Below are 288,358 nucleotides of genomic sequence, written 5' to 3'. Positions count from 1 at the left end.
GACAGTGACCCGGGGAGATGGGGAGAGGTCCCATTCTTCCACATTTTGGGGGGAGGGGGGTCACAAAGGAGTCCCATGGTGTGGGGAGCCATTGGGTATGACTTCAGGTCACGGCTTGTAATGGCTGAGGGAACTCTGATGGTACAGCAGCGTATAATAGTATTGTGGTGCTATTTTTCAACAGGCCAGTGCTTGTCCACATGTAGTATGTGTCTCTTTAAATTGTCTGCGTGATGTTGATATACTCCTGTGGCCAGCAAAATCCCCATATCTGTCCCCAATAGAACATTATGGGACCAACATGGACGTCAACTCCATCCCACTGCCTGTATCCATGATTGCAATGTCCAGTTACAACAGTTGTGGATCACCTTTCTCAGGAGGGTATGCAGCAGCTTTACGACATCCTCCCGCACTGTCCAGGCCAGACAGGGTGCATTGCTGTATTGATAAGTGATTTCAAACTGATAAGTTCTGTGTAAATGTGACTCTGTTTTGTTATCACTGAAATAACATCACATACCCTCTAAATTCGCTATGTTTCAATTTGTTTTCTCCCCACCTTCTGAGTGTCTCACTTTTTTTCAAGCAGTGTAATTTAAGACAGACATAAGAATATGAAAATGGGATGGCATATCACATTGCTATTCAACTATACCCCTAAGAAAATTGTAAGATAATGGAGAAGAGGAGGTGCACTATTACACTGACTAGAACGTAAACTTAAAGATAGAATTATATTGTGTAACCTATACCGATGACATAATACTAATTGACAAAAACATCACTGATGTGCTAAAGCAATTTGAAATATTAAGGGAGCAAGCTAGGAAAATTGGACTACTAATTTCACCTGGAGAAAAAATTCTTGGCTGATACCAAAATGGCACTGGGTGAACTTATATAGGCAATGACATAGTATTCGGTGTTAAAGAGTTTAAATAGTTAGGTGAAAAAGACCACTGAACATCATAATGAAAAGAAGGCCATACAATCCAGACTTCAGAAAATACAAACTGTCTCTCAGTTAACTAAAAGTATTTTTCCTGGAACTCTAAAATCTAACATTGTACAACAGTGATCAAATTAGAATTTCTTTATGCATGAGAGAGACTCTTTGTCCAACACAAGACATGAAAACAGCAAGAATGTAAAATTGTAGTAAAAATCTTAGGTCCAAGAATAAAAGATGGAATACATCACACAGAACCCAGTGTGAAATCTCCAGGCAAATTCCTAAAAACTCTTGTTACAATGTGTCTCCAAAGAATCCAACTTGTGGGACATACAGAAAGAATGTATCCAAACAGGCAGCTCATTGGATTCCCACATACTTGAAAAATAAGATCCAACTGATGAAAACAAACAGGAAGAGACCTTAAGAAATTGGAATCACCACATTTACAGTATTCTGATGTAGTGATGAGTCACACAGAGTGCAGTTTCACAGTAGCTTGATCAATGCTTGTACTTGTGTGTGTAGTATATGCAAGTGTGTACAGCGTCTCTTCAGGTGTACTCACGATATGCTAATTTAGTGGCCGAGCAGTAAACCGGATCCCTACTTGGTTCCAGTGTGCTGTGCTAATTATTCTTCTTCACTTGACATTTATGCTTGGAGCTGCAAGAGAGGCCATTTTCCAGATAATGCCACAAAAACAACAAATTCTCAGGTATCAGTTTAACTTACACTCTTCAATATCATAGACAACATTTCAAATTTAATATGTTGCAGAACACTTATTTCATTGGCTAAGTTAAATTTCGAGTGTGACATGCTATTTCGTAAAAAATAGCAAACGGTAGACATGGATGTTATTGTGACTCTTTCCTAAGGCAACATTTGTGTATTACACTTGTAGAAGTGCACTGCAACATAATACAGTAGACCGTAAGTTCAAACAATGGAAACTCCAGGTTGGAATATCAGCAGTGTAGGAAAAGATAGAGTGCTAATTACCATAAAGATGGCACGTTAAAATGCAGACAGGCACAGTTAAGACACTTACACATAAGCTTTTGGCCACAACCTTTATCAGAAAAAGAAATAGAAATACACACCATTCATTCACACAAGCAAGCACACCTCACACACACATGACCGCCAACTCTGACATCTCAGACCAGAATGCTAGTCTGCAAGTTTGCTACACAATAAAATAATTATTCTGAGCTACAAGAAAAATGGATTCAAAGAACTAAACTGCTTGAAGAAAAAAAAGGGAAGCTCCCTAAAGCAACGTAGTTTCACGAGTGTGCATACCAGTGGTAAATTATGAGAGTTGCAACTCTCTGAAATGGATACAAAGGCCACCAGATTGCATTAGCTTGTTTGTGTCTCGGATTGTTACCATGAATGGTAGGAGCTATAAGAGATGTGAAGAGTGTAAGATGTTGAGTGATCCCTGTGAAGGACACAGATGCCCTGTACTTCTGTGAGTCAGCATTATCAGTTCGTAACAAAATTTGAAGGGGCCTAATTGTGTGTCTCCATTTGCCAGGCTGATTGAATTATGCAATATGCAGATTTGTGAGACATTCAGATGTGGTAGTGTCCCCATGTTGGACTGCTTGGGAACGTAAGGGCAGCATGCTTGTCAGCAAGCTTCCGGTTGACCGTGTCTGACGAGCCCATGGGAGAATTGCTGTAATGTACACCGAGCACATTGTAACCCTTTCACACCTGCACCTGTCATGTGATCAGCAGTGAGTCACATTCTGCAAGACCCGCGATGACAGTTGTCAGTGAGTATGACAACGACATAGGGACAGGGCGTGTGGGGCAGCATTGGATATGACTTCAGGTCACTCTGACAGCACAGCAGTATGTCATGGACATCCTGCATCCTCATTTGCTACCTCCATGTCCAACGGAGTTACAAGAGACAGAGCAGTGAAAACATATCCAGTTGTTGACTCACAAAACGGTTTTGAGCTGTGACGCATGTAGTCTTAAGTGAATCATTCATACAAAAAGAAAAGAAGAAGAAGCTAAAGTCAGAATGTGAAAAAATTGGAGAATGGAATAGATATTTGAAGACTTCACACTTGAAACTCCCAGTTTTCCTATTGTGAAAGTGCCTTTATGACCATATGCATTTCACTGACGATAAACTTTTTTTTTTTCCCTCTGGGTCTTGGCTCCATATTTTTTCATCCAGTTGAGTCAGAATACTTGCATAGTATTTGTGAGGTATTGTTTCAGTCTTGCAAGCTAATCTAAAATACAAATCCCTTTTGCATCCTAGAAAACAATGAGCACTCTTTCTCTCCGATGAAGTCACCTTGGCTATTTTTGTGCGACTGCTATTTCATTTCGGTCGTCTCTCTTCCAAGGGAACAGATTGGTGCATAGAATCAATTGTGTGTCAGATTGTCCCAAATTGTTTTTCACATTAGGTTGTAGTCAGGCTTCAACAGACATGCCACTCGCTTTCTGGTACGGCCACGGCATCAACTGTTTTGCACATCTTTTTAATTACTGATCTTGCAATATCACACTGTGTTCTTTCTCAGCATTTTCATATTTGATTGTAATTCTAGGAAGTTGTTCATGAGTCATCTTACAGAGACATATGCCACATATCAATTCAGCCACCCATTCCTTAACTGTTGACTACGAAGGAACTCCCCCCATGAACCATGGACCTTGCCGTTGGTGGGGAGGCTTGCGTGCCTCAGCAATACAGATGGCCGTACCGTAGGTGCAACCACAATGGAGGGGTATCTGTTGAGAGGCCAGACAAACATGTGGTTCCTGAAGAGGGGCAGCAGCCTTTTCAGTAGTTGCAGGGGCAACAGTCTGGATGATTGACTGATCTGGCCTTGTAACATTAACCAAAATGGCCTTGCTGTGCTGGTACTGCGAACGGCTGAAAGCAAGGGGAAACTACAGCCGCAATTTTTCCCGAGGACATGCAGCTCTACAAGTTGACTAGAAGAAGAGATCGGTTGGTAGGACATGTTTTGAGGCATCAAGGGATCACAAATTTACCATTGGAGGGCAGCATGGAGGGTAAAAATCGTAGAGGGAGACCAAGAGATGAATACACTAAGCAGATTCAGAAGGATGTAGGTTGCAGTAGGTACTGGGAGATGAAGAAGCTTGCACAGGATAGAGTAGCATGGAGAGCTGCATCAAACCAGTCTCAGGACTGAAGACCACAACAACAACAACAACATGAAGGAACTGACTCCTAATAAGTAAGATGATGCCTGTAGAAAAGTACAACAAAACAGTAATCTCAAAAAAGTTCAGGATAGACAGTACATTCTGTAGGACATATTAAAAATGATTGGTAAAAGAGACTTGGTGTATTAAATGCAGCTTTTGATTACATGATAATTGAATTGGATAGATAAACAATCTACTTGCTAAGTGGCGGCAGAACACACACATAAAAGAAGATTATAATTAAGCAAGCTTTCAGAGCCAGTAGCTCATTCTTCAGGCAGAAGGGTTGAAGTGGAAGGAAGAGGGGTGAAGGATAGGTCTAGGAAAAAGGGTAGATTTTGAGAAAGTTACCCAGAACCGCAGATCAGGGGAGACTTTCCAGATGGGATGAGAAGGAAAGACTGATTCCACATCTACATACATACTCCACTAGCCACCATATGGTGCATGGCAGAAGGTACCCTGTCTCACTACAATAGTCTGAATAAAATTACTTGATAGTTGACATCAATCACTTGCTGCAACAATGTTGCCACATTGGCTACCAGCTACCGTTTGGTTACAGGTGACAACAAACAAGCGGTTCACTTCACAAATTATGTTAAATGTTTAGCACAGAGCAATTTTTCTAGTGGCTGGTGCAAGGTATGTCAGAAATGTTGGATACTCTGTCGACTATTGATTTAAAGTGACCAGTGACTGAACTGGGGCAGACGACCCGTTTTGTATCCCTGACTGTAAACTTGTGTCCTAACCCAGCCGAGAAAATTGTGGTCAACAGTCTGCAGCAGTACTAATATCATGATCGCTTTGTTCATGGTGATTAAAGCTAACCCTTAAGGGTAAACTCAAGACAACAAAAACTCAATTTCAGGGCTGAAAGCAAATTGAAATTTCTCCATGTCATTTGTTACCTGTAACTATCCTTACACTAGCTGCTCATGCTGACATGTTAGAAACCAGTGAACAGCCCGTGTGGGCACTTGTTCGTGGATTATAGATGACTGAGGCAGATTCCAAATGAAGAAATAATGACAGGAAGACAAATAAGACCAAATAGAACAGTCAAAACAATGATGAAAAATGATGCAGCAAAGTATTAAAAATAAAAAAATACATTTAAACCAATTAATTGAATGAAAATAATAATCACACTCTTTTGGTTAGATTTAGAAATAAAAATTTTGCTACATTGATGAGATACAAACCTATGACATGCTACACATTAGATTAATCTGCCAACCATTGTGCTAAGCCACAGCACTGCATGAAGTATTTATACTGTATATGTGAATGTAGTGACCCAGTTGCAACTATGAATTGTAACCTTAAAAATTTCAGTTTCACGCAGTGTAGTGAAAAGCTTATCTAATGTAAGATGATCTCTGTGAATATGATAACTATATGTATGATACTGAATTACACCTTGTGCTGAGTTATTCGGTAGTGTTTGGTTAGTGCTATGAATGAAATGTGTGTCTTTCATTAGCATTGTTAATGTGTGTGGTTTTTGGTGTAGTTATCGCATGTCATGAAATACATAATAAAAGTGTCGGGCTTGTAATTCGGGATACAAATACATCAAGAAAGAATGCTGAACCAGGAATTGGAAGTGACTGGCCAATTTTGGTGGAGTTTGGCAACAGCAGACAGTTCAAGTGTGACGCTGACTACTCTTATTGGCGTTTGAAGTGCCAACTATCAAGTAATTTTAATTCGACTGTAGTCAGTTCCTTTCCCGTTCCATCTGCCAATCGAGTGAGGAGAAAGTGAATGTCTATATGCCTCTCTATGAGTCCTAATTTGTCGTCTCTTATCTTCGTGGTCCTTATGCGTAATGTATGTTGGTGCAAGCAGAATTGTTCTGCAGTCAGCACAGTGTTCCTCAAAATCCCTCCAGGGCTTCCCATTTGAGTTCCAGAAACATCTCCATAATACTTGTATGTTGTGGTTTCAACCTACTGTTAACAAATCTAGTATCCTGCCTCTGAATTACCTCAAAGTCTGCTTTAATTCGACCCCTTGCGGATCCCAGACACTCAAACTGTACTCAAGAAGAGATCACACTAGCACCCTATATGTGATGTCCATCACAGCTGAGCCACACTGTTGTAAAATCCACCCAACAAACGAAAGATGATTTTTCGCCTTCCCTACCATGACCCTCACAAGTTTGTTCCATTTCATATCACATTGCAACATTATGTCCAGATATTGAAACAATGTGACTTCTTCATTCATGACACTACTAATGCTGGATTCTGGCATTATGGATTAGTTTTTCTAACTCATCTGCAGTAACTTATATTTTTCTACATTTAGGGTTAGCTGTCATTTATCACACCAACTGGGAACTTTGTCCAAGTCATCTTTTATCCTCCTAAATCACTCAACGATGACACCTTCCATACACCACAACATCATCAGCAAACAACCACAGATTACTGTCCACTTCGTCCATCAGATCAGTTATGCACATAGAAAATATGAGTAATAGCGCTCCTATCACGCATCTCTGGAACGATCCTAATGATACCCTAGTCACTGATGGACACTCACCGTCAGGATAATGTAGTGGGTTCTATTACTTCAGAAGTCTTTGAGCCACTCACATGTCTGGAAACCTATTCCATGTGCTTGTACCTTTGTTAAGAGTCTGCAGTGAGGCACTATGTCAAATGCTTCTCGGAAATCAAGAAATATGGAATCTGGGTTTGTGAATTTTGTGATGGCAAAGTTAGAGGAGCAATGCATCTGCATTAAATTTTGTGTGAAACTCAAGAAAACCTTTACAGAGACACACCAAATGATGCAGGGAGCCTATAGCGATGAGTGCTTAAGCCATACTCGGTGTTACGTATTATTCACACGTTTTAAAAATGGCTTTACAAAAGTCAAAAATGATCCTTGTTCAGGACACTCTTAGATGTCCCCTGATGACGCTTGTGTCAGGAACGTCAACGAAATTGTGTGTGCCAGTCGAAGATTCACTGTCCGAGAGATTGTAGAAGAATGTAACATTTCAATTGGATCATGTTATGAAATGACACAGCATCTTGGAATGCATTGTGTTGCCGCCAAGTTCATTCCACGGCTCATGAGTCAAGACCAAAAAAACTTTTTGGATCTCACAAATGAGAATGAGATGTTCCTTGCGAGAATAGTATGACCCTGCAGACTTCTTTTTATTTCCAAAGTTGAAAAGGATGAAGTTTTGCAATGGTAGATGAGATAAAAGAAAATTCGCAGTCGGCACTTTATGCGACCCAGCAAGAGGTGTGTCAAGACTGCTCCTGGAAGTGGAAATTATATTGGGAGCAGTGTATCAATTGTGGAGGAGAGTATTTCGAAGGAGACAATCCATAGTAACTAAAAGATAAGCATAGAAAATTTTGTGGACAAAGTTCTGGAATTTTTTGAACAGACGTCGTATGACAAAAGAGCATGCTGAGTTGCCCATGAGCAATGCTTTGTACTGATCTGTGGACATAAACTTATTGGTCTCTATGAAACTGATTAGATTCAAACCCAGAATATGTTCAAGAATTCTGCAGCAAACTGATGTTACGGGTATTGGTCTGTAATTTCGCGGGTCTGTTCTTTCGCCCTTCGTATATACAGGAGACGCCTCTGTAGTTTTTTCCCGTTGCTTAGGTCTTTCTGCTGGGTGAGAGATTCACAATAAATACAAGCTAAGTAAGGGTCCAGTGCCATATAGCACTCTTTGTAAAACCAAATTGAGATTCCATCTGCAACTGGCGACTTATTTGTTTTTAATTATTTCAGGTGTCAGGGATGCTTACGAGGGTGGCTTGAAAAGTTCTTGAAACAGAATAGAAAAAAAGTACTTATGTCACTGAAACTTTTTTGTTTTTCAATGTACCCTGCTTGTAGATTAATTCACTTGGTCCAACAGTGTTCCAATACCTTGATCCCATCTCGACAATGATTTTCCTCCAGGCCTACAAAATAGTTGTCAACTCAGGCTATCAATTCTTCATTTAAGTGAATCTTCATCCACAAAGAAAAATTTTCAGTTTAGGGAAGAGGCACGTGTGGCAACAATTCATACCTTAGTTTGTGTAAGTTTACCATGGCATTGGCACATGCGTGCGAGCGTGCATTGGCTTGATGCTAGATGACGTTCTTCCTTATTAAACCTGGCCTTTTTTGCATATCTTTTGTTGCAATTTGTCCAGAAGGTTAGCATAGTATTCTCCACTAATTGTTTGCCCAGTGGGGAGATAATGTACAAACAGAATCCCCTTCTCATCCCAGAACACTGATGCCATGATCTTCCCCGCTGAAGGAATTTGGTGGTGCATCCCAGAACACTGACGCCATGTCCTTCCCCGCTGAAGGAGTTTGGCGGCGGAGATTCAGCATGTTTCCACTGCTTTGATTGTTGCTTTGTCTCTGGGGTATAGTAGTAAACCAAAGCTTCCTCGTGGTCACAAACCAGCACAAAAGATCTTGTTTGTTTCTCCTAAAACAGGCCAAACATTGTTGTGATATGTCCATTCTCATGCATTTTTGACCCAGCGTCAAGAGTTGCGGCACCCATCTTGTGAATACCTTTCAGATGACATCTGGCAAGCGAGAGCAATTTCATGCACTCTAAATTGGTCATCCTCCTTGATCATTATGCGCACTTTTGCAATGATTTCTAGAGTAGTGACACATCTTGGCTGACCTATTCATGGATGATCATCATCTAAGCTCTCCTGACCAAATTTAAATTCATTTATCCACTTGGCAACAGTTGAAGACAGAGGAGCAGAGTCCCCTGGTGTATTCCGGAAATTGGCATGAATGTCCTTCGCTTTCATACTTTTCTTTATGAAGTACTTAATCACTGCTTGAATCTCGACCCGACCCCCCCCCCCCCCCCCCACCTGTCACGTACCGTCCCATCTTTGCAGATCACTACACAGGAACAACAACAGAGCCGTGTCACTGCCACAGCTCTCTTCCAAGAGCACTGACATGGCACGTGTTTACAGGCAACAGTCCAACGAATACCATGTGAACAACTTGCACTAGCACTGGCCTCTTGTGGTGATTGTTGTTAGGTGTCTTTGTGCTATTGGCAAATGACAGTATGTTTATATGATTCTCTTGCATGAATGATTTCTTAAATGCAAAATTTAAAACATTTATCTCCTACTGCCACACCAGACTGGTCAAGTGACTTGATGGAAACCTTTGACTCACTTAGTGATTTTACATAGGACAATAATTTCCCCTGCTTCTCAGCCAGATCTTTTGCTGAGGTATGACAGTGGTAGTAACCTTTCCTTGTTGCCATTTGGCATTCTCTTTTGAACCAAGAGTGCAGTAGCTTTTCCTTCCTCAGTATTTTCTGAATTTCATTGTTAAACCACAGTGGCTCTTTTGCATCCTTAATTCGTTTACTAGGTACAGACTTGTTGAGAGTGCAATTCACGATCTGTTTAAGCTTTGCCCATAATCTCTCTATGTCCATCTTAATGGAACTAAGTGATGTCAGTTCTGTCTAAGTGAGATGCTAACATCTGCTTATCTGCTCTTTCTGGCATGAACATTTTCCTAGCCTTCTTGACTGATTTATTAATTTTTGTAACCTTAGTTGTTATGATGTTATCATGATTATTAATCCCCATCTCTATGCTGAAGTCATTGATGATATCTGGCCTGTTTGTAACTACAAGGTCTAAGATATTTCCATTGCATGTGGCGTGCCAAACTAGGTGCTCAAGACAATTTTCGAAAACCACATTCAAACGTGCTTCACAAGATTGACTGCACCCCCTGCAATGAAGCCATAGGCTACCATCTATACTCAGTAGGCTAACTTCACCTCCAACTAGTATTGCAAGATCTAGGTATTTACGTGCTACTGTCTGTAGACTTTCTTTGAATGGCTCCAAAACTGTCATAGCAGAACCGGGTGGCTGATTAAAACATCCATTAATTAACGTGATTTCACGTAGACTTGTTATACGCAACCAGATAACTTCACTGTCACAATCAGCTTTGACCTCAATAGAGACAATGAACACTCCCTCTCCTACAGTGTCTAACCTGCCTTTCCGATATATATTCCATTAATCACTAAACATGTCAGAGCTTTCTACTCTGGGTTTCAGCCAGCTCTCAGTCGCTGAGAATAATTTGAGTGCGAGACTTTCCTGGATGGCAGTAAATTCGGAAACTGTGTTACAAGTACTTTGACAACTGATAAAATTTTGACAATCTACACTGGAGTGAATTCAAAAGATGAACCTCAACCAACATTGAATGTATCTTGGTGATAAAGAGCCCAAATAAATAAATTGATGATTTTATTCCATTTCATCTGATTGAATGAAACACACACAGCATAACTACTCAGAAAACAACTATAGTGCAGATTACATTTACTATCATACATGTAGCACTCTGAGAACATTTCACCTTGTCATAGTAGTCCTGTGTTTTGGAACTAGGCAGTGCTTCATTTCACAAAGCGAAAGGAATGGCTTGTGTGTGTGGAAAAAAAAGAGGAAATAGTGGTTGCTGGTGTTTTTAACACTATCATTCAATTTAGTTCTTACGGTGAACTTTGCAGCTAGGATATGTAAATGTTCTGAGACTGCTATTGATAATATCTTTATGAACAAATCTAGGGGAAAAAAGTCATATCACAAAACCAATAGTAAATGGACTATCTGATCACGACGTGCAGCATCTTGTGTTAAATGTTGAAACTTGTCAGGATAAAAAAATATTAAATCTGAGTACAGGAGGATAATAAATAAGCCAGAAATTGAGGAATTCAGGAAATTCCTCAAAGACATGAACTGGAGAGATGTTTACCTGACTCAAATGGAAAATACAAAGCATTTATTAATAAAGTTACCTCCTCATTCAAAAATTGTTTTCCTCTAAAGGTAACTCAAATCACACAGAAGTCAAAAGATAAACCATGGATTACACAAGGAATAAAGATATCATGTGGGGCAAAAAGGAGACTGTATCTACTATCTAGGAACATTTCTGATATTAGCATTGTAATGCATTACAAAGAATACTGCAAAATATTGAAGCAAGTAATCCAGAAATCGAAGTAGCTTTGTTAAGAGAAAAAGATAATTGTATCGGGCAACAAAATAAGAACTATATGGGATATAGTGAAGACAGAGATAAGTGGGGCCAAAAAGGAAGTGGAACAGATAGCTCTAAAAGTACATGAGACTTTGGTAACAAGTGCATGTAGTGTTGTAAATCTCTTAAGCAAGACTTAATTTTTGTTACTGACGGCTCGGGGTTATCAGGTTCAGTGAATGGTGCAATGGAGTATCTGGGACCAGTCTTTGAAGAACATCGTTAGAACCTATTCGAGGAACTTTGAATTCCAACCATTGCTTCTCAGTATACTTACTCCTTAATGAAATTTGTTGCAAGTTATATATCTATATTTCCAACAAATAGCTCAATACATATTATCAATACTAGGAATAAGAACAATCTACATAAAGACCTAAAATCACTTATGTTGGTCCAAAAGGGGGTCCAATATTCAGGAACACACATTTTCAATAAATTACCAGCAACCATTAAAAACTTGGTTTCAGATAAAGCACAGTTTAAACAGAGTTTGAATGACTTTTTGATAGGCAATGCCTTCTACTCTATAGATGAATATCCTAACAGAGACTGTTAGGCCAGCGTAAGTAAAAATATGTTAGATTTAAGTTTTGACAGCACTTGGTTGCAACAGTCAGTATTAGGTATTTTGTGTATGATAAATTTATTAATAGTGCATAACAATGTTTCATTCTGACAGCGTATTAATTCTGTAAATATTAGCTTTTCCAGTTTACTGTACTGTATTCACCTATTTTGACAATCTCGTGACAAATGATCAGGGTAGTATTCATTATATTAAAATGTTTTGTGTTATACATTCTGACATGTTCCACACCCTCGAGAATCATCTCATTTTTTCGGTGTATGTAACGAAAACTGAATCAAATCAAATCCAGTCACCATCTCTCGTCATGTAATAACTTCACTTCTTCTTCTTCCCTTGTCGTCTCCTGTTTTTCCAGTACTCGTCCATCTCCTACTCATGTTTTTCCCCCTTTATTCTATTCGTGTTGTTCTCAATCCCCTATTTCTTCTGCATCGAAAGCCTTTTATTTTTATTTATTTATTTTTTATATCGAAGAGAGTCTCTACGGACTGCGTGGTAATAGCCGACTTCACTCTAGTGTCCAGGTCTTGTTCTTGCTCCAGCTTTGAATTCCTGCCAGTATCTTCTGAGCCCCTCCAAGAAGTGCCTTTTTATGCTCTTCAGATAATGGTCCTCACTGTCTTTCGGATGTTGATGCCATGTTAAAACCTTGGTAGTTGGTCACCAATCTTCTAAATTTGTTCCTTTCAGGAATTTCTCTCTGAGATACCAATCTGCTTAAGATCTTTTTCACATTCTTTGAACCCTCTCAGCCTCGTTTTCTTAGATAGGATGAAACTCCGTATTCTTTTTGTTAGTCGATCACCGTCCATTTTCATGAGATGACCATAAAATAACAATCATTTCTTCGTAATGGATGCTGTGATAGGTTCTGTCTTGCTGCACGAGTCCTCATTTGCTCTCATTCGCCATTGTCCATCGACCCATCTATTACCTTAGGATTTTCCTTAATATCCTACACTCACGCTTTTCCAGCCGCTCAGCTTGACCTTGTCTATTCGTGGTCAAAGTTTTGGATGCCCTCAGGTTTTACAACTGTATTATAATGTTGTAACTTGGCCCATATACTCATAGACTTTTTGTTGTAAGTATTCTTTGTCAGTTGGTATGCTTGGTCTAACTTCCTCATCCCGACAGTTGCTTCTTCTTTTAATCCATTCTCCTGGTGGATGACTTCACCGAGATACCTGAAATTCTTAACTCATCCGATTTTTTCCCAGGTTGGTTATCATCCATTCAGGTCCGTCACAGATGTTCGTCATATATTTTGTCTTTTGAATAGAGATCTGGAGTCTAACTTTTTTCAGCACTTTCTGACAGCCTATTTATCTTGTTGACTGCTGACTCTATGTTGTTAGCAAAAATGGCCAGGTCAGCCGCAAAATCTAAGCAGTCAATGCACACCCCTTTGTTCTTAGGACCAAGTTTGAACCACTCTTCATTTGTTTCTTCTTGGGCTAATAACTTTCTCCACTCTCGAATGACCTTTTCCAAGACACAATTGAAAAGGAGAGGGATAGTCCATCTCCTCATCATATGTCCGTTCTGATTGTAAAGGGTTCAGATACCTCACCCATAAATTTAATTTTTGACACTGTGTTAGTAAGAGTTTGTTTGATCAGCTTTCTTGATGTATTATCCACCCCAAACTTTTCCAAAATATTCATTAATGCCTGTCAGTTGATGGAGTCATATACTTTCTGAAAATCAACAAACATGACCACATAGTTATTTCTTCCATTTTTTTTTGTACCTGATGATGTTCTTCAGGTTAAAGATCTGTTCTGTGCAAGAATCGCCCTTTCGGAAACCAGCTTGATAGTCCCCAATCAGTTGGTTACAATAATCTTCTATTCTATTCTGTATCACTCTGGAGAGAATCTTATATGGAACAGATACTAATGAGGTACCCCTATAGTTACTGACATTCTATTTATCACCTTTTTTGTGTAGACAATGGATTAAAGCTGACTGCCATTCAGTTGGTATCATCCCAGCTCTCCAGATCTCCTCAAAAAGTTGGACTAGTATATCTAGAGTTTCATTATTTGCCAGCTTCAGTAGTTCCACCACTATTGAATCCTCTCCAGCTGCCTTATTATTCTTAAAGTTGTTGATGATCTCTTTGGTCTCCTCTTCACTAGATGGAGATGAGGGGTAGTTTGTGGATTGGGGCACATACAGGGAATCTTTCTTTCGGTTCATCACAATTAAGTAGGTTTCCAAAGTAACAAGACATGATCTTGCAGTTTTCTTTGTTGGTCAGGCCGAGTGTGGTGTGCATACTGTAAGACCTTCAGTACACACACCATCAGATTATTTGACTTGTTGCTATAATGAAGTAATCGAGTGTCAGCAATATGTCTCGTGGTCTTATCATGGCGTGTTTATCTTTTGCCATTAGGTCAGACGATAGAAATGCCACTTGCATGCTTAGAGTTGCAGATTGACAGTGACCAACTTTAAACAGAACTTGATTAATTTTCACACACATTTATTAAAATAATAACAAATATAAAAATTACTTAACTTGGTTCTGGATGCTATTTACAATTGACAATCTGAAGTTCCTTTGGTATTGGTACCTTAATCTTATTCTCACATATATCTCGGATACTTGACAAAAGTGTCTATACATTTATCTTCATGGCTATGTACAGGAATATGGTAATCTTATTAGGTGCAGACTGAATCTTGACTATGGACTGGTATAGACAATTGTGAAACTCGTACAGACTGGTACAGACTAATGCAGACTGGTACAGACCAATGCAAACTGGTGCAGACAAATGCAGACTGACTGATCGAAGGTCTTTACACTCGTTATAATACCTCGCACATTCATGTATCACTGCGCGAGTGTGATGCGTGAGGAGAAAGTGTTCTATGTTAGCAGCAATCTCATTGGCTGCGTTACATATTAATACGTGGATTAGTGGAAGCAGAATTTGGTCCGTCTCTATGGCAGCGCCATCTCGTCGTGCGGAGATGGACGAGCACTGCGCCTGCGCTGTTGTGCCTAGCGGGGCGCACTCTAGTGGGAAATTTGTAAGCGCTTAATACGCGGAACTATGTACACAACACTGAGCTTTTCATTTTCGCCTCTAAAACAAAAACTAGGGGCTCGGTATCCTTTCAAATTCGATTTGAACGTCTGATAGAAGTCTCTGACATTGTTTATCTGGAAACGTTGATCGATCTGTTCTAACTGCTGTTTCTCATGCAATTGCTTAGCCCTTCATAGAGTTCTGGCTGCATATTTTCGAACTTCATGGAATACATCAAAATCATCAGGTCTCCTGGTAGAGTTCCACTTTTTCCATGCACTTGCTGTTTGGGCCACCACCTCACCACAAACCTCATTCCACCATGTATGATTCCTCTTTTTAGCTGTCAGGATTGTAGTATTAGCTGCTTGTTGGATCATGGAGGCAATGTCTGCCCATTTATGGGATTCAACTGTCACTTACTGGTGGCATTGTTCCAATATGTTTTGATTGATTTTGAGCTTCGCAATATCATATTTATGAATTTTATTTCCGGTTTTCACGGTCTTATTGAGAGGGATGAAATTAATTTTGATCTTGGAGAGGTGATGATCCTTTTAAATTCAGTATTTTATCTGTAAAAAGGTTTCTTTCTATTATTTCTGATTGTTTGATGTTGTTTCTTTCTTATTTCTGCAATCCATGCTATCACTGATTCCTTCTTCCAGAACTACTCATTCAGTAGAGGTCTCTAAAAAAAGATTAATCTTCTTTTAGCCATTACTTCTGATATTTTCTCAAAATTTTTGTAGATCTCCTCATTACTTCTCATTTTCCAGCCATCTGTAGCTTGTATTGCAACCATTATTTTCTAATAATGCTCCTTTGAGGAACCTCTGTTCTGTCCAGCTTATAGTTCATCATTAGGCATCCTCATCCATATAAACATCCTGGTCATACCACTGTGGGATAGTGTTTTAGTTTTGTTTTTTTAGTTGTACATTTCTTGTTGTAAATATCCTTTGTCAAACGATTTGCTCTCTCCAGTTTGCTGACTCTTGCATCTACTGTTAATTCTTCTAGTCCATTTTGTTGCACAGTTTGTCCAATATATTTAAATTTACTTACTAATGCTATTTTACATTTTTGTTTTTCTAAGAATGTTGATGCATTGCTTGAAATTGTCATCAATGTTGTTTTTTGGCTGAAATTTTGGGACCAGCTCTCTTTGCTATTTCTTCCAAAAGATTTCTTTCAATAACTGTCTGTCAGATTTTTTGAAAGTATATCAGAATCATCTGCAGAAGCCAGGCAGTTTACCTTAATTCCATTTGTTTTTCGTCCTAAAATTATTGGTTCAATTTTGTGATTTTTTTTTCTCCAAATTCCAGATACTTTCTATTTTTTCTAGAATGCAGTGTTACAGTAAAGGTGATAAACTGTCCCCTTGTCTAACACCAGTTTTTATTTCAAATGGTTGAGATACTTCTCCCATAAATTTAGCTTCAGTCATCCTATTTGCTAGTGTTTTGAGGATTATGTTTGCTTTAACACAAAATTCTTTGATGATTTTACCTATAATTTCTCTGCCTACCAAATCAAATGTTTTCTTGAAACCAATACATGATACTATTATAGTTTTGGTGATTAACAGTCTGTGGAGAATTATCGATTTTCTAATAAACATCTGTTCTGTGCAGGGTCTTCCCTTTCTAGAGCTCCTTGAGATTCTCCCAGTTATTTGTCTAAAGTTTCTACAACTCTGTCCAGAGAATTTTTGATAATATTTTGTGTACCACTGGCAGAAGTGAGGCATCTCTGCAATTGTTGACATTTTCTCATAGCTGTGGATTAATGCTTTCCATAATCTCTTCAGCTTTCCAAATGTTCTCAAACAGCAGTTTTAGATCATTTGTGTGTTCTCACTATTTCAATAATTTTGCTGTAGTGGAGTCTTCATTTGTTGCTTTGAAGTTTTGGAATGATTTGATGGCTTCATGAATTTATTGCTCTGTTAGTGGAAAATGTTCCTCCAGATGTTGTGGGACTGCTATTATATATTGCTACAATTTATTTATTATTTATTTATTTATTTATTTCTTGTTCCGTAGATCCAGTTAGTGAGTCAATCACAAGGATATGGAACGTGTCAAAATGTGCTGTTATTATTATTATTGTTGTTGCTGTTGTTGTTGTTTGGTTGCCTGTTCTTCAGCACTTTCTTTCTGTTTCCTTTATCTATTTGCCGCCATTTTAGCCCATTTACCGGTATTTTCAGCTTGTTCTTCACTTATTTGACCTTTTGGTGGCTCCTCTTGAAGAGATCTTATTTCTCAGCATTTAAAATTACATCATCTGCTGCTCTTTCGCAACTGAATTTCATCATGTCCAGTCTAGTTTTTTCATTCATTTAACCATCCATCTTCCTTGACTCAAGATCCTGAATTTTCATCCTTAATTCTTGAACAGTCTCATTTCTCTTTTTACGTTTTCCACTTGAAGAAACTTTTGGTCCTCAAAGCTAAGATTAGTATCAGTTTTTTTATTTGTTTCTGCCTATGGCTGCTATATCTCTTTAGTTAGAATATTTTCTCTCTCTGTATTTGATTATAGTCTAAGTCTGAATATTTTTATAAGTAATCAAAATATCCACGGGTATGCTGCCGGTCTATAGTGTCCAACGGGCACAATATTTCGGCGATCAAACACGTCGCCATGATCAGGTGAACTGACGGACTGAGCTCCTGTGAACGTGCCGGCACGGAGATCCGTACGCTATGGCTGCTCAGAGGGAACTGGGTTCGGTCGCGGCGGCGGCCGATTTAAATACCCTCCGCCCGCGGCGCGCTCCCTCCGCCGTCCGCGCCCAGCGCCACGGTCGCGCAGTGGAACAGATTGCGACAACGTCTGAGATGACGTCGGTGTGATGGCTCTGTCCGCCGTGGTCGTCACAACTATACGTCTGCTCGATTTACTCTTGATTAACCCGATCGCTGGTTCCCAAGCCTTGCTAAGATTATAGCCACAGTCACGGTTTATGAGGTCGTCATTGGTGCGAATTTTGATGGCCTCTCTAACAACGCTGTCCCAGTATTTCGACGTCTGTACCAGAATCCTCGTGCGGTCATACTCCATGGCGTGATTTTCCGACAAACAATGTTCAGCGACCGCCGACTTGCTCGGATACATCAGCCGAGTGTGCCTCTGGTGTTCACGGCATCGATCCTCGACGGTACGCATCGTCTGACCAATATACGACTTGCCACATTGACACGGAATCTGGTACACGCCGGCCTTCCTCAAACCGAGGTCATCTTTGGCGCTCCCCACCAGTGCACGAGTTTTATTTGGAGGACAAAACACAGTTCCGACCCGGTGTTTCTTCAGAATGCGGGCGATTTTCCCCGAGAGTGCGCCTGTGTATGGAATAAATGCAGTGCCTACCTCCTCCCTCGTGACTTCATCCATCTCAACAGGTTGTGCTGCAGTGGTTGGGCAGAGAGCACGTTGAATCTGCCACTCTGAGTACCCATTTTTTCGAAATACAGTTCTCAGATGTTCCAATTCCTGGGGTAGACTCTCTGCGTCAGAGATAGTGCGCGCCCTATGTACTAGAGTTTTAAGTACCCCATTCCTCTGTGAAGGGTGGTGGCAGCTGTCTGCATGCAAATACAGATCAGTGTGCGTAGCCTTCCGATACACCCCATGACCTAGGGTGCCGTCAGCCCTTTTCTTGAACAAGACGTCAAGGAAAGGTAATTTACCCTCCGTTTCAGTCTCCATAGTGAATTTGATGTTGGGGTGTATGGAGTTTAGAATCTGTTGATTGGGTAACAATAATGAGTCCCTGACTACCAATCCATTCTGTCAAAGCCGCAAATCAATAGCACTTCATACTTGTGGTGCGAGCTTTAGGCATTTCACCCCGTGACTTGGTCTTCAAAAGTGAAATAATTGTGGTTCAGGATGTGATAGGGTAAGGGGATTAGGAAAGAGGTGATGGGTTTGGTATCAGGAGGATGTTTGGAAAGTGAGGCCATGTGCATGGGCGATGTTGTAAAATGATGTTGCATCCATAGTAACCAGCAAGGAGTCATGTGGTAGCAAAACAGGAACTGCAGAAAGGCGGTGAAGGAAGTGAGCATTGTCTTCACTGTAGGATGGGAGGTTACAGACAATGGTTTGCATGTGATGTTCAGTGGGAGGATTGTACCCAGCCACGGTTGGACAAGTGGAGAGACCTGTGTAGTTGGGTTTGTGTAGTTTGGCGAATAGGTAAAAAGGAAGGAGTGGTGTGAGGAGGGAGATTGGTCCAGGAGTCAGGTTATGTGATGGACTTAAGGTCTTGGAGAGCTGCTGGAGTCTTGGAATTCTAGGATGTGATCATGGTTGTAAGGTTTGTATGCAGAGGTGTTAGAAAGTTGGTGAAGACTCTCAGCCACATAGTCACTATGATTCATGAACACTGTGATGAAGCTTTTATCTGTGGGAAAGATGATAAGGCACGGATTAATTTTCAGGATATGGGTAGCTGTGTGTTACATAGGAGTGATGTTGGTCTCATTAGGGAGGATTTAGGAAAGGAAAGTAAGGCCGGGTTAGAAGTGACGAATTCCTGAAAGATAACCAAGAGATGACTGGCTGGAATGGGAGGTTCAGGGTGGGAGGGAGGCTGGAACTGTTTTAAGCAGGGTTCTATGTGAGGTTTTTGTTGACTGTTATTAGTGGGATGCATCATCATCATCATTTAAGACTGATTATGCCTTTCAGCATTCAGTTTGGAGCATAGTCTTGATCTATTTCTATAGTTTTTATACCCCTTCCCTTCCAACACACACACACTAGCCACCAAGGAAGAGCCTACAGCTTTGATTCAACACCCCCCCCCCCTTCCAGTCATACCCTCATACCTCCCTAATGCACATTGAAGAAATTTCCACTGCAGAGATTAGGTAAGGAAAGAAGGTCCTTTACAAGTCCAGCACACTTGAATTTAGGTTTTGGGCTAAAGGTGAGGCCTTTAGAAAGTACCAAGACTTCTGCTGGGCTAAGAGTTGTGGCAGAAAGGTTGACAACAGTTTTACAGGATTGGTGTTTAGGATGTATATATCTCATGGATGATCATGGATGATGGAGGAATTCGTTGCGATTGTGGAAGATGGAGTAATGAACAAAGCATAGTTAGGGAGGTATGAGGGTATGACTGGGGGGGGGGGGGGGGGGGGGGTTGAATCAAAGCTGTAGGCTCTTCCTTGGTGGCTAGTGTGTGTGTGTGTGTGTGTGTGTGTGTGTGTGTGTGTGTGTGTGTGTTGGAAGGGAAGGGGTATAAAAACTGTAGAAATAGATCAAGACTTCACGACAACTAGCAGGTTTAAATGGGTGGGTGTTGTAATAGATATGTGGAGGTGGAGGTGATGAGGCTTGCACAGGATAGATTAGTATTGAGAGCTGCAGCAAACCAATCTTTAGACTACCACAGCAACAACAAAAAGGTCATAAGATGGAAACAATTTTGCGTCGTAGTATCTCCCTCTGTTTCCACTCCATGTAGTTTTCACTTGTGGTAATGTGGCGTGTGTACAGAGATTTATCGGGTGTTGTTATTTTTTATTGTACTGTATTAACAGGATTTATCAAGAGTGGTGATAACATCAATTTGTGACAATAAATCTTTGCCATGTGTAATCTATAATACTGTTGTTCCATTTGTAATAAACAATTTCTTTGATGCTGTTTTCCCAAATAAGCCTAAATTTTACTGTTATTCACATGGACAGAGGCAGAGTAAGACATGGGAGATAACTTCAGCTGATCTTCGAAGATCAGTTTCTTGAGACAGAGACAGTGTCATTATTATTATTGTTATTGTTATTGTTATTATTATTATTATTATTATTATTATATTGAATTATTGTTAACTAATACCCCCTAAAGGAGAGCAGTAAAGCACCATCAATTTTGAAGGCTTTTTTTCTGTCTCTTTCATTTGTCTTTCAAAAACTTCTCATATATTCATTGTGATTCTTCTTCCTCTCTTCTGTACCGTTCTTCCCCATTTCCTTCTCTTTCAATATCTGCTGAAATTTCTGTTTCCAAGTTTTTTACTCTGTATTTTTTCCTGTCTGTGATGTCTTCTGTGGAGATTTTTAGTTTCTTGAGGTCCTCCATGGTTTCCTATACCCAGTTGGTTTTCACTTTATTAGTCATAACTATATTAAAAATATTCTTGGTAAGTCTGTTTTTGTGCATAATTTGTATGTGTCTCTAGAAATTTGTCCTTCTTTACCTGGTGTTGTTTTTAATCCTCTGTTTGTATTTGTACAGTTCTTTTGTCAATATGTTTATCCAGATCCCCTGTCTCTGAACTGGCCTGTAGATCTTTCCTTCTGTTTTTCCATCTCTTTGATTTTTATTCTTCCCTTCATTGCTGTTGTTCTGAGGTGTACAAGGCCTATGGTAACTACTGTACTACAGTGTCTTAATTTGGCATTGATGGAAAAACTTGTTATAATTGTTCCATATAAGTCTGAATACTTTATGTAGTTTTGTGATTCTTTTTTCATTGGATGTTGAGTTCAGTCCCATTTTCTGTGTAATCTCTTCCAGGCACTGGAAACTTTCTTCATGTGATATCTTTTCATACTTTGTTACCAGTGGGTGTCTGTCTCTTTACATTGTGTCAATGTACAAGTTTTTTTCATGTGAGATTTGTAGTCCCATTTTGACTGAGATTTGATAAAGAGTTTGTAGAGCTTTTTCGTCTTCTTTTCTGTTATTTGTTATGATGGCTATATCATCAGCAAAGGCCAGACATTTTATCTACATGTGCATATATATTCCGCAAGCCATGGTGTGGTGTGTGACATGATTTGACTACACGTAGAGTGCAGTCTTTGTTTGGCACGGCACTTGGAGGGCGACGGTTCAGTCTTCACCCATCTGTCTCTTTTGTCCCATGTCCTGATTATTTTCTCCAAAACTGAGTTAAATAGAGTAGGTGATGGCCATCCTCATGCCTCACTCCTGTCTTTACTTTGAACGGTTCATAGATCTCTCCCATGAACTTCACCTTCGATATTGCATTTTTCATGTTTCTTGTCATATTAACATCAAAGATAATGATAATGTGCAAGAATAATGTAAGGCTAGCATCTTTTTAGTCACATGTTTCTGCTGATACAGCTTATATTGTACACCTGGAAATACAATGTCAATTTTGTTCTGATGACAACACATGTCACCTGGGAATAGTAGATGTACTGGCAATGGTTTCAGTGTCATCCACCAACAGATAGTGTAATGGCATAGCTATCAGAGTGCTATATGTGTCTACCCTTTCATAGGAAATGCTCACAGCCAGTGTGATGCAGACATGTGAAGCAAGCAGGCAACCATGCCAGGAAGGCACACTCGTGATTCTTATGGCCAACGAGTGAGTTTAAAAAGGGGTCAAATTGTGGGCTCCCGAGTGGCAGGATGGTCCTTTCGGGGGAATTGCCACACAAGTTGGACATGCTGCGTCAGTTATGCAACGTTGCTAGTATCAGTAGTCACGTGAACATTCTCACACACGTAGTCGACGTTCTGGACATCCACACAGCACAGATGCTCACTAGGATTGTTGTACTGAAAGGGGAGCAGGTGCAGATCGTACGGCTACCACAGCACAGATAAAAGGTCTTGTGAGCCCCAGATGTGTCAACACAAACTGTTGCGCAGCAGTTATTGCCAGTTGCATTACGGACGTGCACACATCTATCCCGTCTTCCAATCGTGCCTTAGCACTGACATGCATGGCTCGAGTGGTGCCATCAGAAGATCTCTTTGAGGATGGCATGGCACGCCATGGTCGTAAGTGATGAAAGCAGATTCTGCTCGCACACAAGTGATGGTCGTATCAGCAAATGACATAAATCTGGTGAGCACTCTCTTGTAGAGTGCATTCGTCCAAGATACAGTGGCCCCACCCCAGGCCTTATGGTCTGGGGTGCGATAAACTACAACTCTCATTCATCTGTGGTGTTTCTGCACTTGGTACATGCAGAATGATGTTACACCCGTTATTTTTGTATTCTTGCAACTGGAAGGTAATGTACTGTTCCAACAGTATAGTGCTGACCCACACGCTGCCCATGAAACTCAGTGTTGTCCGAAAGATGAGCAGTGACTTCCCGGGCCAGCATGTTCTACGAGTTTGTCTCCAACCAAGCACATGTGGGAACATGGGATGAGAAGTGACTCGTGCAACTTGTCAACCAACAACTCTTACATAACTATGTGAACAGATTGAGCATGTGTGACATAATTTATCTCAGGACAGTTTTTGCCATCTGTACTATCGACTGAATGCCATAGTCAGTGCCTGCATTGTCACAAGTGAGGGCTACACCACATACTAATGTGTGTGTTTTGGCACGGGTTGATACATGCTAGCTGAGAAGCATTTGCAGTATTGATCTGTAAATGTGATCATTTCATGCACTCCATATGCACTGTTGCAACATTAAATCTGGAGTGAATTTACTTCTGGCAGTGGGCACAGACTTTTACCTCACAACTTTGATACATTTTACTTTCTCTTTTTCTTAGTCTTTATCCCCTGCTATCACAGTCTCAGCATGTTAATGTGGATTTGGCAGTATTAGTGGTAAATTGTGGCCAGATGCCCTTTCCATGCCACCTCCCCACCCCCCTCCCTCCCTTCCAACCCACACCAGGATGAAAGTTATGTACCCTGTATCTGTATGTATCTAATATTATCGTGTGTGAACGTGTGAGAATGTTTTCAAAATGTTTGAGGATCATGTAACTGATGTGGGGTGTGCATACCAGTCTGCTATTCATCTAGTCGGATGTGGACAACAGCCTAAAAACCATGTCCACACTGGCTCTAGCTGCATGCTAATGTTGGCATCTACCCAGGAGTATTACAATTTTGATAGAGTACAGTAGAGTTTTAATGATTTATACAATACTTTTATGTCATGAATTTTAGAAAATTGATTGAAGATGTCTTTCTGTTGTTGTTTAATTTATGATATAGTCGCAACAGAAAATCCAACAGAATATGTTAATTATTCTGGTCTTGTTCATTTCCGTATTTGTTCTGTGTTAAAGTAATTGTTCAGACGCATACAACATAAAAGTTAAAGTAAGGTCTATGAAGGCAGGCAGTGACTGGGCTGTTGTCCTGACAGCAGGTAGGGTGCAGCCTTTGTTCACCGTGGCACTAGGAGGGAGAGGGTTATGGCCTATCACCCCAGCTTCCTTTTACCCCTGGGAAATATCCCCAGGAGTCATCTGATAGCAGGTTGGCGTCACCTGGGGCCATCCTGCAGTCACTGGAACAAGGAAAAATCCCCACCTTTTATGTTTTATGGGGAATCGAGCCCAGGACCTCCTGATTGGAGTCTAGTGCGCTACCCACTAGACCACCACAACCACCGTGCTTATGGGATATGAAATGTCTGCATCTATATGACTACTCTGCATTTCACAGCTCAGTGCCTGACAGAGGATTTATTAAACCACTTTCATACTGTCTCTCTACCGTTCCACTCTTGAACAATGTGTGGGGAAAAGTAACACTTAAATTGCTCTGTGTGATCTCTGATTTGTTGTGTTTTATTATAACAATCATTTTTCCCTATGAAGGTGAGTGCTATGAAAATGAAAATGTTTTTGCATTTGGAGGATGAAGTTGGAGACTGGAATTTTGTGAAAAGATCTTGCCACAGCAAAAATGTATTTCTTTTTGTGATTACCATCTCAACTCGCATATCATGTCCGTGACTCTCTCTCTCCTAATATTTTACAATAATACAGACTGAGCTGCCCTCATTTTGACTTTGATTTCCTCCATCATTCGTATCCCATGGTGTACTTGTGCATTGTCATCTTGAAACACAACCAATGATCATCCAAACGTCGACTATATGACAGGACAGTAGATTCGAAGATCGTATCATCATATTGCACAGCCCTCAAATAGCCTCATTAGAAATGAGATGTGTCAGACATCTGTATACCATACTGGCCCAAAACATGACTGATCCATCTGCCTGCTAAACTTAAAAGACTGGACTGCAAGTCTGAAACTCATTTTTCACTGGAGCGGACACAAATGAACAAGAATTCTCTGTGGCTCTGAATAGTAGCTGAGCACAAGCAGACACCATTCTGTTGCATCTGGTTAGCATTCACAGGTGTTCACTCATGTTCTGCCCATTATCAGTCTTTCGATGAACTGTCAAACGAAGTCTCCATCGTCTCTGCATTGGTGAGAGCAGAAGAGAGAGAGCTAAATTCTGGTGTTTCATCAGTGAACTTTTGTCTTCAACTCAAGATCTTTGAGCAGCAGAATGGTCTGAAGAGAATGTAATGTTTCTGATAACAGAATAGATGCTCGTGAATTCCAAGATGTCCACACCATAAATGCCAAATAAAAAGAAATACAATTGACAGAGAGTTTCCGAGGTACTGGGAACATGAGAAAGATGATAATTACATTAGATACTTTCATCAGCCAGGAATGGAGTGAATAAGCACGAGCTTCGTATTTGTTTTTATTAAAAAAGAACAGCACAACAAAGTTCCTTGAAAGTAAACATGTACAAAAATGTTTCTATCATGCTGATTAAAATTATGTACATACCCCACACGAGCTTTGTATTTGTTTTTATTAAAAAAGAACAGCACAACAAAGTTCCTTGAAAGTAAACATGTACAAAACTGTATCTATCATGCTGATTAAAATTACGTACATACCCCACAAGCCACCTTAGTAATTTCTTGTCCTGTTCCACTGACAAATAGTGCTAGGAAAAATGATAGTCTATATGCCTCTGTACAAGCCCTAATTTCTCTTGTCTTTGTGGCCTTTACATGAATTGTAAATTGGTGGCTGTAGGATCGTCCTGCAGTCAGCTTCAAGTACGAGGTACCTAAATAGTTTAATAGTTTTTTGTGAAAAGAATATCATCTTCCCTCCAGGGGTTCCTATTTGAGTTCATGAACCATCTCTAAAATACTTATGTGCTGGTCAAACTTACTGGTGATAAATCTCTGAATTGGTTCAATGTCTTCCTTTAATCCAATGTCATGCAGATCCCAAACACTCAAGCGATGCTAAAGAATGGGTCACACTAGTGTTGTGTCCTTTACAGATAAGCTACACTTTCCTAAAATTCTTGCAATAAACCAATTTGGCCATTTGCCTTCCCTACAACCAATTTTGCTTGTTTCATGTCTTACTGCTTTGCAACATTATGCCTAGGTATTTAATTGACATGACTGTCAAGCAGCATACTACTGATGCTGTTTTCAAACATCATGGGATTTTTTTTTTCCTTCTCATCTCCATTAACCTACATTTTTTTTATATATATACAGTAAGCTTCCATTCATCTCACCAATCACAAATTTTGTCTAAGTCATCTTATATCCTCCTATAGTCACTCAATGGCGACATTTGCTCATACACAATAGCGTCATCAGCAAACAGCCTCATAGTGCTGACCACATTGGCTGTCAGATCCTTAATGTACACTTATTAGCCAAAACATTATGACCACTGCCCACTGCGAGTTGGATGCTGCCTGGTGGCATTGCGGGCATGTGATGCGGTAACAAAAATATGTAAATAGAGCAGACACAGATGGGGGCTCACTTTAGGGAAGATATGGGCTGCAAATGGGGAAATCAGTTGAGATAAGTGATTTTGATAAATGGCAGATTATTATTATGCTGAGCCTGTGACACACATCTCAAAAGCGGCAATGCTGGTCAAATGTTCATGTGCTATCTATCACTAGGTGCTAAATGGTTAGACATCCACGACTCTTCACAGTACTTGGGGTTTGGAGGCATGTCTGGCTGCAATGTAGAATAGACGGTGATTTGTGGCAACTCTGCTGAAAGTGCACAATGCTGGTGCACGCACAAGTGTTCCATAGCACACTGTTCATTGTAAATTCTGGAACACGGAGCTCCACAGCAGACCACTCCTACATGTTCACATGTCTACCCAACAACATCATCAGTTGTGATTGCAGTGGGCACAGGACCATTCGGATTAAACCATCAATCAATGGAAATGTTGGCTCTTTGGGTGAATCCCATTTTTGCTACACTACGTTGATAGGTGTCTCCACAAAAACCATCATTGAGGTGAATGGCAGCTCCAAATGTGCAGCACACCACGGATGCTGGCTGGTGGGAGCAGCATTATGCTTCGGAGACATTCTCCTACACTTGCATGTAGTAATCGAAGACATGCCGACAGCTGTGAATCACCTATGTCCCTTCATGCTTGATGTCTTCCCCGACAGCGATGTCATCTTTCAGCAGCATAAATGTCTGTGTCTCAGAGCCAGAATCATGCTACAGAGGTTTGAAAAGCATTATAGTGACATCACGTTGATGTCTTGGTGGCCAAATTTGCCTGATGTAAACCTAAAGAACCCATCTGGATCGCTATCGAGCATCATTACCACGTATGCAAATCAGTGATATGTTATTTACGTGAATTACAAGACCTGTGTGTAGACATCTAATGCTTCATACCTCCTCAAACCTAACAACAAGCTGTCTGATCCCTGATACGCAGAATCAGTGATGTATTTTGTCCCAAAGATGGACAAACAAGCTATTAAGCAGGTCATAATGTTTTGGACCACCAGTCTATACAGGATGTTACAAAAAGGTACGGCCAAACTTTCAGGAAACATTCCTCACACACAAAGAAAGAAAATATGTTATGTGTACATGTGTCCGAAAACGCTTACTTTCCATGTTAGAGCTTATTTTATTACTTTTCTTCAAATCACATTAATCATGGAATGGAAACACACAGCAACAGATGTACCAGCATGACTTCAAACACTTTGTTACAGGAAATGTTCAAAATGTCCTCTGTTAGCGAGGATACATGCATCCACCCTCCGTCGCATGGAATCCCTGATGCGCTGATGCAGCCCTGGAGAATGGCGTATTGTATCACAGCCGTCCACAATATGAGCACGAAGAGTCTCTACATTTGGTACCGGGGTTGCGTAGACAAGAGCATTCAAATTCCCCCATAAATGAAAGTCAAGAGGGTTGAGGTCAGGAGAGTGTGGAGGCCGTGGAATTGGTCTGCCTCTACCAATCCATCGGTCACCGAATCTGTTGTTGAGAAGCGTACGAACACTTCGACTGAAATGTGCAGGAGCTCCATCGTGCATGAACCACATGTTGTGTTGTACTTGTAAAGGCACATGTTCTAGCAGCACAGGTATGAAATCATGATAACATGCTCCATAGAGCGTAGGTGGAAGAACATGGGGCCCAATCAAGACATCACCAACAATGCCTGCCCAAACGTTCACAGAAAATATGTGTTGATGACGGGACTGCACAATTGTGTGCGGATTCTCGTCAGCCCACTCATGTTGACTGTGAAAATTTACAATTTGATCACGTTGGAATGAAGCCTCATCCGTAAAGAGAACATTTGCACTGAAATGAGGATTGACACAATGTTGGAGAACCATTCGCAGAAGTGTACCCGTGGAGGCCAATCAGCTGCTGATAGTGCCTGCACACGCTGTACATGGTACGGAAACAACTGGTTCTCCCATAGCACTCTCCATACAGTGACGTGGTCAACGTTACCTTGTACAGCAGCAACTTCTCTGACGCTGACATTAGGGTTATCGTCAACTGCACGAAGAATTGCCTCGTCCATTGCAGGTGTCCTCGTCGTTCTAGGTCTTCCTCAGTCGCTTAGTCATAGGCTGGAATGTTCCGTGCTCCCTAAGACGCTGATCAATTTCTTCGAACGTCTTCCTGTCGTGACACCTTCGTTCTGGAAATTTGTCTCGATACAAACGTACCGCGCCATGGCTATTGCCCCGTGCTAATCCATACATCAAATGGGCATCTGCCAACTCTGCATTTGTAAACATTGCACTGACTGCAAAACCACGTTCCTGATGAACACTAACCAGTTGATGCTACGTATTGATGTGCTTGATGCTATTACTGTAGAGGAATGAGTCGCATGTCAACACAAGCACCGAAGTCAACATTACCTTCCTTCAATTGGGCCAACTGGCGGTGAATCGAGGAAGTACAGTACATACTGACGAAACTAAAATGAGCTCTAACATGGAAATTAAGCATTTCCGGACACATGTCCACATAACGTATTTTCTTTATTTGTGTGTGAGGAATGTTTCCTGAAAGTTTGGCCGTACCTTTTTGTAACACCCTGTATAGAGAATGAGAGTGGTCCTATCATACTTCCGCGGGGCACTCCTGAGAATAACCCCAATACCCCTGCCTCTGATGAACACTCACCATCAAGGACGACATTCTGGCTTCTACTACACAAGAAGTCATCTCGAGCCATTCACATATCTTGAAACCTAATCTGTAATTTCAGACCTTCATCAACAGTCTGCAGTGGCGCACTGTGGCAAACACTTTCTGGAAATAACAATGTGGAATCTGCCTGTTCCCTTCATCCGTGATTTGCAGGATATCTTGTGAGAAAGGGGCAAGTCGAGTTTCACACGAACGATGATTTCTAAATCTGTGCCGATTTGTGAACAGAAGCTTTTCTGTCTCGTGGAAATCAAAGTGAAAATACATTCAAGAATTCTGCAGCAAACCAATGTTAAGGATATTGGTTTGTAATGTTGTGGGTCCATTGTTTTACTCTTCTTATATACAGGAATTACTGTGCTTTTTTCCAATTGCTTAGGACTTTGCATTAAGCAGGAAATTACAATAAATGCATGCTAAGAACAGGACCTATGCCATAGTGCACTATTTGTCGAGAGACCCACTGCTGAAATTTTGACATTATGTTGGCTAGACAGTAGGCTGGAGGATTCAGTTCTGATACTGCACAGCTCTCAAATTATACTTACTAGTTATTAGAGGCATTTGATATCCATAGGTGACACCAGACCAAAACCAGACTGACTCAACTATGTGCTGAATCTGTGGGTCTTCACACTTGAGACATGCATTGGTACCTGGCCATTTCCGCACCCTTCTACAAGGATCATTAGGTATCAAAGAAATGCTTCACATATTGTGAAAGGAATACAATACCACTGATCCAAGTTCCATTGGAGGACACCCTGTATCACCACTAGTAATTTCCTTTCCTGTTGCACCACAAACAGAGTGAGGGCAAAATGACTTATCTATATGCCTCTGAATGAGCCCTAATCTCTCTAAACTTGTCTTCATGGCCCTTACATGGAATGTACATTAGTCGCAGTAGATTGTTCTGCAGTCAGCATCAACAGCCATTTCTCTAAATTTTCTCACTAGTGCTCCTCAAAAAGAATCTCGCTTTCCATCCACCGGTTTCCATGTACACCACGATTCTTTGTGCACTACATTCCCCGGGGGTTTGTACTGTAGTACATAATGGACACCTAGAGACCCCACTGAATGTGTCGAGTTGGTTGTGTACCATGTGAGTCAACACAGCTCTCCCCATTATCTGCAAAAAAAGTCACAGTGCAGTTACAGTAAGTTCCCGAGGTACTACCTGTCAGCTATAATTTGAAGTTAGCAGTCGTCAGTTGTTGTTGGCTCTGAGCAATCTCTCTAGTGCCGATTTTTAACATTTTGTTACTGCAAAAGCTCTGGAATGTTCATATGATGTCGCTGTAGCGTTTGCCAATTGTGTGGTAACTTTCCATGCTGACAAACATTCTTACTGTAAAGTAACAATGCTTGGGCAGTCTTTAAGCATTAACGCTTTAATCCCTTTGCAAAGTCAAATTTTTTGATGTTATATTGGACATGTGATCAGTTTGTTTATTTATTTATTTTTGTAATTTTATTTTTGTGGTTTAGGACAAAAACTGTAGTGGTAGTGTATTTCTCCTAGCGCCCTTTTGTGAGCTGCTATTTTCCACTGTGAAAATGAGGCAATTTTTTTTTCCAACTACACAAGTGACGATAGTAGTGATCTGACAATAAACAAAAACTGTTTGTTGTAGCAATTTTTATGCATCTGGTACAGTGTACTATCACAAGATACCAGGTACATCTACAGATGGTAATATATATTCCCAAAAGCTTTGTAAAACCACTAAGTGGTTGGCAAGTATGCTTCCCGAGATTCACAAAAGACATAATTGTGTAATACCGTATTTACTCGAATCTAAGCTGCACTTTTTTCCGGTTTTTGTAATCCAAAACACCGCCTGCGGCTTAGAATCAAGTGCAAAGTAAGCGGAAGTTCTGAAAAATGTTGGTAGGTGCCGCCACAACTAACTTCTGCCGTCGAATATATGTAGCACTACACAGGCATGCTTTGCAGGCACAAAGATAAATACTGGCGCCAAAACCTATGCGTCAAAAAAAACGGGGGTGGGGGTGGAAGACGAGCTTTTTTCTCTGCCCCAAGTTTCGACCACTGCATTTTCATACTTTATCAAACGAAGTAAATACAAATTCCGTATTTTTCATCTCTGAATGTTGCAGCCTTTCAATGTACTATGAAAATCCGACTGGAAGACTGTTTGGGGTGTTTGTCAATATGGCCAAGTCTACGTTCTGAATTTTTGTCCTACCTGTGACAAGAGATGGTTGTTAATAGCAACTTTTATGAATTGTGAATCACATGCAGTATTCTCTTCACCATAAGAATAATACGAACGTAAACATTTTGCCATGTATTCCTACGTGTTTCCTGCTATCTCATTTAAAACCTGTCTTCCTAATAAACTACGAAACTAGAGTGAGACAACAGCAAACGCGGAAGAATATATATATCATGTCATGTTTATATTCGTATTATTCGTATGCTGAATAGTGATAGAGTCAGAAATGAAGCACGGCAACTGACTAGATTTTTAAACCTAAGATGGCTCTAATTTCTGTGCAGAATGTAATGCACTAAAGAGGCGTCTGCAAAAATTTTCAAACGGAGAAAATTTTTCGCTAAACTTTCGTTTGGAACATCTATCATATGCAGTCTATTATATGGTTCTTGTTGATCATTATCAAAGAAAGCGGCAGTGTAAGTAACAACAAATAGCAGTCTCTTGCCATTGTTTTGCTGATGAGACGATTCCTCTCTCTTTTTTTTTTTTTTTTAATTGTAAGCGGCGGTAGCGTGCGCAAAAGCAAGCCACCCCGCAAGGAGCGGCGACAGGCCGTAAACACGCATAATCAGAATGCGACAAACAATGCATGGCACAGTACGATAATGTATTTTGAGCTTAGAGTGACGGAAACACCTATAACAAAGAGAACAGCACTTATCAGATCAAAGAAAAATAAGCAATCAATTCAAACCAGACGAAGCACGTGAAAAAGGCTCTCTAGTATAAATACGGACGGAGAGCCTGACGCATAGCAATGACTGCGTGGTAAAGCTTAACTGCTAAGTTTACCACACGCACCAAACTACTGTAGCTGTATTGTCATTCATTCGACCTAAATTGTCTCATATTACAATGGACCAACTTTGTTTCGGTTTGGAGATGTGGTCTAAAACGTTTCTCCCCCTTGAATTTCGAGTCACAAATTTCAAGTGTGGCTTAGATTCGGGAAAATTTTTTTTCCTTGATGTCGAGTCTCATTTTTCAGGTGCGGCTTAGATTCGAGTGCGGCTTTGATTCGGGTAAATACAGTAAGTGTAATTCCCAAACCATTTTGAGAAACTATTTTGATGGAAAGCATATTTTCCAAGAGCCATTAAAACACTGGGATGTATACTTCTCACAGCCCTAAAAGCTATATTTCATAACAAAAAGAAAGTAAACTGGTGCAGCGGACTATCACTGGATGCGAGGAGCATGCAGAGGTGGTTCAATGTATTCCCATAAATGCAGTAAAGAAACACAGCTACTGCTAAGTATTTCTCTCATGACCAGTAAAAGCCTTAAGCGACTCTTTGCAGCAGGTCGACAGACTGTACAGCCCACGTGAGTCACACTGTCCCATTAACGAATGGAGACACAGTGCACTCTGCTAAAGTAAATGAGAGTGCAGGTTCGCTTTCACCTACATTACACAGTCAGTTGTACTTAGTGATTTCTGGTAGACAAAAGAATATTGAGAAAGGAGAAATGAAGGAAGATAAGTGTTTAATATCCCATAAACATTGAGGTCTTTAGTGTCTGAGCACAAACTCTGATTGTTTCAAGGATGGGAAGGCTATTTATTGTGCCCTTTCAGAGAAACCATCTCGGCATTTGCCTGTACTGATTTAGAGAAAGCTCAGGAAACCCAAGTCTGGGTGGACTAGATGGAGCTGTAGAGAGCAAAAACTGTAGAGGAAAACAGAGATTGGAATACATCCAGCAGATAATTGAGGCTGTAGGTTGAAAGGGCTACTCTGAGATGAACAGGTTGCCACAGGAGAGTAATGCATGGACTTTAACTGTTAGTCGCCCTGAATGTGAGTCCAGTGAACTCACCACTGTGCCACCTCGCTCAATATATTGTGAGAGAAGTTCCTGATTTAACCATTTCACAGGATGTGGGAAGTGTACTTACCATCAACTGTATTTCTTTACTGTATTCCTGAGAACACATCATACGAGCTCTGTAAGCACCTGGCACCTGATGTTAGTTTGCTGCACCAGCTGAACTTTCTGTCTGTTATGAAATACAGCTTTTAATTGTCATTAAATGTCACTTGTTCCTTTCAGAAGCAGTTGCAACTATATGTGCCACCAAATAATGTTGTTTTGAAGGCCACTGGGAAGTATGCTTACTACCAAAGTAATTTTTCCATGATACAAGGGGAATATACTTACCACAAAATTAATTTCTTTTTTGGACTGCAGAAAGGATACTTACCACCAACTGACCATACTTACCACTAATTTAGTTGTTTTACTATGCTCTTGGGAAAATGTTGTACCTCCTCTGGATGTGGTTGACCTTTTGTGATAATATGCTAAACAACTGGTGTCTGTTTGTCATGACATCAGTGCTGTTGTCACTTGTTACAACAGAACACATTGTTTCATTCTGCAATATATGCTATTGTGACTTGTCTCAGCTCGTTTCTTTAAGTAGTGTTAAATGAAGTTTCTAGGATTGTAAAATAGATAGTCAAATAAAAACAGAAAATTCCTTTTTTCACATGTAGTAGTAACTCATAACAGCTTACTAAAGACAGTGGGAAGTATACTTAACACTATAGTTTTTTGCTCCTAAATCACAAAAATAAAATAATCAAAAATTAAATGTAGTTGACACTTCTAAAATGATACCAAAACAATTAACTTTACAGGGCTGCTACAAAAAATGTGCCCACAAATGGGTTAAAAACAAAGTATGCAAGCTGTGGGGGCAATGTGAAACTTTTTTAAGCACTGTATTTGAAAAATATTATTCATTTTGTTCCACTTCTAGAATGTTAGGTTTTGTGGATTTTTGCCTGTACATTAATGGGTGCAGATGCGTTCAGTGGAGGCAAGTGTGTCGTGTATGATTTTTCTCAGTAAATATGTCCTACTGACGTTGCAGTATATCTCCAATGTTCTGGATGCATCAAATGAAGTTTAAAAGACAGCTAACTGCTGCTGCTGGTATGCCTCTTCATGTAAATGTCAGAGTTACTATTATTATTCAATACAGAAAGGAAGATTACCAGCTTAGCAATTTGCTGAAAATGAGTTCATTAAAGGGAATATTACAATTAACATCCTGTTAACGACAAATTAATTAGAGATGGGAAGCAGCCCCAGATTGGAGAAGGAAATTGGACGGATAGCTGACTCCATAAAAATTAATACATTTCATACTGTGCTCCAGCACAGGCAATAAAAAACAGTGAGCAAACATGATGTGTGTACTTGTTGCCTCAGGGTCTCCTGCGAAACTGAGGTGCTTGAGTAAGCTACATCACACTGCTTTGTTGTGTGCTTGTTGTCAAGCCAGTTTATGAAGTACACATCCCTCTTCATTTTTATATAACTTTGTTTTGAATGCACTGTACAAAAATATTGAATACCTTGAAAATTATCGAGTTCAGCCATTCATTCACATGTAATATTCCAACAGCTCCATCACCGATTAGAGCCTTCAGGGGTGTAAAACGAGTAAGTGAGAAGTGCCACTGAACTGTTATTATTCTAGGGGATCAGTTCGACATCATTTTATTTTTATAAATATACAGAGAAGCAACTACTTGAAAAAAGCCAATGCTCTGCTACTTAAACTGCTCTGCCACTATTTTGATTTAATACTTCATGCTAAATGAGCATTTAATTTTACACAGGACACTGTCATCTAAACTTATTCTGATAAATTCATATACTTCCTTCCTGTGCAATGCCCTTTATGCTGTCAATGCCACGTTGGGACTGGTACAGTAGTTTCTGTTCCGTGGAGAACCAACCGTACCTGCACATAGGCTATTATTATGATGGAATCACCACTTCAAAAGGCATTCCAAAGCTGCTGCCAGCTTCCCTCTGTGGAGTAAACCATCTACCATTCCTGTCTGCTCCTAGAGAATATGTTGCATGGCTAAATATGGTTTTCTGTTAGAAAGTGTTTGTGCGTTGTGTATCTGAGGTGGGACAGGTAGGTAAATTCACATATCCAGGTAAATTATTGGTGTACTGGCTAATAAAACATTTTTTACTTTAATTTTGAATATTTGGGGATTTCCAGATTGCTCCTAATGTCGGCTGGCAGATGTTAAAAGGGTGTTGCACCTGAATATAAAACAGTTTCCTTAACCCTAAGCTTCAATGCATATTCTCTATGTAAATTATTTATTTTGTGATTGTTATGGTTGCAAACTTTGCAATTAATGCTAAATTCTCTCTTGTCCATTTGAGCAGCTCAGAGGTCAGCATATCTTGCTGCTATGTGGAGGACCCAGGTCCAATTCGTGGTAATGCCTTTTTCTTTAAAGGGCGAAGCTACTCCACACCCACACTGACACGGTGACCATCACCAAAGTTCTACCATCACCTCCGTTTGCTTCGTTACAATTGAGAAGTGCACAGGATGTGGGGTCATGATGTTGTCCGTAGGATTACCCACTAATACAGGCACTTCGAGTCGACAGAAGTGGTCGAGAAGTGAGCAGAAGGTAGCAGTTTTAAGGGCAGAGGGAGAAAAGTGCCGAGGCAAGCACCAAAGGAAAAGAACTTCTGCAATAGTCTGGACAGATAGTAAGAGCAGTAGCAGTTTCTTTCTGTCTGCAAGGGTGAGGTTGTCGTTAGTTTTGGGTATTGTGCGATGCTTGATACCACTGTCGCAGCTTAAAACACTCTTTACGAGTGTCAGTCCTATTGAGGAGGGGTACTCCTGGGCTGTGCAACTGAGTGTCTCCTGGTCCACCTGCAGCATCTGTACTTGTAACATGCCAAGGTCGTTATACGAGTGGTCAATTGGCCATAAAGAGGTTTGGTTGGATATGTTTATGTTTAGTGTGCAATACTGCTTTCCCGTATTGCCAGTTGGTTAGCTAGATATTTGCAGCTTGCAATGCCATTTAGTTTTGCTGTAATGCAGGGATTCACCAGTGTTTATTTTGTCTGTGAGCTTATGCTGTGCTGTCCACAGGTGATTAATTGTCCCTAGATTGAAGTGTTTTTCAGCAGTTGTGTTTTCACCCGTGGTTGTGGTCGTAGTTTCCCAGGTTAAGAATGAAGTGAATGTCAGAGTGTCTCAAGTTCCTGTACAGTCGTGTGGTGAGTTTTCTGAATATCTGTGTGTGAGTCTCAAGGCAGTATTCTCTGTGAAGGTCGACAGTGTGTGTGGACTGTGGTGCACTTCGTTCTGTATCACCTGTAGGCGGCACAGGCAGTCAGAGCCATGTAACCCCAGACTGCAGCTGCATGTATCATCATGGGTCTAATCAGTATCATGTACACGGACCTCGATACCCTCCTATTCAGTGTGCTTTACCTGTTGAGCTTAGAGTAACACTGTTTGAGCCTTGCATTTGCTCAGTTGGCCTGGCACTGAACTATTTGACTTTCACACTGAAACGTATTGGGCGTGTGTGTAGTGTTATTTGTCTGCAGTCTTAATGTGGGGTCCTGCCCACTCATCTCGTATAGGGTGCCTAAAGGATGCTGCATTCTCAAAATGCTATACAACAATTCAAGCAAACAACATTAATAGTTTTTATTACAAATAAGAAGCTTGACAATGCTTAACCTGGAATTTACAATGGTGTCGCAAGCAATAGGCGACATGCAGTATAAATCCGAGTCCTTTGCTATATACAATGTTCGTGCAAGTTTGACACACAGTTTGTGGATCACTAATAACTGTTATTGTAGCATTCTGCGCTAGGCCTGTCTGTATACTGTCCTAATCCTGTCCAAATGCTGAGTGGCTGTGGCTGGCAGGAGCGGCACTTATATTCTCTTTGTCTAGGGGCCTGCTCCTGTCGTGGTGTGGTCCTTGCCAGTGGGCTATTGGCTGACGGTGCGTTCACTGCCTTCTTTGCTCTTGCGATCTTAGTTTTCATTCCAGAGCTGGTGGGTATGCCAGAACACTTGATGTTTGTGCAGTTGTTATGGTTTGTCAGTGAACAGAACTGCTTCACACTTGTCAGCATTTGCTTTAACACACTGTCATTCCAGCTAGGCAGTTTTGTTTGCAGTTGCGAACTATGCCTGATGGTTTCCAGTCTTGCACTAGGATGGTAGTGTCATCTGCGTAGATGGTTGCCATTGTGTTTTGTTCAGTTGGAAAGTCATTGACGTAGAGATTAAACAAGAGGGGCCCTTGGATGCTGCCTTGGGGTACTCCCACTTGTATACTGACTGTTTGCCCTGAAAGTATGAGCTCGTCGGAGAGACTAGCAGTGCAGAGTTTGTGAATGAGACGATTGTGCCGTAGATGACTGAAGACCAGGAACAGCGCTCCTGTAGCTTAGTTGGTGTTGGGGGTGTGTGTAATATGTTCTACTACACGGAGGAGTTGTTGTGTTGTGGAGTGGTGATTGCTGAATCCAAATTGCTCCAGTCTCAGCGAGTCATTGGTGTTGCAGTGCATAGTAAGATGTTTGAGAATCATCTTCTCAACAATCTTATTCAGGGAGCTCAGCAGGCTGATGGCTCCGTAATTTTGTGGTAGGGAGTGGTATTTCCCTGGCTTCCTGAACATCAGGACAGGGAAGTGTTGATGTTGTAGAATGGTATTCGTCATATGTGTGAGATGCTCTATAGCTTTATTCGTGAACTCCTGGGTGACACGGTTTTGAAAGTGATTGGGACCAGGAGCTTTTCTAGTTGTTTTGTGCTTAATAACCTGTGTAATTTCATGTGTAGCAGTATGTATTGTTACATTGCACTTGGGCTGGGTTACAAGCCATGTAACCTCCTGGTCCATTTCAAGTAGCAGTGCTGGATTGGAAGGAGCCAGATTCAGTGTGAATGATGTTGCTAGTGTTCTGGTCATCAGCTCATGCTTCTCCTCCATGGAATATGCTGGTCTGTAAGGCATTTGTAAACTTGGTGTTTAGTATTTCTTCTTGGTGGAGTGGACAGCTATTTGCCACACTCCAGGTCATGTGGTGTGCAGTCCTGCGAGTGTATTGTCCCAGTTTGTGGTTTTAAAAGTTTTAATTTAGCCTGTATGATCCCCTGGAGCCTGCTAATATGTTGTTTGTACAGCCAGTTTCATTTCGTGTGTTTGTGATTGCCCTAGTTTGCGTGTGTCTTCTGTGATATCACGAGTGTCACAATCTGGCCCAGACAGAGTTGACTTGGTGTTGTCTGGGACCGGCAGTGTTGTCATCAGTACAGGGGCAGTTTCTAGCATTGCAGGTGTGGGTTGTGGTTCTGTTGTTGTGGGAGTGTGCCATGAGTTTGTGGAGGTCTGTGCATCCTCAGTTCATCCACTTCCACTGACAATGCCAGTAAAAGAGATTCCACACCTTACTGGTTGGGGGGTGGGGAGTGTCTTGGAGCTGTTCTGGTTACCACTTGTCTGTCTTTGGCACTTTTGCACCTTAGAGCTTCTTTGTATGCTGCACACCATCTGTAGTTTGCACATGGACCCCTCCACATTTGGTACATTTGATAGTTGTACCAAGTTTAAAGTGTCGTGCTATACGGTTACCAGTGCATTAGCGGCACCGTGTGCCAGATCACATCGGGTGCCGCATGGCCAAACTGCTGGCAGTGGTGGCACTGTTGGGGGACACACGGAGGTGTGCATATTTCTACTACGACCATGGGAAGCAGGAGCATCTGCGTCAGAAAGTTGCAGGAGTAAGCTGTGTCGTCCAACTCCACTAAATAGTTTGGCTGCAGTCTGTGTGTCACAGCTGAGAGCTGTGATTATACCATGAAGAATGTCATTGAGGGTTGTGGTGTCAACTCCTTTCACGATGTACATTCGAGTTTTTCCCCCTTGGGTGCTATATTTGTGATACTCAATTCCCCCAGCTTTGACGAATTTCAGGAGATTTGTGCAATCTGTTTTGTTGTATACATACAGTGATACATGGTCCCTTGTGAGTTTTGTGTTTGGTATATGGTGGGGAGTGACATTCTACAAATGTCTTGTTTAGCTTGCCGAGGCAAGTGTAATTGTGTATTATGACCAGTGGGAAGCCAGTCGGTGTAGTGTTCTGCGTAGCGGCTGGGGTAGTGTTGTGTAGTTGAGGTGCTGCAGAATTCCCTCATATTACCGATGCTCGGAACTGGTGTTGGTAAAAGCACACTGCATTTGCCGTGTGAGTCAGTAGGCTCAGTTGTTCATGTATGTTGCTGCTGATTGCATTTTGGACCCACCAGCTTCCAAGGTCCATCTTTGTTCCACGGAGCTGTCACTTCCAGCTCGAGGACTACTGCGGTGATATTGAGGGCCTCTCTAGTATATTCACTGGTGGTGTGACTGGTGTTGGTGTTGCTGTTGCTGTTGCGTTGCTTTCACCCATCAGTTGGACAATGAGCTCATGCTGTCTCCGAGCCATTGCTTCTTGATTTGTGGCAGCAAAGTCCAGATTTAGCTGGTTCATCACTTACTGATAGGTGGCAAAGCAAGACAGAAACATCGAAGGGAACAGATGGCACTCCTGCCTCTTGTGCTGCAGTCTTGCTACGGGTCATCGGGTCAGATCTGCTCGGTGGATCTGCCGTCTCCCAGACATAAGGATACTTTTAAGGATAGAATATGGATATGAGACAATTTTACTTTTTCGTCTAAAAAGACAATTTTGCTTTTTTAGTGTACATACAGAAGAGGGGAGTCCTTATGACTCACTTGTGCAAGATGCAATGCACAGTGCAAGAGAGCACGGGTGGAAGACAGCAGCCTGTACTGGACAGTGTTGTCCAATGTGAACGTGCCCCGGACACTGAAATACCCTATTAAAGAATGGGAGATTCACACTGGGGAAGTTCCAACCACAGTTGCAGGAACTTTGAGCCAGAACTCTTGGCCACCTAGCTCTGTCAAGTGTGTAGCAGCGTGTGCTTGTTAGTGACACTCCAAAGAGTGTCCTGTGGCATCTACACCAGTTTTAGCGTATGTGTAACACAACAATGGGCTTGAACTGTTGATTTTCTCTGATCCTAGCAACTCTGTGGACTTCAGCTAACCTTTCTTGATCAAATTCAATTTCTTTAATTTCTTTCTCTGTAACGTAAGACAAGATGATGCTTGAAATGTTGTCCTTGAATTTAAATAGATCAAGACTACAGTCTATCAATCTATCACTTTGTTAAAGTAATGTATTGCACAGGGTATTTAGGACTGAGGAATGATGACCATCAACTACTGGAGCACATTTATTTAAAGTAGTTTGGATAGTGGGACGTTCATGTTGACCACTGGGTTTTTCTGCATGTGTATATTGACTGAATGGTGAGGTAGACTATGTTGCTACTGGACAGAGCAACACTGGAAGTGGCTTCCATTTGGCCACACTTGCTGTTCTTAATGTTTTCTCTGTGCCGCAGATCCCTACTTCAGATATGTGCCAGGCTCCTAGGATGAAGACACATGTGACAATACATCAGACATACACAGAACCAAGAAATGCTATGGACTTTAACTTCGTTTGTTGCAAATGATGTTGAAATATACTAGCCAAGCAAACAGAACAGCTTGATATCTTTCCTGTGTGTAAAAAGCTATAATAATATATGTGTTTTACAGAAGAAGAAAATTCTCTCATGTAGTAGTGTGCACAGTAGTAGTCTGTTGTTGAGCCTTCAGCACTCAGCAGCATGCCAAAAAGGAGACACAGTCAGTAATACAAGGCATACAGGATACAGCTGGACACTGATTTGGAGATGGGGCGGTGAGATGGGGGGAGATGGGGGTGGGGGGGGGGGGGGGGGTGGGGGGAGAGCAGTTTATGCAGGTAATGAGCAAAAGGTGTTTTGACAATAGTAGCTAATGTACTGCCCTCATCAGAGAAAATTGTCATGTAAGTACCCAGGAAAAATTTCATTTGTGGTGAATGCCCCACAGAATGGCGAATCTGCAAAAATTTGTTAGGATACTTGAAAGAAATTAGTATTTTTGTCATAATGAGTTCCAGTAGAAAAGGACACTGTCCATGAAAATGTGGTCAACTGTGAAGGTTACTCAATGCAGCAATCATTAATAATACTTTATTCAAGAAAAGTTTATGAAGAATTGAGCTGTTGATGAGAATACAGTGATACAGTGATACAGAAAGAACAGAAGGAATTTAGTTGTCAATACAAGAATATTAAGTTACTCAACAATAATTACAACACAGAATAAAATACATGTCTACAATCCAGAAGATTGAGATTTCGAGCCGGTGGCTGTTTTCTAGTCTTCAGTTCCTTGTCATCCACCATGACAGTCCCACTTTGAACTGGCAGTTCGCCGTGCCTAGAGCCACTGAAAACCGTAAGTGAGCTGTATTTGAATCAAAATAACGTGCCTTCAAGTGGTACTATGTGTTGTGAGAAATTTGAAGTCAGTGGCTGGCCAAAAAGTTGAGCGTTATTGGGCTTAGAATACTGAGTCAACAGACAACTCATTAGCGTTTTTACATCAATAAATTTTAGGCAACAAATGGTGGAAGACCGACAGGAATTAAGTGCAAAAGTAGATATCACAAATATCACAAATGGTAGCCTCCAACAGCATATTCAGGAATCTCACAAAGAGGGAAAAAAAGGAGATAAATACAAAAATAACTAACTTGCTAACATTTTACCCATTTTACAAGAGTAGTTACGTACTAAGATAAACGAACTATGTGATCTTGTAAGAAATGCTGGTTTTGAACAATTAAAGGAGGTAGGTCAGAATGTAAAACATATATGTAAGAATTAACTAAACAAATGTTTACAAAAGTAAATGAACAATTCTTAAGACACGCAAATTTGGTTACATGTGTTAGAGCAGGGTAAAAATTTGGACATAACAGCTTTACCAGGCTCCACTTTCAGAACTTTGGAGGCATGAGTAAGTGAATTAATTACTCAAAAGGTACAAGAAACAACAGATTTATCAGTCAGTACACTATGGTTCACAGTTGATTTAGGAAAAACAGAAGAGGAACTAGGTAAGCTCTGGGATGGACTTAATAAAACCAGAGATAAATTAAGTAAATGGAAATTTTATGAAAGCAATCGCCTTTCACCAGAACTATCGGAAGAATTAAATTTAGATGGAGAAGATTTAAGATTTATTTACACTCTCAACCTAGGAGGTGGTGCTAGTATTTCATCTGGAGGGCATCATAAAATACTACTGACACAATGTCTCTCACATGGCCTGGTGTAGTATTATTTAGTTAATAAGAGTATACAAGGATTTTATTTACACTGGTATTAATTATAGTCACAACACTTATTTATTTATCTGTTATTTTAAAATACCAGGTGACAAGAAAAGTGGAACTCAGAATATTGGGGACAGATTAACATACTATGAAAGGAAGAGATTGCACCAATAATAATCAAGACCCTCTTGAACGGAAAAGGAGGCTTCTACAATATCGACACTGTAAAGAAGAATATTACATAAAAACGAAGTACTAGGCTAGACGAACAACTGCTTGTCACATTCTGGGATTCTCATATACCCTACAGATATTGCAAGTATCTTCAGATTTCGTACAAACAGTAGCTCGAGTAGCATTTACCGGTCTCAAATAGATTACTAATTGATATGAAGATCATTAGGCCACTTGCTGTACTTTATGTTTTTCCTGTGCAGCAGATTGCCACCTCAGAGTTGTGACAGGCTCCTTGGAAGAAGACATTCTTGACAGTGCTTAAAAAAGTCATGGAACAAAAGAAACATGATAGTAGGGTGTGTTCTAATCTGTAACTCTGTTCATTGCAAATGTTATCAAAATGTGCTTATCAAGCAGACAGAATTATTTGAAGTCTTTCTTGTGTGTAAAAAGCATTACAATGTTTGTCGTTTACAAAAGAAGAAATTTCTCTCATTTAGTAGGGTGCACAGAAGCAACCTGCTGTAGAGTTTCCAGCACTCAGCAAAAATGAAAAGGCAGTGATATGAAGCATACACGGTGTACCCAGATGTCAATTTGGGAAAAGGGGAGAGAGAGAGAGAGAGAGAGAGAGAGAGACAGAGAGCGAGAGGGGGGGAGTGGGACAGCAGGGGGAGCAGTGGAGAGAGAGAGAGAGCGAGAGAGAGAGAGAGAGAGAGAGAGAGAGAGAGAGAGAGAGAGAGAATGGTAGCTTGTCAGACCATGACTTTTTTATTATTTGTTTTCTTTTTTAAAGAACCAGTTTCTCTATCAACTCTTCTACAGTTGAATGATGCATCTCTACAACATTCTTATTAGTATAAAACCCTGTTTGTACTGTATAATTTCTTCTGGGTCATATTCTTTTAAAAACATGTACTGAATAAGATTCGAGGTCAGGTTATACAGGACATGGTTCACAATATTGCAGCATGCATTCTTTGATTCCAAATGGCACACAGTTTTCTTCATTAATTCCTCATAGTTACCATCCTTGATAGCAGCTGCAGCCAACACCAGTTGGCCATTTTTATGTATTACACATACATGAACTGAGTGTACCAGCCAGGATTAGGGAGAAAATAAAAATGGGTTTAAAAAATGAAAGAAAAGTAGTTGAAATTGGATTTTATTGCTTTCTTTTCAGATTGATGATTAAACATTTCAATATAAATTCCTATTAGAACTCTATTGAAAACAATAACCCATTCTTACAACTACTTTATTAGTGCCTCTTTTCATGCCCTGCCAGCAATGCACCTGAAAGAATCTTGTCCATCTGCCAGTTCATTTGGGCAAAATTAATAAAAAATTTAGGAGACAAAAGAACTGAGAAATTAGTGAAGATTACAATTTTCTGCATGCTTCCAAAAAGTAGTTAATTGTACTTTACTCCTATGACAATTTTACATCAAGTTAGTTTCTTTTTGCTGGGAGTGTAAATGTTATTTTAGTTGCATTTCTTAAATTGCAAGAAAAGTTAAAACACAATATTAATAAAATAAATTCTTGTGACACTATATATTTGCCTTCAGTAAATATGATGGCTCTCTTTAGTTCGTGTAAGGTTAACTATGTAACATTTTGTATGTTAATTGAATTTTCATATTAGATATAGCTGGGCTTTATTGATTTTTTTTACAATGGGTTTAAAAACGCAATCTTTTTGGGTAAGGTTAAATTACAACAACTCTGGTACCAGCAGCTCTACTTTGGCCTGAGTTCACAAAATTTTGAGAAGACCAATTCCGGAACAATACATGTCTAAAAGTCATAAAAACACCAAAACATCAGGAATCCAATATATTTACTCAGAATATGAACAAGACAGTAATAGCAATTTATTCATTCTGATGTGCAAAGAATTATTCCAGCTGTGTTTAGAGTTCTAACATTCTGAATTTTCATTTGTTTTATTGCTGCTTATTGCTTGAAGTTGATTCGTACATAACTACACTTGTATTTTTATGGACAGAAAAAAGGTTTCACTGATTTTTCTTTCTGTTTATTCATTAATATCACGTTTGAGCATAAAAATGTGTATGAAAAGTAATAACTGTGAGCAATTTTTTTTTCAGTCATAAGCAGGCAAGTTGAAAGGCTTCTCTTTTTAGATACAGAAAGATTATAAAGATTAAAGAACATACAGTTGAGATACAGATTCCAAAAACTACTCAAATTTGGCACCCAAAACATTTACACCAAATTGGTAGGAGCATATAATTTGACAGAAAAAGCCTAAGGCTATCAAACAAAAAGCACAAGAAGACAGCACAGTTGTCGGCCAAATCTGTTGATTAAATTGTGAATTGTGACTGGTTAAAGATGGGCTCTCAAAGTCACACAATGAATTTTCTGTCATTTTTGTAGTCTTACGGCTCTTACAGTTTGCATTTAAAAATGTCAACGATAATATCTTCTAATTCAGCACAAAAAGTTGTTTAAGTGCACACAAGCAAGGGCTTGTAAACTGAAAGTACCTTTCACAAAAGTTATCCAAAGTTCACACTTTGGCACGTGTGTAGGTGGTGCAAACTCGGGAACCCTATTCACGAGAGGCTGTAGAAATGAACCAAAGGAGATTTGGAGCTGAATATTAGTACATATCCATTCAAGACATTGTGGAACCTTCTGATAAAATTTCATTACATTCACAAATGGTCCAGCAGAGACTCCTGTTACACTTGAAATTGAATTAGCCAATTTTCAAACTGTCCATGTACTCCACACCCTAACAAGGACTGTACAGGTGGAGCAGAAAGTGCGCTGCAGTCACAAACAATATTATTTATTTATTCAGAAATGTATTCCATTAGAAGTGATTTTAAGGTGGAAATCAGATTTTAAGCACCAGACTGTGATTCTCTCTGCGTATGTAAGTTCGGAGGAATGATGGTGAGACAAGAATTGAGGTTACAGGATGATCCAGGAAGTGGGGTGGGGGGAGTGAAGGTGGAGGGGAGGGATGTATTGTAGGATCACAGTTAGATGGAAGAGTATACCAAGTAAGGCTGGGTTCAGTACTAGTTTTGAGTTGGTAGCAAAAAAGTGTTTCCACTTTAGGAAGGAGAGTAGGTCTTTAACAAGCTCAGAATGACTGAATTTGTGAATGTGGCAAAAGATTAGCCCCTTTGAAATGAGGCTTTTGGAGGAGAGGTTCACTACTATGTTACAGGACTGTTTAGGTGCTGGGTTCGGTAGGATGGTGGGCAGGAGCTTGTGAGATTGTAGCATATGTAGTTCTGCAAGATGGGGTCAGGCATCTATTAACTGATGTAAAGGAGTTTTGACAGAGGTTTTTGTAGTGGTGCTGGATTGTGGTAGTCCAATATAAGTGTACAAAGTGAATAGACTTTACAGTTTTTAAGGTGGCACTGTGCATGCTGCTCTTGTTCCTTCAGTACGTGGGTTTCAAATTTGGCAATGTGATGTAGTAATTGGTACAGAAGAGTGGAAATATTTTACAGGCAGTGATGAGGTAGTGACAAAATGTTTAGGACTCAGTTATATATTGTGTAGGGCTGAGTTGGTGAGTGCTGTGGAATGACAGAATTATAACATAGAATCACTGTGGAAAGCTGTTTGGGAGCAATTCCACAAACTAAGCAGCAACACAGAAACAAGTTATGTGGGAGTGGGTTCGGTATAGAGGTAGGGAAACTTTTCTGTATTTACACAGATGGAAGGAACTAAAATTGATTGTGGAGAAAAAAAAATAGTAACAGAGCATTAAAACATATGGGAATATTCTGAAAACTGGAAAAAGACAAAACCAGATTAAGTATAGCAAAGGAAGGATAAAGCTACATGAAGCACAGTAGTAAGACATCAAGATGTAAATAAGACCAATAAGAAAACCGGATGAGATTAAAATGAAGACAGGAATAGAAATAAATAATAATACAATAACAGTGTGAAATGCATGTTGGTATGTAGGTATGAGTGAAGCAGGCAGCAGTTGTAAATGCGTTGGGCATGGTCAGTATCTTGCCTTTTCGTTATGATGCACTGTAAAGCCTGTCACACAGCTTAAAAGGTAAGAAGACACAGTGCTGCCAATGTACTACCAATTCACACAGGTCCATACTGTACCCTATAGCAAACAAAAAGTGAGATACCAACTGACCTGAATTAGGAGTTAACATAAGACTAATTTCAATTAAAATCAGTGGCTTAACAGAAAGGTTCATTTTCTTCTACCATAAAACAAAGAATGAAAATAGTCATCTACAAGCATCACGGCAGTAAAAATATTCCTCAGGATGGATGTATTTATGTGTGACATAATGTGGAATTCACAAACTGATTTGAAGTTTTATTTTTCCCAGAGCATTTTAACGCACTGGAGGCCACTGACGCCAATAATTTTTGGACTGGTTGCATACCAGTCTCTGCCCACCAGGTCTGTTGGGTGCTATGAAGGTCCCAACTGTTGCTGTGGCAGAACACTGACATTTCCTTGAAAGTGAAGGTTTCATTCTTATTTTTGCCCTCGTTAGTTTCAACACTATCTGATTTTTAACAATTAAAATCTTAATTTCAATATAAGCCAGTTGTCATGTCATTTCCTTTTTTCATTTATTATTAATACAACAACATACCAGTCATCGTACAGAGCAATAAGTTAAGTCTTCATGAATTTCCTTCTTTTCCTTGTAGTACATTTACTAAATTTAGCATATGCTGCTCTATTTAAAAGGTTTAATTTCACATTTTTGTAAGAAAAAAAATCCTTCAGCCTGTCGCGCAGAATTGCTCACTGAACAGCTAGCTAATTAATGCATCAATACCCATTTGTGACACATCAGGAAGGTAACAAGTTGTGTACCTGGGATTCTATCTGCTTTTATAGTTTGCTTCTCAGTTGGTCTTACTAGGATGATTAAGGTGTGTGCATCCTGTATGTGGATGCACGAGGAGTTGGCTGTGGTCCGTGAACAGCTTGAGGCGCTTCTGGCTACAATCGGTCACCTTCAGACTGCTGTATCAGGGTACAGTGGTAGTGGAGAATCTCGCGTGTTGTATGGGACACCTCAGGTGTCACTTGTTCTGCCCATGGGCTCTGCTAACCAGGCACCTCCTAGAGTACATGATGCAGTGGATTCACCCTCACTGCAGGGGGAGGATAGGGAGGTAATGCATTTGCATCAATCAAGGCGGAGAGCCAATGAGGAGACCGGTCGCTTGGCCTCACCCATTCGCCCTTTAAGTAAATATGTGGCTGCTGCTTCAGTAGGATATGGGCAGGCCCACAGGAGGAGGAGTTTACTAGTTATTGGGAACTCCAAAATTAGGTGCGTTGTGGAGCCCCTTAGACAGACACTGTTCAGGGCTGGAAAGAAAGACAATGTGCATTCGGTAGTGTCTCGGTGAGCCTCATCCAAGATGTGGAGGCAGCTCTGCCTGCAGCTATCGAGCATGCAGGGTGCAGTAGTCTGCAAGTTGTGGCTCCCATTGGCACCAATGATTTCTGTCGCCATACTCAGTTCATACAGGCAGGACAGGTGGCCGGCGGGGGGAGGGGGGGGGGGGGGAGAAAGAAGTGGTGGTGGTGGAGACTGCTAGCCTTGGTGTGGGGTGCAGGCAGAGCTCACAATTTGCAGCATTGTTCCCAGGGGTGATTGGGTCCTTTGGTTTGGAGCCGAGTGGAGGGTCTCAACCAAAGGCTTCGTTGATTCTGTGATTGTCTTGACTGCAGATTTCTAGACTTGCATTATCTGGTGGTGATTTGTAAGACTCCCTTTGTCAGGTCAGGGGGTGGTCTACATGAAGGAAGCAGCTACTCAGGTAGCAGAGTGCTTATGAGGGTTTCTTTGACTAGACAGTAATTTGAAGTACTCTGAAGAACACTCCCCAGTCAATACGCAGCAAAGGATGTCAGACCACTTTAGGTCTAAAGAAACTCCGACTGTCAACATTTTATCAGTAAACCGTCAAAGAATTCATAACAAAATTTCTTGAATTTCCTGCCCTACAGGAAAGCTCTCATGCTCAAAGTATTCTTGAGACCAACAGCTCACTGCAACCTACAGTGGAAAGATCTGAGAGATTTAGAAAGTCAGGGAACATATGTCATAAAGACAGATTAGACTCCAAGGCAGGGGGAGTGTTCACTGCAGCTGACAAAAATATTACCTCTATTGAGGTTGAAGTGGAATGCGACAATGAAGTTATCTGGTCCCGTATAACAGACGGATGTTTTTAGTGGCGACCCTATTCCACTGTGACAGTTCTTAAAACTTAAAGACCACAGTCAGTTGCGCATAAATTCCCAGACCATGCAATACTCGTTGGAGGTGACTTTCACCTATTGAGTATAGACTGGTATATCTATGGATTCATTGCTGAGGATACTGACAGACAGATGGCCAAAATAATTTTGAAAACATTTTCTGAAAACTCTTTTGAGCAGTTAGCTTGGTAGCCCATACGCAATGGAAATATCTTAGATCTTGTAGCTACAAACATGCCAGATCTTACTGACAATATCAGTATAGAAATGGGGATTAGCAATCATAACTAGCAATTAACCATGGTTATGAAAGATATTACATCAAGTAAGAAGGCTAGGAGAGTGTTTCTTGTAGATAAGAGGCGATAAGCAGTTGTTAGCATCTCACTTAGCCAGTGAATTAACGTCACTTAATTCCAGTAAGATGCAAGTAGAGGAGTTACAGATAAAGTTTAAACAGATTGTAAATCATGGTCTGGAGAGTTATGCACCTTGTAAGTGGATAAAGGATGGAAAAGCCTCTCCATTGTTTAATAATGAAATTTGGAAGATGCTGTGGAAGCAGAGGTTATTGCACCCTCAGTTCGAAAGAGACCGCAAAAATGACAACAACAAAAGGTTAATAGAGATTCGTATGTTTGCGAAAAGATCTATGCGCAACAACAACTACCACCGTGATACCTTAGCAAAAGATCTTGCAGAGAACCTGAGAAAATTCTGGTCTTATGTAAAATCACTAAGTGTGTCTTACACTTCTGTTCAGTCCCTTGTTGAACAGTCAGGTGTGGCAGTTGAAGACAACAAAATGAAAGCTGAAGTTTTAAATTTCATATTCAAGAAATCATTCACGCACCAAAATCATACAAATATACAGTCATATGACCATCGGACAGGCTCCTGGCGCAGAGAAACAACTGAAAGATTTAAAAGCAAATAAGGCACTAGGTCCGGATGTACTCCCAATTTGGTTTTACAAAGAATACTCCACAGCATTATCCCTTATTTAGCTTGCATTTATTGCGAATCTCTCGTCCAGCACAAAGTCCCAAGTGGCAGAAGGGTAAAGGAACATGCCTGCAAAATTACAGACGAATATCAGTAACTTCAGTTTGTTGCAGAATCCTTGAACATATTCCCAGTCTGAATATAATAAATTTTCTTGAGACTGAGAAGATTATGACCACAAATCAGCTTGAGAGAGCATTGCTCGTGTGAAACTCAGATCAACCTTTTCTCACGTGATATACTGTGAACTACATATGAAGGGCAACAGGCAGAGTCCATAGATTTCTGGAACACATTTGACACGGTGCCCCACTGCAGGCTCTGAATGAAGGTACAAGCATATGGAATAAGTTCACAGATATGTGAATCGCTCGAAGACTTCTTAAGTAATAGAACCCAGTATCAGGGACAATGGTATCATTAGGAGTGCTCCAGGTACGTGTGATAAGATCACTGTTGTTCTCTATATACAGATAAATGATTTAGAGGACAGGATAGGCAGCAATCTGGGGTTGTTTGCTGATGATGCTGTGGTGCATGGCACTGTACTAATTAAAAGCTATCAACTGAAAACTTCACTATTATACGAGATAGGAAATTTAGAATGAGCTGAGCGGAATAATCTGAAGCAGTGACACCACTCACCGGAAAGCACTTATTCCATTATCTGTGAGAAGATATTTTGATTCACTGGAAAATAATTCAATTAAAATATATACACACTTAAGGTTTGGAACCAGGCACACTATTTTCTTTTGTGTCATAATATCTGTTTACTTCTGAAGTTCACCTGTGTATTATCATAGACATTATTTTTGTGGATTGCATGGCATCCTTTATTAATATGTAAAGTAATTAATTAAAAACTTAATAAAATTAACATAAGGCATTATACATTTAAATATGACTGTCAAACTTTTAGCTGGGGTGTTCCTAACATGGATGAATAAAGTGGTTGCATGAATTTTTCTAATGTAATAATCCACAACATATTTCATAAACCCAATTTTGTTCTGAGTATACAGCCCATCCAAAGTAGTAAAACTTAACCTAGTCATTTTCAAAAATTTTTGATAAAAACTTTAATTTTTTTATCACTTACCTGCAGCAGTAAAGGTTCACTATTCACTGTCAACATTTTTAGTTGTTGGTATTAATGTATGGGGACTATAAACAGAAAGCAGGAATGACGTGACAGCTAGCTTATATTCATCTTACATTTAAAATAACATTTTAATTGTTATGTCTACCACAGTTTCGAAACTCGTAGAGGTGACAAAAAGAATGAAATCTTCACCTCTCAAGACAATGATCAGTGTTACGTCCACCAACCAGTAGTCACTTTCCTGGCACCTGGCAGGGCCGATGGGTGAACACTGTCACACAGCCGGTACGAGAATGGTTGGCCTCAGTGGCATCTAGTACTTCGTAATAAAGGGTGTAAAACAGGATCACACTAGTCCAGCCCATCAACACAGAAACGCTGTTATTACTAGACCAAATGGTTAGTGGTTTTTGTTTTACTTAAATGTTTGACAGTTGGAAACAATAGGAAAAATTATATGGATCTTAGTGCAGCTAGAAAGACTACCTTAATACACAACTTATTTCTCATATAGACATAAAATCATGTTAATACTGAGAAACAAATATGCTTTCAGTTTTTGTCTTATCCTTGTCTGGGGATGCAATTTTCAGCTCCTTAGTGACTCACTGAACATCCCTCAGAAAAGTCTAATACATTCGAACTGTGGCATCTCAACTCTTGTTTGTATTATCTCCATTCACTAATACTACTTTGACATGCGTGTAGAAATGCAAGTGTCAGTTGTGAAAAGCTTAAAATGCTGTAGGAGGGACAAATAAAATTGCAGATCAGTTACTAAATCCATTTACAACTCCACATCATGTCATACAAAAATGTGCACATCAGGAGCAATGTTTTTACTGGCTGTGATTCTTGTGAATTGCTCTTTTCCTTCCTTGTTTTATGGTGTAGACATGTAGTTGTAAACATATAGTACGTTGACAGTACTGTCTCTCCTTTCCTGTTATGCTGTGTGACACTTTACAGTTCAGCATATCCAAAGGCAAGGGATCTTGCAACTTATGCCACTGAAAATGTGAGACTATATGTCTGGTGCAGGCAGGAGCAGAAAATACAGTGATGGTGAAGAGAAGTGGTGAGATTAGTTTGAAGATCCAGAAATAAACATATCAGTCTTAGCATGCGGAGATTATAGTTGTGTGTGTGTGTGTGTGTGTGTGTGTGTGTGTGTGTGTGTGTGTGTGTGTGTGTGTGTGCGTTCGCCGTCACATATCTCTTTTGTGTATCCGGAGGTGGAATCTCTCAAAAAATTTAATCTAGTATTACATAAACGTCAATCAAAAATAAATATAAAATTAGACTTTATTACAAATCATATAACACTGTTCCCTGATTACATTAACATTGCATTGGATTCCTCAAATTTAAAGAACTTTTCTATGAATTATATAACATAGAATGCATTATTAATCATGTACAAACAAAACCAGAAAGACATAACTTGAACAAATCAGACTATATTCCAAATTTTTCTGCCTTAAAAATTAAGTAAGACAATAATACGATTATTACACAAAATTTTCTTCTTCATACTTTCAAATAACGTGTTATTATCTCTTAGGAATCTTTATTACTTCCAAGCAAGTTAAAAGATTTCAGTGCTAGTTCTGTTTCACACATTTCTGTACTACAGTAAAACTCATCAGATCATAATGTGGGTCACATTTTCTTCTTATATTATGGTTGTGGTACATTTGATTGTGAGAAAGTTATGATTGAAGAGAGAGAATGTTTGGTTGTGGTCAATGTCCCCACTTTCTTAAAAAGGCTAAGACAGGAGATTTCTCGTGTGATGAGACACATGTAACTCTTTAATAATCTCATTTTGGGTGTAGACATTTTTCATTGCCCATTAACTGCCTTAGAAAACATTCACAAATCCACAAGTAAATGAAAATATTTCATTCATATTAGGAATTATTCTGATGGCAAGTGTTTCAGAGCACATACTTTTAATTTTCTAAATTAGGAGCATGTGCAACTCCCAATTTTGCTACAATCAACACAACACATCACTATTATCCACCTATACTATACAGCTTGATAATGGCATCCCCTTGGGGATAATATTCTGGAGGAGAAATGCTTTCCCTTTTGGATTTCCCAGTTGGTGAATACTGAGGAGGAGGTCACCAGAAAAACATTTCAATTTTGTAATGGAGGGAAGTTTGAGGGGAGGGGGCAGGGGTAACATTATAAAGGGAGAACAATTTTTGACAACAGCATGCAGAGCCAAATGGATGCAGATTGCAGCAGTTATACGAAAACAAAAAGATCTGTACAGAAAAGACAAACAAGAAGAGGTGAACCAAATAAGTCTTGGCCTTCAAAGTAACCACTGTTAGCTACAACACACTTCTGACATCAGTTGTAAAGCTGTTGGAAACTGTCAACAAATTTTCTTGTGCAATCGCTCAAAGCACTGTGGTCACACACCGTTGCATATCTGTGGCATAGCAGGTGATGAGGCCTGGTGTTACCAATAAGATGCTGAGACCGAGTGACAGTCCGTGGCACAATGTTTGTTGTCTTCCCCACCTCCCAAAAAGAGTCTTCTGTCAAAATCCAAGATTAAAGGATGTTGATTGCTTTTTTCAAAAGCAAAGTCTTGATCTATCATGAATTTCTGTCTGAGGGAGGTGAGGGAAATGTCTGTCGCTCAGTCTCTGGATCGTACTAGTAGCACCCGGTCTCACCTCCTGTAATGATGCGATAAATCCAACAACGCATGACCACGTTATTAAAAACTATTCCACAAGAAGTGTTTATGAACAGTTTTCAATAGCTTTACAAGTCGGCCCCGGTAGCTGAGTGGTCAGCGTGACAGACTGTCAATCCTAAGAGCCCGGGTTCGATTCCCGGCTGGGTCGGAGATTTTCTCCGCTCAGGGACTGGGTGTTGTGTTGTCCTAATCATCATCCTTTTCATCCCCATCGACGTGCAGGTCGCCGAAGTGGCGTCAAATCGAAAGACCTGCACCAGGCGAACGGTCTACCCGACGGGAGGCCGTAGCCACATGACATTTCCATTTTTATAGCTTTACAATTAGTGTCACAAATGTGTTGTAGCTAATGGTGATTACTTTGTAACTCTCATTTTCTTTATTTTCTGAGACCATTCATCGAACTTTTTGGATGTACCTTGTATATTTCGGAGTATAATAGCACACTATAATGCATAATGGTGATAGGTTTTCATTATCATGTTCTTGTGTTTAAAAAGATGGTTTATGCCACCTTACCTTATGTAAACTGCCTTTCAAAAGAGCTGCCCTGTCTTTCATTTTCTTGTACTTCTCAACAAATCCTTCAATCTGCCACTAGAACAAAACAAGAAAGAAAATTGTTGTGAACAAAACCACAGGAATTTGCGCAAGTATTCTATCTATAGTAAAATTAACTTGAGGAAGCTGCTTGGTCCAAAACTACTTGTAACCACCTGTCAAAAGCCAAAATAGCCATCTTTCACAGTGAGGACATGCATGGAGAGTGTCAGTGAGGTTCCAGAAGGTACCAACAGGGATGTGGACCAACTCCAGATCCACTGTCGTGGCCAAGTGTGCTATGTTTCACAGCCGAGGGCCAAAGATTCGTGGCAAAAACAGTATCAAAGTAGTCACCGCATATTCTCAACCGGGTTTTGAATTCAGCCTTAGGGTAGAGGAGGGGGCAGGGAGTGGGTAGGGGGAGGCAGGGGAGCATGAGCACAGTGAACTCCCTCTGGTGCTCGTGGTACCACATACTTACACTACGAAGTGTGTGACATACTCCATTGTTCTGCTGGTAGACGCTATCTTGCCAAGGGAAAATAAATTGCACGTATGAGTGGATGTGGTCCCCAAAGATTGATGCTTACTTGTGTTGAATCACTGTGCTTTCCAGAATGATGAAATCACCCAGGGGAGACCACAAAAATATTCACAACACCATAAACCCCCTCCACCGGCCTGAACCCTTCAACAATTGTTGCAGTGCCATACATGCCAAAAGCTGTCTGTCTGATGGAGCATAAAACACGATTCATTTGAAAAGGCCATCTTTTGCCACTCAGTGGCATGCAAATTCTTGCCTTTCTCGATGATGGACAGCAGCCAGAATACGTGCTTGAACCAAACCATTGTTGCAGAGGCCCATATGCATCAACATTTGTTGAACGGTCATTGAGGAGACATGGTTGGTAGCCCCTTGGTTCATCTGGCCGGTTAGTTGCTCAACAGTTGCATATTCATTCACCCACACATATCTTTGCACCACAGTTGCCTGCATGCTGGTTTTGGATGGCACTAATTCGCCATGCACAGTATACTTTCACCACGCTGGCATGTAAACAGTTTACAATCTTAGCCTTTTTGGAAATGCTTCTACACTTGGCCCAAAAACCAATGATGTCCGATAAATAGCTCTGTTTCAGCATTATGACAACATCTGCACTCTTTTCTGCATCACCCCTTGACCCACTTTATATATACTCCAATGCTAATGCTGGCATCTGCCGTCTGTGAGCGGTTCCTGCATGTTGATATAAAACATAGGCAGTGCTCACATTAATGTGACTGAACTGTGTATAAAATTACAAAGAGACAGATGGGGTGGGCAGTACTTACCTTTAGAAGGTGGAATTTCAAGTACTGCTGATGGACACTTGTAAGTGTATGGGGCGAAAAAAAAAAAAAAAATATTCGAATTCATTAGTTTCCTGATGTATGAGGGACCTCTTCCAATCATCCCCAAGCTATCAAGCTTTCCTCCTTGGGGAACATCAAAGTTATGAGATATCTCCCTTCCTCATTCCCCCTCATTTTGTGTGTGACTATCAGCAGCACTGGCAATTTCACCTCCTAAATATAAGTAGTGGTCGGCCATAGTGTATCACTGGAATTATATATTTTTCTGCTAGCAAAAATTACACCCCATACAGAATTGCAGTCAAATAACATTAGATATAATTTTTATTTACCAAGCAGATGTAGATACAGGCATACACAGTGAAGTATAACAGCGCCATTTTTCGGGTTCTTTCCAATGAACAAAGTACAGAAGCAGGAATAGTAACTGAAATTAAATGGAAAGAATGAAAGGAAAAACAAGTGCTCTTACTGAGTTGTTCACCTCCTCCTTGCTCCAGGAACTCTTGAGAACTTTTTCTATTTAATCTCAGTATGCTTTGTTTCATCCAACCTGTCTTCTCTTTTCAAATAAGGAAAATCCAGGATGGAATATAACAATATTATGGAAATAAAAGTCACCACTCGCCGTATGGTAGAGATGCTGAGTCACAGATAGGCACAACAGAAAGACTGTCACAAATAAGAAGCTTCCGGCCAGTAAGGCCTTACTGGCCAAACCTTCTTGTTTGTGACAGGCTTTTAGTTGTGCCTATCTATGACTTAGCATCTCTGCTTTATAGTGAGTGGTAACTTTCCTTTTCATAATATTGCTACTTTCTTCTCTTTTGGCAGATTAATATAACTCCAGTTTCAAAAAAAAATTATGTTTTCCTTGACTAGGTTTTCCTCGTCTGTGTTAATGTCTTCCTTGATGCTTGGTAAGCAGTTTCTATCAATATTTGATATAACACTTATATGTTTGCCAACATAGGAGATTTCAAAATACAGGGTGTACATAAAGCCTAGGAACAGTTTCAATTATTTACTGCACAGAAACCAAACACTGTACAGATATCACACATATGTCATTTCGAAGATAAACACTGAAAGTTTTTTTTTCCCCTATGTTTAGAACCAAGTACGGTAAGTAGCCAACAACAAGAAAGGCCATGTACCACCGGCACAACAAATTCGTTATGACAGGTAGCTTGTGCCTGACAAAGAGAAGCGGACATCCTAGTCTGAGTGCAGTGAATGTGGAGCACTTACGAGAGATATTCATAAGGAGTCCTAGGAAATCAGCGCGTTGTGCATCCTTTGAACTGGAAATGACTCCAATGACAGTGTGGAAAGTCCTGCTACAGAAGCTGTCTATGAAACCATTAAAATTGGAGCTAGTGCAGAACCTCAATGGCAACAACAAAGACAAGCATTCTGAGATTTATTCAGAGTTGTAACAAGTGAATGGGGTGGGTATGGCATTGTTGAACACTTCATTTTTAGCAACCAAGTAACTTTTCACAGTACTGTGAAAGTGAACAGGCACAACTGTCGAATCTACGGTATGAAGCATCCACACAAATGTACTGAATTTGAGCGTATTCCCCAAACACAGGTGCCAATGCTAAGGAAAAGGTAATGTGGGTTAGAGGGCAGAAGGAAGAAGTAGTAAACCAGTTCATTCAGAAACTTGGATATATTAAGTGGGACTGTATATATAACTGTCAAGTGGGAATAAATAAAACTGAAACTGCTTTTAAGAGTTTCATTAAAAATTATTTAAATTTGTGGTATTCTTGTTCTCCTCCTATAAAAATCAATCTTAAAAGCCAACCTATAAAGAAAAACATTAAGTGGTACACAGATAAACTTACCAATATGAGGGAAAATATGTTATCATTGTACCACATGTATAAAAATTCTCATAAAGATGGAACGGAGCAGAAATATGATTTGTACAAAGCATATCTTGAATGTAAGAGAACCTACAGAACTAAGCTTAGAATGGCAAAAAGAACAGCATACAAAAGATACACTGAAGGGGCTTCTAATAAGTGCAAAGCTGCATGGAATGCTGTTGCACAAGAGCATTGCAGGAATGATGAACATCGCATAGCTCTTGACCCGGATAAAGTTAATCATTTTTTCATGGACTCTGTAAGTTATATTAGGAACAAAATTGAAACAACAACCACCAATGCAAGTGATCTACTTAAGCAACAACAACCTGCAAACAATACATTTACATGGAGGACAATCGCACCCACTTGGATTACAAAGGTAGTGGCAAAGTTCTCAAACTCCCAAGAGCATGGACTGCTCTTGGTTGTCCAATTACATAATTAAAAAAAAACAGTGCATATAATTAGTGAACCATTGGCCTTTCTGTTTAATAGGTGTCAAAAGTTTGGAGTCTATCCTACAACTCTAAAAATATCAAAAGTTATCCCAGTGTATAAAAAAGGGGGCAAACATGATCTCAAAAATTACCAACCAGTTTCAATAGTTCCCATTTTCTTGAAAATACTTGAATCTCTTATTTATAACCAACTGAACCACTACTTTGAGTCGCATAACTTACTCTCTAATAGTCAATTTGGCTTCCGCAAGGGAAAAAATACCACCACTGCTGTTCTTTCAATTGTGAATGAAGTAATAACAACCTTTGAGAATAAAAATAAAGCCTCACTTCTTTTATGTGATTTAAGTAAGGCATTAGACTGGATTTCTCATGATATCTTAATTGCTAAACTCAAATTCTATGGCATACAAGATTCTGCATTGGCAGTAATTGAATCATACCTAAAAATTGGAAGCAGTTTGCCTATGTCAGAAACAGAGACTCACAGTTGCTAGAAGTTAAGACAGGAGTCCCACAAGGTTCTGTCCTTAGGCCCTTCTTTTTCATAACTGCAGTCAATGATTTACCTCATTGTATCCCCACTTTTGTTATTTGGTTATACTGATGCCACAACTTTGCTTGCTCAGCACGAGAACATATCAGTTCTGCAAGATGACATGGAAGCAGCACTAAATTGGTTCTCACCAAATACACTGCTTTGCAATCCCTCTAAAAACCAACAGATTACACTGGGATTGTCAAAAGAGGTATAGGTGAAAGCAGTTAAAATTCTAGGAACTCATGTAGACTTTAAGTTAATGTGGGAAACACACATCAACCACACCTGCGCAAAATTGTCTCGAGTTACGTATTTAATGTGGAAACTGAGGAGCCTGGTGACAAGAGAATATTTATGAGTTATTTATTTTGGACTCTTTCAGTCACAGATAGAGTATGGACTGCTGATATGGGGACTCTCTTCACATCACTGAACTTCTAAAAATTCAGAAGAAAGTGATAAGGCCAATGAGCAATTCTGGTAGATCAGAGCACTGCCGACCACTGTTCATTCAGCTGAAAATATTAACCGTTATTAATTTTTATATATACGCCTCAGAATTGTAAGCAAAAAACAATATAGCAGATTTTGAAATGGGGGAAAACATGCACCACCATAATACCAGAGGCAAAACAAAGTTAGACATACCCAGGCACAGGCTGACAAGAACAGGGAATTCCCATCGAATCAATAGTCTAAAAATATTTAATAAACTTCCATTTTCTTCTCGGTCGGATCACATAAGTAGCTTCAAGAGCAAGCTACTAAATTGGTTACTAATCAATCCTTTTTACAATGTAACAGAATTTATGAATATAAAATCAATCAACATTGATTTTTAAGGATTTCATTATGTGATGTCACTGAATGTATTTATCTTATGTTATGGTGTATGTTATCATCTATGGGGACTATTTGCAAAGCTCATTTAGCTTTAAGGTACTATTCACGGAAAATGTTATATGATATCCATTTAAATTGCCTATTCCACCTCAGGTGGTCAATGGTGAACAAAGAATCTGAAACTGTACTGCAAAGGTAAATGTTTTTTGTGTCTTGTCACGTCAAAAATTGTATGGGCCATTCTTCTTCGCCAAGAGCACTGTCACTGGAAATTCCTACTAGTACATGTTGCAGCAGTGGCTGATGCCTCAAATGAGATTGGACTCTCTGTTCATCTTTCAGCAGGATGGGGCTCCACCCCATTTTCATCGTGAAGTTCCTGGGTACCTGAAAACGGAGCAGTCACATCGATGGCTCGGCCATGCTACAGAAGGGGAAATCTGTTTCATGAAATGGCCCTCCCGATCACCAGATCTCACTCTGTGTGACTCTTTTGCGTATGTACTACCTCTACCATATGATGTGGCAGAGCTCCGGGAGTGAATACGGGAAGTGACTGCCACAGTCGACGATGCCATGCTGGGATGGGTAAGGCAAGAATTTGATTACCGTATTGTCATCTACCTGATCACTCATGGTTCGCATATCAAATGTTTATAGAAAAAAATAAACTTTCAAAAAGTTTCTCTTCGAAATGCAGTATGTATGGCATCTGTACAATGTTTAAATAAATAATTGAAAGTGTTCCTTGATTTTATGTACACGCTGTACTTGAACATACACTGTATGGCAGCACATTCAAGATAAGAGAATCAGGTGTAAACAATGGTTTACAACTGCGAAGAACACAATCTCAAAGAAATAAGTATTATGTCATGGAAATAATGTCTGTCTGTCTGTCTAACAAACAGTAAGCAGAGACAGGAAAAATCCATTTTATTTTATGGTCAATTTCAGAGTTATTTTTGCCTATTTGTTGCTGTTTTCTGTCAACTCTGGTATTACTTTCTGCCAATTTTGATGGTATTTTTGAGGAGTTTGGTATCACTTTCCAATAGCTTATTTTTGAAGTATCAAACGGCTTATATCACTGTTCCAGCACTATGAAAACGAAAATATACCTCTTAACTACATTACATATGGCATCACAGAAGAAAAAGGAAATCATTTATATGAAACCCATTAAATGTAATCAATTAAAGAAACCATACACTGTCAAAAGGTTTTCAAATTAAAGTACTATTATAGCTTCAATGGTTTCTTTGAAACCTTTTACCACCAATTGATCAGTACTTCACAACAATGCAAAAATAGCAGTGTAAAGTGTAAATTTTTAACATGGGCAAGGAGAAGGCCACAAATGCAGTTAACCAATTCTGCTCATATTTGGCAGCCCGCTTCTATACAACATAAAATGAAGATCAGTTTTGAGAACACCATCCCTACAGTTCATGATGTGAATTTGATTCAAAACTGACCAGATCGATATACAATTGAAAATGGAACACTTTTAATCATCATAGGTGGTGTCCAGAAGCAAACTTTTTTCCTAGGGATTTGCAAAAGAAACTATTACAACTGCCACTTATGTACCCGTAAAGTAAATGCTATTCAATGAAAGTACTGCTGATGCAACAATCAAGGCATCTGGCTGGGGAGCAGAGAACCTGTGTTCAATTCTGAAATGCAGTCTGCTGGATTTTTTGTCATCTTTCTTTTCCTTATTGAAATTAGTAACAAAAGGAGGGTTAATATGGCAGTTATTAAGGAATAATAACAAGGAGGTAAATAAATTTCTCAAACAACTTGGATTGGTGAAAAATTAAAATTCAAAGCCTCATATGAAAACAAATGTCACGAGGGACCACAGACAGCTTAATATGCTATGCTAGTTTACAATGAGCCGTGGTACAGAACTTTATTTGGAGGTTTCAAAACTGCAATGTACATCTGGAAATCCAGCAGGAATTTCACAACTATCCACATTCCACAACAATTCATAGCATAATTCATGATCAATTTTCAGCACCAATTTTTTAGGTGATGTTGCATGCGTGGTATGCATTAGAATCACACTGGAGATCCACCTGCCTAATATCATGTAAGGGGCCACAAGCACGCAGAACTGCTTCAACATGGCATGGCATGGACTTGACTGATGTCTGAAATAGTGCTAGAGGGAACTGACACCATGAATCCTGCAGGGCTGTCCATAAATCAGTAAGAACACAATGGTGTGGAGACATCATCTGAACAGCACATTGCAAGGCATCCCAGATACACTCAATAATGTTCATGTCTGGTGAGTTTGGTGACCAGTGAAGTGTTTAAACTCAGAAGAGTGTTTCTGGAGCCACTCTGTAGAAATTCTGGATGTGTGGGATGTCACATTGTCATGCTGGAATTGGCCAAGTTCTTCAGAATGCACAATGGCTATGAATGGATACAGGTAATCTAGAAAGGATGGTTACATTAGAGTTACCTATCAGAGTCGTATATAGACATATCATGGGTCCTGTATCAGTCCAACTGCACACATCCCACACCATTACAGAGCCCCCACCAGCTTGAACAAGTCCCCTGCTGACAAGCAGTGTCCATGGACTCAAGAGGCCAGCTCCATACCCATACACATCTATACACTTGATACAATTTGAAATGAGACTCATCCGACCAGGCAACATGTTTCCAGTCATCAACAGTCCAATGTCGGTGTTGACGGATCCAGACGAGGCATAAAGCTTTGTGTCATGCAGTCATCAAGGGTACACGAGTGGGCCTCAGCTCCAAAAGTCCATATTGATGATGTATCGTTGAATGATTTGCTTGCTGATACTTGTTGATAGCCCAGTACTGAAATGTACGGCAATCTGAGGAAAGGTTGCACTTCTGTCACATTGAACAATTCTCTTCAGTCGTCATTGGTCATTTTCTTGCAGAATCTTTTTCCAGCCACAGCGATGTCAGAGATCTGATGTTTTACCAGATTCCTGATATTCAAGGTACACTTGTGGAATGGTCAAATGGAAAAACCTCGCTTCATCACTACCTCAGAGATACTGTGTATCATCGCTCATGCACCGACTATAGCAACATGTTCCAACTCATTTAAATCTTGAAACTTCCTTGCAGATTAAAACTGTGTGCCCGACCGAGACTCGAACTCGGGACCTTTGCCTTTCGCGGGCAAGTGCTCTACCAACTGAGCTACCGAAGCACGACTCACGCCCGGTACTCACAGCTTTACTTCTGCCAGTACCTCGTCTCCTACCTTCCAAACTTTACAGAAGCTCTCCTGCGAACCTTGCAGAACTAGCACTCCTGAAAGAAAGGATATTGCGGAGACATGGCTTAGCCACAGCCTGGGGGATGTTTCCAGAATGAGATTTTCACTCTGCAGCGGAGTGTGCGCTGATATGAAACTTCCTGGCAGATTAAAACTCTGTGCCCGACCGAGACTCGAACTCGGGACCTTTGCCTTTCGCGGGCAAGTGCTAGTGCTAGTTCTAGTGCTAGTTCTGCAAGGTTCGCAGGAGTGCTTCTGTAAAGTTTGGAAGGAGGAGACGAGGTACTGGCAGAAGTAAAGCTGTGAGTACCGGGCGTGAGTCGTGCTTCGGTAGCTCAGTTGGTAGAGCACTTGCCCGCGAAAGGCAAAGGTCCCGAGTTCGAGTCTCGGTCGGGCACACAGTTTTAATCTGCCAGGAAGTTTCATATCAGCGCACACTCCGCTGCAGAGTGAAAATCTCATTCTGGAAACATCCCCCAGGCTGTGGCTAAGCCATGTCTCCGCAATATCCTTTCTTTCAGGAGTGCTAGTTCTGCAAGGTTCGCAGGAGAGCTTCTGTAAAGTTTGGAAGATAGGAGACGAGGTACTGGCAGAAGTAAAGCTGTGAGTACCGGGCGTGAGTCGTGCTTCGGTAGCTCAGTTGGTGAGCACTTGCCCGCGAAAGGCAAAGGTCCCGAGTTCGAGTCTCGGTCGGGCACACAGTTTTAATCTGCCAGGAAGTTTCATATCAGCGCACACTCCGCTGCAGAGTGAAAATCTCATTCTGGAAACATCCCCCAGGCTGTGGCTAAGCCATGTCTCCGCAATATCCTTTCTTTCAGGAGTTCTAGTTCTGCAAGGTTCGCAGGAGAGCTTCTGTAAAGTTTGGAAGGTAGGAGACGAGGTACTGGCAGAAGTAAAGCTGTGAGTACCGGGCATGAGTCGTGCTTCGGTAGCTCAGTTGGTTGAGCACTTGCCCGCGAAAGGCAAAGGTCCCGAGTTCGAGTCTCGGTCGGGCACACAGTTTTAATCTGCCAGGAAGTTTCATATCAGCGCACACTCCGCTGCAGAGTGAAAATCTCATTCTGGAAACATCCCCCAGGCTGTGGCTAAGCCATGTCTCTGCAATATCCTTTCTTTCAGGAGTGCTAGTTCTGCAAGGTTCGCAGGAGAGCTTCTGTAAAGTTTGGAAGGTAGGAGACGAGGTACTGGCAGAAGTAAAGCTGTGAGTACCGGGCGTGAGTCGTGCTTCGGTAGCTCAGTTGGTGAGCACTTGCCCGCGAAAGGCAAAGGTCCCGAGTTCGAGTCTCGGTCGGGCACACAGTTTTAATCTGCCAGGAAGTTTCATATCAGCGCACACTCCGCTGCAGAGTGAAAATCTCATTCTGGAAACATCCCCCAGGCTGTGGCTAAGCCATGTCTCCGCAATATCCTTTCTTTCAGGAGTGCTAGTTCTGCAAGGTTCGCAGGAGAGCTTCTGTAAAGTTTGGAAGGTAGGAGACGAGGTACTGGCAGAAGTAAAGCTGTGAGTACCGGGCGTGAGTCGTGCTTCGGTAGCTCAGTTGGTAGAGCACTTGCCCGCGAAAGGCAAAGGTCCCGAGTTCGAGTCTCGGTCGGGCACACAGTTTTAATCTGCCAGGAAGTTTCATATCAGCGCACACTCCGCTGCAGAGTGAAAATCTCATTCTGGAAACATCCCCCAGGCTGTGGCTAAGCCATGTCTCCGCAATATCCTTTCTTTCAGGAGTGCTAGTTCTGCAAGGTTCGCAGGAGAGCTACTGTAAAGTTTGGAAGGTAGGAGACGAGGTACTGGCAGAAGTAAAGCTGTGAGTACCGGGCGTGAGTCGTGCTTCGGTAGCTCAGTTGGTGAGCACTTGCCCGCGAAAGGCAAAGGTCCCGAGTTCGAGTCTCGGTCGGGCACACAGTTTTAATCTGCCAGGAAGTTTCATATCAGCGCACACTCCGCTGCAGTGTGAAAATCTCATTCTGGCATTTAAATCTTGATAATCTGCCATTGCAGCAGCAGTAACCGAGCTAACAACTGTGGCAGACACTTGTTATCTTATACAGGCATTGATGACCGCAGTGCCATATTCTGTCTGTTTACATCTCTCTGTATTTTAATACACATTCCTATACCAGTTTCCTTGGCACTTCAGTGTAATTCCCAAAAACGAAATATTTTTAAATGTAACCCAAGTCAGTTTTCTGCCAAATCTTCAGAATGAATGATGTAGTTGTGCGAAAGCTGCTTTCATTATATGTTCTTCGTGTCACAAGCATATTTGCTTCAAATGTTTATATGACAAGTACCACCCATGTAGATGTTCAAAGGTAAGTGAAGGCATGTAACAGTGAGTGAAAGAGCCTTTGTAGGGCAACCAGGATTAAAATTATAATTCTTTCTAATCCAAGTCATTAAAGAAATTTATTTCCCTACCTTGTTATTATTTTTCACTGATTACCTTTTCACTTTCCTATTCCTACTAGATTCAATACAGCAAAAATACTAATGAAAAAACTGCAGAATGCATTTGGAAATTAAACATATGTTCTCTTCTCCTCAGCCACATGCCTTGATCACTACGTCAGTGGCAGTTCTTTTGAACAGTGTTTACCATAGGCATACTCAGTGTCTTTCTTCGATTCTACGAAATGGGAATATGCTGAGCAGCACCCCCCCACATGATGAAAACACCCAATTTTCAATTACCTATTGATTTCGTCAAATTTGAATCAATCAATTAGGAGTGGTTTCCTCAAATATAAGGATGGGGGAGCTTTTTGAGCCAAAATATCTCAGTCGTCTGTTTTAGGTTTATACAAGCACCCTGCCAAATATGTCTCAAATTGGTTGGCCATTCCAAGACCTTCCCCTTGTGAGGACCAAATGTCTTCAGCACAACACCAGACATCTGACAATGTCCACATATCCTGCTTGCATGGGAAGTTGCTTCCCATCAAATTATAAAGGTATTGCTACCCCTTCAGAATATTTCAAAACTGAGAGCTGCCATCCTATGCACACATAAACTATTTGCTGTGTCAGCATGAACATAATTCATCATCATCACACTAGAAATAAGAGCCCAGGACTGTGAATAAGACTAAATATACAGATCTGTCACCATAAGAGTTGTTAGCCTAATATGAAGGTGCAACATAGTGCCTTTCTCGGTTTTCTTCACCTCGCCCTGAAGCATTCGTTCCATTCATATTTAACAAAAGCTGGCTGGTTTTAGCATCAAAAATTTGTATTTCTCATAATAATGAAGCAGTCTTCAATTGTAACTTGGAATATAGGTACTGTTTCATCCACTGACATCAGAGTTCTCAATATTTTTGTGTAACAAACTGTACCAACAATGAGACAGTTTGGTGAGATCTGTAAAGTGGAGCATCAGTTAAATAGGATTTTTTTGCAGGACACAAACACAACATGAAATATAGCACATAGCACTTTAGCTAGCACGTAAACCAAATTTGCACCCAATTGGTCAGGTTCTCGCCACCGTACACAGCAGCGAACAGAGGGTGTCATGCTAACTGAAAGTACGAAGATTGCCTGGAAAATAATGTACCACATATTTTCTCAATCAGCAAAAATTGTATGAATGTGACAGTTAAGATATACATTATTTGAAGTTTCCAAATTGCACACACAAATATCACATTTATTCTGACAGGTATCATACCTATAGCAATGTTTTGAAATGGTGTCTCTATATGATGTAAGCTACAAGCAGCGTGTCATCATTGAACTTCTCACAGCAAAGAATAGAACCTTCGAGAATATTCCCAATTGTTTGCATCCTGTTTATGGAGCATCTGCAATAGACAGAAGATCTGTTAGTCACTGGGCAAAGAGAGTGAGGCCATTACGAGACATTGGTTTGGCAGAGCTCCAAGATTTGCTTCATTCAGGGAGCCCATTCGTGGCTTTCAAACTTGACCAGGCACAGCTTGCTGATGTGCTCATTCACAAAGACCAATGCAGAACAACTTGGCACTTGTCAATGAAGCTGTCACTCAGGAAGGAAACTAAATCTTCTCACTCTTTGATGTGATGCCAAGACACAGTACCAATATTTCTGAAGCAGATGTGAACACATTAACCAAACCCAAAAGGGGATTCCAATGATTTTGTCACCATAATAACCCAGGTGATTGACTGATTCTATATGATAACGCTCGGCCTCACACAAGTTTGAGGACTTCAGAACCATCATTAAACAGGGTTGGACAGTATCATCTCATCCATCCTCCAGCCCTGACCTAGCGCACCTCCAACTTCCATTTGCTCGTCCCATTAAAGCATCACATTTGTAGATGACATTTTGAGGATGACAAAGATGTGATTCTTACAGTGGAGGAATGGCTTCAATACCAGAACAAGGAGTGGCACTGACAGGGTACACACACCCTTGTGTCTCGATGGAGGAAGGCCATAGAAAAGGGTAGCAATTGTGTGGAAGTATAGGGAATGTAGAATAAACAACATTCTTTCTTTTGTATATTTATCGTTGTGTTCAATAAATAATTACTGAAGGAAAACAAATGTAGTGCCTCACTTTTTGGGTATCCCTCACATTTATTTTAATAGTTATTCCATATTATTTTTACTACTTTGTGAATGAAGCTTGTGGTCAAAGCACGAATTGTTGGTAGTGAAATTTAGCAGTGAAAAAGAGAGGGATGGCTGTACTGAGCTGAGAAGACACATTACATTTCAATGATCTGTCACCCTGATGCTACTCATAAACATTTACCTCAAGTCAGTTACCTTCTTGTAGTTTCTCCATGTTAACAAACCTGCTATGCACTGCCACCATGTCTTGTCGTGTGACTTTGTTTCCATTTGCTGAGGATTGAGGGCTGTAAGACAGCTCTCTAGTCTTCAAGCCACAAAATAACATAACTGCCTTTAAAACAACTCTTTTGTATTTTGTTACTCTTATGTGACATTCATATACATTGAGTAAACACATCTCATTAACGAGAACATTTTCAAATTGAATCTCATAACACCACAGAAGAGAGTGACATTGCTCCTGGCAAAGGTCCCGAGTTCGAGTCTCGGTCGGGCACACAGTTTTAATCTGTCAGGAAGTTTCATATCAGCGCACACTCCGCTGCAGAGTGAATATCTCATTCTGAAAATATATAGTTTAAATGATGCACCATATTAAAGTCTCGCAAACACCCATTTTTACACAATAGTTGTGTAAAAGGCTCAGGAAATCTCACATCCGTGGCTAAAACTGTTATTGGAAAGTAGTTTGTTTGCAAGGTGCTACTCCTGTCTCCGTAAGCAAGAAATTACTATTACTTCATTTTACAAATGGGCTCCCATTCAGTCTGTCGCCTTGCTGCTGATACAACAATGGGCCAGTTCATGACGGACTAGGATAAATCATCACTGTAAAGACCTACCTATCAACCAAATAATGCCACAGGATCACTTAACTTTAGACACTGACTGCTATCAGAGCTGAAGAACATCTCTCTCTTATGTTCCAAACCGCCACCTATAGCAAACACTAAATGGCTCAGTTTCTTTACCTTGGCTCCTTTACCTTCTTCTCCAAGATGGTTCTGGAACTACCTTCTGTTGTCCTCCTGACAATTCTCACAATGTAATCCCTATGAGCAAATAAACTGATACAGTTTCCTTTTCCCAACATGACTACGTATATTAATTACAAGTCCACATCACCAACCAATCCTGACGACACCCCCAAGTGGGTGTAAGAACTGGCATCTGAAGTGAGATGCCAAATTTGACCCACTTTCAGCTTTGAGGTGCCCCATACAAATTACTAAGCCGTGAACAGATGTAAGAATCCATCATGCAGGACCGTCCGGCTCCATGCTGCGGTGCAACAGACAAGTGCTTAGCACAGTCAGCCCAAGCTGCCCACCACAGTCTACCCAGGCCTAATGCCACGCTGCCATCACTGCCATTAGGCAAGGAAATTCAACCTCGTCTGCCTCCTCTATCGTGGTCGCACGAGGCCACATCATGATTATGATGTCCCGATGCCACCTCGACACCGGGCATCGCCACTGCATTGCTGCCCAATCAATTGTCAATGAACAATTTAACTGTAACAATCAAAATAATCAATTCCTGACAATATACTGTAATTGTATAGCTAAAAAATCCATTCACCAAGCAACGGTTGGTGTCTTCCTTTATCATCCCATCTGTTAAGTCTCCCCTGACCTTGTATTCTGGGTGACTTTTCAGAACCCCACCCCTTTCCCTAGACGTCTCAAGTTCCCTTCCCTTCACCCCTCTCCCTACCCGTTCAATCTTTATGCTGGAAGGAGGGGCCACTGGCATCAAAAGCTTGCATAAGTAAAACCTTTCTCCTGCCATCACTTGGTGACTGGATTTTTTTATCTATCCAATTACTACATATTAAATGTGCAAGCTTCACTTGTAGGGGGAAATGCCTCTGGACCAATGATGCCACTGACATCATCGAGGTCTGTGATCAAATTTTGTGTGTGTGTGTGTGTGTGTGTGAGTGTCTAGTTTAAAGCAATTCCCTCAACCACGTCACAGAGGCAACTAGAGATGGATCCAACATATTGCAAACACGGGTGGAGCAACTCCGTGTGAAAAATGATGATCTGCGAAGGCACCTTAGTGAGGCATTAGTAAATGTGATGCTGCGAAACAGCACTGTGCCTGGAGCTAGCCTAACTTCCCTATTTCTGTGTTCCCATAGGCGGTTCTAAACTAGGTGTAAACGTTGACACAGTAGTACAAAATTTAATGGATACAGGGAAACTGTCCCCATCGACTGACGAAAAGTTTATAGGAGTACCAGCACGAAATTGCAAGGAGTGGCTCATGCTTATGTAGATTCAAGGAAGGGCTGAGAAATACCAAGGCATTTGACATCCTTGCAGAATGCGTTGAGGATATATACAGAGATAAATACAGTCAGCTACTATAAGGACAATCTTTCCATCAAATATCAAAATTCTGGAGAGGATTTCGAGTGATTTTCTGACCGAATAAGAGTTGTGTGTTGTCGTACATATGTACTAACAGAAAGTAATGAAAGGAATGAGATACCACTCAGAAAATCAGAAACTTGCTTGCAGATTCACTCATTCGCAGGATTGACCCCACAGGTACGTGACAAGGTGAAGTACACCGAGTACACTAAGTTAGGCTACACAACTCACAAAGGAGGTGCAACAATTCGTCTAATCATCCACCGGGATAAAGCCCACTTGATGTGCATTCGTTGCCAAAGTGTGCTACACTTGTTGCAAATGACAAAAAGTTACACGGCTCGTTAGTGTTTGGCACCAGCATGTGCTTGTTTTAGAAAAATCAGACACGAGAGAGAAAACTGTCCATCGCTACAGCACTGGTCAGCTAACCAAGTAGATCAACGAGGTGCTCGAAGGAATGTGAATACGCGAAACGTGAATGGGAGCAGTTCTGCACTGCTCCTTGCTCCCCTTCTGCAAAGCCAATCCGGTAAGAGAGATAGGAATTGCTCAAGTTTGCAAGATAAATGAACAGCAGAACTTCTACCATTCTCATCAATACAAGCATACAAATAAATGTTTTGTTTGTTAGATATACTCACTGTCAACTGTACCCCATTCTAGCTGACTTTGCAACTTCATCTGAAGAAAAGAAACAACTTCTGTCAAACTTCTTAATGTAATACAAGATTCCTACATATGACACCAAGCCAATAGCCTGGAAACCATATTGCACATCTTATCACTTGCAGCCTGCAGTAGACAAAAATGCCTCAGATTTACTAAAAGCTGGAGTAATTAAACCTTCTTTCAGTTCCTGGTTGTCACATACAGGGTGTACATAAAGTCCGGGAACACTTTCAATCATTATTTATTGCAAAAGAACTAAACATTATATAGGTCTCATACATATTGCACTTTGAAGAGAGACTGTGAAAGTTTTTGTTTTTTAGAAACATTTGATATGCGAACCATGAGAGACCCAGCACATGTCAGTATGGTAATTGATACCTTGCCATACCCATCCTAGCATGGCATCTTCGACTGTGGCAGTCGCTTCCCGTATTCTCTCCCAGACTTCTGCTGTATCACGTGGTAGAGGTGGTACATACATCAGATCTTTAATGTGTTCCCACAGAAAAGACTCACACGGAGTGAGGTCTGGTGATCAGGAAGGCCATTTCATGAAACAGCTGCCCCTTGTGTAGCACGGCCAATCCACCAATGCAGTAGCTCCGTGTTCAGGTACCCACAAACTTCAAGATGGAAATGGGGTGGAGCCCCATTCTGCTGAAACATGTCCAAGTAGGAATACCCAGTGACAGTGCTTCGACAAAGAAGAATGGCCTGTACAGTTTTTGACGTGACAAGGCACAAAAAATATTTACCTTTGGGGAATCACGCTCAAATTCAATGCATTTGTGTGGATGCTTTGAATCCCATATTCGACATTTATGCCTGTTCACTTTCCCATTTGTCAAACTACAACATACCTCAACTCACCATGCTTGTGACTAGCACCAACTATCCGCAAATTACCAAAATACGCTGCGGCAGTTGTAATGCTATTGTAAATATAATACTGCCATTAATCTGTATATTTTAAATTTTTTGTTCTGTAATAATTTTGAAAAATTAAGTAAATACTATAACGAGAGTAAGCTTTTGTTAAGTGTAGTTTATCTGTTAAAAATAACCTCTATGATGTAGGTGGAATAAATGTATTAAAACATATTTGTAAGTAATTATGTAATATTTCAAGTACAACTGTAATTAATTATGTCAATTTTGTATGTATGTGCTGTCATGCAATTGTAGATGGTTCATACTTAGGGTTTTTGTAAGCAGAAGTGTAAAATGAAAATGTGTAGGGATCATAGCTAGAACGGAACTCCGTTCTGTGGTGGAATGGGAAAGGTGGTGGGGCATGCGAGTGAGAATTGGCGCGCAAGTGACACACACAGTTGGTAGCTGCCCTGCAAGTGGTGAACATGTTCAGACGTGTTCTACATGATTGGCGCAGTACAGCAATAAATTAATAGCTCACAAATTTGCAATTTTATCGTCGCCAACAAGAGGAAGATAGAGCTATGTACATCAAGAGCCGTACCTGTGCAATGTTACTACGCAGCACCGCCTCACGCCACCTTCGACATCAGTAACAGGCAAAGTACTTTACTTAGAAGTGTATCACAGTATGAACCATCCTTCTTCAATCAGTGGAATATAAGTGTTAAATGTACCTTTGTGTTTAACCATAATTTTCCAATTTCATTTACCTCAGTAGGGTCCTTACCTAAACAAATTTATTCCGAGTATTCTCATGTTTATTGAAGCTTGAATAATAGTAAATTACTGGCAATAGTATTGTTTTGGTAGTAAATTCTGAAAATCATTGTTAAATACTAAAGTTTGCACATATCGATTTAAGAACCACCGCTTTGCGTGACCATGAGGATAAGTTTTCAATAGCATTTTTGAAAGTAAGATAACATAATTGTTTAACTGCAACAATCTTAACAGAATTTGTTCGTGTTGCTTCTCCATGTCAAAGAAAGCCAGACAAATATTGGTGTTAGTTAAATGTTAACAAATAAAAGTCCTAAAGAAATGAAATCTAGTCGTGTTAAATAATAGTTTTGGTCATATGAATAATAGTTATAAGTTTAATATTTTTTTGTATCCTTGTTGAAACATGTGCGTGTTTTCTTTAAATAATTACTGAAGTATAGTGGTAAATTCCATAAGTAACAGAAAGTGGGATTAATAGTACTTACTGCCAAATGACCCAAGTAAATGGAAATTAAGTGGTTGTCTTTCAGTTACATAGTAAGTGAAAGCAGTTATTTATTCAGTGTCGAAAATTGACTTCATCTTTTTGTGTGGACACTGGGCTGGCGGCCATTTTATTAAGCGAAACAGTTTATTATTATAACAGGCTTTGTCTGATAAAAGGTTTCCAAAAGTAATTATTCTCACTGCTTTTCCCACAAACTGTATGTTTCAGAGAAAAATAGTTCGATAATTTACCATTAGGTTGAACACGGTTAAAATCAGTCTCCGAGAGTCGATGGTTTGGAGTGTGCCTGTCACTACTTACTACACAGTTCTGACATTCCGAATCGCGGATCTTCCATCTTTACAGTGGTAGAACTTAAACGTTCTGGTACCGTATTGACGAGAACGTGAAAGAACCGTCGCACGGTACACATGAAAAGAGAACTTTCAGGGTTTCTCTTCAAAATGACATACGTATGATATCTGTACAATGTTTTGTTCTAGTGCAGGGTGTATACGCGGACAAGGAAAAAAAATTCCCGGATTTTTCACGGATAAAAATACACTTTCTCCCAGGTGAAAACAAGCTTTCTCCATGTTAAGTGATAGTATATTTTCCCTTATCAATCCTTTGAATGGTTATGGTTTTATACATGGGCATAGAATTTCCTGGCACAATAGAAAACGAAACTCAGGGAAAAAGACAAGATTTGGAAATATCTTTCATGTGCAGCAACATGCATGCTGCGTATTTTCGTATTGCAAAAGTATACATTGGAATTCCACCAAACACCACATGTTACTTTCCAAATCACTGAAATCAAGATTGCGATGCGCTTTTGTAAGCCAGTCATAGCTCATGTCACGTGATCTCACCAGCCGATATTCAGAGCATAGGACACGTGATGTAGTCAGCCAGCAGCAACATCACTGTTAAGTAGCACGAACACACAAACAGGGAAAGTTAATAGTTTAAATTAATATATATAGTGTTGCTACAAGAAAAGCAAAGCTGTCACATAATATTGGTCTCTAAGGTTAATATGCTGCAAGAGAAGTTAAGCTTTCGCATATAATGTTGATCTTTTTTGTGTGTGTTGCACTTTGAGACACATCACACAAATGTGCCAGTAAAATTTACAATAATGAGATAAATGTCTGATCTTCAGGGTTCCAAATTCTTCTAAATGACTCATCATCAAAGAGTTGATTTTTAAATGAGTCAAACGCTCTTTAATTTAATAAATTCATGGCACATTCTTGCACATAGTTCAACTTACGTAGAAGGATATTTACTTTGAAAGTAATGCTTTTGAAACCACTAGTCGCAATATTTTCCCACGACCTGTCAGAAATAGGTTTGTTTCAGCAGTTGCCAGACAGCGCAAATAACAGGCGACACAGCTATCATAACATAGGAAGCCCGTATGTGCGTACATGTTAAACACTGAAAGATCATACATTATGTCATAAAAGAAACAAGACATTAGAAGATACTCCATGAGCATCGGAATTTCGTGAACCATATTAAAATGTGCACATTTAAAGTGCACACTCATATGTCCAGATTTCCAATGAAGTAGACCTCAACCTGATATTAAGCTTTTCAGTGTGGCTTTCGCGATGTAAATTTTCTTGGAGCACCAGTACTGTATTATATCATATTTGGTTCTTAATTATGGCATAATGCCATATGTGCTGGGAGGGGGGGGGGGGGGGGGGGAAATGTAGCGAACAGTTGAAACCAGCCAGCACTGTGGAATTAAACATTTCGTTTCAAATACATTGACTGCCACTGCAGAAAAGGTTAATAAAAGCCAAATTTCTTTAGCAAACAGACAAAAATAACTTCATTGTTCCACAAGGCGATTAATGCTTGACTGTCAGAAAGGTAGAAATAAAATAAAATCTGAAACTAATGCCATAATTCAGCCTTCCATAATTATGTGAATGTATTTTAATTCACTTGATAGCTCCCGGCCACAGACATCCGTTTTGTTTTGATTTGACGTGAGAGTACATGAAGGCGAAACAGCAAAATCACTAAATGTAGACACGGATCACGTGGAGACTACCCACTACAACTCTACTCTGACTGCTCTGCGCATCAGCCCCATATCTACGATATTTGCGTACCGGATCAATACTAAAAAAATCGAATTTTCAAAAATATGTTCATTTTGTAGTGCACCTCTTTCTGAAAAGTCTGACGCATAAAACATGGGTGTTCGAGGAAATGTAAGACATATTATTTGGTCTTAAGTATGCCAAAGTGCTGTGCCATGCCTCTTGACAAATCATTCTTCTAACGCATGTCACTGTATTTCGCTCTGTGGAATTGAAACGGGTATATTTTGTAATGGATGCCATCAAACTATATTCAGGACAGTGGAAATTGAAATGTCCTGTGGGGCCTCGTCTGTTCCCAGTCAACCAGTTTGACAGCCTGCCCCTTTTCAAAAAACAAAATCTCACAATTAATAGCGGATGGGATTTTTTGTAATCAGGAGAACAAGAACTCTTCAGAAAATCTGAACAATTTATTGCCTATTGGCTAATAACTTGCTTTTTTGTGTGACATAAAATGAAATATCGGATACATAAAACCAATAAAGACAAGAGATAATCAAGAAATGACGCATTTCTTCAATCCTTAGCTCCTAGCATTTTTTCTCTCTAATCTCACTACAGCTTTACATGGTGTGCTTTCCTTTCTGGGAAAGGATCTACGGTATTACCTCATCAAAGTTCGTGAAACGTTTTGCTACATGAAAAATCAAAATGTCATTATCTAATACTCAAAAAGCTGTTAACAGAAATACTACCCAAGACTGGTGTGGTTTCTCGATCTGATTACATCTATTTTGTCGCTGTCTGCTAGATAAAACAAAATAGGCCTTTCTAATATGTCAGCAGTTTTGTAACACACACCAAATAAACAAGACTGTTTTGGCACCAATGGCCATTTTTATAACACTACAGAATATAATTCATGAAGTACCAATATCAAATGCCTATTAGGCCTACTACAAACAAAAAAACTTAATGTTAGGAAATAGTTTCACTTTCATTCATATGCACCAGTTTCTCAAGCATGAGACCGAAAAGTAGTATTACGAAATTTTTATGTAAATTTGGGATCGTCTTATTCTCCCATAATTTGTCCCCGTTTCTTCTCCTTCCTCGTTCCACAAACAATCTTGTCACCACCAATTCTGTAGCTATTCGTGCCATTGTCAAAATTTGTTCGCTGATTAATTTCACTAACCCTGCCAGAATCACACGTTAGGTTATCCCGCAATTATTTTCCGGTTAGGCGTTTTACGTTTTTGTGCAACACGTTTTCCATGTTACTTCCAGAATAGAACTTAAGTGGCTGCTAGACATGAACTGTGCTACTGGTCCTTACTAGTGTAGCGATATGGCCAAAAATTGTCTGTCATAATTTCATTTCCTTTGATACACAGAGAAGATAATACATAATCTTTCTCACCTGTTATTCCTGACAGTTGTTTATTTCCACTCTGGTAGTCTGAATCTATGGATTTCGCTAGTAATTATAGCAACACTGTTCTTTCACAAACCCAATCAACCACATAATCAGACAGCAATTGGCATTCATCCGTTTGGCTTTAGTCCGCTCAGATCGTATAGCCCTGTCCCATCTACGGGAAGTTTATTTCTAGATGCGATGAGACATCACATACACTATGCATGCATTCAAAAATCTGCTTATGATTCAGTCAGAAATAAACTTAAAATGTGTTCAAAAATGTTCAAAATCCAATAGGGATGCGTTTCAAAATCATATGAATAATCAATAGACAAACATGCGCTGCATGCTAGGCACTTTGCGATACAAGTTGTTTTCCTCAAGAATATGAATTTGGCACCCCCTTTTCCCGGTAGCATCTAGCTGCTTGATGCGACTGCTTGCACAGCCAACATCCACATTCCTGTAGCCAGAATTAGGAGAATCTACTACTCAAAAGCAACTCAACTGTGCATGCGCATGAGCCCGCTCGTAACTGCTAAAACGAATCTAATGTAAACAGTTGTGACTTCACGCTCATCGGAGGCAATTTGTTGTTATGAAGCATTGCATAGTCTTCCTAAAGCCTTTGACACATTTTGCATTTGGCAGACACTTGCACGAGCACTGTGTGTCGTCGTTGTATATGGCGCATTTCCTTTGCAATTTAAGTAATTTTCGTTCTTTTTCTCTCGTTTATCTTTTATTGTCGAAGTATTATTCTGCAGTAGTGGGGTACAGTAATATCCTTTGTTAGAGTATCGGTTCTTACCAGTCAAAATTACAAAAAATTAACTGAAAACAATGAAAAATACCTAGAATTCTAAAAAAACCCGGTTGTCCCGGGTCGTATACACCTTTTTTATGTACGTTCGTTACAGTGGTAGTCCCCAACAAAACCAGTTACAGAGGAAAAGCTTGCAGCATTTTTTGCAAGGATTGATGATATTTTCAATCATCTTGTCAAATGCAAAATCTTCACCATGCTCCAGCTACTATCAGATTCATGTAGCTATTAAAGATGGAGAAAAAGACAGCTTTTGTTGTACCCTGTGGGCATTATGAATATCAAAGAAAGCCCTTCCCCCACCCCCTCCCGCCCAAACACCCGCCTCTCCCCCTCCACAAAATTTTAACATTTTGCTGATTTACTTTTAGGAGGTTTAAAGCCAACCATGTGACTAGTATACCTGGATAACACAGTTGTCTTTTCAAATTCAGTGAGAGAACATGCAAAGTAACTAAAAAACATACTAACCCATTTTAGTGATGCTAATATAAATTTGAAATTCAAAAACTGCGATTTTGCACTATCATAATTGCACTATCCAGGCCATATAATTTTAGCAGATGGTCAAGACCAGAACCACAATTACAAAATGCTGTGAATGATTTTCCAGCATCGAGGAACATTAAAGAATTGCAACTGATTTCTCAGGTTAATAAATTACTATCGCCGTTTTGTGGAGAACTATCCGGTCACCACAAAATGGCTTGCAAAATTACTAACGAAGGGAGTTGCTCCTGTCTGGACAATGGATAGCAGGAGGGCCATGTTAAAACTGAAAGACATTCTTAACAAGTGCACCTGTCTTGGGTTACCGGCATTTTGCTCTACCTTTAATCTTGTTGTGTGATGCTAGCAATGTCTCAGCTGGTTGTATTTTGAGTCAGATACAAAATGGTGAAGAAAAACAAATTGGTTATGCTTCACGTCAGCTGTAGCAGCTGTGCAAAATTACACCACCACACAAAATGAACTTCTGATTCTTGTTTTTGGCACCCATTACTGTCAGTGTTACCTATAGGCATGACAGTTCACAGTAATTGCAGATCGTGTTGCTTTACAGTGCCTTTTGAGTTTAAAGGATCCCAGCAGTGGACTTGTTAGATTGGCCTTAAAACTCTGTGAATATGACTACATAACCAGACTTAAGCCTGGAAAGTTAAATCAGAATCCAGGCGCCTTGAGTACAAAAATTAAGATCCTGCTAGTAGATGATGTGCTTACTGAAGAATTAAAGAAGGCACAAGAATCCCAAGACTACTGGCAAGTATATACTACGACAAAGTCATGAGTGTATACAGACACATCGTAATGGGGAAACTGCCACAAATAAATTAGGATATTATGTTCAAAATTGTCTTTTTGCAGAGAGTGCAAGAACAAAAACCAAATGTACCTCTTCAAACTATATCTGAGGTAGCTGGACCTTTCAAAGTCTTAGCACTCTATATTGCAGGACCATTTGCCTTAACAGTAAAAAGTAACATACATTTTATCTGTCGCTGACTGTTTCTCTCATCATCTCATTGTGTGACCCACTGCAGACATGGCCGCCGAGATGGTTGTGAGAGCACTGGTAACTTATTTTGCACTATAATCTAGAAGTCCAGAGGCCATTATAGCAGACTGAGGGACAAACGTTATGGCCAATCTTATCATACAGTTATCTTGACTGTTTAAAATAAAGAAGTTCAGAGCTACGTCATTTCATTCTAAGAGTAATGGCAGGGTTGAACACATTCATAAAACAGTACCTAGAATCTTATCTTATAACATGATTAGCTTCCCCTCAGACTGGGATTGTCTATTACCATATGTGATTTCGTCATACAACACCAGAATACATGAAACCACAGTGTCGATTCCCTTTGAGGTTATTTATCACCACAAAATCCATTCATGTTTCAAGACTTATAAGCTGTCACCCGAAATGAATACCAGCAAAGTGAAGTACCTGGCTAAAAGATTGACATTTATTTTGAAGAGAATTCAGCAGAACAATGCAGCTGAACATGGAGACAGCTCCATAGTTGAAAGGATGCTAGGATGCTGATATACCCATTAGGAGATCATGGGATGTTATGACAAACTGCCATGAAATTGGGCAGAACTAAGAAATTTACATGACCATGCACTAGACCATTACAGATTGTTCAGCAGAACAACGCAGCTGAACATGGAGACAGCTCCATAGTTGAAAGGATGCTACGATGCTGATATACCCATAAGGAGATCATGGGATGTTATGACAAACTGCCATGAAATTGGGCAGAACTAAGAAATTTACATGACCCTGCACTAGACCATTATAGATACTGTATTTCACATTGCCTGTCAACGTTGAATTACAAATCAGAAGATTATAACTCAGTTTGATCGCTTGACCAAGTATAAAGATATACCTATAGCATCTACTGTAGTGGATCCAGCAAATCTCAGAAATGTTTAGAACAGATTTTGGTATAATTTACATTCTGTTACCCCATCAATTTGCAGTCTAGGGATTATGCTGTACCCTGTTTACATAGAAAACATCAACCCAGTCACATATGTAGTCTGATACCCATATCACCATACTTTTGATAATAAACATTGGTGCAGTATTAAGTCGTATTGTTTTTATAAATCAGGAAAGATTCCATCTACCTTATTCCCTCAATCTTTGTCTTTGAGGATGGTATGTGGAGTAAAACAAATAAATAAATACAAAAAAGTGTAGGGGGGTGTTGTGTGATGGAGGTTTTCAGAATGAATTCGTGCTTGTTGGTTTGGAGGAGGTCATTCTGCTTGAAATAACTGTAAATATTTGTAGAGGTGTTATACCTCAACAGCATCTGAGTGATGGTCCATAGGTTCAAGCGATTGCCACAGTATATCCCTTTTTTATTTTTAAAACCAGTTTTAATATAATGTTTGAGTTTCCTTTAATACCTGTAGTATTTTTAATTTTCTTATTTGCTACAAAGGCTACACTTGTATTTACTTCCACTCTTTTCATTTGTAATAAAACATATGGCCTGATTTTAATTCCATTTGGTCTGGATTTTTTCAACGCTTCTGATAACCTTTCTACATATTATTTGGTCTTAATTAACTCCTCTTGCAACTCCACCAACTTAGATCGTGATCCCAGAGTTCTGCAGTTTATTGTCACTGTTTAAGAAGTTGTAGAAACATTTGTGTTTCTAAGCCCCAAGTGATCGAATGCAGAAGTAGCTGTATGTGCCCTGTGGTCTGAGGCTATTGCCCCAGTTTCCTAAGTACAATTTTATATATTCAGCATTACCCATTCTGTATAAGAGTACAATTCTTGATTCTTTAGATACTTTGGAAAGTTGAGGCGAAATTGACGTAAGATAGCACTTATACTGTGCATGCTTTTAGTGATGACATAGCATAACGCTCAAATCTTAACGACTTTTTTTCCATTTATGGACTTCTTTTTTACTTTCTGCTCTGTTGTGGTTAATATAAAATTAGTACGAGACCTAAAATTTTGACAGAGTTAAGTCTCTTCTTGGAAAGTTTTGTGTTGAAACTTCAATGCAAGCGAGAAAAAGTTTATTTTCTACCAGTTATAAATTTTCTCTAGATTATTTATTAATGTACCATAAACCTTGTTATAATGTTGTATTTTTTATCTTATCTTGTGTCCTGTCTTACATTTGTAACTTATTTTACATTTATACTCCTCTACTTCATTGTGTGCAGTAGTCTGTTACAATATCTTACTTATTGATAGTAGTAGTTCCTTTTACCCTGTTACTAATTGTTTCACCTCTCCATTCATTTGTTATTTCAAAATAACTTCTTTCTTTTATAATCCCATGTTAAGGGTTTTAGAGTCTTACATGCTCACAGATTTGTTTTGTTACATTACTGATTAACAGAAAATTACTTCTGAAATGTTCACTTTCTATACAGAATGATTCATATTTTGTGTACATGGTTTGAGTTACACTAAAACAAACAGAGTAGTGTCAGAAATTTGACCCCATGTTACTTCTACAGTAATTGAAAAAAGGTAGATGAAATACCTCATGTATAAAATTTACTCTGTGAGCTATTGATTGATACTGTTTTTGGAGATAGCAATATTATGTAGATCAAAATATGGAGTGACATATGTACCAGGCACATCAATGCTGCCCCTAATGCATTGTGTGCGTGCTGTGGTGCCAGTGATGAAAATGAAGTAGTGAGGCATGCCATTATTGAGAAATAGCATCTCATATGAAATGGCAGTCAATTAGATACATTGTCATGATGGTTTTTCACTCTAGTAGGCAACCTGATAAGAAAACTATGAATAATTATGCTGGGAAAATCAAAATGGTTATTATACAGGGTGTTACAAAAAGGTACGGCCAAACTTTCAGGAAATATTCCTCACACACAAAGGAAGAAAATATGTTATGTGGACATGTGTCCGGAAACGCTTAATTTCCATGTTAGAGCTCATTTTATTACTTCTCTTCAAATCACATTAATCATGGAATGGAAACACAAAGCAACAGAACGTACCAGTGTGACTTCAAACACTGTGTTACAGGAAATGTTCAAAATGTCCTCCATTAGCGTGAAAGCGAGGCGACACAGAACTGTCTGATATTGCAATCAATATTTGTTGATAATGTCCGCTCTTGGCACTTACGTGAGTCTGTATTTGGGGTTACAAAATCAAGTCTCTTTAGCAAGCAGGCTTAGATTCAAATTATTACTATCAGCTAGTTGCATTGATCAGTGGTTGCCACCTAAGTTGATCATTAACAGATACTAGGTGGTCAATTCACATTTCAAAATGAATTGATATCGTTGATTGGCATAGCACATATACAATGAATTAATTAATTCCTTCGAATGACACAGGCTTCAGTCAATGCAGCATGATGTTTTGTCTGTTGAAAATTATTTCCTTTAATATTAATGTGGAATACTACTACATCATCATCATCATCTTTATTGTTATTCTTATTGTCCAGGGATAAGCCATACTTGGTTCACTTCTTGTGATGCTTGGTTCAAAATCGTAGGACACTACAGTTTTTCCTTAACTTAGTTTTTAATAACACATTTTTTTTTTTTTAATACGATTCACTACTATGAATGGACACACTTGTTTTTGGGCATGATGCGGTATGAAACTGACCAACTGAGCTATATACAAAATGACAATTTCAGGGCCTACCCTCCAAATAAATTTCTTGGCCAACCACTGTCTCATCTGTCCTTAGTCCTTTAACTGATGTTGTTGAGTACTGTCTTCATGTTCTGCCGGTCACCAGGTACTTTTGACGAGTTTAAGCACAGCTTGTGGGTTTTCCTTGAGCGCTATTGATGAGTTAACTTAAGCCATCCTGCTGCCCCCTGACCACTAATGACAAGTATAAATGTGCAACTTCACAGGCAGCTGTGTACTGTTCATGAATTTAAGTGCACAATAGAGCTTTGAACCTATTTTTTAGCAGTTTCTCACAGTTCTGGCTACTAAGTTGGTAGTAGTAGTAGTAGTACTGTGTCTACTATGATATTATTTCACTGCATTCAATTTTACTTCATCTTACTGTTCATCAAGATTAGAATAAAAATGTTTGGGATTACGGAAATGTCCGATTCCACCCGTATGCTTTGACCAGTGTCGTCACCAATATGGCAGACACAACCATTCACAATGTCTCCAATATGGCGCCTATGAGGTCATTATGTAAACACGATTACAAAATCCATAAATATAATCAAACTCACGGGACCAGTGTGGAAAATTGGGGGCTTTTGGGTGGGGACAAACTAAACAAACACACACACACACACACACAAACACACACGACAACATAAAACCAATCAAAATTTCCCCAATTCCACTACATTCACAATATTCACAGGAATCTGTCACTTCCCTTCATCTACATAGCTCAACCACAATTACCAATACCACAAAAGAAAAATTGACATCTAGAAAAATTGCAACACCGCGACTACACATACCATCAAAAATGGGAATCGGACACTTCACTTGACCTATATAGGTCAACAGCAGCTCACAATACCAAAACACGAAGCTACGATGAGTCATTGGAGTTGGACACTTCCCTTGACCTATATAACTCAAATACAACTGACAATACCAAATAAATTGAAATAAAGTACTTCCCATAAGATACATAAATCAACTACAAGTGCTGATAACAAAACACCAACCACCAATACATGCAGTAAATAACACTGACCCAACAACACACAAATACCCCACAAATCATCATAACATGCAAATAATAGATCCAAAAAAATGGCTACTTACCACAAAAAAGTTCCAGCGCTACACACTAGGTCAGCAACCCCAATCCCCCCACCTCCGCCAAACAAACAAACAAAAACACATCCAAAACAAACCAGCCCCTCCCCCTCCCTCAACCTTAACCCAATTTAACTTAGAAGACATATCCATACCAAACAAAAGAAGCCACAAATTAAATTAAATGACTTACCACTCAACAAACAGCAAATGACACCACAATAACATAAACACAACACAAACTTAATTCTTAACTCACTGAAACCAATTTCTGTTCTTCTATAACAGTCATGACCGATAAATGCACACTTCAAGCAGTGATAACCAAATGAACCCAATACACCACATAATACACGGACCATACACACACCACTTGAGGACACCTCCAACTGCAACAAGACGACAGCTACAAACACAACACACTCATAAACTAAACTCCGCACCGTCATGACGTCACACACCACAAAATGCTTACGTCACGGATCAAAGCCGACGGGTGGGATTGGATGCCTCTGTTGATCCAAATGTTTTTATCTTCAGCCCTTCTATTGAATATGTTGTTGTTGTTGTTCCCTTCTATTGAGGATGAAATTATGAAGATATGAAGCATGACAGTGGGGATGAATTATTTGATGTTGATACAAGTGGTAACTCCTCCACAGATTCTGACCATGACAGTCTTGAAGTCATGTACCTCAACAAGTGTAACATGTAGTCTTGTGTCAACAAGATGTAATTGATAGTCTGTCCGAGGAAGAAAGGGTGGTGACAAATTTGACTAGAAAAAAAATCATTTTAGTCCACTTAATCATGCATTTGAAGACTTGTCCTTAGGACACAGCAATCAGCCAGGGAATGATCCAAGCTCTCTGTCATTCTTCATGTTATTTTTCAGAGAAGATACTGTACTGACTAATACACAAACAGGAGGTTTGGAGTCCCTTGATGTCTCTTTTACACGTGTGAAGTGCACAGGAGTGAAAGTACCGCATACACTGCATCAGACAGACAAAAATTATAAATGATCCTCTGTTTATGGTATTGAAATATTCATAAATCAATAAAGATATTTCATACACTTGGATTTACATTCCTTTGAAGATTTAATTGCACAATTGGGCATAAAACAGATCATTTTCTTTCATTTCATGAACTGATGGTTTTAAAGTTTCCTTGAGGTGTATGAGTCTCAGCTTTATCTTTAATAATTGTAGAAGCTGAAGAAATTAATTAAAATTTCTATCACAGCCATGACTTGAACCTTTTTTCAACTTTATTCAATTGACTGTATACATACAAATAGAGCACATTAATAAGAAATGACACATTATATTTAGTTTCAGATTTTCTTTTTAAAAATTTCTCCTTTATTACATTTTTGTTGCCTATCTTTTCAGTGTTCGGAGTTCATTTTGGTTTTACATTTAGGATATTTTTCCATGTCTGTGTGTTTTTGTAATGCTTTCAGTCTTTTTATGAAGTTTTTGAGTTAGGTTTGTTGACTTCTTTCCTCATTGATGATTAATGGCAGCAAATAAACAGTTTTATGTTACTAGTGTAGGTCGGCCCCCCTGCCCGCACATCTAGTACAGAAAAGGCTGCTCCAGGTACCCCATCCCCACCGCACCTCAAGGTGGCACTCTGGAGCCAGTTGACTGTGGCCAACAAAGCTTCCAGCTGCATTTGGACTGTGGCTAACTCCTCCTGCATCCGCACACAACAGACACAGTCCCTATCCATCTAGCTAATATGTGATTTACTATAAGAAACTTAAGGAAACCTACTGCCACACTAGGTTAACAACTACACTCTAGGTGGCAGAAAGGACATTCAACAATGAAAAACAATAAATATTGATGGTAGAAGCTAGATCTGGTGCTTATTTTGCTGCTAGGGCTATCAAGTGGATACTACAGGAAAAACAGTGACCTACAGTATACTGCTAGGGGCTATATAGTGAATGTTATTTATAAATGTTAAACAGTAACCAGCGGTAAACTACACCTACTGGTTATCCCTCGCATTTACAGTGTAAACAAACGTTTACGTACACGCTAAAATGACCTAAACTATAAAAACGGCTACATTCAATGTATCGAGTCGAAATGACACAAATAAACGTATCTCGTAACACTCACTGAAAAAGACGTAAAATTCTGCTGTTGGCCACACGAGCGACAAGATTCACGCTGGTTTTGAATGCATCTGCTGGTTCTGCGATACTGTCACCCTTCGTGTACTGTGTAGTCAGCAGCAACCTCGTGGTGTTGTGGAAATTTGTGTGTGATATTCTCCAGGTAATTTATAAGCGTTTATAAACTGCAAACAAGAATAAGTGAAGAAATATGTTTCGGAAGTAAATTAACATGGTACTTAATTTCTATCACAGTAACAGTTGAGTTTGATGAGTGTACTAGTTCGCTAATATCTTGTGATGACTGATGTTTGAGGCTGCTGTCTTTTTTATGTTTTAATTTTTAATGGGTACATAAGGACGAGATTTTATACTGTATTTAATTGTGATCACATCACCTATAGTGTGCTTGGTGACGGTGTGTGAATGTTGTAATTTTTCAGGTTATGTTCGTAACAACTAAATACCTGAGTTGTTAGTGCTTGTTTTTGGCCTGACCGTTAAAATCGCTACGTGTATCTTCGTAAAAGAAACGGCTGAGTGTGTGACGTGCTGTCAGGAGCAGTTTGTCTACAAAGTAATCTCCTCATATACTTCGTGGCTAACGAGAAAAGGCGGACAGTGAAATTCAAAGGTTGTCCATGTTAGTACGGTTATTTTGACTTACTTAGCAGTAATAATGATTGTGATGATAATTTTCTGTGATGTAATGTAGACATAAAGCGGCTCCAGATCTTAGGGCTAACGTAAGCATTTTTTAAAGTGCCCACAGTTACATCATTTCATGGTTTGAGTATGTTCGCATGAAAGGAAATGCTGCAATTCTGTTGCATTTTGTTAGTTTTCACTGTGCTTTGATTATTCGTGTCGTTAGTATTCGTGTAATCATATGTAAATACCAGTTTGTTGTAGTGTGTGGGTTTTAATGGAGTTATGTATAAGAGTACTGCAACATCATTTACGAACTGGCAAGATACAAGGTACAGATTAACTATAATCTGCCTAACGTAAAGCATTACATGTCATCAGAACTCAATAGATCATTCATCATATTTACAGTTAGTATGAAGTCGTTTCAGTAAATCAGTTTTGTTACAAAATGCTAACCAATGTTTAATCTTGATGATTGAGAACTTCTGCATTGCAATGTGCAGTCTACAGTGCAGGTATTGGTTTCCTTTAATAGCAGGTAAAGATTCTAAAATGATGACGCTTCCTGTAAATTGAGCATACATCCGTGAATGAATACAGATGAAGTAAGTTTTAAGGTAATGCCTTCGTCGAAAATGCATATTCACTGATAAACAATCCGTATATCCGGATTTTCTTCATGTCCCTATCACACTGAAATTAACACAACGAACCAAGTATAGAATGAAATATTTGATGTTATTAAGTAATATCGTTGCAATCTATTGACTGCTGTGATTGTTTGTAATGCTGAAGTTAATGCATGCACACAAAATTACACATCTTCCATAATTGTCACAACAGGATGGTATCCATGAGCCTGTGTTACAAAGAAGCAGTAGCAAATTTAAATGCTCAATTTCCATTGCGAGTTATTTTATGATTGTTCTCACTCATCATGACCTGCAAAATGTGAATGAGTTTATATCAATGAACACACTTTTCCTCAGCCACTTTGCATCTGTTTCGTGTGTAATCACCCATTTACTGCACGCAATATATGAGTGACAATACTGCCTTTGAGCTATACCTCATGGTAAAAACAGAAACTGAGTGGGCCAAAAACTTTTCTTATCTGATTGCTTTTTCTTTTCAGACTGTAGAACTGAAGCGATGGACCAGGAGCCAACTAAGTGGATAAAAAAAGATGAAACTGATGAAGTACAAACTGAGTTACACTTCATAGTAAGTGGCTTACTTGTATTTCTTAACAGGGTTTCATTAATTTCTGTGTGCAGTGTGATGCGTGAATACATACAATTGATGTCATACAGCTGGAAACATGAATAATTCGGTTTACTAAACTGATGAACTTACTGTCTTAAATATGACATTTTGCACAGTGCATTGAAATAAGCCTTGTATTAAACCTCACACAGAATTGAGCAAGAGTTTCAATTTAATGGTTAGTAAACATGCAAAACTTTTTAAATGCACAACCCAATTATACTGATAAACTGGTTGCCATAAAGTGGGTATATTCTGCTCTGATACACTTCTTTTGAATGACAACCTTAATGTGCAACTTAAGAATGATTATGACTGTAGTGAACCTTAGCAGTGCCATTAAATTTATAAATGGTATGGCTGCAGTTAATGCATTATTGCAGTGTATCGTCGTATGGAATGAGAATTTTAATTTATTTACTGATAATGTAAAATAAATTATTTATAAATAATTTTGAAGTGACACTTGCATGGTCACTAATCTGAGAAGTACATTTTGTTTACTTTGAATATGTGAATCATATGTAAGTAGAACTCTCAGCAGTAAAGTTAAATTTCAGACAAATATCACATGGAAGCATAAATTGTTACACAGCAGAATGAATTTGTATGTTTTTTCAGCAAAGTTTTGATGAAGCCATGGGGCTACACATTAAATATTGACAGGTTTGTTCATGACCACTTTCTGCATTTGCTGCACATTGTTAATCATATTGTTTGTGAAACTGTCACAATGTTAAAGTTACTGGTGTAAATAATCTTACATATACATGTCACTTGAAATCTGACGTAGTGCAACCGGTTGTAGGGTATTCACCTATCAGCAGCAAACAAATTCACTTGGTGCCACTAGTATTTTTATCCTGCAAATGAGAATTGAGTGCACTGACACAATCACGCAAACTACTTGTGAACTATCTGTGCTGAAAAAATCTGTTTCAACATACATCTTGAGTGCAACTGCAGAAGTACTGGGATAGCATTAATGCAGCATTTGCACTTGAATATATGTGAGTACTTCATTATAGATTATACAAACTATGTGAACAGCTTGCAATTCATTTGACAAGCATTATCACAACAGTAATCCTAAACAATCACTGTGAGGAAATGATAGGAAAATAAATATACTAAATTTTGTTAAATACAGTAAAAGAGTGGTTAGACCCAACACAGTTCAGGTTTTGGCTTTGAACCCTGATGTAATGATGGATTGGCATTCAGGATGATATGTATGCACAAGACACATCATGTAAATGAAAAGCAGTTTGAAGATCCATTGACTTTGGACCTAAACTGGAGAACTATTCAAAGGCTACAAGGTTAAAATGTGGTTCTAGACCCACTCCCCCCTTGTAACATTGGTTGTAGTGGGAGTCTGATTCATAGTGCATCTCAAGGCTTAGCCTATGTTCAAAAGTGGCAGTGTGGCTGTGAGCTGACAAAGTCTAGAAATGTGAAAGCCAAGTAAAGGATGTGGTAACAAATTGATCAGTAGCACAGCCTAATGTTAACCAAAACATCCAAATGGTGCCCATAATGTAACTTTTTACCTACAAGAAGTCTTCTCATACTCTGTGTGCTGTGTTAGTTGATGAACTGAACTTCCCTATGACCTTAACATTGTATCAGTTGAAAGCCACCTTCTTTGCCAAATTAATTAAATGTTAATTTTTAATTGGTGTATATTTTGGGCATGAGCACATGCTGGAAAGTAATGACACAAAATTTCTATTCAGAAATTATTGAAGCATTTTAATTAAAACAAACTTAATATTTAACATATTTATTCTTCATGTTTGTATATTTATTTCTAACATAGTCACCGTGGCACTGAACACCTTTCTCCCAGTGAGACACCAGGTTGTTGGTGTCGTCACTGTAGAATGCTTGACTTCGTTGGCAGACCCACAGCCTCACCTACGCTTACACTAATTCATCACTATCAAAGTTGAGTCCCTGAAGGTGTTCTTTAAGTTTTGCAAACAGTTGAAAATTCATTGGCTCAAACCGGGTCAGTATGGAGGATGATCAATAATAATGAATCAAAGGTGTCAGACTGTTGCAGGTGCAAAAAAAAAAAAGTTGTGTATGGTCTGGCATTGTCATGCTGAAGGAGAGGGTGCTCCACATGTGGATGAACTATTTAAATTGGTGCTCTGTTGCCTGAGGGTTTTCTCACATGCTGACACAGTTAAATAACACACACACACACACACACACACACACACACACACACGCACACACACACACACACACACACACCCTGCAGTTCAGAACTGTTCATCAGGAGGGTGCTGCATACTGTGTCAGCAAAGTGGTAACATCAACAGTGTCATATGCATGACAAGTGATATTAAGAACAGAATCAAAATTTTGGAGGCATTATTTTCTGGCACACCCTTGTAATAAATTGATGCATTTTACAGTTGCCTCAAATGTTGCAGAATGGTTCCCTTGGCATTGTCCAGCATCCACTTGGAAGTCATAATACTAAATCCATATACACAGCAGCCAAAACATTATGATCACTGATCTACTGTCAGTATAAACTCATCCAGGCAATAGCATCTCACCTTGTCTTCTAGTCAGACACACACATGTTGCATGGAGTATCAGTGAGCATCTTGTCTTGTTGTAAAATAGGAAATGCGCACAATCTGAGTTCGACCAAGAGCAGATTTTGATGGCCTGAAGGCTTGGTATGAACGTTTTGGAAGCTGCACAGCTTGCCGGGTGTTGAAGTAGTACTATGGCAGTTGTCTTCAACACATGGCAAAACAAAGGTGAGACCATGGCCAGACGTTATGGGGTTAGGCAAGTACTCCTCATCACAGATGGTAGACATCATAGGCTAGGCAGACTGGTAAAACAAGACAGGCAACAAACTGTGGTGTAACTAACATCAGACATTAAGCTGGGCAGAGTACAATTGTGTTTGAATGCACAATGCTCCAAACACTCCTAATGATGAGTCTGTGCCGCTGATGACCCACGCCATGACATCGACAACAACTGAAATAGGTATGTAACTATTGGGGCTGGATGTTGGCACAATGGCCGAGCACTGCGTGGTCTGATGAATCCTGATACCTTCATCGTGCCTTTGGGAGGGTGCATTTCCGTCACCCACAAGGGGAACAGCCTCTTGACTCCTGTACTGTAGGGGCCTCCATTATACTCTGGGAAACAACCATGTGGGCACCCATGGGTCCAGTGGAGCTTGTGTGAGGCACTGTGTCACAAAAGAAGTATTGTAAACTGGTTGCAAAGCACATCCACCCCTTCTATTGTTGTTGTGCTCTTCAGTGGCAAGACTGGATTGATGCAGCTCTCCATGCCACTTTATCCTGTGCAAGCTTCTTCATCCCCGAGTAACTACTGCAACCCACATCCTTCTGAATCTGTTTAGTGTATTGATGTCTTGGTCTCCCTCTGATTTTCACCCTCCACCCTTCCCTCCAATACTAAATCGATGATCCCTTGATGGCTCAGAACCTGTCCTACCAACCAGTCCCTTCTTCTATAGGGTGGCGCACAAAATGTGTTACCATTTTGTTTTTGAATATAAACTTTATTGTCAATACAATCCGAAAGGAACATATGCTATAATGTGGAGCCATCCATGGAGATTTATTCTAACTCAGTACATGCTCAATATGCCCACCATTTTGTTTCCCAATTTTCTTCAAAGGAACGCTGAAGTTAGTGAGTACCCTACAGCACATGTCTTCCCTAATTTCACTGAAAGCTTAAAGAATAAGTCTTCTGAGCTCCATTATATCACGTGGACATTTCAGGAAATTTTTTTCCTTTAGGTACCCCCAAAGAAAAGAGTCACATGGATTGAGGTCTGGACTATTGGGGGGGCCAATTTTGTCCATCATTGAAGCAACCTGGAAACCTGAGTGAAATGATCCGCATGTCGAAATGCTTGTGTAAAAACTCCAACACAGTGTTTGCAGTATGTGGCCTTGCTCCATCTTGCATGAATCACTGTGTGTTGAAGGGCAAGGCAGTAGCAAGAAGCTGTGGAATGAATCTATTGCGAAGCATGCTCAAATAACATTCGCTGTTCAGTTTCTTCAAAGAAAAAGGGTCCAGTAAGTCCGTGACTGGAAATTGCTGCCCACGCTGTAATCCTCAGAGCATAATGTCATTCATGAAGCACTTGTGGGTTTTCAGTGGCCCAAAAGTGTACATTTTGTTTGTTAACCACACCATCTAAATGAAAATGCGCCTCATCTGAAAACCAAACGTTGTTGAGAGTTTCTTCCCTATCCTCCACCCAATGAGCAAACAGTAGTCTCTGCTGCTTGTGTTCTTCAGTGAGCTTCTGTGCACAGGTCATCTTGTATGGGTACATGTGGAGGCCACTTTTAAGAATGCATTGAATGGAGCGACTGGCTAATCCCAGTTGCACTGCTGCCTTTCTGCACAATTTCCTGGGACTTCTCTGTACAGCAACTCGTACTGCTTAAATATTCTCTGGCGAACAAACAGGCTTAGGCCGAGGTCGCTTCGATTCCAATACTGTTCCTTCCCGTACAAATTTATCGTACAACCCATGAATGGTCTTCTTGCAAGGGACCCATCGTGTGTTAAACTGTTGTCGAAAACGCCTCTGAGTCACAACAAGGCTTTTCGTTTCATGAAAAAGTAACACAATTGCCGATCGTTGCTGTGTTGTCAGTCTTCCACTGTCAGTCATTGCTGGTTACTAGTCTCCTAGTGGCAGTATCATGAATTACATGTCATTTCGTAACTCATTTGTTTTTCCAAGCTCTGCTGGTACTGCTGTAGAGATCCCAGCGGAGTATCTAATGTGTGGTGTAAATTGTAAAAGAAACAATTGGTAACACATTTTGTACGCCACCCTATAGTTAAGTTGTGCCACAAATTCCTCTTCTTCCCAATTCTATTCAGTATCTCCTCATTAGTCACATAATCTACCCATCTAATCTTCAGCATTCTTCTGTAGCACCACATTTCGTCCATGTTTCACTTCCATACATGGATACACTCAATGCAAATACTTTCTGAAAAGACTTCCTGACACTTAAATATATGCTCGATGTGAACAAATTTCTCTTCTTCAGAAATGCTGTCCTTGGCACTGCCAGACTACATTTTATATTCTCTCTACTTCAACCTTCGTCAGTTATTTTGCTCCCCAAATAGCAAAACTTATCTATTACCTTAATTGTCTTATTTCATAATGTAATTCTGTCATCATCACCCAATTTAATTCGACTACATTCCATTATTCTTGTTTTGCTTTTGTTGATGTTCGTCTTATATCCCTCTTTGAATGTGCTGTCCATTCTGTACAACTGATCTTCCAGGCCCTTTACTGTCTCTGACAGAATTACAATGTCATTCGCTAACCTCAAAGTTTTTGTTTCTCCTCCCTGGATTTTAATTCCTACTCAAAATTTTTCATTTGTTCCCTTTATTGTTTGCTCAATATGCAGACTGAGCGACACCAGGGATAGGCTAAAACCCTGTCTCACTCCCTTCCCAACCACTGCTTCCCTTTTGCTCCTCCCCTTTTATAACTGCCATCTGGTTTCTGTACAAATTGTAAATAGCCTTTCACTCCCTGCATTTGACGACTGCCACCTTCAGAATTGAAAGAGAGTATGCCAGTCAACATTGTCGAAAGCTTCTTTAAGTTTACAAATACTAGAAATGTAGGTTTGCCTTTCCTTCATCTATCATCTAAGATAAATCATAGGGTCGGTATTGCCTCACGTGTTCCAACGTTTCTACGGAATCGAAACTAATCTTCCCTGAGGTCAGCACCTACCAGTTTTTCCATTCGACTGTACAGAATTTATGTTAGTATTCTACAGCCATGACTTATTAAACTGATAGATCGGTAATTTTCATGCCTGTCAACATTTGCTTTCTTTGGAATTGCAATTATTATATTCTTCTTGAAGTCTGGGGGTATTTTGCCTGTCTCTCACATTTTTCTGACCAGATGGCAGAGTTTTTTCAAGGCTGGCTGTCCCAAGGCTATCAGTAGTTTTAATGGATGTTGTCTCCTCCCAGGGCCTTGTTTCAACTTATGTCTTTCAGCACTGTCAAATTCTTCACGCAGTATCGTACCTCCCATTTCATCCTCATCTACGTTCTCTTCCATTTTCAAAATATTGCCCGCAAGTGCATCGCCCTTGTATATACCCTCTATAGGTCTCTTCAGTATTCCTGTAGGCAGTGTTTGTCTTACCCCTAGTCATATATGCCTCTACATCCTTAAATTTGTCCTGTTACCATCCCTGCTGAGCCATTTTGCACTTCCTGTCGATCTCATTTTTGAGACGTTTGTATTCCTTTCAGCCTGCTTCATTTACTGCATGTTTATATTTTCACCATTCATCTATTAAATTCAGTATCTCCTCTGTTACCCAAGGATTTCTACTAGCCTCGTCTTTTTACCTACTTGATCCTCTGCTACTTTCACTAGTAATCTCTCAAAGCTACCCTTCCTCTTCTGCTGTATCTCTTACCCATGTCCTTGTCAATGGTTCCCTAGTGCTTTCTGAAACACTCTACAATCTCTGATCCTTTCACTTTATCCAGATCCCATCTCTTACAATTCCTACCTTTTTGCAGTTCTTTCAGGTCTGGATAGATATCTGCTTATTACACATTACAACCTTCTCCAAATGTCGGCGGTATCTTTCAGTCAGCAGACAAGATTGGCCTGTATGCTTTTGTGCTGCATGTGTCCCTTCATGCTTCCACTTCACTATCTCATCAGAAACAGTGGATGTAGGAATGTTCTGGAGTGTGGAAAGCTCGCATACAGACATGTGACACCAATGACACCCTATCACCTGACCACATTCAAAAACAATGAGCTCCGCAGAGCGCCCCATTTTGCTCTCTCACGATGTATAATGACTACTGAGGTCTCTGATATGGAGTAGGTGGCAGCACAATGCACCCAACATGAAAAAGTAAGTTTTTGGGGGTGGCCCGAAGCTGTGCAAAATTCTACCAGACGGCTTCCTCTTTCATTCCTTACCCACATTCCATATTCACCTCCTCCTTTTCCTTCTCTTCCTTTTCCTACTATTGAATTCCAATCCCCTATGTCTATTAAATTTTCATCTCCCTTCGTTATCTGAATAATTTCTTTTATCTCATCATACATTTCTTTAATCTCTTCATCATCTGGGGACCTAGTTGGCATATGAACTTGTACTACTGTGGTAAGTGTGGGCTTTGTGTCTATCTTAGCTGCAATACTGCACTCACTATGCTGTTCATAGTAGCTTACCCGCACTCCTGTTTTTTATTCATTTTTAAACCTACTCCTCCATTACCCCTATATGATTTTGTATTTATAATCCTGTATTCATCTGACCAGAAGTCTTATTCCTCATGCCATCAAACTTAACCAATTCCCACCATATTTATCTTTACACTATCCATTTCCCTTTTTAAATTTTCTAACCTGCCTGCCTGATTAAAGGGTCTGACATTCCATGTTCCAATTTGTAGAACATAAGTTTTCTGTCTCCTGATAATGATGTCATCCTGGAGATCTGAATGGGGGACTATTTGACTTCCGGAATATTTTACCCAAGAGGACACCATCATCATTTAATGGACAGTAAATTTGCATCCCCTCGTGAAAAATTACGGCTATAGTTTCCCCTTGCTTTCACCCATTTACAGTACCAGCACAGCAAGGCCGTTTTGGTTAATGTTACAAGACCAGATCAGTCATTCATCCTGACTGTCGCCCCTGCAACTACTGAAAAGACTGCTGCCCCTCTTAAGGGACCACATGTTTGTCTGGCCCCACAACAGATACCCCTCCGTTGGGGTTGCACCTACGGAACGACTATCTGTATTGCTGAGGCATGCAAGCCTCGCTACCACTGCCACGGTCCATGGTTCATGTTAGGTCCACTCCTTCGTGACGATCATGTTTCCCATTGAGTAAACGTTTAAGTGTAAGGAAGTCTTTTCTGAAAGTATTTGCATTGAGTGTGGCATTTTTCATGAAAACAATGCACCATTTCACAAGGCCATGAGTGTGATCGAGTGGTTTCAGGAACACAGTGGTGAGTTCCAATTAATGTGTTGGCCACCCAACTCGCCAGCCCTGAACCTGGTTGAACAGACCTGGGATGTGATTTAACATAACATCAGAGATCATCTCCCCTTCCAGAATTTATGGGAATGAAGTGGCCTGATTGTATAAATATGGTTCCAACTTCCTCCAGTCATCTATGAAGGCCTCATTGCTTCTGTGCCACTATGTCTCCCTACTGTTGTCTGTGCCAGAGGTGTACATACCAGCTTTTAGATGAGTGATGATAATCTTGGGCTGATCAGCCTATGGCAGTTACCATTATTGAAAGAAGGTTGTATTATTGTAATGATTGTGATGGTATAATGATACTGCCACATAAAGTTCGGCTAAGCAGTACATGCTACCCACGAGCCCTGCATGACTCACCCTCCAGTCCAGCTTCAAGACACCGACTGCCCGTGAGATCCACTGCTGTTCCTCTACACCCATTGTTGCACCACAATGCCCACTGGTGCCACGAGCTCTGAGCTGTGAGAAGTGACATCTGCCAGGCACATGGGGCTCGAATTCGAAGAGGGAGCCCACCATGGTTCAGCCTCCTCCACCAAACCAAAATCCCCCATCCCCACCATTAAGGAGCCCTTTACATATGCCCCTCCTTGATATGAGTAATGTGCATGTGTGAGGCTTTACTCGTCCATAAATTCAGAACCAGGAGGTTTGCCGAACTCACCACCCTGACAATCTAACAGGGTCCCAACAACTGAGGAGCTAGCTTGCTATCGAACCCTAACTCCCCCTTTTCAGCAATATTAGGGTTTCGGACTAACACTGCGTCCCCAGCCTTTCCAATGAACCATTTAGCCCCTGACTAACAGATGGATAACCTGTGACAGGCAATTTTGGTATTATGTCTAGCCTGGCTCCAGTTGTGCTGTGTTACTGCTAGGGTGACTTGTTCTTGAAGCAAATCATTTATTGACTACAGGTTGACAAGAGGAAAATTGACTGGATGTGCTAACATAAGGGATACTGGAGCAGCCTCCAGGGACTTGGGTTGTGCAGTGTTAAAGATAAAATTGACCCACGTTGTCTGAGCCTTGTTGTGAAAGATAAGCACAGCCTTCAACTTGCAGTTCACCTGGTCAGCAAAGTATGCTGGTAAAAGGATTTGTGGTCATATCTTTAATTCCATTGTCAAAGCAGAACCTCACAAATAGCTGGGAAACAGAAGCTATCAAGCATTCTCGGTGGCCTGGAAACAGAAAAAATTCATAACAAATGCTGGCCAGCTGCCAGGAATGTCATTTCTCTGCTTGGAATGTGTCAAAAAAACGAGAAAAGTCATCCATGATAACTAGTAGGTGCCTAACACACACACAGTTGATGAAGTGGACCTATATAATCCATACAAAGTTAATCCATCAGGCATTCCTAACAGGTAGGCTCTAAAAGCCACTTGAGGGAATTCAAGTTGGGCTCAGCTCCCTTACGGCTCTCACACTCCTCCACCAACCTCTGGACAGCCTTATTCAGGGAGGACCAGGTGACATGTTGAGTGATCTTGACCCCACCAACCTCCAGGCTTGCTTATACAGGGGGGGACCAGGTGATGTGTCGTCTGATCTTGACAACAGTTTTATAAATGCCTAAGAGGGTATTATGGAAATAATGAGCCAAAACCTAACTAAGAGCTTGATTGTCAGTCTCTAAACAAAATTCCTGGTGTTCAAAATAAAATCTGAATTTCTTAAGGGCAAACACAGCCGCCAAGGCTTCCCATTCACACATAGAATATTTCATCTCCGCAGGTGAAAGTTCCCAAGGTGCATTGCTATAGGGCATCAACATGCAACACCTCCCCTGCCATTCTGTTCCTGTAGGAGGACAGCTACCACTTTCTACTCCAGAAGAATTAGGTGTCTGTCTGCAAGAAGAACATGACCTCAAAATTTGGTATGTCTAATACTAGTGGGTTACTGAGCACCACCTTAATGGCTTCAGAAGATTCTGGATGACTTTCATCCCATGTGAAATTTCTTAAATCGTTAAGGCACCCCACTAATTTAATAAAATTCGGCACAGACTTTCGAAAAAATTTGTCATGCCAGGTCTTGCATCTGAGTCTATTGCATAGATATGAGGCATGTACCAAGGAGTTGGGAACTGGGGCAGGCTAGAGATGGACAAGTATATTTCATATGTTGGGTGGGTGGTGGAATATCACTGTGGGAGGGATGGGGAGGATATTTGTCATTTCAGTTTTGACTGTCTCCCGACCTGTCCTAAAATATCCTCACTACTGTCTTCCCCAACCCTCCCATAATGATATCTTGTTGCCCACCAGTCCTAGACAATACTCTTATCCATCACTACTCCTCTCTTGCTCCTAGCCCCTTGCCTCAAGGCTTATATTCCTGCAACAGACCCAGAAGCCATATCTACTCCAGTCCTATCACTGGCATCTCCTATTTGATCAAAGACAGAGCCACCTGTGAAAACAGCCATACGATCTACCAAATAAGCGGTAACATCTGTGACACATTCTATGTGGGCACGACCACTAACAAACTATCTGTTTGCATGAAAAAGCTACTTTGTAAAAGGGGAGAAAGGGATAATGTGACCAATTTTAGACCTATTTCTATGCCAACAGTGTTTGCTTAAGTTATTGAAAAGGCTGTGTATGTAAGGATAATTGATCATTGTATTTCACATAATTTGCTATCGAATGTCCAGATCAGTTTTAGAAGTGGTTTAACAACTGAAAATGCTATATTCTCTTTTCTCTGTGAGGTACTGGATGGATTAAACAAATGGTTTCGAGCACTAGCCATCTTTTTTTAATCAACTAAGGTGTTCAGTTGTGTTGATCACAAAATATTGATACAGAAGTTAGACCATTACAGAATACAGGTAGTAGCTCACAGTTGGTTCACTTCTTCCCCAACCCCTACCCTACTATCTCTCCCACTTCTCAACCTGTGCTGCCTCCTTTTACTTGTCGCTCACTTCAACAGTCACAGTCGGGCCTTAATAGCCACAGACAGTAGCCGTGTGTGTGTGTGTGTGTGTGTGTGTGTGTGTGTGTGTGTGTGAGAGAGAGAGAGAGAGAGAGAGAGAGAGAGAGAGAGAGAGAGTTCTACTTCTGAGGAAGGACTTTGTCGGAGATTGTGCATACTTCCAGTGTCCTTTTCATTGTGCCGGCCCACAACTCGATGACTCTTCTACGTTACGAGTAGAAATCTATCCTCTATATTATTGTTCTTACATCCTGGACCTTCCATTGATCAATCAGTAATATTTGTAACTATACAAGCTCTCAGGTAATGTAGTTACCATTAACAAAAAGTTATATCAAATGAGTATGTGAAGCAACTACCAGACCACATTAAATGAAACAACTGAACATATACACTTGACAGCACGGAAAGTTCCCCACCCCTCAGAATTCTAAGCCTTGTCATATGCATGATTTGACAACACAGGATGCAGACACTGTAAGATGTAGACATTGTCTTTCACTTGAGTTGTTAGAGTGTTGTACCACTCGTGGTCTAGTGGTAAATGTCATGCAATGTAGATGCAAAGTTGTATGCTCCAGTCCATTCATTCCTTTATTTTTAAACTGCAGTTTGACTGCCTGCTAAAAGTGTGAACCTGATGAAACCTCAAAGGTAATCTGCTTCACTTTCTAACCACACAGTAATAACAAAAGAGCCTTTGGCTGCATCAAGATCACAACAGTTTATGCTTAAACGTTTCCTCACCCTACATAACCACTGCAACCCAGCTGCTCACCACCAGGCATCTGACACTGTTTGTAGTCCGAACAGATGAATGTGGTGCATCTGCGTTTGGAGTAAATTTATGCTCTCACACTGATACGCATGAAATTATTTATTAGCATTGTTGGATTTTCTGCAGTAAATAACTTTAGTAAACCAAGTGAACATGGAGCTACACAAAAGGTATGAGTGTATTTATCAACTGTCATTTTCTAATTTAAAATTCTAGTATTTGACTTGCAGTTATGAATTGGATTTTTCATAATTTGATCTTTTTAACATTGTTTATGCATTGTAAACTAAGTAGCACAAGGAAGATATCTAATATATGTGACATACTGTTTGCTGTGGGTTTAACAGAGGGGTGAATGCACCTTGAAGCATTTGTGTGAAGTGTGGAACGATATTAGGAAAACCACATCACAAAAGCATTTTCTTGTTTCTTTCATTCTGGCATGAATGAATTTCCACATTCATGAAGTTTCAATAATTGACATATGTGATGAACTGTTACCATTTAACTTTCGTACAACATTTGCATTCAACTGCCAAAGTTAAGAAGTCAATAGCAGAAGTACGACATGCCACAATTAACAGCAACAAAAATCAAACTGGTGTCTATTACCGCATTTTCGTTTCAGTGTCATCAGTTCACTCATAGAGCTTCCCTATGCCATAGCTATCAACATTGAGAAGATGCTGTTATAAAAGACATGGCAAATATGGAGGCTCCTTCACCTGTCAGTTAACCCCAAAATGAAAAATATGTCTGAAGTGTTAGACCCTTTCCTCTTGCATCTATTTCATAACACTTAAACAATATTCATAAGATTCAACTACACACAATCCAGTTCATAACTACACATCAAATATTGGAAGTTCAAATAAGAAAATGACAACTGATAAATATATTCACAATAACCTACACATGTGTAACTGCATGGTGTCCACCCCATTTATCAAAGTTATTTCATGCGGAGAATCAAACTACACAAAGAAACAATTTAAACGCGAGAGCAGCAAGGTGCTAAAAATACGTCGCAATGAGCTCAACTGGTCAGATAGTGGCTGGCATCAAGAGACCAGTGGCAGATGGCTAGTTGCTGCTCTATGGAAAGAAAACTCTCGACTATAATCTATTTCGATCTTGGTGCAGCCATGAGCTCTTGCACAGAAGATTAGAAAGTGAAGCAAATTATCCCTGAGTTTCTATCAGACTAATACATTAAGTATACAGCCGAAATGTGGTTAAAAAATAAAAGAATGAGAGGACTTAAACTCTCAACTATGCATCTACATTGCGCGACATTTACTACCAGATCCAACACTGTAACAGCTCGAGTGGAAGACAACATTTCCTCCAGACACATACACATACTATAGTGTTGCCAGACTGTGTAGACGGCCAGACTTAGAATTCTTAGAGGACAACTAATTTTTGTGCAGTCAAATGTAAACAATAGGTTTATCTGGGCTTGCCCAACTTATACAATACAGTATTACAGTATTATATTTACAGACTGCAAGAATGAATGACGTATGCAAGATATAGACAACATTTTAAAACCCCAATATGTCTGATAATGTTAGTAATCTTCCAAGGTGTTGAGATGCCTCAGATCACCAGTTATTTTGGCAACAGAGAACGTTGCTGTCTTCAGCTGATTTCTGTGGGATGGACTGTTACACAACTGAGTTCACTGGGTAAAAATTTAGTTGTCTATTGTGTTGAAACTAAATGAAACAGCACGCATCTGCAGGATATGTGCAACAAGGAGTGGGAACCAACTGCTGACTGAAAACTACCTCAGTATGAAAGCCATCTTGAAATACAAACTGCGGTTGGTTAAGTATCCCATAATGAAGGAAAGAAAAAAAAGTTCTTGTCCTGGCAGAGAGTTGACAATGATATGAAGAAAAGTTTGTTTTAGTTATGCTGAATAAAATATGTGTGAATAGTTCTATGTTCTAGATTTGACCAATTTCTTTTTACATGGTGAGTTAATTGTGAGCACGTTTTACCATGTATTCATACTATTGATTCACCTCAATAGGTAATTAATTCCCTACCTTCAGTGTGGATGTACACTTACATTCAACCTCCAGTGTGAATATAAAATCAGCGAGAAAGTACGACATGGACAGGGACTGCTGATAGGTGCCACTGGGTGGCTGTGAGAGTCTGCTGGGGAGCACGATGAGATAGTCTGCATTTTTGCAATAAACACTGTGTCCAGGTGGCATTGTGGTTAATGTGACTGCCTAGTAACCAGAAGATCATGGGTTTGAGTCCCTCTACAGCACACATTTTCACTCATCGCTGCTGACTCTGTGTAAAGTCTCGATGCAGCTAATATCATTAGTCCCTTCCCTTTCTCTGCCTTCCTCTCCCTCCAACTACAATTGCTGTCATAGCTGCGGATTCAGTGTGGTGTGTGTTCTTCCAGAAATGTCCAAAACAATAGACACCACGCTCAAATAATAACTGAAAGTACTTCCTCAGGCTTCACTACTTCGGAAAAAACAGAAAAAGAAGAAAATGAACGTTATAGTTTTAGGTAATGCCTGCTGAAATGGTTATCAGGGGGATGACACACAATCCCCATGTGTGACATTTTCTTTATTTTACACTGACAGTACCATATTAAGTGGTGTTGGCCATTATGACATATTTTTTGTTCTAGGAGATTTCCTTCTGGCGGCACACAGTCCACATGGTTTCACTTTGAATGATCTTCTGTTTATGTGGTTTGTTCTTCTTCAGTATTCTAGTGAGACAGCACTTAATCTTAACATCTACATTTGTCAAACCATTGGCCATACTTGCATAACCAGTTGATATTATCATTCACAGGCTCAGTAGTTGTAGCTGACAAGCTATGGAAGAAATACATTTGTGCAGATGCTTCAGCTGTTGATCTGCACCTCCCCCAACATGGTGTGGTTGTCCACAACAAAGTCTCCATAACTATTGTTGCCCTCCCCAACCACGCCATCTGCACAGCAGCTATGGTCTAGTTTATTTTGTGTGCACTGAGCAAGACTTCAGGAAGTATTGTAAGCTATTAGAACAAAGGTGACTGACTTGTTTATCCAATGAACCTTCAGTACCTTCAAAACCACCACAAGGGTGACTCTTCAAATTATGGACCAATTTCATACACTTTCCTGCTTAAGGAAGTACCAGGATCATTGTGATATGTAGAAGAGACCATTCTCACCTAAGGGAAGAATGCAGTTTTCAACATGTGATTTGATCACATAGTGTAAATATTTGAACAAACTATCTGTTGAGGATATAAATCATACATAAGCTTCAGCGTATACACATGTAAGAAATAAGCATTTCAGTCTAGGCTCAATGCTTCAATGAGGAGTATTCAAAGGAACATTAATTGCTGTGTATCAAATGAAAAGTATACAAACAGCTTTAAGGTATTACAAACAATGTCTGAAATTTATTTAATCATCCTGTGAGATGCAGTAGTCTTCTTACACTGTCAAAATGTAAGCTTATGACAAAGCAAGCTGGGATCTTCTTACTTCCTCTTGTTTTGTTATCTGCCTCCTTAAATTCATTTTTTTTATATTTTTGACTAATTAACATCAAAATATGTAAATATAATCTGCAATTTCATAAAAGAGAAAGGTTGGCCCTCAGTTTTAAAGAATATAGCACCAGATCTAAATTTGTGCTCCGTTTTATGTATGTAATTGATTTTCTAATTTATTTTGACAATTTATTGTTAATATCTTTTGTTATAGGATGAAATCAGTAATTGTTTTGTGGCTTAGATTCTACTGCTGACTTACAAACAAATATAAATTCTGTACTAATTATACACATTTGGAAAAAGAATCACTAGGATTCTTGAAGTATTTATTTGGCTCTATTTGAAAATATATTAACAAATCCAGCCCTTCATTAATTCCAAAGTAATTAACAGGTTTGTAAAAAGTATTGTTTCTATATCCATATCTGTTAATTTCATCATTTAAACAAATAATTCGGCTTACCCCTGTGTAGAACAAACTGTTAAAAAGAACCAATTTTTCAATGTATTCAGTTAATTTAATGATTTATGTTTTAATTGTAACTTCTGCAACTTAAACACTGAACAATGTGTAGTTTCAGTGCCTATTACTGAGATGATGTATAAAGGCCCAATTTTTGGTCCCGAGACAATCAGTCCACGGGCGATTTTCAGACGAGAAACCTGTGCTGGTTAGGTCAACAACAATGCATCAACGTAACTGTGAAATACGTGTAATAGGTCATGTGTTAAAACAATGACAGTGTTTATTCAATATGTAGCATATTATTCTGCAATAACTGTGTGATCAGGCTTTTACTGCTAATAGGTGTTCCAACAGTAAACTACGGTAGCAGTATGCTGATGTTTGCCTGAATACTATTAATGAGGTTCATCGAAAGTTAAACAATAGTGCACTGGCCATATTAACTGTGTTTATTGGCAAGTCGTGAACAGTGAAAGTAAAGAAATAGGAATGCAACTGTGCACCTGTTGGCTACATTATTTACAGTAGTCAGTGTTGAAATTCCACTCCCCATTTTTCAGTCAGTAACACAACGCAATATGTTGACACCAAGGACCATGAACAAACAAATAAAGCAGCTGAACATCATGTATGGTTCCCTTCTGGGTGATGATTATCGTAATTGGGCACAATAAACTAGGACTCACGAACTATGAACACTATCTCAAGAACAGTTTACAATACAGTGATTATAACGAAGTAAGTGCAACAGAAAATCAGCGAATGGGTTTCATGGCCACAATATGACAGCAGCCAATCAGCTAGTGGGTTCTATGGAAGCAGCCATTGAGTACAGGAGCAGCAAATCAGCACACACATAGACACAGCTGTGCAGACGATGAATCGAGATGATGATTACTGCTGCTGCAACTGCAGCAGCAGCACCAGCAGCCGCAGAAGACGAGTGAATAATAATAAGGTAATTTCATAAAAAAGTCATTTTATATTAAATTATGCATAATGAGTGGCCTTAACGAACAAGACAGTGTGATGAGAGAGAAGGGACAATGGGGAACTGGTTCTGTAAATTACATGCACGTAACTTTGAATGATGGGGACAAAAGCCCTATTGTAGATGAAACGATAAAAGTGTCATGTATACTGTATGGTGATGGAACTGAAATGGATGAAAACAGTACTGAAGTGGATGAAATCATTAAGGTTAAGGGGGAGTAGTGAAAGTCAGCGAGGGCAACAGGTTAGGGCAGACGAAAAATTGGAATGAATGTTAAAAGAAATTATGAGTAGTATGTGTACGAAAGAAGACATTATTAAGGTGGAAAAGAAAACTCATAGCATTAGAACTGACATGGTTAGCTTCAAGGATGAATTGGAGAAATAAATTAAAAAGGAGATTAAGGTAGTCAGCTCTAATCTTTCAGAATTAAATAAGAAGGTTGAGACAGTAGCTAACGATTGTGATGAAAAGATAAAGAAAGTAGCACATAACACTAATGAGAAATTAACATTAATGAGTAGTAAATGTGTAGAAGACAGAAAGAAGCTTTGTGATGACTATAGTAGGAGGGTGCAGGCTTCCAAAAAACAGCGTAAAGATGAAATCAAAGCAACCAGGAAATTTTGTGCTGAAAACAGGGTTAAACTTGAACCAAATCAATCAGATTAAAAATGATTTAGAAACAGAAGTGGAAACCAAGTGTGCAGTAGTGGTAGAGGAAAAACTGGTAAAAGTAAATAATAATGTAGATTCCAAATTGGCTGATATGGAAAAAAAAGATGGAAGAAATACAAAATCTAAAGTATAGAATATGTATTGTCCCAAACAGAACTTCATTTGTTAGTTGTAACAAATTTAATAGTTTTGAACCATATGTTCAAGTGCATCCATAGGATCTCATTAGATAATTTAATAATTTGCTTGAAACATGCAATCACAAGGAGAAAATGTCATTTTTTTAAAGGGGTAGCTCACGGGTGGGCAGCTCTGGTAGCTGATAGTTGTACTTCAGGCATAGTCCATAACAATACAGGCAGGGTTGGAAAAAATGTTACCTTCGTAGTCTCAGATGTTATTGAATTTAGTTTATATTTCTGTTCCAAGATACAGCCCTCCAAAAATGACACTGTGCATACCATTTTGAAGATGTGACTTTTTGATAAAATTTTAAAATGCTGTATCTCTGGAACATCTCTAGATATTTCACTGATTTTTTAAATTGAAAGCTAATTGCTTTATGATTACAAAGAAATCCTCCATTTGGACTTATCTGACAAAGTTCGTTTACTATAGCATTCTGAACTTTTTTTATTTAATTTATGGATTTTTTTTTTTTTCAGAAATTCCAATCTGTAAAATTTTGATTTTTTTCTGTTGATTAGTACCATATTATTTTACATTCCCTGAAAAGGAGAGCCTCCACTTTTCAGTTGAACAGGTTTCACAAACAATTGAAATTTTTGCCATACATAAAGCATGTTTTATTATCACATAACAGGCTCATAAAAATCAAAAACTACCCTTATTTAACAAAATTTTAGTAGTTTGAAAGATGAGTAAGAGACACATTTTTCAAGCATTTTAAATGATTCCAAAACGTATGTGAAAGGTCCAAAGAGTAAAAAGTTTCAATTTATATAACTTATGTGTACTCTGTTTGTACCGAAATTAGCCAGTTAATGAACTAAAAATGTGTTCCAGTGCTTCAGCATCTTCCTTTAATATAGAGTGATGCCTTCCTGTTGAACCAATAGGAACTGGAGAACTTGAGAACATTGTGAACAGAAGGTGAGCACTGATGGCATTGTTGCTGTCCTTCAACTGGACACTTACATCCAGCAACTGGTCCATGTGGTAGCATAAATTTCACTACAATTTCGTTTAACTCATAACTAGTGTCTATAAATCTCTGCAATCCCAGTCACACACACATGCCACAAACATCCCCCTTCTCAGGTTGTGAACCTGAATATTATCCTACTGTTTCTGAGGTGTTGACTGAATGAATGAAATGTCTTCTTTCTTGCTCTTTAAAGTGAGTCCAAAAATGTGTCTTCTGAATTTCTTTCACAGGAGTAATTTTTTTGGACCGTTCTTCTTTTTTCTGCTCACAGAATTCTTCGATTTCCTCTTTGGACAGAAGAATGAGGGCTGCGGATGTGTAAGATTTCACAACTCTCATAAAATCCTAAGCATTCTATATCGCAGCTTTGTTTGGAATGTAAAGATTATGTTTTGGAGCATGGTGCTTCGTCAGGCCTCCTACAACATCACAAGGCCCCTTCCTGTGACCAGTAGCACTGTGTACCCAATCAGTTGGCAATAGTGACTTACTCAATTCAAACAGCTGGTAACAATTTTTAAAATGATTAGGAGTACCATCAGAAATAATAACGATCTTGTCTGCCCCTGTTTGCAGTTGAAGAATTTTCTGCACCGCTAGCAAAGCATGTGCTGAGTCATGTCCTGTGTCATCACTTATAGCTGCAACACTTGTGATCTTGTTTTGAAAATATGTCCCTCCTGTAAAAATTGAAATCTGGTCGTTACACCAATGGTACCCTTGTTTTTTGTTACAGACTACCAATGAGTTCACACGCCTAACAGAGGTGTCATATGTCATGTGCTCCAGTAAGTTCTTCAAAGTTACCACACAAAGTTCAAAATTCATGCCGTACACACATAAATAGACATCTCTAGGTGGGTTGGAACTACCCACTTAAGTCATAGCGCATAAAATTTTGATCTTCCGATATGTGAAGTTGTATTGTTGATCTTATAAATTGCAAAAGTTTCTTTAATACTGTAAGTCATGTACCTCTACACTTTCACAACTTTTTTACCTTCACCTGTTAGTGTTATAGTGTCTTTTTTGTTGGCACTCTGACAAGAAGAGTCCCATTTATCTTCCAGATAAAATGACTGCACTATAAGAACCTGAGCTGCTTCTACAGGATGACAATAATAGGGATCTGGTCTTCCTAAGATTCCTTTTACAGACTTCACATTTCTTGATTTGTCTACCATGTACTTTGATACTGACGGAAAGTGGTTCAAATTTGTTTTCTTTGAAAATGTCTCTGGAATAATAGTTAAAACTTGCGCCTTTTCACTGTAGGATGCACAGTATACAACAGCTGAATTGATATTTGAGAAAAATTCCTGGCTAGAGGTGCAAGAGGGCTTTGATTCATTTTCTTCTGAATTTCTACTTTCGAGAGTATGGTCAGTTTTGCTGTAGTGTATTCGTCCATAGCTTTAGTAATTTTTCTGCACTTTCTTGATGCATAGAGCTGCTGATTCGACTTCACTGACCACGGTTTCATAACAGGACAAACATTTACCTCTGTAGTTGACTGATTCAGGGTATTTAATTTCTCCTTTACTGATGCAAAATTTGCATCATCTGCACCATGGGAGGCTTCACATTGTTCTGATGATATCATTGTTGTTATTCTGTCGAAACATTTATAACACAAAAAGTCATCGCTGGAAACATCTTTACTTTGAAACAGAGTCTTCAAATGAGAACACTTATTCCCAAACTGAACAAAGTCTGCTTTTTCTATTTGTCTTATATTTCACTCTTTTATGAATATCCAAATAGTCAGCACCCTTCACTCTCCTGTGGGCCCAGTCAGAAGACATTTCAAACAGTCATTTTCAAAAAACACGCTGCAACTGCGTCAACTGGCAAATTCCTCAGGAAAACACAGAACTCACTGGATGGCCTCAGATTTCTTAGAAGCCTCTTCAGTAAACAAATTAGAACTGAACAACTACAATACAGAAACCTGCAATGAACACCCACAACAAAGAAACTGACAAGAAACTACCACCAAGTGTAAGAAATATCTTCAACAATGAAAGTAAAAAGAAGTAAATGCAAAAAAGAAAGTGATAAAAAATAACTGCAACAAAGACAATAGAAATAAACATTGTAACAAAGAAATTAGTAAGAAACAACTTCAGTGGAGTCATATATTACCCATGAAAGTTGAAAAAAAAAAGATTTTTTTAAATAAAACCTGGCCAACTTAAAAGTGGAAGCTATCCTTTACAGAGAGTACTACATAGTACTAATCAACCAAAAAAATCTAACTTTTCTGGATTAGCATTTTTGAAAAAAAAAATCCGAAAATTATTAAAAAAATAAAATTCAAAAGGCGACAGTAAAAGAACTTTGGCAGATATGTCCAAATGGAGGATATCATTGTAATCATAAAGCAATTATCTTTTAAATTAAAAAAAAACTCTTAAAATATCAATAACAGTTACAGAGATAAAGCGTTTCAAAAATTTTTCCTAAATTCGCATCTTCAAAATGGTGTTCGCAGTCTCATCTTCGGAGGCCTGTATCTCGGGGCAGGAATTTTTTTTGGAGAAAACAAAAAATTATGGGTTTTTTACTTACTCCTGAAGTTTCACAGATGCTAAATTCAATAACATCTGAGCCTATGAAGCGATACAGATTATGCCTTCATGGCACAGTTTTGAAAAACCAATTCTAGATGAATATTGGTCCAAAGAGAAGCAGCAGAGAATTTTCAGTGAATTTTGTGGAGGAGAGAGATTTGCCTCTAGGAAGGGTACTATGAAAGGATTCTGTCAGCTTTGGATAAAAAAAACTGAAATATTTGGACAAAGAGCTAGCTAGTGGGTTTAGAAACTAAGTTGCCTCAGAAAGTTAGAGAATTGCTCATACCTGCCCCTACAGGTAATATTAGTGATATCTGAGTCATATTGATAAAGTGGAGAGGGTGTAGCCCCCAGTGGAAGATCGTAGGAGGAATTTTGATGACAATAATCAATTAGGGAGAGAATTTCAGGTAAATAGGATGAACAGGACTAATTACAGTAGAAATTCAAGGAATGGTTGGGTGGAAGATAGCCAGAATGGACACAGAAATAGTAGGAGAAATTCAAGTAAAAGAAATGGAGCAGATTCTGGATCAAACCAGTTAAACTAGATAATGCTCCAGTTTTGGCTCGCACTAGAGCAGGTAGTGATGAAGAACCATGTGTATATAAATGTACTGTAATCACAGGTAAGGGTTATGTAAATGATAGTAGTAAGATGAGTGTAATTTCTAATTCTAGTGAGATGTTGAATGATGGTGTGGGTAGCAATGTTTATCCCATAAAAGTAGAGGAGGAATGTACTATAATAAAATCAAGTGATGAAACACAGTGTGTTGCTATTGCCCAGGATGTCCAAAGTGTCCAGACAGATGGTAAATTTTTAAGAGAACATAAGGAATTCAGGTGTATTGCTTTATGGTCTAATACTGGAAACAATAATCAACTAATAAGCCAAGTATTTGATGACAATCAAAGTGACAGTGGGTCTGATTCTGACAGTAGCTGTAATGATGATAGCAGTGACGAATTCAGTAGTGACGAGGATGAGGTATTTAAATTTATAATTGATAATGATGACAATGTGTTACATAAAGAAACAATAAAGGAAGATAATGTTAGGTGTAATGAAGAGTTGGAGCTTGAGAGTGGTAATGAGGAAGAGAACCATGCTATTTGTCATTTGACTGTGTCTGGTAATTAATTTGGTAATCTGGATTATAGTCTTTCCAGGCAAAGGATTAATGAGGATTTGTTGTATGAAGAAGATCAAATGGTAAGTAAAAAGGAAGTGTGGCACCCTGTAACAAAAGCAAGTGATGGTAAGTGTTTACTGGACAATCGTAGCGATTTGAAAGGCATCTCACAGGCATTTTTTGAAGCTATTAAGAATACAGAGGGTATGGTGGTGATGCATGTTTCTGGAATAAGAATTATTGGTGCTACTGGTAAGCTACCAAAGTGTGCTAAACAAGAGGTATTATTAACTGTGAAATATGTGTCATAGGTCATATGTTAAAAGAATGACAGTGTTTATTCAATATGTAGCATATTATTCTGCAATAACTGTGTGACCAGTTTTCTACTGCTAATAGATGTTCGACAGTAAACTATGGTAGCAGTATGCTGATGTTTGCCTGAGAACTATTAACGAGGCTTATTGAAAGTTAAACAATAGCGCACTGGCCATATTAACTGTGTATATTGTGGGGTTGTGAACAGTGAAAGTAAAGAACTGGGAATGCAACTGTGCACCTGTCGGCTACATTATTTACAGTAGTCAGTGTTGAAATTCCACCACCCATTTTTCAGCTAGTCTCACAACACAGTACGTCAACACTGAGGACCATCAGTGAAGAAATAAAGTAGGCAAACGTCGCAAGCTGACACATTCATTTCCAGCTGGTACAAACCCATTCAAAAAAATATGCTTGTTCTTCACTTCACTAGATTAGATTGCCTTAGATAGACTGTTCAATGTATAGATCAATAGTGAGGAGGTCCTAATGGATGTAAAGTATGTCAGAACGCAAAGAAACAAGGAAAAACAATTTTCAAACCAGCCCATGATTGATTAGAAATTCACTTAGAATACCACTCCAAAAGTACCACCACGCTTTGTAACCTACTGGATCCCTTTAATAGAGCCTGCCCTTTATGTACCAGCTGTTTGTTATTATCAGTACTAGTTATATATATGTGTGTGAAATGTGTTCCAGAACAACTGGGATATACTAATAAAATCTTCTAGGTTTCCAGAGCAGGACAAACAAGAGTTAAAACTCAAGTTTTCAAAGATAATCACCATCTTCTTCATCTGGGGATGTGCCCATATGACATCTAAAGCATTCAGTGTGAGCATAGGCCATGTTACACGGAGCAGACACAATGTCGTATTCAGCAGTACTGCCTGGAGCACATCAGCTCTGGGGCAGAGAGACAAATTGGCAGTCACTGAGCACAGTTTGGAAGAAAGGTGCATGTTGTATTCTGAATGAGCAAGAGTGCTTTGTAATGCAATGTAGTTTGGGACAGCATGATAAAGGAATCCATCAAATTTAGGGCTAATAACGGCCTCAGAAACAGAGATGGTGGCTATTAACAAAGTTCTGCTTTGGACCTGTTACTGGCCATAACACACTGTGAGCACTCAGAGCTGAGAGATATCTGTACAATGTGCTAGTTGGTATGTGACTGAACATGCTGGGATTCAAGTACATTCCCTCATCTGCTCCAATCTGTGCTGGGTCAAGGGCAAGGACAACTCAACTCGCTGCAGTACCTGTATAAGATCAAGCAAGATGAAATTTCAACACTTTACCATAAGACGATGGTAGCGACACTCATCGAACTGTCGCATCTGGAAACCCGAGAACTTTATATTAGTTCAACACACAAGAAAGATGACGATACATGTTGGCACCAATGACATTTATTTGGTTTTACTATTTTGTCATGTATTTGGTATAATATGTGGTTCTTTAATACAGGACTTTTGGACTCTAGTCTTTGATGCCATTACTGCTATGTATTGTAATTTGAAATTTAGTTAAAAACATCTATTATTATTTTATTTGGCAAAATAAGTGCCCAAAACATGTACCTTCATTCTAAAACAATATTCTTCTTAACCCATTTTCTGACAAAGCTTCAAACATTGGAGAGCATACAGTGCGTAAAGTCCTACCCATAAAATGCAAATGTTATTCTTAACGTACTTTAATTTTACCAGCTGAATCCTACACGCAAACTAGCTTGCTTACACAGTGTTCTCTTGTACATCTTAATGATGTTCGGTGTTACGGGTGGTACAATTCATATTGAAATTAAAATTAATTAATTTTGAAACAATACTCATATCAAATGAACTTCTAATGCACAAATATACTTCTTTTTGACTTGGTTTTTAAGAATCTGTCTTGTGCTCTCAAGAATGGCCCACTGGACTACAAACGGGGTTGCAATAATACACTGTTCTAGTGTTTTGTTCAGCAGAGAAAAGGAAATAACGGATGGTCAAATTTGTGTGTTCTACAATGAATGTTTTGTGAAGGCCTAATTACAGTACAAAATATGTACTTTCAGCTTTAATTTGCCCAGTTTTGAAACTTATATTTCAATAAATATATTTTCAATGAAGTGTCCCTGTTTTTCTGGACCTGTTCAGCAGTCTTTCAGCTTCAGCAGCTGACCCTTGTCTGCTTACAGCTGTAAAACCTTGTTCAAAGTTGTAGGTTTTCATAAAGAGTGTATATGCTCAAATGCAGCATTAATGAGTAAATAGAAAGTAAAATGAGAGAAAACAGCTTTTAAGCCACAAAAATACAAGTGTAGTTATGTACAATCAACTTCAAGCAATGAGCAGCAATAAAACAAATGAAAATCCAGAGAGACAGAACTTTAAACACACTGTATGACTGGAATAATGTCTTTGCACTTCAGACTAAATAAATTGCAAATGCCGTCTCATTTAGATTCTGAACAAGTATATTGCCTTCCTGATGCTATTGATGGTGCTTTTGATTTTAAATATGTGATGATCCGGAATCCATTAAGTACCTTAGGTAGATGGACAATGGAAGGAACGGACATAGCCAGTGGGATGCAAAAAGCTGATAAGTGCTGGAATTTCTTCACCGACTTTAAACACTTTGACTTTGAATACTACAAAATCATTCTAACCTCTGTTTCCCCTAATATTGTTTACAACAATGGGCTTGAACTGTTGATTTTCTCTTATCCTAGCAACTCTGTGGACTTCAGCAAACCTTTCTTGATCAAATTCAATTTCTTTAATTTCTTTCTCTGTAACGTAAGACAAGATGATGCTTGAAATGTTGTCCTTGAATTTAAATAGATCAAGACTACATTGTAATCTATCACTTTGTTAAAGTAATGTATTGCACAGGGTATTTAGGACTGATGAATGATGACCATCAACTACTGGAGCACATTTATTTAAAGTAGTATGGATAGTGGGACATTCATGTTGACCACTGGGTTTTTTGTATGTGTATATTGACTGAATGGTGAGGTAGCCTATGTTGCTACTGGACAGAGCAACACTGGAAGTGGCTTCCATTTGGCCACACTTGCTGTTCTTAATGTTTTCTCTGTGCAGCAGATCCCTACTTCAGATATGTGCCAGGCTCCTAGGATGAAGACACATGTGACAATGCATCAGACATACACAGAACCAAGAAATGCTATAGACTGTAACTTGGTTTGTTGCAAATGATGTTGAAATATACTAGCCAAGCAAACAGAACAGCTTTATATCTTTCCTGTGTGTAAAAAGCTATAATAATATATGTGGTTTACAGAAGAAGAAAATTCTCTCATGTAGTAGTGTGCACAGTAGTAGTCTGTTGTTGAGTCTTCAGCACTCAGCAGCATGCCAAAAAGGAGACACAGTCAGTAATACAAGGCATACAGGGTACAGCTGGACACTGATTTGGAGATGGGGCGGTGAGATGGGGTGGAGATGGGGGTGGGGGGGGGGGAGGGAGCAGTTTATGCAGGTAATGAGCAAAAGGTGTTTTGACAATAGTAGCTAATGTACTGCCCTCATCAGAGAAAATTGTCATGTAAGTACCCAGGAAAAATTTCATTTGTGGTGAATGCCCCACAGAATGGCGAATCTGCAAAAATTTGTTAAGATACTTGAAAGAAATTAGTATTTTTGTCATAATGAGTTCCAGTAGAAAAGGACACTGTCCATGAAAATGTGGTCAACTGTGAAGGTTACTCAATGCAGCATCATTAATAATACTTTATTCAAGAAAAGTTTATGAAGAATTGAGCTGTTGATGAGGATACAGTGATACAGAAAGAACAGAAGGAATTTAGTTGTCAATACAAGAATATTAAGTTACTCAACAATAATTACAACACAGAATAAAATACATGTCTACAATCCAGAAGATTGAGATTTCGAGCCGGTGGCTGTTTTCTAGTCTTCAGTTCCTTGTCATCACACGCCAGTTAACTGCAGTTACATTGGCGGTATATCAAACACCAGAGTTGGCCACTGCTGCAGCAATTTCTATTGTAGCCTTCCCACCATGACAGTCCCACTTCGCACTGGCAGTTCGCCGTGCCTAGAGCCACTGAAAATCGTAAGTGAGCTGTATTTGAATCAAAATAACGTGCCTTCAAGTGGTACTATGTGTTGTGAGAAATTTGAAGTCAGTGGCTGGCCAAAAAGTTGAGTGTCATTGGGCTTAGAATACTGAGTCAACAGACAACTCATTAGCGTTTTTACATTAATAAATTTTAGGCAACAAATGGTGGAAGACCGACTGAGGATTTAAGTGCAAAAGTAGATATCACAAATATCACAAATGGTAGCCTCCAACAGCATATTCAGGAATCTCACGAAGAGGAAAAAAAAAGGAGATAAATACAAAAATAACTAACTTGCTAACATTTTACCCACTTTACAAGAGTAGTTAAGTACTAAAATAAACGAACTATGTGATCTTGTAAGAAATGCTGGTTTTGAACAATTAAAGGAGGTAGGTCAGAAAGTAAAACATATATGAAAGAATTAACTAAACAAATGTTTACAAAAGTAAATGAACAATTCCTAAGACACGCAAATGTGGTTACATGTGTTAGAGCAGGGTAAAAATTTGGACATAACAGCTTTACCAGGCTCCACTTTCAGAACTTTGGAGGCATGAGTAAGTGAATTAATTACTCAAAAGGTACAAGAAACAACAGATTTATCAGTCAGTACACTATGGTTCACAGCTGATTTAGGAAAAACAGAAGAGGAACTAGGTAAGCTCTGGGATGGACTTAATAAAACCAGAGATAAATTAAGTAAATGGAAATTTTATGAAAGCAATCGCCTTTCACCAGAACTATCGGAAGAATTAAATTTAGATGGAGAAGATTTAAGATTTATTTACACTCTCAACCTAGGAGGTGGTGCTAGTATTTCTTCTGGAGGGCATCATAAAACACTACTGACACAATGTCTCTCACATGGCCTGGTGTAGTATTATTTAGTTAATAAGAGTATACAAGGATTTTATTTACACTGGTATTAATTATAGTCACACTACTTATTTATTTATCTGTTATTTAAAAATACCAGGTGACAAGACAAGTGGAACTCAGAATATTGGGGACAGATTAACAAACTATGCAAGGAAGAGATTGCACCAATAATAATCAAGACCCACTTGAACGGAAAAGGAGGCCTCTACAATATCAACACTGTAAAGAAGAATATTACATAAAAACGAAGTACTAGGATAGATGAACAACTGCTTGTCACATTCTGGGATTCTTATATACCCTACAGATATTGCCAGTATCTTCAGATTTCGTACAAACAGTAGCTCGAGTAGCATTTACTGGTCTCAAATAGATTACTAATTGGTATGAAGATCATTAGGCCACTTGCTGTACTTTATGTTTTTCCTGTGCAGCAGATTACCACCTCAGAGTTGTGACAGGCTCCTTGGAAGAAGACATTCTTGACAGTGCTTAAAAAAGTCATGGAACAAAAGAAACATGATAGTAGGGTGTGTTCTAATCTGTAACTCTGTTCATTGCAAATGTTGTCAAAATGTGCTTATCAAGCAGACAGAATTATTTGAAGTCTTTCTTGTGTGTAAAAAGCATTACAATGTTTGTCGTTTACAAAAGAAGAAATTTCTCTCATTTAGTAGGGTGCACAGAAGCAGCCTGCTGTAGAGTTTCCAGCACTCAGCAAAAATGAAAAAGCAGTGATATGAAGCATACACGATGTACCCAGATGTCAATTTGGGAAAGGGGGGGGGGGGGGGGGGGAGGGGGACAGCAGGAGGAGCGGGAGGGAGAGAGAGAGAGAGAGAGAGAGAGAGAGAGAGAGAGAGAGAGAGACAGAGGAGGAGGGGGACAGCAGGGGGAGCGGTAGAGAGAGAGAGAGAATGGTAGCTTGTCAGACCATGACTTTTTTTTATTTGTTTTCTTTTTTAAAGAACCAGTTTCTCTATTAACTCTTATACAGTTGAATGATGCATCTCTACAACATTCTTATTAGTATAAAACCCTGTTTGTACTGTATAATTTCTTCTGGGTCATATTCTTTTAAAAACATGTACTGAATAAGATTCTAGGTCAGGTTATACAGGACATGGTTCACAATATTGCAGCACGCATTCTTTGATTCCAACTGGCACACAGTTTTCTTTATTAATTACTCATAGTTACCATCCTTGATAGCAGCTGCAGCCAACACCAGTTGGCCATTTTTATGTATTACACATACATGAACTGAGTGTACCAGCCAGGATTAGGGAGAAAATAAAAATGGGTTTAAAAAATGAAAGAAAAGTAGTTGAAATTGGATTTTATTGCTTTCTTTTCACATCGATGATTAAACATTTCAATATAAATTCCTATTATTACTCTATTGAAAACAATAACCCATTCTTACAACTACTTTATTAGTGCCTCTTTTCGTGCCCTGCCAGCAATGCACCTGAAAGAATCTTGTCCATCTGCCAGTTCATTTGGGCAAAATTAATAAAAAATTTAGGAGACAAAAGAACTGAGAAATTAGTGAAGATCTACAAATTTCTGCATGCTTCCAAAAAGTAGTTAATAGTACTTTACTCTCATGACAATTCTACATCAAGTTAGTTTCTTTTGGCTGGGAGTGTAAATGTTATTTTAGTTGCATTTCTTAAATTGCAAGAAAAGTTAAAACACAATATTAATAAAATAAATTCTTGTGACACTACATATTTGCCTTCAGTAAATATGATGGCTCTCTTTAGTTCGTGTAAGGGTAACTATGTATCATTTTGTATGTTAATTGAATTTTCATATTAGATATAGTTGGGTTTTATTGATTTTTTTTTACAATGGGTTTAAAAACGCAATCTTTTTGGGTAAGGTTAAATTACAACAACTCTGGTACCAGCAGCACTACTTTGGCCTGAGTTCACAAAATTTTGAGAAGACCAATTCCCGAACAATACATGTCTAAAAGTCATAAAAACACCAAAACATCAGGAATACAATATATTCACTCACAATATGAACAAGACAGTAATAGCAATTTATTCATTCTGATGTGAAAAAGAATTATTCCAGCTGTGTTTAGAGTTCTAACATTCTGAATTTTCATTTGTTTTATTGCTGCTTATTGCTTGAAGTTGAGTCGTACATAACTACACTTGTATTTTTATGGACAGAAAAAAGGTTTCACTGATTTTTCTTTCTGTTTATTCATTAATATCACGTTTGAGCATAAAAATGTGTATGAAAAGTAATAACTGTGAGCAATTTTTTTTTTTCAGTCATAAGCAGGCAAGAGTAAATTAAACTACAGTGCCTGTCAAGTTGAAAGGCTTCTCTTTTTACATACAGAAAGATTATAAAGATTAAAGAACATACAGTTGAGATACAGACTCCAAAAACTACACAAATTTGGCACCCAAAACATTTACACCAAATTGGTAGGAGCATATAACTTGACAGAAAAGGCCCAAGGCTATCAAACAAAAAGCACAAGAAGACAGCACAGTTGTCGGCCAAATCTGTTGATTAAATTGTGAATTGTGACTGGTTGAAGATGGGCTCTCAAAGTCACACAATGAATTTTCTGTCATTTTTGTAGTCTTACGGCTCTTACAGTTTGCATTTAAAAATGTCAACGATAATATCTTCTAATTCAGCACAAAAAGTTGTTTAAGTGCACATAAGCAAGGGCTTGTAAACTGAAAGTACCTTTCACAAAAGTTATCCAAAGTTCACACTTTGGCACGTGTGTAGGTGGTGCAAACTCGGGAACCCTATTCACGAGAGGCTGTAGAAATGAACCAAAGGAGATATCGAGCAGAATATTAGTACATATCCATTCAAGACATTGTGGAACCTTCTGATAAAATTTCATTAGATTCACAAATGGTCCAGCAGTGTTTCCACTTTAGGAAGGAGAGTAGGTCTTTAACAAGCTCAGAATGACTGAATTTGGGAATGTGGCAAAAGATAAGCCCCTTTGAAATGAGGCTTTTGGAGGAAAGGTTCACTACTATGTTACAGGACTGTTTAGGTGCTGGGTTCGGTAGGATGGTGGGCGGGAGCTTGTGAGAGTGTAACATATGTAGTTCTGCAAGATGGGGTCAGGCATCTATTAACTGATGTAAAGGAGGTTTGACAGAGGTTTTTGTAGTGGTGCTGGATTGTGGTAGTCCAATATAAGTGTACAAAGTGAATAGACTTTACAGTTTTTAAGGTGGCACTGTGCATGCTGCTCTTGTTCCTGCAGTACGTGGGTTTCAAATTTGGCAATGTGATGTGGTAATTGGTACAGCGGAGTGGAAATATTTTACAGGCAGTGATGAGGTAGTGACAAAATGTTTAGGACTCAGTTATATATTGTGTAGGGCTGAGTTGGTGAGGGCTGTGGAATGACAGAATTATAACATAGAATTACCGTGGAAAGCTGTTTGGGAGCAATTCCACAAACTAAGCAGCAACACAGAAACAAGTTATGTGGGAGTGGGTTCGGTATAGGGGTAGGGAAACTTTTCTGTATTTACACAGATGGAAGGAACTAAAATCGATTGTGGAGAAAAAAAAATAGTAACAGAGCATTAAAACATATGGGAATATTCTGAAAATAGGAAAAAGACAAAACCAGATTAAGTATAGCGAAGGAAGGATAAAGCTACATGAAGCACAGTAGTAAGACATCAAGATGTAAATAAGACCAATAAGAAAACTGGATGAGATTAAAATGAAGACAGGAATAGAAATAAATAATAATACAATATCAGTGTGAAATGCATGTTGGTATGTAGGTATGAGTGAAGCAGGCAGCAGTTGTAAATGGGTTGGGCATGGTCAGTATCTTACCTTTTCGTTATGATGCACTGTAAAGCCTGTCACACAGCTTAAAAGGTAAGAAGACACAGTGCTGCCAATGTACTACCAATTCACACGGGTCCATACTGTACCCTATAGCAAACAAAAAGTGAGATACCAACTGACCTGAATTAGGAGTTAACATAAGACTAATTTCAATTAAAATCAGTGGCTTAACAGAAAGGTTCATTTTCTTCTACCATAAAACAAAGAATGAAAATAGTCATCTACAAGCATCACGGCAGTAAAAATATTCCTCAGGATGGATGTATTTGTGTGTGACATAATGTGGAATTCACAAACTGATTTAGTAACTGATTTGAAGTTTTATTTTGCCCAGAGCATTTTAATGCACTGGAGGCCACTGACGCCAATAATTTTTGGACTGGTTGCATACCAGTCTCTGCCCACCAGGTCTGTTGGGTGCTATGAAGGTCCCAACTGTTGCTGTGGCAGAACACTGACATTTCCTTGAAAGTGAAGGTTTCATTCTTATTTTTGCCCTCGCTAGTTTCAACACTATCTGATTTTTAACAATTAAAATCTTAATTTCAATATAAGATTAATAAAAGCCAGTTGTCATGTCATTTCCTTTTTTCATTTATTATTAATACAACAACATACCAGTCACCGTACAGAGCAATAAGTTAAGTCTTCATGAATTTCCTTCTTTTCCTTGTAGTACATTTACTAAATTTAGCATATGCTGCTCTATTTAAAAGGTTTAATTTCACATTTTTGTAAGAAAAAATATCCTTCAGCTTGTCGTGCAGAATTGCTCACTGAACAGCTAGCTAATTAATGCATCAATACCCATTTGTGACACATCAGGAGGGTAACAAGTTGTGTACCTGGGATTCTATCTGCTTTTATAGTTTGCTTCTCAGTTGGTCTTACTAGGATGATTAAGGTGTGTACATCCCGTATGTGGATGCATGAGGAGTTGGCTGTGGTCCGCGAACAGCTTGAGGTGCTTCTGGCTACAATCGGTCACCTTCAGACTGCTGCCTCAGGGTACAGTGGTAGTGGAGAATCTGGCGTGTTGTATGGGACACCTCAGGTGTCACTTGTTCTGCCCATGGGCTCTGCTAACCAGGCACCTCCTAGTGTACATGATGCAGTGGATTCACCCTCACCGCAGGGTGAGTATAGGGAGGTAATGCATTTGCATCAATCAAGGCGGAGAGCCAATGAGGAGACCGGTCACTTGGCCTCACCCATTCGCCCTTTAAGTAAATATGTGGCTGCTGCTTCAGTAGGATATGGGCAGGCCCACAGGAGGAGGGGTTTACTAGTTATTGGGAACTCCAAAATTAGGTGCGTTGTGGAGCCCCTTAGACAGACACTGTTCAGGGCTGGAAAGAAAGACAATGTGCATTCGGTAGTGTCTCGGTGAGCCTCATCCAAGATGTGGAGGCAGCTCTGCCTGCAGCTATCGAGCATGCAGGGTGCAGTAGTCTGCGAGTTGTGGCTCACATTGGCACCAATGATTTCTGTCGCCATACTCAGTTCATACAGGTGGCCGGGGGAGGGGGGGAGGAGGAGGGGGGGAGGAGGAGGAGGAGGAGGAGGAAGAAGTGGTGGTGGTGAAGACTGCTAGCCTTGGTGTGGGGTGCAGGCAGAGCTCGCAATTTGCAGCATTGTTCCCAGGGATGATTGGGTCCTTTGGTTTGGAGCCGAGTGGAGGGTCTCAACCAAAGGCTTCGTTGATTCTGTGATTGTCTTGACTGCAGATTTCTAGACTTGCATTATCTGGTGGGGATTTGGGGATCTGTAAGACTCCCTTTGTCAGGTCAGGGGGTGGTCTACATGAAGGAAGCAGCTACTCAGGTAGCAGATTGCTTATGAAGTGCACATGAGGTTTTTTTTTGACTAGACAGTAGTTTGAAGTACTCTGAAGAACACTCCCCAGTCAATACGCAGCAAAGGATGTCAGACCACTTTAGGTCTAAACAAACTTCGAATGTCAAAATTTTATCAGTAAACCGTCAAAGAATTCATAACAAAATTTCTTGAATTTCCTGCCCTACAGGAAAGCTCTCATGCTCAAAGTATTCTTGAGACCAACAGCTCACTGCAACCTAAAGTGGAAAGATCTGAGAGATTTAGAAAGTCAGGGAACATATGTCATAAAGACAGATTAGACTCCAAGGCAGGGGGAGTGTTCACTGCAGCTGACAAAAATATTACCTCTATTGAGGTTGAAGTGGAATGCGACAGTGAAGTTATCTGGTCCCATATAACAGACGGATGTTTTTAGTAGCGACCCTATTCCACTGTGACAGTTCTTAAAACTTCAAAGAAAGACCACAGTCAGTTGCGCATAAATTCCCAGACCATGCAAATACTAGTTGGAGGTGACTTTCACCTATTGAGTATAGACTGGTATATCTATGGATTCATTGCTGAGGATACTGACAGACAGATGGCCAAAATAATTTTGAAAACATTTTCTGAAAACTCTTTTGAGCAGTTAGCTTGGTAGCCCATACGCAATGGAAATATTTTAGATCTTGTAGCTACAAACATGCCAGATCTTACTGACAATATCAGTATAGAAATGGGGATTAGCAATCATAACTAGCAATTAACCATGGTTATGAAAGATATTACATCAAGTAAGAAGGCTAGGAGAGTGTTTCTTGTAGATAAGAGTAGATAAGCAGTTGTTAGCATCTCACTTAGCCAGTGAATTAACGTCACTTAGTTCCAGTAAGATGCAAGTAGAGGAGTTACAGGTAAAGTTTAAACAGATTGTAAATCATGGTCTGGAGAGTTATGCACCTTGTAAGTGGATAAAGGATGGAAAAGCCTCTCCATGGTTTAATAATGAAATTTGGAAGATGCTGTGGAAGCAGAGGTTATTGCACCCTCAGTTCGAAAGAGACCGCAAAAATGACAACAACAAAAGGTTAATAGAGATTCGTATGTTTGCGAAAAGATCTATGCGCAAAGCATACAACAACTACCACCGTGATACCTTAGCAAAAGATCTTGCAGAGAACCTGAGAAAATTCTGGTCCTATGTAAAATCCCTAAGTGTGTCTTACGCTTCTGCTCAGTCCCTTGTTGAACAGTCAGGTGTGGCAGTTGAAGACAGCAAAATGAAAGCTGAAGTTTTAAATTTCATATCCAAGAAATCATTCACGCAGCAAAATCATACAAATATACAGTCATATGACCATCGGACAGGCTCCTGGCGCAGAGAAACAACTGAAAGATTTAAAAGCAAATAAGGCACTAGGTCCGGATGTACTCCCAATTTGGTTTTACAAAGAATACTCCACAGCATTATCCCTTGTTTAGCTTGCATTTATTGTGAATCTCTCGTCCAGCACAAAGTCCCAAGTGGCAGAAGGGTAAAGGAACACGCCTGCAAAATTACAGACGAATATCAGTAACTTCAGTTTGTTGCAGAATCCTTTAACATATTCCCAGTCTGAATATAATAAATTATCTTGAGACTGAGAAGATTATGTCCACAAATCAGCTTGAGAGAGCATTGCTCGTGTGAAACTCAGATCAACCTTTTCTCACATGATATACTGTGAACTACATATGAAGGGCAACAGGCAGAGTCCATAGATTTCTGGAACACATTTGACACGGTGCCCCACTGCAGGCTCTGAATGAAGGTACAAGCATATGGAATAAGTTCACAGATATGTGAATCGCTCGAAGACTTCTTAAGTAATAGAATCCAGTATCAGGGACAATGGTATCATCAGGAATGCTCCAGGTACGTGTGATAATGTCACTGTTGTTCTCTATATACAGATAAATGATTTAGAGGACAGGATAGGCAGCAATCTGGGGTTGTTTGCTGATGATGCTGTGGTGCATAGTACTGTACTAATTAAAAGTTATCAACTGAAAACTTCACTATTATACGAGATAGGAAATTTAGAATGAGCTGAGCGGAATAATCTGAAGCAGTGACACCACTCACCGGAAAGCACTTATTCCATTATCTGTGGGAAGATATTTTGATTCACTGGAAAATAATTCAATTAAAATATATACACACTTAAGGTTTGGAACCAGGCACACTATTTTCTTTTGTGTCATAATATCTGTTTACTTCTGAAGTTCACCTGTGTATTATCATAGACATTATTTTTGTGGACTGCATGGTATCCTTTATTAATATGTAAAGTAATTAATTAAAAACTTAATAAAATTAACATAAGGCATTATACATTTAAATATGACTGTCAAACTTTTAGCTGGGGTGTTCCTAACATGGATGAATAAAGTGGTTGCATGAATTTTTCTAATGTAATAATCCACAACATATTTCATAAACCCAATTTTGTTCTGAGTATACAGCCCATCCAAAGCAGTAAAACTTAACCTAGTCATTTTCAAATAATTACAAGATTCCGAATGCAGCAAAAATCTTTACACCACCCTTTATAAGACCAATCCTACCCAAAGTAGTCAGTCTGTAGTAGCCACCAGAAAGATCGCGGGAGGCGCACATTGGCACGGCGCGTCACGGACGGTAGTTGCCGCAAGTAGAGTCCTGTCCACCAGAGGGCACGCGAGAATTCGGACGCGACCTCTGCCGGCATGACAACAACAACAACAGCTCCGTCAGCACGGGCCGTGCCCAGTCAGTTAACATCGGGCATGCCTAGGACACAGTCCTGGTCTACGCTAAGTGCAGTGCGATGTAAACGTGAACAGTGTTACTACACAATTGGCGACGAGTAGGGTCGTTCTTTCGCGTGTTGCGTCGTTGTTCCGGTTTCGCAGCTTCTCCACGGCATGGAGGATTTGGTGCGAGTTTTGGTTGCGCAGCCGACGGAACTCATGGCCACCATGAAACAAGTGCTTCCGGCGTTGCTCTCCACACCGTCTGCTCCGGCGCCATTCCCTCCTCCCTTTCCCCCGTATGACGAGACGGCGGAGGATTGGGACGCATATGAACATCGCCTTCGGCAGCATTTCCAGGCGTTTCATGTTTCCGATGCGGAGGTATGTCGTGCTCTCTTCTTGTCTTGGATATCTCCCTCGCTGTATCAAGTTTTGCGGCAGCTAGCGCCATTGCAGGAACCCTCGTCCTTGTCTTTTGATGCATTGTGTTCATTGCTGTCTTCATATTATCGCCACCGCACGCATGTTGTGGCGGCTAGGGTCGAGTTCTATCAATGCAAGAAACAGCCCCATCAGTCTTACCGGGCGTGGGCCGCTACCCTGCACGGTCTTAGTCGCAAGTGTCATTTTGTCATGGAGCAGTCGCGAGAGTCGTACGCCCACGTTATGGTACGCGACTTCATTGTTCGTTCGGCCCCTGATAGGGAGGTCCGGCAACGGGCCCTGCAGTTCGAAAACCCTTCCCTCGAGGAAGTCCTGTCCATTGCTCAATCGTATGAAGTCTCTCACGCAGCAGGTCAACAGCTGGAAGCGTGGTGCGCCGTCGCGGAGGTTCAGGGCGGCGCGGCCGCGTCCACTGTGTCGGGGGTGGACGACGTGCGAGCGGTTCAATCCGGCCGTTACGGCCGCTCCCGCACGGCGCGTAAACAGAATTCCAGCCGCCGGCCCCTGTTGCCGTCCTGTGCGTCGAGCTATATACATCATGATCGGTAAGAGTGCCCCCAGCGTTGGGCCGTTTGTCGCAAATGTAATAGAACGGGTCACATTGCTAGAGTTTGCCGCTCCGCCTCAAAAGAATCGAAGGAAGCAGGTACAGAGGACATAGACGTTGACATTCAGGAAGTTTCATCGGGCCAGGCTCCCGACGCATCGGCACGCAAACTCTTTATCAAGGTGTCGGTTCGGTCGCGCCCGTTACAACTGCAAGTCGATACGGGGGTGCGGCAGTTTCGTTGTTGAATGCACAAACTTATTCCGACCTTGGATCGCCCCCGTTGGCGCCAGTTTACCAGCGTCTACGCGGTTGTGGTAAACAGTTCATTCCCCTACTGGGTCAATTCACTGCCGACGTGACTTACAAATCAGTCACTCGGCCTATTACTTTTATTGTTGTCAGTGATGCGAGCTCCGCTAACCTTTTTGGCCTGGATGCCTTTCAAGCTTTCGGTTTTTCTATCGCTGACACCATACAGTTGGTCTCCGAAGACGTTCCCTATCAATCATTGGAATCTTTGATCTCCGACTTTCCAAATATTTTTGAGGAGGGCCTAGGGCGTGTTTCAGATTTTGAAGCTCACTTAACGTTGAAGGCGTCGGCTTGCCCGCGTTTTCTACGCGCGAGGCAGATCCCCTTGGCTCTCCGCCCTCAGGTAAAGGAAGAGCTAGACCGGCTGACAGCCCTAGGGGTCATTCTTCCCATTTCTTCAAGTGAGTGGGCTTCGCCTCGTTGAAGGGCCTCCTCACGTCCGCCCCTTGTTTGGCTACTTTTGATCCCTGTAAGCCGTTGGTCCTGGCTACAGACGCTTTGCAGAATGGGGTGGGGGTGGTCCTGGCCCATCGCAACGCAGATGGTTCCGAGCAACCACTGGCGTTTGTGTCTAAAACGCTTAGTCCCGCGCAGGCCCATTACTCCCAGGTGGAAAAAGAGGCTTTGGCCATTGTCTACGCTGTTACCAAGTTTCACCTTTTCTTGTATGGCACGAAGTTTCAGTTAATCACTGACCATAGGCCGTTAATATGGTTATTTTGCCCCGCCTCTCAGATTCCGGATAGGGCGGCCCACAGACTACAGCACTGTGCCTTGTTCCTCTCTAAGTACCATTATGACATTCATTTTCGCCCTACAGGACAGCATGCCAACTCCAACGCTCTTTCCCGTCTTCCGGTGGGCCCGGATCCTACGTTCGATCGAGAGGAGATTATGTGTTTTTATTTGGATGTGGCGTCCCGCCAAGCGGTTGATGGCTTCCCGATCACTAGTTCTCGAGTCGCCAGGGAAACGGCAGCTGACCCGGTTCTCCGGCAAATAGTTCGCCTCATTCAGCAGGGGTGGTCATCCCGCCCTCCGGGCTGAGCCTCGGACCCTCTTCGTAATTATTTTCTTCTACGGGACCGCCTCTCGGTCTTGGAAGGCGTTCTCCTTCTGGCTACCGACGATACAGCTCCTCGCGTGGTTGTTCCTGCAAGTTTACGACGGGAGGTCCTCACATTATTACATGCGGGGCACTGGGGTGTTTCCCGTACTAAAACCTTGGCTCGCAGACATGTGTACTGGCCCAGTATTGACAGAGAAATTGAGCACTTGGTGGCCGCCTGTTCCCAGTGTGCGAGCCAACAAGCATCTCCCAGGGCAGCATTCTCTTCATGGCCACCGGCAACCCAAGCATGGGAACGTGTTCACATCGATTTTGCGCTCCCGTTTCTCAACGGTTTTTGGCTCATTGTCATTGATGCTTATTCCCGATTCCCATATGTGGTTCGCTGCTCCTCAACCACTTCCGAAGTTGCAATCCAGCACTAGCAAAAATCTTTTCTGTGGAAGGTCTGCCAATCACCCTGCTCTCGGACAATGGACCGCAGTTTATTTCGCAGACCTTCCAGGATTTTTGTAGGCGCTTCGGTATTCGGCACGTTCGCTCTTCCCCCTGCCATCCACAATCGAATGGGGAAGCCGAGCGCATGGTGCGCACATTTAAGACGCAGAAGTATGTGCACGAATTTCCTGTGGAGGAAGCATTGACGTTTTTCTTGACGGCATACCGGACCACACCAATGGGAGACCGCAGCCCCGCAGAGCTCCTCCATGGGCGTCAACCTAGGACTCTGCTGCACCTCTCCGGCCTGGTCCTCGCCAGTCTTCACAAAATGGAGTACATGGTTTTCCACTGGGTATGTCGGTCTGGGCCCGTGGGTTTGGTCGCAATCCACGTTGGCTACCAGCGGTGGTCCTGTGCCGAAATGGCCGCCGGCTCTATACCTTGCAAGCGGGGGACCAGGTGGTACGTCATCACCAAAATCAGCTACGTCCACGTTCGGGCACCCACCCTCCGCCCTCTCAGACACCGGCTTCCCCATTGCCGGCACCTGTGTTGGTTTCGCAAGGGACGTTGCCTCCTCTCCCCGCTGTGCCTCTGCCGCACTGCGATGGTTCTCAGCCTTGGCAGCCTCCAGTAGCTCCAGCACCGGCATCGCCATCGTTCGAGATGCCCCAGCGAGAGCCGGCCCCCCTAGCGGGCCCGGTTTCTCAGGAGGTTGGTTCACCTGTGGTCGTTCCTTCCCCTTCGTCCCCGCCCCTGGGTTACTTTGTAACTCTCATTTTCTTTATTTTCTGAGACCATTCATCGAACTTTTTGGATGTACCTTGTATATTTCGGAGTATAATAGCACACTGTAATGCATAATGGTGATAGGTTTTCATTATCATGTTCTTGTGTTTAAAAAGATGGTTTATGCCACCTTACCTTATGTAAACTGCCTTTCAAAAGAGCTGCCCTGTCTTTCATTTTCTTGTACTTCTCAACAAATCCTTCAATCTGCCACTAGAACAAAACAAGAAAGAAAATTGTTGTGAACAAAACCACAGGAATTTGCCCAAGTATTCTATCTATAGTAAAATTAACTTGAGGAAGCTGCTTGGTCCAAAACTACTTGTAACCACCTGTCAAAAGCCCAAATAGCCATCTTTCACAGTGAGGACATGCATGGAGAGTGTCAGTGAGGTTCCAGAAGGTACCAACAGGGATGTGGACCCACTCCAGATCCACTGTCGTGGCCAAGTGTGCTATGTTTCACAGCCGAGGGCCAAAGATTCGTGGCAAAAACAGTATCAAAGTAGTCACCGCATATTCTCAACCGGGTTTTGAATTCAGCCTTAGGGTAGAGGAGGGGGCAGGGAGCGGGTAGGGGGAGGCAGGGGAGCATGAGCACAGTGAACTCCCTCTGGTGCTCGTGGTACCACACACTTACACTACGAAGTGTGTGACATACTCCATTGTTCTGCTGGTAGACGCTATCTTGCCAAGGGAAAATAAATTGCACGTATGAGTGGATGTGGTCCCCAAGGATTGATGCTTACTTGTGTTGAACCACTGTGCTTTCCAGAATGATGAAATCACCCAGGGGAGACCACAAAAATATTCACAACACCATAAACCCCCTGTACCGGCCTGAACCCTTCAACAATTGTTGCAGTGCCATACACGCCAAAAGCTGTCTGTCTGATGGAGCATAAAACACGATTCATTTGAAAAGGCCATCTTTTGCCACTCAGTGGCATGCAAATTCTTGCCTTTCTCGATGATGGACAGCAGCCAGAATACGTGCATGAACCAAACCATTGTTGCACAGGCCCATATGCATCAACATTTGTTGAACGGTCATTGAGGAGACACGGTTGGTAGCCCCTTGGTTCATCTGGCCGGTTAGTTGCTCAACAGTTGCATATTCATTCACCCACACATATCTTTGCACCACAGTTGCCTGCATGCCGGTTTTGGATGGCACTAATTCGCCATGCACAGTGTACTTTCACCACGGGGGCATGTAAACAGTTTACAATCTTAGCCTTTTTGGAAATGCTTCTACACTTGGCCCAAAAACCAATGATGTCCGATAAATAGCTCTGTTTCAGCATTATGACAACATCTGCACTCTTTTCTGCATCACCCCTCGACCCACTTTATATATACTCCAATGCTAATGCTGGCATCTGCCGTCTGTGAGCGGTTACTGCATGTTGATATAAAACATAGGCAGTGCTCACATTAATGTGACTGAACTGTGTATAAAATTACAAAGAGACAGATGGGGTGGGCAGTACTTACCTTTAGAAGGTGGAATTTCAAGTACTGCTGACGGACACTTGTAAGTGTATGGGGCGAAAAAAAAAAAAAAAATTCGAATTCATTAGTTTCCTGATGTCTGAGGGACCTCTTCCAATCATCCCCAAGCTATCAATCTTTCCTCCTTGGGGAACATCAAAGTTATGAGATATCTCCCTTCCTCATTCCCCCTCATTTTGTGTGTGACAATCAGCAGCACTGGCAATTTCACTTCCTAAATATAAGTAGTGGTCGGCCATAGTGTATCACTGGAATTATATATTTTTCTGCTAGCAAAAATTACACCCCATACAGAATTGCAGTCAAATAACATTAGATATAATTTTTATTTACCAAGCAGCTTTAGATACAGGCATACACAGTGAAATATAACAGCGCCATTTTTCAGGTTCTTTCCAATGAAGAAAGTACAGAAGCAGGAATAGTAACTGAAATTAAATGGAAAGAATGAAAGGAAAAACAAGTGCTCTTACTGAGTTGTTCACCTCCTACTTGCTCCAGGAACTCTTGAGAACTTTTTCTATTTAATCTCAGTATGCATTGTTTCATCCAACCTGTCTTCTCTTTTCAAATAAGGAAAATCCGGGATGGAATATAACAATATTATGGAAATAAAAGTCACCGCTCGCCGTATGGTAGAGATGCTGAGTCATAGATAGGCACAACAGAAAGACTGTCACAAATAAGAAGCTTCCGGCCAGTAAGGCCTTACTGGCCAAACCTTCTTGTTTGTGACAGGCTTTTAGTTGTGCCTATCTATGACTTAGCATCTCTGCTTTATAGCGAGTGGAAACTTTCCTTTTCATAATATTGCTACTTTCTTCTCTTTTGGCAGATTAATATAACTCCAGTTTCAAAAAAAAATTATGTTTTCCTTGACTAGGTTTTCCTCGTCTGTGTTAATGTCTTCCTTGGTGCTTGGTAAGCAGTTTCTATCAATATTTGATATAACACTTATATGTTTGCCAACATAGGAGATTTCAAAATACAGGGTGTACATAAAGTCTAGGAACAGTTTCAACTATTTATTGCACAGAAACCAAACACTGTACAGATATCACACATATGTCATTTCGAAGATAAACACTGAAAGTTTTTTTCCCCCTATGTTTAGAACTGAGTACGGTAAGAAGCCAACAACAAGAAAGGCCATGTACCACCGGCACAACAAATTCGTTATGACAGGTAGCTTGTGCCTGACGAAGAGAAGCGGACATCCTAGTGTGAGTGCAGTGAATGTGGAGCACTTACGAGAGATATTCATAAGGAGTCCTAGGAAATCAGCGCGTCGTGCATCCTTTGAACTGGAAATGACTCCAATGACAGTGTGGAAAGTCCTGCTATAGAAGCTGTCTATGAAACCATTAAAATTGGAGCTAGTGCAGAACCTCAATGGCAACGACAAAGACAAGCATTCTGAGATTTATTCACAGTTGTAACAAGTGAATGGGGTGGGTATGGCATTGTTGAACACTTCATTTTTAGCAACCAAGTAACTTTTTACAGTACTGTGAAAGTGAACAGGCACAACTGTCGAATCTACGGTATGAAGCATCCACACAAATGCACTGAATTTGAGCGTATTCCCCAAACATAGGTGCCAATGCTAAGGAAAAGGTCATGTGGGTTAGAGGGCAGAAGGAAGAAGTAGTAAACCAGTTCATTCAGAAACTCGGATATATTAAGTGGGACTGTATATATAACTGTCAAGTGGGAATAAATAAAACTGAAACTGCTTTTAAGAGCTTCATTAAAAATTATTTAGATTTGTGGTATTCTTGTTCTCCTCCTATAAAAATCAATCTTAAAAGCCAACCTATAAAGAAAAACATTAAGTGGTACACAGATAAACTTACCAATATGAGGGAAAATATGTTATCATTGTACCACATGAATAAAAATTCTCATAAAGATGGAACGGAGCAGAAAGATGATTTGTACAAAGCATATCTTGAATGTAAGAGAACCTACAGAACTAAGCTTAGAATGGCAAAAAGAACAGCATACAAAAGATACATTGAAGGGGCTCCTAATAAGTGCAAAGCTGCATGGAATGCTGTTGCACAAGAGCATTGCAGGAATGATGAACATCGCATAGCTCTTGACCCGGATAAAGTTAATCATTTTTTCATGGACTCTGTAAGTTATATTAGGAACAAAATTGAAACAACCACCAATGCAAGTGATCTACTTAAGCAACAACAACCTGCAAACAATACATTTACATGGAGGACAATCGCACCCACTTGGATTACAAAGATAGTGGCAAAGTTCTCAAACTCCCAAGAGCATGGACTGCTCTTGGTTGTCCAATTACATAATTAAAAAAACAGTGCATATAATTAGTGAACCATTGGCCTTTCTGTTTAATAGGTGTCGAAAGTTTAGAGTCTATCCTACAACTCTAAAAAATATCAAAAGTTATCCCAGTGTATAAAAAAGGGGACAAACATGATCTCAAAAATTACCAACCAGTTTCAATAGTTCCCATTTTCTTGAAAATACTTGAATCTCTTATTTATAACCAACTGAACCACTACTTTGAGTCGCATAACTTACTCTCTAATAGTCAATTTGGCTTCCGCAAGGGAAAAAATACCACCACTGCTGTTCTTTCAATTGTGAATGAAGTAATAACAACCTTTGAGAATAAAAATAAAGCCTCACTTCTTTTATGTGATTTAAGTAAGGCATTAGACTGGATTTCTCGTGATATCTTAATTGCTAAACTCAAATTCTATGGCATACAAGATTCTGCATTGGCAGTAATTGAATCATACCTAAAAATTGGAAGCAGTTTGCCTATGTCAGAAACAGAGACTCACAGTTGCTAGAAGTTAAGACAGGAGTCCCACAAGGTTCTGTCCTTAGGCCCTTCTTTTTTATAACTGCAGTCAATGATTTACCTCATTGTATCCTCACTTTTGTTATTTGGTTGTGCTGATGCCACAACTTTGCTTGCTCAGCACGAGAACATATCAGTTCTGCAAGATGACATGGAAGCAGCACTAAATTGGTTCTCACCAAATACACTGCTTTGCAATCCTTATAAAAACCAACAGATTACACTGGGATTGTCAAAAGAGGTATAGGTGAAAGCAGTTAAAATTCTAGGAATTCATGTAGACTTTAAGTTAATGTGGGAAGCACACATCAACCACACCTGCGCAAAATTGTCTCGAGTTACGTATTTAATGTGGAAACTGAGGAGCCTGGTGACAAGAGAATATTTATGAGTTATTTATTTTGGACTCTTTCAGTCACAGATAGAATATGGACTGCTGATATGGGGACTCTCTCTTCACATCACTGAACTTCTAAAAATTCAGAAGAAAGTGATAAGGCCAATGAGCAATTCTGGTAGATCAGAGCACTGCCGACCACTGTTCATTCAGCTGAAAATATTAACCGTTATTAATTTTTATATATACGCCTCAGAATTGTATGCAAAAAACAATATAGCAGATTTTGAAATGGGGGAAAACATGCACCACCATAATACCAGAGGCAAAACAAAATTAGACATACCTAGGCACAGGCTGACAAGAACAGGGAATTCCCATCGAATCAACAGTCTAAAAATATTTAATAAACTTCCATTTTCTTCTCGGTCGGATCACATAAGTAGCTTCAAGAGCAAGCTACTAAATTGGTTACTAATCAATCATTTTTACAATGTAACAGAATTTATGAATATAAAATCAATCAACATTGATTTTTAAGGATTTCATTATGTGATGTCACTGAATGTATTTATCTTATGTTATGGTGTATGTTATCATCTATGGGGACTATTTGTAAAGCTCATTTAGCTTTAAGGTACCATTCAAGGAAAATGTTATATGATATCCATTTAAATTGCCTTTTCCACCTCAGGTGGTCAATGGTGAACAAAGAATCTGAATCTGTACTGCAAAGGTAAATGTTTTTTGTGTTTTGTCACGTCAAAAATTGTATGGGCCATTCTTCTTCGCCAAGAGCACTGTCACTGGAAATTCCTACTAGTACATGTTGCAGCAGTGGCTGATGCCTCAAATGAGATTGGACTCTCTGTTCATCTTTCAGCAGGATGGGGCTCCACCCCATTTTCATCGTGAAGTTCCTGGGTACCTGAAAACGGAGCAGTCACATTGATGGCTCGGCCATGCTACAGAAGGGGAAATCTGTTTCATGAAATGGCCCTCCCGATCACCAGATCTCACTCTGTGTGACTCTTTTGCGTATGTACTACCTCTACCATATGATGTGGCAGAGCTCCGGGAGTGAATACGGGAAGTGACTGCCACAGTCGACGATGCCATGCTGGGATGGGTAAGGCAAGAATTTGATTACCGTATTGTCATCTACCTGATCACTCATGGTTCGCATATCAAATGTTTATAGAAAAAAATAAACTTTCAAAAAGTTTCTCTTCGAAATGCAGTATGTATGGCATCTGTACAATGTTTAAATAAATAATTGAGTGTTCCTTGATTTTATGTACACGCTGTACTTGAACATACACTGTATGGCAGCACATTCAAGATAAGAGAATCAGGTGTAAACAATGTTTACAACTGCGAAGAACACAATCTCAAAGAAATAAGTATTATGTCGTGGAAATAATGTCTGTCTGTCTGTCTAACAAACAGTAAGCAGAGACAGGAAAAATCCATTTTATTTTATGGTCAATTTCAGAGTTATTTTTGCCTATTTGTTGCTGTTTTCTGTCAACTCTGGTATTACTTTCTGCCAATTTTGATGGTATTTTTGAGGAGTTTGGTATCACTTTCCAATAGCTTATTTTTGAAGTATCAAACGGCTTATATCACTGTTCCAGCACTATGAAAACGAAAATATACCTCTTAACTACATTACATATGGCATCACAGAAGAAAAAGGAAATCATTTATATGAAACCCATTAAATGTAATCAATTAAAGAAACCATACACTGTCAGAAGGTTTTCAAATTAAAGTACTATTATAGCTTCAATGGTTTCTTTGAAACCTTTTACCACCAATTGATCAGTACTTCACAACAATGCAAAAATAGCAGTGTAAAGTGTAAATTTTTAACATGGGCAAGGAGAAGGCCACAAATGCAGTTAACCAATTCTGCTCATATTTGGCAGCCTGCTTCTATACAACATAAAATTAAGATCAGTTTTGAGAACACCATCCCTACAGTTCATGATGTGAATTTGATTCAAAACTGACCAGATCGATATACAATTGAAAATGGAACACTTTTAATCATCATAGGTGGTGTCCAGAAGCAAACTTTTTTCCTAGGGATTTGCAAAAGAAACTATTACAACTGCCACTTATGTACCCATAAAGTAAATGCTATTCAATGAAAGTACTGCTGATGCAACAATCAAGGCATCTGGCTGGGGAGCAGAGAACCTGTGTTCAATTCTGAAATGCAGTCTGCTGGATTTTTTGTCATCTTTCTTTTCCTTATTGAAATTCGTAATAAAAGGAGGGTTAATATGGCAGTTATTAAGGAATAATAACAAGGAGGTAAATAAATTTCTCAAACAACTTGGATTGGTGAAAAATTAAAATTTGAAGCCTCATATGAAAACAAATGTCACGAGGGACCACAGACAGCTTAATATGCTATGCTAGTTTACAATGAGCCGTGGTACAGAACTTTATTTGGAGGTTTCAAAACTGCAATCTACATCTGGAAATCCAGCAGGAATTTCACAACTATCCACATTCCACAACAATTCATAGCATAATTCATGATCAATTTTCAGCACCAATTTTTTAGATGATGTTGCATGTGTGGTATGCATTAGAATTACACTGGAGATCCAAAGAAACTGGTACACCTGCCTAATATCATGTAGGGGCCCACAAGCACGCAGAAGTGCTGCAACATGGCATGGCATGGACTTGACTGATGTCTGAAATAGTGCTAGAGGGAACTGACACCATGAATCCTGCAGGGCTGTCCATAAATCAGTAAGAACACAAGGGTGTGGAGACATCATCTGAGCAGCACATTGCAAGGCATCCCAGATACACTCAATAATGTTCATGTCTGGTGAGTTTGGTGACCAGTGAAGTGTTTAAACTCAGAAGAGTGTTTCTGGAGCCACTCTGTAGAAATTCTGGATGTGTGGGGTGTCACATTGTCATGCTGGAATTGGCCAAGATCTTCAGAATGCACAATGGCCATGAATGGATACAGGTAATCTAGAAAGGATGGTTACATTAGAGTTACCTATCAGAGTCGTATATAGACATATCATGGGTCCTGTACCAGTCCAACTGCACACATCCCACACCATTACAGAGCCCCCACCAGCTTGAACAAGTCCCCTGCTGACAAGCAGTGTCCATGGACTCAAGAGGCCAGCTCCATACCCATACACATCTATACACTTGATACAATTTGAAATGAGACTCATCCGACCAGGCAACATGTTTCCAGTCATCAACAGTCCAATGTCGGTGTTGACGGATCCAGACGAGGCATAAAGCTTTGTGTCATGCAGTCATCAAGGGTACACGAGTGGGCCTCAGCTCCAAAAGTCCATATTGATGATGTATCATTGAATGAATTGCATGCTGATACTTGTTGATAGCCCAGTACTGAAATGTACGGCAATCTGAGGAAAGGTTGCACTTCTGTCACATTGAACAATTCTCTTCAGTCGTCATTGGTCATTTTCTTGCAGAATCTTTTTCCAGCCACAGCGATGTCAGAGATCTGATGTTTTACCAGATTCCTGATATTCAAGGTACACTTGTGGAATGGTCAAATGGAAAAACCTCGCTTCATCACTACCTCAGAGATACTGTGTCCCATCGCTCATGCACCGACTATAGCAACATGTTCCAACTCATTTAAATCTTGATAATCTGCCATTGCAGCAGCAGTAACCTAGCTAACAACTGTGGCAGACACTTGTTATCTTATACAGGCATTGATGACCGCAGTGCAATATTCTGTCTGTTTACATCTCTCTGTATTTTAATACACATTCCTATACCAGTTTCCTTGGCACTTCAGTGTAATTCCCAAAAACGAAATATTTTTAAATGTAACCCAAGTCAGTTTTCTGCCAAATCTTCAGAATGAATGATGTAGTTGTGCGAAAGCTGCTTTCATTATATGTTCTTCGTGTCACAAGCATATTTGCTTCAAATGTTTATATGACAAGTACCACCCATGTAGATGTTCAAAGGTAAGTGAAGGCATGTAACAGTGAGTGAAAGAGCCTTTGTAGGGCAACCAGGATTAAAATTATAATTCTTTCTAATCCAAGTCATTAAAGAAATTTATTTCCCTACCTTGTTATTATTTTTCACTGATTACCTTTTCACTTTCCTATTCCTACTAGATTCAATACAGCAAAAATACTAATGAAAAAACTGCAGAATGCATTTGGAAATTAAACATATGTTCTCTTCTCCTCAGCCACATGCCTTGATCACTACGTCAGTGGCAGTTCTTTTGAACAGTGTTTACCATAGGCATACTCAGTGTCTTTCTTCGATTCTACGAAATGGGAATATGCTGAGCAGCACCCCCCCCACATGATGAAAACACCCAATTTTCAATTACCTATTGATTTCGTCAAATTTGAATCAATCAATTAGGAGTGGTTTCCTCAAATATAAGGATGGGGGAGCTTTTTGAGCCAAAATATCTCAGTCCTCTGTTTTAGGTTTATACAAGCACCCTGCCAAATATGACTCAAATTGGTTGGCCATTCCAAGACCTTCCCCTTGTGAGGACCAAATGTCTTCAGCACAACACCAGACATCTGACAATGTCCACATATCCTGCTTGCATGGGAAGTTGCTTCCCATCAAATTATAAAGGTATTGCTACCCCTTCAGAATATTTCAAAACTGAGAGCTGCCATCCTATGCACACATAAACTATTTGCTGTGTCAGCATGAACATAATTCATCACCATCACACTAGAAATAAGAGCCCAGGACTGTGAATAAGACTAAATATACAGATCTGTCACCATAAGAGTTGTTAGCCTAATATGAAGGTGCAACATAGTGCCTTTCTCGGTTTTCTTCACCTCGCCCTGAAGCATTCGTTCCATTCATATTTAACAAAAGCTGGCTGGTTTTAGCATCAAAAATTTGTATTTCTCATAATAATGAAGCAGTCTTCAATTGTAACTTGGAATATAGGTACTGTTTCATCCACTGACATCAGAGTTCTCAATATTTTTGCGTAACAAACTGTACCAACAATGAGACAGTTTGGTGAGATCTGTAAAGTGGAGCATCAGTTAAATAGGATTTTTTTGCAGGACACAAACACAACATGAAATATAGCACATAGCACTTTAGCTAGCACGTAAATCAAATTTGCACCCAATTGGTCAGGTTCTCGCCACCGTACACAGCAGCGAACAGAGGGTGTCATGCTAACTGAAAGTACGAAGATTGCCTGGAAAATAATGTACCACATATTTTCTCAATCAGCAAAAATTGTATGAATGTGACAGTTAAGATATACATTATTTGAAGTTTCCAAATTGCACACACAAATATCCCATTTATTCTGACAGTATCATACCTATAGCAATGTTTTGAAATGGTGGCTCTATATGATGTAAGCTACAAGCAGCGTGTCGTCATTGAACTTCTCACAGCAAAGAATAGAACCTTCGAGAATATTCCCAATTGTTTGCATCCTGTTTATGGAGCATCTGCAATAGACAGAAGTTCTGTTAGTCACTGGGCAAAGAGAGTGAGGCCATTACGAGACATTGGTTTGGCAGAGCTCCAAGATTTGCTTCATTCAGGGAGCCCATTCGTGGCTTTCAAACTTGACCAGGCACAGCTTGCTGATGTGCTCATTCACAAAGACCAATGCAGAACAACTTGGCACTTGGCAATGAAGCTGTCACTCAGGAAGGAAAGTGTGGATGCAATTGTCCATAGTCTTAATTACTCAGATGTTTGTGCACAATGGGTTATGCACTATCTCACGAGGAAACTAAATCTTCTCACTCTTTGATGTGATGCCAAGACACAGTACCAATATTTCTGAAGCAGATGTGAACACATTAACCAAACCCAAAACGGGCTTCCAATGATTTTGTCACCATAATAACCCAGGTGATTGACTGATTCTATATGATAACGCTCGGCCTCACACAAGTTTGAGGACTTCAGAACCATCATTAAACAGGGTTGGACAGTATCATCTCATCCATCCTACAGCCCTGACCTAGCGCACCTCCAACTTCCATTTGCTCGTCCCATTAAAGCATCACATTTGTAGATGACATTTTGAGGATGACAAAGATGTGATTCTTACAGTGGAGAAATGGCTTCAATACCAGAACAAGGAGTGGCACTGACAGGGTACACACACCCTTGTGTCTCGATGGAGGAAGGCCATAGAAAAGGGCAGCAATTGTGTGGAAGTATAGGGAATGTAGAATAAACAACATTCTTTCTGTTGTATATTTATCGTTGTGTTCAATAAATAATTACTGAAGGCAAACAAATGTAGTGCCTCACTTTTTGGGTAACCCTCACATTTATTTTAATAGTTATTCCATATTATTTTTACTACTTTGTGAATGAAGCTTGTAGTCAAAGCACGAATTGTTGGTAGTGAAATTTAGCAGTGAAAAAGAGAGGGATGGCTGTACTGAGCTGAGAAGACACATTACATTTCAATGATCTGTCACCCTGATGCTACTCATAAACATTTACCTCAAGTCAGTTACCTTCTTGTAGTTTCTCCATGTTAACAAACCTGCTATGCACTGCCACCATGTCTTGTCATGTGACTTTGTTTCCATTTGCTGAGGATTGAGGGCTGTAAGACAGCTCTCTAGTCTTCAAGCCACAAAATAACATAACTGCCTTTTAAACAACTCTTTTGTATTTTGTTACTCTTATGTGACATTCATATACATTGAGTAAACAGATCTCATTAACAAGAACAACATTTTCAAATTGAATCTCATAACACCACAGAAGAGAGTGACATTGCTCCTTAGCCTTGTTAAGCTTATTCTGGGTGTTGATATTGCAGACAGTGCCTCTTCCTCTCTGCCTTACAAAACACTGCCAAGCCACAACCCCAATAAGTAAATAACCCCTTCGTAGCAGGAGAAGATGTTCCATATCTGTCACACTTTGATGATGTCCTAAGCCGACAATTCTTTCGTCATTTCTGCAAATATTACACAGTGGGGAGTACTTTATATATTAACTAGCTAAAAAATATTTTTAAATGAACATCTTTATCTCATCATGAGGAAGAGATTTGACATGTTTTTATGGACAAATAACATGTCTTGCTGAAGTAAGTTGGGATCTATGTTATGTTAAAAGATACCAGATGCCATGTTAATTTACATGTTCACAAAACTTAAGCATCACATTCAGTGTTTTTCATATTTATACTTTTGTAATTTGAAAATATATTAAAACTTCCTGGCAGATTAAAACTGTGTGGCCGACCGAGACTCGAACTCAGGACCTTTGCCTTTCGCGGGCAAGTGCTCCTCCATCTGAGCTACCGAAGCACGACTCACGCCCGGTACTCACAGCTTTACTTCTGCCAGTATCTCGTCTCCTACCTTCCAAACTTTACAGAAGCTCTCCTGCGAACCTTGCTGAACTAGCACTCCTGAAAGAAAGGATATTGCAGAGACATGGCTTTGCCACAGCCTGGGGGAGGTTTCCAGAATGAGATATTCACTCTGCAGTGGAGTGTGCACTGATATGAAACTTCCTGGCAGATCAAAACTGTGTGCCCGACCGAGACTCGAACTCGGGACCTTTGCCTTTCGCAGGCAAGTGCTCTACCATCTGAGCTACCGAAGCACGAGATACTGGCAGAAGTAAAGCTATGAGTACTGGGCGTGAGTCATGCTTCGGTAGCTCAGATGGTAGAGCACTTGCCCGCGAAAGGCAAAGGTCCCGAGTTCGAGTCTCGGTCGGACACACAGTTTTAATCTGTCAGGAAGTTTCATATCAGCGCACACTCCACTGCAGAGTGAATATCTCATTCTGAAAATATATAGTTTAAATGATGCACCATATTAAAGTCTCGCAAACACCCATTTTTACACAATAGTTGTGTAAAAGGCTCAGGAAATGTCACATCCGTGGCTAAAACTGTTATTGGAAAGTAGTTTGTTTGCAAGGTGCTACTCCTGTCTCCGTAAGCAAGAAATTACTATTACTTCATTTTACAAATGGGCTCCCATTCAGTCTGTCGCCTTGCTGCTGATACAACAATGGGCCAGTTCATGATGGACTAGGATAAATCATCACTGTAAAGACCTACCTACCAACCAAATAATGCCACAGGATCACTTGACTTTAGACACTGACTGCTATCAGAGCTGAAGAACATCTCTCTCTTATGTTCCAAACCGCCACCTATAGCAAACACTAAATGGCTCAGTTTCTTTACCTTGGCTCCTTTACCTTCTGCTCCAAGATGGTTCTGGAACTACCTTCTGTTGTCCTCCTGACAATTCTCACAATGTAATCCCTATGAGCAAATAAACTGATACAGTTTCCTTTTCCCAACATGACTACGTATATTGATTACAAGTCCACATCACTAACCAATCCTGACGACACCCCCAAGTGGGTGTAAGAACTGGCATCTGAAGTGAGATGCCAAATTTGACCAACTTTCAGCTTTGAGGTGCCCCATACAAATTACTAAGCCGTGAACAGATGTAAGAATCCATCATGCAGGACAGTCCGGCTCCATGCTGCGGTGCAACAGACAAGTGCTTAGCACAGTCAGCCCAAGCTGCCCACCACAGTCTACCCAGGCCTAATGCCACGCTGCCATCACTGCCATTAGGCAAGGAAATTCAACCTCGTCTGCCTCCTCTATCGTGGTCGCACGAGGCCACATCATGATTATGATGTCCCGATGCCACCTCGACACCGGGCATCGCCACTGCATTGCTGCCCAATCAATTGTCGATGAACAATTTAATTGTAACAATCAAAATAATCAATTCCTGACAATATACTGTAATTGTATAGCTAAAAAATCCATTCACCAAGCAACGGTTGGTGTCTTCCTTTATCATCCCATCTGTTAAGTCTCCCCTGACCTTGCATTCTGGGTGACTTTTCAGAACCCCACCCCTTTCCCTAGACGTCTCAAGTTCCCTTCCCTTCACCCCTCTCCCTACCCGTTCAATCTTTATCCTGGAAGGAGGGGCCACTGGCTTCGAAAGCTTGCATAAGTAAAACCTTTCTCCTGCCATCACTTGGTGACTGGATTTTTTTTATCTATATAATTACTACATATTAAATGTGCAAGCTTCACCTGTAGGGGGAAATGCCTCTGGACCAATGCTGCCACTGACATCATCGAGGTCTGTGATCAAATTTTGTGTGTGTGTGTGTGTGTGTGTGTGTGTGTGTGTGTGTGTGTGTGTGTGTGTGTTTGTGTGAGAGTGTCTAGTTTAAAGCAATTCCCTCAACCACGTCACAGAAGCAACTAGTGATGGATCCAACATATTGCAAACACGGGTGGAGCAACTCCGTGTGAAAAATGATGATCTGCAAAGGCACCTTAGTGAGGCATTAGTAAATGTGATGCTGCGAAACAGCACTGTGCCTGGAGCTAGCCTAACTTCCCTATTTCTGTGTTCCCATAGGTGGTTCTAAACTAGGTGTAAACATTGACACAGTAGTACAAAATGTAATGGATACAGTTGAAACTGTCGCCATCGACTGACGAAAAGTTTATAGGAGTACCAGCACGAAATTGCAAGGAGTGGCTCATGCTTATGTAGATTCAAGGAAGGGCTGAGAAATACCAAGGCATTTGACATCCTTGCAGAATGCGTTGAGGATGTGTACAGAGATCAGGACAATCTTTCCATCAAATATCAAAATTCTGGAGAGGATTTCAAGTGATTTTCTGACCGAATAAGAGTTGTGTGTTGTCGTACGTATGTACTAACAGAAAGTAATGAAAGGTATGAGATACCACTCAGGAAATCAGAAACTTGCTTGCAGATTCACTCATTCGCAGGATTGACCCCACAGGTACGTGACAAGGTGAAGTACACCGAGTACACTAAGTTAGGCTACACAACTCACAAAGGAGGTGCAACAATTCGTCTAATCATCCACCGGGATAAAGCCCACTTGATGTGCATTCGTTGCCAAAGTGTGCTACACTCGTTACAAATGACAAAAAGTTACACGGCTCCTTAGTGTTTGTCACCAGCATGTGCTTGTTTTAGAAAAATCAGACACGAGAGAGAAAACTGTCCATCTCTACAGCACTGGTCAGCTAATCAAGTAGGTCAACGAGGTGCTCGAAGGAAAGTGAATACGCGAAATGTGAATGGGAGCAGTTCTGCCACTGCTCCTTGCTCCCCTTCTGCAAAGCCAATCCAGTAAGAGAGATAGGAATTGCTCAAGTTTGCAAGATAAATGAACAGCAGAACTTCTACCTTCCTCATCAATACAGGCATACAAATAAATGTTTTGTTTGTTAGATATACTCACTGTCAACTGTACCCCATTCTAGCTGACTTTGCAACTTCATCTGAAGAAAAGAAACAACTTCTGTCAAACTTCTTAATGTACCACAAGATTCCTACATATGATACCAAGCCAATAGCCTGGAAACCATATTGCATATCTTATCACTTGCAGCCTGCAGTAGACAAAAATGCCTCAGATTTACTAAAAGCTGGAGTAATTAAACCTTCTTTCAGTTCCTGGTTGTCACATGCAGTGTGTACATAAAGTCCACGAACACTTTCAATCATTATTTATTGCAAAAGAACTAAACATTGTACAGGTCTCATACATATTGCACTTTGAAGAGAGACTGTGGAAGTTTTTGTTTTTTACAAACATTTGATATGTGAACCATGAGAGACCCAGCACATGTCAGTATGGTTAATTGATACCTTGCCATACCCATCCTAGCATGGCATCGTCGACTGTGGCAGTCGCTTCCCGTATTCTCTCCCAGACTTCTGCTGTATCACGTGGTAGAGGTGGTACATACATCAGATCTTTAATGTGTTCCCACAGAAAAGACTCACATGGAGTGAGGTCTGGTGATCAAGAAAGCCATTTCATGAAACAGCTGTCCCCTTGTGCAGCACGGCCAATCCACCAATGCAGTAGCTCCGTGTTCAGGTACCCACAAACTTCAAGATGGAAATGGGGTGGAGCCCCATTCTGCTGAAACATGTCCAAGTAGGAATACCCAGTGACGGTGCTTTCGACAAAGAAGAATGGCCTGTACAGTTTTCGACGTGACAAGGCACAAAAAATATTTACCTTTGGGGAATCACGCTCAAATTCAATGCATTTGTGTGGATGCTTTGAATCCCATATTCGACATTTATGCCTGTTCACTTTCCCATTTGTCAAACTACAACATACCTCAACTCACCATGCTTGTGACTAGCACCAACTATCGGCAAATTACCAAAATATGCTGTGGCAGTTGTAATGCTATTGTAAATATAATACTGCCATTAATCTGTATGTTTTAAATTTTTTGTTCCGTAATAATTTTGAAAAATTAAGTAAATACTATAACGAGAGTAAGCTTTTGTTAAGTGCAGTTTATCTGTTAAAAATAACCTCTTTGATGTAGGTGGAATAAATGTATTAAAACATATTTTGTAAGTAATTATGTAATATTTCAAGTACAACTGTAACAGGCAAAGTACTTTACTTAGAAGTGTATCACAGTATGAACCATCCTTCTTCAATTAGTGGAATATAAGTGTTAAATGTACCTTTGTGTTTAACCATAATTTAGCAATTTCATTTACCTCAGTAGGGTCCTTACCTAAACGAATTTATTCCGAGTATTCTCATGTTTATTGAAGCTTGAATAATAGTAAATTACTGGCAATAGTATTGTTTTGGTAGTAAATTCTGAAAATCATTGTTAAATACTAAAGTTTGCACATATCGGTTTAACAACCACCGCTTTGCGTGATCATGAGGATAAGTTTTCAATAGCATTTTTGAAAGTTAGATAACATAATTGTTTAACTGCAACAATCTTAACAGAATTTGTTCGTGTTGCTTCTCCATGTCAAAGAAAGCCAGACAAATATTGGTGTTAGTTAAATGTTAACAAATAAAAGTCCTAAAGAAATGAAATCTAGTCGTGTTAAATAATAGGTTTGGTCATATGAATAATAGCTATAAGTTTAGTATTTTTTTGTATCCTTGTTGAAACATGTGTGTGTTTTCTTTAAATAATTACTGAAGTATAGTGGTAAATTCCATAAGTAACAGAAAGTGGGATTAATAGTACTTACTGCCAAATGACCCAAGTAAATGGAAATTAAGTGGTTGTCTTTCAGTTACATAGTAAGTGAAAGCAGTTATTTATTCAGTGTCGAAAATTGACTTCATCTTTTTGTGTGGACACTGGGCTGGCGGCCGTTTTATTAAGCGAAACAGTTTATTGTTATAACAGGCTTTGTCTGATTAAAAGGTTTCCAAAAGTAATTATTCTCACTGCTTTTCCCACAAACTGTATGATTCAGAGAAAAATAGTTCGATAATTTACCATTAGATTGAACATGGTTAAAATCAGTCTCCGAGAGTCGATGGTTTAAAGTGTGCCTGTCACTACTTACTACACAGTTCTGACATTCCGAATCGCAGATCTTCCATCTTTACAGTGGTAGAACTTAAACGTTCTGGTACTGTATTGACGAGAACGCGAAAGAACCGTTGCACGGTACACATGAAAAGAGAACTTTCAGGGTTTCTCTTCAAAATGACATACGTATGATATCTGTACAATGTTTTGTTCTTGTGCAGGGTGTATACGCGGACAAGAAAAAAAAATTCCCGGATTTTTCAAGGATAAAAATACACTTTCTCCCAGGTGAAAACAAGCTTTCTCCATGTTAAGTGATAGTATATTTTCCCTTATCAATCCTTTGAATGGTTATGGTTTTATACATGGGCATAGAATTTCCTGGCACAATAGAAAATGAAACTCAGGGAAAAAGACAAGATTTGGGAATATCTTTCATGTGCAGCAACATGCATGCTGCGTATTTTTGTATTGCAAAAGTATACATTGGAATTCCACCAAACACCATATGTTACTTCCCAAATCACTGAAATCAAGATTGCGATGTGCTTTTGTAAGCCAGTCATAGCTCATGTCACGTGATCTCGCCAGCCGATATTCAGAGCATAGGACACGTGATGTAGTCAGCCAGCAGCAACATCACTGTTAAGTAGCACGAACACACAAACAGGGAAAGTTAATAGTTTAAATTAATATATATGGTGTTGCTACAAGATAAGCAAAGCTGTCACATAATATTGGTCTCTAAGGTTAATATGCTGCAAGAGAAGTCACGCTTTCGCATATAATGTTGATCTTTTTTGTGTGTGTTGCACTTTGAGATACATCACACAAATGTGCCAGTAAAATTTACAATAATGAGATAAATGTCTGATCTTCAGGGTTCCAAATTCTTCTAAATGACTCATCATCAAAGAGTTGATTTTTAAATGAATCAAACGCTCTTTAATTTAATAAATTCATGGCACATTCTTGCACATAGTTCAACTTATGTAGAAGGATATTTACTTTGAAAGTAATGCTTTTGAAACCACTAGTCGCAATATTTTCCCGCGACCTGTCAGAAATAGGTTTGTTTCAGCAGTTGCCAGACAGCGCAAATAACACGCGACACAGCTATCATAACATAGGAAGCCTGTATGTGCGTACGTGTTAAACACTGAAAGATCATACATTATGTCATAAAAGAAACAAGACATTAGAAGATACTCCATGAGCATTGGAATTTCGTGAACCATATTAAAATGTGCACATTTAAAGTGCACAATCATATGTCCAGATTTCCAATGAAGTAGACCTCAACCTGATATTAAGCTTTTCAGTGTGGCTTTCGCGATGTAAATTTTCTTGGAGCACCAGTATTGTACTATACCATATTTGGTTCTTAATTATGGCATAATGCCATATGTGCTAGGGGGGGGGGGGGGGGGGGGGAATGCATCGAACAGTTGAAACCAGCCAGCACTGTGGAATTAAACATTTCGTTTCAAATACATTGACTGCCACTGCAGAAAAGGTTAATAAAAGCCAAATTTCTTTAGCAAACAGACAAAAATAACTTCATTGTTCCACAAGGTGATTAATGCTTGACTGTCAGAAAGGTAGAAATAAAATAAAATCTGAAACTAATGCCATATTTTAGCCTTCCATAATTATGTGAATGTATTTTAATTCACTTGATAGCTCCCGGCCACAGACATCCGTTTTGTTTTGATTTGACGTGAGAGTACATGAAGGGGAAACAGCAAAATCACTAAATGTAGACACGGATCACGTGGAGACTACCCACTACAACTCTACTCTGACCGCTCTGCGCATCAGCCCCAGATCTACGATATTTGCGTACCGGATCAATACTAAAAAAATCGAATTTTCAAAAATATGTTCATCTTGTAGCGAACATCTTTCTGAAAAGTCTGAAGCATAAAACATGTGTGTTCGAGGAAATGTAAGACATATTATTTGGTCTTAAGTACGCCAAAGTGCAGTGCCATGCCTCTTGACAAATCATTCTTCTAACGCATGTCACTGTATTTCGCTCTGTGGAATTGAAACGTGTCTATTTTGTAATGGATGCCATCATACTATATTCAGGACAGTGGAAATTGAAATGTCCTGTGGGGCCTCGCCTGTTCCCAGTCAACCAGTTTGACAGCCTGCCCCTTTTCAAAAAACAAAATCTCACAATTAATAGCGGATGGGATTTTTTGTAATCAGGAGAACAAGAACTCTTCAGAAAATCTGAACTATTTATTGCCTATTGGCTAATAACTTGCTGTTTTGTGTGACATAAAATTAAATATAGGATACATAAAACCAATAAAGACAAGAGATAATCAAGAAATGACGCATTTCTTCATTTCTTAGCTCCTAGCATTTTTTCTCTCTAATCTCACTACAGCTTTACATGGTGTGCTTTCCTTTCTGGGAAAGGATCTACGGTATTACCTCATCAAAGTTCGTGAAACGTTTTGCTACATGAAAAATCAAAATGTCATTATCTAATACTCAAAAAGCTGTTAACAGAAATAATACCCAAGACTGGTGTGGTTTCTCGATCTGATTACATCTATTTTGTCGCTGTCTGCTAGATAAAACAAAATAGGCCTTTCTAATATGTCAGCAGTTTTGTAACACACACCAAATAAACAAGACTGTTTTGGCACCAATGGCCATTTTTATAACACTACAGAATATAATTCATGAAGTACCAATATCAAATGCCAATTAGGCCTACTACAAACAAAAAAACTTAATGTTAGGAAATAGTTTCACTTTCATTCATATGCACCAGTTTCTCAAGCATGAGACCGAAAAGTAGTATTACGAAATTTTTATGTAAATTTGGGATCGTCTTATTCTCCCATAATTTGTCCCCGTTTCTTCTCCTTCCTCGTTCCACAAACAATCTTGTCACCACCAATTCTGTAGCTATTCGTGCCATTGTCAAAATTTGTTCGCTGATTAATTTCACTAACCCTGCCAGAATCACACGTTAGGTTATCCCGCAATTATTTTCCGGTTAGGCGTTTTACGTTTTTGTGCAACACGTTTTCCATGTTACTTCCAGAATAGAACTTAAGTGGCTGCTAGACATGAACTGTGCTACTGGTCCTTACTAGTGTAGCGATATGGCCAAAAATTGTCTGTCATAATTTCATTTCCTTTGATACACAGAGAAGATAATACATAATCTTTCTCACCTGTTATTCCTGACAGTTGTTTATTTCCACTCTGGTAGTCTGAATCTATGGATTTCGCTAGTAATTATAGCAACACTGTTCTTTCACAAACCCAATCAACCACATAATCAGACAGCAATTGGCATTCATCCGTTTGGCTTTAGTCCGCTCAGATCGTATAGCCCTGTCCCATCTACGGGAAGTTTATTTCTAGATGCGATGAGACATCACATACACTATGCATGCATTCAAAAATCTACTTATGATTCAGTCAGAAATAAACTTAAAATGTGTTCAAAAATGTTCAAAATCCAATAGGGATGCGTTTCAAAATCATATGAATAATCAATAGACAAACATGCGCTGCATGCTAGGCACTTTGCGATACAAGTTTTTTTCCTCAAGAATATGAATTTGGCACTCCCTTTTCCCGGTAGCATCTAGCTGCTTGATGCGACTGCTTGCACAGCCAACATCCACATTCCTGTAGCCAGAATTAGGAGAATCTACTACTCAAAAGCAACTCAACTGCGCATGCGCATGAGCCCACTCGTAACTGCTAAAACGAATCTAATGTAAACAGTTGTGACTTCACGCTCATCGGAGGCAATTTGTTGTTATGAAGCATTGCATAGTCTTCCTAAAGCCTTTGACACATTTTGCATTTGGCAGACACTTGCACGAGCACTGTGTGTCGTCGTTGTATATGGCGCATTTCCTTTGCAATTTAAGTAATTTTCGTTCTTTTTCTCTCGTTTATCTTTTATTGTCGAAGTATTATTCTGCAGTAGTGGGGTACAGTAATATCCTTTGTTAGAGTATCAGTTCTTACCAGTCAAAATTACAAAAAATTAACTGAAAACAATGAAAAATACCTAGAATTCTAAAAAAAGCCGGTTGTCCCGGGTCGTATACACCTTTTTTATGTACGCTCAATACAGTGGTAGTCCCCAACAAAACCAGTTACAGAGGAAAAGCTTGCAGCATTTTTTGCAAGGATTGATGATATTTTCAATCATCTTGTCAAATGCAAATTCTTCACCATGCTCCAGCTACTATCAGATTCATGTAGCTATTAAAGATGGAGAAAAAGACAGCTTTTGTTGTACCCTGTGGGCATTATGAATATCAAAGAAAGCCCTTCCCCCACCCCCTCCCCCCCAAACACCTGCCTCTCCCCCTCCACAAAATTTTAACATTTTGCTGATTTACTTTTAGGAGGTTTAAAGCCAACCATGTGACTAGTATACCTGGATAACACAGTTGTCTTTTCAAATTCAGTGAGAGAACATGCAAAGTAACTAAAAAACATACTAACCCATTTTAGTGATGCTAATATAAATTTGAAATTCAAAAACTGCGATTTTGCACTATCATAATTGCACTATCCAGGCCATATAATTTTAGCAGATGGTCAAGACCAGAACCACAATTAAAAAATGCAGTGAATGATTTTCCAGCATCGAGGAACATTAAAGAATTGCAACTGATTTCTCAGGTTAATAAATTACTATCGCCGTTTTGTGGAGAACTATCCGGTCACCACAAAATGGCTTGCAAAATTACTAATGAAGGGAGTTGCTCCTGTCTGGACAATGGATAGCAGGAGGGCCATGTTAAAACTGAAAGACATTCTTAACAAGTCCACCTGTTTTGGGTTATCGGCATTTTGCTCTACCTTTAATCTTGTTGTGTGATGCTAGCAATGTCTCAGCTGGTTGTATTTTGAGTCAGATACAAAATGGTGAAGAAAAACCAATTGGTTATGCTTCACATCAGCTGTAGCAGCTGTGCAAAATTACACCACCACACAAAATGAACTTCTGATTCTTGTTTTTGGCACCCATTACTGTCAGTGTTACCTATAGGCATGACAGTTCACAGTAATTGCAGATCGTGTTGCTTTACAGTGCCTTTTGAGTTTAAAGGATCCCAGCAGTGGACTTGTTAGATTGGCCTTAAAACTCTGTGAATATGACTACATAACCAGACTTAAGCCTGGAAAGTTAAATCAGAATCCAGGCGCCTTGAGTACAAAAATTAAGATCCTGCAAGTAGATGATGTGCTTACTGAGGAATTAAAGAAGGCACAAGAATCCCGAGACTACTGGCAAGTATATACTGCGACAAAGTCATGAGTGTATACAGACACATCATAATGGGGAAAGTGCCACAAATAAATTAGGATATTATGTTCAAAATTGTCTTTTTGCAGAGAGTGCAAGAACAAAAACCAAATGTACCTCTTCAAACTATATCTGAGGTAGCTGGACCTTTCAAAGTCTTAGCACTCTATATTGCAGGACCATTTGCCTTAACAGTAAAAAGTAACATACATTTTATCTGTCGCTGACCGTTTCTCTCATCATCTTATTGTGTGACCCACTGCAGACATGGCCGCTGAGATGGTTGTGAGAGCACTGGTAACTTATTTTGCACTATAATCTAGAAGTCCAGAGGCCATTATAGCAGACTGAGGGACAAACGTTATGGCCAATCTTATCATACAGTTATCTTGACTGTTTAAAATAAAGAAGTTCAGAGCTACGTCATTTCATTCTAAGAGTAATGGCAGGGTTGAACACATTCATAAAACAGTACCTAGAATCTTATCTTATAACATGATTAGCTTCCCCTCAGACTGGGATTGTCTATTACCATATGTGATTTCGTCATACAACACCAGAATACATGAAACCACAGTGTCGATTCCCTTTGAGGTTGTTTATCACCACAAAATCCATTCATGTTTCAAGACTTATAAGCTGTCACCCGAAATGAATTCCAGCAAAGTGAAGTACCTGGCTAAAAGATTAACATTTATTTTGAAGAGAATTCAGCAGAACAATGCAGCTGAACATGGAGACAGCTCCATAGTTGAAAGGATGCTAGGATGCTGATATACCCATTAGGAGATCATGGGATGTTATGACAAACTGCCATGAAATTGGGCAGAACTAAGAAATTTACATGACCATGCACTAGAGCATTACAGATTGTTCAGCAGAACAATGCAGCTGAACATGGAGACAGCTCCATAGTTGAAAGGATGCTACGATGCTGATATACCCATTAGGAGATCATGGGATGTTATGACAAACTGCCATGAAATTGGGCAGAACTAAGAAATTTACATGACTGTATTTCACATTGCCTGTCAACGTTGAATTACAAATCAGAAGATTATAGCTCAGTTTGATCGCTTGACCAAGTATAAAGATATACCTATAGCATCTACTGTAGTGGATCCAGCAAATCTCAGAAATGTTTAGAACAGATTTTGGTATAATTTACATTCTGTTACCCAATCAATTTACAGTCTAGGGATTATGCTGTACCCTGTTTACATAGAAAACATCAACCCAGTCACATATGTTGTCTGATACCCATATCACCATACTTTTGATAATAAACATTGGTGCAGTATTAAGTCGAATTGTTTTTATAAATCAGGAAATATTCCATCTACCTTATTCCCTCAATCTTTGTCTTTGAGGATGGTATGTGGAGTAAAACAAATAAATAAATACAAAAAAGTGTAGGGGGGTGTTGTGTGATGGAGGTTTTCAGAATTCGTGCTTGTTGGTTTGGAGGAGGTCATTCTGCTTGAAATAACTGTAAATATTTGTAGAGGTGTTATACCTCAACAGCATCTGAGTGTTGGTCCATAGCTTCAAGCGATTGCCACAGTATATCTCTTTTTTATTTTTAAAACCAGTTTTAATATAATATTTGAGTTTCCTTTAATACCTGTAGTATTTTTAATTTTCTTATTTGCTACAAAGGCTACACTTGTATTTACTTCCACTCTTTTCATCTGTAATAAAACATATGGCCTGATTTTAATTCCATTTGGTCTGGATTTTTTTCAACGCTTCTGATAACCTTTCTACATATTATTTGGTCTTCATTAGCTCCTCTTGCAACTCCACTAACCTAGATAGTGATCCCAGAGATCTGCAGTTTATAGTCACTGTTTCAGAAGTTGTAGAAACATTTGTGTTTCTAAGGCCCAAGTGATCAAATGCAGAAGTAGCTGTATGTGCCCTGTGGTCTGAGGCTATTGCCCGAGTTTCCTAAGTACAATTTTATATATTCAGCATTACCCATTCTGTATAAGAGTACAACTCTTGATTCTTTAGATACTTTGGAAAGTTGAGGCGAAATTGACGTAAGATAGCACTTATACTGTGCATGCTTTTAGTGATGACATAGCATAACGCTCAAATCTTAACGACTTTTTTTCCATTTATGGACTTCTTTTTTACTTTCTGCTCTGTTGTGGTTAATATAAAATTAGTACGAGACCTAAAATTTTGACAGAGTTAAGTCTCTTCTTGGAAAGTTTTGTGTTGAAACTTCAATGCAAGCGAGAAAAAGTTTATTTTCTACCAGTTATAAATTTTCTCTAGATTTTTTATTAATGTACCATAAACCTTGTTATAATGTTGTATTTTTTATCATATCTTGTGTCCTGTCTTACATTTGTAACTTATTTTACATTTGTACTCCTCTACTTCATTGTGTGCAGTAGTCTGTTACAATATCTTACTTATTGATAGTAGTAGTTCCTTTTACCCTATTACTAATTGTTTCACCTCTCCATTCATTTGTTATTTCAAAATAACTTCTTTCTTTTATAATCCCATGTTAAGGGTTTCAGAGTCTTACATGCTTACAGATTTGTTTTGTTACATTACTGATTAACAGAAAATTACTTCTGAAATGTTCACTTTCTATACAGAATGATTCATATTTTGTGTACATGGTTTGAGTTACACTAAAACAAACAGAGTAGTGTCAGAAATCTGACCCCATGTTACTTCTACAGTAATTGAAAAAAGGTAGATGAAATATCTCATGTATAAAATTTACTCTGTGAGCTATTGATTGATACTGTTTTTGGAGATAGCAATATTATGTAGATCAAAATATGGAGTGACATATGTACCAGGCACATCAATGCTGCCCCTAATGCATTGTGTGCGTGCTGTGGTGCCAGTGATGAAAAAGAAGTAGTGAGGCATGCCATTATTGAGAAATAGCATCTCATATGAAATGGCAGTCAATTAGATACATTGTCATGACGGTTTTTCACTCTAGTAGGCAACCTGATAAGAAAACTATGAATAATTATGCTGGAAAAATCAAAATGGTTATTATACAGGGTGTTACAAAAAGGTACGGCCAAACTTTCAGGAAATATTCCTCACACACAAAGGAAGAAAATATGTTATGTGGACATGTGTCCGGAAATGCTTAATTTCCATGTTAGAGCTCATTTTATTACCTCTCTTCAAATCACATTAATCATGGAATGGAAACACACAGCAACAGAACGTACCAGCGTGACTTCAAACACTGTGTTACAGGAAATGTTCAAAATGTCCTCCATTAGCGTGAAAGCGAGGCGACACAGAACTGTCTGATATTGCAGTCAATATTTGTTGATAATGTCTGCTCTTGGCACTTATGTGAGTCTGTATTTGGGGTTACAAAATCAAGTCTCTTTAGCAAGCAAGCTTAGATTCAAATTATTACTATCAGCTAGTTGCATTGATCAGTGGTTGCCACCTAAGTTGATCATTAACAGATACTAGGTGGTCAATTCACATTTCAAAATGAATTGATATCGTTGATTGGCATAGCACATATACAATGAATTAATTAATTCCTTCGAATGACACAGGCTTCAGTTAACGCAGCATGATGTTTTGTCTGTTGTAAATTATTTCCTTTAATATTAATGTGGAATACTACTACATCATCATCATCATCTTTATTGTTATTCTTATTGTCCAGGGATAAGCCATACTTGGTTCACTTCTTGTGATGCTTGGTTCGAAATCGTAGGACACTGCAGTTTTTCCTGAACTTAGTTTTTAATAACACAGTTTTTTTTAATATGATTCACTGCTATGAATGGACACACTTGTTTTTGGGCATGATGCAGTATGAAACTGACCAACTGAGCTATATACAAAATGACAATTTCAGGGCCTACCCTCCAAATAAATTTCTTGGCCAACCACTGTCTCATCTGTCCATAGTCCTTTAACTGTTGTTGTTGAATACTGTCTTCATGTTCTGCTGGTCACCAGGTATTTTTGACGAGTTTAAGCACAGGTTGTGGGTTTTCCTTGAGCGCTATTGATGAGTTAACTTAAGCCATCCTGCTGCCCCCTGACCACTAATGACAAGTATAAATGTGCAACTTCACAGGCAGCTGTGTACTGTTCATGAATTTAAGTGCACAATAGAGCTTTGAACCTATTTTTTAGCAGTTTCTCACAGTTCTGGCTACTAAGTTGATAGTAGTAGTAGTACTGTGTCTACTACGATATTATTTCACTGCATTCAATTTTACTTCATCTTACTGTTCATCAAGATTAGAATAAAAATGTTTGGGATTACGGAAATGTCCAATTCCACCCGTATGCTTTGACCAATGACGTCACCAATATGGCGGACACGACCATTCACAATGTCTCCAATATGGCGCCTATGAGGTCATTATGTAAACACGATTACAAAATCCATAAATATAATCAAACTCACGGGACCAGTGTGGAAAATTGGGGGTTTTTGGGTGGGGACAAACTAAACAAACACACACACACACACACACAAACACACACGACAACATAAAACCAATCAAAATTTCCCCAATTCCACTACATTCACAATATTCACAGGAATCTGTCACTTCCCTTCATCTACATAGCTCAACCACAATTACCGATACCACAAAAGAAAAATTGACATCTAGAAAATTTGCAACACTGCGACTACACATACCATCAAAAATGGGAATCGGACACTTCACTTGACCTATATAGGTCAACAGCAGCTCACAATACCAAAACACGTAGCTACGACGAGTCATTGGAATTGGACACTTCCCTTGACCTATATAACTCAAATACAACTGACAATACCAAAAAAATTTAAATAAAGTACTTCCCATAAGATACATAAATCAACTACAAGTGCTGATAACAAAACACCAACCACCAACACATGCAATAAATAACACTGACCCAACAACACACAAATACCCCACCAATCATCATAACATGCAAACAACAGATCCAAAAAAATGGCTACTTACCACAAAAAAGTTCCAGCGCTACACACTAGGTCAGCAACCCCAATCCCCCCACCTCCGCCAAACAAACAAACAAAAACACATCCAAAACAAACCAGCCCCCCCCTCCTCCCACAACCTTAACCCAATTTAACTTAGAAAACATATCCATACCAAACAAAAGAAGCCACAAATTAAATTAAATAACTTACCACTCAACAGACAGCAAATGACACCACAATAACATAAACACAACACAAACTTAATTCTTAACTCACTGAAACCAATTTCTGTTCTTCTATAACAGTCATGACCGATAAATGCACACTTCAAGCAGTGATAACCAAATGAACCCAATACACCACATAATACACGGACCATACACACACCACTTGAGGACACCTCCAACTGCAACAAGACGACAGCTACAAACACAACACACTCATAAACTAAACTCCGCACCGTCATGACATCACACAACACAACATGCTTACGTCACGGATCAAAGCCGACGGGTTGGATTGGATGCCTCTGTTGATCCAAATGTTTTTATCTTCAGCCCTTCTATTGAATATGTTGTTGTTGTTGTTGTTCCCATCTATTGAGGATGAAATTATGAAGATATGAAGCATGACAGTGGGGATGAATTATTCGATGTTGATACAAGTGGTAACTCCTCCACAGATTCTGACCATGACAGTCTTGAAGTCATGTACCTCAACAAGTGTAACATGTAGTCTTGTGTCAACAAGATGTAATTGATAGTCTGTCTGAGGAAGAAAGGGTGGTGACAAATTTGACTAGAAAAAAAATCATTTTAGTCCACTTAATCACGCATTTGAAGACTTGTCCTTAGGACACAGCAATCAGCCAGGGAATGATCCAAGCTCTCTGTCATTCTTCATGTTATTTTTCAGAGAAGATACTGTACTGACTAATACACAAACAGGAGGTTTGGAGTCCCTTGATGTCTCTTTTACACGTGTGAAGTGCACAGGAGTGAAAGTACCACATACACTGCATCAGACAGACAAAAATTATAAATGATCCTCTGTTTATGGTATTGAAATATTCATAAATCAATAAAGATATTTCCTACACTTGGATTTACATTTCTTTGAAGATTTTATTGCACAATTGGGCATAAAAAAGATCATTTTCTTTCATTTCATGAACTGATGGTTTTAAAGTTTCCTTGAGGTGTATGAGTCTCAGCTTTATCTTTAATAATTGTAGAAGCTGAAGAAATTAATTAAAATTTCTATCACAGCCATGACTTGAACCTTTTTTCAACTTTATTCAATTGACTGTATACATACAAATAGAGCACATTAATAAGAAATGACACATTATATTTAGTTTCAGATTTTCTTTTTAAAAATTTCTCCTTTATTACATTTTTGTTGACTATCTTTTCAGTGTTGGGAGTTCATTTTGGTTTTACATTTAGGATATTTTTCCATGTGTGTGTGTTTTTGTAATGCTTTCAGTCTTTTTATGAAGTTTTTGAGTTAGGTTTGTTGACTTCTTTCCTCATTGATGATTAATGGCAGCAAATAAACAGTTTTATGTTACTAGTGTAGGTCGGCTCTGTGACAGAGAGCTGTGACATCTCTCCCCCGCCCCCCTGCCCGCACATCTAGTACAGAAAAGGCTGCTCCAGGTACCCCATCCCCACCGCACCTCAAGGTGGCACTCTGGAGCCAGTTGACTGTGGCCAACAAAGCTTCCAGCTGCATTTGGACTGTGGCTAACTCCTCCTGCATCCGCACACAACAGACACAGTCCCTATCCATCTAGCTAATATGTGATTTACTATAAGAAACTTAAGGAAACCTACTGCCACACTAGGTTAACAACTACACTTTAGGTGGCAGAAAGGACACTCAACAATGAAAAACAATAAATATTTATGGTAGAAGCTAGATCTGGTGCTTATTTTGCTGCTAGGGCTATCAAGTGGATACTACAGGAAAAACAGTGACCTACAGTATACTGCTAGGGGCTATATAGTGAATGTTATTTATAAATGTTAAACAGTAACCAGCGGTAAACTACACCTACTGGTTATCCCTCGCATTTACAGTGTAAACAAACGTTTACGTACACGCTAAAATGACCTAAACTATAAAAACGGCTACATTCAATGTATCGAGTCGAAATGACACAAATAAACGTAAATACTGAGTATTGTACACTGACAGATGCAGCTACAAAACAAAACCTGTAGCTAACAATAAGAGTTCAGAATGAAAAACACAAATACGAGTTCTACTTCATAGGAACCCATAGGCTCACAGTACACGATCACTAATGCCCACAACAAGCTAAGGAAAATAAGCAGACGGCGAGAGAGTATTAGATTTCTGCTAACTAAACCGTATGTAAGAATGGCTCAGAAGTTTTATTGTAACATTGATTTACTCAGACATTTTAGTGTAACACCAATTTACCACATATTTTACGTCTACTTAACTGTTAACGCTAGTCAAACGTATGCAAGTGGCGTTAGAGTTCACCGTCAGTATCACTTTTCCTAATAAAACGTATAAAAACTGCTACCTTCAATGTAACGAGCCTAAACGACACTAATAAGCGTGAATACTAAGCATCCAACACTAACTTAAACTGATTAACCCTCGTATTTATAATGTAAACAAACGTTCACGTAACGCGAAAAATGACCTAATAAAATGTATAAAAACTGCTATGTTCAATGTATTGAGTCTAAATGACACTAATAAACGTAAATACTGAGTACTGTGCACTACTTAATTGATGATCCCGCACATTTAACAATGTAATTTAAGAATGTAAACAAACGTTTGCGTACACGCGAAGCTGTCCTTCGCTTTTCCTATTCAAACGCAAATAAAAACTGAAACCTTCAATTTATCAAGTCTATTTCACACTAATGCACGCAAATACTATAGAAAATACAGAAAAAACTGTTAATTACATATCTCGTAACACTCACTGAAAAAGACGTAAAATTCTGCTGTTGGCCACACGAGCGACAAGATCCACGCTGGTTTTGAATGCATCTGCTGGTTCTGCGATACTGTCACCCTTCGTGTACTGTGTAGTCAGCAGCAACCTCGTGGTGTTGTGGAAATTTGTGTGTGATATTCTCCAGGTAATTTATAAGCGTTTATAAACTGCAAACAAGAATAAGTGAAGAAATGTGTTTCGGAAGTAAATTAACATGGTACTTAATTTCTATCACAGTAACAGTTGAGTTTGATGAGTGTACTAGTTCGTGAATATCTTGTGATGACTCTGCTGTTTGAGGCTGCTGTCTTTTTTATGTTTTAATTTTTAATGGGTACATAAGGATGAGATTTTATTCTGTATTTAATTGTGATCACATCACCTATATTGTGCTTGGTGACGGTGCATGAATGTTGTAATTTTTCAGGTTATGTTCGTAACAACTAAATACCTGAGTTGTTAGTGCTTGTTTTTGGCCTGACCGTTAAAATCGCTACGTGTATCTTCGTAAAAGAAACGGCTGAGTGTGTGACGTGCTGTCAGGAGCAGTTTGTCTACGAAGTAATCTCCTCATATACTTCGTGGCTAACGAGAAAAGGCGGACAGTGAAATTCAAAGGTTGTCCATGTTAGTACGGTTATTTTGACTTACTTAGCAGTAATAATGATTGTGATGATAATTTTCTGTGATGTGATGTAGACATAAAGCGGCTCCAGATCTTAGGGCTAACGTAAGCATTTTTTAAAGTGCCCACAGTTACATAATTTCATGGTTTGAGTATGTTCGCATGAAAGGAAATGCTGCAATTCTGTTGCATTTTGTTAGTTTTCACTGTGCTTTGATTATTCGTGTCGTTAGTATTCGTGTAATCATATGTAAATACCAGTTTGTTGTAGTGTGTGGGTTTTAATGGAGTTCTGTATAAGAGTACTGCAACATCATTTATGAACTGGCAAGATACAAGGTACAGATTAACTATAATCTGCCTAACGTAAAGCATTACATGTCATCAGATCTCAATAGATCATTCATCATATTTACAGTTAGTATGAAGTCGTTTCAGTAAATCAGTTTTGTTACAAAATGCTAACCAATGTTTAATCTTGATGGTAATCAAGAATGAGAATTTCCACATTGCAATGTACACTCTACAGTGCAGGTATTGGTTTCCTTTAATAGCAGGTAAAGATTCTAAAATGATGACGCTTCCTGTAAATTGGGCATACATCTGTGAATGTATACAGATGAAGTAAGTTTCAAGGTAATGCCTACGTTGAAAATGCATATTCACTGATAAACAATCCGTATATCCGGATTTTCTTCATGTCCCTATCACACTGAAATTAACACAATGAACCAAGTATAGAATGAAATATTTGATGTTATTAAGTAATATCGCTGCAATCTATTGACTGCTGTGATTGTTTGTAATGCTGAAGTTAATGCATGCACACAAAATTACACATCTTCCATAATTGTCACAACAGGATGGTGTCCATGAGCGAGTGTTACAAAGAAGCAGTAGCAAATTTAAATGCTCAGTTTCCATTGCGTGTTATTTTATGATTGTTCTCACTCATCATGACCTGCAAAATGTGAATGAGTTTATATCAATGAACACACTTTTCCTCAGCCACTTTGCACCTGTTTCGTGTGTAATCACCCATTTACTGCACGCAATATATGAGTGACAATACTGCCTTTGAGCTATACCTCATGGTAAAAACAGATACTGAGTGGGCCAAAAACTTTTCTTATCTGATTGCTTTTTCTTTTCAGACTATAGAACTGAAGCGATGGACCAGGAGCCAACTAAGTGGATAAAAAAAGATGAAACTGATGAAGTACAAACTGAGTTACACTTCATAGTAAGTGGCTTACTTGTATTTCTTAACAGGGTTTCATTAATTTCTGTGTGCAGTGTGATGCGTGAATACATACAATTGCTGTCATACAGCTGGAAACATGAATAATTCGGTTTACTAAAATGATGGACTTACTGTCTTAAATATGACATTTTGCACAGTGCATTGAAATAAGCCTTGTATTAAACCTCACATAGAATTGAGCAAGAGTTTCAATTTAATGGTTAGTAAACATGCAAAACTTTTTTAATGCACAACCCAATTATACTGATAAAACTGTTTGCCATAAAGTGGGTATATTCTGCTCTGATACACTTCTTTTGAATGACAACCTTAATGTGCAACTTAAGAATGATTATGACTGTAGTGAACCTTAGCAGTGCCATTAAATTTATAAATGGTATGGCTGCAGTTAATGCATTATTGCAGTGTATCGTTGTATGGAATGAGAATTGTAATTTATTTACTGATAATGTAAAATAAATTATTTATAAATAATTTTGAAGTGACACTTGTATGGTCACTAATCTGAGAAGTACATTTTGTTTACTTTGAATATGTGAACCATATGTAAGTAGAACTCTCAGCAGTAAAGTAAAATTTCAGGCAAATATCACATGGAAGCATAAATTGTTACACAGCAGAATGAATTTGTATGTTGGCAGCAAAGTTTTGATGAAGCCATGGGGCTACACATTAAATATTGACAGGTTTGTTCATAACCACTTTCTGCATTTGCTGCACATTGTTACTCATATTGTTTGTGAAACTGTCACAATGTTACAGTTACTGGTGTAAATAATCTTACATATACATGTCACTTGAAATCTGACGTAGTGCAACTGGTTGTAGGGTATTCACCTATCAGCAGCAAACAAATTCACTTGGTGCCACTAGTATTTTTATCCTGCAAATGAGAATTGAGCGACTACTGTAAAACTTATTTACAATGAACACATTACTGCACTGAAATGGTGCAGAAGTTAGATTATACTTACACACACACACACACACACACACACACACACACACACACACACACACAAATTTTCAGTGAACACATTACTGCACTGAAATTGTGCAGAAGATATGTTGTACTTATATACAAATCAGTTGGTTTTCCTCAGAAATTCATCAATGGAGTAGAAGGAGTTGGCCACCAATAAATCCTTTAGGCTTCTCTTAAACTGAATTTCCATTGGTTGTTAAGCTTTTTATGGCTGCTGGCAAGTTATTGAAAATGTGTGTTCCTGAATAATGCACACCTTTTTGTACAAGACTAAGTGACTTTAAATCCTTGTGAAGATTATTCTTATTTCTAGTATTGATTCCATGAATTGAGCTATTGGTTTGAAAAAGTGATATATTTTTAATGACAAATTTCATTAAGGAATAAATATATTGGGGAAGCTGTAGTTAGTATCCCTAGTTCCCTAAACAGGCTTCTGCAGGATGTTCTTGAGTTCACACCACATATAATTCTTACTGCACGTTTTTGTGCCGGAAAACTTTAGCAGGATATGGTAGCAAATTGATCAGTAGCACAGCCTAATGTTAACCAAAACATCCAAATGGTGCCCATAATGTAACTTTTTACCTACAAGAAGTCTTCTCATACTCTGTGTGCTGTGTTAGTTGATGAACTGAACTTCCCTATGACCTTAACATTGTATCAGTTGAAAGCCACTTTCTTTGCCAAATTAATTAAATGTTAATTTTTAATTGGTGTATATTTTGGGCATGAGCACATGCTGGAAAGTAATGACACAAAATTTCTATTCGGAAATTATTGAACCATTTTAATTAAAACAAACATAATATTTAACATATTTATTCTTCATGTTTGTATATTTATTTCTAACATAGTCACCGTGGCACTGAACACCTTTCTCCCAGTGAGACACCAGGTTGTTGGTGTCGTCACTGTAGAATGCTTGACTTCGTTGGCAGACCCACAGCCTCACCTACGCTTACACTAATTCATCACTATCAAAGTTGAGTCCCTGAAGGTGTTCTTTAAGTTTTGCAAACAGTTGAAAATTCATTGGCTCAAACCGGGTCAGTATGGAGGATGATCAATAATAATGAATCAAAGGTGTCAGACTGTTGCAGGTGCAAAAAAAAAAAGTTGTGTATGGTCTGGCATTGTCATGCCGAAGGAGAGGGTGCTCCACATGTGGATGAACTATTTGAATTGGTGCTCTGTTGTCTGAGGGTTTTCTCACATGCTGACACAGTTAAATAACACACACACACACACACACCCTGCAGTTCAGAACTGTTCATCAGGAGGGTGCTGCATACTGTGTCAGCAAAGTGGTAACATCAACAGTGTCATATGCATGACAACTGATATTAAGAACAGAATCAAATTTTTGGAGGCATTATTTTCTGGCACACCCTTGTAATAAATTGCATTTTACAGTTGCCTCAAATGTTGCAGAATGGTTCCCTTGGCATTGCCCAGCATCCACTTGGAAGTCATAATACTAAATCCATATACACAGCAGCCAAAACATTATGATCACTGATCTACTGTCAGTATAAACTCATCCAGGCAATAGCATCTCACCTTGTCTTCTAGTCAGACACACACACGTTGCATGGAGTCTCAGTGAGCATCTCGTCTTGTTGTAAAATAGGAAATGCGCACAATCTGAGTTTGACCAAGAGCAGATTTTGATGGCCTGAAGGCTTGGTATGAACGTTTTGGAAGCTGCACAGCTTGCCAGGTGTTGAAGTAGTACTATGGCAGTTGTCTTCAACACATGGCAAAACAAAGGTGAGACCATGGCCAGACGTTATGGGGTTGGGCAAGTACTCCTCATCACAGATGGTAGACATCATAGGCTACGCATACTGGTAAAACAAGACAGGCAACAAACTGTGGTGTAACTAACATCAGACATTAAGCTGGGCAGAGTACAATTGTGTCTGAATGCACAATGCTCCAAACACTCCTAATGATGAGTCTGTGCCGCTGATGACCCACGCCATGACATCGACAACAACTGAAATAGGTATGTAACTATTGGCGCTGGATGTTGGCACAATGGCCGAGCACTGTGTGGTCTGATGAATCCCAATACCTTCATCGTGCCTTTGGGAGGGTGCATTTCCGTCACCCACAAGGGGAACAGCCTCTTGACTCCTGTACTGTAGGGGCCTCCATTATACTCTGGGAAACAACCACGTGGGCACCCATGGGTCCAGTGGAGCTTGTGTGAGGCACTGTGTCACAAAATAAGTATTGTAAACTGGTTGCAAAGCACATCCACCCCTTCTATTGTTGTTGTGCTCTTCAGTGGCAAGACTGGATTGATGCAGCTCTCCATGCCACTCTATCCTGTGCAAGCTTCTTCATCCCCGAGTAACTACTGCAACCCACATCCTCCTGAATCTGTTTAGTGTATTCATGTCTTGGTCTCCCTCTGATTTTCACCCTCCACCCTTCCCTCCAATGCTAAATCGATGATCCCTTGATGGCTCAGAACCTGTCCTACCAACCAGTCCCTTCTTCTATAGGGTGGCGCAACGAAATGTGTTACCATTTTGTTTTTGAATATAAACTTTATTGTCAATACAATCCGAAAGGAACATATGCTATAATGAAGAGCCGTCCGTGGAGATTTGTTCTAACTCAGTACATGCTCAATATGCCCACCATTTTGTTTCCCAACTTTCTTCAAAGGTAAGCTGAACTTAATGAGTACCCTACAGCACATGTCTTCCCTAATTTCACTGAAAGCTTAAAGAAGAAGTCTTCTGAGCTCCATTAAATCACGTGGACATTTCAGGAAATTTTTTTCCTTTAGGTACCCCCAAAGAAAAGAGTCACATGGACTGAGGTCTGGACTATTGGGGGGCCAATTTTGTCCATCATTGAAGCAACCTGGAAACCTGAGTGAAATGATCCGCATGTCGAAATGCTTGTGTAAAAACTCCAACACAGTGTTTGCAGTATGTGGCCTTGCTCCATCTTGCATGAATCACTGTGTGTTGAAGGGCAAGGCAGTAGCAAGAAGCTGTGGAATGAATCTATTGCGAAGCATGCTCAAATAACGTTCGCTGTTCAGTTTCTTCAAAGAAAAAGGGTCCAGTAAGTCCGTGACTGGAAATTGCTGCCCACGCTGTAATCCTCAGATCATAATGTCATTCATGAAGCACTTGTGGGTTTTCAGTGGCCCAAAAGTGTACATTTTGTTTGTTAACCACACCATTTAAATGAAAATGCGCCTCATCTGAAAACCAAACGTTGTTGAGAGTTTCTTCCCTATCCTCCACCCACTGAGCAAACAGTAGTCTCTGCTGCTTGTGTACTTCAGTGAGCTTCTGTGCACAGGTCATCTTGTATGGGTACATGTGGAGGCCACTTTTAAGAATGCATTGAATGGAGCGACTGGGTAATCCCAGTTGCACTGCTGCCTTTCTGCACAATTTCCTGGGACTTCTCTGTACAGCAACTCGTACTGCTTAAATATTCTCTGGCGAACAAACAGGCTTAGGCCGAGGTCGCTTCGATTCCAATACTGTTCCTTCCTGTACAAATTTATCGTACAACCCATGAATGGTCTTCTTGCAAGGGACCCATCGTGTGTTAAACTGTTGTCGAAAACGCCTCTGTGTCACAACAAGGCTTTTCGTTTCATGAAAAAGTAACACAATTGCCGATCGTTGCTGTGTTGTCAGTCTTCCACTGTCAGTCATTGCTGGTTACTAGTCTCCTAGTGGCAGTATCATGAATTACATGTCATTTCGTAACTCATTTGTTTTTCCAAGCTCTGCTGGTACTGCTGTAGAGATCCCAGCGGAGTATCTAATGTGTGGTGTAAATTGTAAAATAAACAATTGGTAACACATTTTGTATGCCACCCAATAGTTAAGTTGTGCCACAAATTCCTCTTCTTCCCAATTCTATTCAGTATCTCCTCATTAGTCACATAATCTACCCATCTAATCTTCAGCATTCTTCTGTAGCACCACATTTCGAAAGCTTCTGTTCTCTTTTTGTCTAAACTATTTATCGTCCATGTTTCACTTCCATACATGGTTACACTCAATGCAAATACTTTCTGAAAAGTCTTCCTGACACTTAAATGTATGCTCAATGTGAACAAATTTCTCTTCTTCAGAAATGCTGTCCTTGGCACTGCCAGACTGCATTTTATATTCTCTCTACTTCAACCTTCGTCAGTTATTTTGCTCCCCAAATAGCAGAACTTATCTATTACCTTAATTGTCTTATTTCATAATGTAAATCTGTCATCATCACCCAATTTAATTCGACTACATTCCATTATTCTTGTTTTGCTTTTGTTGATGTTCGTCTTATATCCCTCTTTGAATGTGCTATCCATTCTGTTCAACTGATCTTCCACGCCCTTTACTGTCGCTGACAGAATTAAAATGTCATTGGCTAACCTCAAAGTTTTTATTTCTCCTCCCTGGATTTTAATTCCTACTCAAAATTTTTCATTTGTTCCCTTTATTGCTTGCTCAATATGCAGACTGAGCGACACCAGGGATAGGCTTAAACCCTGTCTCACTCCCTTCCCAACCACTGCTTCCCTTTTGCTCCTCCCCTTTTATAACTGGCATCTGGTTTCTGTACAAATTGTAAATAGCCTTTCACTCCCTGCATTTGACGACTGCCACCTTCAGAATTGAAAGAGAGTATGCCAGTCAACATTGTCGAAAGCTTCTTTAAGTTTACAAATACTAGAAATGTAGGTTTGCCTTTCCTTCATCTATCATCTAAGATAAATCATAGGGTCGGTATTGCCTCACGTGTTCCAACGTTTCTACGGAATCGAAACTAATCTTCCCTGAGGTCAGCACCTACCAGTTTTTCCATTCGACTGTACAGAATTCATGTTAGTATTCTACAGCCATGACTTATTAAACTGATAGATAGGTAATTTTCATGCCGTTCAACATTTGCTTTCTTTGGAATTGCAATTATTATATTCTTCTTGAAGTCTGGAGGTATTTTGCCTGTCTCACACATTTTTCTGACCAGATGGCAGAGTTTTTTCAAGGCTGGCTGTCCCAAGGCTATCAGTAGTTTTAATGGAGGTTGCCTCATCACAGGGCCTTGTTTCAACTTATGTCCTTCAGCACTGTCAAATTCTTCACGCAATATCGTATCTCCCATTTCATCCTCATCTACGTTCTCTTCCATTTTCAAAATATTGCCCGCAAGTGCATCGCCCTTGTATAGACCCTCTATAGGTCTCTTCAGTATTCCAGTAGGCAGTGTTTGTCTTACCCCTAGTATGCCTCTACATCCTTAAATTTGTCCTGTTACCATCCCTGCTGAGCCATTTTGCACTTCCTGTCGATCTCATTTTTGAGACATTTGCATTCCTTTCAGCCTGCTTCATTTACCGCATTTTTATATTTTCACCATTCATCTATTAAATTCAGTATCTCCTCTGTTACCCAAGGATTTCTACTAGCCTCGTCTTTTTACCTACTTGATCCTCTGCTACTTTCACTAGTAATCTCTCAAAGCTACCCTTTCTCTTCTGCTGTATCTCTTACCCATGTCCTTGTCAATGGTTCCCTAGTGCTTTCTGAAACACTCTACAATCTCTGATCCTTTCACTTTATCCAGATCCCATCTCTTACAATTCCTACCTTTTTGCAGTTCTTTCAGGTATGGATAGATATCTGCTTATTACACATTACAACCTTCTCCAAATGTCGGCGGTATCTTTCAGTCAGCAGACAAGATTGGCCTGTATGCTTTTGTGCTGCATGTGTCCCTTCATGCTTCCACTTCACTATCTCATCAGAAACAGTGGATGTAGGAATGTTCTGGAGTGTGGAAAGCTCGCATACAGACATGTGACACCAATGACACCCTATCACCTGACCACATTCAAAGTCAATGAGCTCCGCGGAGCGCCCCATTTTGCTCTCTCACGATGTATAATGACTACTGAGGTCTCTGATATGGAGTAGGTGGCAGCACAATGCACCAAATATGAAAAAGTAAGTTTTTGGGGGTGGCCCGAAGCTGTGCAAAATTCTACCAGACGGCTTCCTCTTTCATTCCTTACCCACATTCCATATTCACCTCCTCCTTTTCCTTCTCTTCCTTTTCCTACTATTGAATTCCAATCCCCTATGTCTATTAAATTTTCGTCTTCCTTCGTTATCTGAATAATTTCTTTTATCTCATCATACATTTCTTTAATCTCTTCATCATCTGGGGACCTAGTTGGCATATGAACTTGTACTACTGTGGCAGGTGTGGGCTTTGTGTCTATCTTGGCTGCAATACTGCATTCACTATGCTGTTCATAGTAGCTTACCCGCACTCCTGTTTTTTATTCATTTTTAAACCTACTCCTCCATTACCCCTATATGATTTTGTATTTATAATCCTGTATTCATCTGACCAGAAGTCTTTTTCCTCATGCCATCAAACTTAACCAATTCCCACCATATTTATCTTTACACTATCCATTTCCCTTTTTAAATTTTCTAACCTGCCTGCCTGATTAAAGGGTCTGACATTCCATGTTCCAATTTGTAGAACATAAGTTTTCTGTCTCCTGATAATGATGTCATCCTGGAGACCTGAGTGGGGGACTATTTGACTTCCGGAATGATTTACCCAAGAGGACACCATCATCGTTTAATGGACAGTAAATTTGCATCCCCTCGTGAAAAATTACGGCTATAGTTTCCCCTTGCTTTCACCCATTTACAGTACCAGCACAGCAAGGCCGTTTTGGTTAATGTTACAAGACCAGATCAGTCATTCATCCTGACTGTCGCCCCTGCAACTACTGAAAAGACTGCTGCCCCTCTTAAGGGACCACATGTTTGTCTGGCCCCACAACAGATACCCCTCCGTTGGGGTTGCACCTATGGAACGACTATCTGTATTGCTGAGGCACGCAAGCCTCGCTACCACTGCCACGGTCCATGGTTCATGTTAGGTCCACTCCTTCGTGACGATCATGTTTCCCATTGAGTAAACGTTTAAGTGTCAGGAAGTCTTTTCTGAAAGTATTTGCATTGAGTGTGGCATTTTTCATGAAAACAATGCACCATTTCACAAGGCCATGAGTGTGATTGAGTGGTTTCAGGAACACAGTGGTGAGTTCCAATTGATGTGTTGGCCACCCAACTCGCCAGCCCTGAACCTGGTTGAACAGATCTGGGATGTGATTTAACATAACGTCATAGATCATCTCCCCTTCCAGAATTTATGGGAATGAAGTGGCCTGATTATATAAATATGGTTCCAACTTCCTCCAGTCATCTATGAAGGCCTCATTGCTTCTGTGCCACTATGTCTCCCTACTGTTGTCTGTGCCAGAGGTGTACATAACAGCTTTTAGATGAGTGATGATAATCTTGGGCTGATCAGCCTATGGCAGTTACCATTATTGAAAGAAGGTTGTGTTATTGTAATGATTGTGATGGTATAATGATACTGCCACATAAAGTTCGGCTAAACAGTACATGCTGCCCACGAGCCCTGCATGACTCACCCTCCAGTCCAGCTTCAAGACACCGACTGCCCGTGAGATCCACTGCTGTTCCTCTACACCCATTCTTGCTCCACAATGCCCACTGGTGCCACGAGCTCTGAGCTGTGAGAAGTGACATCTGCCAGGCACATGGGGCTCGAATTCGAAGAGGGAGCCCACCATGGTTCAGCCTCCTCCACCAAACCAAAATCCCCCATCCCCACCATTAAGGAGCCCTTTACATATGCCTCTCCTTGATATGAGTAATGTGCATGTGTGAGGCTTTACTCGTCCATAAATTCAGAACCAGGAGGTTTGCCGAACTCACCACCCTGACAATCTAACAGGGTCCCAACAACTGAGGAGCTAGCTTGCTATCGAACCCTAACTCCCCCTTTTCAGCAATATTAGGGTTTCGGACTAACACTGTGTTACCAGCCTTTCCAATGAACCATTTAGCCCCTGACTAACAGATGGATAACCTGTGACAGGCAATTTTGGTATTATGTCTAGCCTGGCTCCAGTTGTGCTGTGTTACTGCTAGGGTGACTTGTTCTTGAAGCAAATCATTGATTGACTACAGGTTGACAAGAGGAAAATTGACTGGATGTGCTAACATAAGGGATACTGGAGCAGCCTCCAGGGACTTGGGTTGTGCAGTGTTAAAGATAAAATTGAGCCACGTTGTCTGAGCCTTGTTGTGAAAGATAAGCACAGCCTTCAACTTGCAGTTCACCTGGTCAGCAAAGTATGCTGGTAAAAGGATTTGTGGTCACATCTTTAATTCCATTGTCAAAGCAGAACCTCACAAATAGCTGGGAAACAGAAGCTATCAAGCATCCTCGGTGGCCTGGAAACAGAAAAAATTCATAACAAATGCTGGCCAGCTGCCAGGAATGTCATTTCTCTGCTCGGAATGTGTCAAAAAAACGAGAAAATTCATCCATGATAACTAGTAGGTGCCTAATACACACACACACTTGATGAAGTGGACCTATATAATCCATACAAAGTTAATCCATCAGGCATTCCTAACAGGTAGGCTCTAAAAGCCACTTGAGGGAATTCCAGTTGGGCTCAGCTCCCTTACGGCTCTCACACTCCTCCACCAACCTCTGGACAGCCTTATTCAGGGAGGACCAGGTGACATGTTGAGTGATCTTGACCCCACCAACCTCCAGGCTTGCTTATACAGGGGGAACCAGGTGATGTGTCGTCTGATCTTGACAACAGTTTTATAAATGCCTAAGAGGGTATTATGGAAATAATGAGCCAAAACCTAACTAAGAGCTTGATTGTCAGTCTCTAAACAAAATTCCTGGTGTTCAAAATAAAATCTGAATTTCTTAAGGGCAAACATAACCGCCAAGGCTTCCCATTCATACATAGAATATTTCATCTCCGCAGGTGAAAGTTCCCAAGGTGCATTGCTATAGGGCATCAACATGCAACACCTCCCCTGCCATTCTGTTCCTACAGGAGGACAGCTACCACTTTCTACTCCAGAAGAATTAGGTGTCTGTCTGCAAGAAGAACATGACCTCAAAATTTGGTATGTCTAATACTAGTGGGTTACTAAGCACCACCTTAATGGCTTCAGAAGATTCTGGATGACTTTCATCCCATGTGAAATTTCTTAAATCGTTAAGGCACCCCACTAATTTAATAAAATTCGGCACAGACTTTCGAAAAAAATTGTCATGCCAGGTCTTGCATCTGAGTCTATTGCATAGATATGAGGCATGTACCAAGGAGTTGGGAACTGGGGCAGGCTAGAGATGGACAAGTATATTTCATATGTTGGGTGGGTGGTGGAATATCACTGTGGGAGGGATGGGGAGGATATTTGTCATTTCAGTTTTGACTGTCTCCCGACCTGTCCTAAAATATCCTCACTACTGTCTTCCCCAACCCTCCCATAATGATATCTTGTTGCCCACCAGTCCTAGACAATACTCTTATCCATCACTACTCCTCTCTTGCTCCTAGCCACTTGCCTCAAGGCTTATATTCCTGCAACAGACCCAGAAACCATATCTACTCCAGTCCTATCACTGGCATCTCCTATTTGATCAAAGACAGAGCCACCTGTGAAAACAGCCATACGATCTACCAAATAAGCAGTAACATCTGTGACACATTCTACGTGGGCATGACCACTAACAAACTATCTGTTTGCATGAAAAAGCTACTTTGTAAAAGGGGAGAAAGGGATAATGTGACCAATTTTAGACCTATTTCTATACCAACAGTGTTTGCTTAAGTTATTGAAAAGGCTGTGTATGTAAGAGTAATTGATCATTTTATTTCACATAATTTGCTATCAAATGTCCAGATCAGTTTTAGAAGTGGTTTAACAACTGAAAATGCTATATTCTCTTTTCTCTGTGAGGTACTGGATGGATTAAACAAATGGTTTCGAGCACTAGCCATCTTTTTTTAATCAACTAAGGTGTTCAGTTGTGTTTATCACAAAATATTGATACAGAAGTTAGACCATTACAGAATACAGGTAGTAGCTCACAGTTGGTTCACTTCTTCCCCAACCCCTACCCTACTATCTCTCCCACTTCTCAACCTGTGCTGCCTCCTTTTACTTGTCGCTCACTTCAACAGTCACAGTCGGGCCTTAATAGCCACAGACAGTAGCCGTGTGTGTGTGTGTGTGTGTGTGTGTGTGTGTGTGTGTGTGTGTGTGTGAGTGAGAGAGAGAGAGAGAGAGAGAGAGAGAGAGAGAGAGAGAGAGAGTTCTACTTCTGAGGAAGGACTTTGTCGGAGATTGTGCATACTTCCAGTGTCCTTTTCATTGTGCCGGCCCACAACTCGATGACTCTCTACGTTACGAGTAGAAATCTATCCTCTATATTATTGTTCTTACATCCTGGACCTTCCATTGATCAATCAATAATATTTGTAACTATACAAGCTCTCAGGTAATGTAGTTACCATTAACAAAAAGTTATATCAAATGAGTATGTGAAGCAACTACCAGACCACATTAAAGGAAACAACTGAACATATACACTTGACAGCACAGAAAGTTCCCCACCCCTCAGAATTCTAAGCCTTGTCATATGCATGATTTGACAACACAGGATGCAGACACTGTAAGATGTAGACATTGTCTTTCACTTGAGTTGTTAGAGTGTTGTACCACTCGTGGTCTAGTGGTAAATGTCATGCAATGTAGATGCAAAGATGTATGCTCCAGTCTATTCATTCCTTTATTTTTTAACTGCAGTTTGACTGCCTGCTAAAAGTGTGAACCTGATGAAACCTCAAAGGTAATCTGCTTCACTTTCTAACCACACAGTAATAACAAAAGAGCCTTTGGCTGCATCAAGATCACAACAGTTTATGCTTAAATGTTTCCTCACCCTACATAACCACTGCAACCCAGCTGCTCACCACCAGGCATCTGACACTGTTTGTAGTCCGAACAGATGAATGTGGTGCATCTGCGTTTGGAGTAAATTTATGCTCTCACACCGATAAGCATGAAATTATTTATTAGCATAGTTGGATTTTCTGCAGTAAATAACTTTAGTAAACCAAGTGAACATGGAGCTACACAAAAGGTATGAGTGTATTTATCAACTGTCATTTTCTAATTTAAAATTCTAGTATTTGACTTGCAGTTATGAATTGGATTTTTCATAATTTGATCCTTTTAACATTGTTTATGCATTATAAACTAAGTAGCACGAGGAAGATATCTAATATATGTGACATACTGTGTGCTGTGGGTTTAACAGAGGGGTGAATGCACCTTGAAGCATTTGTGTGAAGTGTGGAACGATATTAGGAAAACCACATCACAAAAGCATTTTCTTGTTTCTTTCATTCTGGCATGAATGAATTTCCACATTCATGAAGTTTCAATAATTGACATATGTGATGAACTGTTACCATTTAACTTTCGTACAACATTTGCATTCAACTGCCAAAGTTAAGAAGTCAATAGCAGAAGTACGACATGCCACAATTAACAGCAACAAAAATCAAACTGGTGTCTATTACCGCATTTTCGTTTCAGTGTCATCAGTTCACTCATAGAGCTTCCCTATGCCATAGCTATCAACATTGAGAAGATGCTGTTATAAAAGACATGGCAAATATGGAGGCTCCTTCACCTGTCAGTTAACCCCAAAATGAAAAATATGTCTGAAGTGTTAGACCCTTTCCTCTTGCATCTATTTCATAACACTTAAACAATATTCATAAGATTCAACTACACACAATCCAGTTCATAACTACACATCAAATATTGGAAGTTCAAATAAGAAAATGACAACTGATAAATATATTCACAATAACCTACACATGTGTAACTGCATGGTGTCCACCCCATTTATCAAAGTTATTTCATGCGGAGAATCAAACTACACAAAGAAACAATTTAAATGCGAGAGCAGCATGGTGCCAAAAATACGTCGCAATGAGCTCAACTGGTCAGATGGTGGCTGGCATCAAGAGACCAGTGGCAGACAGCTGGTTGCTGCTCTATGGAAAGAAAACTCTCAACTATAATCTATTCCGATCTTGATGCAGCCATGAGCTCTTGCACAGAAGATTAGAAAGTGAAGCAAATTATCCCTGAGTTTCTATCAGACTAATACATTAAGTACACAGCCGAAATGTGGTTAAAAAATAAAAGAATGAGAGGACTTAAACTCTCAACTATGCCTCTACATTGCGCGACATTTACTACCAGATACAACACTGTAACAGCTCAAGTGGAAGACAACATTTCCTCCAGACACATACACATACTATAGTGTTGCCAGATTGTGTAGACGGCCAGACTTAGAATTCTTAGAGGACAACTAATTTTTGTGCAGTCAAATGTAAACAATAGGTTTATCTGGGCTTGCCCAACTTATACAATACAGTATTACAGTATTATATTTACAGACTGCAAGAATTAAAGACGCAAGCAAGATATAGACAACATTTTAAAAACCCAATATGTCTGATAATGTTAGTAATCTTCCAAGGTGTTGAGATGCCTCAGATCACCAGTTATTTTGGCAACAGAGAATGTTGCTGTCTTCAGCTGATTTCTGTGGGATGGACTGTTACACAACTGAGTTCACTGGGTAAAAATTTAGTTGTCTATTGTGTTGAAACTAAATGAAACAGCATGCATCTGCAGGATATGTGCAACAAGGCGTGGGAACCAACTGCTGACTGAAAACTACCTCAGTATGAAAGCCATCTTGAAATACAAACTGTGGTTGGTTAAGTATCCCATAATGAAGGAAAGAAAAAAAAGTTCTTGTCCTGGCAGAGAGTTGACAATGATATGAAGAAAAGTTTGTTTTAGTTATGCTGAATAAAATATGTGTGAATAGTTCTATGTTCTAGATTTGACCAATTTCTTTTTACATGGTGAGTTAATTGTGAGCACGTTTTACCATGCATTCATACTATTGATTCACCTCAATAGGTAATTAATTCCCTACCTTCAGTGTGGATGTACACTTACATTCAACCTCCAGTGTGAATATAAAATCAGCGAGAAAGTACGACATGGACAGGGACTGCTGATAGGTGCCACTGGGGGGCTGTGAGAGTCTGCTGGGGAGCACGATGAGATAGTCTGCGTTTTTGCAATAAACACTGTGTCCAGGTGGTATTGCGGTTAATGTGACTGCCTAGTAACCAGAAGATCATGGGTTTGAGTCCCTCTACAGCACACATTTTCACTCATCGCTGCTGACTCTGTGTAAAGTCTCGATGCAGCTAATATCATTAGTCCCTTCCCTTTCTCTGCCTTCCTCTCCCTCCAACTACAATTGCTGTCATAGCTGCGGATTCAGTGTGGTGTGTGTTCTTCCAGAAATGTCCAAAACAATAGACACCATGCTCATATAATAACTGAAAGTACTTCCTCAGGCTTCACTACTTCAGAAAAACCAGAAGAAGAAGAAAATGAACATTATATTTTTAGGTAATGCCTGCTGAAATGGTTATCAGGGGGATTACACACAATCCCCATGTGTGACATTTTCTTTATTTTACACTGACAGTGCCATATTAAGTGGTGTTGGCCATTATGACATATTTTTTGTTTTAGGAGATTTCCTTCTGGCGGCACACAGTCCACCTGGTTTCACTTTGAATGATCTTCTGTTTATGTGGTTTGTTCTTCTTCAGTATTCTAGTGCGACAGTACTTAATCTTAACATCTACATTTGTCAAACCATTGGCCATACTTGCATAACCAGTTGATATTATCATTCACAGGCTCAGTAGTTGTAGCTGACAAGCTATGGAAGAAATACATTTGTGCAGATGCTTCAGCTGTTGATCTGCACCTCCCCCAACATGGTGTGGTTGTCCACAACAAAGTCTCCATAACTATTGTTGCCCTCCCCAACCACGCCATCTGCACAGCAGCTATGGTCTAGTTTATTTTGTGTGCACTGAGCAAGACTTCAGGAAGTATTGTAAGCTATTAGAACAAAGGTGACTGACTTGTTTATCCAATGAACCTTCAGTACCTTCAAAACCACCACAAGGGTGACTCTTCAAATTATGGACCAATTTCATACACTTTCCTGCTTAAGGAAGTACCAGGATCATTGTGATATGTAGAAGAGACCATTCTCACCTAAGGGAAGAATGCAGTTTTCAACATGTGATTTGATCACATAGTGTAAATATTTGAACAAACTATCTGTTGAGGATATAAATCATACATAAGCTTCAGCATATACACATGTAAGAAATAAGCATTTCAATCTAGGCTCAATGCTTCAATGAGGAGTATTCAAAGGAACATTAATTGCTGTGCATCAAATGAAAAGTATACAAACAGCTTTAAGGTATTACAAACAATGTCTGAAATTTATTTAATCATCCTGTGAGATGCAGTAGTCTTCTTACACTGTCAAAATGTAAGCTTATGACAAAGCAAGCTGGGATCTTCTTACTTCCTCTTGATTTGTTATCTGCCTCCTTAAATTCATTTTTTTTTTAAATTTTTGACCAATTACCATCAAAATATGTAAATGTAATCTGCAATTTCATAAAAGAGAAAGGTTGGCCCTCAGTTTTAAAGAATATAGCACCAGATCTAAATTTGTGCTCCGTTTTATGTATGTAATTGATTTTCTAATTTATTTTGACAATTTATTGTTAATATCTTTTGTTATAGGATGAAATCAGTAATTGTTTTGTGGCTTAGATTCTATTGCTGACTTACAAACAAATATAAATTCTGTACTAATTATACACATTTGGAAAAAGAATCACTAGGATTCTTGAAGTATTTATTTGGCTCTATTTGAAAATATATTAACAAATCCAGCCCTTCATTAATTCCAAAGTAATTAACAGGTTTGTAAAAAGTATTGTTTCTATATCTATATCTGTTAATTTCATCATTTAAACAAATAATTCGGCTTAACCCCTGTGTAGAACAAACTGTTAAAAAGAACCAATTTTTCAATGTATTCAGTTAATTTAATGATTTATGTTTTAATTGTAACTTCTGCAACTTAAACACTGAACAATGTGTAGTTTCAGTGCCTATTACTGAGATGATGTATAAAGGCCCAATTTTTGGTCCCGAGACAATCAGTCCACAGGCGATTTTCAGACGAGAAACCTGTGCTGGTTAGGTCAACAACAATGCATCAACGTAACTGTGAAATACGTGTAATAGGTCATGTGTTAAAACAATGACAGTCATCATCATCATCATCTTGGACAGTTTCCAGCCACTAGCTGGGTCCGTCTGGAACACAAGCCTCTCCATCGTGTTCTGTCTTTCCACCATTCCCCCTCTTCCACCTTCGTCCAGTTCTCCCCTCTTCTCATCACACATTCCTTCACTCCCTTCACCCATCTATCTCTTGGTCTTCCTCTGGGCCTCTTCCCCTCCAGTTGCAGATCAAACTTCCTCTTTGGAATTCTTCCCTCATCCATTCTCTTCATGTGTCCATACCACTGCAGTCTTGATTTTTCTATCCTGTCCTGTACTGGTTCCTCCTTTAGTCTTTCCCTCACATACAAATTTCGCAATCTGTCTCGTCTTGTTACACCCAACCTGCTCCTCTGGAACTTCATTTCACTAGCCTGTATTCTACTTTTGTCGCTTTTGTGCATTACCCATGTCTCACTTCCGTATGTCAATATGGGGACAAAGTAGGTTCGGTATATAATTCCCTTGGATTTCTGTGGCACCTCCTTGCTCCAAATAAGCCCCCTAATGCATTTGTAGAACTGCCCTGCTTTTCTGCACCTTTCATTTATTTCCATTGCGTTTCCCCCCATGTAGCATATTATTCTGCAATAACTGTGTGATCAGGTTTTTACTGCTCATAGGTGTTCAACAGTAAACTACGGTAGCAGTATGCTGATGTTTGCCTGAATACTATTAATGAGGTTCATCGAAAGTTAAACAATAGTGCACTGGCCATATTAACTGTGTTTATTGGCAGGTCGTGAACAGTGAAAGTAAAGAACTAGGAATGCAACTGTGCACCTGTTGGCTACATTATTTACAGTAGTCAGTGTTGAAATTCCACTCCCCATTTTTCAGTCAGTAACACAATGCAATATGTTGACACCAAGGACCATGAACAAACAAATAAAGCAGGTGAACATCATGTATGGTTCCCTTCTGGGTGATGATTATCATAATTGGGCACAAAAAACTAGGACTCACGAACTATGAACACTATCTCAAGAACAGTTTACAATACAGTGATTATAACGAAGGAAGTGCAACAGCAAATCAGCGAATGGGTTTCATGGCCACAGTATGACATCAGCCAATCAGCTAGTGGGTTCCATGGAAGCAGCCATTGAGTACAGGTGCAGCAAATCAGCACACACATAGACGCAGCTGTGCAGACGATGAATCAAGATGATGATTACTGCTGCTGCAACTCCAGCAGCAGCAGCAGCCGCAGAAGACGAGTGAATAAGAATAAGGTAATTTCATAAAAAAGGCATTTTATATTAAATTATGAATGGCCTTAACGAACGAGACAGCGTGATGAGAGAGAAGGGACAATGGGGAACTGGTTCTGTAAATGACATGCACGTAACTTTGAATGATGGGGACAAAAGCCCTATTGTAGATGAAACGATAAAAGGGTCATGTACACTGTATGGTGATGGAAGTGAAATGGATGAAAACAGTACTGAAGTGGATGAAATCATTAAGGTTAAGGGGGGGTAGTGAAAGTCAGTGAGGGCAACAGGTTAGGGCAGACAAAAATTGGAATGAATGTTAAAAGAAATTATGAGTAGTATGTGTACAAAAGAAGACATTATTAAGGTGGAAAAGAAAACTCATAGCATTAGAACTGACATGGTTAGCTTCAAGGATGAATTGGAGAAATAAATTAAAAAGGAGATTAAGATAGTCAGCTCTAATCTTTCAGAATTAAATAAGAAGGTTGAGGCAGTAGCTAACGGTTGTGATGAAAAGATAAAGAAAGTAGCACATAACACTAATGAGAAATTAACATTAATGAGTAGTAAATGTGTAGAAGACAGAAAGAAGCTTTGTGATGACTATAGTAGGAGGGTGCAGGCTTCCAAAAAACAGCGTAAAGATGAAATCAAAGCAGCCAGGAAATTTTGTGCTGAAAACAGGGTTAACCTTGAAACAAATCAATCAGATTAAAAATGATTTAGAAACAATTAACTTTACAGGGGTGCTGCCCTTTATGCTGTCAATGCCATGTTGGGACCGGTACAGTAGTTTCTGTTCCGTGGAGAACCAACCGTACCTGCACATAGGCTATTATTATGATGGAATCACCACTTCAAAAGGCATTCCAAAGCTGCTGCCAGCTTCCCTCTGTGGAGTAAACCATCTACCATTCCTGTCTGCTCCTAGAGAATATGTTGCATGGCTAAATATAGTTTTCTGTTAGAAAGTGTTTGTGCGTTGTGTATCTGAGGTGGGACAGGTAGGTAAATTCACATATCCAGGTAAATTATTGGTGTACTGGCTAATAAAACAAAGTATGCAAGCTGTGGGGGCAGTGTGAAACTTTTTTAAGCACTGTATTTGAAAAATATTATTCATTTTGTTCCACTTCTAGAATCTTTGGTTTTGTGGATTTTTGCCTGTACATTTATGCGTGTGGATGCGTTCAGTGGAGGCAAGTGTGTCGTGTATGATTTTTCTCAATAAATATGTCCTACTGATGTTGCAGTATATCTCCAATGTTCTGGATGCATCAAATGAAGTTTAAAAGACAGCTAACTCCTGCTGCTGGTATGCCTCTTCATGTAAATGTCAGAGTTACTATTATTATTCAATACAGAAAAGAAGATTACCAGCTTAGCAATTTGCTGAAAATGAGTTCATTAAAGGGAATATTACAATTAACATCCTGTTAATGACAAATTAATTAGAGATGGGAAGCAGCCCCAGATTGGAGAAGGAAATTGGACGGATAGCTGACTCCATAAAAATTAATACATTTCATACTGTGCTCGAGCACAGGCAATAAAAAACAGTGAGCAAACATGATGTGTGTACTTGTTGCCTCAGGGTCTCCTGCGAAACTGAGGTGCTTGAGTAAGCTACATCACACTGCTTTGTTGCGTGCTTGTTGTCAAGCCAGTTTATGAAGTACACATCCCTCTTCATTTTTATATAACTTTGTTTTGAATGCACTGTACAAGAATATTGAATACCTTGAAAATTATCGAGTTCAGCCATTCATTCACATGTAATATTCCAACAGCTCCATCACCGATGAGAGCCTTCAGGGGTGTAATACGAGTAAGTGAGAAGTGCCACTGAACTACTAACAACCATTTTCATCTACTACTAATCTGCTCACATTAATCATTACTCAAGGGGATCAGTTCTACATCATTTTATTTTTATAAATATACAGAGAAGCAACTACTTGAAAAAAGCCAATGCTCTGCTACTTAAACTGCTCTGCCACTATTTTGATTTAATACTTCATGCTAAATGGGCATTTAATTTTACACAGGACACTGTCATCTAAACTTATTCTGATAAATTCATATACTTCCTTCCTGTGCAATGCCCTTTATGCTGTCAATGCCACGTTGGGACCGGTACAGTAGTTTCTGTTCCGTGGAGAACCAACCGTACCTGCACATAGGCTATTATTATGATGGAATCACCACTTCAAAAGGCATTCCAAAGCTGCTGCCAGCTTCCCTCTGTGGAGTAAACCATCTACCATTCCTGTCTGCTTCTAGAGAATATGTTGCATGGCTAAATATGGTTTTCTGTTAGAAAGTGTTTGTGCGTTGTGTATCTGAGGTGGGACAGGTAGGTAAATTCACATATCCAGGTAAATTATTGGTGTACTGGCTAATAAAACATTTTTTACTTTAATTTTGAATATTTGGGGATTTCCAGATTGCTCCTAATGTCGGCTGGCAGATGTTAAAAGGGTGTTGCACCTGAATATAAAACAGTTTTCTTAACCCTAAGCTTCAATGCATATTCTCTATGTAAATTATTTATATTGTGATTGTTATGGTTGCAAACTTTGCAATTAATGCTAAATTCTCTCTTGTCCATTTGAGCAGCTCAGAGGTCAGCATATCTTGCTGCTATGTGGAGGACCCAGGTCCAATTCGTGGTAATTCCTTTTTTTTTAAAGGGCGAAGCTACTCCACACCCACACTGACATGGTGACCATCACCAAAGTTCTACCATCACCTCCGTTTGCTTCGTTACAATTGAGAAGTGCACAGGATGTGGGGTCATGATGTTGTCCGTAGGATTACCCATTAATACAGGCACTTTGAGGCGATAGAAGTGGTCAAGAAGTGAGCAGAAGATAGCAGTTTTAAAGGCAGAGGGAGAAAAGTGCCGAGGCAAGCACCAAAGGAAAAGAACTTCTGCAATAGTCTGGACAGATAGTAAGAGCAGTAGCAGTTTCTTTCTGTCTGCAAGGGTGAGGTTGTCGTTAGTTTTGGGTATCGTGCGATGCTCGATACCACTGTCGCAGCTTAAAACACTCTTTACGAGTGTCAGTCCTATTGAGGAGGGGTACTCTTGGGCTGTGCACCTGAATGTCTCCTGGGCCACCTGCAGCATCTGTACTTGTAACATGCCAAGGTCGTTATACGAGTGGTCAATTGGCCATAAAGAGGTTTGGTTGGATATGTTTATGTTTAGTGTGCAATACTGCTTTCCCGTATTGCCAGTTGGTTAGCTAGATATTTGCAGCTTGCAATGCCATTTAGTTTTGCTGTAATGCAGGGATTCACCAGTGTTTATTTTGTCTGTGAGCTTATGCTGTGCTGTCCACAGGTGATTAATTGTCCCTAGATTGAAGTGTTTTTCAGCCGTTGTGTTTTCACCCGTGGTTGTGGTCGTAGTTTCCCAGGTTAAGAATGAAGTGAATGTCAGAGTGTCTCAAGTTCCTGTACAGTCGTGTGGTGAGTTTTTTGAATATCTGTGTGTGAGTCTCAAGGCAGTATTCTCTGTGAAGGTCGACAGTGTGTGTGGACTGTGGTGCACTTCGTTCTGTATCACCTGTAGGCGGCACAGGCAGTCAGAGCCATGTAACCCCAGACTGCAGCTGCATGTATCATCATGGGTCTAATCAGTATCATGTACACGGACCTCGATACCCTCCTATTCAGTGTGCTTTACCTGTTGAGCTTAGAGTAACACTGTTTGAGCCTTGCATTTGCTCAGTTGGCCTGGCACTGAACTATTTGACTTTCACACTGAAACGTATTGGGCGTGTGTGTAGTGTTATTTGTCTGCAGTCTTAATGTGGGGCCCTGCCCACTCATCTCGTATAGGGTGCCTAAAGGATGCTGCATTCTCAAAATGCTATACAACAATTCAAGCAAACAACATTAATAGTTTTTATTACAAATAAGAAGCTTGACAATGCTTAACCTGGAATTTACAATGGTGTCGCAAGCAATAGGCGACATGCAGTATAAATCCGAGTCCTTTGATATATACAATGTTCGTGCAAGTTTGACACACAGTTTGTGGATCACTAATAACTGTTATTGTAGCATTCTGCGCTAGGCCTGTCCGTATACTGTCCTAATCCTGTCCAAATACTGAGAAGCCGAGGCTGGCAGGAGCGGCACTTATATTCTCTTTGTCTAGGGGCCTGCTCGTGGTGTGGTCCTTGCCAGTGGGCTATTGGCTGACGGTGCGTTCACTGCCTTCTTTGCTCTTGCGATCTTAATTTTCATTCCAGAGCTTGTGGGTATGCCAGAACACTTAATGTTTGTGCAGTTGTTATGGTTTGTCAGTGAACAGAACTGCTTCACACTTGTCAGCATTTGCTTTAACACACTATCGTTGTTTGCAGTTGCGAACTATGCCTGATGGTTTCCAGTCTTGCACTAGGATGGTAGTGTCATCTGCGTAGATGGTTGCCATTGTGTTTTGTTCAGTTGGAAAGTCATTGACATAGAGATTAAACAAGAGGGGCCCTTGGATGCTGCCTTGGGGCACTCCCACTTGTATACTGACTGTTTGCCCTGAAAGTCGGTGTTGAAGCTTCTGTGGGTGAGATATGAGTGTGTAAGATGTATGAGCTCGTCGGAGAGACTAGCAGTGCAGAGTTTGCGAATGAGACGATTGTGCCGTAGATGACTGAAGACCAGGAACAGTGCTCCTGTAGCTTTGTTGGTGTTGGGGGTGTGTGTAATATGTTCTACTACACGGAGGAGTTGTTGTGTTGTGGAGTGGTGATTGCTGAATCCAAATTGCTCCAGTCTCAGCGAGTCATTGGTGTTGCAGTGCATAGTAAGATGTTTGAGAATCATCTTCTCAACAATCTTATTCAGGGAGCTCAGCAGGCTGATGGCTCCGTAATTTTGTGGTAGGGAGTGGTATTTCCCTGGCTTCCTGAACATCAGGACAGGGAAGTGTTGATGTTGTAGAATGGTATTCGTCATATGTGTGAGATGCTCTATAGCTTTATTCGTGAACTCCTGGGTGACACGGTTTTGAAAGTGATTGGGACCAGGAGCTTTTCTAGCTGTTTTGTGCTTAATAACCTGTGTAATTTCATGTGTAGCAGTATGTATTGTTACATTGCACTTGGGCTGGGTTACAAGCCATGTAACCTCCTGGTCCATTTCAAGTAGCAGTGCTGGATTGGAAGGAGCCAGATTCAGTGTGAATGATGTTGCTAGTGTTCTGGTCATCAGCTCATGCTTCTCCTCCATGGAGTATGCTGGTCTGTAAGGTATTTGTAAACTTGGTGTGTAGTATTTCTTCTTGGTGGAGTGGACAGCTATTTGCCACACTCCAGGTCATGTGGTGTGCAGCCCTTTGAGTGTATTGTCCCAGTTTGTGGTTTTAAAAGTTTTAATTTAGCCTGTATGATCCCCTGGAGCCTGCTAATATGCTGTTTGTACAGCCAGTATCTCCCGAGATGATCTCTCATTGACATCGGCCCCTGTATTTCTGGGAGCAGGGCCATTGAGCATTCTTGTGGTATAAGTACTATAATGGTATCTGCTATTGCATCCTGAACTGCGGTGGTAAGGGCTTTGACAGCGTCAACAAGTTTCCTGCTTTGTGTAATTTTGGGAATTTGTGGGATACGACTTTTCAAGCATTTCCTTGAACAATGCCCAATTCACATGCTTGTAGCTCAGTATCCTGTGAGATTCATCATACTGCTGTGTTTCTTCCGAGTAAAGTATTACAGGTGTTTGGTGAGGCCAAATCATGTAACTAAAGGATGTTCTGAAATTCCCGTTTTTTTCCATGCAGTTGCTTCTTGTGATAATCAGAGGCTGATTTTGACTAGTTAGAAATACTGCCACCTCCCCAATGAAATGTTGGTTGTGGTCAGATTTATATGTAGCGTAGCTAGAGGTATGGGTTGCTCCAGAGTGGTTAATTTTGTTTTACCTTGTACGGAAGCAACAAAGAGCGTCCAGTGGAGTTAAATACCCTTGGCAGCAGAAATAAGTTTCACATGAAGTACACACAGCTTATCCTGTCTCAAACGCTTGACAGCTACATAGCGAATATTATTCAAATGTAGATCGCAGCTGTACCTTGAAAGTAAGCGTACCTCGTGAGTATATCAGCAGTACATCTTCTGACATGCTTGATGTGAATGTGAACATAGAATAATAGTTAAAAACAACTATAGAATTGGCCGGCAGAATCACCATTTGAGGTTCCGTAAACGTCCCCATTGGTTGTTTTCATGTCAGGTCTCCAGGTGGAACACATTGTCATCTGGTCACAATACTACGGCTGTGAGCCGTCGCACTATCTGCCGGAACACAAATATCCATCGACCGTGGGTCCACCGCGCGTGCGCGAACACAACTGCCCTCTAGCGACAGGCACAACAGCGCACAGGTGGTGAAAGCTCGTGGGAACAATAGATATAAAAAACTGACAGTTTCTGATGACCGAAACAGGGACCATTGTGTTTCTTAACATCAAACAGAACAAGGTTCTAATTGTTAGTTAAAGGGTACCTCTTATCTCAATTCAGAGTATTGTTAGATAGCCGCATTCCAATGGCTTCTTCCACTACACAGTCCCAATACAGCGACGCAGGGTCAACCACTTGTCTCATCGTACAACATTTCATATTTTTCAGTAAGACAATGTTCAGACACTCAGATTTTTCTGGCTGAATTAAATGTGCATGCCGATCGTGCTTCACGCAACAATACTGGAGTGTACGAATAGTTCGTCCAATATAGGCTTTCCCGCAATTGCAGGGAATTGTGTAGATCCCGGGCTTTCTCGAACCAAAGTTATCCTTCACTAAGCCCAGCAGAGGTGTGGTCTCAGGCGGTGGACGGAAAATACTTTTAATATCAAACTTCTTTAAAATTTTTCCTGTTTCTGAAGATATGCTCCCCGAAAAATGTAGGAGTTCCGCAGATTTGCTTGTATCTTCTGTTAGTTCCCGCGAATGTCCAGTCTCCAGTTCTTGCATCAAACTGTCTGCATCTCAGATAGCATAAACCCTTTTCACCAATGTACGTAGGACCCCGTTGCGTTGGTAGGATTGATGACTGCCTGATGGATAAAGATATCTGTTCATATGCGTGTGCTTCAGAAAAACTGTCCTAATGTCCCATCACCCCTCCTGTGGACCAAGACACCTAAAAACGGATGTTCGCCGTCCTCTTCGACTTCCATCGTGAACTCAATATTGGGATGCACACAATTAAAATGATACAGAAAACGATCCAGAACATCCCTCCCAAATGGTCATCCCATAAACATATGGTCGACGTATCTCCAGGAACAAGTTGGTTTAAAGAACCATGTTGCAATGTCCTCAATCTTCCACAAATTGGCGACCACGGGGGATAATGGACTCCCAATAGCCACTCAGTTTGTTTAAAACTTTTGACATTAAGTAAAAAAATACGTCAATGTCAACACATGGCGACAAAGCTTGTTGTTTCTTCGTTCAATTTTTCACAAATTAACTGCAAAGAATCCTCAAGAGGAACTTTGGGAAACAGAGACGCAACATCAAAACTAAAGAGCCAATTCTTGGGATTGAGACTCAGAAGTCATATGTTGAATAAAAACCAGAGAATTGGAAATAAGATTATAGCAATTTCCGACAGGGGGACTGAGAATGGACGCTAGATACTTAGCCAACTTATAAGTAGGAGTGCCCAAATTTCTAACAAAAAGCCGAAGAGAAAGTCCTTCCTGTCTACCTTAGGCAAACCGTATAATCTCGGCTGGACTGCAGAACCAGGTCGACGTTTTTCCCAGAACTTCATCAGGTAATGAAGTCTCTTTTAATGACTGGAAGAGTCTTGAGAGTCTTGGGTTTTATACGGTGAGTTGGATAGCTCTGCAATCTTTGGTATGCCAAGTGTGCAAGAGAGAGATCAATTTTAAGCACATAACTGTCCCGCGAAAGAAGAACCATTGAACTGGCCTTGTCGGCTGGAGGAATTACTAAATCTTCTCTGAAGGACCGGATTGCGGCTCTTTAAAGCGAGATGTTACGTCGCGGGGGTGGCACCTGACGCAGCTGAGACACCTCTTACCTAACCTCATCAGCTAGATGGTCGGGAAACCTGGACACGACTTGTTCAACGGCGGAAATGTATTCCGTAATTGGAACTTCACTGGGTGTATGGGTAAACTTGAATTCCTGTTCCAATACTGCAGGCTAGCATCGTTCACTCTTTCGTTGTGAGACTGATCACATGTCGACAGGTGTTATCACTGTAGACTGCGAAGAAAACCGTTGAATTTTCGAAGATTTCCTACTGACGGCATTTGCATACACCCAGTCTGATATTGCCCAGGACGAACTGTCGACCCAATTCCAGTATGCAGCTGAAGCAGCGCTGAAACTGCCAAATGCAGATAAAATAAATCTTTGGATATGAAATCCAGTTGTGCGCGTATAAAACTATTGCGCTCCCTTAGTAAGGCAAAACCAGCACGCTTCTTAATGGTGTTGGCCATTCTTGTCTCAATGTAATCAACAATTCTGGCAAATTTAGGTATTAAAACTTCATTCCAGCATCTCAGCCGAAAAGCGAGGTCGCTCAGTAATTTCCCCTTCTTACGAAGTTCATGAAATACCCTTGAAAGTTGAAACGTCCCCTCACCGTAGAGGATCTTCACGTGATTCCGTAATCTCTGCCGGCGTAATAATCGGTTGTATTCATGTCAGGGCTCCAGATTCAAAACATCATCTGATCTGGCTGGAGAGCCGACATGAATACCCATAATCACGTATCAATGGCCAATGATGCAAACAAAATGGTCTTCGTCTCTTCGGTTTGGAGTGATCATGTGTACATGCGTGAACTCGAGTACACAAGTATGTGACTAGAAGTGAGACGGGGTCATACAGCGTATAAATTCTCAACCACGTAGTTGAGAAAGATCCAAACACCATTTCAACCTCAATATTCACAATTTTCCATCGCGTTTAGCCTAGGATTATTGTTTGCCCTCAGATGAACCAAAAGTAAAGAAACACATAGTATAGGATGTTATGTTGTCCATACCGCAAATGAAATAAATCTTTGGATATGAAATCCAGTTGTCTGCTGTTAAAGTCTCAGCAAGCCTTAACAGGTAAGTTCAGACATATTGTTAAGGTCACGATGTCCAGAAACGAAAGGGCTGTTCTTAAAATTTCAGACAGTTGTCAGACAGGTATACACGGTGCTAAGTCGGAACTGTCCATTACCGCAACTAATTTCCAGTTGTATGAGGGGGCGAAAGAAGCAACACAAGGTACTTTGTTTCAGCAGTGTTCCGAAACGACAGGCAAATGATGTATTTATTATAACGAATGAAACATTGCACAAATAACTGACAGGACACTCAATATTTAGTCTGTCACGAATTACATGCAGGACACATCCAGAAATTAGTGAGAATTCTTAAATGGATGAAGTTTATCGCAGACGCTCATGGTGGGGAGGGAGGGGGGGGGGGGGGTTAGCGGCAAGTGCAACTCCTTGCTGTCCGTCCCCTGACGTCCCCCTCCTCCCCCCCCCCCCCCGCCACTTCTGTAACCTATGACTAAGTATAAATCTATGAAGTGCGACACTATGAATTAAATTTCAAAATAGGATATAAAAAAGTTTGCTCTCGAGCTCACATGTGATTGCACAGATTAGAAATGGAATTCCTGAAAAACCACCCATGCTTTCTGAAAACCGGGGAAAGTGTTTTAACGATATAGCTATGCTACTATTTGGGGAAAATCGAACGCATTTCTCGCAGTTACAGTGGAAAATTTACTCACAGAACATCCAGTAATATGCAGGCAGCACTGTGTGGTGGAAAAATTTCATAATTCACACAGTACTTACATGAAACTAAGTTTATTACTGTCTGCCAGCACTGAATCAGAAAAAAAGATGGTTCAGCACTAATCTTGATAACCGCAGAGAATACATGCAACTATCTAAATACGTTCCTGAGCTGTCCAGAATGCTGTGTTCCAATAACAGGTACATGGCTGTCCGGACCTCACTGCTGCTCCGTCCCGACACACGACGACCCGGAAATACTAGCGGTCGCTCTAAAGATAGTACGACAGTCCTCTTATCGATAAGCGCCGCTGGTGCCACTCACGGGCAGGCAAGCCAGCAACTTAGTGACGCCAATAAATCTAATAAGAAACGGGACGGCAGTACCGCAAAGACAAGATGTTAAGCAATAAACGGCACTAACACGAGCCGCGCACGGCTCAATCAGGGTATGGTATAATGCAGGACAATATAATTACATGGTTTTCAGTGTATGTAGTATTGCGATCTTCGATTTGTTTCCTTACTTTATACCACTTTATAACGTAATAACGTAGTCCCAAAACATGTTCTGGTTATTATATCACACATTTAACAACTGACGCGTAACATTGTCAGTACTGATTCATGAACGAGTTGTACGTTGCTTGACAATACATACACAAGCTTAGAATTTAGGACCTTAGCCACAGTCTTCCCGCGTGGTATTGCTTCAGTTTATCCTGGTGTACAGCTGTGTATCCAAAGTACTGTCTGTTTTTTTAATTCATCTGTCTTTCGACTGGTTTGGAGTCCTACATCGCTTCCTATCTTCTGCACTACTTTTCATCTCTACAGGGTGTCCCCGAAATGTTGCGACAAAATTCGAGGAGTTGTAGAGGGTGTCTTGAGGAATAAATGGAGGATAGGAATACGTGTCCAGAAATTTCATCCAACGAAGCTACAGAACGTCGAAGTCATAGAAGCCTATGTCTGCCACTAGGGCACCCCTTCGGCAGCAAAATCACGTTGTACACTGACGAAATGTAAGAGGAACGCCTCGCAATGTTATTTCTTATTCAGTGATCGCAACTGATTGCCATGATCGCCATTGGAGAGGATGGAGCTAGCTGCTGCGTAGACAGGCCTTGTCTCCAATGAATGCGATGTTCTGTTGCCTTGGTGGATGACTGTTTCGGACACGGGTTTCCATCTGTAGTTTATTTTTCTCCTGTATTTTAGAGGGTTCCAGGAGAAAAATAAACTGCGAGTGGATACTCGTGTCGGAAACCGCCACCAACCGAAGCACCAGAGCATCATATTCATAGGAAACAAAGCCGTTCTAAGCAGCAGCTAGCTCCACCTTCTCCACTGAAGGTCGTGGTAATCAGTCGATCAGTGAATAAACAAACAACATTGAAGGACTTTCTGCCTACCGTCCTTCAGCGTGCAAAGTCAAGTTTGCTGCCGGCGCCTATAACATCGGCGCGCTCTAGCGTTGTTGAACGACGTTTCCCAACACGGGTTTCTACCCGCAACATATTCCTCAAGATACCATCTACAACCCCTCGAAGTCTGTTTCAACGTATCTAGAACACCAAGTTTATAATTTCTTTGTACTAGGACGCATGTTCTAGTATCTGTCTACACCCACATTACTTTTTTTCCATTTCTAATTCCTTCCAGCGCAAAATTAATTTTAGCGGCCTGCGTGGCAAATGTTCCATTCTACTGGTAAGGCTTTCCCATAGATTTAATATAGGGCCTATTTGTTTTTTCAAAATGGTTCAAATGGCTCTGAGCACTATGCGACTTAACATCTGAGGTCATCAGTCCCCTAGAACTTAGAACTACTTAAACCTAACTAACCTAAGGACATCACACACATCCATGCCCGAGGCAGGATTCGAACCTGTGACCGTAGCGGTCGCGCGGTTCCCGACTGTAGCGCCTAGAACTGCTCGGCCACTGCGGCCGGCTGTTTTTTCAGTACCTCCTTGTTTCGTATCCCGTCTCTCTACTTTACTACCTTCTTCGATAGTACCTCATCTGATAGGATCAAATTCTCCCCAATTTCTGATCGTTTGAAGTGGCGTAGTGATGAAGGTAAGGGTCTCGTACTGGGGAGGACGGTGGATTCAAATACTCGCCCCACACTGAGATCAGATTTTCGTGGCTTCCCTGAACCACTTCAGGTCACTGCATGGATAGATCCTTTGAAAAGTATACGCCGATTTCCCTTCACATCCTTCACACATCTCAGTTTATGCACAGTCTCTAGTTACGATGACGCTGAAAGGAAGCCAAATCTTCCGTCCTTCTAATTTATACTTCTCAAATTTTCGCTTTGGTATATATTTCAGTTCCACACAATGATATGCTCCAGAACTTTCTTCAGGTATGCCACATCCACTTGATGAATCCAGCCCTGCAAGAGCTGTCATCTGTAGAGAGGAGTGAGAGTGTTTGTCATACCAGGAACATAAGAATACAACCCTGTGAAAATGGCTGTTGTCATCTTGGAAGACGGGAGGGTCCACAGCATATCCATATCAAAATGTAAAGGGGTAATGCTTAATTACAGATAATGTAGAGATGAACATCGTGGTTTATTTTCATGGCAATGAATGGTCGCAAGTCACGGTGCGAAAACTGCCCCAAAACATCACAGAACCACCTCCGGCCTGATCCACAACTTCCACTCTTCAGTGTGGCATCATTGCACTCCAGTCAACTACTGCCCAGGTACTGTGTTGTTTGTCCAATTAAAGACGTCCAACTCTACATGCTGCTGAGAGCAATGACCTTTTGCGAAGTACCTCGTTCCGAAAGTCCATGGCATGCAGTTCCATTCGCAACGTTGGTTCGCTGGAAACTTGTTGCATTCTTTCAGTCCTGGATCCTTGCGGTGGGAGAGGGGAGAAAGTAAGAAACTGAGAGCCCCCCCCCAATTAGAACCCTACTGTGGATCCGTGTCTGCATTGAATGACTGCAGCAATTTCTGTCGGGTTGGAAAAATATTGTCATTGGCAAGGTGTGACATCCGTCACTAGTCACTGTCGGTTAGGGTGTTTTAACCACCTGCTCTTAACATGTGTTACATGACTGTGAGTGGTCCACGATTCCTTGTAGACAATCCACAATGATACACCAATCAACCTCTTCATCTCAGAAGAACAATGTCCTGAATTATTTGGTGCATATATTCCAATCTCTGTTTTCACCTACAGTTTTTACCTTCTACAGCTCCCTCTAGTACCATCCAAGTTACTGCCTAATGTCTTAACACATGTACATGTCCTATTACCTCGTCAACCTATCTTAAAGCGCAAATTTCGTATAATTGAGTGGCACATACACAGAATTTCATTGTAAAGAGGCACTGTCCTGAGTTAGGTCAGCAGTGGAGTGTCACACAACCGTCTGGTATCAGTTCTACGCGACTTAGAGCGATCCAAAGCATTCGCTGTGAGCAGCAATTCCTTGTCATGTTTGAAACTGATTGTATCTGGTAATGTATGACAATTGTCTCTGGTCCATGTCAGCTAAAGTCTTCTTACTAGCGTTGCTCCTACGCCGTATTACATGGCTGCGAGAGATCTACCATTACTGTCTTGATACATCAACAAATCGGTGGACTGCACTCACGATCTGATCACAGGAGAGTCCAAACACGATAACTACTAACTGCAATCCTGTCACTTCTCCATGTAGAGCCTTCTTACTGCGGTGTTCCTTATAACCGACTGGCACATAAACTATCTCATCAAAAGTATCTGGACACCGCTATGTGATGCGGAATTGGCGACTATATGTCACGAGAGGTAGACTCGACAGGGTAACTGGAGGTGGCAGCCATTGTCTTATTAGCAGAGAAACAGTAACAGTAAAATGGGTTGTTCACGAGGGCTCGGTGATCTCGAACGTAGTGACTGGATGTCACCGGAGTAACAAATCCATCAGGGTCATTTCAGACGTTCTAAAGCTGCCCAAGTCGACTGCTAGCGATGTGAGTGTGCAGTGGAAGAGGGGAGGAAACACCACAGCTAAACCTAGATGAAGCAGACATCATGCACTGACGGACAGGACCTCCAACCCTAGCAGATGGTGGTTGTAAGAAACCGCACGAAATGAGTGGAAGGGATCACTCGTGTGTTCCAAAGTACTACCAGTAGTCCAGCTAGCACAATGAATGAGAGTTAAATGGAATGGAGTACGACGATCGTGCAGCTTCTGTCAAGCCACAAATTTCTGTAATTAGTGCTAAGCAAAACATGGGGTGCTGTAAAGAATGATGCCATTGGGCAGTGTATCACTGGAAAGGGGTGATTTGAAGTGAGGAATCACGCTACATACTTTGGAAATCCAATGAAAGGGTTTGTAGAATGCCTGCCATCATGCGTAATTCCAACACACAAGTACAGAAGAGATGATGTTACAATATGGGGCTGTTTATCGTGCTTAGGGTGTCGTTCCCTCATTGCACTTAGGAAAACGCTATATGCAGAAGTATATGAAGACATTTTGTGGAACTTTAGACTGCATTCAGCACAGGAAGTTTTCGGAGACTATAATTGTTTCAGCATGACAGTAAACCCTGTTGCGCAGCAGTATCTGTGAGGTAATGGTTTGTGAATAACATTATTCCTGAAATGGACTATGCTGCCCAGTGTCCCGACCTGAATCCAATGGAACTCATTTGGGAAGTGTTAAGAGATCGACTTCGCTCTGGAATCCAACATCACTACCACCTCTGGTTTCAGCACTTGAAGAAGAACAGACTGTCATTCCCTCACTGACATTCATGCACCTCACTGGAAATGTCCCCAGCAGAATTCCAGCTATCATAAATTAAAGGGTGGTCATATCCCATGAGTAATAAAGGGACACACACACACACACACACACACACACACACACACACACAGTCAACAGCCGACCCACCAGCCCTTCGCATGATCTCTGTCACAATTTCACCCAACCCCTCCCTCCCCCAATCACTCCACCCAAAAAATTATGTTATGTATAGCGCTGCCCTGCCAGCCGACCGAGAGAAGTTCATCTTTTGTCCCTGTAGTCGCTCAGTAAAGTAGGTCATAAAGTGTGTAGGCTGCACAGGAAATTGGTCGGTCGGTTGGTGTGTGTGCGCAGTGCCCTTTATGTCCATTACTAGATGCTGGACACTTTTGATCAGAAGGTGTACCCACCACTTGGCCGGCATGACATACTTCAGAGCGGTGGAGGGTAATGTGACAGCCTGGCAGAAGTCCTACACAGGTTGTTGTTGTTGTTGTTGTTGTTGTCTCCAGTCCTGAGACTGGTTTGATGCAGCTCTCCATGTTACTCTATCCTGTACAAGCTTCTTCATCTCCCAATACCTACTGCAACCTACATCCTTCTGAATCTGCTTAGTGTATTCATCTCTTGGTCTCCCTCTATGATTTTTACCCTCCACGCTGCCCTCCAATGCTAGATTGGTGATCCCTCGATGCCTCAGAACATGTCCAACCGATCCCTTCTTCTAGTCAAGTTGTGCCACAAACTCCTCTTCTCCTCAATTCTATTCAATACCTCCTCATTAGTTATGTGATCTACCCATCTAATCTTCAGCATTTTTCTGTAGCACCACATTTCGAAAGCTTCTATTCTCTTCTTGTCTAAACTATTTATCGTCCACGTTTCACTTCCACACATGGCTACACTCCATACAAATACTTTCAGAAACGACTTCCTGACATTTAAATCTATACTCGATGTTAACAAATTTCTCTTCTTGAGAAACGCTTTCCTTAGCATTGCCAGTCTACATTTTATATCCTCTGTACTTCGACCATCATCAGTTATTTTGCTCCCCAAATAGCAAAACTCCTTTACTACTTTAAGTGTCTCATTTCCTAATCCAATTCCCTCAGCACCACCCGACTTAATTCGACTACATTCCATTATCCTCGTTTTGCTTTTGTTGATGTTCATCTTATACCCTCCTTTCAAGACACTGCCCATTCCGTTCAACTGCTCTTCCAGGTCCTTTGCTGTCTCTGACAGAATTACAACGTTATCGGCGAACCTCAAAGTTTTTATTTCTTCTCCATGGATTTTAATACCTACTCCAAACTTTTCTTTTGTTTCCTTTATTGCTTGCTCTATATACAGAGTGAATAACATCGGGGATAGGCTACAACCCTGTTTCACTCACTCCCCAACCACTGCTTCTCTTTCATAGCCCTCGACTCTTATAAGTGTCATCTGCTTTCTGTACAAATTGTAAATAGCCTTTCGCTCCCTGTATTTTACCCCTGCCCCCTTCAGAGCTCCAAAGCGACGAGTTGAGCTTTTTTGAGGGGGTGGCTGATATTTTGTCCTGTGAGATTGTCTGTACTGACGGGTGCCGGCGACGTGCCCGCAGGGCCCGACGTGGGAGTGGAGCGGCGAGCTGCCGCAGGTGGCGCAGACGATCCTGCACCAACATGCGATCCAGGGCGATGTGACGGAGCTGCAGCTGGCCGCCGTGCGCTGGACGTCCTACTGCCGGCAGGCGCTGTCTTCGCCACTGGACACTCGCATCCTGCTGCGCCTGCTGCAGGACCTGGACGCGCGCTGGCCACACGAGACGCTGTCCCGCGAGGAGGTAAGCGCTAAGCGGCCCGCGCGCGCGCCCGCATAGCTCGCCGGATACCGGAGGCCCATTTTCACTATCATATTCACACGTTGTCTCATTCGGCTCTGCTATTCCGATCAAATATCGGTTTTCCGAGCGTCAGTTGTTATACACCATGGTCGGCCAGGTCGTGCAAAATTTCACTTTTGCACAATGTGCTGCTTCCAAGCGCTCCGAGGTTCGGCCTGTCTCATCACTGTTTGGTACGTCTCGGCTTTGCTCGGTCCCTCTCGGTATAGCGCCACATTTCGTACAGCAGAGCGATGTGACACTTCCTTCCAGCATTTGATGAGGCTTCTTTTGATCAACACGGCTTTCTTCAGCTCGCCAGGGTCTTGGTGTAAGCACTGTTTATCCTTCGCTATTTGTTCGTGGTATAAAGGAAGTTGGTCCAGTGGTTATTCGCACAAAAACAGGCAGTCTAGTGATCTATCATCACAAGATGTGGATGGGAACGAGAACAGAAGGTTGAAATTCTCCATATCCATTATGCAGTCGCAGTAATATATGAGTAGCAGAAATTTCCTATGGAACATTACACACCACGCAGATAGAATTTAAAGATTTAGTTGACGGGCTGGCCGGGGTGGTCGAGCGGTTCTAGGCACTACAGTCTGGAACCGCACGACCGCTATGGTCACAGGTTCGAATCCTGCCTCAGGCATGGATGTGTGTGATGTCCTTAGGTTAGTTAGGTTTAAGTAGTTCTAAGTTCTAGGGGACTGATGGCCTCAGAAGTTAAGTCCCATAGTGCTCACAGCCATTTGAACCATTTTTTTAGTTGACGAGGAAAGAACCAGAAATTACAAAGATTAGCAGACGAGATTCTGTGTTCTGTACATCAAAAAGCACTTTGTTTTAAATTAGCAGACGTAGCTGACGTGATGACATTGATGGTTCAAGTAGCAAATTTTCGGAAGTAGCATACATTACTACACCGTCAGGTATAACTGTTTCAGTGAAACTGTACGAAGAGTATGGAGACCAATCCATTTCGCAGAAAAAGTTCCAGGACAGGCTTTTTTTATTTCTGAGCTTGCAATACCAAAAGGGAACAAATGTTGCTTTCATGTTAACGTGTGTGTCCTCGAAATGACCTTGCGCGTGTTTCCGTGAAACTCACTATGTGGCAAGGCTGTGCTTAGCAACACCCTGTCTGGATTCTTGGCGCATTAGTTTTGGTGACACAATCGATGCTGATTGTGAGCAAAGAGTGAACAATAAGTTCTGCGTCAAGCTGGGAAAACCCTAGTGAAATGTGGACGATGATTAAGCAACTGCAGCGAGGCCCTTTCAAGAATGCAACTGAAAGAAAAGCTCCATCAAGATATCACATACATACGACGGTCTGTGACAAATGAGCTTACAAGCATAGAAGTTGAAAATTTCCCTGCTTTCTTTCAAGACCTCCAGAAACGTTGGTAACTGTGTAAAAATGCCCAAGAGGGCTACTCCGATGGGAGCTAGGATCATTACTTGGTAAGTACAATTTTCTATATTTTTTTTAATCTGTCCTGTAACATTTCTGACAAAGGGAGTATATTCAGGATGAGTCATGCACGACGTAATACTCCTTTTATTTCGTGAATGATTTTAGATACCGAAGCTAGGTTTTGGGCCAATGATAGCATGCTAAGGGACACGTAATTTGGTGTGTAATACAGAATCTTCGCTTTTGTATCGATCGTGATAATGAAGCAAGTATAATTTTTTAAAGAGAATGATATACTTTCTTAACAGCATCCGAAAGCGCATGAGAAGACGACTGCAGTGATACAATGCTTGTTAATTTTGTAGTAGAAACTCTTTGCAAAAGAATGAGAGAAATATTCTAAAACTGAGTTGTCCGGAATCAGATATTACGTTGTAAACATGGTCATGCCAGTCTACGTCGTTGTATTAAGCTTTTCGACTGTTTACTTCTCTGTGCCCCAGAACTAACAAAACCGTGTTGTCTGTCAGCAGATCATTTATGCTTCATAATTTCTTGCATGCTGACATGTACACCAATGTGGAAAAGTTAGACATGCTATTATGAGACGAATGTCAAGAAAATTCTGTGAAAATGGTAATGAAAAACTGCTCGAAGAAACTGTACTTGTTCCAACAAAAACCTGGAAAAGTACGTACAATTGAAACAGCTTTCCTTAGTCCCATCTGATACGCCAGAAACTAGCATACGCCATAGTCCCACAAAAAAAATCGTAGGTGTTTCTAGGTCGTATACAAAATGAGGTTTTATTTTAGTAGCGAAGGCGTGCCTTGCTGCATCGGCATATAACGGCTGAGTCTGGTCTGAGAGCTTGGTGTTATTTCACAGCAATGGCCTACTCTCGCCGCATTGCTTTCCAGTTTTAGTGCATTTCTCGGATTCTCTTTCGAAAGGCTTCAGTGTCAGTAATAAAAGCGCTATATCATCGTAATTGCCTTTCCAAGACCTACTGAATATAGTTATGAAAAGTATACGTTTCCATTTAAAAAAATCATACTTGTATCAACATCTCGGTTGATGCCTGATATCAGGGCATTATCCATACAAAACAGTGCCCCTCAGCGTACTATCAATTGCACGAAACCTCGTTTCGATATCTGTAACCGTTCAGGAAATAAAAGGGGTGTCAGGTCTTTTGTAACTGAACTATATTATTTCAAAGTACGTTGGTTAAGTCAAGGGGCATGCCCGAAACGATTTTTCAAATTGAAACCCGCTATTGTTAAATTTATGAAAGAAAAATGAAAGGAGGAAAGAAAATTGGAACACCCAGGATGGGCTAAAGACTTTGCATTTTACGTGGATTTGACTGCACACTGCCCACAGTAAGATATTGCAAGGTGAGAAATAATCTATTTATGATATGACGGGGATATGTTTAAAAAAATAGCATTGTGCGGGTGATAAATTATGAAAAAAACACCGCCCATTTCCCTAAACTCACTGGTGTTAAAGAAAACGTGAATTTGAACAAACTTCTGTCTCGTTAAAAGAATTACAAAAATAGTTTTCCAAACATTTGAGCGCACTGCCAGTTCTATATTTCCTTGTGATCTCTTTTAGAGACCGTTTTGCATTTCATTTTAAAGCGCCCCTGGGCAACTGCAGATGGAGCTTATCGATCTGCAACATATTTCCCGTTTATAAGCCAAATCCTTCTGCGTTGAAACTGTCCCGAAGCTCGACATTTCACGTCCATATAATGAGATTGCAAACGTGATAACAATGTTTCGATCAACATAAATGCATGAAAGACTGCTTTCAATTATGAAACTAAATAAGTCACGATTACGTGGCAGCCTGTGATGTAATGTAGAGCTGAATATAACACCAAATACGCAACGAACATTTTATGAAGGTTTGAAACCCGCAATTCAATGGTGTGTTCCTGTGAAAACCGTGTGCCAGTGCTGAAGAGTATCAAACATTAGTATCATCAGTGGACTTGAGTATCGACAAAGCATTCTACCACAGACGTGGTATGGAAACGAATAAGAGCATTGGAGACTTACGTTGAATCCATTCAATTGCCTCAGAATGCTGACAGCGTGAGCTTGGTTCAACCACTGAAACATGTGAATTATGAGAGGAACAAATGCCTGGGCCATAAATGATGAACCTCCTCACCACAGTATCAATGGTTCCACTATGCACAAGCCTCAGCACACCATGTTCCAGCAAAGGGATGAACACTTTTATTGACTTTGGTAAACAAGTGAAACTGTAGCACATTCATGGACAGTTCAACTTAACAGCAGCATTAACAAACTCAAGTGCGCCTGCACCATATTTCACGTGAGGTGAGCGCTCTGGATGATGCCGCAATAGCAGCAGTTAAATTCCAATAATCAAACTACAGACTCTGAATTCAAATGCGCCTGTTGATGCAATCTTTATTTATTCATTTATTATTTTGTAAATAGCGGTAGTAATAATGTGTAAAGTGTATATTAAACAAAATTAGATACATACATTATGTAATGGCATGTTCTGAGAGTACATGAGGTAAACTTGGGCACAAATGAAGGTCTCAGTACAATGGCAGGCCAAGAGTTTTAAAGTACAGAAAAGTTAAATAGTGTTAATGCACCACCACTGCATACTGACATCCAGCGACCAGTGATATGGATCACTCCAGTATACAATAAATGGGGAGGGGTAAGGGGTGGCAAGGGAGGGGGGGGGGGGGGGTTGCAATTGTGTAGGTTCTTTAAATGACCTACACATATCAATAAATAGTCGCACCATCCCCGCGTGGCAGAGATATCATAGGGAGGTACGATTACATCTACGTTGACAGAAAATTTAAAACCAAAACTATTGATTTTTATGTACCTCTTTATATATATATATGTCTGCTTGTGTCTGTATATGTGCGGATGGATATGTGTGTGTGTGCGAGTGTATACCTGTCTCTTTTTCCCCCTAAGGTAAGTCTTTCCGCTCCCGGGATTGGAATGACTCCTTACCCTCTCCCTTAAAACCGACATCCTTTTGTCTTTCCCTCTCCTTCCCTCTTTCCTGATGAAGCAACTGTGGGTTGCAAAAGCTTGAATTTTGTGTGTGTGTTTGTTAGTGTGTCTATCAACATACCAACACTTTCGTTTGGTAAGTTACATCATCTTTGTTTATATACATATATATCTCGGTGTCTTGTTGGTCTTTTGAGCTGGTGCAATAAAGACGTATGTAATTGCACTCTCCCAGTATTCTTTTAATTAAAAGTTACAATATGCAGAAGACACAAGTTTTCATTCTCGAACCTAGCTACACCTTATTTTCTACTTCCCAATGTGACAAGGGCTTGCATTTTTAAATGGACCTTTTTGGAGATGAAGTCAACCTGAAGAGAGAATAGCCGCCGCAGCCATGTTGTTGTACATCGTTGGGGAGAAAAGGTAAATACCACGCCGCGCACCCAAACTAACAGGAATTAACATTTATTCAATGCCACAATGTTCTTAACATGTACGCATCTATACCTGTGCGCATTTATGGACAAGTTTTGCTGCGGCTAAATGATAATTACTTCAGATCTGGACAATTCACATCATCTCTCCCCCCAACCACTATAATTATCAAGAATTGTGATAAGTAATTCTTTTTTACACACAGTGATTTACATTCAACTACAGTAAAACACACACACACACACACACACAACACACACACACAAAATATAAACTTACATTTTTTTTTTTTTTTAATTCTATGTAGTAGAAGCAGTTGTCAATCAAGTATAGCAATTTTGGTTTCTGCTTGAAGTTAATCTGGTTGTTACTACATTTTTTACTAATAATATTGTTCAGTTTTTACTAAAATGATAAACACTGTAACCAATTTTGATGATCATATCGTTAGATGATCATTTTTTTGAGAAAAATTGTACTTAAAAAGTTTTCACAAAGCCGCATCAGCTGTTTTCACCTTCTGCCATCACACAGGTTATAGCTGTGGAGCAACATACACAACATGTCTCGTGTAGACGACTAATGGAAAGAAATTACTAGCCGAAAAAATATGTACTCGCATCTCAAAGAAGAGTGAAGAAAAAAGTATAAGTGACAAACAAACGGAGATTAAGAAGTGCTTTAGACAAGTTACAAGCTGTGCCATCTGCCAAACAGTGTGGTTTAAACCGATTAGGTGAGAAACAAACAATCAAGTCATTAGCCAAACGAAAACTACGAAATGGTTTAAGCCGAAGAGGTCAGATGTGGATGAAGCAAAACTTATACAAGCTCCAGAAGTTAACTCACCTACTGATTGCCACCAGAAAACAGAAGCCATACACAAAAAAGGTACTGAAAATTTTTAGGGTAAGTGCTGTATTAGAAATGCCATTAGATAAAGAATCAGAAACCATTTCCACTAAAGTTACTAAATACCCAGAGTTTGCTATACTACACCATAATGTTCAGTCACTCACACATACAATTTCCATGTTGGAAGCACTACTCCAGTATGCACTAAATGTAGATACAATTTGCATTACTGAACACTGGCTATGAAATACCGAAGTAAAATTAACCTCAATCTCAGGATATAGAGTAGCAGGTCATTTTAGCCGAGAGTTTTCCAAAAATGGTGGCTCTGCTATCTTTGTGAAAAAACAAATAAAGTTCTGTGACGTCAGTAAAAGTTATATTGACCCGATTGAAAAAGACTTTGAACTTTCCATTACTAAACTGACAGCGCTTAATTTCACAGTTATTAACATATATAGAGAGTGCCAAGTGTAAACTTGCCAGTCTTCATGAATAAACTAGAGGTTCTGCTGAACAGGATCAATACACTAAATATGAAGATAGTGCTTTGTGGGGATTTCAATATTGATTTTTCAAAAGACAGCAGCACCAGAGATGCTTTGGTAAATATGACCATCACATTCAATATGATTCCCACAATACACTGCCCAACAAAATTAACAGAATTCACAAATTCCATTATTGATCACATATTCATATCAGACACAATTTACAGTTTCACAAGCAGAGTACTGAGCATGGGTTATAGTGATCATGAGGCACAGCTGCTGTGTATAGAAATGCCAACAAGTAGTAGTAGTTCCAAAAAAGTAGTTAAAAAGAGAACGTTTCCTGAAGCTAATATTAAATCTTTCAATCTTTTACTGGCGAAGAAAAACTGGGAAAGCATCGCCACTCAGAACAATGTTGATAGCATGTACATGAGTTTTCAGAGCATCTTTCTTCACTAGCATTTCCAAAAGTAGTAAAAACAGTAAAACCTAACAATAATAAGCAATGGGTAACTAAAGGCATAAAAATTTCCAGTGAGAGAAACAGATTTCTGCAGTACTGTTGTAAAAAGTATAGAGTAACCCAAGAATTCGCAGATTATTCAAAAGCCTACAAAAGAATCTATGGTAGAGTAGGCAAAGAGGCAAAAATTATGTGGAATGACAATTTGATAAGAAACTCATCTAACAAAATGAGATCCACGTGGAGAGTTATAAAGAAAGAAACTTGTAGTTCAGCTCCAAAGGAAAACAATGTATCATTAACACTAGAAGACTCAAAAGTCACAGACCCAAATCTGATAGTGGAAAAATTCAGTGAATACTTCACTTCACTAGCTGAAGACCTCATTCAAGTACACTGTCAAGGACCAGTCCCAAGTTTCTCCAGCAAGTCAGTGATCTTGACTGCTTCTATGTATGTTTATGAAACAAACCCCAATGAAATTATAAGTAAAAGTAAATCATTAAGCAATAAAATGTCAAGTGGTCTTGATGAAGTACCTGATTTCATATTAAAAACATGTGCTCACCACATAGAAAACCCCTTGGCAAAAATTTTCAACCTCTCTTTAAAAACTGGTGTATTTCCAGATATTTTTAAAATAGCAAAAGTTACACCAATGCTAAAAAAAGGTTCTTCTGAAAAAAATATCAAACTACCGACCCGTGTCACAGTTAAGTTTCTACTTAAAAATTCTAGAAAAACTCTTCTATGACAGGTTTCTAAGTTTCATAAATAAATATGCACCACCTACAGTACAACAACACGGTTTTAGAAAGTCTAAATCTACACAGACACCAATTTTCGAATTCTTAGACTGCATTTTAAAATCCCTTGATCAACATAAATTAGCTGCAGGTATTTTTCTAGATCTATCAAAAGCCTTTGATATCCTGGACCATAACATTCTGCTCGAAAAATTAGAAAGCCGAGGAGTAAGAGGTGTAGCACATAGCTGGTTGTTTTCATACCTAAAAAACTGCAGGCAGAAAATATCACTTCAGTATGAATTCAACAAAATTAATAAAATAAGAAACAACTCCTTTCTTTCTAGCGAATTAACAATAAAACTTTGTGTACTGCAGGGCTCAATCTTAGGTCCACTACTCTTCTTGATTTATGTGGATGGCTTAGTTGAATATACGAGTCCCACAAAAACCATCCTGTTTGCCGATGACACCAGCATATTGCTCACTGGATCCAACCCAGAAACTTTGCAGTCCACAGCAGATAGTTCTATGGAAAGACTTTCTGAGTGGTTCACAAAAAAACAAACTCATTATAAATACTGAAAAAACTGTGTGTGTCGATTTTCATGTAATTCCTCCAACTAATCAAATGTCTATTCAAGCACAATTAAAAAATGATCCCCTAGAAAATGTAAGTGTCACAAAATTTTTGGGTCTATTGGTTCAGCAGGACTTAAAGTGGGGCACACATATAAATAACTTGTCTAGAAAACTATAATCTGTGTGCTATGGCCTAAGAATTTTAAAGGCTACAACAAGCAAAACAACAGTACTGCAGGCATACTATGCACAGTTCCACTCACTAGTCCGATATGGGATCGTTTTCTGGGGATACTCAATTCATAGTGTAAAGGTTTTTAGAACGCAACAAGGGCTCTAAGAATAATTTGTGGCCTTAAAAAGATGGACTCCTGTAAATACGATTTTACTGAGCTTAGTGTTCTAAATGTTCCAAGTTTATTCATTTATGAAACTGTCTTGTTCACTAGGGACTACCTCCTGAAAACAAGCAAACTGCTACAGAACAAAAATGTACACAACTATGGTACCAGAGGGAAATCAAATATACATCAAAAATATCACAGAACAACCACCTATTAGAGGAGCATAATTAACATTGGTGTAATACTACATAATAAGATAACAGAGGAAATAAAAAATGCTACTCATCCAATATTTAAAGCTAAACTAAAGGCATTTCTAATAAAGCACTGTTTCTATTCTGCCAGAGAATTTCGGAATACGTAACAAAATTAATTGTAATAGGTACCTATTTTTAATTTGCCTACTATTTTGCTTATACTATGTATTATTGTAACTTATATTTGACCTGTCCAATATCAATTGTACAATTTGTGCTGTATGATAAAACTGGACCAATAAAAAATCAAATCAAATCAAATCAGATTTTAAAATTTGTTGTTCCCCTCACAGATTTGAACACATCATCAGTTTTACTTGCTATCTGAGGCAATGTAGGAAGGGTCTCACCCAGATGTAGTTGAATGTAGGTTGAAGCAGAATATCGGACCAGGTTTGTGATTGGATTCAGGATTTCCTAGAAGAAAGAACACAACATGTCATTCTTAACGGTTCAAAATCTGCAGATGTAGAGGTAATTTCGGGAGTACCGCAGGGAAGCGTGATAGGACCTTTATTGTTTACAATATACATAAATGACTTAGTTGACAACATCGGTAGCTCCGTGAGGCTATTTGCAGATGACACGGTTGTCTACAAGAAAGTAGCAACATCAGAAGACTCGTACGTACTCCAGGAGGACCCGCAGAGGATTAATGCATGGTGCGACAGCTGGCAGCTTTCCCTAAACGTAGATAAATGTAATATAATGCGCATACATAGGGGCAGAAATCCATTCCAGTACGATTATGCCATAGGTGGTAAATCATTGGAAGTGGTAACGACCGTAAAATACTTAGGAGTTACTATCCGGAGCGATCTGAAGTGGAATGATCACATAAAACAAATAGTGGGAAAAGCAGGCGCCAGGTTGAGATTCATAGGAAGAATTCTAAGAAAATGTGACTCATCGACGAAAGAAGTAGCTTACAAAACGCTTGTTCGTCCGATTCTTGAGTATTGCTCATCAGTATGGGACCCTTACCAGGTTGGATTAATAGAAGAGATAGACATGATCCAGCGAAAAGCAGCGCGATTCGTCATGGGGACATTTAGTCAGCGCGAGAGCGTTACGGAGATGCTGAACAAGCTCCAGTGGCGGACACTTCAAGAAAGGCGTTACGCAATACGGAGAGGTTTATTATCGAAATTACGAGAGAGCACATTCCGGGAAGAGATGGGCAACATATTACTACCGCCCACATATATCTCGCGTAATGATCACAATGAAAAGATCCGAGAAATTAGAGCAAATACGGAGACTTACAAGCAGTCGTTCTTCCCACGCACAATTCGTGAATGGAACAGGGAAGGGGGGATCAGATAGTGGTACAATAAGTACCCTCCGCCACACACCGTAAGGTGGCTCGCGGAGTATAGATGTAGATGTAGATTAGCTTAAAGGAAAAAACAGGTTGGGATTAAATTAGAATAGGAAAAGAAGAATTCTGCTTCTAGGTAGCAGTCATGGGAGGGGTGTAGGCCAGCGGCTTCAGGACGAATTAGGCGCAGGGTAACAGGTCACAAGTTTTGTGAAACCATGTGCTAGCCTTAGCCAGGTGACAGCAAACTTAGGTCAGTTATGGAGGAAGTCTGAGAAGAAACATCAGGTTATTATAATTGGAGGAGCAGGAGACAGCCTGGCTATGAATCCAAGATAAATCATTAGGAGTGACCTGGATAAAACAGGAGCAGAAAATGGGCACACAAATGTGGGGTTTGTGGAGCTCTTTCAATGCCATGATCGGCTCTGGATAAACACTGCTATAAGGCACGACTGGACAGGATGCCCCAGACACCGGCAAAATCTCATGTAAGTGTTGTTCCAGTTGATGCTATTGGTAAGTGGGAATACACCTGCACCTAAATATGAAGGGGAAAGACAAGGTCGCTTCTCTATTAGTAGATACTGTAAGGAGGGCCACAGTTACACATGGGACAATCGCTGTGGTTAATGGGACCAGGCAAACAGGTCCTTTAGATTAAAGCCAAAGTCCAGACAGACAACAATCAAGAAAAATAGTACAAATGAAGCCATATGTACAGCAAATAGAGATAAAGCTATGGGTACTATCAACTTACTTCACCAAAATATCAGGGAAACAAAAAATAAAGTAGATGAGCTATTAGTGTGTTTAGATGATCTCAAAAATAAGAATGTGATTGATATACTTTGTCTGTCTGAACACCATGTAACTGTGGGGATGGAAAGTGTCAGTACAAATGGGTATAATTCAGTATCTTACACTTGCAGATCTAGCATGGATAAAGGAGGGATTGCCATTTACACAAAACAAGGGTACAAATACAAAACTGTAGAAGTAAGCAAATTTTGTGTTGATCAGCACTTTGAAGTTTGTGCATGTGAACTACAGCTAGCTAGTGTATGTTGATATTAGCAACAGCACACAGGTCCCCATTAGGAGAATGGGAGCTATTCATAAAAAACGTTTGACTTCATATTATGCTGTCCGTCATACAGAAAGAAGAAGTTATTAATCTGTGGTGATTTCAATATAAACTTTCTAAGCAATTCTGATAGGAAAAGTGAACTAGAAGTGTTATTAATGACATGTAACTTAGAATCAATGATCAATTTCCCTACACATATAGCTCAAGACAGTAGCACTCTAATAGATAATGTATTTGTAAAGCAAGAGGATGCAGAACTAACACATGCTTTCCCTGTGACAAATGGATTATCAGACCATGATGCACAATTGATTAACTTACAAAACCTAGCAGGGTGTACAGTTCAGAAACCATTAAGTAACAGTGTAAGGTTGCTCAGCCCAGTACCTATAGAGCACTTCAAAGAAAGTTTAAGAAATGTTAATTGGGGAGATGTACCTATATAATGAGCCAAATGCTAATGATAAATGCAACATATATCTTGATAAGTTTATATCCCCTTCTGAACATTGTTGCCCAAAAAAATTACTAAATGTAACACCATTTTTCAAAGAAACCTTGGATTGCTAAAAGTATTAAAATGTCTTCAGAAAGAAAAAGAAAACTGTATGAGATAGCAAGAATTAGTAAAGACCCAGGAGTAATTTTACACTATAAAGTTATTGTAACATACTGAAAGAAGTTGTCATAAAATAAAGAGATACATATGTTAGAGATGAAATTAACAACTCGGGCAATAAAATCAAATCAATATGGAATGTTGTTAGAAGGGAGACAGGAAAAGTAACCACGGGGGTATGTAGTATTACTATTAAGGGGAATGAGACTATTTTAACCAACAGTACACAAGCAGTTAATGTATTTAACAACTACACAAGCAGCTAATGTATTTAACAACCATTTCTTAAGTGTAGGTAAAAAACTTGGTGAGAACAGTTCAAGAGAAAAAAACAAGCAGCACGTGGAAGAGTCACTTTGGAGAAATCTTAAATTAATTTTCACCTAACAACCTCTTGTGAAATAAGGAAAATCATTAAATCTTTGAAAAATAAATGTTCAGTTGGAGTAGATGACATCTCTAACAAGATATTAAAACAATGTGGAGAATTTACAACTGATGTTCTGAGTCACATATGTAATGCATCACTAACTCAAGGTATTTTCCCAGACAGTTTAAAATATGCCATTGTCATAGCCTCTCTAGGAAAAATGGGACACCACATATGTCAATAATTACCGGTCAGTATCCTTGCTTACAGCATTTTCAAAAATCACCAAGAATGTAATGTACTCAAGAGTGGTTAGCCATCTCAACAGTAATGGGATACTTAGTAAATCACTGTTCGGATTTCAAAAACGCTGTTCTACTGAGACAGCTATATACAGTTTCACTGCCCATGTAATAGAGTCTTTAAATAGTAAAATATCGCCAATAGGAATTTTCCGTGACTTATCCTAAGCATCTGATTGTGTGAACCATGACATTATATTACAGAACTTGCAATTCTACGGTATAAATGGAACAGCATATGAATGGTTTAAGCCATATCTACAAAAGAGGAAACAAAAAAGTTTCTTTCTATGCTTTAGATGATTTAAGGAAGTTTGCCACTTCATCTAACTGGAGTGAAATTACATTAAGTGTTCCACAGGGTTTGATCCCGGGTCCCCTTCTGTTCTTGATATAAATGGACGACCTTCCTAACTTCTCTGAAACAACAAGCTAACCCGACACTATTTGCTGATTATGCAAGCATCATTATTTATCCAGTAAAAGAAACTCCAATGGAAAATGATACAAATAATGAATTTGCAAAAGTTGTTCATTGCTTTTCTGCGAATGGGCTTGCTCTGAACTTAAAAAAAAACACAGTACATCCAATTTTCTGCCACAAGGAGTACAGTTCCTTCAATAAAAATAGCACATCAACAGAAGTCAGTAGACAGGGTAGAGCATACTAAGTTTGTAGGTGGACGTATAGATGAGATTCTTAATTGGAAAAATTCATATTTTGGATCTCCTAAAGCGACTAGGTTCAGGAACTTTGCAATCAGAATAATTGCCAATTTTGAGGATATAGAAATTAGTAAGCTAACATACTTAGCACAATTTCACACTCTGATGTCATACGGAATTATATTTTGGGGTAACTCAACACTTAGGCAAATCTATTCACTGTTCAGAAGAAAGAGGTTAGAATAATTTGTGGGACTCATAGTCGCACATCTAGGCATCTGTTTAAAAGGTTAGGAATTCTTACAACAGCCTCATAGAACATTTACTCACTAATGAAATTTGTTCTCAATGACATGGACCATTTTAAAAACAACAGTGACATTCATGATTATGATACTAGAAGGAAGAAAGACTTACACTCTCCTCTTCTTTACCTATATTTGGCACAGAAAGGGGTAAAATATGCTGCTGTAAAACTTTTTGATAAATTACCAGATGAAATAAAATGTTTGACAGACCATACATGAATTCTTGAATAGGAATAAATAAATTTATAGGTATAATATATGAGTTTTGTGCCATTTAATGATATGGGGTACATGATAAAAATTTTAAGCATAAAAAAATTGATTCATGTATGCATTTATTATGTACTTGACACATTCCACATCATAATGGTTACTGTGAGAATGATCAATGGAACACATAACCAACAAATGAAACTGATTGTTGCTCACAGCAACAAGGCCTTGCAATGCAGACTTTGTCTGCCCACTCTCTACTGCCTTTCTTATGTAAATCTTGTCCCCTCCACACTTCTCTACTGCTCCACTTCTCTGTGTGATAACACCTTCCTACATGGGCTATAGGTTTTGCAAAAATACTTAACAGCTATTTTAGAAGCATAAAAAAATCGAAAAATTGTGTAATTTAAGACAGAAATATAGTGAATACACATCTTTTATGAGTTTTTATTGTTTTTAAAAATTTAAGTGAAGCTACTCTATTTTGCAGAAACATACAGACAGAATAAAAACATTCTTGTATTCAGATTTGGGTCTGTTCACTACTTAATAAATTTATGAATTTCATTTACAGTTTGGCACTGGAATAGACATTCCGGACATTTCTTTTGAAATCTGCCATTAACGTTAAGGACTTTTGAATCACAGAAATTATTCAATACTAGAGATGAGAGTGAACTCAAGCACAGTTTTATAAAAATTATCAATAATCCACTCACTCTGCTGTGGTCTGCTATAGGAGGAGATCAGTACAAGGAATCAGCTTCAGTTATATATCTGGCAGGATCTAATATAGCTTAAGGCATTCATGGCAGTTAAAGTTGAAAAAGTCAATTTGTTTTCACATTGAAACAATAAGAGGAATTTATAACCCACTGCCTGCCATATTGCCATATAACAACAACGGAAATTTCTGGATGAACTAAAACATAAAATAAGGACTGTAGAGGACTGATGTATCACACATGTAAACACGGAACAGAAAACATTATTCACACTAGTTATTGAGCTCTTTACCTTCCTCCAGCAAAAATGCACATACTCACACACACAACCACACAAACTCCCAAGCACACTCTCCCACAACTATAGAAAGGTTGACTAATGATTATTGATTATTGAGAGCAGTTGCCTGCACAGCTGCAGGTGCTGAGGATGTAGAGAAGGACACACAAGGCAAGGAGGGATAGTGGGATTAATGTGGGGAAGATCTTTCGACAGATGACTCAGTGGCTGCACACCAAGACAAAAGTAGTTCAGAAGATAGAGGGGAAAGGAAAGGGGGGACAGGGGTGAGAGAGAGGTGTGAAGGGGGAAGATGGGGAGGGGTGAGAGAGGGGAGGATATAGGAGGGGGAGGGAGTGAGAGAAGAGGGATAGGGGCAAGAGAGGGAGGGGGTGGGAGGGGAAGGGGGAGAGAGGAGTGGGGAGGGGAAGGGGAGTGAGGAGGGAAGTGGAGAGTGTGCGGGTAAGAGGAGGGGAGTGGAGGAAGAGGTGGCAAATGGGGGGAGGTAGACTGGGAGGAGAGGGGGAGGGAGAGGGAGAGGGGGAGGGGGGAGGGAGAGGGGGCGGTGGGAGTGAGAGAAGGGGAGGGGAAGAGAGGGGGAGGGGAGAGAAGAGGGGGGAGAGGGGAGGGGGGAGAAGAGGGGGAGGGGAGATAAGAGGGAGAGAGGGGGAGATGGGAATGGAGAGGGAGAGGGAGGGAGGGGAGAGGGAAAAAGAGAGGGGGGAGGGAGGGAGAGAGGGGAATGGAGAGGGAGAGGGGGAGGGAGGGAGGGGAGAGGGAAAAAGAGAGGGGGGAGGGAGGGGGAGAAAGAGAGAGCCCACTTGACATGACACGAGGCGGGAGGAGGGGGGGGGGGGCAGCAGGACATCATCTGGACAGGAAAGGAATGCTGTAGACAGATGAGAGAAGGGAAAAGGTCAGGTGAGGCAGTGGTAGACAGTTAAATGGAGGTTTAGGCCAAGGGGATTGTACAAGTGCAGGATATGGTGGAGAGACAATTCCCACCTGTGTAGTTATAAGAAACTAGTGCTGCCAGGGAGTATCCAAATGGCTCCCTTAGTGAAATAGTTGTGGGAGTCACCTGTGTTGTGGTGCACAAAATGTTCGGCAACTGGTTGGTCATATTTGCAGTTTGCCATAGTTTGGAGGTAACTATTCATGTGAGTAGATGGTTGATTACTTGTCATGCCCACATAGAACACTGGGTAGTAACTGCAGCATAGCTGACTCAAAACATGGTTGCTTTTAAATGTGGCCCTGCCTTTTATTGGCTAGGAAATGCCAGTGAGTGGACTGTGATAGGAGATGGTTAGGTGTGTGGGACATATTTTGCACTGGAGTTAACCACAAGGGAATGACCCATGGAGTGCATTCGGAGTAGGTTTGGAATAGGGACGGATAAGGATATTCTGTAAACTGCATGGGCAGTAGAACACTGCACGATGTGTCTGTCAATAAGGTTTTATCGAGCTAGTCCACAGACAGATCTGCTGTGTCATCTCCTGAAACACCAGTAAACCTGTTAACCAGCCACCGACCAGCACTCCTCTGATCTGCTAGTATCACCTTGGCCTTGAAAAGATCAACAAAAAGCTCAACCACACCCTTCACCAGGCTTTCAACTACCTCTCATTACACCCTGAGATGAGGGACATTGTACCTTAAATCATACCCACATCAACCAAAGTAGTGGTTTGCCAAGCACCAGACCAATAGAATATCCTTGCCATACAGCTTCCAATCCTGCACCCCACGGGTCATTTCCTTCTGGTCAACACAGGAGCAAGACACTTCCATACACCAACCCACCATCCACCACCTCGTACTGCAGTCAAGTCATATGCATTGTAATGTTCTGATATAGGCTAGATGAAGTGTATGAGAACTTTAGGGGAGTTGCAGGTGAGACATAGTTTTCAAACAGTCAGGAGCAAATGCCGAAAGACAAACATCCAGTGATAGCAGGTAGCTGCTTGGGTCAGCACCAAACACTGTCACAGGGAGCACCTGCAAGTGGCATGGAATTTGGGACTCTTGGAGGATACTTGTAGGAGACTCAAACAATCGAAAATTCAGGATGGAATGATGACAATATTATGAAAAGGATAATTGCTACTCACCATATAGCAATGATGCTGGGTCAAAGATGTGGACAACAAAACAACTTTGCAACAGTCTTTTTGTTGTGCCTGTCTGACTCGGCATCTCCAATATATGGTGAGTAGCGACTATCCTTTCACAATATTATAGGAGACTCAAGGAATTCTAGAGTTTCATAACAATCAATTACTTTATTCCAACTTAACTACTACACTGAAGACCATTTATAAACATAGATGAGAGAGAACAGAAGAAGAATCACCCAGTGCTTCATTAAGTACAAACATTTGAGAGCAACATTAAAAGTGAGAAAACAGACGTAAATTGGACATTACCCAAGGTTGGTGTGGAGCGACACGTAATCCCGACACTCTGACTGAGAAATACTTGGAATACGAAAACCTGAGGCTTTAGAAAGTATTCTGACAGCACAATGTTTCTGCAGCCACCTCACTAACACTACTGGAATGTCACAGTCATTTGCCAGTCTAACATGGGACTTTTCTCCTTCATGGTGCCTCCAACCAACTCCATTTTGCATCCTTCCCCTTCTTCTTCTCTGCTGGATGACTGCTTCTAGCATTCAGACTAACAAGCTGTACATTTGGTAGCAACAGCATCCGGCTGAAAGCTAAACATCACTGCCCTTCTTAGTACGGTAAGGAACAACAGTGTTTTACATCGCCATGCTCCACCCTGCAGACGCAGGCTTCTATCTCATGAGCAGAGGCCTCTACTTCAGCAGTTTTCTTCATTTTCCCTCTCAATCTAACTTCTGTGAAACTACTGATGCGGCTATTCTTAGGTGTAATGGTCATTCTTGCTGCATGTGCTAAGAAATGCCTGTTTATGATTATCGCCTACTTACAACAACATGTAGATGGTTGTGGAGATACTAATTAGTTCTCTTTATCATGACTTATACCCTGGGACAGCTGTCCAAGCATTTGCAGTTCGTAAGTTTCTTCCATTACTATTTCCCTAGAGTAATCTAAAAGCTACAATTTACGCCTGTACCTACAGTGTGTCTCTGGTTTCTTGCCTCGGAGCACTCTTGCTGACTCCCAACATCTCAAGCTTAACAGTGAATGATTCAATAAGTTGTTAATATATGACAGCATTTCCTTTCCAATGGCCAATGGCCTTGCCACACTGATAATACTGGTTCCCATCAGATGACTGAAGTTAAGTGCTGTCAGGCTTGGCTAGCACTTGGGATGTTCGTAAGCGGGATGCACTCAGCCGTTGAGACAACCACATAAGGAGCTACTTCATTGAGAAGTAGTAGTTACGGTCACGAAAACTGACAATGGCCAGGACAGCAGTGGGCTGACCACATGCCCCTCCACAACCACATCCCGTGACACCTAAAACCTGCTGTGGCAATCACTCGATACCATTTGGGCCCCCCAGGGCCCGTCCAGACAGAGAATTTCCTACCCAATAAAAGGCAAGGTCATGTGTAAAATCCGAAATGTTATACATCAGCTATGCTGCAATTACTCTGCAGCATGCTATGTGGGCATGACAAGTAACCAATTGTCTACTTGCATGAGTGGCCATCGTCAAACTGTGGTAGTCTGCAAACTTGATCATCCAGTTCCAGAACATGCTGTGTACCACAGCACAAATGACTTCAACAGCTGCTTCAGTAACTGAGAAAATGGATTCCCCTACCAGAATAGTTTCTCTGAACTACATTGGTGGGACTTCCCTCTCCAACACATCCTGCACTCACGCAATTCCTCTGATCTAAACCTCCGTTAATCAGTTCCTCATTACCTTTTCCCTTCTCTCTTCTGTCCTCACCACTCCTTTCCACTCCAGATCATGTACTGTCTTCTCCCAGCACTCTCCCCCCACCCCCAGAGGTGGCATGCATACTCTCTCTCTCTCTCTCTCTCTCTCTCTCTCTCTCTCTCTCTCTCTCCCCCCCCCCCCCCCTCCGTTCTACCCTTTTCCACCCTTCCTCCTTCCTTCCTGTCTCCCTCTTCATCTCTACCTTCCTCTCCCTTCCTCCCATCCCTTTCAACCCCACTTCCTTTCTCTATCTCTTACAAACTCTACCCTCTGAATTTCTTTTGTCTTGTTGTGCAGACACTGAGTCATCTGTCGAAAGACCTCCTTCACACTATCCTACTAACCCCTCAGTTCTAGTGCATTCTTCTCTCCTCCCTCCCCACCACCATCTGCGCAGGCAACTGCTCTCAATAAGCGATAATCAACAGCCAGTCTCACAGCAGGAATGTGGTTGGGTGTCTGTGTGCCTAAATATGTGTACCTTTTCTAGAGAAAGAGTAAGAGCTCGAAAGCTAATATGAATACTGTTTCCTACTGCATGTTTCTATATGCCACACCACACTCCACTGGTTTCTCTTATATTATACTGTTGTTTAGATCTAGCAAGTACACATTAAAAAGGGTTTGAGCCTATTCCTAGAGCCAATATGACATTTAAAGTTACATGCAGCAGTTTAAATAATAAAATGTGTATTAAATAAAACACTCATACTCAAATGTTTACAAGGAAGTAATCAGTTTATTTTAACTTCGAGTCTCTACATTACATAACTTACCCCACCATCTATTATGTGTAATCCTTTGTCTTTCTTCACAATATTGCAGTGAGACCTTGACACATACATTGATAGGCAATTGATTTCATTATATCGTGCCCTTCCAACTCTGTACTGTAAACAGAATTTCAAACTGTTATCATATCTGTGATACATGATATGGAGTATGTGAACTTACACTACATCTTACTTGTTGAACATGTTATACTTGTTGGATAATAGATGAGAAGCAAATATGCCTAAAATGATTGGAGTTATAAATAAAGATGTTCTTGGTTAAAATGAAAGCATGTACTGGAGATGTTATGGTAATAAAACAGTGAGACCACATGACCTAGAGAGAGACGTAAACAAATAAGAATTGTTTCTTCTCTGTAACATCTGAGATTTATAACGAGGTGCACATTTATAAGGAACTATTATAACATCTATTATTTTTGCTTATATAAGGTTCCAACTGTTTGAAGAATAAATTATGACTTCTCAATTAGATATTTTAGCTGTTGTTCTTGTTGTTGTTGTTATCTTCATTCTGAAATATGTCACAATTTTGTACAATAATAGAGAAGCAGATGTGCCTAAACAGAATGGAGCTTTAAATGAGGATACATTTGCTGAAAATAAAACCATATTTACAGAACTTGCTAATAGTGATAAAAGGGCAGGATCATGTGACACACAGAGCTATGTAAACAAATACGAAATGTTTCTTCTCTGTAACATTGGGGATTTATATTGTTACAGCTATTATTTTTGCTCATGTATGAGGCTCCCCACTGTTTCAAGAAAATTCCAACTTGACAATTAGGAGCAGCTGCAAAAGTTACAAAGTGTAACATAAAACAAACAAGGTATCTGGCCTTGTAAGTAAGATATGGACATAATGTTGAAGGAAACCACGAGTTTACACAGCACACAACATTGTCTTCACTGATAATGATAAAATATTTTGATAAGCTAGATGTTAAAATAATCAAAATAAACAAATACGCCAGGATGTAAAGATCACGATAAAAAGAAAAAGCTTAGCATTGCGTGAAACTCTCTCTCTCTCTCTCTCTCTCTCTCTCTCTCTCTCTCTCTCTCTCTCTCTCTCTGTCTTGTAAATTCTTGATTGCCTTCATCATGGTGTCCATATTCTACCTACTAGCTCCAATGGCCTATTTGTTTTTTCTTATACTTCATAACTTTTGTTGCTGCTGATTGTGAAGTTAGGATTATTTTTTGAAACAATTGGAGCCTTAAGTGAGCAAAAATAATGAGTGCAATAATGGGTCCCTATAAACATCCACCATGTTATAAGTCCCCGATGTCAATGAGAAGAAACAGTTCTTATTTCTTTACAAATCTCTCGGAGTCACAAGGTCTCACTCTTTTATCCCTACAGCATGTCCTGCAAATACATTTTCATTTTAAGCAAAAACACCCTAATTTAGAATTCCAACCTGTATACATTTGTATGTGTGGCAATGAACATCAGACAAAACAGAGATGAGCTAAGCACACTGAAAAACATTAAAGCATCAGCTTTGAAAGACTGAGAAATCAATCAGGCAACATACAATTTTAAAAAGAGATCCACAGCAGCTGCATCAACCATAAAAAAAAGAAAAAATAAATAAAGAAAGAAAGAAAACTAAAGAAAGAAAGAAAGAAAAAAAATAAAGAAAGAAAGATAGGAAAGAAAGAAAAGATGTGATCTCCGTTTATCACTATTCCCTTGTCTGTTGTCTGAAAACAGAATGCACCCAGTAAAATGTAATGCACTAACTGTAGAGGGAGAACAAGGCTTGTATACAGTAAGCAGATTAAAGTGGATATAGGTTGCAGTGGTAATGCAAAGATGAAGAGGCTTGCACAAGGTGGTCCATGTGGAGAGCTACATCAAACCAGTCTGAAGATACCATCATCTTCATCAAATCATCATCATTGTCAACAACAATTAAAACATAAAGAGACAGACCAAGGCTACTGTATTTTCTCTGTCTGAGTGTGCAGATGATATTACATCATGGCAGCAGTATATCTACATGCACACCATAAGCTGGGTGTTCCCAAGTTAGATGACAACCAGCATCCATGTGAAAGTTGAAGTGTCTTTTTCATGACAAGTTATGCAGATTATCATCATCTTGCCTTTCGCTGCTGTGGGTGTGTATACATGCCCTGCTACATTGCTGCTCAGGTGCTGTGGACATGTATACATGTGCCGCTTTGATTTTTCTACACTGTTATGGACATCTGATTGCGTCCTGAGCCGCTAACCTCTCAATGCTGAGGACGAGTTACTTCCATACTCGGTGAATAAAAAAGTTTCATGTATTTATCAATAACATATGTGCCTCACTGTGTACTGTCATTTGCAGAACACCTCGTTTCGATATCTTGAATCATTTATGAGACATAACGATTGTTATGAGCACTCGAGTTGTGATGTGTGAGGATGTGAATGGGTGAGTCACACATTACCATCCTTCAAATATAAAACCCAAAATGAGATATCCTTTTGGTATCAACTTTAAATAAAATTTAGGTATCTTGGCTAAATTTCATTCCCTGCAATATATAAGCTAACAATCAACCATATGTTAAGTTCACGCAATGCCTTTTTACCTTAGTGAACTCTTTAAAATTCCGTCTGATATTTTACTTAATTTGATGTACGACAGTAAATATGACAGACAATGAAATGAAATTCAGTTCTTTGAGTGCAGCTATCATACTGTAAGCGTGCAGAAATCAAATGTTTCCACCTAATATTTTCCGAAAAATTGGTTCAGTATTTCCTATCGATCGGAACACTGTCTCTCAGACAGGCACCAGCATTTGACAAGCAGTACAGCCATAATAAAAGCAGCCACAACAAGAAATGCAAAGACCTTGTCTGTAGAAGCAAAAGGGTTAACTATCAAGCTTATTTTAAAATGGGTCAGTTGATATTTAGACTCTATATGTAACGGACATCATTTGAACCTTGATTGAGAATACATAAAATATTTTCCCACATACTCATACTCAGGGAATAGGAGTTATACGTAATAGCATACTACAGTGTTCTCATTTATTTGCACCGTATGTATCTGTGTGAAATGTGGATGCATTGTGTAGTATCAAGATATCAATGAATTGTCCGCCTCTGGTAGCTGAGTGGTCAGTGCGACAGAATGTCAATCCTAAGGACCTGGGTTTGATTCCCGCCTGGGTCGGAAATTTTCTCCGATCAGGGGCAATTATGAACAGACACTGATTAAAAGGAAACAATGATTCAAGATAAAGATTATCAAGGTTCATAATACACAGTAACAAATAGGAGTAAAACTGATGCCAGATACTGTATTTCTACTGCAAAGATCACATAGGACAGTTCAGTATCTGCACTCCTACAAAGTTTTGAGTATTGAGGAATGTTATTGTTTCTGACTTGCACAGAGGACAGTACATTTCCTTGTTTGTATGTCACCCTATCCATACAGGAAGATGTAAACAATGAAATGCATTGCCCTCTACTCAAGTCAAAAACAACAGGTACTCAATACTCAAATCTTTACAGGATTAAATATTACAAGCTGGAAAATAATAACACTATTGAGTTGTTATTGTTAACTGTTAAGTGAGGTCAGATCAATCAGTTTCAAATGTATATGGTCCTGTAAAATTGATACACCATATTTAAACAAAGTTGAGAAACATTGTTGCAAGTACCTACAAGAAGAAAAATATTACACACTAGAATTTTGTTGGTTTTACTATTCGGAATACCTATGATCCAATCTGCAAGTCAATATATTATTAAAATACATTAAACTTCTAAACAAAAACTATTTAAAATGTGGTTAATACCCAAACAGCAGAGAGAGTATAGAGACATTTGCAGCAGTTGAGAAAGATCTTCCCTCTAATCTCACTCAATGGATTTAGGATATTCATTGGGAGGTAGATGCACAAGCTACAACTAATGGATAAGCTCCAAATCATCTATACATACTACATAATAACTGTAGTATTTATCTAATACATTAAGTAGTAAAGAACAAAATCTAAGCTACAAATACATTCTTTGTCTTAATTTTATCAAATTTGAAATTATCCTGGGCTTCCCAAAAATATGAGGTGATTTTCTTCAAGACTGTATGAATAATTAATGTTACCACAATACTACATGGTAATTTCTTGTACAAATTCGAAACAATCTCATTACTCCCAAATGAGTCTTAAAATGTCATTTCACAAATGGACAAGTAACTGCAAGCTGTATTGATATCTGCTGATCGGAATGCTTTTCCAAGTTCTAAGATCTCCTCTAATCAATCTGATTGTCTAATGGAGAATTGCATCTAGAATTTTTAGTGACACACACTAAAACTCCGTCCGAACAGGCCTTGGAAGGCCCAACGGCACCGACCAGTCGCCATGTCATCCTCAGCCCAAAAGGCATCACTGGATGTGGATATGGAGGTGCATGTTGTCAGCACACCGGTCTCCCAGCCGTATGTCAGTTTGCAAGACCAGAGCCACTACTTCTCAATCAAGTAGTTCCTCAGTTTGCCTCACAAGGGCTGAGTGCACCCCACTTGCCAACAGCGCTCGGCAGACCGGATGGTCACCCATCCAAGTGCTAGCCCACCCCAACAGCACTTAACTTCGGTGATCTGACGGGAACCGGTGTTACCACTGCGACAAAGCCACTGGCTAGTGACACACACTAGCGTGATGAATTAACAGCCATACTACAAAGTAAAGGTACAGCAGTCGCATACTCCATTTTCTGCATACATGTAGAGCTGTACTCTGTGTTTTACAGTCATATATGTTTAACACTTAGGCGCCGACGCCCTTAAAAATATAGGCGCGCGCGACCTGCCCGAAAGTCCAATGCCTGTACTTTTACGGACGCATGTTCTCGTTCTTCCCCTTCCTTCCTTTATGTTGTTACAGCTCCCGCTTTTCTGGGAGGTGCTGCATGGACTGTAGTTCGAGTATTGGTCACTAGATGGTGCGGGCATGCTGTGGAAGGGTGTGCTTCCCCTTTTATTTGTCGGGTTTATTGAGCAGTGATTTTTTCCCACACGGTCTCAGTAGCGTCGACATGGCAAAGCGTGGTTTGACAGATGAAGAAATTGCTCACGAGTTACTTCGTGATTTAGAAGAAAGTGACATTGATTTGTCAGAGGAAGATATTGTAGATGACTCTGATGATGATGTGGACTATGTTCAAGAAGTAGGTTCTGGCAGTTCAGTTAAAGAATTCTGACAACAAAACATGTATAATTTTTGTTCAGATTTTCACTGAAAAAGCTCTCAGTACATAATTATGATTTTCTTTGCAAATACTACTCTTCTGATAGATTCAGAAGAGGAGAGCAGGTGTCCAAGCACTTCAACAGCAAATAATCCCGCCTGAAGAACGAGTGAGACTGACGGCGAGGGGGAAGCCGAGACCTGCGCACCGCACCAATTCTGAGGAAGGTTGGACGGCTACTGATCGTGCATCAGGGGATATTGATCTATTCTCAGGACAATCTGGAATATGCAATGTTGTCAGTTTGGACCAGATCAGTGCACCTCTAGAATTTTTTTCATATTTCCTGACAGACAGTATGATGAAACATATAAAGGAACAAACTAATATGTATGCTCAACAATGCATCAGGAAATTATGAAGCACAAATTCCGTTTCACCCACCTGCTCATTATCAAAGTGGAAAGAAGTTACACTTATGGAAATAAGGAAGTCCATATGTGTGTAAGTGTGAGGCCACGTATACGAGAGCATTGGTCCAAGAACCCTGCTGTGTCGTGTAATTTCTGTCCAAACATCTTGAGCCGTGACAGATTTCTTTCTATTTTGAGAAACTTCCACATTAGTGATAATTCCTTAGCTAAGAGGAAAGAAGAAACTGGCTATGACCCACTGCACAAGGTGAGATCCCTCCTAGATAATGAGTGTGCTAATTTCCAGCATGCGTATACAACATCTCGAAAAATTACAATAGATGAAGGCGTGTGTAAATTTTGAGGTCGTGTGTATTTCAAACAGTGCATGCCACAAAAACCAAATAAATACGGTATGAAACTGTACATGTTATCTGAATCTGACACAGGTTACTTCTGGAATTTCTCCGTTTATGCGGGTGAAAGGTCTGACACAGTGAATCTGGTAAAGACATTGTTTGCAAATCTGTGAGGAAAAGGCTACACTTTGTTTACGGACAGATTCTACACAAGTCCAATACTTGCTTCAGAACTGGAAACTGCAAAAACTGCTCTTGTGGGAACAACAAGAAAATCTCGGCAGGGATTGCCTCGTGCTATAAAAGATCTGAACCTTCAGCGAGGTGAACTTATTTTCAGGCGTAAAGGAAATATGTCAACACTGTGTTGAAAGGACAAAAGAAATGTGCATATGATAAGTACAAGGCACACTGCTGAGATGGTCACTTTCACAGGAAGAGAGAAGTCGAAGCCAGCCTGTGTAGTGGAATACAAGTTTGGTGTTGACTTATCAGATCAGCGATTGTCATACGGCGCATTTGAACATCGAACTGTGAAGTGGTGGAGAAAGTTGGCATTTCATGTTATACTAATGGCGATTGTAAATTCCTGCATATTATACAATAACATTACTGGAAAATGCCTCACAACATCTAACTTCATGACAGTTATCTGTGCAGATATTGCACAAAGCAAAGATCTTGAACCCCGACCTGGTCCATCTGGACTCTCAATACTATTAACTGGAAATAATTTCCTGGAAAAGATTGAGACAGAAGTAGGTAAGAAACAGAAACAAAAACAGTGTGTAGTGTGTTCTCTGACAGAAAAAAAACTGACTGGAAAAGTGTGGCGAAAAGACACAAGCTACCAGTGTAGTGAATGTAAAGTAGCATTGTGCAAAATGCCGTGCTTCAAAATTTACCACAAAAAGAACAAAATTGCATCCTAAAATAGTTACAGGAGGTTACTGTAGATAAGGCATACTGTATCCATCATAATTACAATTTTTGTGTAAAATAAAAAAAATTTCCTTCTAGAAAATACACTGAACATACCTTTGACCAATTTTTCCTTTTTTCAAAAACAATGTTATAATAATAACGCTTGTCAAAAGTATGTATTAATTCAAGAGAAAGGTATTATATATGGTTTTAAACAAGAAAGTCTAGGTTTTGCAATAAGAGTAATTTTATTGCTATAACTGAAACCTTTAATGAGTTGTAGTAGTTCAAAGTACGTTAAAATCAGCCAGTCTTTATGGTAGACACCCGTGCGTAATGACTCAGTACCCGAAGTGTTAAGATCGAAAAACTTCAAAAAATGCTAATTTTAGAATGGTGTCTTCACACTGTGTTTAGAAACAAGACACTAATAACTGTCAGGAGACACCAATTTCTTGGCCTATAGATTAAAATAAGTTTTTCCAGTTCACTTCACCCATCTGTCAAATGTAATGTAAAAGCCAACTAAGGACCGTAACAAAGTCAAGGGAGCCTGCTGTTTCAACTTAATTTGTGGAGTAATTAATCCAATCATTTATCATCAATTTCATGCCATTAACTGCTATTGCAAATACTGTCAAATACACCTATACTTTCATTTCTGCACATCTGCATTTATATACAACAAAAATGTATTATGGTGTGAATATGGTAACACTATGAAAAACATTGAAACCAGCCACAATTTGATCAAATGAAAGATTTATGTTTTATTTACTAGGGGTACATGTAACCTGAACTTCAGAAAATATAATCTAATCAGATAGATAAAAAGTCTACTCACCAAGCTGTGGCAGGAGATACCACATATAAAGGTATTGGAATTTGCAGACTTTCGGAGCCACTGGCTTCTTCTTCTGGCAGAAGGGTTGAAGAGGGAGGAAGAAGGATGAATAAAAAGACTTATCAGATGGGATGAGAAGGAAAGACTGACTCAAACTGGATGGAGAAAATTTGGGAAAAGTCGCTCACAAGTGAATTGACTGAATCAATCATTCCTTCTCATCCCATCCACTGTCTCCCCTGACCTGGGATTTTGGGTGACTTTTCCATACTCTCCCCATTTCCTAAAACTCACCACTCCTTTTCCTTCTCCCCTCTTTCTTTCCCTTCACCTCTTCTGCCACAAGGAGTGACTGGCTCCAGAAGCTTGCTAATTTTGATACCTTTATATACGTTTTCTCCTGCTGCTGCTTGCCGAGTAGATTTTTTTATCCATACAATTACATTATATTTTCAAAAACTGATTTTTTTTCATTGAAATATCAGCTCAACTTCAGATTGTTGCACACATTTCTTGTGGATTTTACATATTTCTTGAAACACAAAAAAATCCATGAAAAAATACCGTCTATTCTGCCATCTAAGTATCTGATTAATTCCCATGACAGTTGCTGATAAATAAATAATTCATTCAATGCAGTTGCAGCACACCACTATGACTGCCACTGACCCTTGACCACTAAAATTACTGACTAGAGGGTGAACACGTGTGAAATTGGTATGCTAATTGTCAACAGGTCTTATTTTCCAACTGTAATTCAGTTTGCTTCATCATGCTGGTTGCATATATGTTTGTCCCACTGTGAGACAGTCAACCAATAGTATTGTGCATCACCACTGCATACTGATGTGGGATGCTATTCAGAATGATTCAGAAGCTTCCGCAAGACAAGTATATGGATCTCTACTGCCCAGGAAAAGACATAGGATTTTATGATAGAAGGCGTATCCTAATACAAAACTTCAATAATTTAAAATCTAGAACTGCCCTACTTACTTGCAGAAATAATAGGAAGTGACAAATCGGACAGCAACACAAAGCTACAAAAGAACTGAAGAGAAAAAAGTAAGAAACAAAAGAGCAAAAAGTTAATATTACTTTGACATTGAAACTTTGACGAGGCATTATCTTTTGTTAATTGACATTAATATGATTCACCAGTATCACCATTACTAATAGTAATCTGAAATAAATGGGCTGTTGTAAATATGAAAAGAACAACTATACAATAACCAGAAGGAATGTTAACTATGTATCATTTTCCTACAGAAAAAAAGAGAAAATTCCAGAGAACTGAGTAACCTCAAATGAAATTATTCAGCTATTCTGATGTGAATGGCCACATCATAGTGGCTGCAAAAGTTCATAATATTTCCACTACAGATTGCAGTGGTAGTAGCAGCAGCACACCCCTGCTATGAAGATACAGATGTTCGCTCAAGCACTTGTTGCTAATCACAAATATGATTATAAAGTTTTTTTTTTTTTTAAAAAAAACAATTTATAGGACTTCCTACAGCTGCTTAATTTATTCATTTCATCAGACTATTGCTGGTTAAAAATAATTTAATAATTTGGCTTTCTTTATAACTGTTCTTGGCTAAGGTAAATTAATCTATGTATTTATCTGTAAAGTTTTCTCACCAATGATGGCGAAAAATTAGGCAGCCACTAAACAAGAACACTATTCAAAAACTCAAGTACACAAAATAACAAAGAAACATCCAGAAAACACTTACACAATCTAGAGATTCATTTAGCACGATCCTTTCGTGTCTTTCTCCTTCATACACTCCTGGAAATGGAAAAAAGAACACATTGACACCGGTGTGTGAGACCCACCATACTTGCTCCGGACACTGCGAGAGGGCTGTACAAGCAATGATCACACGCACGGCACAGCGGACACACCAGGAACCGCGGTGTTGGCCGTCGAATGGCGATAGCTGCGCAGCATTTGTGCACCGCCGCCGTCAGTGTCAGCCAGTTTGCCGTGGCATACGGAGCTCCATCGCAGTCTTTAACACTGGTAGCATGCCGCGACGGCGTGGACGTGAACCGTATGTGCAGTTGACGGACTTTGAGCGAGGGCGTATAGTGGGCATGCGGGAGGCCGAGTGGACGTACCGCCGAATTGCTCAACACGTGGCGCGTGAGGTCTCCACAGTACATCGATGTTGTCGCCAGTGGTCGGTGGAAGGTGCACGTGCCCGTCGACCTGGGACCGGACCGCAGCGACGCACGGATGCACGCCAAGACCGTAGGATCCTACGCAGTGCCGTAGGGAACCGCACCGCCAATTCCCAGCAAATTAGGGACACTGTTGCTCCTGGGGTATCGGCGAGGACCATTCGCAACCGTCTCCATGAAGCTGGGCTACGGTCCCGCACACCGTTAGGCCGTCTTCTGCTCACTCCCCAACATCGTGCAGCCCGCCTCCAGTGGTGTCGCGACAGGCGTGAATGGAGGGACGAATGGAGACGTGTCGTCTTCAGCGATGAGAGTCGCTTCTGCCTTGGTGCCAATGATGGTCGTATGCGTGTTTGGCGCCGTGCAGGTGAGCGCCACAATCAGGACTGCATACGACCGAGGCACACAGGGCCAACACCCGGCATCATGGTGTGGGGAGCGATCTCCTACACTGGCAGTACACCACTGGTGATCGTCGAGGGGACACTGAATAGTGCACGGTACATCCAAACCGTCATCGAACCCATCGTTCTACCATTCCTAGACCGGCAAGGGATCTTGCTGTTCCAACAGGACAATGCACGTCCGCATGTATCCCGTGCCACCCAACGTGCTCTAGAAGGTGTAAGTCAACTACCCTGGCCAGCAAGATCTCCGGATCTGTCCCCCATTGAGCATGTTTGGGACTGGATGAAGCGTCGTCTCACGCGGTCTGCACGTCCAGCACGAACGCTGGTCCAACTGGGGCGCCAGGTGGAAATGGCATGGCAAGCCGTTCCACAGGACTACATCCAGCATCTCTACGATCGTCTCCATGGGAGAATAGCAGCCTGCATTGCTGCGAAAGGTGGATATACACTGTACTAGTGCCGACATTGTGCATGCTCTGTTGCCTGTGTCTATGTGCCTGTGGTTCTGTCAGTGTGATCATGTGATGTATCTGACCCCAGGAATGTGTCAATAAAGTTTCCCCTTCCTGGGACAATGAATTCACGGTGTTCTTATTTCAATTTCCAGGAGTGTAGTTTACGTCATCAGAGAAGATTCTCTCAAGAGACCACACAGTGCACATACTGACTCCTGCAAAAGAAAACATCTTCTAATGATACAAAATTTGTGACCATCTGAAATAGTTTGAATTAACATTCAACAATAACACCAGACAAGGAGAGAAATGAAACAAAATTTGTAAACATACATGAGAACTAAGTGTATATGAGCAATAGATTAAATGTATGCTGAAGAATGTAAGATAAATTTTGCAAGCAAGCAATTTGTTCTGCACGTGCAACAAAGCACTAAATATGTATCAAGTGCTAATAAACACAAGTATGCTGATGATACAAGTATAGTAATAACATCCAAAAACCAAGAACTAAGTGATGTAATTGTAAATGATGTTTTTCATAAAATTATTAAGTGGTTCTCAGCAAACGGACTCTCTTTAAATTTTGAGAAAACACAGTATATACAGTTCCGTACAGTAAATGGCACAACTCCAGTAATAAATATAGACTTTGAACAGAAGTCTGTAGCTAAGGTAGAATTTTCAAAATTTTTAGGTGCGTCCATTGATGAGAGGTTAAACTGGAAGCAACACACTGATGGTCTGCTGAAACGTCTGAGTTCAGCTACGTATGCTATTAGGGTTATTGCAAAATTTTAGTGATAAGAATCTCAGTAAATTAGCTTACTATGCCTACTTTCATTCACTGTTTTCGTATGGCATCATATTCTGAAGTAATTTATCGTTGAGTAGAAAAGTAATCATTGCTCAAAAACGTGTAATCAGAATAACTGCTGGTGCCCACCCACGGCCATCCTGCAGACATCTACACTCCTGGAAATTGAAATAAGAACACCGTGAATTCATTGTCCCAGGAAGGGGAAACTTTATTGACACATTCCTTGGGTCAGATACATCACATGATCACACTGACAGAACCACAGGCACATAGACACAGGCAACAGAGCATGCACAATGTCGGCACTAGTACAGTGTATATCCACCTTTCGCAGCAATGCAGGCTGCTATTCTCCCATGGAGACGATCGTAGAGATGCTGGATGTAGTCCTGTGGAACGGCTTGCCATGCCATTTCCACCTGGCGCCCCAGTTGGACCAGCGTTCGTGCTGGACGTGCAGACCGCGTGAGACGACGCTTCATCCAGTCCCAAACATGCTCAATGGGGGACAGATCCGGAGATCTTGCTGGCCAGGGTAGTTGACTTACACCTTCTAGAGCACGTTGGGTGGCACGGGATACATGCGGACGTGCATTGTCCTGTTGGAACAGCAAGATCCCTTGCCGGTCTAGGAATGGTAGAACGATGGGTTCGATGACGGTTTGGATGTACCGTGCACTATTCAGTGTCCCCTCGACGATCACCAGTGGTGTACGGCCAGTGTAGGAGATCGCTCCCCACACCATGATGCCGGGTGTTGGCCCTGTGTGCCTCGGTCGTATGCAGTCCTGATTGTGGCGCTCACCTGTACGGCGCCAAACACGCAAACGACCATCATTGGCACCAAGGCAGAAGTGACTCTTATCGCTGAAGACGACACGTCTCCATTCGTCCCTCCATTCACGCCTGTTGCGACACCACTGGAGGCGGGCTGCACGATGTTGGGGCGTGAGCGGAAGACGGCCTAACGGTGTGCGGGACCGTAGCCCAGCTTCATGGAGACGGTTGCGAATGGTCCTCGCCGATACCCCAGGAGCAACAGTGTCCCTAATTTGCTGGGAAGTGGCGGTGCGGTCCCCTACGGCACTGCGTAGGATCCTACAGTCTTGGCGTGCATCCGTGCGTCGCTGCGGTCCGGTCCCAGGTCGACGGGCACGTGCACCTTCCGCCGACCACTGGCGACAACATCGATGTACTGTGGAGACCTCACGCCCCACGTGTTGAGCAATTCGGCGGTACGTCCACCCGGCCTCCCGCATGCCCACTATACGCCCTCGCTCAAAGTCCGTCAACTGCACATACGGTTCACGTCCACGCTGTCGCGGCGTGCTACCAGTGTTAAAGACTGCGATGGAGCTCCGTATGCCACGGCAAACTGGCTGACATGACGGCGGCGGTGCACAAATGCTGCGCAGCTAGCGCCATTCGACGGCCAACACCGCGGTTCCTGGTGTGTCCGCTGTGCCGTGCGTGTGATCATTGCTTGTACAGCCCTCTCGCAGTGTCCGGAGCAAGTATGGTGGGTCTGACACACCGGTGTCAATGTGTTCTTTTTTCCATTTCCAGGAGTGTATTTAAGGATCTAGGGATCCTCACAGTAACCTCATAGCATATATATTCACTTATGAAATTTGTTGTTAATAATCCAACCCAGTTCAAAAGTAATAGCAGTGTGTATAGCTATAACAGCAGGAGAAAGGATGATCTTCACTATGCAGGGTTAAATCTGACTTTGGCACAGAAAGGGGTAAATTATGCTGCCACAAAAGTCTTTGATCACCTACCAAACAGCATCAAAAGCCTGACAGATAGCCAACCAACATTTAAAAATAAATTTAAAGAATTTCTAGATGACAACTCCTTCTACTCATTGGCTGAATTTTTAGATATAAATTAAGGTAGGGGAAAAAAACCAACTTAAACATTAGTGTCATGCAATATTTTGTGTAATGTAATATCTTGTACAGACATCTTTTATTAACCTGACACATTCTACATCATTACGAAGTGTCGGATTCATGATCTATGGAACAAGTATTAATCTAATCTAATCTAATCTATACTTTAGAAAAGGGTCAAGGTACATTTAATTTGTGTGTCATTATCTTCATGACAATGCAAGGTTTACCTGAACCTTCAAACCTAAACTATGTGCCTATTAAGTATCCCACGTACATGAAATATTACTACACTTAATGATTTGTCAATAAGCCCTCAAACTGTTTTAATACTTGGTTCTTTATGGTATTATTGTGTTGTAGTTTGTACAGGAACCATTGGACTAACTTCCATAATCTCCCTCATCATTACTGATTGTAACCACAACCATTGGCTAGGTATTTACACTAGCTTGTGGAGTCTCCCCATGACAATTTGTCAACAATATCTTCACTTATACTTGAGCTCCCAGTGTACTGTAATGCAATTATTATGTTTATACTATATATGGATAGACATTGCAAGAGGAAAGTTATGCCAAAACTGGCTTCTCAATGTGCTTAACACTATATAAAAAAACTATTTTCCTGCATACATCAATTACTATCAGTCACTAAGATTATCATGTTCTCCAACAATACCACAGCACTCCATTTTCTGATAGATGACTTGAGCAATTTAATGTCAACATCAAAAACCTGAAGGTCTCTCTTTGACATATTGATACATTCATGTACTTATGTTTAGTGTTAGTGAAAATATGGCACTATGAAACTGTTCAATTAATAGTAATTCACAGTGTACTATTTTAGTGACTATCATCCAGCAGTGCACCCAAAAATTAATGACCAAAAGAGAACTGCACTGAAACAAGAAATAAATAATGAAAATAATAACAAAACATGAACCCTGAAATTTAACAACAAATTTATGCCTGGAAGCTTATGGAATATACATCATGCTGCATTAAGTGCTGTTCCTTTGGCACCCAACCCCCCTCCCCACCTAGTGGTACTTTCCCATGTTTGCATTTATTGGACTGTACAAAACAAATTAATTGGCTTCAGGCTGTTCCAGCTGGTGCACTCCCTGTTATGCTGCAGAGCACCCTTACTCCACATAGCACTAACTGTGAACAACTGTACTGCATTGGGTTGGCACTGTGAGCCTTTCAATTTGTTGCTTGTGCTTTACATCATTGCCGACATCATTTTGTTATTCATGGATACAGGAAATAAAGGAAATAAATAAGAAATAACTATTTTAAAAGAAATAAAGAAATTAGGTACGTTTATTACACTTCTGAAATCTGATAGTCTCTCTTCAGCACACAAGCAGAAATATCAGGTGTTAAGGCGTTCACAGCATTAACGTGGAGGATGCTCTTAATTGTCACATTCTGAAGAAACAGTCATTCTTCTATTTTTATTCTTTTCATTGCTGAAAAAAGCTACTCACAAAAGTATGTAGTGCCGAATACACACATGATCTATGTGGTATTTTTGTGCTGCTTGGGAAATGTTTTTTGCTGTAATGAATAGTACCACAATGACAAATTAAACATATTGTAGCACTTATTTCATCAAAGTTGAATTTTGCAAGTCTAATACTTCTAACTGCAGTGACATTAGCAAACCATTGGAAGAAACTGAAAATAAGTGCTGAACATTTCATTTCCAATTCTAAGTTGGTGAGCTCTTTGAATCTGGTTTCAAGAGATATGGTGAGCTTCTTTACCTTGGCTCTGTAACTGTGAAACTGGTACCTTCAGGCAGTTTTAAAGGCAAATGACTCTGCCTCTCAAACAAAGATAACTTTTCTATGAATGATTTGATTTGATCATTCATGTGAACTATCAGCTGCTCTTTGGCCTGCAATGATGAATTTAAGTTGTTGAGATGTATATTTATTTTAGCCAAAGGCATCAAATCTTTTAGGCAATGAATTACTTCCCCTTTCATTTTGAGACGCAGGGATATTTTCTTATGAATGGCACAGAAAATATCATCAAAATCCTTTCCCCAGGTAGGCCGATGAAGTGTGCTGTGATGAGTATGTCCCCATACCCTACTTCCATACCAATCAGGAATCCTTTGAATTGGTGGCAATTTGCACCATGATAAACAAAATGTGAAATCTTGGTGATGGCCAATCATTTTTAAGGCATCACTGTCGGCGGCTACAGAAATGAGTCTGTCCCACGACAAATTCATATTGCCTACTGATGAACAAATAGCTTCAATAATAGCAAGTCCTATTGCAATGTAGTCAAGCATCACCACATCCAAAATGTGCAATATGCTTCCAATAAATCAGATGAAATTTTAATGTATTATTAGCTACTGATATGCCAATCGTTTTTAATTATGGCAGAGCATGGAATAAGGAAAATGAAATAATGGTGTATAATGTAAACCATGGACCTTGCTGTCGGTGGGGAGGCTTGCGTGCCTCATTGATACAGATAGCCGTACCGTAGGTGCAACCACAAAGGAGGGTTGTCTGCCGGGACAATAGTCTGGATGATTGACTGATCTGGCCTGATAACATCAACCAAAATGGCCTTGCTGTGCTCATGCTGCGAACGGCTGAAAGCAAGGGTAAACTACAGATGTAATTTTTCCTAAGGGCGTGCAGTTTTACTAAATGGTTAAATAACCATTTGGTTCTCCGGGTGGCGGCTACTCGATAGGACATCTGGAGAAAAGAAAGAAAACTGGCATTCTAAGGATCAGAGCATGGAATGTCAGATACCTTAGTCACGCAAGTAGGGAAAATGGATAGGTTAAAGTTAGATGTAGTGGGAATTAGTGAAGTTTGGTGGAAGCAGAATCAAGACTTCTTGTCAGGTGAATACAAGGTTATCAATACAAAATCACATATGGGTCATGCAGCAGTAGGTTTAATAATGAATAAAAAATAGGAACATGGATAAGCTACTACGAACAGCATAATGAATACATTATTGTAGCCACGATAGACACAAAGACCGTGCCTACCACAGTAGTGTAAGTTTATATACAACTAGATTCACAGATGATGAAGAGATTGAAAAAATGTATGATGCGATAAAAGAAATTATTAAGATAGTTAAGGGAGACAAAACTTTAATAGTATACGGGACTGGAATTCAATAGTAGGAAAAGGAAGAGAAGAAAAAGTAGTAGCTGAATACGGACTGGGGGTAAGGAATGAAAGAGGAAGCCGCCTGGTAGGATTTTGCACAGAGCACAACTTAATCATAGCTAACATTTGGTTTAAGAATAATGAAGAAGGCTGTACATGTGGAAGAGGCCTGCAGACACTGAAAGGTTTCAGACAGATTATTTAATGGTGAAACAGAGATTTAGGTACCATATTTTAAATTGTAAGACTTTACCAGGGACAGATGTGGACTCGGGCCTCAATTTATTGGTTATCAACTGAAGAAACTGCAAAAAGGTAGGAATTTAAGGAGATGGGACCTGGATAGACTGAAAGAACTAGGGGTTGTAGAGAGTTTCAGAGAGAGCATTAGGGAATGATTGACAAGAACAGGGGAAAGAAATACAATAAAAGAAGAATGGGTAGCTTTGAGAGATGAAATAGTGAAAGCAGCAGATGATCAAGTAGGTAAAAAGACGAAGGCTGGTAGAAATCCTAAGGGGGCAGAAGAGATTTTGAATTTAATTGATGAAAACCTAAATATCTTGGAAATTTTACTAAAAACATAAAACTGGGAGGAGATTTGCGAAAAAAACTTAGGTCAGGAAATCTTCTGTGAATTTTATACAAATGTTAAATGTCCAAAAGTATCTACGAAAGTAAAAAAAGCTCAGTAGAAACTGGATCACACCAAAAATTATTCAGAGTAGGGAAGAAGTAAAAGAAGCACATAAAGATTATCAGGAGGATAAATGCTTAGCGAAGAGTGAGGTCTATAAAGAAATGTAGAAAGCTCATAGCAGGTTGATAAGGAAGACAAAAGCCAGCTATTACAAACATACAACTGAAACTTCCTCAAATGTCTCCAAAACTTTGGCAGAAAATAGACAGAAATGCCAGCTTATGTTAATATCACACTGACAAACGAAGGAACACAATTAAATGGTCCATAAGAAGTATGTGGAATTTTATATCTGTACTACATACAGGTAGATGTAATGGTTGTGTTCGTAAAAAATTAGAATGGTCAAATAGTAAATAACATAAAAAGCTTCAAAAAAGTAACAGATTGTATATTCCTATCACCTACAGATGAGACAGAAGTCACAAGTATAATTAAATTCCCCCACCCCCCCCCCAAAAAAAAAAAAAAAAGAGAGAGAGAGAGATTGCATGGCATGTCTCCTAGAATAATTAACCGTATTTCTAAACACCTAACAAAGCCTATCACATTTCTTACAAATCACATATCATAGGAAGGGGTCATGGAAAAATGTCACCAAGGCAGTGCTGCAGAAATAAATACAAATACTTACAAATATTTACAGTGCCTGCACTGTATATACACTGAAGCACCAAAGAAACTGGTATAGGCAAGCATATTCAAATACAGAGATATGTAAACAGGCAGAATATGGCACTGTCGTCGGCAACACCTATATAAGACAACAAGAGTCTGGCACAGTTGTTAGATCGGTTGCTCTTGCTACAATGGCAGGTTATCAAGATTTAAGTGAGTCTGAACATGGTGTTGTAGTCTGCGCATGAGTGATGGGACACAGCATCTTCAAGGTAGCAATGAAGTGGAAATTTTCCCATATGACCATTTCACGAGTGTGCTGTGAATATCAAGAATCCGCTAAAACATCTAATCTCCGACATCACTGGGGCTGGAAAAAGACTGCAAAAGAAGGACCAACAAAGAATGAAGAGAATTGTCCAACATGATAGATGTGCAACCCTTCCTCAAATTACTGCTGATTTCAATGCTGGTCCATGAACAAGTGTCAAGTGTGCAAACCATTCAACAAAATATCATCAATAAGTGGTTTCAGAGCCTCCAGATTTGTGTGACTTATCACGTAATCGAAATTTAGCTGATTTCTTTTAGTACCCATGTGAATAACTTCACACTTTTCTTTATTCAGGGTCAATTGCCACTTTCCCCACCTTACAGATATCTTATCTAAATCATTTTGCAAGTTGTTTTGATCATCTGATGACTTTAAAAGACAGCAAATGACAGCATCATCTGCAAACAATCTAAGATGGCTACTCAGATTGTCTCCTATGTCATTAATATAGATCAGGAACAATAGAGGGCCTATAACCCTTCCTTGGGGAACGCTGGATATTACTTCTGTTTTACTCAATGACTTTCCATCTATTACTACGAACTGTGACCTTTCTGACAGGACATCATGAATCCAGTCCTGCAACTGAGGCGATACTCCATAGGCATGCAGTTTGGTTAGAAGACGCTTGTGAGGAACGGTGTCGAAAGCATTCTGGAAATCTAAAAATATGGAATCAATTTGACATCCCCTGTCGATAGCACTTATTACTTCATGAGTATAAAGAGCTAGTTGTGTTTCACAAGAATGATATTTTCTGAATCCATGCTGACTATGTGTCAATCAATCATTTTCTTCTAGGTACTTCATAATGTTAAAATACAGTATATGTTCCAAAACCCTACTGCAAATCGACATTAGTGATACAGGCCAGTAATTCAGCGGAACTCCTACTTCCCTCTTTGGGTATTGGTGTGACTTGAGCAATTTTCCAGTCTTCAGGTACGGATCTTCCTGTGAGCAACTGGTTGTAAATAATTGCTAAATATGGAGCCATTTTATCAGCATACTCTGAGAGGAACCTGACTGGTATACAATCTGGACCAGGGGCCTTGCCTTTGTTAAGTGATTTAAGCTGCTTTGTTACACCGAGGATATCTAGTTCTATGTTTCTCATCTTGGCAGCTGTTCTTGATTGGAATTCAGGAATATTTACTTCATCTTCTTTGGTGAAGGAGTTTCGGAAAACCATGTTTAATAACTCTGATTTAGTGGCACTGTCATCAGTGACTTCACCGTTGTTTTCACGCAGTGAAGGTATTGATTGTGTCTTGCCACTGGTGTGCTTCATGTATGACCAGAATCTCTTTGGGTTTTCTGCCAGATTTCGAGACATAATTTCCTTGTGGAAATTATTAAAAGCATCTCACATTGCAGTACGCGCTATATTTCAAACTTCTGTCAAATTTGCCAATCATTGAAATTTTGCATTTTTTTAAATTTGGCATGCTTTTTTCGTTGTTTTTGCAACAACGATCTGACACGTTTTGTATACCATGGGGGATCAGTACCATCACTTATTAATTTATGTGCTATATATCTCTCAATTGCTGTCGATACTATCTCTGAAAACATTCCACAACTTTTCTATACTTACATGATCAGATCAGAAGGAGTGAAGACTGTCTCTTAAAAAGGCGATAAGAGCATTTTTATCAGCTTTTTTAAATAGATATACTTTGTGTTTCTTTTTGATGGTTGTAGGTGTTATGGTATTCAGCCTAGCAACAACTGCCTTGTGGTCGCCCTAATCCCTGTATTCATCACAATACTCACTATTTGTCCAGGATTATTTGTTGCTTTCGCAACCATTTACACTTCGAGTGGGCTCATGAACTAATTGTTCAAAATAATTTTCTGAGAGACCATTCAGTACAATTTTGGATGATGTTTTATGCCTGCCACTGGCTTTAAACGTATAATTTTTCCAGCATATTGAGGGTAGATTAAAGTCACCACCGACTATAATTGTATGAGTTGGGCACTTATTTGAAATGAGACTCAAGTTTTCTTTGAAATGTTCAACAACTATATCTTCTGAGTCTGGGGGTCGGTAAAACAATCCAATTAATAGTTTAGTCCAACTGTCAGGTATAACCTCTTCCCATACTATTTCACACAAACTATCTACTTCAATTTCGCTACAAGGCAAGATACCTCTGATAGCAATAAATACTCCACCACCAACTGTATTTAATCTATCCTTTCTGAACACTGTTAGATCGTCTGAGAAAATTCCAGCTGAACTTATTTCTGGCTTTGGCCAGTTCTCTGTACCTATAACTATTTGAGCTTCAGTGTTTTCTATTAGGACTTGGAGGTCTGGTTCTTTCCTAGCATAGCTACGACAATTTACAACTACAATACCAATCGTTTCTACAACTACCTTACTGTGTTTTACCTGTCCACTTCTATGGTTCCCAGAGACCTTCTAACCTAAAAAACCACCCAGTCCCTTCCACACAGCCCCTGCTACCCATGTAGCCACCTCCTGTATGTAGTGGACTCCTGACCTGTTAAGTGGAACCCAGAAACCCACCACCTGATGGTGCAAGTCAAGGAATCTGCAGCCTACACAGTCACAGAACAGCCTGAGCCTCTGATTCAGACCCTCCACTCGGCTCTGCACCGAAGGACCACAGCCGGTTCTATTGATGATGGTGCAGATGGTGAGCTCCGCTTTAATCTCGGAAGCAAGACTGGCAGTCTTTACCATTTCCACTAGCCACCCGAAACCAGATAGAATCTGCTCTGATCCAAAGCGACACATGTCATTGGTACTGACATGAGCCACCAACTGCAGTTGGCTGCACCCTGTACATAATAAAACTAAAGATAGGCTTGATAAAAGTCACAAAACTTCAGGCTTTAAAAGGATCTTCTTGGAACATAAACTACATTTTTTTTCTAGGGCACTGGCAAATCAAACATATGATGAAGTATGGGAATGTTGATCTAAGTTCCCTGAATTCTGTAAATTGTTTAAATTAGTTTTTGAGGAGATGTTCCTAAAAGTAAGCACTTCAACAGCAGCAGGTAAGGAAAATAGATCGATAATTGCAGGTATCTGAAATTCCTCCCAAAAACTAAAATTTCTCCATTCTTTACAAAAGTTCTATATACTTATCCACAGTTCCTAGATTACTGTCACAGATATAAAAAATATACAGAGGAGTATTGTTTTCTGGGAAAAAAACATTCAATGACAAAATAATATACTTGTATAACGCAGAAAATAAAAACAGAGTAATATGGGATGTCACAGAATAAGAGACTGGAAAAGACAGACAGAAGTACAATTACACATGAATACAGATGGGAGCAGAATAACCGAAAATCCTTTGGAATTGGCAAATTTTGTAAATGATTATTTATTCGGTATTGTAAAGAAGTTTCTATCAAATCTTCTTAGAATGCATGTACACCTCCAATGACTTACACAGCAAACAAAATGATGTTTCTCACAACAGAGCTTAAAGTCATGAAAACAAGACAGAAATTAAAAAATAAGGAGCCAGGAGGCACAGGTGAGGTCCAGTCTCTATTCTGAAGGTGTGCATAGACAGCATATAAGCTCCATAACAAACGTAATAAATTAGTCCTTTACTTCAAGTACAAGAAACACACATGAAATGTGCCCTTAGTTAAAGAAAGGTGTGGAGAGCACTAAAAACAACAAGTTATTTCCACTACTGTCTGCATTCTCAAAATTAAATGAATGTCTCATGAAAGCTAGACTAATGCATTACATTAATAATTACAACTTTTTTAATGACGCACAATTCGGCTTCCAAAGTGGGAAAAGAACAGTATTGACCATTAAAGAATTCACAAAAGTGATACTTGAAGATCTTTACAAGGATGATTGTGTCACAGACATATTCATAGACTTGTCCAAGGCTTTTGACACTGTTCATAAAATACTACTTTACAAGCTAGAAGTACAAAGCGTAAGAGAAACAGCAAACTTATGTGCAAAACAGGGTGCTTAGGGTTAGGGTAGAGATAGTTCAGATTGTCTACTCACGATAGATTTTTAGTACAACAATTATTAGAAAAGATACATATAAACAAATATGTCTCTAAGGGCAGTGTATTGGATCCTGTTCTGTTCTTAGTATATAAGGTGTCCATAATTAAAGTTCGAGTTTAAAAACATTGTAGAAAGAGAACCACTGATCAGAATGACATCAAATTTGAACAGCATATTATAAGATTTGAACAGCACAATACTGACGCAGAGCGAAATGTCATGCACCAAAAACAAAATTTGAAAAAAATTTTATGACTAGATGGTATTGTAAGCACTCGAATATGCAAACCGACTGATGCACGTCACATGACTGTTGCTCAGTTTGCATCCGAGACACCCAACATGGCTGTCTCCATGAAGCGTCGCACACTGCTGATAAGGCTCTTTACAAGAACGGTGACTGTATGCCAGAAGCACTGCAGAAGTTCCAGACACTCGAGATTATGAAAAAAGGCATTTGTCCAATGTCTGCTAAGGGTCAGGAGAAAATCGTTACAAAATGCGAAAAGACAGGCTGTTTTGAAGTGCAGTGTGAGTGTGGCGGAGGGAGGAAAGCAGCTGAACTGACGTCCATCAAAGTAGTGGCCACAGAATTGCAGGAGGGGTCGAGCAGTGGCACGCAAACATGCTGTGCATAGGGAACTGCCAGAGCACTGGCCATGCCTACAAGCATGGCGCATAAAATCCTACAAAATATCCTGCATTACTGTTCACACAAAATCACCCATGTTCAGAAGTTGCTTCCTGCTGACCTACCAGCAAGATGAATACTTGATCTGGAACTCCTTGCTCACATGGAATTGGACAATGAATGGCAATGGAACATTCTGTGGATCAGACGAAGCCCATTTCCATCTCCAACATACAGAATTGCAGAAAATTGGCAATGGAAAATCCACATGCACATCAACCAGTACCAGTAGAATCGAAGCATTTGAGATGTGGTGCTATAGACGAATGTTGAAAATTAGGTGGACTGATAAGGTAAGGAATGAGGAGGTTCTATGCAGAATCGGAGAGGAAAGGAATATGTGGAAAACACTGATAAGGAGAAGGGACAGGATGATAGGACATCTGCTAAGACATGAGGGAATGACTTCCATGGTACTAGAGGGAGCTGTAGAGGGCAAAAACAGTAGAGGAAGACAGAGATTGGAATACGTCAAGCAAATAATTGAGGACATAGGTTGCAAGTGCTACTCTGAGATGAAGAGGTTAGCACAGGAAAGGAATTCGTGGCGGGCTGCATCAAACCAGTCAGTAGACTGATGACCAAAAAAAAAACCACTTTATTCTGCAAAGGTGACTGTGTGGTGTGGGGTGATGGCATCGTTTACAGCAGGGTTGTATTTTTTTGAGGACATGAGTTCTGCGGGACCTGTTACCTGTACCATCTTTGATGCACACCAATATTATTACATTTCTCCAACAGTGTGGGTGTGTGGCCGGGATCTTTTTTATACAACCCTGTTCTCCTCCACACATCACACACCCAGTGCAAAGGCATTTAGGAAATTCTACTATTATCAACCATAATTTCCTTAGAATGTGGTCATCCATGTCACTTGATTTTAATCCGTGTGACTTCTGGCTGTGGGGTTATCCGAAGGATGTTGTGATCAGTGCTCCAATTAAAAACAGCTGAATTCAAGGCACTCATTGTACAACACTTTCTGAACATGACCCCAAGACACTCTGAGCTGTTGTGGAACATGCTGTTTCTTGATTTCAACTTGAGAAGTAGAAAATGGTCGATGCATGTAAACATGTCTTGCAGCAGTTTCACAACAATAGAAACCATTATCATTTTGCTTTTTATGTGATTTTTGGTCACAGGATATTGTTATTGTAGTGGTCTTCAGTACGAAGACTGGCTTGATGCAGCTCTCCATGCTACTCTATCCCATGTGAGCCTTTTTATTTCTGAATAAGTACTTTCTGAATCTGCTTACTGTATCCATCTCTTGGTCTTCCTCTATGATTTTTACCCCCCACACTGCCCTCCAACACTAAACTGGTGATCCCTTGACGTCTCAGAATGTGCCCCATAAACCGATCAGCTTACATTTTATATCATCTCTACTTTGGACATTGTCAATTATCTTGCATCCAAAATATCAAACTCATCTACAACTTTAAGTGTCTCATTTCCTAATCTAATTCCCTTAGCATCACCTGATTTCATTCAGCTACAGCCTATTACCTTTGCTGGAATTTTGTTGATGTTCATCTTATATCCTCCTTTCAAGACACTGTCCATTCTGTTCAACAACTCTTCCAAGTTCTTTGCTGTCTCTTGACAACTTGCAATCACCAAAGTTTTTATTTCTTCTACCTCAACTTTAATTTCTACTCCAAATTACTCCATCGTTTCCTTTACTCCTTGTTCAAAGCACAGACTGAATAACATCAGGGATAAGCTATAATCCTGTTATACTCTCTTTTCAATTACTGCTACTCATTCACGTCCTTCGATTCTCATAACTCCAGTTTGATTTCCATAGAAGACACATGTAACTTTTTGTGCTCTGTATTTTACCCTGGCTACTTTCGTAATTTCAAAGATAGTATTCCAGCCAACACTGTCAAAAGTTTTCTTAAGCCTACAAATGCTATAAATGTAGGTTTGTCTTTCCTTAATCTTCTAAGATAAGTCGCAAGGTTAGTATTGCCTCACATGTTCCTACATTTCTCCAGTATCCAAAATTATCTTCCCCAAAGTTGACTTCTGCCAGTTTTTTCCATTTCATTTCATTTTCATTTCATTTTATTATCTTCCTGTATATCATTTACATGATGTAGGAATTGTCACAACAAAGTTATCATACTAGTACAAGTACTACAGACATAATAATGGAATATCACTTTCAAGACATTTTTTAAAAGTACAAATTTAGAGATACAAATTAAAATTTTTGGCAATAAATTTACACACAATCAAAGTACTCATCTACGTCATAGAAAGTTTTGCTTAAAAGGTAATTTTTAAGTTCAGTCTTAAATTTTACTTCATCTATTATTGCCTTCATGTACACTGGCAGAGCATTGTAGAGTTTTATTCCAAAATAACATACATGCTTTTGGGTTTGTGTTGTCCTTACCCTTTCTACATACAAATTCTTACGAGTTCTAGTATTATAATTATGGCAGTCCTCATTTGTACGTAGATTTTTCATATGTGCTCTTGTACACAGAATGCTTTTAAAAATATACAGTGATGGTATTGTGAGTATTTGCAGTTCTTTGAAAAGGGGCCTACAATGAGTTCTTGGAGAGTTATGTGTTATGATTCGTACAGCTCTTTTCTGAAATTTGAAGATATCTGTTAAGCTTGATTTAGTTTTACCCCAGAACACTATGCCATAAGACACGATGGACTGAAAGTAAGCAAAATACACTAGTCTAGTACAGTCTGTGCTGCATACTCTAGATAATATCCTCAATGCAAAACATGCCGAATTGAGCCTGTGGGATAAGTACTTGAGATGGTCTTTCCAGCTTAAGTTTTGATCAATGTGCATGCCCAAAAACTTTGTGGATTGTACACTCTCTATCTTCTTATCCATTAGTTTTAACTGGAGGTCCATATCTTGAGTTGCTTTGCCATACTGTATATAATTTGTTTTACTTAGATTAAGTGTTAACTCATTAGCATTAAACCAATGTTGAATATATTTCAGGACTATATCAGTTGTGGTGGTTAATGATTTTTTATCATCACTTATAATTATGCTAGTGTCATCTGCGAACAACATTATTTTGGTAGAAATATTAGGATTTTTTATGTCATTTATATAAAGCAAGAATAATAAAGGACCGAGAACACTGCCCTGTGGGACACCTATTTCCAATTTCTTTGCATCTGAGACCCACTTGATTTTCTGATTTTTATGCTCTGCGATGATTTCTACCACCTGAGTTCTATCTTGAAGGTAAGATTCAAACCACTGCTTCACAACTCCCCTTACACCTATTGCCTCCATCTTGTTTAACAGAATTTTGTGATTTACTGTATCAAAAGCTTTAGATAAATCTAAGTTAATTCCCACTACACATTTTTTAGTGTCGAGACTCCTGACAATCTCTTTGGTATAGGCATGGATAGCTGATTCTGTGCTGTGGCCTGAGTGAAAGCCATATTGATTGCAGTTTAGAAGTTTGTGAGCATCTAAGTAATTTATGAGTCTGGTTTTCATTAATTTCTCTAGAATTTTTGAAAATGATTGGAGAAGGGATATTGGTCTATAATTTTCTACCTTGTATGGATCTCCTTTTTTAAACAGAGGTCTAACCTTAGATATTTTCAACCTCTCAGGAAACACACCTTCGCTGAGAGACAAATTGACAATATGTACCAGGGGCTTTATAATTTGTTGGGCAACTTTTTTTATTATTGACACAGGCACTTCATCCACACCTGCAGACATTTTTGATTTTAGACTCTTTATCACCTTTAATATTTCATTATCATTTGTGGGAATTAACAACATACTACTGTCTACTTTTAGGGCTGTTAATTTCTCATGTTTAGTAAAGTTTTTACTTAATGACACTGGTACACTTAAAAAGTAATTATTAATGTAATTTTCCAGAGTTTCATCTTTTAATTCAATATTTTCACTATTTTTGAGTACTATTTCCTGATCCTTGAGGCCCTTACCTGTTTCCCTTTTCACAATTCCCCAAATAGTTTTTGATTTATTGCCTGATTTTCTTATTAATTTATCATTACATAGTAATTTTGCTTTTGTAATTACTTTTCTATATTTTTTTGTAATTTGTTACATATTCTTTAAACTTGGGGTCAGTCCAACTTTTCAGTCTATAATTAAGCATTTTCATGGTCCTGGAGGAATTTCTAATACCTGTTGTGATCCAGGAGTTAGCATGTGTATGCCCATATGTGTTTATTTGACAAGTTTATTAGGAAAACACATTTCAAAATTCAACATAAACAGGGAAGAAAAAACATTATATGCAGTGTTTGTGCTAGTTTGTAACAGTACTTCTGCCCATGATTGGTTAGTCAGTGCATTTACGAAGTGGCTGCAACTATTTGTGGAGAAGGTTCTTTTGTACATTTGGTATGAACTATTTTTGGTCACAGGGGCTATGGGAAATTTAAGGATAAGTGCATTGTGATCAGATATTCCTAGGTCAACATTTATTACATCTATATCTATGGCATCTATATTTGTGAAGATATTATCTATGAGACTTTTTGAAGAGTTTGTTATTCTTGTAGGGTTAGTTATATGTGGATACAAATTGAAGCTGTGTAAAACATTCAGGAACTCATCTTTGGATGCACCTTCAGTCAATAAGTTGACATTAAAATCTCCGCTTATAATTATTGTTGATTTTTTATGATGTAATACTTTGAGCAATGCCTCTAACTTATTTCTAAAAATTTCCGGATCACCACATGGTGATCTGTACACTGACATTATTATTAATTTACTCTTTTGCATATTCAACTGTATTGCTGCAGCCTCAAAATGTTTTTCTTCATTCATGGATTCAGTTACAGTCATATTTTTAACCTTTACTCCAGGTTTTACATAAATGCAAACACCGCCATGTCTTGTTTCCTTCCTGCAAAAATGGCTTACTAATTTGTATGGGGAAATGCAAATATTTTCTAGTTCATAACTCATGCACCAATGTTCTTGAATGCAAATACAATCTATACTAGCTTCACTGGCTGCAATCTCAAGTTCTAATATTTTATTTTTAATGCATTGTATGTTAAGGCTCATTATTTTGAAATTATTGAAATTAGATTGAGAGGAGTTTGTACTCATGTTTCCCAATGTTACCGGCTGTTCCTTGCCGAGGCTGGGTACCAAAAATCCTTAAGAATTACACGTTTCCTGCTCCTTGTATTTCTTACCCCTGGACGTGCCACCATACTTCTTGTATCTGTAGTTGTAACTGCTGTTTCAGTGGAATGCTGGAGGTGTTTCTGAAGCTGATGATTCAGTGGATGTTGGAGATGCTGCCAGTTTTGATGCTGAGTCTGGTTTTGTAAGTGATGTTCCAACTGATACTGGAAGTGATGTTCCAATTGATACTGGAACTTTTGCTGAAACGGTATTTTCGTTTAAATCTTGAACTACAGTTGGCACTGACGTTACTGTGGACGTTGAAGCTGCGTATGAAGCTGATAAATGAAGCTCCGATGGTGTTGATTTTTCTTCTGTTGATGATATCTGAGTGGCATTTTGTACCACTGTTCTTGCCTCTGTTCTTCTGATTGATGGACTAGTCACGGATTCTGGACTTGATTTTGAACCTGCTGGTGAGTGTGGTACATCTGCTGCTGATGATAATGGTTCAGCTGTTTTTGATGATTTCGACAATACTGACAATTTGGCTGACGTGGCTGCTGTACTGGACGACACTTCAGATTTTTTTACTTCTTCTAACGTCAAAGAATCTTCTGTTGCTACCAATGATTGTGGGACATCAGCTCTTCCTATTTCCGCTAATGTTGATACTTTAATAAGGCCGTTTTCAGACAGGGTAATAGTGTTTCGTTCTACTTTAGAGTCTTTAATGGCATTCGATATTTCAGCACTCGTGGCTTCTTTACCTTTCATGTTTCTGTGAAGTCCATGCTCTGTAAAATGCTCTCTGCAATCACTATTTATCCCAACATATGTAGCATTAGGATAACCTCGACATATCTTAGCGAAAAGTCTGTAGGCGGTAATAATCTCAGTATTCACGCAAGAGTTTTCCAAGAGATCATACCTATGAGGGATACTGACAACAAAAAATTTCACTTCAGGCATTTTACAAATTACTTGCTTTAAAACTGTTGTAGCACGTCTAGTTTCATTGTGGTATACATCGTTGGCGCCTCCAATTATCACACATGTGCTGCCATTCGTCATAGATTGATTACAGCTATTTAAAACTTCACATAGTGGCGCTCCTGGTTTGATTACGCGTTACCTTGAATCCTGTTTTCTTAGAACTCATAATTTCGGCTACACCTCTTCCATGGCTGTCTGCTAGAATAAGGATTTCATGTCTATTTTCCAACGTGGGTTTTTTGTTTTGTTTACAAATAGCAGGCCGATTTGTTTTGCTTTGTGAGCGCAATTTAGCGTTGATCACTGAACTGTCCGTGTGGATGATGGTACAATTTGATTGTTCTTTCTCCTCTGTGCTATTTTCAAGCACACTAAACCTATTACTTAGTTTTAAAGTAAGTTCCGCTGTTTTTGTTTTTGGTCGTGTGCTGCTTATTTGACTAGTATTTGAGAACTCTTGTAGGCTAGATTTTGAGGAGTTTCTCACACTTATTACCAAGTTTTCAAGCGTTTTTGCGTATTTTATAATATAATCGAGTTCTTTCCTAAGTTTGTTCTCTACATTCACTTGCAAACCTGCCCTGTGCATTTCACTGCCTTTGTCCCACCCGTTGCATTCTATACCGCAGTCGCACTTATTTAGAACTTCCGATCGTGAGAAACAATGGGTATGGCACCACTTATGATTGAACGCGCAAATTCTTAATCCATTTAACACAATTTTGTGGCATATGGTACACTTCACTGATGAAATACGATCACAAATTACCGAGTGATTTGAAACTACGTGTATACTCGCCGCCATCTTGGACTTAAACTCGTTGGGTTGGGGTTGGGTTGGGGGTTGGGGTTGGTTGTTGGGTGTTGTTGGATGTTGTTGGGGGTTGGGGGTTGGGGGTTGGGGGTTGGGGTTGGGGTTGGGGGTTGGGGGTTGGGGGTTGGGGGTTGGGGGTTGGGGTTTTGGGGTGTTTGGGTGTTTGGGTGTTTGGGTTTGGGGGGTTGGGGTTGGGGTTGGGGTTGGGGTTGGGGTTGGGGGTTGGGGTTGGGGTGTTGGGGTGTTGGGGTGTTGGGGTGTTGGGGTGTTGGGGTGGTTGGGTGTTGGGGTGGTTGGGTGTTGGGGGGGTTGGGGGGGTTGGGGGGGTTGGGGGGGGTGGGGGGGTTGGGGTTGGGGTTGGGGGGTTGGGGTTGGGGTTGGGGTTGGGGTTGGTGTTGGTGTTGGTGTTGGTGTTGGTGTTGGTGTTGGTGTTGGTGTTGGTGTTGGTGTTGGTGTTGGTGTTGGTGTTGGTGTTGGTGTTGGTGTTGGTGTTGGTGTTGGTGTTGGTGTTGGGGTTGGGGTTGGGGTTGGGGTTGGGGTTGGGTTGGGTTGGGTTAGATTCCTCTATAAAGAATTTGCGTTAGTATTTTGCAAGCATGACTTCTTAAACTGATAGTTCAGCAATTATCACACTTTCTTTTGAATTGGAATTAATAGATTCTTCTTGCAATCTAGGAGTATTTTACCTTTCACATACATCCTTGCACACCAGATGGAAGAGTTTTGTCATGGCTGGCTCTCCAAAGGCTATGGGAATATTGTCTATCCCATGGCCTTCTTTTGACTTAGATCTTGAAGAGCTCTGTTAAATTCTTCTCGCAGTATTATATCTCCCCTCTCTTCTTCATCTACGTCCACTTCTCTTTCTATAAAATTGCTTTCAAGTTCATCTCCCCTGTACAGATCCTCCATACACTCTTTCCACCTTTCAGCTTTCCCTTCTTTGCTTAGGACTGGTTTTACATCTCAGCTTTTAATACACATACCGTTGCTTCTCTTTTACCCAAAGGCCTCTTTAATTTTTCTGTATGGGGTATCTTTTTCCCCCCTAGTGAAATATGCTTCAAAAAATTCCTGCCCCGAGATACAGGGCTACAAAGATGACACTGTGAACACTATTTCGAAGATGCGAATTTTGGAACAAATCTAGATATTTTGTTGGGATTTTTTTATTTGAAAGATAATTGCTTTATGATTACAAAGAAATAATCCGTTCGGACTTATCGTCAAAGCTCTTTTACCATAGTGTTCTGAACTTTTTTTATAATTTATGGAAAACAATTTTTTTTCAAAAATGCCAATCAATAAAATTTTTATTTTTTTCCTGGTGGTTAGTACCACATAGTTCTACATTCGGATTGAAAAGGAGAGCTTCCACTTTTAAGTTGGACAGGGTTTATTTTAAAAAATCTATTTTTTTAACTTTCAAGGTTAATGTATGTCTTTATTGAAGTTGTTTCTTACTAATTTCTTTGTTATAATGTTTATTAGTATTGTCTTTGTTGCAGTTATTTCTTTTCACTTTCATTGTTACAGATATTTCTTACACTTTGTTGTAGTTTCTTGTCAGTTTCTTTGTCGTGGTTGTTCACTTGCAGGTTTCCGTATTGTAGTCTTTCAATGCTAATTTGTTTACTGAAGAGGCTTCCAAGATACCTGAGACCATCTAGTGAGTTCTGTGTTTTTGTGAGGAAGTAGCAAGTAGCCAGTTGACGCAGTTGCAGTGTGTTATGTGAAAAGGATTGTTTGCAATGTCTTCTGACTGGGGCCACAGGAGAGTGAAGTGTGCTGACTATTTGCAAATCCATAAAAGAGTGACATATAAGACAAACAAAAAAACGGGCTTTGTTCAGGTTGGGAATAAGAGGTCTCATCTGAAGACTCAGCTTCAAAGTGACAACTTTTTATGTTCTACATGTTTTGACAGAATAACAACAATGATAATATCTGAACAAGGTGAAGCCTCCCATGGTGCAGGTGATGCAGATGTTACATCAACGGAGGAAGAAATAAATACCCTGAATCAGTCAATTACAGAGGTAGGTATTAGTCCTGTTAAGAAACCATGGTCAGTGAAGTAAAGTCAGAAGCTCTATGCATCAAGAAAGCGCAGAGAATTACTGAAGCTATGATGAATACACTACAGCAAAACTAACCACACTCTTCAAAGTAAAATTCCATCTTCAGAAGAAAATGAGCCAAAGCACTCTTGCATCTCTTGCCAGGATTTTTTCACGAATATCAATTCAGCTGTTGAATATTGTGCATCCTAAGGTGAAAAGGTGCAAGTTTTAACTATTATTCCAGAGACATTTTCAAAGAAAACAATTGTGAACCACATTCCAAAGTACATGGTAGACAAATCAAGAAATGCGAGGTCTGTAAAAGGAGTCTTATCACGAGCAGATCCCTATTATCATCACCCTGTAGAAGCAGCTCAAGTTCAAATAGTGCAGTCATTTTATCTGGAAGATAAATGGGATTTCCAAAGTGCCAACAAGAAAGACACTATAACTGTAACAGTTGAAGGTCCAAAAAGTTGTGAAAATGAAGAGGTATATGACTTGCAGTATTAAAGAAACTTTTGCAGTTTATAAGAGCAACTATACAACTTCACATATTGGAAGATCAAAATTTTATGCACTACGACCTAAGTGGGTAGTTTCACACCCACCTAGAGATGTCTGTTTATGTGTGTACTGCATGAATTTTGAACTTTGTGCGGTAACTTTGAAGAACTTACTGGAGCACGTGACATATGACACCCTGGTTGGGCGTGTGGACTGTGATGTAAAGTGAGAGACTTCTTTGTTTCAAGAATGTGGTGACTGCCCTGGAAAGGGAGGACTGTCTTTACAGACACTTGGCCTGGTAGATGTAGCAGATAACTCTGTAGAAATTACACATGCAGCATGGGGGAAAATAAACTAATTGAGACAACTGTTGACTTTGACAGTTTCGTTGATGAACTTGGTAAACAGTCAGTGTAAGCAGTAACACACTAGCATCTGAAGAAACTGCAACAACACATTTCAGAAGTGAAAGGGTGTGTACACGCTGAAGAACTATGTTTAGTTCTTCACTGTGATTTTGCTGAGAACTGGTCTGTAATTCTCCCACAAGAAGTACAAGGTTATATCATTGGAGTAATGACCAGGTTACACTGTTTACAGGAGTGACATATTTTCAAAACAAAACCACAAGTGTTATAGCTATAAGTGATGACAGGCAACATGACTCAGCAGATGCTTTGCTAGCAATGTGCAAAATTCTTCAACTGCACAAAGGGGCAGAAAAGATCATCATTGTTTGTGATGGTGCTCCTAGTCATTTTAAAACTCATTACTGGTTGTTTGAATTGAGTAAGCTGCTTGTGCCAACTGACTGGGTATACAGTGCTACTGGTCACGGGAAGGGGTCTTGTGTTGTAGGAGGCCTGCTGTAGCACCATGCTACAAAACAATTTTTCCAGACCACATACAGCTGCGATTCAGAATGCTGAGGATTTTACAAGAGTCGTGAAATCTAACACATCCACAACCCTCATTCTTTTGTCCAAAGATGAAATCGAAGAATTCTGTGAGCAGGAAAAAGAAGAATGGTCCAACCAAACTACTCCTGTGAAAGGAACAAAGAAGACAAATTATTGGGCTCAAAGTGATGGGCACTTTAAAGAGAAAGAAAGAAGAAATCTTGTTTGTTCGGCCAACACCTCAGAAGCAGCAGGATAATATTGAGATTCACAACCTGAGAAGGTGGATGTTCATGGCATTTGTGTATGACTGTGACTGGTGGATTGCAGAGACTATAGACACCAGTTCATGAGTTAAACGAAATTGTAGTGAACTTTATGTTATCACATGGACCAGCTGCTGGTTATAGGTTATCAGCTTAAGGACAGCAATAACACCATCAGTGATGACTTCCTGTTCACAATGTTTTGAAGACTGTAAGTGCTCCAGTTCCTATTGGTTCAACAGGAAGGCATCACACTATATCAAAGGAAGATACTAAAGCAGTGGAACACATTTTTAGTTCACTGACTGACTAATTTCAGTACAAAACAGAGTACACAGAAGTTGCATAAATTGAAACCTTTAAGTCTTTGGACCTTTCACATACATTTTGGAACCATTTAAAAAGCTCGAAAAACGTCTCTCTTACTCATCTTTTAAAAACTAAAATTATGTTAAATAAGGCTAGGTTTCGATTTTTATGAGCTGATTATGTGATAATGTGGCAATAAAATAGGTTATATGTACGCCAAAAATTTCAATTGTTTATAAAACCTGTTCAACCTAAAAGTGGAAGCTCTCCTTTTCAAGGAAAGTAAACAATATGGTACTAATCAACAGAAAAAAATAAAACATTTATGGATTAGCATTTTTTTAAAAAATTCCATAAATTATAAAAAAGTTCAGAACACTATAGTAAAAGAACTTTGACACATATCTACAAATGGAGGGTTTCTTTGTAATCATAAAGCAACTATCTTTCAAATATTAATAAAAAAAATATACATGGTAGTTTCAGGTATACAGCATTTTAAATTTTTTCCAAAATTTGCATCTTCCACATGGTTTGCACAGTGTCATCTTTGGAGGGCTGTATCTCGGAGCACAATTTTTTTTTTTTTTTTTTTGAGATAGCAAAAAAATGTGTGTTTCTTACTTAGTCCTTCATTTTAACATATACTAAATTCAATAACATCCGAGACTGTAAAGGTAAGATTTTTTTCCTAGCCTTCCTGAACTGATATGGACTACGCCTATAGCAATCACTTTCTATGCAATAAAAGACATGGAGAGAAAGTTCTCTTTGCTTATGACAGCAACAGCATATTCACGCACAGAACGCAAGAACCCGTTTTAGAAAAGCCAAATGAAACCCTGAAGGATGTTTCATTTAATTTTTTTTCCCCCAATCTAATGCTCACCTCACAATGATGTAGCAATTGTATGTAAATTGAAGGGGATCACTCATTCTTATAAAAGATATAGCAATTGTCACAGGTAGCTCGATATATAACTGCACAGGATACAGTTGGTTAGCCACACCCTTGTCGAAGGAACCATCCTGACGTTTTCCTGCAACGATTTAGGAAAAGCACGGAAAATCCAAACCAGAATGGCCGGGCAAAGTGAATTCCATCCTCCCAAATATGAGATCAGTGTCTTAACAGCTGCACCACCTCATTCAGCTGGTCACTCAGTAGGCGCCTACTATACAATGTACTCTGATAAAGCTTATAATACAAAACAGTTTTTCTCTTCATTGCCATACACACTAAGCATTTCCACTGATGACTTCTGGCCATAAGGATGCAGATATGCCATTTGCACTAGCTCCAGTCTGTTCTGAAAACTGACTTCACCTGAAAAATTAAGTCAGCATCCTTCCATGATAAGTGAGATGCTGAACACAGGAGAATGACATGCAATTTAGATATTGATAAATGATGTTCTTGCAAAAGCAGTGAACCATGATAATGTATTGAAATGGGACAGGGTGATGTACTTGTCCCCCCCTTTCATTATTAATCGCCACTCTGAGCCCTCGAAGTAGTCTTTGATTGTGTAGTACATACCACTTATTTATTCCAATAGAAAATACTGTTTTGGGTTTTTATTTGTTTCTCCTTGGTAAATGTATGTCCAAAATGGCTCTTTTTTAATAGCTATGTATAGAACTATTAGCAATTTATTTAGTAATGTTTTCCTCGATATAGACTTCAGATCGTTTAGAGGCACCCACTCAGTATGGCTCTTTACAATAAACCCGACTACTTCTAGTTACTACTCCTATGGCCCTTTTCAGCAGTTCGAAAATCGTGTCCACGTTTCGTGCCTTGGGCCCCAGAAAAGTATGACACAGTTACGAATCGAGTGTATGTCGGAAGAATATGTCACCACGAGGCATCGGTTGTTACATACTGATGATAAAAACTCTTAAAAACATAACCGGGGTTGCCACAAGTTTTCCCAAGTGAAATTCCCTGATATTTCACTGATTTCCAGAGAAGTTTTAGCATTTTTCCTTAACAAATTTTGAGATCTCAATGGTCAGTAAAGACATAAGTTGACAAAAAAATTTAAGGACTTCTCTATTTCTCCCCTGTGTGAGCAAAAATCTTCAGCAGTAACATCAACATCTTCTGTAATGAAATGTTTTTAGATGGAGAAAGCAAGCCCAACGGTATATGTGTTCTATGAAGGCCACTGTTGTTATTTTATTTCAATAAAACATAACACATTTGGTGACAAAAATACACATTTCCTTGGAGTCACAAACCGGTTTTAAAATACCTTCACTGATTCCAGAAATAACCTCATAAAAAAGTAGGCACCTTGGGAAGAAGTGTATAAGGCACAGAAGGCTTGTGTAACCAACAGTATATGTGACTGCCAATAAAATGTTAGTCCTATTATATTCGTTATTGTCAGTTATTACCCATTGTGTTATGTCTATTATTTTACAGGTGTCGTGTAATTTTTCTTTAGAGAAATATATGAATACATAACGTACAAACTACCAGGGACTGCCACAATTTTTTTCTTCTTATTATCCATACTCTGTAATATAAAAATTACTTTCAGAGTGCCAAAATGTACTAGAATAAATAAAATGTCCATAAAACACCACACTGTACAATGTACTTGTGGTGAGACAGTCACAATTCCTGAAATCCATTGCCTGTGGCCTCTGGCCTGCCGAGAAGCACTGCTGTCCCGGGTCCTCAGATAAATTACGAAAATCTGCCACATTATGCCGTATAAAAACAGGCCCAGCCTGTGAGCAGATTAGTGAGACCAGATCTGACAAGCACGGCTTTCATATTAGTGGGAAATTATGGGCTTCAGATCGGCAGGCCAGATCCGTTAGCGATACCTGCAGAAATGGCCTGCGGTTTTGGTCCGTCACGGAAGTCCACTCGTGTGGTCAGCTGTTCGTGTATCGGACACCGTGTTGATGAAATGAGACTGCAGTGATCGATCCTTGCAACAGACAGCATGCACAAATACTCTGAGAATCAGTACTAATGGTGATAGGTAGCAACTCACCATAAAGAGTATCACTGAGCCACAGACAGGCACACAGAAAAGACAATCACACTCTCACAATTAAATTTTCAGCCACTGTCAGAAAACGAAATGACACACACGCATTCACACAATCACTCACACACAACTCGTGCACGTGTGACCACCGTCTACGGCCCGTGTCGACAATCTCTGAGAATCGGACCCAAACAAACTACACCTCATGCGTCCCTGCCTGTTGTCGGCAGCTGCTAGACTAGTGGCAAGAAGTGGTGGCGGCACTGACTGCGAGCCAAGGGGAGTGGTAGGAAGGGGAGAAGCAGTAAAAAGGAGAAAGTTGGGAAGTGGCACATGTACTGAGTGAGCTCTGCCCAGCCAGTAACAATGCATGACATCTCAGTAAACAATCCACTTCATATACTGAGACAAAAAGATTTTTCCACTGGTATTTTTTTCCAGATTTCCCTGATAAGTTTGAAATTCCCTGATTTCCAGAACTTATGGCAAGCCTGGTAGCATGCTGATGGATGCCAGTATCTCCAAGTGTTCATTCCCTGTTAACTGACAATCAGTATTCATCCCTGAAAAGTTTATTATGAAGTCTATCGATTTATCATCTATGCATAATGTGACCAAATTGTTTCTACTCCTTATGCTGAAGTGCATACTTCGTGTGCGATGCTAATTTATTATGTACTGACCAATTATAAACATCCTTGAGGATTTCATTTGCTTTAGCAAATAGAAGCTGTGGTGTTTTATCAGCAATTATGATGTCGCTGTTATAATCGACGAGAACTTTTTCTTCGTGTCTTGTACTATCTGGAAGAACACTGATACGTACTAAACACGGAACTGGATCCGGTACACTATCCTAAGGGATACCTATGTTTATATGTTTCTTGTCTAAAAATTGTTTTACAAAAAATTTAACATCAGCAAATGTGTAAACTATCTCTAGCGCTTGCACCCTTTTTTCGAGGTAAGAGTGATACAACCATTTGCTTTTCCTTTTACACCTACTGCTTCTAGCTTTTTATAGTATTTTGTAGCCAACATTGTCAAAAACCGTGGACAAGTCTGCTTATTTGCTTATAAACCGCTATTAGATAAAAACTGTAATTATTCATGTAAATCATTAAACTATCTTTCATGATAGATTCAATAACTTATGAGGGTGCAGATAGCAGTAGAACTGACCTGTAGTTTTCAATACTTTACACCTTATCTTTCTTTAGTGCACAACTTTGTGCATGCTTTAGGTATTCTGGAAAAATACCTGAATTGAAGGACTCATTTATTCCATTTGTTAATGGGGCATGTGTGCTGTATATGCACCCCTTCAGAACAGAGACTGGGACAATATCCATATCTGCTGGCTTCTAATCTTTTACAACTGGGCAGTACAGGCATGTATGGTGTCTAAGCAACATAGACATAGACCACATAGACTGGAACATGTATCTATACCTACTCACTTCTTATCTTTTACAATTAGGCGATATGTAATAAATTAACACTGACCATAAAGAAAACAGTGTGCACACCTGCATAAAAAGGGAAAACAAGCATTTTGCATTAAGCTGATGATACATCTAAGGATTCTGTAACCAACACAAATTTTTTTGGAATGAATATTGATTGTCAATTAACGTGGAATGAATACACAAATATACTGACAAAAGAATGTCATCGGCATGTTATGTTCTTAGGGTTCTACTATCAGTGTGTAACAGCCAATGTCCTGTGGTGACATACTATTCCTACATACACTCAGTTCTTACCTATGATATTCTGAACACCATTTCTAAATTTCAGAAAAGGGCCGTAAGAATAATACCTAACAGGAAGTTACGGCTCAATGTAAAGAATTATTATAAAAACTGGCTATACTTACAGTACCGAGTGAGTATGCCTACAACCAATAATCTGTTGCGCAAATTGGGCAGAACATCTGGTCTACTAAGTATCCACTAACCCTTACTAATATTATAAAAACAAAAGTATGTGTTGCCTGTTACCTTTTCACAACCAAACCACTGTAGCTATTTTACATCAGTGAACATATATCATGTTAAAAAAATATTAAATCTGTACCAAAATGTAAGCTATACACCATATAATGTGTTGCTACTTCAATAGTACAATGCATAGATGTGTGCTCCTGCCCATGGCCCTCCACACACACTGCTTGGCAGCAATGCAGCCATCTCGTGCATTGCAGAAGTTGGGAGGAGGGGCAGTGTATATTACAAGCTATGGTAACTCAAACAGGCAGACAGGTGAGGGTTGCTAATGTTACTGCATGTAAAATAGCCTACTTACTCATCACCCGTCATGACAGGACAACTGATCTGCCAGAACATCTGCAGGTAACAGCTAGTAGTTCCATACATAATCATGAAACAAGAGCCAATTCAGACTTACATTTACAAATGGAAAACCAAACATAAACCTCAAAACAGCATTTTCTATCAGAAAATAAAACTGTATAATACATCCTATCCAAGAAAATGAGAGAGATTACTAAAATATATCTGTTTAAAAAGACAGCAATAACATTCTTCATAAGTAATGTACACAGTTATGGATCATTTACATGAGTCTGAACAGTGGTTAATAATGGAAAGGGATAACTATAGCACCCTGTCACATCACAATATGTGGTCATAATGAAATTCTTTTAAAAGAAAAAGATCTACAGTGTGTGCCTTGTAATTTTCCTGAGCTCAACATCACACTAGGGCGGGGGGGGGGGGGGGGGGGGGGGGGGGGGAGGGGGGCAAGCTCACACAGTTTTTATGACAATGGCAGACATGCATGTGACTTGTAAAGGTCCAGAGTCAGTTTTCTAAACAGACTGGAGTTAGTGACAATGTTTTATAAGTATCTGGAGCAAACTGCACAATAGGGGCCAACTGAATGAGGCAGTGTGCTTATTCAGTTACTAACTTCAAACTCAGTAGGATGGAGTTTGTTCTATCTGGCCATCCTAATTAACGTTTTTCATGATTTTCCTAAATCATTTCAGGCTAAGAAGGATAATGTCGTGGATGACCACTGATAAAAGTAATCTTACATATTCTATATATCTGTATATCTGGAGCTATTTATTTTTATCGTATTCTGAGGGCAAATCCTATATCATTGTGGGATGACCCCTGTAAACAAAGAAAAACAGCCGAACGAAATGACATGTCATTAAGGCACTGATGGGATCCACATAAAAGGATACGCAAGTATGTCGGATAAATAAATAATGATCGCTGTCCAGTATTTAATAGATACCGTATGACATTTACTGTTAGATAATTAGATGCAATTCTCAGTGAAATAATTATTACTAGAAAGCTGGCAAACGAATAATCACTGTTTTTTTCAGTATTCTGGATTGATTGCTTCACACCGAAGTATGCGATCACTAATGTACTTCTTTAAATAGGCTTTTTTAGGTTTGTTATGTATTCACAGACTGATAGCAAAACTAACAATTGTAAATGTATTTCACTATTATTTGTAAGCGTTTCATACCTGAACTTCAAGATTTACTAGTAATTAAACTCAAACATAATCAAGGACTCTACTTGCAGTTACGATATTAAAACAATCAGCTTTCACTGTTTACGAGCAACCACGGAATTGCTACAAATACTTTCATATATACTGAACTCAGTCGTTGAGTTTTACTGTCAGCTTCTGAACTAAAATTATCATTTTCATATGTCGCCGTCACTGTGAATGATAAACAATGTTGTTCTAAAGGGTATATCCAATTACGAGGGCAGTTCTACAACATACGATGTACAGGAATCTATACGGCAAATAACACAATCATAAAACATTGAACACTTAATATTTCATCTCAACAAACCAAAAGCATTAATGACAAACACAAAATAACAACAATGTTTCGGAAACAGCAAACCATTATTTTAGGACGAACAACTTTTCGGCATCGTATCAATGCTACATAGTAACTAAACACGAATATTAAAATTCATACATTTTTATACCTTGTGAGATTTATTTACTACTGAATATCCACGTAGAAAAATGTGTGACAAGCTACAATATATGTTCAATATCAATTCCAATTTGGCGCTCATTTGAAAAGTAGTCGCAGGGTTGCCAATTATCATACAATGAAAATACTAAAACATTCTCACAAAACGGCCAAAAATGGCTAAAATATAATTTATATGTTTCTTCTTCTTCTTTCGTTTCACCCTCTTTGGGGTACGCTGGATCAATGATGTCTTTGCGCGTTGTTCTTTCTTAGGGTCCAGTATTTCTTCATTCTATCTGATCTTCTTTTCCTCTCTTCTTCCGAGATGAAGGCTTTCGACTTTTGTGTAGATTTGTTTTGGAACCTTATGTTTTCATCTTTAGAAATTAATTTGGCTGTTCGATCGATAAGTGAATTTTCTGAAATCTTTAATTCTACTAGGTCTTTCTCAGTTTCTTTAAACTAGTTGGGTTTCGTTTTGCGGTTACGGAAAAAGTCAAAGATTTGTTTGGTTAATCTCTTGGAATTCATTCTGAGAGAATGACCATAAAAATTTATCCTCCTTTTTCGCATAGTATTTGAAAGTTTTTCAGTTTTCTTGTAGAGAGTTTCATTTTTGATGACTATAATCTAACTGTCTTGAAATTTTGGTCCTATAATTTTTGTTAAAATTTTTCTTTCCTTTAGCTCAAGTTTCTCCATTTGGCCTTTGAAATTCATGTTTAGTGTTTCGGAAAAGATATTAAAATCAGATGAATTCACAAAAGCAACAGAAACCATTCAGACACCAAAGCTGGGAGGATATCAAGGAAAACCTCATTACTACAGCTGAACGGATAGCACCTAACACAAAAAGTAAAAAAACATGCCTGGTGGTCGTTGGAATGTGATACCCTCGTTGAAACAAGAAACAGGCATGGCAAAACTGGCAATCACAGAAAGTAGACTGAATTTCATTAGAGTTAGAAAACTGGTAGATAAAAATATTAAAAGGATTAAGAAGACACATGAAAACAAAACTCTCCTCCAAACTGATGAAGAATTTACTAAAAACAACACAAGAAGCTTTTACAGAACTTTCAAACAAAGGTAATCACGATACAAAGCACCCACCCTCCAATTTCGAGATGTAAATGGGACCATCGCTCACAATAACGCAGAAAATTGCAGATTACTAGCAAGCTACTTTGAGAAACTCTTGAATTGTGAACCCATCCTTGAAAAATTTGAATCCATCGCAAATAACCGTGAGAAGCCAGATTCAGAACCACCGACTACTGAAGAACTACAGAAGGTCATTTCAGAACTTAAAAACATCAAAGCATCCAGAGAAAGCCTAATAATAGCCAAACTATAGAAAAAACTGACAAAAATGCAATTACATCCCTTCAGTGTGTTTTCGAAGAAATCTGGAAAGAAGAAGAGATCCAGACAGAATGGAGAGCAGCTCTCATCCACCCTATCCACAAGAAAGGTTTGAAGACAGACCCTAACAATTACAGAGGAATATCACTGCTGGATATAACATACAAGATTCTTTCTAAGGTCCTTTTGAACAGGGCAGAGCCGCAAATGGGCCCGAAAATCAGGGAATACCAGGGAGGTTTTAGAAAGGCTAGATCATGTTCAGAACAAATACTAAACCTCAGAAACATCATGGCATACCAAAAATCAAGGGCAAAAACATACATAATATCCTTCATTGATTTCAAAAAAGCATATTATTCGATTGATAGAGTGACCCTTACAAATACATTTTCGTACGTTAAATTTATGGGCGAACTATCGGAATCCCTTGAAATAAAAACGTAAGTGCGACAGAGGGATTGATTCTCAGCATTGCTGTTCAATTGTGGGCTTGAGAAAGAAGTCAGAGAATGGAACACAAATATTAAGAGTGGTATAAGACTGGGTAAATATCTCAGAGAATGGACTAGTTGGGAGGCGGGGAAAGTAAAGCAATGGGATCCATAAAAAAATGTACTTGAATTTGACTTCCAACTAACAAAAAATACATACAACAAAAAATCCCTCCTTTCGTGTGGGTCCAAAATTACACATTACAAGACAGTGATTAAGCTACAAGCAATGTGTTTAATACATAAAAAAATAAAAATACGAAAAAACACTCATCCAGCAAAAATAAGTATCACTCTCCTCAGGTTCATTTCTTTTCTTGGTGCTGTAGATTTCACTGGTCACTCTCGCATATGCGGCATTTGTACCAACAAGCTTCACTATTTCTGCTGGGACTTCAGATGAAGAACAGTTAATGGTAACATTTCAATCCATATCTTACAGTCATAATAACAGAGAGTAAATTCTTTTTAACTCTGTTTCTGAGGTTTTTTTTTCTCACCAAGTTTACCTGGCTAAAAATTCTCTTGGCTCCTGCACTGGAGCATGTTAGAGTTAACACTGAAAATGAGAGTGAGACTAATTCTGTAAAATGATTTTCACCTCTGGCATCACTGTACTTACTTCTTGGCAGAATTCAGAAGTGGATGTCTGAGTTATCCATTTCATATAGCTAATGTTTCCCCTCTGGTTTTCAATATTGTCGTCATTTTGCTTAAAACTCATACCATTAACTAATACCAAACCAGTAATAGAATGTTTCACTGTTCTCAAGGTGTCTCTAATATTTAGCAATTTCATTTGGTGGATTACTTCAAAGTTATCTGCATGGGTATTTTGAAACTCCTCAACCAGCTTTTTTTGTAAAATTCATCTGTGCCATAAAGTTTTCTTTTCGTCATCGGACAGACTGGAGAGTTTTAGTTCACTTTCGACCGAGTAACAGAGATATGGGGATGGATCAATATGATTAGCAATATTGCTTTGAATGGGATCAATTTTAGCTGTGGGATTTATTATGCTGCCTCTTATGGACCGAACTAAATTGGCCAAACTATCTAATAACTTATTGGGATCTGCAGTCTCGGATTGAAAGTTTATTGATTTTTTTAGTTCGATCACATACCTTTACTTGGCTCCTGCACGGAGGATGCTGGATGTGGAAGCTTGCATTCGGTACGTACCACACTCGCTGCTAATACACACCCTGCCTCCTTCTTCCAAGAGCAGCCAGCTTACAGCTCATGGAAAATAAGAATGTGTAATAGGTTAATGAGCTGCAGAAGTAACACAAAAGTTGGTGGCGAGTCACTAGAAGGATCAGGTCAAGGTATAGCCTCTTCGCCCATTTTGGTAAATAATATAAACAATCACTAAGCACAACATTGCACTACTGATTATCACTACTACATAACAGCTAACTATTGTTACGGAGCACAACACTGTTATGCAGCTAACGTTGGCAGCACCCATGAACATTCGACAGCTACCAGAATGCAGCCAGTTTCCATCGATCACAGAATGCATCTTAATGGATGTATCCATGTGGTACTGTATAAGAAGCAAGTATTGCGAATTTATTCACAATAAATGTGCATGTGCCTAAACTTTTTTTAAAGTTGCACTGAGAAGAACATGACAATTATTCATGAGTTTCATGCATAAGTACTTAATAGTTTCTGGGCAGAGGTTCCTCTGTAGCATGAAAAAGTTCAAACTGTTGTTAATGACAGAAGCAAAGCAGAAGAACAAAACAATTGTTTTCAAATTATTTTTTCATCTGAACATATACCTCACTGTTAACACCATGCAACATGCTGGTGTTGTCTATTTTGAGCCCCTGAATATTTTTTGGATCAAGTTGTTTTATTCCTAAAGATGCATAATTACATTTTACTAGCTCAACAATACCCAAAAATTTCGTTCATCTGTGTGCTGTAATATTGCCCAGCAACTGCTAATAATTTGGATACTGAGATGTCAGTCAATTCATCTATAGTAAGATTGAATTTCTGTTTGGCTGTATCTCACACTAACAGAAAGTGAAATGCGAGTTGAGTAAATTCACAGTTATGCCCATACATTACATCACATGCAGATGAGGATCACTGTTTTACTGTCACTCAAAGGAAATACCTTATTGTATAATTGTGGCAGATAATCAGTACTCATTATTTCAGAATCTGTTGCAATGTACAATGCTGATCTAACTTCGGCCTTTTTCGCACCTGTGATTTCATCAACTCTTTTAAACATGAATTTATTCTCACATTACTACTAAATGAAATAGATGCTGGAAAGTATTACTTAGAACTTTAAAATGATGTTTTCAATGGTAATTTCCAAGAAATTTGCCCAACCAAGCTGCGGGCTCCAAATGATGGATATCGAACATGTGATTCTAAATCGATATAACCGAGTTACTAGGAAAAACCAAACGATTCATATCAGTAGTGAGTGGGATGTCTGGTATTGTAGATGTTTCTTTGGCCGACTGCCTCACGTGATAGAATCTAATTCCATGCTTATTCAATGTAGAAAATTGAATTTTTTGTCAGAAATGTGACACTCTACCCATATTTTTGCGTGACATTGGCAGAATCTACTCAGGTTGCGACAAAAAGGGAATGCTTCCCATAGCATACACATCAAATGGACTTTCTGTCACGACGACAACGTCGACGACGAGTGAGGTAAGTCGTTTCCTTTGTAATTACAACTATTTCAGTAACGCTCTGCTTTTGTCGTTGCTGTAATGACCACTATAAACGTGTCCATAATCACAGTCGCGTGATCAGTTTAGAATGGCACGTTCGAAGTGTATCGTTTGGAGCCTACGACTTCGATAGGTAAACATTCTTGGAAATTACCTTTTAAATAGTATAATTTTGCCCTTATTATGCTTTGTAAAATGCTGTAGTTGTCTCTGATACAACTGGTGGCATCCATTCCTTAATATCCAACATATCCTACCACTCCTTTCTGTAAGTTTGTATATACTGTGATTTTGGCATGATGTGATAATTAACTAATACAATTAGAAAGTTCAGTATATTCTTTCAGTACTCACTGCTCACTCACGTCATAAACGAGAAACTTTGCACAGCACTGTTGTATAATATCTTGTACCACATTTACAATGAAGTGCCACTGTGTTACTGTAAGCTCTTAACTCTTTAGCTCTTTTTTGTGGTGTCCAGATTTCTACAGACAGGGGAACCACCAAGTTATATGTCACTGAAATAGGAGATAAGATGATATATATTATGATGTCATTTCATGGGTATGTGAGTGAAGAGATGTCCAATGTTTAACACACGACCCATGTGTGGTATCTATCATACCATGGCATGGAGGAAACGAACATTAAGAAATACGAATACATTCATAATAAAATGAAAAGCTGTATAAAATTATTTAAAAACAGTCTTCATCATAGCCAATGTAGACTTCTGACCAGATTTGGTCTTTTAATTATGGGCCCTCATCAGAGTTTGCACCATCTGGATGACGGCGTTGGCATCACTGAGTAGTTGAAAGACCAAAGTGAACAGATGTATCCAGTGAAACTTAATACAACAAAACTTCTAGAGAGAAGTAAAATTAGTTATTCCACCATAAGTTTTTGTGTTCCTCAAAACATCATTCTATAGTAGCTCTGCTCCTTCCACAATATCACATTTGTGAGATAGGCTTAACAGTTGCATAGTATGGAGAGTTGCTGAGATGGCATGGGAGGGGGGAGAGATGAGGGAGTGGCATGGCCTCAGGCGGCACAAACTTGGAGGTGGCAAGCAGCAGCCAGGTCGGATAATCCTGTCGACATGGTCATTTCATCAGTTGATACATTGTCATGTGAACTGCATAGGTATTTACGGAGGATTTGAAGGCAATTGGACAAATGGAAGTGGTTCAAAATTGAGTTGTAAGATTTAAGGCTTTCGACTGTGTTAACCACAAAATATTACTGCAGAAATTGGATCATTATGGAGTAAGGGGAGTAGCTTACAATTGGTTCGCTCTTACTTCAAAAACAGAAAGCAGAAGGTAATTCTCCACAATATTGAGAGTGGTAGTGATGTTCAGTCCCAATGGGGCACTGTTAAGTGGGGCGTTCCCCAAGGGTCGTTGCTGAGGCCACTGCTGTTTCTTATTTATATAAATGATATGTCTTCTAATATTACAGGTTATTCAAAAATATTTCTGTTTGCTGATGACACCAGCTTGGTAGCGAAGGTTCTTGTGTGTAATATTGAAACATTATCAAATAATGTAGTTCATGAAATAAGTTCATGGCTTGTGGAAAATAATTTGATGCTAAATCACAGTAACACTCAGTTTTTACAGTTTCTAGCTCACAATTCAACAAGAACCGATATTTTGATCAGACACAATGGGCATATTATAAGTGAGACGGAACAGTTCAAGTTCCTAGGCGTTCGGATAGATAGTAAGCTGTTGTGGAAAGCCCATGTTCAGGATCTTGTTCAGAAACTAAATGTTGCTTTATTTACCATTAGAACAGTATCTGAAATAAGTGACAGTTGAACACAAAAAGTAGTCTACTTCGCATATTTTCATACGCTTATGTCATATGGTATTATTTTTTGAGGTAATTCTTCTGATTCAAAAAGGGTATTTTTGGGTCAAAAATGGGCTGTTCGAGCTATATGTGGTGTAAGTTCGAGAACCTCTTGTTGACTCCTATTCAATAGTCTGGGAATTCTGACATTGCCCTCACAGTATATATTTTCTTTAATGTCGTTTGTTGTTAGCAATATTATCTTATTCCCAAGAGTTAGCAGCTTTCACTCAGTTAATACTAGGCAGAAATCAAATCTGCATGTGGAATGTACTCCCTTAACTCCTGTGCAGAAAGGAGTGCACTATTCTGCTGCATCCATTTTCAATAAGCTACCACAAGAACTCAAAAATCTTAGCAGTAGCCCAAACACTTTTAAGTGTAAACTGAAGAGTTTACTCATGGCTCACTCCTTCTATTCTGTCGAGAAGCTCCTGGAAGAGCTGAAAAATTAAGCAAATGCCAGTGTTACATGTTGATTTTCTTTATTTAAACTTACGAATTGTCGCCTAATACATATCCTATATTTCATTTTAACTGTTTCTACTATCGTGTTATAATTTCATGTATTGACTCGTTCCATGACCATGGAGACTTCTCCTTAATTTGGTCCCACAGAACAATAAATAAATAAATAAAAATTAATCTAAACAATTATACCATAAACTAAGATTACTTGAGCCCTCAGTGTTACTGTCATTCCAAAGAGGAAAATAGCTTCAGTCTGTTGTCAGAGGCAACAGTTACTGATAGGGGTGTTAGTACCATGATTTTCCTATAAACAACAGCAGTGTCTTTAGTATAGACAGATTTGTTAGTTCATTTACTAACCACCAGAGGCTTCGTTATGTCTCGTTTGTCATAGTAAAAAATTCTTGTTTCATTTACTCCTCAACACTTTCACTTCCAATTATGGATTACAGCAATATTATCATACAAGGCCTTTTTCAGGAAATCTCATGGTGCCTGTAACTGGTTGTGAACCCCTCTGATCGTTATATCCATGGTGTTCGACTCTCTGACCATATTTCACCATCGTTTGCACAGCTATTCTGGCTGCAAGAGACAAGTGCAGAGATTACCATATTCTCTGTCTTATCTACTGTCATATCAACAAACACTGACCCTCATGTTTCTATTCGATCTCAACGCTCTTATCTGAAAAACATGACAGAAACACCGATTCCCATCATAACAAAATTCTTTCTGTTCCACTCTAACCATTTTCACGAAGTCTTTCTCACGGCAGGAACCCAGCTATAGAATAACTTCCCACATTACATTAGAGAACTGAATAACATCTCCAGTTCAAAAGGCAGTTAATGACATACTCTGCTAAAACAACAGTAAGGATTATGGTTGTCCCTGTATGCACTAGTTGCCCTTATATATTCATCTTTAGAATCAGATCGTCCTCTCTTTTCCAGTATTTTTAGCTAGCTAAATCAGAAATGATCTATCTTGTATCTAAAAATAAATTCAAGATTTGGACACCAAAACAAGCGCCATGTGAAGTCTGTATGTAGCAGCGAGCTAAACATCAATCTGGAAATGGACAGTAAACTGTGTGAAGGCTTATTTATGGCAAGGCTCATCGTTTGCCATTTGGCTCCAGGAAGAGAACTTCAGAACTGGATGCCTTATTCACACAGGCTTGTGTGGTCGGTTTCAGAATTCAATAACGGGATATCGGTATTTTGTACTTTTTAATGATGATTATACGAAGTTTAGTAGACTAAATTTCATCAAAGAAAAATCTGAAGTTGCAAATAAGTTATGTCAGTTCATAGCTGAAGCAAAAACTGCTGGATATATCTTCAAGGAACTTCTCAGTGACAATGGAACAGAATTTCGCAATGTCGTGGAAACTGGCAGAGCCATAATGCATACACATGGAAATATTCCACAAAAGCTTTGGGCGAAGATGGTGAATACTGCAACCTACATCTTGATCTGAACAGACCTTCCAATAGTCCAGGGATATCCTCATATGAACTATGGTATAGCAAGAAGCCAAGACTGAAACGTTTGCAGAAGACAGGCTCCACCTGCTATGCTTGTATTCCGAAACATCAGAGAAGGAAGACGGATTGGAAAGCAGTGAAAGGAATTCTTATTGGATACGATATTACAGAATTTATTGGAAAGAGGAGGGTAAACTCATTAGATCACAAGATGTAATCTTTGAAGAGATGCATTTGAAATCTGAGAAACTTTAATTTCCCCAGTGACTACTTTTAAATCAGCAGGATTCAACACATCAGACTGATGACCAGTCCATTATTGATGAGGATAACAGATGTGTGAATATACATGAAGTCACTCAGGAGGAAGATCAAGAAGACATAAATGAAGGAGCCTCACTTCCTCTGTGTGATTAGTCAACTCTCAGTGCTCCACAAAAGTTTAGAGATTGTGTGATGCATCTCCCAGCATGGTTCCAAGAACCAGAAACATTCAGTGAAGCCATGAAGTCTGGCTGGAAGGAAGCCATGGATTGTGAAATAAAAACTCTCCAGGAAAATAAAACACAGGACCTTGTTGAACTACCACCAGGAAAGAGGGTCATTCCGAACAGTTGGGTATACGAAGTGAAAACAAATGCTGATGGATCAGTCAATAAATTCAATTCAAGATTGGTGGTGGAGGACTACTCTCAGAGGAGTGGAGTTGGCTGAGATAAAACCTTTAGTCTTGTAACTCGAGTGTCTACTAATGAAGCACTACTCTGTGTTGCAGCAATTGATGCTCCAACAGCTTTTCTTTTTAATGATTTGAAAGAAACCACATACATGCAGCAACCTGAAGGATGTGATGATGGGTCTGGGAGAGAATGTAGCTTAAAGAAAGGTCTGCATGGACTGAAGCAGGCTCCTTGTTGCTGGAATGAAAAGTTCAGTAATCATATCTCTAAACTTGGCTTCCAGAGGACCGAAGCTGATTCTTGTATTGTCATGAGATAGAAAGGCTCTAATAAAATATTCGCCAGCCGCTGTGGCCTTGCGGTTCTAGACGCTTCAGTCCAGAACCACGTTGCTGCAAGGGAAGCGGGTTCGAATCCTGCCTCGGGCATGGATGTGTGTAATGTCCTTAGGTTAGTTAGGTTTAAGTAGTTCTAAGTAAGGGGACTGATGACCTCAGATGTTCAGTCCCATAGTGCTTAGAGCCATTTTTTAAATAAAATACTGCTTGTGCTTTATGTTGATGATGGTTTGATTGCAGCTCACAGTGAATAGTAACTACAATAATTTATCATTGATTTAACAGAAGATTTCAAAATTACTTCATCACCTGCATCATTTCTCTTAGGACTGGAAACTGATTAACAAGAAGATGGATCTGTTCACGTCAGTCTCATTTTGCAGAGAAGATATTAGAGCACTTCAACATGAATAAGTGCAAGGCTATATCTACCTCGGTTGAGAATGGCAGTGATGCAGAAGAAAGTCATCATTACTCTGAATTTCGGTTCAGACTAGCTGCCGGAACACTAATGTTTCTGATGTGTGGGACAGTTCCTGATACTGCGTATGCTGTCAGTGTGGTATCTACAAATCTGGACAAACCACAGGTCGTGATTTAAGAGGTTTCTACAATACCTGAGAGGTTCAACAAATTGTGGGCTTGTTTATAAAAAAGCTCAAAAAGGGGGATTTTTGAATGCTATGGTGGTTCTGATCCGAGTAGAGATGTTGGCACAGGGCGCTCAAAATCAGGTGTTCTTTGTCCTTATTCTGAGGCACCTATCTCCTGGATTAGTCACAGGCAATCTTCTGTTTCCATATTCACAACTGAAGCTGAGATTGTAGCCACTAGCGAAGCTGCGTGAGGGATAGTCCGGATGAAGAAGCTTTTCACACAATTGGATCAGTTGAAATCGACACCAATTTTACATATTGATAGCAAAGCTGCTATCCAGCGAGCCTAGAATCCTAAACTTCATCGACAAACGTAGCATATTCGTATAAGACACATCTTTGTTCACGTTTGTTAGTGATAGTGAAATTACAGACTTAAAAGTGGACACTGAAGGACAACTTACTGACATATCAACGAAACCATTGTTTTCAGTTAGATTTCAATGGTTGTGTAATAATACTGGATTCTGTAAGTTAGTAAATAAGGGAGAGTGGTGCTGTATTTTTTTTTCATCTTTGGAAATTTAATAACTGAACTCTGTACCTTTGTTTTCAGCAGTTGGCAGTACAAGTGTGTAATCTTTTACCTTTTGGTCATGTGCCTTTGTTTGGTTTGGTTTTGAATAAAGCTTGCGTTATTCAACTGTGTAAATGTTCGTTTTTCTTCTTGTGTTTTTCAAGTGTCTAAATATTCATTTGTGATACAGCAACTCTCAGCAATATGTAAAATAACAAGATAATTAAGTCGATTGATCTTAAATAAGATTCGATAGATGTAAAAACGAAAACCTTCGTTCATTAGGGAAGGATGATAAATGTAATAGGCAAACGAAGGAAGTGCACAAATCTAGTCCCATGGCCCATTCAAATATTTTTAAGAACTGAAAACCTCCTCTCAAGTTCTTTTCGTGCTCATTTTATCTATTCAAAACTTACAAAAACATGTCTCTATCACTTATCAATCTCTCTCCATCAAAATCTCTTTTGTAAAAATTTTACAATTTAATCGACACCTGTAGGATGCCCAAGAGTAAATTTTTCCAATGATTTGAAAAATTTTGCAGATTGGTTCCCAAATCTACTATTGAGTGATGCAATCAACTGGTTGAAAACTTCAGACTCTGATTGCTGGCAAATTCGGGAAGCGTTTTGAATTTACCTTGATCGAGACATTTTGGATTTTTGTGCTGACACAGAAGTTTAGATTTGCCAACAACAAGGTCAGCAACATCTTGATAACTTTCACAGCGAATTTCCTGAAATTTAAATTAATAGGTAACCATTCACCCTCAAAAACAGAAGCTAAAAAAAATGATATGATTGTATCTGTATGTATGTTTCCATTGGTAACTTGCTTACACTGTCTATATTGCCTTCTGAAGAAGACGTTTTTATAGAAGTTGAAACTCTGGTAAAGGGGTTTTAATAAAACAGCCAATTTGCAGCTGATTGGCTGTGTTCTATCTCTAGAAAGAAAGTATGTTTAACCATATCACAATCCCTGTCAAACTCTTCACGCAGTATCATATCTCCCATTTAATCTTCATCTACATCCTCTTCCATTTCCATAATATTGTCCTCAAGTGCATCGCCCTTGTATAAACCCTCTATATACTCCTTCCACCTTTCTGCCTTCCCTTCTTTGCTTAGAACTGTGTTGCCATCTCAGCTCTTGATATTCATACAAGTGGTTCTCTTCTCTCCAAAGGTCTCTTGAATTTTCCTGTAGGCAGTATCTATCTTACCCCTAGTGAGACAAGCCTCTACATCCTTACATTTGTCCTCTAGCCATCCCTGCTTAGCCATTTTGCACTTCCTGTCGATCTCATTTTTGAGACGTTTGTATTCCTTTTTGCCTGCTTCATTTACTGCATTTTTATATTTTCTCCTTTCATCAATTAAATTCAATATTTCTTCTGTTACCCAAGGATTTCTACTAGCCCTCTTCTTTTTACCTCCTTGATCCTCTGCTGCCTTCACTATTTCATCCCTCAGAACTACCCATTCTTCTTGTACTGTATTTCTTTCCCCCATTCCTGTCAATTGTTCCCCTATGCTCTCCCTGAAACTCTGTATAACCTCTGGTTTAGTCAGTTTATACAGGTCCCATCTCCTTAAATTCCCACCTTTTTGCAGTTTCTTCAGTTTTAATTTACAGTTCATATCCAATATAGATTGTGGTCAGAGTCCACATCTCCTCCTGGAAATGTCTTACAATTTAAAACCTGGTTCCTAAATCTCTGTCTCACCATTATATAATCTATCTGATATCTTCTAATATCTCCAGAATTCTTCCACGTATACAGCCTTCTATTATGATTCTTGAACCAAGTGTTAGCTATGATTAAGTTATGCTCTGTGCAAATTTCTACCAGAGGGCTTCCTCTTTCATTTCTTACCTCTTTTCCGTATTCACCTGCTACATTTCCTTCTCTTCCTTTCACTACTATCGAATTCCAGTCACCCATGACTATTAAATTTTCGTCTCCCTTCACTATCTAAATAATTTCTTTTATCTCATCATACATTTCATCAATCTCTTCGTCATCTGCGGAGGTAGTGATCATATAAACTTGTTCTCCTGTGGTAGGCATGGGCTTCGTATCTATCTTGGCCACAATAATGCGTTCACTATGCTGTTTGTAGTAGTTTACCCACACTCCTATTTTTTATTCATTATTAAACCTACTCCTGCATTACCCCTATTTGATTTTCTATTTATAACCCTGTATTCACCTGACCAAAAGTCTTGTTCCTCCTGCCACCGAACTTCACTAATTACCACTATATCTAAATTTAACCTATCCATTTCCCATTTTAAATTTTCTAACCTACCTGCCCAATTAAGGGATCTGACATTCCACGCTCTGATCCATAGAACGCCAGTTTTCTTTCTCCTGATAACGACATCCTCTTGAGTAGTTCCCCGCCCGGATATCCGAATGGGGGACTATTTTACCTCCGGAATATTTTACCCAAGAGGACGCCATCATCATTTAACCATACAGTTAAGCTGCATGCCCTCTGGAAAAATTACAGCTGTAGTTGCCCCTTGCTTTCAGTCGTTCGCAGTACCAGCACAGCAATGCCGTTTTGGTTAGTGTTACAAGGGCAGATCAGTCAATCATTCGGACTGTGCCCCTGCAACTACTGAAAAGGCTGCTGCCCCTCTTCAGGAACCACACGTTTGTCTGGCCTCTCAACAGATACCCCTCCATTGTGGTTGCACCTACGGTACGGCCATCTGTATCGTTGAGGCATGCAAGCCTCCCCACCAACGGCAAGATCCATGGTTCATGGGTTGGGGGGGGGGGGGCGGTTATATAAATAAGGAACAGCAGAAGCTCTATAACACTACGTTAGGGAAAGCCTGAAATCTCTTCTGTTTTACGCGATGACTTTCCGTCAATTACTACGAACTGTGACCTCTCTGACAGGGCCGGCTGGGATGGCTGACCGGTTCTAGGCGCTATATTCTGGAACCGCGCGACCGCTACGGTCGCAGGTTCGAATCCTGCTTCGGGCATTGATGTTTGTGATGTCCTTAGGTTAGTTAGGTTTAAGTAGTTCTAAGTTCTAGGGGACTGATGACCTCAGAAGTTGTCCCATAGTGCTCAGGGCCATTTGAACCATTTTTTCTCTGACAGGAAATTGCAAATCCAGTCACATAACTGAGACGATATTCCATAAGCACGCAATTTCACTACGAGCCTCTTTTGTGGTACAGTGTCAAAAGGCTTCTGGAAATCCAGGAAAACGGAATCGGTCTGAAATCTCTTGTCAATAGCACTCAGCACTTCATGTGAATAAAGAGCTAGTTGTGTTTCACAGGAACGATGTTTTCTGAACCCATGCTGACTGTGTGTCAATAGGCATAGTGTTGTGGAAAACGGTGGACAGCATACTGCACATGTTTTGCGCCAGTCACATGGAAATTAATAATACGATTTGATTTTTATTGATGCTTTTTACGCGCTTTTTTGCTTCTGGACAATTAAAAACCGATGTGATTGATCCTTTTTATGCGGTTTTTGGCTTCAGGACAATTAAAAACCGATGTGACTGATACTTTTTAAGTGGTTTTATGCCTCAGAACAATTAAAAACCCATGTGAGTGATGCTTTTTATGCGGTTTTGACCTCAGGACATTAAAAATCGATTTTTCCCATCTTATGTGATATGACCTTGCCATGGTGGATGGGCTTACTTAACTAACAGTATCACAACTGTACACCCATGCACACTGAGTAGTACAGTTTGTTTAAAGTCAAACATACACCTTAGGTATCGTTGTATGATTCATTCTTCATTTTTAGTCGACCACTATTAAATCATGATGCTTACAGGGCCCTCTTTTGCTACATTTTGTAACTATTTGTTTTTCTTCTGCCATACGTTTCCCCCCTTCTCCGATAATATTACATATCAATTTGAAGTTATTCTGACCGGTGGTGTTATTTCTACAGTGGTTTGAAAGTTTAACTTTAATTATAATGTTTCTGTATTTTTAATTATTTCTAGTTCATATTCCACATCATGGTCTCTATCCCATCTCCTTGGATTATCATTAACATAAAATTAGGTAGAAGCAGAAAGTGTGAAAAAGCTATCTATGATGTTAATGTTACTTAACACAAATTTAATCTTTCATTTTGTTGTCACAATGCTACAAAGGCCAGTTCCCCTGCTCTTGGTAATCAGAAGTCCATACGTGGCTCTAAAGCTGGGTTTCTACTGGCATGAATTTCTTACAAGTAGATCCCCTGCTACCACTCCCATAATTCAACATACGTGTGGAAACATGCAATTTGCATGTTGTTATACCAACTTACACCTAACCTTTGAAAGTTAAGTGGCGTTCTACCTCCTCCACCATCATCTACAAGTTTCAGCAACTATGATTAGTGGATCTGCTCTCATTCTACTCTGATTCATTCAACAGCACAGATCTAGAATCGTTTGTTTATTTACGTGAAAAGTTAGCGTCATACCAAAATAATGTGCTTGCTCTTCAACTAAGTAAATGAATACCTTCTAAAGTGACAGGGACATCTTTTTAACATTCAACAACTCTTTATAATCATTTATTTGTATCAGAGTAACATATCATCTTTCAAAGTGATGAAATGATTAAACAGTATCGTTACTGGCAGAATGGACTTGTTGAAGTTCATATTACAGCAGAACACTCAATACTGTAAAGGTATTTTTTATTTCAGTATAGTGATAATAAGGTCTTGCTTTAGTCATTGAGTGTAAGTATTATGGTGAAATAGAAGTTTATTTTTAACGTTAGAGAATTAAAACTACTCTTGTCCATCATTAAAATACTATGCAAATATGACATTGTTCATATTGGTGCTGTTACTGAGTGATTACTTTTCTCCACAGCTTTGTAATTTTTGATTACAAAATAAGTGCTGCACCAGTGAAACAAACATATACAAATATTGCAGTGACTTCAGTTTGCCAGATGTTTCAGTGTTACTTCTAATTTAATGTGAGGTGGCATGACAGCTTGCATACGTGTACTAGATCTTGCTACAGAGCCACAAATATAGCTCAAAAAAAATTTCAAAATTGATGTTACTCATTCAAAAATGATTTTAAAATGAATGCTGTCTCAAGCAGATAACTTCCTTATTAGCATACTGGATGTTCCCAAGTGATTGCTACAAGATGTCCACTCCCATATCCAACTTTAATAAAAAAAATATGACCTTTTAAGTTGAAAAAACTTTTTGAGTATCCCATTCATCAAGAAACAAAGTTCATTGTATATTTTATTTTTAGTTTCAGAAATGTTGATGTACGAAATCATATGATTGTTTTTATAAACACTGTTCATAATTCACTGGGTCTCAGTGTGGTTTCAGGCCCCAATGGTTCATATTCAAAGATGTGAAAATGTTATTTCTTTCGTGAAAGCTTCTTTTGAATCAAAACCATCTACTGAAGGCACTCTAGCTGATCTGAGTAATGTATTTGATTTAGTAAACTGGAGATACCAAGGCATTATGGCACCCACGACTTGGAACCTTTGCCTAAGGATCAATTCTTCAGGCACTGTCATTTGCAATGTTTCTTAATGATCTTCAGAGTAATTTGTCGTGTATATCTGTACATGATGCAGATGACACAATGACTGCAAATTCTGGAAAAGAGGTGAACAAACTGAAACTACAATACGGTGAGTCCTTCAAGTTATCAAATACTTGGTTTAATGCCAATGAATATCTGGTAAACTACTTGGCATGTATATGGATGCAGATTTTATCTGTTGAGTAAACTACATAAATGTCTTTCTGAAAAACTGTACCTTTGTTCATATTGTGCATTCTTTCACTTTTATATAAGATTTGGTTTTGTTGGGTGGGGTGATTCTCCTGGAGAAAAAAAATGTAGCAGAAGTAGAGCATTAGCTGTTTCCATAACTGAAACATCTTGTGGGCCTTATTCCAAACAGTAAATTGTATTAATAGTTACATGTCTCTTCATACACAGTTGTCCCTTGCTTTAAAAGAAAACCACCGCCAGTATAGCCTAAGGCAGCCTGTGCACAAACATAATACTTATCAAATATTAAAAACAGATACACAAACAACTAGAGAAAACGCAGTGTAGTTACAAGTGTCTAGTTACAAGACGTTTTAGTATATTACCTTCATAGGTACCTCAGGTCTCACTAAAGTGGCTGAAAGAGAAGGTCTATCTTAAACTTGAAGAATATGAGAATTGTGTAGAGGTTGATCTTAATTAATAATTAATTAACAAAGTTTACAGCTTCCACCACCTGAGGAGGTGCAGTGGGGAATTAGTCCACATTAAAGAAGAATTACATGATTGTCAGAACACTCAATAAAGAAGTAGATCATAAATTGAAATAATGGCCGTAATCTAAACATACTGTCTCACAAAAGGGAAAACACTTCATCCTGACAACTCATTGAAGAGCCCAGACTACTTCTGTGCTGTAAATCTGATAAGAAAAATAAACAGAAACCCAGGAAAAAATAACGATTTTGAAGGAGGTTTCATCGAAAAATATTGTTGTTGTTCTTAACTATGTGACCAATAGTTGAGATTACAGTAGCACACGAGCCATTACCAGCAATTCAATAAAGAAACTTTAGAATACCTGCTTGGTTGATGAGTAATTATTAAAGCCATCAACTCTGCTGTTGAAGAATGAGTGGGAAGATCGTCAATCACAATTTCTAAGGACTAAAACTGTTTCATTGGTTCCACAACTATGTCATAGAATTGAGAAGTGAATGTGTCAGCCACCCATTAACTTTCAGCAATGGAGTCCACCTGGCACAGTGATCCACCTCGTCATCAGTGTCCGCTACACACCATACTGCACAGCAACTGTGGTGAGCTGTACTTAATTCATACTACTTTTTTGTGACAGTAGTACCTACTGTGAAATAATTTAAAAGTGTCTACATCCAAAAACAGAGACGTTGAACGAAATATATATACGCCAGCTTGACAGTTCATGGGGTCGCGGGTAAATATTCAAATGGTCATTTCTTTTGTTATGTAGTTATGAATAAGCACTTAAATTTTGTGTGCATGCTTTACACCTTCCTTTGATAATTACAAGAGCCTGGAAACTAATTTTGCAATCTGGCAGAAAGTAGTGGAGAACATACTGAGCATAATTTCCAGTCTGCAAGTCCAGATTCCTCTTTATGCTCACTGAAAGAAAATGTGCCTCTTTGCTGCTTACTCAGCAGGATCAGGAACTACAACTGTTAGTAAAACTTTTGAGTTTTAACTGATTGCTATATTCTGTAAAAGTTCACATGTACAAAATATAATAATATCCCTGATAATAATAATAATAATAATAATAATAATCGTTTCAGAAACAGCACTATTAACAGTGCAGAGATGACCACTGTGGGAACTTCCAATTAAAATGGTATATCATCCTGATTTCTAATCACCAAAAGTTACTTCATTGCCAATATAGCGGAAAAATGACTTCCTCACTTGCCACGTGGTTTTGTCAGCATTGTGGGCGACACACAGTTACTTCTGTGAAATTTAAGGGAACCAGGATAGTGGAATATCTTCACAGGTTCACTTCCAGCTTTTATGGAAAATCGCATTCAACTCTGCCAAGCTCTGACGTTGTCCAAGACACCAGGCAAGCAGGCATTTGACTGACATGAACATATTGATATCCAGGTTCAAAGTGTCTCTCCTAACTGCCTCTCTGGCCATTTTTATATATGGCCACAGTGGACCACCAAAGGGAACATCTGCTATCAGTCGTCCTAGGGACAGGGTCAGAATCTAAAAGGCCCATTTCTCGGACACGTATTAATTAATAATAATTGTTTAACAATTTGTAATCTTCTCAATTTGTATATAAATAGAATTAAGTTTGGTTTAGTTATTAAAATGTTTTAGCTGGCTACAATTTTTTAAAGCGGAATCGACAGTAGAACACGACCTCTGAACTGCCTTTTTAAGATTCCTTGTTCTCACAGTTATTTATGAACTGTCTCGAAACTTGCTATAGCTGTATTACTGCATTATTGCAATTGCGTACTATAAGTACAACTTTCTATTACAAATACAAATGATAATCAATTATGAGTAAGGACTTCATTTCAAATTTGGTTTTTAGTAAATAATTTGAAAACCAATAGAGGTAACTTATTGGTGCTACATATAGAAGATGTTTACATCTTACTGAGGATGTTTCTAAGTCTAGTATTTAGAACCTTTAATTTTTCATAAAAACCCAAATAACTTTTGATTGTGATGTACATGATGTGCATTTGTATATTGTGACCAGTTTTTAGCTCTCTAGTTCTATTATTTAGTGGCACTATTGTTTCTGAGAGGTCGTATATTTTGCCTGACATATGAAGGGCTTATTTCAATAGTATAATTGAATATTTCTGGTATCTCAACTGCAGATTTTTCAGCGCTCATTTAATTTTAGGACTCTATATCTCAGAATGAACAAAAATGGACTTTTACAACTATTGAAATAAGCCCTTCATATTCATTTAATCATTCTGAGACCTTAAAATGTTAAAAATAATATACTTAGGCCTACACTGATGAAGTTTGGAGCATTTATTTTAGATTTAATGTCACAATTATATTATGGTGTAATCCTTTGTATGTTAAGCACAGATGTTATGATGATGTGACATTGGTAGTAGTGAACTGGAGTAAACCCCTGCACACTAGCTTTCCCCTATGCCTCTTATAACGATACAGCACTTGTTTAGCCTCAAGTTAGCAGCAGTAGAATATTAGGTGCAAACTCGTTATGGTTTTACCATATGCCAATATGAGATGGAAGAGCTATTCAAGGTTTTTGCAGAATTAAAATCTGACTTTAATAATAAATTGGATACTATTTATGCAAATATTGAAACTGGAGGTATTAAGTTAAACCCAGAGGCAGATGTACATTCTACATGTTTTTAAAGATATTTTATAAGTCCCTGCTTAAGTGTTGTGATGAATCCAAAAAACTGTTTTTCCCTGAGTTATTTGGAAGAGGATGGTGCTAAATGAGGAACTGCTCATTCGAAGAATTCCCTTCTTGGAATGATTTTCAGGAAATGTTTAAGAAGTACTGGTTGCCCAGCACACAGGAAAAGTTAATGCTAGAGTTATTTGGCCCAAAATATTATAGTAATAGTTGGCATCCTGGTAGTTATAAGAAATACAGAATGTCCCAAAATAATGTATACATTCTTTGAAACTGAACATCTCTTTAATGAAAGGGGTTAGAAATACAATTTTAGTGGTACTAGGTGCCTCATGGCCCGACTTAAGATGGTAAATGTTCAAAGTGGTGTCTGTCCATCGCAATACACTGTCGACAAAGACTTACAACTGAGCGACATGCCAATGTTATTGTTTCCAACGGAATAGCAGCACAGACTTGTTTAATTTGCTCTCTAAGGTCATCCAGTGTGTGTGGTCTCACAGTGTAAACTGTATTCTTGAGAGTACCCCAAAGAAAGAAGTCTAGAGGAGTTAAATCTGGAGATTGAGCAGGATACTCCACACTCCATCTTCGTCCTATCCATCTGGTACGGAAAGTATGATTGAGAAATGCTTTCACATCCAGGTGAAAGTGAGGTGGCGTCCCATCCTGTTGAAAGTAATAATCTTCATTTCCAGACACAACGCTAAGACCAGGAGTTATCATTTACAACATTTCCAAGTACGAGTCACCCGTGACAGTGTTGTTGAAGAAGTACGGCCTGATTAACCCTCTAGAAGACAGACCACAACAGACTGTTACTCCTAGTAGATTAATATGCCTTTGCTCAGTTACGTATGGATTCTCCCTGGCCCAGTACACGCAATTATGGTTGTTAATTGCTCCATCAAGTTCAAACGTCGCTTCATCTGACCAAATAATTCGATCTCGGAAACATTGCTTTTCTTCACGTCTGTTAATGTGCCACTCACAAAATTCGCTTCGCCTATCAGGATCATCCTCGTTAAGAGCATGGAGAAGTCTTGGAATGTAAGGCTTAAAGTTTTGAGACGGCAAAATTGTATGATCACTGCTTCTGCAGATCCCAGCCCCATGAGAGCATTGCCTCACCTATTTCTTCGGGGATCGTGTGTATGCCTGGATTACTGCATCAAAACCCTCGTTATCTGTTGAACTTCTCTTTCGTCCGCTATGTCTCTTCTTCTCATTGTGCACTGTTTCTTCGATTTCAAACTTATCTCTGATTATTAGAATTGTTACTCTTGTTGGTGGTGGTATTCCAAATTCAGCTCTCCAATGTCTCCAATTTTTCCTGAGGACATGCAGCTTTACTGTATGATTAAATGATGATGGCGTCCTCTTGGGTAAAATGTTCCGGAGGTAAAACAGTCCTCCATTCGGATCTCTGGGCGGGGACTACCCAAGAGGACGTCGTTATCAGGAGAAAGAAAACAGGCGTTCTATGGATCGGAGTGTGGAATGTCAGATCCCTTAATCGGGCAGGTAGGTTAGAAAATTTAAAAAGGGAAATGGATAGGTTAAAGTTAGATATAGTGGGAATTAGTGAAGTTCGGTGGCACGAGGAACGAGACTTTTGGTCAGGTGATTACAGGGTTATAAATACAAAATCAAATAGGGGTAATGCAGGAGTAGGTTTAATAATGAATAAAAAAATAGGAGTGCGGGTTAGCTACTACAAACAGCATAGTGAACGCATTATTGTCGCCAAGATAGACACAAAGCCCATGCCTACTACAGTAGTATGAGTTTATATGCCAACTAGCTCCGCAGATGATGAAGAAATAGATGAAATGTATGACGAGATAAAAGAAATTATTCAGGTAGTGAAGGGAGACGAAAATTTAATAGTCATGGGTGACTGGAATTCGTCAGTAGGAAAAGGGAGAGAAGGAAACATAGTAGGTGAATATGGATCGGGGGGAAGAAACGAAAGAGGAAGCCGCCTTGTAGAATTTTGCACAGAGCATGACTTAATCATAGCTAACACTTGGTTCAAGAATTATAAAAGAAGGTTGTATACCTGGAAGAATCCCGGAGATACTAAAAGGTATCAGATAGATTATATAATGGTGAGACAGAGATTTAGGAACCAGGTTTTAAATTGTAAGACATTTCCAGGGGCAGATGTGCATTCTGACCACAATCTATTGGTTATAAACTGCAGATTGAAACTGAAGAAACTGCAAAAAGGTGGGAATTTAAGGAGATGGGACCTGGATAAACTGAAAGAACCAGAGGTTGTAGAGAGTTTCAGAGCATAAGGGAACAATTGACAGGAATGGGGGAAAGAAATACAGTAGAAGAAGAATGGGTAGCTCTGAGGGATGAAGTAGTGAAGGCAGCAGACGATCAAGTAGGTAAAAAGACGAGGGCTAATAGAAATCCTTGGGTAACAGAAGAAATATTGAATTTAATTGATGAAAGGAGAAAATATAAAAATGCAGTAAATGAAGCAGGCAAAAAGGAATACAAACGTCTCAAAAATGAGATCGACAGGAAGTGCAAAATGGCTAAGCAGGGGTGGCTAGAGGACAAATGTAAGGATGTAGAGGCTTGTCTCACTAGGGGTAAGATAGATACTGCCTACAGGAAAATTCAAGAGACCTTTGGAGAGAAGAGATCCACTTGTATGAATATCAAGAGCTCAGATGGCAACCCAGTTCTAAGCAAAGAAGGGAAGGCAGAAAGGTGGAAGGAGTATATAGAGGGTTTATACAAAGGCGATGTACTTGAGGACATTAGTATGGAAATGGAAGAGGATGTAGATGAAGATGAAATGGGAGATAAGATACTGCGTGAAGAGTTTGACAGAACACTGAAAGACCTGAGTCGAAACAAGGGCCCGGGAGTAGACAACATTCCATTAGAACTACTGACAACCTTGGGAGAGCCAGTCCTGACAAAACTCTACCATCTGGTGAGCAAGATGTATGAGACAGGCGAAATACCCACAGACTTCAAGAAGAATATAATAATTCCAATCCCAAAGAAAGCAGGTGTTGACAGATGTGAAAATTACCGAACTATCAGTTTAATAAGTGACAGCAGCAAAATACTAACGCGAATTCTTTACAGACGAATGGAAAAACTGGTAGAAGGGGACCTCGGGGAAGATCAGTTTGTATTCCGTAGAAATGTTGGAACACGGGAGGCAATACTAACCTTACGACTTATCTTAGAAGAAAGTTTAAGAAAAGGCAAACCTGCGTTTCTAGCATTTGTAGACTTAGAGAAGGCTTTTGACAATGTTAACTGGAATACTCTCTTTCAAATTCTGAAGGTGGCAGAGGTAAAATACAGGGAGCGAAGGGCTATTTACAATTTGTACAGAAACCAGATGGCAGTTATAAGAGTCGAGGGGCATGAAAGGGAAGCAGTGGTTGGGAAAGGAGTGAGACAGGGTTGTAGCCTCTCCCCAATGTTATTCAATCTGTATATTGAGCATGCAGTAAAGGAAACAAAAGAAAAATTCGGGGAAGGTATTAAAATTCATGGAGAAGAAGTAAAAACTTTGAGGTTCGCTGATGACATTGTAATTCTGTCAGAGACAGCAAAGGACTTGGAAGAGCAGTTGAACGGAATGGACAGTGTCTTGAAAGGAGGATATAAGATGAACATCAAGAAAAGCAAAACGAGGATAATGGAATGTAGTCAAATTAAATCGGTTGATGCTGAGGGAATTAGATTAGGAAATAAGACACTTAAAGTAGTAAAGGAGTTTTGCTATTTGGGGAGTAAAATAACTGATGATGGTCGAAGTAGAGAGGATATAAAATGTAGACTGGCAATGGCAAGGAAATCGTTTCTGAAGAAGAGAAATTTGTTAACGTCGAGTATAGATTTAAGTGTCAGGAAGTCGTTTCTGAAAGTATTTGTATGGAGTGTAGCCATGTATGGAAGTGAAACATGGACGATAACTAGTTTGGACAAGAAGAGAATAGAAGCTTTCGAAATATGGTGCTACAGAAGAATGCTGAAGATAGGGTGGGTAGATCACGTAACTAATGAGGAGGTATTGAATAGGATTGGGGAGAAGAGAAGTTTGTGGCACAACTTGACTAGAAGAAGGGATCGGTTGGTAGGACATGTTTTGAGGCATCAAGGGATCACAAATTTAGCATTGGAGGGCAGTGTGGGGGGTAAAAATCGTAGAGGGAGACCAAGAGATGAATACGTTAAGCAGATTCAGAAGGATGTAGGTTTCAGTAGGTCCTGGGAGATGAAGAAGCTTGCACAGGATAAAGTAGCATGGAGAGCTGCATCAAACCAGTCTCAGGAATGAAGACCACAACAACAACAACAACATGTCAGCATACGACACTCACATTCTCTGTTTTCCAGTAACACTTTAGCGTCCATTTCCTTTGTTCAAACGATAACGTCATGTTCGCTGACAATCCTGAAACAGAAGAAATCATTGTTATGTTTTTCACCGCCTTCTTAATTATTACCCATAAAAATTGTATTTCTGTCTCCTTTAATTAAAGATATTCTCTGTTTCAAAGAGCGTATACATTATTTTGGGACACCCTGTATATTGAGTGGTAGCTGAAAAGCTCAAAATACGTGGACAATCCTATAAAGGACAGCCTGTAATCAAAGTGTTAGTGCAGAGGATACCTTACTATGTCAAGAAAGATATATAATATTTTAGCAGATGATGGCAATCTGTTTATTGACATTTATCAAAGGTATTGATATACTGAACAAAGAATGAGGAGACTACGCACAAGGTGACAACTGCCAACCAGACAATAATGAAGAGAAAGGTATCCACACACATTTTAACGAAAAAGTAATACGAATTATTGTGAAGTAAGGATGTGGAATAATAATAGGAGAAATAATCAAGGAAGTAACGAGGCATAGACAATTCATTCTAGTAATGTAAACAACATCATCAGAAACTAGGTTGACACTTAGTGTGATGGCTGATGTGAAGGTGGCTGATGTGAAGGTATCTCCAGCAGCTGTCGCTCCCATCAGCCACCATGCCGAGTGTCAACTTGTTGCGTGAACAGTAATGTAAGTACTAATATGCTGATTGACTGGAGAACACCTTGCAGTTTGTTGTTCACTTTACTGATCAGATGAACACGAGCTCAATGCAACTCACTTTGCTTATGTTGCACAATAGACAGGGCATCACACAGTTGAGTACCATCAGCTTACAGTCATGTGATGCCTTTTGATACCACTGGAAAGTTGGCGTTGTTTTGTAAACTCACGTCACCAGTTTTGTAAAGGGCTCGTCGATACTGCTGTTGAGGCCGAGTTGCCACCGTGTTACGGCAGGCTGAGTTTGAGAGTTTGTGGAATGGCTTCTGGTGCAGTACACCGCTAAGACAATTTGTCCCTGCCACTATTACACAACTGTGCCCCAGGGTCAGGTGACAGGATAGGTGAATGAAGGTTTAACAACACTCCAACAAATTAGCAACAAAATCACACAAATTAGTTAAAAAGGTTTACTTGTCTTTGTGATTAAGTCTGCAATACTGCATATAATATAAGACAAAAGAGGCCCTCAATGGCTAAGTGCAAATGATTGAAGGTAAACTTCACAGTACATAGCAAATGAAATTTTTACAAGAACTGTCTGTTCACTTTTAAGAGTTCACTAAATGACGTTCCCTGTCCGAGTCAGCCCTGGACGATGATCTATAAACAAGTGGGCGAGAGCTGCTCTTCTATCGTCCGAGCAGGCTTCTTTCCGTTGTCGTCTGGTCATTGGCGAACTGTAATCGGTCAGCAATTGGCTGAGGCGAGGTCGATATCTTTACCCTCAGCGCCATGGAGGTAAGAATAAGGGGAGATGGCGGTACGTATCCCAGCCGTACTACGTTTTGAAGCCATGGGGGCGTGGCTAGCTGCCATGACACTCTGACCAAAACATTGTCAGTGTGCTATAGCGCTGCGTGTGTTACAGTGGCTAATTGCACCATATACACATGTAACGTCATCAGATTGGTTGTTTCAAAGTTTTTGTTTAAAATAAAATCTCGTAAAGGCGAAATTCCGCATTTCTTCTGATTAAAAATAGTTTTTAATGTAATATTACGAACAGCTAGCCTTCAATGTAAACGATACAATGTTGTTAATTCAGTAATATACGTGTATCACAAACTAAATAATAGAAACTGAAAACTAAGTTAGCTATACCCTCCCTCCAAAGCCCCATAAATACATCTTGTTTGTAATACGTACTGGGACATTTCAGTTACGTTACACTACTGGGAAACACTCTTCATTACCACCAATATTTACTGAAATGTGGTACATAGAATGGCAAATCTACACAGTGTCCTGTTTAGGCCAGTTAATGTAGTGTTAGCTTTTAATTTGGTACATGATGAAGACAAAGTGAGTTACTCAACACTTCGATTATCGACGATACGTACGTATTATACTGAAACGTGAACTTGAAAACTAAGAATTTAATTCTTTGAATTAACATACCTTTTGCAAATGTTTTGGGTGTGTAGGGAAAACTGATGGTACAGCATTTTCTCGGAGCCTTACTGTTGAAACGGAAGTTCGGTCTATGTCCTCTTCTCGGAAATGCTGAGAACATATAGTGCTCCATTTAGACGCACACCAATTCTTCCTCCTCACGGCATTCTCCCACAGAGCTTTCCGACTTTCATTTTTAGGAAATCTACAGGAGAAAAACACGCTATAGTACAAGTACCGATGTAGCACACGTTCATTCACAATGAAGTTGTAAAATCACACTTAACGAGACAACTTACACATGAAATGTTATTCCCTTCGATTTCGCATCACAATCAGAAAGATTCGTACATCCGAACACCACACAAGTCACCATAATAGCGCAAAATCCTTCCAAAAGTGAGCGACAAGCCTATGCACACAAGCTTACAGCAGCAATGTTTCGGTCGGATTGAGATGGCTACCCTCGTCTTCACATAGCTTCACAGCTGTGACGTCACGGCGTCTCCCTCTATTCTTACCTCCATGCTCAGCGCCGACAGTGGCACAGGTGGAACTCGCGCAAGTGGAGAGTCTCTATGGCACTGGCACCAGCTCGCATCTTTGCACCTGTGTCTTGTTCGGACGACACAGCGCGTTGATGTATGTCAAGTTTAGAGACAACGTATCTGTAAAGAACTCTTTCGCAGTTCTGATAGCACTTTATTAATCACTATCAGGCTCAGAAAAGATCGTCTTGTTTTGGTGTAATAGGTACAGTAATACTCAACAACATTAACCCAAGAACCTCATTGTGTAAGTACAAGCTGAGGGGGAAATGGAGGGAAGCTCCTGTTCTATAATTTTTGTACTCTTAGTGGAGCTTTCACATAGCTTTTCTTGCTAGAGGAGATCGGTTGGCTCACATCAGTGCAATTTAATTTCACCTCTTCTGCAGCTCTGTACAATGCGTGTGCAAGGCAAGTGATGTGTGCCACACTGGGATAGAGACTCTGAAGTCTGTAGGCTGCTACAGCCATGTATGAAGCACCATTTATTGGTCTCTATTCACATCAACTAGCGACAGTAGCTTCATTGAGTTGTCAAACGCAAAGGCGGTTGTCGAGCTGTTTATTCTGCTGAGAGCTTCACACCCTTAGGAGAAACATTTCTCCAGGTCCGTCAACTTTAAGAACACCAACAAAAGTATTTACAATTTAACCCCTATCCAAATTGGTGATTTCCGATAGACGCCCTAATCTCTTGGTCAACAACTTTAGTTCGTATTTTGTCGAGCACTTCCTCGTAGCACACAGATAAATAGTCGTTTCTCAGCGTAGCTTCATCTGGAACTGGATTCATTTTGTACTTCAAGAACTGTCTGAAGCGGGGATTCTTCAGCTTCTCCAATAGGACATTGCAAGACACCACCATCTTAAACAAGTTCTTGCACCTCTGAAGATGGACATGTCTACTCAAATAACAGCGTTCGTCTGCTGTCCTTTTCAGCACTTATCTTCGTGCAGCTACTGTGCTTGGAGGTGTTGCAGTGTTTTTACACGATAAAGCCGTTTCCCCCATTAACCTTAACTTCATATAGTTTATAAAATAATATTTCCTTGTCATTGCTGAAGAATTTCTCCCCTGGTTTCGTCGAATAGGACTAAGTTTGTATTCAAACTGAATGGGGCGACTACTTGTGCTACGTTTATTACGTCAGAAGCCACCCTTGTTGGCTCCGAGAATGTTTTGTAGACTCTGTGCAACAATCTTTACATCAGTGAATGGACTACATAATGTGTTACACTGCTTGTCTACTATAAACCCGATAAATAAATCTTTGTAGTAATTGTGTTTAATTGTGACAACATTACCTCAAACATTGTCATGTGAGCAAAATTTTCGTGTTTATATTCTTGTGTACTTAAAAATACGACAAACATTTGGATTTCCGGAAAAAAATTTGGTCGAAATATGATTCATTATGGAAAAAGTTGTCCGAAATTTGACCTATTACTAAAAAAGATATAAACATAATTTTTGCTACATTAAAGTTTTGTGGATGAATTGCTGTAAAATTCACCCTAAAGTTCAGGAAAAAGATTTGACACTAAGATCCATGCCAAACTAATAATAGAATAGTAGGCCCTCATTCAGAGAAGACAGTAATCCTCACATGGCTGAGACCTATTCTTGAATAGTTGTTTAAAGAAGGAAAAGTAACAGCTAAGGAGGAACATTGTAAACCAATAGTAGTGAGTGACATTTTTGGAAAGAAAGTTGATGTTCACCTATATTCTGTGCATAAAATATCATTAATCTTACACCATGGCTAGCGCTAATGAGGAAGAAATATTGTTGCCTCCTAGTACCAGTAATGGGAGTGTGTGTTACTGGAACCACCTGTAATAAAGGGAAGCAAATTAAAAAAGAAACATGACTACCAGTTACGATTAAAAAGTGGAACTTCCATCAAACATTGTTGCTGGTGCCATAGATATCCTGTTAGGATAAGATTGGTTACTTGATAATTATTATCGATCGGATTTCAACCAGAAAATATTTGTGTGGAAAATAGGTATAAAGGTAGCTAGCATAGCTTTCCAAAGTAATCCATTGAAATCTAAGCAAGGCCCGTCATCAGAGGAGCATATTCATTTAGTTGTGTTTACTGATATTATTGCAACAGATGAAAATAAACAAGAAAAAGAAGGGAGGTATTAAATCAAGAGGAGTTGGCATTTAATCGATAGCAAGAGAATCACCTGTAGTGCCAGAAGAACAGAAATTTTAATTAGAAGGTATTCTGTTAAAACATAAAGATGTGGTCACAGATAACTTGGGACTAATGAAGGAATACTTCTGTAACTTTAAAGTAAAAGATGACACAGTTTTTTTCCTTTTGCAAGTCATATCCACTACCAATAAACCTTCGAATTGCAGTGAGAGATGAAATACGAAAGGAGATAGACAGCAACATAACTCAATGTATTTTTAGGGTCTGTTGTGGGTACTTAAGAGACTTGTGGTAGGTGTTCATTTAGTTTTAGATTCATGATCACTCCATAAACACAAAGAGACAGAAAGGGTTAGAACCTTGAGTACAGAAGAGATGTTATCTAACTTTGATGAAGCAGAATTTCATATTTCCATAGATTTCATGGAAGGATACTGGCAGGTAGCATTACATGAACACTCAAGGCCATACACAGCCTTCTTATTTGAAAGAAAATCTTTACAGTTTAAAGTAAATGCCATGGAAGTATTACAATTCGCCTTGGGTTGTGAGCTGTACCAAGAAGAATGGAATCCAGGAGAGGGTGATCACAGAACAATAGCTTTCATTAGTTGAAGTCTTGGCAAGCATGATTGAATTACTCCATTACCGAATTGGACATTCCTGTGTCAGTTTTCATTCCTGCTCAATATTTATTAGGGAGGGAATTAGTGCAAGAATTAATAATGTATGTCAATGATTTATTAATAGTCTACAAGACTTGGGAAGACTGTTGACAATTATTGATATATATTTTGAGGTGACTGGAAGAAAAAGGGTTACTAATAAAAGTTTCTAAAACATACTTTTGGTGACAAGAGTTGACTTTTTGTGACACAGTGTGGGAATAATGGGAATACAACCATGTCCAGAAAGAATGCAAGTTATAAAAGACTGTCCAGAGACTAGAAATATTAAGCATCTATGATCACTTTTAGATTTGGCTGGATTCTATAGGAGCTTTGTAAGAGGCTAGGCTGTGAAAGATGCTCATTTATCGAACTTATTGAAATAGAAAACTATCTGGAACTGTGATGAAAGTACAAAAGAAGACTTTAGCAGTATTAACCAAGCTACAGCAAAAGCATCATCCTAAAGTGAATCAGGTGTTCAAACTAGCCATTGATGTATAATAATTCAACTTGGGTTGCGAGCTGTACCAAGGAGAATCGAATCCAGGAGAGGGAGCTCACAGAAAAACAGCTTTCATTACCTGAAATATTGGCAAGCATGAGTTGAATTACTCAATTACCGAACAATTTGGAAGCAAGTCAAGTCACTATTTTACACTGACTATGAACTTCACTACATAATAGGTGAGAATAAATATTTTATGAGTATATAGCGTCCCCAGTGCTATATTAGGAAAAGACTTAAAAAACAGTAATTATAAAGAAGAGACATTTAAAAATTGAGTGATATATTTTTATCATGTAGCTGTAAAATAATAATTCCTCTGTCGAGAAATGCAAAGAAATGCAATGCAGAGAAATATAACAAAGTGATCTAAAGAGACAACAAGATACGCTCTTTCGTTAATTTTTTTAGTAGTCTTCACTTCTTCTCTTGTCTTGATTGTGTATAGACGGACATCTTACGAGTGCTGGCAAATGTAAGCATCTTTGTATGAGTTAAGCAGATTATATATTATATATATATATATATATATATATATATATATATATATATATATATATATATATATATATAACTCCGCTGTACCGGTCCCAAGCCCGGGGCCTCATTATGCAAGTGATGAGGAAGGAGGAGGGGGAGGAGTAACAACCTCGTTTAAAAAACCAGAGTTCACCTGGCCCGGGTGATAGTACTCTGTCAGGGCCCCTTTGCTAGGGTTACAGCGAAGACCTCAACGGTAGTGAAGGCGGAGAGAACGAATCTCGGTACGGTGGAACTAGCGGAAGAGGCACATAATACAATAAATCCACCTTGCGTCTGACTTGTAACAAGCGGCACTGTGGTCGGCGTCTGTTCACCAGAGGTGCGGCCGTAATACAAATTCTGGAACTAACCACTCCAGTCTTAACCACTGAGCTTTTCTGAGCTCAACCCTTTGATTCTAAGTACTATTATGGAGCGTTTTAGTAATTACAAAATTACCCCAGGTGGTAACAAATCCTCCGCCATCAGTGGCGCAACTAGTCTATCGGATTCTGGGGAGACTAGGCTGAAACGCTATATACCAAACCAGAGGAAATCGAAGTCTTTTGACCGACTCATGCCCAAGGTCGAAACATTTTTTGGAACTATCAATATTAACTCTCTCTTGACACCAGGAAAACTCTATAAATTAGGAGACACACTAAAAGAACAAAATATCAAAATTTTAGCCCTGCAAGAAACAAGGTTGCCTGATGAGAATACCATGGATTTTGGAAACTACCGATTGTTTAAAAGTAAAACAGACAAAAGAATTCTTAAAAACACTCCGCATCTGGGTGTTGCATTCGCAATTTCGCAAGACATTCTTGGCTCCGTAATCGAAGTAAATCCAGTAAACAACAGACTAATGACAATTTCCATGAAATGTGCAAATAAAATGTACTGTTTAATTAACGCACACATGCCTATCAACCAGGAGAATAAAACAAATCCAGAAAAAGTAAATAAGTCATGGGAAGTGTTAGAGAATACAGTCTCCAAAATTCCTCAAAATTATGTAAAGATTTTAATGGGTGATTTTAATGCACAGTTAGGGAAAGAGAGAAAATTTAGAAAAACGGTCGGTGAATTCCCTGCACATAAATGGACCAATCAAAATGGAAAGAGGCTGGTAGAATTTTGCAGAAATTTCAATCTCAAAATTATGTCAAGTCATTTTAAGAAAAAACCTTCAAAACAAAAGACATGGCGACCACCTAACAAGGACATAGGTGAATTCCAAATTGACCATATTGCAATCTCGTATCCATGTCACAAAGAAATTTTAAATGTTCAAGTTCGTAAAGGCGCCAATATTGACTCAGACCATTACTTAACCCGTGTGAAACTAAAGCTAAAACCCCAAAATTTCAACAAAAGGACACCATTAATCCCCAAACTTGACACCAGTAAAATCCAACCATCATTATTAGCAGACGAATTTGACAAAACAAGTGCACAAAATTGGGAACAACTCAAACACAAGATTATCAAAACAGCTCAAGATCAAATTCCTTTACGAAAACACAAGAAACATGCTTGGTGGAATGAAAACTGTGATCATGCAATCAAAGCCAGACAAGAGACATTTAAAGCATGGAATAGCAACAAGACAGAAGACACATATGATACATTCCTGACAACTAGAAAAGACACTTCAAAACTAATTAGACAAACAAAAAGACAATATGAGAATAGTCAACTCTTAGAAATTGAAGAAGATTTTCAGAAATACAATACCAGAAATTTTTATAAAACTTTTAAAACCAAAATAAAGGGGTACCAACCCCAGAATCTTTGCTTCAAGAAGGAAAATGGACAGTTGGCTCTTAACAACCAAGAAAATTGCAAAGAACTTTCTAAATATTTTAAGAATCTTCTAAATTGCCCCGAGCCCACAGAAAGATTTCCACCAAAAATTCCCCAACAATGCAATCCAGTTTCACTTGCACCAAATGAAGAGGAAAGCATTAAAGAAATTCATAGGTTGAAAAACAACAAAGCATCTGGTGAAGATGGAATTGTTGCAGAACTTTTAAAGGCAGCTGGTCCAAAAACCGTTAAAGAAATTACTTCAATCATGCAAAACATTTGGCAAACTGAAAAAATTCCTGATGAATGGAAAACCTCCTTGATTCACCCACTTCATAAGAAGGGAGACAAAACTGATGTTAATAATTACAGAGGAATTTCTCTTCTTCCAGTCACATACAAAATCCTCTCTCAATGTCTTCTGAACCGAGCACAACAACAACTTGAATGGAAAATTGGCGAATATCAAGCAGGTTTCAGGCCAAATAGATCTTGCCCAGAACAGATTTTAGTCCTCAAACTAATTCTCAGACATCAAAAAATTTACAATAAAAAACTAGTTTGTACCTTTGTAGAGTTTAGAAAGGCTTATGACTCAGTGGATCGTGAATCTCTTTTCCAAATTGTGAAAGAACAAGGCCTGGATCCTAAAACCACGGCAATTATCAGAGACACGCTAACTGGTACAAAATCAAAAGTAAAGTTCAGAGGAGAAATTTCAGAATCCTTTGAAATAAAAACAGGCGTGAGGCAAGGTGATGGACTCTCTCCGTTGCTATTTAACTGCGTTCTAGAAAAAGTAATACAAGAGTGGCGTGAACGAAAATTGGAGTTCAAAATTGACCAACCAGTGAAATTAGGACGAACAAATATTCGAATAGACTGTTTGGCCTTTGCAGACGACTTGGTTATTCTAACGCAGGACATCCAAATTGCTCAGAAACAAATAGAAATTCTTAAAGAAACAGCAGAAAGAGTAGGTCTCCAAATCTCATTTAAAAAAACACAGTATATGACTAGCAACAAACTGGCACCCAAACTTTTGGAAACTAAGTATGGAAAAATCAAAAGAGTTTCGCAATTCAAATATTTAGGTGAAACAATCTCAGAGACTGGTCTAGAAAAAATTGGAAATGAAATTCGTTGTCAAAAGATGGAGACAGCTTTTAGACTTACAAAAGACATCTACAACAAAAAATGTCTCTTGAGGTACTCTAAATTGAGACATTACAACACAGTCATAAAACCAGAGTGCCTTTATGGGGCTGAAACGCTAATTTTAAACAGAAAAAAGGACATTCAAGAAATCCAAAAAAGAGAAAGAAAAGTAATCAGAAAAATTCTAGGTCCAAAATATACTGAAGAAGGAACATACAGGCTAAGAGCAAATAGTGAAATTCAACAATACACCAGCATATATTCGGATATGAAAAAACGCAGATTAAAATTTTATGGGCATATTAAAAGAATGGATGCTACCAGACTAACTAAACAAGTAGTGGAATTCTACGAAAATCGAAGTAAAGCTAAATTTGAGACAATAAAATGGATTGCTGCGATAAAAGAGGACATGAAAGAGGCAGATATAAAACAAGATGAAATTTAAGACAGAAAATTATTTGGGCAAAAATTTCATGACTGGGTAGTTGGTCAAGCTGAAAAACCAAAGAAAACTGGAACCACATGGTCTGATGAAAGGAAAAGAGCTCATTCCAAGAGAATGAAAACAATTTGGGCAGAGAGAAAGTCTAAAAGAAAATAACTGAATGCCCCGTGATTGTACATCGCGTGGTCCAGTAGGGCCCAAACGTGAATAATAATAATAATAATATATATATATATATATAGATTTAATATTATTGTGCACTTTTAATTTGTAAGAGGTGATCCCGATTTCATGTCCGCCTTCCTTGAATTAACCTGCATTCAAGTAATTTACAGTTCAACAATTGCAGCGGCTGATGCAGCCAACGACGCCATTACGTGGCGATATTAACTTATGAAAAATTAGCGGAAGCGAAATACTCGCCCGCTATTAACATAATATTAATTTTTCTCCACGGTCGCATGAAGTTGCAGAAATACGTAGCTTTAAGATTCTTATTTTCAGTACCATAGCCGAGAGCCAGAGCCAGGACTCCGACTACAATACAATGGTTAATGGATGTAAGAAAAAATACTCTCGCGCGTGTGTGGGCCGCAATTGTAATTAATAACTAAAGATCTTTTGCTTTAAAGTGAGCTGACTAGCCGAGGAAATTAATATGAAAAGTTTATTACATTGTTCAGCTTATATGCTCATGTTTTAAGATTCAGCGAGTCTAACATTCATTAACGTAACAAATAATTTGAGATTAATATTGCTAAAAAGGAGAACTTCAGGAAAGCATTTAATCGTAAATCAAAATTAAATGAAATATCATTTTTATTAAGGCCCACCACGTAAGTCGGCAACAATCAAAAAATAATAACAACAATAATAATATATTAAATTACGACGGCCGACGGACGCGAGACCAGAAAGAATGCAAGTTATAAAAGACTGTCCAGAGACTAGAAATATTAAGCATCTATGATCACTTTTAGATTTGGCTGGATTCTATAGGAGCTTTGTAAGAGGCTAGGCTGTGAAAGATGCTCATTTATCGAACTTATTGAAATAGAAAACTATCTGGAACTGTGATGAAAGTA

Source organism: Schistocerca piceifrons, chromosome X (genome assembly GCF_021461385.2).
Source record: "Schistocerca piceifrons isolate TAMUIC-IGC-003096 chromosome X, iqSchPice1.1, whole genome shotgun sequence".
Lineage (NCBI taxonomy): Eukaryota > Metazoa > Arthropoda > Insecta > Orthoptera > Acrididae > Schistocerca > Schistocerca piceifrons.
Note: the sequence above shows the minus strand (reverse complement) of the source record.